Source organism: Enhydra lutris, unplaced genomic scaffold, assembly GCF_002288905.1.
Source record: "Enhydra lutris kenyoni isolate GAN:26980312 unplaced genomic scaffold, ASM228890v2 scaffoldscaffold20, whole genome shotgun sequence".
NCBI lineage: Eukaryota > Metazoa > Chordata > Mammalia > Carnivora > Mustelidae > Enhydra > Enhydra lutris.
Window position 1 is genome coordinate 19,675,021 of NW_019154104.1, and position 265,341 is coordinate 19,940,361.

Here is a 265,341-nt window from a genome sequence, read left to right on the forward strand (position 1 = left end):
GCCCTGGACAGGCTGTGTGGTGGCAAGGGGAGAAAGAAGGGGTCAGCGTGTTTAGAGGGAGAGGAATGGGTGGGAAGAGCTCCACACTTGCCTTGCAGCACAGGATAAAGTGCCTAGTTCAGAACAACTACTCAGTAAATATTGGCCCAATGAATAAAAGAAAGATAAAGGAATCAGGAGTAGGGGTTCCTGGCGGGCTAGAACAGTGGTGATTTCTTTTGGTGAAAAACCATGGGCATCTGAAGATCTTCCAAGAGTAAGCATGAGTGTTCCCAACTTCGTGGAAGGACTTCATGTACTCTGCCACCCATTCATTCAGCTAATGCCTGTTGAGCCCCTTACCAGCTCTGAGCTGGGAGCTAGGGAACCCGCTGTAAATCAGAGAGATGAGGCAAGGGGTCTGCAATACCTCCGAGTTCACTGAGCAGACAGAACGGAAAAGATGGGATTGTCCATGTGAGGGAGCAGGCTGGAGAGAGGGTGTTAGAGGCAATTAAAAGATGACCTTCTGTCCCCAGTTGAGAAGGATCCCTTGACTAACTCCTGTGTTGGAAGTTGCAGAATTGCAGCCAACAGGGCCAGCTGAAAAGTGATGGGAGGCAGGGCCCTACCTGGAGAAAAGCCTGACTTCCCAAAGTGGGCAGTGGAGTCACTGGTGTCCTGCTTGAGGGCTCTGCGGGGAGCAGGATCCCCTAGGGCCCAAATGTGTCAGGTGAAGGTGATTACACACACACACACACACACACACACACACACACACACACACCTGCTGTGGACCTCTCTGTACCAGCATTCCACCAGCTCAGCTAATTCTTCTGTGACATTCTTGGGGCTAGGGACTGTCTTACTTACCTTGGCATTCCCTTCTCTCCTGTCTCTAATACACACTAGGTTTTAAATCAATCTTTCTTGCTAGCTTTCTTTTATATGTGTATTTATTTTTTTAAAGATTTTATTTATTTATTCAACAGACAGAGATCACAAGTAGGCAGAGGAGGCAGGCAGAGAGAGGGGGGAGCAGGCTCCCTGCTGAGCAGAGAGCCCGAAGTGGGGCTCTATCCCAGAACCCTGGAATCATGACCTGAGCCGAAGGCAGAGGCTTTAACCCACTGAGCCACCCAGGCACTCCTCTTGCTAGGTTTCTTAAGAGGAGTACCTCTTATTTCCTTGTTTCACAAATAAGTTTGGTTAATTTGATGGCTTTAAATATTTCTTGAATTACAGTCACCCTATGAGGCAAGGTAAAGACAGGGTTGGTTGCTTTAGGCCAAGACTGGAAAACCAGACTAGGGGAGAGATTCTATTGAGGATTTCTTGGCTAGTCAGCTGCAAACCCCCAAATGAATGGAAAGCTCCTCACCCAGCCTGCCGTCAAGGTGTCTGGTACCCTTTGCGGTTGCCATGAGGCCAAACTGACAGAGGAGAGGGAACCCCAGGGAGGCTGGAAACTGAGGCCTTGCTCTCAGGGCTGGTATGAAATAGGTCTCCACTCACTCCGGCCGGGTCCACACAAGAGCTGGAACTGGGCTGGGGGGCTTCTCTGTGCAGAAGGTGTCTGGGACAGGTGCACTGTACACCCCGAGGGCTGCCTCCTTGTCCGGTAATAATGCCATTTGTACCGTGCACTTATGTCGCTCAGCGCCTTTATGTGGCATGACCTCTGTCCTCACAAGAACCCTGTTGATATCTTTGTTCCGCATCTGAAAGTTGACATAGCTAGTCTTGTTTTTTTCTTTTTCTTCTCCTTTTCCTTCTCTTTTTTTTTTTTCTAAGTATAGTTGACATATATGGCATAGCCACTCTTACTTGCAAGGTGCCCACTCGAGGACACACAATCTTTTTTTTTTTTTTAAAGATTTTATTTATTTATTTGACAGAGAGAAATCACAAGCAGGCAGAGAGGCAGGCAGAGAGAGAGGAGGAAGCAGGCTCCCCGCTGAGCGGAAAGCCCGATGTGGGGCTTGAACCCAGGACCTGGGATCATGACCCGAGCCAAAGGCAGCGGCCTAACCCACTGAGCCACCCAGGCGCCCCAAGGACACGCAATCTTGAGGCGTCCCTCACCTTGCGGTCTATGGGGCTGGGTTCCATGTGGCACTACTCACATAGACAACAATGTGAGGGGCACCCCCTAGAGGTGTGCAAACCAATGGCTTTGACTCAAGTAAGAATTTCTTTTCTTTTCTTTCTTTCTTTTTTTTAAGATTTTATTTATTTATTTGAGAGAGAGAGCAGAGCAAGAGAGAAAGCACAAGCTGGGGGCAGAGGTGGAGGGAGAGAGAGAGAGGGAGAAACAGGCTTCCCACTGAGCAGGGAGCCCCACACGGGGCTGGATCCCAGGACCCCCGGATCATGACCTGAGCTGAAGGCAGACATTCAACTGACTGAGCCACTCAGGTGCCCTTCAGGTAAGAATTTCTATCCCCATTTTATGAATATGGAAACTTAAGTGCCCAGAGAGGTTAGGTAACCTGTCCCAAGTGACCTAGCTAGTAAGTGGCAGAGGCCAGACTCAACCTCAAGTCTGGTGTCAAAAGCTGTTGCGTTTTGACTTCCTCCCTCTCTTGGCCTCCTCTCCAAGCCAGCCTACCCTGGGAGGATGAATGGGGTTGCTATGTTTATGGCATCTGTCCTGTCGCTTACTTATCACGGGACATCCATGATGAGCCAGATGCCAGCCAAGGGGCAAGGATGCGAGTGAAGGAAAACAAGTGTGTGAGTGATGGAATCTTGGCTCTTGCCAAGAGATGAGGATGAAAAATCTCTTAACCAAACCCAGTATCTGAAGCTGCCAGTTCCCTGCCCCAAGGAGATAGTTATGACCTTGACCAAGGAGGTTGGGGATGGGGGCAACCCCAGGCCCTCTGAGAGACACCTTTCCAGAGACTGCAGGTTGTGTGCGGGATGGGGGGAGTGTCCCAGCATCAACCCTCAGGCCTGAACTCCTGACAGACTCCTGGCAGGGGTGGGTGCTAAGAATTTGGGTTATAGATGGGGGGAGTGAAATGTCCCCTTTTGGAGACATTTAGCTAGGTCACACTGGATCCAAATCCTGGTTCTGCTACCTAACAGCTTTGGGGCTTCGAGTCAACCATTAAATTCTCTCTTAGCTTTGATGGCTTTACCTATAAAACAGCCTGATACTGGATTTGGGGACACCCCATGACCCCTGAGTTAGCACTGCAGTCAAGTGGTCAACTGGACTCTAGAGCCAGACTTCCACATTCAGACTCCTTCTCTATCACCTATTTAATGACCCTGGGAGTTACCCAACTTCTCTCTGCCTTCTGTGCCTCAGTTTCCTCATCCATAAAATGGGGGTAATGGTAGTACCTACCCCTTAGGATTGTCAGGAAGATTAGAAATGTGCACAAAGCTCTACTGTGAGTATACAAAATAAGGTTCTTTTTTTCCCATAACTTTCAAATATTGACATAGTTTACTATATGATATTTTAGGAACAAAATAAGATTTCTTGTGAGTGTTGGTTATTATTATCCTCATGCAGGAGGATGTGGTATTTGGGACTGGCAATATGTAGGGAACAGGACGGATCTAGTCCCAGCTGTCATTGGGTTTGGGCCAGTGACTGAAGGAGGTGATTTTTTTTTTTTAAGATTTTATCTATTTATTTGTGAGAGAGAGAGAGAGAGCATGCGAGGAGAGAGATCAGTGGGAGAAGCAGACTCCCTGCCGAGTAGAGAGCCCGATGCGGGACTTGATCCCGGGACTCCAGGATCATGACCTGAGCTGAAGGCAGTCGCTTAACTAACTGAGCCACCCAGGCGCCCAGGAGGTGATATTTTTTTAGAGCACTGGGCATGTACCTCACCCCGGGCCCTCCTCACGTCATGGCTCGTACTGTTATTGCTAATGGGGGCCGGACTCCTCACCACACTGAATCCACTCCATTTCTCCAGCGGGTCAGAAGTTCTGTGCTTCTCGTGACGAATAAGACACTGAGGCTCAAGGAGGGAGATCTGGGGTGAGGGAGGAGGCTGCCTCCCTCCTCTGTCTGGTGCTGGTCATTTTCAGCACCAGCTGCAGCCAAGTTATTCTCCCCACTACCCTCCTCCCCGAGTCACTACCCAGCCGTCAGCGACAATTTTTGGAGTGGGAGGGGGGAAATGCAAGGGAGAGAAAGGATGCGTGTTTGAATCAATAATCCCATTATGAATCTGTCACCCATGAACGTGTTTCACTTTTTTAAATGCGCTTGTGTATTGGGAGCTTCCCCCCTTGAGAGTAAGCCTTCTCCTTTGTTGTACTGGCCGGTTCTCCTGAGGGTCTCCTCAGAGAGCCCTAGAGGCCCTCCTCTATCACATTTCCGTCATCAGACATTGGGTCAGGCATTCCACTTTCTTCGTTTAGCCAAGGGACTGCCACCAGGAGAAAAACAAGAGAGATTCTGGTTCACATTTAACTTACATACAAATGAACATGTACTAAGTTCTGGACTTTTTGACATTGTCTCAATGCATTGTCCCAACAATCCTGAAAGATAGATATCATCGTGCTTTCCATATGAGGAAGCAACCTCAGGGAGGCTAGGCGACCTGCCCAGGAGCATGCGGCCAAGGGCCAAGAGGAGTCTAGACCCACTGCTTTCTCATTTTCTTTCTCTCTTTCTTACTTTATGTGAGCTCTGGGCCCAACGTGGAGCTCGAACTCATGACCCTGAGATCAAGAGTTGCATGCTCCACCGGGCACCCCTCTTGTTTTCTTGAAGATAGAATCAGAGCCTCAAGCTGAGGAAGGGACCTTGGATATAGGGAGTCAGAGGATGCCTGAGTTTGAGCTTCGGCTCATGCCCCACCGGGAATGGAGGAAAGGAAAGGAAGGGGCACCAGGAGGGATTGAGAAGGACCACGAAGGGGAATGCTGGTGAATCCACAGAGCCCAGGGCTGCTAAGAGCACCACACATCTCACACATCTAGGCCCGTTTCCTTCTCCTAGTTCTCCAAGGAACAATCAATCCTCTTTGGACTTTTCTTAGAGGGCCTCAGGGAGTGGGAAGAAAGGAACCCACTTTTGGCAATGCTTTCAAGCCAGCCTTGTAGAAAGCCCTGGCTCTGTCTGTCCCCTCCCAGGTGCTCCCTGGAGCCCCCAGGGACCTTATCCCAGCAGAACACCACCCGCCTGGCTTTAGCTGCCCGAAACCCCTGTGCCCTCCCCTTAGCACGAACCCTTTCTTCCTTAGCCCCCAAGGGAAAAGGAAAACATTCCACTCATGTCGCCCTGTGTCTTCCCCAATGTTCACCTGTGGGCGGTGTGAAACAATGGAGAAAAGCAAGCTGTAGAGGACTTGCTCCATGATCAGCCTGCCGCATGTCCCTTGGCTGTGTCTCAGTTTCCCTTCGTTCTCAGGTGGTAGGAATGACCACATCCCTGATGTCCTGAGCATGTGTTCTGTCTTATCCCACAGGACTGCGGCACGAGAACTTGACCAGGTATCTTCAGAAAGTAGTTACTGTGTACCTACTCTGCAGATGCTATAGGTGGGAATACTGTGGGGTCCGAGACAGCGAAGCCCCTCTTCTCATGAACTCAGATTTGGGTTGTGGGAGACAGTTAACAAACAGGCAAATAAATACACCAGTGAGATAATTTAAGAAGGCAAAAGTACTAAAGAGAAAATAAAGCAGGGTGAGGGGTTACAGACAAATTACGGAAGGAGGCTCTTTTTTGGATGAACAGGAAGGACTTTCTGGGGAGTCAGAGTCTGGGAAGAGACCTGAGTGGAGAGAAGCCAGCCATGTGGGGGTGCTGGGGCAGGTGACAAGGTTAGGGGGACAGCTGGTGTTCCCATCCTGGGGAGGAACCAGGTAGGTGTTTCTGAGGAACAGCAGCAAGGAGGCCAGGGAGGCTGGAGGGGATGGCTGAAGGTCAAGTGAGCCTTTGGAAGGAGCTCAGCAGGTCGGTAGGGGTCAGGCTCTGTAGGGCCTCGAGGGCCAGAAAAACTGAGGATATTATCCTCAGCATGAAGGGAAGGAGTCATGAAACAAGGAGGCTGTCAGGAGGCAGCTCTGTGGTCCAGGCCAGAGACAGTGCTGGTTGGTTTAGGGATCAAAGGTGACCATCGAGATAGACAGTAGAGGATAGATTTGGGACAATATGAAAAAAATTGAAAAGCAGCAGAGGCTCTCTGACAGCTGGTTCTGCGTTCTCCTCATAGAGTCCCAACAGTGCACACAGCAGGTGCTGGGGCCCTCCTGTAGGGATTTGTAGCAAACCTGGCTGAAGGGCTTCCAGGGGCAAGTTTCTGATCTAAGCAGGTCCCAGTGATCCGTGGAGCAGCTGCTGTAGCCATTAATGTCAAGCTGTTGTAAACGGGTGGAAAGGCAGGTGAGTCTGGAAGAGGAGACGGAGGCCATGGATCTATGGGAAGGTGGGCAGCTGGACGGGAGACCTAGGCGGCAGGTGGGAAGAGGGAACCATGGCAATACCGCATCCAGTTAAGGGAGGGCAAGTGGCCAGGGAGCAGAGACACCGCCAGGGGCTGATCCCAGGAAGAAATGTCCAGATTCCTCACTTATTGGCCCCCTCTCGCAGACACCTTGACCATCACTAATGTTGCATGACTTTGGACAGGTTTCTTCTTCTCTGAGCTTCAATTTTGCTGTGTGTACAATGACTTGTTGGGGCTCCCGGGTGGCCCAGTTGGTTGGGTGACCAACTCTTGCTTTCAGCTCAGGTTCTGATCTTGGGGTCCTGATCCTGGGGTCCTGAGATTGGGCCCTGCATCGGGGTCCACACTCAGTGCGGAGTCTGTTTGTCCCTCCCCTTCTGCCCCTCCTCCCACATGTGCTCTCTCCCTCTCTTAAATAAATAAAATCTTTACAAAAAATAAAATGAATTGTTGTGAAGAGTCCATGAAACATCTAAAGTCCTGTAACAGACCTTCATTATTTTATGAGCCGTCCAACATCTGAACCTGATTCCTGTTTGGGAGAGTTCCCCAACTTATGAGTCCTGATGGAAGACAGAGCCCTGGATTCTGCAATGACACGGGAAATGCCAGACGTTTGCTTTCCCAGCATTCCTTGCAGCTGGAACAGGGTCACGTGACCCGAGCTCCACCAGTCAGAAGCAGCTGTGCCTGACTGATTTGTATTGGGAGCCAGGGACATAAAGGAGCTAGAGAACCCAGGAGAGTCTCCTGCAGTAGCAGCAGTGGCTGCTGTAAGATCAAGCTGCAGGGTACCAGGTTGGCAGCAGAATTCCTTGCCCAGGGTCAGTGGTGGCATCAATGGGAGTTCCAGTCCCTAGGGCCCAGTGAAGGTGACAGTAGCTGCAGTGGCTTCTTCCCTAGACCAGTACTGTGATGAGCTTCTAGGCATTGACTCCAGCCTCCAAACCTGGAGAATATCTGCACTACCCAGTATCTTTCTAGTAAAGTCCTTCTTTTCTTTTTTTTTTCCCAAACAAAAAGTCCTACATATTTGGGCTGCCTGTCTGTTTCAATCAGTAGAGCATGTGACTCTTGATCTCAGGGCTGTAAGTTCGAATCCCACACTGGATGTGCAGATTACATAAAGATAAAATCTTTTAAAAAAAATATGTGGTAGAGGGGCACCTGGGTGGCTCAGTCGGTTGAGCAGCTGACTCTTGGTTTGGCTCAGGTCATGATCTCAGGGTTCTGGGACCAAGTCCCAGGTCGAGTTCCCTGCTCAGCAGAGAGCCTGCTTCTCCCTTTCCCTCTGCTGTTCTACCTGCTTGTGCTCTTTCTCTCTCTCTGTCTAAATAAATAAATAAAATATATTAAAAATATATCGTATATATTTATTACTGAACCAAACTACTAGTGCAGAAGCACAGAAACAGAAAAGAAATCATGTTCTCAATAAAACACATCCGACTGTTCAGGTAGTAGTGATGTTTACAGAGTGATATGGAGGAAAAGGTGACCTCCCTACAGCTTAAATACGTGTACCATCTCACATGTGATTCTTTGTATACCTAGCTTGGTTCTCTCTAATGTCTCCTTTTGGAGTTGTACCTGTTTTCATTACCAGTTTTCATCTGAATCCACTGTGAAATGGGACAATTCTCCTTTTGTTTCTTAGCCAGGAACCACTCGAGCCTGCGAGTCTTGTGAGAAGCCATGGCGAGAAACCGTCAACTACACACACCACGTGGTGGGGAGAAGGAGAGAGAGGCAGTAAATTCCCCTTTGAGTCAAATAAGACGGTTGTTTATAACCCAGATTCCGAGCTATTATAAGATGTGAATATAGCACCCAACTCTACTCCCCAGTGCCATCCAACCTGGCAACTAGTTTCCCTTAATAATCTTATTTGGGCCAAATTTGAGTTGCGATTCATATGGGGTTACAAAGAGGAGGGCTTTGGAGAGAGATCTCTTCATAAATGGATGAGACTAATGGTTGCCCACTCAGTTTTCATTCTCTCTCTTTCCCTTAGTATCAGAACTCTAAGTGTGTTCAGAGTGGTGATGTCTGTAGATAAAAGACTACATTGTCCAGCCTCCTTTGCAGCTAGGAGGGGCCCTTTGATAAAGTTCGAGCCAATGAGATGTGTGAATAGAAATCTTTTTTTTTTTTTAAGATTTTATTTATTTGTTTGACAGACAGAGATCACAAGTAGGCAGAGAGGCAGGCAGAGAGAGAGGGGGAAGGCAGGCTCCCCGCTGAGCAGAGAGCCCTATGCAGGGTTCGATCCCAGGACCCTGAGGTCATGGCCCAAGCTGAAGGCAGTGGCTTTAACCCACTGAGCCACCCAGGTGCCCCTGTATGAACAGAAATCTTAAGACGTTTTGCAGAGCCTTTTGCTCTTTCCACCTTTCCTTTAGCTTCCTGTCTAGAACACAGACATGATGCCTTGTGCCTCAACAGTCGTTTTAGACTATGAGGTGACCTTGAGGATGGAAGCCAAGGTTAGGGGAGCGGAGTGAACAGAAGGAGTCTGGGTGCGTGGAGACTCAGAGCCGTAATATCAGCCCTGATCCACTCCAGTGAGGTTTTGTTTTGTTTTGTTTTTGCTTTTGTTTTTTACATAGGGAGAAATAAATTTCCATCTTCCACCGTGTTTAAACCACTGGTTTCTGGTCTGTCACTAGAGGCCATAAGCGATCCCTCACTGGTACATTGCAGAACGTTTCAAATCAAATGCTTTCCCCTGGGGGAATGTTGAAGGGCTTGCCACCACAGCAGAGATCTGCTCTCCCCCAAGTTTTGACAGCTGGGAATCTCGGATTTGTCTCTTGTCTCCAACCTTACAGACCTTGATGCTCACTGATCTCTGCTTTCCCCTGTCATCTAGATGACCGTCTCCAGTATTTTGAGTGGTGGCCCCTTGAATAGCTTTTGCAGTGGTCTAACCCTGATTTTGTCACAGGGAGGCCCCTTACTTTTTTGTTTCGGTGCTTTTCCACGTTGCCCAGCATCCTCTGCCCAGGGAGAGCTACGGACATGGTTCTATTCCTGCCTCTGGTACTTACTCATGTGCTGTGGAGTGAGTCTTTTAGCTTCTCTATGCCTCACTTCTTTATCTGTAAAATGGGAATGCTGATGCCTATCCTGGCTTTCTTAAAGAGCTCTCAAAGGAAAATATGCATGAAAGTGTTCAGAAGATGGTTGAAGGATCATACAGAAACGTGGTCATCTTTTCCCTGGTTACAAACAATGGTTCAGACTATATCAACCATCTCGTTTGCAAGCTTTCATTTTTTCTACTTTATACTTGTCCGCAATTCAACTCCTCTGCCTACCTTTCTCGCTCCTCAGTCTTTAAGACCCACCCTGGATTTATATCTGTTGACTTGGTATTTTACTATATATAATTCATATATAGATAGCATTTATTTATTGAGATTTACAGCTACCTCTGGCAATCCCCATTAACATTTATCGAGTGCTTACTATATGCCAGGCATTTTGCTGAGCTCTGTGCCTGAATTATCTTACTCAATACTCACAAAAAAAACCCTAGGAGGGCGCCTGGGTGGCTCAGTTGGTTGGGCGACTGCCTTCAGCTCAGGTCATGATCCTGGAGTCCCTGGATCGAGTCCCACATAGGGCTCCCAGCTCCGCGGGGAGTCTGCTTCTCCCTCTGACCTTCTCCTCGCTCATGCTCTCTCTCACTGTCTCTCTCTTCTCTCAAGTAAATAAATAAAATGTTTAAAAAAAAAAAACCCTAGGAGATGGGTGTTCTGTTATCTTCTTTCTACAGATGAGGAAACTGAGTCACAGTATGGTTATGGTCAAGCAGCTAGTGAATTGTGTAGTCAGTATTTGAACCCAAATTAGGCTTTGTGGCAACAAGACCGTGTCAGTTCCAGTACTCTAAGGAAGCAGACGCTGAGGCTGAGTTAGGAGTACAAGATTTGTTGGGGTGGCAGGTAACACCTGTGAAAGGTAAAGGGGGAGGGCTGAACAGAAAGGGCCTCAGACCACAATGCAGATCTCACAGAGTCTCAGCCAGTGTAAGGGGGAGCTCTGGAAGAGATTGCCCAGTTTGAGCTGAGCCAAAATAGCCAGGCCCCAGGCTCCCCACCCTGCCAGGCAGACTCGCTCAAACACTGTAGTGGTTGATTAGAGCTACTGATACTCTACCATGTCCTTGAATGTTACTAAGAGAGATTTTAAATGTATTCACCACAAAAAGGAAAGGGGAGCTAAGGGATGGGGTGGAGGTGGTACTTAATGCTATGGGAGTGATCATTTTGCAATTTATAAATGTATCAAATCACATGTTGTATACTTGAGATTTATGTAATGTTATGTGTCGCTGATATGTCAATAAAGCTGGGGTGGGGAGGGGAGAGAGTACTGTGTGGTCTCCAAGAGGCTCTACAGGAGGCTGTCCACTAACGTCACTGCTGCTCCTGAATAGCAGGTCTTTTTGGAAAGGACATCCACGCAGCGCAACCCCACAACTTCTGCAAATATGGCATAAGAGACAACATCTGCATCTCAGGGCGTCTATCTCTTGCTCAGGGTCCTGGGGTCCAGGCACAGTGAGGCTGGGTTTGAACTGCCTGTTGGTCTCAGGTCGACTTCGTACATCTCATTCTGGGACTGGTGTCCACCAACACGTGCTCTTTTCCTGGCTGAGATCAGGGGAGTAGAGAGAGAGTCAAACCACACAAGCACATTCCAAGTCTTTGCCTGGGTCATATCTGTTTACACCCCATTGGCTGAAGCTGGTCACGTGACCAAGACCAAAGACCATGGAGTGGAGCAATAAATACCCACCCCCCCACACACACCAAGGGAAGTTATGCCAAGAGTGGAAAAGGAAGGAAGAATTGTGAACAAATGCACATACCATCTGGCACCAAAGACTACACCTTGGCCGTTTGGTCATAAGTGGCTAGTACAGCACCAGACAGGAAGTATTATGGCAGAGTGGCTAAAAGCACAGTTCTGGAGTCAGATGGCTGGGGTCAGACCCTGGCTCCAGCACTACAAGCCTCCAGGGCCTCCATCTCCTCTTTTGTAAATAGGGAAATTAAAGAATCCAAGCACTTGCTGCGGTGCCTGGTTCGTGGTGGACCCTCGAAAGTGTGACATTTACGTCTAGTCCTTATCACAGCCCTGTATAATGGTGCCTTCTGGTTTGCAGACCCAGAACTGCGTGCAGTTCCAGGAACTGGAACTAGGAACCCATCTCCCTCCCCATGTCCTAAAACAGCTCACAGCCATGGACACCCCCCACCCCCAACTCCTTCACCTGTGACCATCTCTCAATGCGTTCACATCAGAACTCGGGTTTGGGACACCTCTCTGGAAAAATCTCAGCCCATCCAGCACCTCCTTGTGTTTCTCTTCAGTCATCCTGGGGAGAAGGTTGTTCTTTCCCACACAGCCAGGGGTACCCTCCAGCCCATCCCAATTTCCTCTTGCTTGGAATCACCACTTTGGCACAGCCAAGGGTCAAGGTTTGGGGGGGGCGGAGATGTTGAAGGAGGTGGGAGGAGAGACCCCTTTCCAGCACTCCCCAGAGGGAGGAGGGACAGTGATGGGCACAGTAGGGAGGAGGCTGACGGAGCACAGAAAGCCAGCCAGGGAAGGTTTAGCCTGCAATCCAATTCCACTTAATATCCCATAATAAAATGCTGTCAACATGAGTTTCCTGTACAAGTGGATTTGTTAAGAAGACTGGGGGAGGTCAGAGGTGTATTCTGGCTCTCCTGGGGTTGGAGGAGAGACTGGTGGGGTGTGTGGGGGGGTGGCTCAGGCATGAGGGCCCCCTACTCACCCGTCCCCACTGCAGTCCAGACAGGCTCTCAGGAAGGAGTCTGTCACACTTGTCTGTCTCCGTCAACTCATGATGACTCACAGAGGGGCCCTTTACCCCCCTGGAACGAGGCTCTGTCTCCTCTGATAAGCATCCAGCCACTGAGGCAGAGAGTATGATTTTAATGTAGGGGACTCAGACCTGGACTAGAAGGTGGGCTAGTGTGCCCAGGTGGGGGAGGATACATATCAGAACCCCTGATATCCCGCCATGAAGTAGGAGCCACAAGGCCAACACTAGGGCAAACTTAGGGGACAGAGGGCCACTTAGTGAGAAGCCTAATGGTCTGGGGTGGCCTCGGCCCTCTTGAATGGCAACTCGGGGATGACCTCACCTAGTGACTCAAAATGGCTGTTGTCAGCTGCCCATCTTTGCCTCCCCCGGCTGGCCCACTGCTAAGCTTTCCTTCTTCAGGGGTTGGGGGGGGGGGCACAAGCCTGATTTCCCCAGGGTCCTGAAGTGGCCGAGCTGCCTAGGGAGCCTCATTGAGGGGGAGCTTGACCACAGCTGACTATGGAATATTCACCACGGATCAGGCACAGAGCTGGGGGCTGTCCTGATGTCACCTTGTTGAATCTAGGGAACAGCGAAGGAGATAAGGTGGGGGGGGGGGGGGGAGACTGTGGGAGGGAGAGGGGTTAGAGTTCTCTCCACTTTCTTAGGGAGGAAACAATGGCCCAGAGATTTTAAGAAATGAAACCAAGACCCCATGTAGTGAAAGACAGCCCGGGGGATAGGCGCCCATGGGGGAGGTGTGACTTCCGGGTGACTCAGTCACGGCCTTCAGGAGCCCAGCTTGGGCCTGGAGGGGGAAGCTGAGGAGGCTGAAGAAAGGTGTGAGGCACAAGTTGAGGGGATGAGAACTGACTGTGGGTCCTCTTCCTGGGCCTGCAGGCCGGTGACACGTGAAGCCTGTGAGACGGGGGGGTGGGGGGTGGGGGGCTGAGAAGGGTAGGGCTGGGCTTCCAGGGCTTTCGTGAGCCCTTTTAATTCATGTAAATGAGGGTTTTTAATTTGTTATTCTGGGTTTTATTTCTATTACCATCTCATTTGCCTCTAAACCCTATTTCGCCCCAGCCTGGACCGAATTCCATTTGATGCATTAGGACTAATTCTCCTCCCAAAGGGTTAGATGTTTTCTCCCCACACAAAAGTCGCTTATTTTGGATAAAAAGACGATTAGATTTATCTTTAATATTTTAATGGCAGCTGGGATTAGTGGGCAAACAGCACCAACTGGGGTTGTTCACTGCGGATTAAGTTCTGATAAACTCTCAGATGGGGAGCCCCCCCACTCTACTCTACTTTCTGTTTTCCACAAAGTGCTTTTTATTATTTTTGGTTGAAAAAAAAATTCCCTTGTCTTTTGGAGCATCATAAATTCCATTTGCTGTTTTCTATTAAATCAAGTTGATTAAATTCGTTGTGACTCTTTGCACATAGATCTTTTTAATTTTAACGTCTCCAGCATAAAATCTTTAATGGTGCAATTTGAAATGGCTGCAATATACAGTTCAGGCCTTGATAAAACAGATGGAAATGAGGTTCCCCCAGGGAGGGGGGTCCTGCCAGGAGGGGAGGAGGCAGGAGCAGGCACAGAGCTCCAGGAGAAGGCAGGGAATGACTCTCTGTGAGGCCCAGAGAGGACCTGGTTCCAAACCCTGTTCCGAGCAGTAACCTTGGCTGGTAAGTAGGAGGCTTACTGTGCTGGGTGGTAACCTTGGCTGCTGTTGGGCGGCGGGCTCCCCGCATGCCTGGCACCATCCATGCGTCGTCAGTAATCCTTACCAGGGGACTCAGAGAGGCCTCATGTTCAGGGTCACACAGCAAGCTGGTGGCAGTGGTAGAGGCCTGGTCATCCTGGGCTGGTGGAGCCTCTTTTCCCTTTTTGCAGCCTCCATTTCCTCATCAGTGAGATGGGGTGATCAGTGCTGCCCTGCCTCACAGGTGCTTGGAAAAATTAGATGAGGTCTACAAGTGGCCTTGGGAATGGCATGCGGGAGGGCTCTCCTGGGGACCATTGGGGGTGGGTGAGGCCAGGCCATCTGGGGCCCAGAGGCCCTGCCATCCCTGGGAAGAGATGATTTTTGAGACCCTGAGAGGCTTCCTTAACTCCAGGGTTGGTGAGAGGCCCAAGGGACCTGGGCTCCCCCTCCCACCACCTCTCCAGACATCAGGCCTCCCGCCTCATGCTTTTCTCCCTGTCCCTCCGGCTCTAATCCTGACCTCATCAAGTCCTGGGAAGGGTTGATCCACAGAAGCAAATCCCTCATTCGGAGGGACAAAATCAGCTTAATTTGCAGCAACTTGAAGCAGATCTTTGCCAGGATTTGAATATCAAATTATCCCATAGCCCAGGCTGGCCTGGAAGGCCTCCTGCCGCAACATGGGCAGGGCATGCTCTGGGCTCCTCCGGTGAGATTGTTCTGGGAGTGGGTGAGGCCGGGCCGGGCTGGGCTGGCTGTGCATGGGGTGGGGGCACCAGGGGGCGTCAGGGGGTGCCGAGGAAGGCAAGAGCACTGCAGCTCCCAGGCCTGGGAGATGGGAGGAAGGTAGAAAATTTCTATTTATGAGACTTAACTGGGGGATGAGGGGGAGGGCCTTGTCAAATATACAGATTCCCAAGCCTCTCCCCAAACATTAGAAATCAAGGTTTTTATGACTTGGAGAGCTTGAAAAATTCTGAAGCTGCTCAGTTAGCCAACCAGCAAATACTTACTTAATGCGCACATACTGGTACCTCCTCCTATTTCAAGGAAATCAGCCTCTTCTGGCGTCCACTCCATCCATCCCCAGCCTGTGGCACCACAGACCCGGATCCCTTGGCCCACTGCTCGGCGATGGCCCCAATCGCCCGAGTCAGCTGCTGCTCCAGGGTTCCTCAGCCTTCCCTCCCAGGTCGGTGGGCCCGTCTCCTTCCTTCCTGACAGACATCCCCCCAATGTTGGCCCCACAGAACACAGTGCCCAGACTCAGGTGGTGGGAGACAGAGCCCTGTAGAGGCATGTCACTCCTTGGGAAGCTGTGAGCTTCTTCAGGAAGGGTGGGGACTTTGAGTCTGGCCCCAAGGCTCTGTCAATTTTAGGGGAGACGGGCTGGTCCTTCCCACACAGTGTGTACCCCTTTGGGACCTTTGGTGTGAAAGCAGCAGCAGGGACTGCTGAAAGAGCCCCATGTGGGTCCATCTGTCCATCCAACACTGTCGACAGAGAGCTGAAAAGTCTTGTCCTGGTTCTCAGGGAGCCCAGCACTGGGGAGAAAACCACATGGTGTGACAAGCTCCATTAATACCCACGGGGGCTTCTTAAGCGCTCACTTATGAGCTAAGCACAGTTCGAAGTGCTTTTCCTCTATCCACCCATCTTATCCTCATAAAAACCCTATGAGGTAGGAAATTAAACACACCTATTCTATAGATGAGGGAACCGAGGCACAGAGAATGAATAACATGCTCAAGGTCACACAGTTTTAAGTGGTGGGCCTGCGATTCATACACAGGCAGTGTGACTCTGAGCCTGTCCTCTAAACCACTTTGCTCATTGTCTATCTGTCTTTATCTGGAACTATTTGTCTATATATATTACTTCTCCACAAGTGACTTGCCTAGTTTTTAAAGACAGAATCATAGAGTGTTTTGGGAGCATAGAAAGGAACACTAAACCTATGTGAGGGCAATCAAAGAAGGCTTTTTGGAGGAGGCATCTTTATTTATTCAATGTTGTTGTTAAGCAACTATTGTGTCCCCAGCACTGGTGAGGCCGAGATGAAAAAGCCATGGTTCCTGTCCTCTGGAGCTCACAAGCTGGGAGACGAATGCTTGTAAGCAGATGTGCTAAGAGCGCTGAGAAAGCACAGGGCATTATGGGAGCCCTGGGGAGACGCCAAAGCAGGGGAGATCAGGGAAGGCTTCCTGGATGAGGTGCCTGTGAGCAGAGGGTGAAACGATGAATGGGAACCTCAGAGACATGCCCCCTTCACCAGGTTGGTCATTCAGCTGAGCTGAAGGGGGCCCAGAGGCTCTGCTGGGCACTCACCCCTCTTCCTCTTGGCCAGACTCTCCTCTATGGAGCCTTTCTGGTGTAACCAACCCCAGTCTCTTCTCTGATTGCCTCTCCCAGGCAGGCCGACCCCCTCCTGGGGAGGTCTACGTCCCCCACTCTTGTGTTTTACTGGGAGGCAGGGCCTGAACACCAGACTCCTGACTGCCCAGGTACTATGCCTAGCAGGGGTCAGACTGGATCTTTCACTGTGGCCTTGGGAAAGCCCAGAGGTTTGATTTGAGAGCAGCTGGAATTTAGAGCAAGAAGGGAGCCCAGAAACCACCTAAGCCCACTTTGAAGGAAGGAGGGGGGGGGGCCCCGGGAAGTAACAGCAACTGCCCAGGCCCCACAGCTGAGTTGGTACTCAAACTCTAGCCCTCAGCACACTGATCTCCTCTCTGGGGTGGTCTGGCCCCACCGGGCCCGCCTCTAACCCTTGCCCCCCAATGCCTGCCCAGCCTGATGGTGGCCAGGGTAGTCTTCCCTGAATAACGATGGTATTGGCTCGGATTAAGGGCAACTAGCTGGCTCTTGGCTTTTCCTTTTTATATAACAACTAATCTCCTTCTAATCAGCCATTATTAAATTATATTCCATTTTTAATTCATTCACAGATCACCGTTGGGACAGCTGGATGGATAATTGGGGAGAGATAATTTATGTAAATGAGCAACAGCAGAAGGTAGGGGAGAGGGAGGCTGAGGGCCAAAGGGGGCCCCCCTGGGCCCAGGCTGGGGAGGGGGCAGTGAGCTGGCCCAGGCTGGAAGTGGGTGACAGGGGCGCTGAGGGGATTGGGGCCTGTCATGGGACCTCAGGGCTTCTGCCTGATTAGATTGTCTGTCAGCATCACTTTGAATGCTTCTGGCTAGTGGGGAGCCCACTACTTCTTGCGGGGGCAGTTCTCAGACCCATCAGCCCTCCTCATTAGAAGTGGATCCTGAGAAACAGTAAAACGTTCTGGAGAATTCCAAAGTCGGAGCTTCATTTGATTTCAGCTCCACCACTGTGTAGTGCGCTCTCTCTCACTCTTTTTAAAGATTTTATTTCTTTATTTGAGATGGAGAGGGAGAGAATCAGAAGCAGACTCTGTGAGGAGCGCAGAGACCGACACAGGGCTCCACCTAACAACCGTGAGATCATAGTCTGAGCCGAAACTAGGAGTCAGTGGCTGAACTGACCCCGCCACTCGGGAGCTCCCATGCAGCTGTCTCTACCCCTGAGTTTCCCGTTTGCTTCCTGAGGGGGAGTCGAGGCCTTGGAACCCCTGAGCTCTTGGGCTCTGTTCCCGGTGGAGCATGGGAAGGAGCAGAGTAAGAGCCCATACCTGGCCGGACTAGGGGCTCCGACCACCTCAGTGTGAGGACTCTGTGAGTCCAGGGCACCCCCCGCTAACATGGGCCTCAGGCCATGAGGCTTCCTTCTGGAAACACAGACTAAATCTACTTCCTTTATGTATCTGACCTGGCCGCCCGGCTGATAAAAGTTACCTCAGCCACGGACCCCTCAGTGTGCTCCCTCTGGGCCAGGGGTTGCCCTCAACTCTTGCTACGCAGCGTCTCACATTAGCAGAAGACTGCATGACGTGGGCGCTGCTGTGTCTGCTCTACAGATGAAAATACCAGGGACCTCCACTCTCCCCGGACAATGCCCACAATAGAAACTACAACAGAAGCCTGCTTAGAAGGGGACGGGAGGCTCCGAAAACCTGGAGCCCCGCTGGAGGCCATCTGGGGAAGGCGCCCTGGGGACAGGCAGACAGGGGCAGGGCCAACAGGGGAGGCAGGTCTAGAAGGTTGGGCCTCCAGCCCTCCTGGCTGTTCTTTTGGGGCCCCCAGGAATCACGTGAGGGTGGACACAGGTGTCTGATGGGACCTGAGGGGGTGAGGACTGTGTGTATCTGGGGCTGGCGGGGGGCCAGTGAGTAGGGCCTTGGACCATTCCCAGAGGGAGGCAGGGGATTAAGGAGGGCTAGGGAGGGTGGTCCCAGAGGGTCCGGCAGAGTAATGGGATTAGCCTTCAGGCAGTGAGTGAAAGTTATTAGTGTGTGGGGCCTCTGGCCTCCCACCGCAGGCTACAGCTGTCACCCACCCCAAGGAGAGAGTCACTAGCAGTGTCCCCCCCACCTTGAGGCAGGCTGGCACCCTCTGCCCCTCACAGGCTTTCCTGCTGCGATCATCTGTCAAGGGGCTGGCCTCCTAGCTTTAGCCTCCTGCCTAGGCCTGACAGTCTGGGCCACCCACACACAGTATAACGCGGCATTGCCCTGTGCCTCGGTTTCCCCGTCTGGATAGGAGGCTACAGCGAGGAAGGTTGAGACCTTGAGGGAGAACCCGTGATGCACGGAGGGGTCCCCACCAGACGCCCTGGATTTCTGGTTCTGCCCTGCCTTAGCTGTGCCACCCAGGGCTCGTCTGCTAGCCTCTCTGTGTCCTCATGTATACAAGGCGAGCAACAGCGCGGCAGGGGAGGGTTGGGTCAGGGGGCGCCGTGCAGGACCCTGGGCCAAGTTCAGGGACCTGAGGCTTAATGACCCGAAGGAGCCTCGCGGAGCCAGAGGCCGTGGAGGGCGGGCGGCCCCTGGCTCCCTCTAGCGGTGACGGCGCGAAAGCCCCTCCAGGCCGGGCGGGCGGCGAGGCCAGGCAGAGTTCGTCCCGGGCATCAGCGTGGGGGTGGGGAGCGGGCAGCAAGGGTCCTAACCCCCTTCTAACTAGACGCCCGTGGTGAGAGCGGCCTGCCTTTAGCTTGCGTTCCGGCCTGTTAACCCCAGCTCACCCAGCCCGAAGCCCAGGCACGCGGGAGCGTTTGCCCAGGCTGGACTTGGGGCTGCCCGGGAACCCAAGGGGACCTTCTGGAACCAGGCGCCAATAGATTGCCTTCTGCAGCCTCAGTTGCCTCTCGGTAAGGGGGGGCCAGGTCAGGGGTTCCACCTGTTTGGCTGGAACCACCTTTTTAAATGTAAAACAATTCAGAGTTGCTCAGGGCAGTCCTTTTCCCGCTCTGGTTTGAGCAGGAAACCTACATGGTGACCCAACACTATTAGGCATTCAGTAAGGCTTTTACAGGAAGGGATACTTTCTTAACCTCAACAACTATATAGGTTTTTTTGTTTTGTTTTGTTTTGAAGATTTTATTTATTTCTCAGAGGCGGAGAGAGAGCACAAGCAGGGGTAGCAGCAGGCAGAGGGAGAAGCAGGCTCCCAGCTGGGCAAGAAGACTCACTCAGGGACTCAGATCCCAGGACTCTGGGCAGAGGCTTAACTGCACCACCCAGGCGGCCCTATTAATTTGGTTTTAAAAACTGTTTATGTGGGGCACCTGGCTCCATTGATGAAGCTCGTGACTCTTGATCTTGGGGTTGTGAGTGTGAGTGCCACGCTGGGTGTGTAGATTACTTAAAAATAAAATCTTTAGGGGCTCCTGGGTGGCTCAGTCAGTTAAGCATCTGCCTTCAGCTCAGGTCTTGGTCCCAGGATCCTAGGATCGAGCCCCACTTCGGGCTCCCTGCTCCTTGGGGAGTTTGCTTCTCCCTCTCCCTCTGTCTGCTGCTCCCCCTGCTTGTGCGCTCTCTCTCTCTCTTGCTCACTCTCAGCCTCTCTCAAATAAAGAAATAAAATCTTTTAAAAAATAAAAATTTTTAAAATATGAAAAATAAAAACTGTGTATGCATTACCTATCTTGATAAACCTAAACATTAAACATAACAGTATACCCAGGTATAGTGTACTCACTGACGCTCTCACCGGGCTCTGTACTGTTCGTATAATAAAATCCAGCCCCCAACTCTGCGAGGGCGTCCCTCCAGTTGGGTGTTCTTGTGGCTCCATCAGAACCACTGGCCTGGCTGGTCTGTATAATGCCTTCCCCCTCCCCCCCAGGGGCTGGGACTCCTCTGACTATGCTCTACCTGTGTGCCAGGTGCTTTGGATGGAGGATTCAGGGTGGGGTCCAGGTCCAGAGACCTAACTTACTGAAGTAAGAAAGGACCACAAGGAGGTGGGGCGTCATGAGATCTGGGATAGGATGGTCCCAGAAAGACAGGACTGCTGCTGCCTCCTGTGCCTATAGCCCAGCAGCCTAGACTCCTCCTTCACACGGCCCTGCCTCTCAGCTCCCAGTGCACGTCTCCTCCCTTCCAGGCCTGGTGGAACTCTTCCTCTCAACTCCAAAATTTCCAGAGGCATAAATAGGTCTGGGCTTAAAGCAAGCTCCTGCACGCTTGTACGTGTCAGTATGTGACAGGGAGAAACAAAGTACATCCCCCAAATGTTTCACAGGCCTCACCATGTACTCGGCACTGGTTTGGGGGCTGTGTTGTAGGGGTACCAGAGAGGAAGCGGGCTTCTCTCCTGTGAGGCAGGCTAAAGAATGATGTGATTTCAGGGGTTTCAGGAAGGTCCGACTGCTCCAGATCCTTACCTCTCCTTCTGGAGATACACTCAATCAGCTTCGTTCAGTGAAATTCTGGGTCCGATCCCTGTGGAATTCAGCTCCCCTAAGACAGGTCAGAGTTTAGGCAAGTCTTCCCAGGGGTCCCCCAATCCCTACTAGAATGGCTCTTTTGAAGGCCTCTGAGATCCTGCTCTTGGTCCCTGGGCAGTGAGCATTTACTGAGGTTCCTTCACATACTCAGGAAAGAATCTCTATTTCCCAAACCCTCTAGGTCCTTTGTATGCCTCCGGGCCTTCACATTTGCTAGTCCCTCTGTCTAGAATACATTGTCTCTTTCAAGGCTCAACTCAAGCTTCCCTTTCCATGGGAGGCCTCACCTGCCCTGGCCCAGGTGGAGGTAGCATCCACCTGGTTACCCCTCCTCCCCATCCCCGCCTCTGGGCACAGACCTGATTGCTGGAAGTGGACAGGCTTCAGAAGAATTGGCACCCACATCTGGCTTTGCCACTCCTGCCAGCATCCGCTAGGTACTTCACAATCCTAGCTCCCTTCTGCTCCTCTCATCACGCTCACATCTCCAGAGCGTGCCTTAGTGGCTTGTCAGTGTTTATCCAACCATCTTCCCTTTACACTGCAAGCTTTAATTAGTAGGCACAATAAATATTTGCTAAACGACTTAGTGATTTAGTCAGGGAAGGGGAAGATGTTTCCAAGCTCAGAAGCAAGGCCGAGGACCTCTGCTGTCCCAAGAAGCAGGGAGAGGGAGTCCTGTGCCAGGGTCAAGGTAGGAGGTACAGATGAGAAATTGGGTGCATTGATTTCAAGGGATGATTGGAGTGGAATCAGGGCACAGAATCGGATGGGTGTGATGGCATTTGACCATCAGTGGGGGCACACATCTAGCCAGCTGGTCCCCAGCCTCAACCTGTCCTGTGCTAAGCAGAGAGGGCACACTATTCAACCTCTAGGACCACAGCTGGGGGCATGAACTTGGTGCCTGGATGCGCCCTTTTCTCTATGTTCTGCAGCCCCAAACCCAAGTAGGGAGGGGCCCTTGTTTGCTCTCTTCTTCCTTGTCACTAGAGACCTGTGGTTACCACACCTGGGGAGCTCCAGATGGCACCCAGGGCTGTGTGTGTGCACGCTTGAAGGTGCTGGGACATGAGGGGTGGAGAGCAGGATATAGCCAGGACACCCCAGCTTCCAGCACCCAGCACGTCCTCGGCACCCCGCTGACCTTTTTCAGGGGTGTACTGCAGAACCTGGGGACACATGGCACCATTTGAATGGTTCTCTGATCAGGCACCCACCTACCTGCTTCAGTCACTCCTAAAAACCATTGAACACTTAACACGGGGCCAGTATTTCACCCGCATCATCTCACTTAATCTTCCTAAAGATCCAGTAAGGTCTCTTAAAAAATGATTCTCAACTTTTCTCAGAGATGAATCAAAGAAGTAAAGTCACTTCCTGGGGTCACCGAGCTCACGAGTGGCAAGGCCAGACTGGAAACCAGTCTGCCTGCCCACATGGGCCTGAAATTCCAGACAGGACCTGCCTCCGGCCCCCTGCTCTGTCCAGCTCAGAGCCCAGCTTCCGCCCCCGCTCTAACCAACGCCGGGAGCTGACCTCCCCTTCACATGGCCTTCCTCGGCCTGGCCACAGTTTCCACCAACGGCTGTCCCACCTGTCTCCAGGCTCTGCACCTCCTACTCGTAAGGCACAGTCAGCCTGCTGCCCAGGAGGTCCATGGGGTACCCGGGGTGTAGGGACCATGGTGGGCGGAGGGCCCCCTGTGCCTCTGCGCCAGGCGGGTAGCTGAGAGCGGTGGGGAGGCAGGCGCAGTGCACAGGGCTGATCCTAACCAAGTTTGCCAGCCCGGCTTTTCTCATGGCTCCCACACAATGCTCTGCTTTGTGCCCACCTGCCGATAATGCTTAATTAGGCGAGGAGTTGATTAATTTGAGGTAATTGACAGCTAATTAGAGGCCCGCAGGCTCATTAACTTGACATCTTGTCTTCGTGAATTGGCTGAGTAGGGTCAGGTGACAGAAGCCGTTGCCTTCTCCCTCCCCAGCCCTGTGGGCAAAGGTGAGCACCTGGGGGAGGGCTGGGCAGAGCCAGTGTACAGGTAGGGCAGTCCCAAGGCCAAGAACAGAGGAAACCAAGGCAGTGGAGGAGGAGGCGTGTGCCTTGACCGTAGGAAGGAGGGAGTGAACAGGAACGGAGGGCTCATGGCATGGGGGCAAAGGAAGGCACTGAAGAGAGGTAGGTAGCTGTTCATGGGGGGAACAGCTAGGAGAAGGGGCAAGGGCAGAGGAGAGCGTGGGGAAGCCGACTAGTAATAAGCATCGGCTTTGAAGTGAGGCAGACCTGGGATTGACTCCCAGTTCCACTACTAAAGGGCCAGGTGACCATGAATTAGTGAATCGCTAAGCCTCAGGCTACTCTTCCATAAAATGGGAACAACAGTAGTTTCTACACCTCCTGAGACTGGTGAAGAATATATGAGACATTGAAGTCAGAGTTTTAGACCAGTCCCCGGGAGCCTGGTGAATGCCCGAGAAAGTTAACTACTGTCGGCTGCGGGAGGGAGGGACAAGAAGAAAAGGAAGGTGGGTGGAATGGGTTGCAGGAGGCAACGGAAGGTTTCTCCCGAAACGAGCCAGGGTTAATTTGCAGGAAGCCCGCAGGACTGCAAACAGCACTGCTGAGGGCGTGGGGAAAGAACTCACTGTTGCAACCACCTAAGTGGGACAATTCAGCATGTGACCTTTAACCTAGCAATTCCCTCCTTAGTCATCCATTCTACAGATATCTATGCACGGGCACAAGGATGCATACAAGGGATTTGTCCATTACGGTGAAGTCTGTAGCAGCAGAAGACCAGAAACAACCTAAATGTCCATCATAGCTAAATAAATTACGGTATATCCATACACTGGGACCGTAGGCTGCTGTGTGATCTGTACGTACCGATATGAACCAGACCCAAGATGAATTAAGTGGGAGAAAAAGCAAGACCTCCCAGTAGGACCAGGTGCAGCTCCCACAAACTAGTGACTCATGGCCTGAGAGTCAAGGGATGGGGAGAGGTTTTTGTTTTTGTTTTTGTTTTTTTACAATATGCTTATTTTAAATATGGTTTGTGGGATGCCTGGGTGGCTCAGTTGGTTAATTGTCTGCCTTTGGTTCAGGTCGTGATCCCAGGGTCCTGGGATCGAGTCCCACATAGGGCTCCTTGCTCAGCGGGGAACCTGCTTCTCCATCTGCCAGCTCTTCCCCCTGTTCATGCTCTCTCTCTCTGACAAATAAATAAATCTTTAAAAAATATAAATATATCTATAAATAAGTAAATATGGTTTGTATTTATTGTCTTTTCAAAAAGCATTGTAAAATTAAAAAGCAATAGAGCTTTTTTTCCCCCTAAATGAAACCTAACTTGAAATCTGAATTCATAAGACAGGGTGGCTTTTTGGAACTTGGGGGAGGGGTCCGGTCCTCCCCACTTCCTTCCTCCTCTCCTCCAGAGGCTGTTCTAGAGGGTCTGAAGATCATCTAGAATTCAGTATTGTCCAACAGACTTTCTGTGATGATGGAGATGTATGGAATTCTGCCCTGTCCAATATGGTAGTCAGCAGCTATATGTGGGTATGGAGCACTTGAAATGTGACTAGAGCAATGAGCAAAATTTTAAATTTTTTTTACTTTTAATTTTTTTTTTAAGATTTTATTTATTTATTTGTCAGAGAGAGAGAGAGAGGGAGAGAGAGCAAGCACAGGCAGACAGAATGGCAGGCAGAGGCAGAGGGAGAAGCAGGCTCCCTGATGAGCAAGGAGCCCGATGTGGGACTCGATCCCAGGACGCTGGGATCATGACCTGAGCCGAAGGCAGCTGCTTAACCAACTGAGCCACCCAGGCGTCCCTTTACTTTTAATTTAAATGTAATAGCTACATGTGTCTAATGGCTACCTATTCGGATAGTACAGAAATCTCCGCAAGGGACTGAACACTGCCGTCCTAGCCTCCATCCACACAGCTCTTTGCTAGGAGTTGGGGGTGGGGATGGAACCTTCGAATGGTCCTGGGAAACTTGGTTAGAGCGGGAACTGGAGGTCTTTTCTAGCAGATTCAGAACTGCATTGGACAGAAGCAAGTCAGAGATGCCAGGAGCTCATCTAGGATGCCAACTCTTTTAGGAAGGATCACCTAAAACCCATGAGTCAAAGAGCACATCTGTAGCTTTGAGATCAGTCATCTGCTCCAGGTGGGAGGAAATTAATATGACTGGAGGCCATGGATTCAGGCATTCCTTGGGCAGCTGTGCACCGAGCGCCTATGAAATGTCAGCTCTGGAGGAACAGGGAAGCCAGACCAGGTCTAGGCCTTCGAGCAGCCCGTCTTGGGACTGAGTTCCCAGGGGAGGGGCAGATAGAGATCGATAATCCCTCACAAGACAGCCCAAGCATCAGGTTTCTATCACCCTTGGCGTTCAGCTCACACCCCTTCCCCATGCCAAGGTCACAGAGGGAAAGCACAGAACGGGGACCCCCCCAGCCTCAGTTGCTGGTGAAGGATGGAAAGTAGCTGCCAAAGGGACATATTGAACCTTCTCTATCCTTCCCTCTGACTCTTTAGTTTAGAAGCCAGGATGAGTCTGAGATGTTCTAGATTCTCCTGTATTATTGCCACAGTCAACTCCATGGCATTGTGGGAGCTTTTCTTAAATTTCCCTTTAGGGGCACAGAGGACCCTAAATTCACTTGTTTTAATGGCGGCATTGACAGCACCCAGTAGAACATAGAACTACAAAATGCACAGCTTGGTGAATGTTCTTGTTGTTGTTGTTTGTTTTTCAAAGATTCTATTTTTTTTAAAAGATTGAGTTATTTATTTTAGAAAGTGAGCATGGGGCAGAGGGGCAGAGGGGGCAGAGGGAAACAGAGAGGGAATCTTAAGCAGACTCCCTGCTGAGCACTTGGCCAGATTCGGGGCTTGATCTCATGACCCTGAGACCACTCCCTGAGCCCTGAGTGGAAGCCACGAGTCAGATGCTCAACCCACTGCGCCCCGGGGTGGCCCAGATTTTATTTTTAAGTACTCTCCATACCCAGTATGGGGCTTGAACTCAGAACCCTGAAATCAAGAGTCGCACGCTCTACCAACTGAGCCGGCCAGGCGCCCCTCTATGGATGTTTCTACAGACGCTCATGTGCATATAGCCCTGTGTAACCACTACTCTGCTCACTATGGGAACTATTTCCTACCCTCCAGAAGGCTCCTTGTACCCCTTCCCAGTCAGCACCCCAAGGTAACCACTATTCTGGCCTCTACCACTCTAGATGAGTTTTGCCCATTCTAGAATCACACAGGTATGTCCTTACATAACTGCCATAACAAGCACAAGAATTCTCTCATTCTTGCTTGTGAGATTCACCCATGTTACTGTGTGATGCACAGTAGTGTGTTTTTACTGCTGACTGACATTCCAGTGTATAAATATATGACAATTTATTCATTCTCTTGATGGACATTTGGGTTTTTTGTCAATTTTTGACTCACATGAATCAAGTTGCTATCAACATTCTTTTTTTTTTTTCAAATTTTATTAATTAATTTATTTTAGAGAGAGTGAGAGTGAGGGAGATAACAGAGGGAGAGGGAGAGAGAGAGGGAGAAGCACATTGAGCAGGGAGCCCGATGCAGGGCTCAAACCCAGGACCCTGGGATTGTGACCTGAGCAGAAGGCAGACACTTAACCGACTGAGCCACCCAGGCATGTCTGCTATTCAAATTCTTGCACATGTCCTTTGCCAGCACTCACTTCTGTTGGGGATATACCTAGAAGTGGAATGAACAAAGACTATATATTCCTCAAGGTCACGTAGACTTGGTGACTCCGCATTCCTGGTAGGGAGGCTTTGAGGTAGGGGAGGGGAGTCAGTTTTGAGAGTCCTCTTGGGGAACCAATGCCCCCACTGGCTGTGGAGGGGACAGTAGCTCCCATTAGAAAAGAAAGAGTTCGGGAGAGAGCCAAGCAAAGCCGCACAACATGGTTCTCAAACCGAGGCCATATGATGGGGATGTTAGAAGTGTGTTGCATGAGTGGAGGCAGAGAGGACAGCTGAGCACAGCAAAACAGAAGCTTTTGTTTTGTAGGATGGAGCATGTAGAAGGGAGAAGCAAGAACTGAAGTTCTCTGCGGATTCTTTTTATTTAACTTGCCCCATTTTGAAAACAAATTGAAGTTCTCCTCTCTCTTTCTTCCTTCATTTACATGACCAACAGAGTATCGAAGAATGGTTTTGGTAACCCAAATATCATGTTTGGCTTCCCAAAGGTGATAAAGCTCAGTATTTGCGCCTTGAACATGTCTAGCCCTGCAGAAGGCAAGGTCCTTTCTAGTTGGTCTCTGACAAGGGTAACCACTGTTCTGACTTCTGTCATCATAAATTAGTTTATGCCTGTTTCTGCACTTTGCTTATGTGGAATCTGACAGTTTATGTCAATATTCACTGAGCATTTCTCCACATTACTCGGCATCAGGGAAATACAAATCAAAACCACAATGAGATATCACCTCACACCAGTCAGAATGGCTAAAATTAACAAGTCAGGAGATGACAGATGCTGGTGAGGATGTGGAGAAAGGGGAACCCTCCTACACTGTTGGTGGGAATGCAAGCTGGTGCAACCACTCTGGAAAACAGCATGGAGGTTCCGCAAAAAATTGAAAATAGAGCTACCCTATGACCCAGCAATCGCACTGCTGGGTATTTACCCTAAAGATACAAATGTAGTGATCCGAAGGGGCATATGCACCCAAATGTTTATAGTGGCAATGTCCACAATAGCCAAACTATGGAAAGAACCTAGATGTCCATCAACAGATGAATCAATAAAGATGTGGTATATGTGTGTGTGTATATATATATATATATATATATATAATGGAATACTATGCAGCCATCAAAAGAAATGAGATCTTGTCATTTGCGATGATGTGGATGGAACTAGAGGGTATTATGCTTAGCGAAATAACTCAATCAGAGAAAGACAACTATCATATGATCTCCCTGATATGAGGAAGTTGAGAGGCAACATGGGGGGTCTGGGGGGGTAGGAAAAGTATAAATGAAACAAGATGGGATTGGGAGGGAGACAAACCATAAGAGACTCTTAATCTCACAAAATAAACTGAGGGTTGCCGTGGGGAGGGGGGTAGGGAGAGGGTGGTTGGGTTATGGACATTGGGGAGGGTATGTGCTATGGTGAGTGCTGTGAAGTGTGTAAACCTGGCGATTCACAGACCTGTACCCCTGGGGCTAATAATACATTATATGTTAGTAAGAAAATTAAAAAAAAATTCACTGAGCATTTATTATGTGTCAAACACACTGCTAAACTATCAAAGAGCATCTCTTTGGATCCTTCCAACAAACCCCTTGACTGAAGAGAAAACGTTTCAACAAGGCCAGGATTACTATCTGAGGCCAGAAAACTATGAAGTTGCAGAGCTTGGGTCCAGACTAGAGTGAACAACTGTCCCATCAGTGGGACTATCCCTTGCCCTGGGTAACCCCCAAGTCCCAAGCAAACTGGATGGTTAGTTACCCTAATTCAGATCTGAATTGGACTCAAAAGCTAGGTTCCTTTCCTTTGGGTTAAGATTTCATCCAACGGTGGCTGTGCTGTTAGCACAATCTTATGGGGAATGTTCTGTCTGAAAAAATGTGTGGTATCAGCATTTTATTTGGGTTTGTTTGTTTCCATGCCCAGCATGGAGCCCAGTATGGGGCTTGAACTCACAATCCTGATACCCTGAAATCAAGAGTTGGGTGTTTAAACGACTGAGCCACTCAGGCACCCCTTGTTTCTTTCTTTCTTGTCTTTGTTTCATTTTATTTTTCGTTTTTTAATGTTATTCTTTTCTTTTCTTTTTTTAAGATTTTTATTTATTTATTTGTCAGGGAGAGAGAGAGCACAAGCAGGGGGAGTGGCAGGCAGAGGGAGAGGGAGAAGCAGGCTCCTCCCCGAGCAAGGAGCCCAATGAGGGACTTGATCCCAGGTCTCTGGGATTATGACCTGAGCCAAAGGCAGACACTTAAATGAATGAGCCACCCAGGGGCCCCTTGTTCCTTTCTTGGCTTTGTTTCATTTTAAAGAAAGATTTCTTGTTTTTTTTTTTTTTTTTTAGATTTTATTTATTTATTTGATAGAAAGAGAGAGATCACAAGTAGGCAGAAATGCAGACAGAGAGAGACGGGGAAGCAGGCTCCCCATTGAGCAGAGAGCCCAATGCGGGGCTCGATCCCAGGACCCTGGGATCATGACCTGAGCTGAAGGCAGAGGCTTTAACCCACTGAGCCACCCAGGCACCCCATGTGCATGTGTGCTCTTACTAACTGAGCCAGCCAGGTGCCCCTCCCCTACTCCTGATAAGCTTCTTTTCAATAATTTGGGGCAACATTTTAAAATAAATATGTTTTGGCTTGTTTCATCTTCGTTCTTCAGGTCAAAATGCCATTTTTAGCTTCAATGGCTTGAATGCAAATAGGCATAGCTTGGGGCTGTGAAGCCAGAGTCCAGCCTTGCCCAGGGGCCCGGGTTGACCAAGGCCACAGGGCCACAGCCACCTGCCTGGCTCCATAGCCTGGCTCCAGTCTTCGGGCTGTGGTCAGGCCCGCCAGGAATATACAGGGGATCTGTCCCCTGGGTCCTCAAGGCCAGCTCCTCTGTCTCTCCCCCACCACACCCCAGACCCTATCCCTCACTCAACCACCTGCCCCACCACCCATCTCTGCTATCCAGGTTCAGAGGCCTCCACCCAGAGGCACCTTCATCATTCCTGCCCGACACGTCGACTTTCATTTTCCCAAGACGAACCTCATTTGACAATCTCCTGCCCATATTTCTAAGCTCTCTGGGTCTCGCGGTGCTATTTCTCTGTCCTCTCTGGGGTTTGGGACACCAATCATCTGCAGGTTTCATTAGCATGCTGTTTCCCCCTGTCTTTCAGATCATTAATGAGGATGCGTAGGGAGCCACCCAACCTCACAGCCCCCACCACGCGCCCCCTCCTGGGCCCCCGCGCGGCGGGAATCATTATCCTTCCTGGCGTGACAGGGTCAGAACCAAACCAATTTGCATCAATCTTTGGTGATGTTGTGAGGTGTCGTCGCCTGTCCTGCCATCCTCATGTTGTAACAACGGCTTCAGCTCTCTGTTCCGGCGTGTTCCTCGCTGCTCTGGGAGGGCGGCCCGGATCGTGGGGCCCCGGCTCTTCAGGCTGAAAGGCCCTGCAGGTCAGGCAGGCTTCAGGGCCGCGCGTGGCTGACATTTCCTCTTTGTCTCGCTATCCTGAGCTGGGCAGGAAGTAGCCCCTCTCTGGGCAACAGGATGGACAAGGACACATCCCTCCGGTGACCCAGAGGAGGGAGCAGGGGTCTCAGGCACAGCATTTTTCTTACTCATCATGACATCTATTTCTGTTGGAGGGAAAGGAGGAGCAAAGCTCCTTAAGGCCCTCCAAGGCCTAGTTAGATCCCTGGGCCTGTAGACTCCAGTGCCGGGGCCTGGGGTGGACGACCCATTTCTGGAGGATGGAGTTCATTCTTCTGCATGATTCCACGTGAACCAGCCCCCCGGGGCTCTCGTCTCTTTCTTTATCAGTTCCGCGGCCCTGCTTCCCACCTCGCAGTGACCCTGACTATACACACACGTGTTCCCAATAAAGGTGAGAACCACCCCCCCACGCACCCCTTGTGTCCCTCAGATCCCAGCTTGCACAGAAGGTACCTCACGTTCTTTCTGGAGGGTGCGGTGCCTCTGTCTGGCACTCTGGGATGAAAACAGAGGAGTATCACTCCAGGCCGCCCTGACCCATGCCTACCCCTGACCCCAAGTTCCTCTATTTTTTTTTTTTCCTCCCCTTCTCTCCTGGTTGGGAAGGGAAAACAAGCAGGAAGAAAGCAGCGAAGGACGCTCTCACAGCACAACATCTGGAGGAATGTCTGGCGTGCCCCCGAGCTGGGGAAATTCATCTTTAAGAGTCAACATCAAAATTAGGTGAGATATAATTTTCTATGGGGGCATGGACTGAGGAAAAAGAGCTATTTGGCAGCCCTAACTGAACATGTATCAAGAGAACATTTTTCTGTTCCTGAGCAAAAGCCCTGTAGCATGTGAGGAGGCTCTGGCCCTGGGAAGGAGCGTACTTAGGGCACAAGTCATTTCATCCACACTCTACCTGATGGAGTAGGGTCTGGGGCAGGGCTGGATGCTCAGTGGGTGCTTGGTAAATACTTAGAGGTTTACAGATTGATAGACATGTTCATACACAAGAATGAGCCTCATTACCATAAACAAATGTCACCGGTGAAGTCTGCCTATGCGCACGCACACGTGCGTGGTACAAGGTTGGACTGATCGGGCATTTTAAGCCCCATCCACCTATATACTTAGCTCCAGAGCCTTCCCCCCCATATGATGAACACAACACGTGATTCTGTAGGGAGTTTGGAAAATGTAGGAAAAAAGCAAAAATTACCCCCCCACCAATCCTCCAACCAGGCAGTAAGTACCGTTAACACCTTGGGTCTATTTCCTTATAATACCCTGCCCCACCCCCCCATATTGGACATCATGTCGCATTTGTAATTTTATATCTTGCTATTATTTTATTTTTGCTTACCCTTATGACAAGCTATTTCTTCCATGATATTGTAACCTTTTGCAAACATACTAACGGGCTGCATCATAGTTCACTATGTGAATGTACCATAATTTAATCAATAGTTCCAGGTACAAAGGACCAGTTGGCTTGAGATAAGCAGCCCTGTGAGAAAAGCAAGGGATGAGGGTCTGCCGAGAAGAAGGTGGAGGCAGGGGCGCCTGGGCGGCTCAGTCGGTTAAGCGTCCGACTCTTCATTTTTTTCTCAGGTTATGATCTCAGGATCATGAGATTGGGTCCAGCCTGGGGCTTTGCACTGACTGTGGAGCCTGCTTGGGATTCTCTCTGCCTCTCCCTCTGCCCCTCCCTCCCTCCCTCCCAAAAAAGGTGGAGGCAGTTGACAGCAGAGACAAATGGAGGGGAAAAGGAGGCCAAGGAAGAAGTTCTCGGGAGTTTGCTTTCCTTATTCCTCAGAGACCCTTATGGTTCCGACCCCTATACAACACTCGTGGCCCTCCCCAGGGCTTTGCTGGTGTGCCAATGCTTCTCATTTCCGCTCCGCCTGAAGTCATTGACTTTTCCAACCTGACTCTTCTCAGCTGCTCCTTTGTGTGAAGCCGCTGGCTCGGGCCTGCTCTGCTCCTGGGGCTTGGCCGCATCCGGGCAAGCCCTGGGATGTGACCTTCAGCCCCGCTTGACCCTGAGGCCCTCGGCCTGCACAGGCAGGCCAGGCTGTTCTCCGCGGGCTCCTAGGGAGGGCAAAGCCTGGAGGAGACTGCTGGGCGGGGGGTGGGGGGAGTCCAGGCCCAAGTGCATCCTGCTCGGGCCTGGAAAGGGAGCATCTGGAAGAAGGATGGCGGGATCGGGGTAGGGGTGGGGTGGGGAGGGCTGGAGGACACAGCAAAACAGGGAAGAGCACCCCTGTGCGGTGAGTGGAAGAGTGTGGATGCTCAACAAATGGGAGGACCATCAAGACTAGGGAAGTACAGCGAGCTGAGGCTTCTGCCGAGCTCAGTATCAGCTCAGAAACCCGCCACTGTCACAAAGAACACCTCTCCTTCCCTTGTTCGTGAGCAACAAAGAGTCAGCCGTGATACTTGCTGAATGTCCACGCCAGCACAGGCTGCCCCGGAGGGTGGGATGAGGAGGGCAGGGGTACCCAGGAAACTGTCAGCTCTCAGCAAAGAGTGAGAGAAATGGCTTCTCTGCTTTACCCCTTCCAACTACTCTAGGTAACCGAAAGTTATTCTATTTTCCCTGTTAAGAATTACCAATTTTTAACAAATGTGAGTATAATAATGAAATAATACATTGAATCCATTTTAAAAGCTATATCCATCAAGCACTCATGTAATGGGTAAGATAGGCTATGTGCTGTTCTAAATACTTGCAAATACTAGTTGAATCTCCACAATGACCCTAGCAGTTCGACACTACTATTGGACCCACCCCATAAACGGGTAAACTAAACAGACAGGTGAAGCGATTTACTTACAGCTACATGTGTAGCAGACAGCAAAAACAGGATTTGGACCCAGGCAATCTGACGTCAGGGTCTAGGCCCTTATCCATGATGCTTGCCTGCCTCTCTCTCTCTCTCTCTCTCTCTTTTTTTTTTCTTTTTTTGAGGAGAGGGAGGGGCAGGAGGAGAAGGGGAAAGAGAATCTTAAGCAGGTTCCATGCCCAGTGCAGAGCCTGATGCAGGGCTCGATCTCACAAAAGCCCTGAGATAATGACCTGAGTTGAAACCAAGAATTGGGTGCTTAACTGAGCACCCCAGACGCCCCTTGCCTGCCTCGTAGGAAATGTCCCAAGGACACTGTGGTTCAGAGAGAAGTGAATTGCATGACCACACACTGCTTCTCTCTCCAGATCCACACTCTTAACTGAGACTAGCAAGAAAGCTGTGAACACTGAGTGTCATGGTGCAGCTCTTCCAACAAATTCTTATTAAGCACTTATTATGTGGCAAGTACTATTCTAATCCCTGTTTATAACCAAAGAAACTGTAAGAGACTGCACGAATTTGGGTCAGATTCTTTGACATCTCCCAAAAGTTTTTTTTTTTTTTAAAGATTTTATTTATTTATTTGACAGACAGAGATCACAAGTAAGCAGAGAGGCAGGCAGAGAGAGAGAGAGGAGGAAGCAGGCTCCCTGCAGAGCAGAGAGCCCGATGTGGGGCTCGATCCCAGGACCCTGGGATCATGACCTGAGCCGAAGGCAGAGGCTTTAACCCACTGAGCCACCCAGGCACCCCCCAAAAGTTATTTTAAAGTCAAACCTCATTGGTACTTCTGTGTGTCTCAGACAGGGAAGATGGAAAAACAAAGCAATTCTTATTACTTGAGCTTCCTGGCTCCTTGGATTCCAGATACTCGTTTTCTGGTATTGGGGGTCCCTTTCTGAAGCATCAAGTAGAGATCCAAACAGAAAGCAGAGGACAGGATAAGATGAAAATATGTGTGAGTCCAACTCAGCTCAGAGTTTGAGTTTAATTGCGATTCCACATGCCACTCTCCCCTGCATTCCTTTGTCCCTGGCTATGACCAAGTTCATGGCTGTGTCACCCCTAGTAATCCCAGTAATGGGCTGCAATCCCGAGGGAGCGGTGTCTTGTTTATTAAGTGGCCAACCTTTGAGCCACATGGAGTGTGGCCAGTGGTGGCTTCTTGCCCTAGCCATTGATGGGCCACTGCTCTGTTTAAAAAGACAGGGATCTTCCAGGAGAGAGAATGGGGATAGAAGGCAAGGCTTGTGAGAGAGCCAGAGACCCAGAAGTGAATGGGTGCTGGAAGTGTCCCTTCCAGGTCACGAATTCTTTGAGTGTAGAATTCCCATGTGTGTGCCGCACGTTAGCTAGCCTCAAGTTCGTTGACTATGGCTGTATAGGGCTTCGGTACAGGTCCAAGGATGGTGCCATGGTTGTAGCTGCCCACGATGCCCCCAGCGTGGACATGTGGGAGAAGAGACAAGGAGACCCGAAGGGGACAACTGGCCAGAGGTGGCAAATGAACGGGGTGAGGCAAATAGCAGAGAGTGGGTCTCTCCTGAGGTCCCAGAATTCTCAGGGCTTCAGGCAATGGGACCAGGCCGCACCCGGAGCTGTTCTCCCAACAAATGAATGGCCTCTTCCTTCTCTGCCCACAGCCCCAGTGTCTGCCTTTTGGAGTTGGGGAGACATTGCAGCAGCTGCTTAGCTGTTTAGACACCCTCTCCCCTCACTGTGTTCCCCCCCACCCTCGGGCATCTGTCCTCTGGTTAGAGTTGTGTGAAGCGGAAGACAATTTGGGGCTTATTAGTGTCCCAGGGAGACATGTAACTTGTGTTGCTGGGACCCAAACAGCAAGAGTCTTAGCGGCAAACTCCAGCCGAGAAAAGACTGAGGAATTGTCTCACCTAATTACAGGGAATGGCCCTCTTTGTGTTTGTGATTCGGTACGGTTGTCCGATCGCTTTTGATCGCTTTTCTCCATTTGCTGGCTCAGGCCATGCTGGAATTGTGCTAATTAGAAGAGAAATGGACAGAGTGATCCTGTCAGCCCTGGTTACTGGTGGGGACAAAGCGGAATATTCTTCTGAGGCAGTGTTTTGTGAGGGCCCTTCTTCCCGCTCTCATTAGGAGGAAGGGGCCCACAGGAGGGGAAGGTTCCGAATGCCTGGCCTGGCTAATGGAGCACTGGGGTATTCATGTGCTAATTAACAGGCTCTGCCAGCCCTTGTGCCAACCATGAGCCTCGTGGTTGCACCTGGGGCCACCTGAAGCCCCCAAATGCCCCTGATCATGAAGAAAAAGTGTGGGGCAGAGAGTGGGAAGGCTGGTGGCCTCTTTAGGCAGAGTCGGGGACACAGCCCCCAAGGGCCAGAGAAGACTCAATAGAGGCTTAACAGTCAGTTAGAGGCCAGTCAGAACTTACAAACTCGGTTTACAAACCACCGTTTGGAGTGGAGGCTCTAAGGCTCTCTGGGGAAAGAGAAGCCTGTGCAGTGGCCATCTGGTTGGCACAAGATGAAGCAAAAAGAAAATGGAGGACGTAACCAAACGGTTGGAGATGGATTTTGTGTAGAAGTTGAAAGCTGGTAAGGAATCATGTTGTCTGACCTCTGGGACCATCTACTCTGGCCCACCAGCCCATTTCCTCTCTTCCTGTTCTGCCTGTTTCTCTTTTTTGCGAGCCCTTAATCCTGGAGGAAGGAAACAGAAGGGCCCAGAGCACCCCCCGGAAAGGAAATTTCTTGGTTTCATCACAAAGCTCCTATGGAAGTCCAAACACCCTTCAGAAACCGAAAAGGCAATGGATTGACTCACCAGCTCCATTTTCACGGCCCAAAAGACAGGAGCTGCAGCTAGAGAACCACAAACGAGCAGCAGTTCCCAAGCGTCCAGTTAAAAAATATAAGTGGGTCACCAAAAGACACAGAAAAATTAACAATGGCATCTTGCTATTAATACAGTTAATAGCCTGTGAACTTTTGGTGCTCTGACAATGGAAGGAAGGCCAGGTGAATCAGCAGAGGCCAACCAAGAATCCGAGACACGGAAGAGAGCAAGAAACAAGACTGCTGGTGAGAAAAGACTTGAATAAGAATCTGAAAATTGTCTCCGAAGCCCTGGTGCTATTCCTCTCAGCCGACAGATGCTTCTGTGAGGAAGGCACTCAGAATGGCAAAGGGAAGGCCAAAGAAACCTGTGGGCAAATCATATCTAATTATTTATTGGAAAAATAATTTCTCAAGATTTAGAGCAGCGTGGTGATGACGCTGTCCCTGTGGAGGCAGCTGGCCGGCCGGGCTTTTCCAGGTCACAATCTACTGCCCACCCAGTTGTTTTCTTGGAAATCAGTGATGAGCCAATGGTGCCAAGCAATTGGCTTTCCTCACATGGAATGTTTCTCTGAAAGGGCATGAGGCTCTGCTCGAGGGCAGATAAACTATCCGTGGGGGACAGCGATAGGACTAATCCTTGTTCTTCTCTAGTTCTAGAGCAGAGTCCAAAAGGAAGTCACACTAAGGATTTTAGTAGGCAGCAGAGAAACATTTGCTTCCATCATATTTAACTGGAAGTCTGTAAGCAGGTATGGACCCTTCCAGCTCAAAGAAGACACAGAAGAGTAATTAGATGCGTAGGAAAGGAGCTTACAGTTCAGTGGGACGAGAGATGCACTCAGACCACTTAAATATAAGGTAGAGTTGGTAAAAGTCAGAAGGACGGGATACGTACGTGTTGTAGGAATGCAGGGAGAAAGATTGTTTCCAGGTGGTTCATCAGGGGTTTGTAGGAAGGGTAGGTCTGAAATGTGCAAAAGAGACTCTCTAGGAACTCAGCGGCATGAGCAAAGGTACTTAAGTGAGAAAATGGAACTGTTCAGATTAACTGTTAACAGATTCCGTATACTGGAGAGGAGGGGTGATGAGGATTACATGCAGAGTGTTTTAAATGCCAGGATAAGAGACCCAGACTTTATTATTAGACACAAGGAGGTATTAAAGGTTTTTAAGTAATACTTTAGGGAGTTGAGCAGTAATGAGGTTGGATGGCCGGTAGAACAGACTGGAAGCTGGGAGACCAAGTAGTAGATGGTCGTAAAGCCCCACACCACCCACTCTGGTATTAAGGGGAAAATAGCAGGTTATTTATCATTAGAGTTGTACTTTCCGATGAATGCTTTAAGTATGCAACTTGGCCCTTTGAGGAAAAGAAAAACTCACTCTCCTATGAAAGGGACATATTTATTATGACGACACAGAAACCATCAAGTACAAAGCACAGTCCTCTAACACCCTGAAGTACACACACATTATACATCCATTTATATTATCAATATAAAAATACATCATTAACATTTCTAAGGATGACAAATACAAAACCAATAAATATTGCAATTCTAAAACATCTACTTATGTTAAGTGCTGGTGAATAAGATAACAATAAAAGAAAGGCCAAAGCAGACCAGAAAACCAACTACACAGCCTTGGGTTACAGACCTGAGTTGGTTTTGGGGAGGTATCCTCATATTCTCCATGTATGTCTCAGTTTCCCCAAACACTTGAAAGTGCCTGATGTCATCAACTCTCAAAAACCGAGCAAAGGAAAAATTTGACGTTGTGGCACTATTTTTTGCCCTCTCCTTCCCTCCCACTCCAACTGCATTTTGAGAAAAAGGAATGTCGATAATAGGCCTAACTTAAAATCTATGCCTCTCCAGCCTAAATTTCTATATCGCATCCAGGCAGAATCTTTTCTTTCTCACTTACCCATCCTTTGTGACTCGTGTTCAAGTTTTCTCCTTATCAATACATAAAATCACGTGGATGGCAAAAATGAGAGAAAAACCCAACATTAGTTCTAGAGTGGGAAACAAGGCACACATGTCAGAAATGGTTAACAGACCAGCTATTTTAACTGAAGAGTGTGGCACCCTAGCACGGACACTCAGGACCAATAGCTTAACCACAACTTTCCTTGTAACCAAACACCATCGGCCAACTGCCATGTAGATGTTCTTTGCATGAAGGTTAGGAAGCCTCATGTACTTCTCGAAACATCAGAGGCTGGGGGCTGGCTTACAAGACAAAATATGGAGAACATGTGTAACCAATTTTACGCATGGGTTAGGTTTTCAGGTTTTAACACAGAGACAGATAACTGGCAAAGAGCTCCATAGGAATTGCATTTAAGTCTGGAAATTCTTTTTTCCCACGTGCGTGCATGTGTGTATTTGTTACATTGATGAAATATCTGCTGTGAGAGGGGACAAGGGGGGGCAAAACACTGCCACCATTCCACAGCACAGTCAATTAGAGATTCTTCTTTTTAATCAAATGGGAACTCCTGTCAACAATCCCCTTCTCCTACCTTTTCAGCCATACTGACTTTCTAGTGTGGGTCTTTAACCGATTCCTGGAACTCAGAAGTCCTTTCTTCCATCTTTAGCTTGGTCTTGAGGTCTAGAACCCAGTGCAACCTTGCATGGGCCTTTCACTACTTACTCCCAGGAGGGACTCGATACACAGGGATCCTCTTTCCTGGAATCAGAACTGATGGTGGGGAATGAAAGGCACTGGGGCATGGGGACTATTGTGAGAGGTACAGAATTGTTAAAGCAGGTATACATGTCAAGAAGACTCTGGCTTCTCCAGCTGGGGATTCTTGGAACCCAATATATAACGGAGAGTTCACAGGTCAGTTCACTGGTCTGTTTCAGAATCTAATTGTTCTCTGGTCTCCTCGCACCATAAATACTTCCTAAGATATCAAGTACAAGCCAGAAGAACCCGTCCACTCAACGTTCCACAGCTGACTTGGCCATCACCGAATCAAATCAGGTGTAAGATCCTGGGGCTCCTGCATCACTTTCTGAAATGACAGAGCAGAACTTTGACCTTTAAGAATGATGTGCTCTCTGGTGTCACCCACATCCAAGGCTGAGATGGTCAAAGTCCGGAAGCTGACTGAGTAACCGTGCTCATCCTTCTGTTGAGACTCAACAGAGCAAATTCCTCTCTTGCCGCCGAATGTCCTCAGAGGTGCAGAGTGCCAGGAGCAGGGGGGAGGGTCAGTCCTGGAGGGGCACCCTCCGGCCTCTCACCGGAAAGCAGAGAGTTGCACATCATCAGAGCTCCACTGGGAGGGAGGGCGCAGTTCCAGTCCCCAGGACATCCCGTCCACAAGCAGCTGCTACTTCTTGGGTTTCTCCAGAATGTTGAGAAATTTCCCCCGTGTCATCTCTCTGGCTGCAATCACAGCAAATGGAAGATCAATGAAAACCCACAATTTGCACAAGAGATCTCAGGTAAATAGGTTTTAAAAATGCAAACTAATTCAAATTGTAAAAACAGTTGCTACCACAACAGACTGAATCACCACTAACCTCCAAAAAGAGGGAAAAACCAACCAACACTGACGACGAAAACTATAGAAAGCCAGCAACTGCTGAAGGCCACCTGGGGAAGACTGTCATCCCCCCCTGAACAAAATCCCCAGGGAATTCCCCCAAACCTCCCTCTCTCTTTCTCCAGAATGTAACCAAATACTCATGTCAGGGGGTTTGCTCTTGGAGACTACAACCCAACCAAGATTAGAGTCTTCTCTGGGTTGCTGGTCTCTGGACATTTATAATCTCAGATCAGAATCAGAGATCATTTACCCCATCTCTCGGCAGTGGAAGTCCCTGGATACTGTAATGTAACAGGGTTTATATTCCCTCGGTGCTGCTCATCTGTGGATGGTGTAATAAAGTAGGGTTTATAGAGCTTTGGTCTTCTCTCTCTTGGCATTGTCAGTCCTTAGATATTTAATACAGCCAGGCAAGGTTTATGTGTCTTTCTCTGCCTTTCAGCACTATCAATCTTTGAATGCTGTGGTTACAAGAGGGTTTATACAGCTACTTTCCTACATATGAGGCTCCAAAATGAAAGTAAAACATTCCTCAATTACAAGGGCCACTCCAGAAGCCCGCTGTTGCAGCTCTGCTGGGCAAACTCGCAGGAAGTGGATGTATTATAACACCCCCTTCATCCTCATCCCGACAAAATCATCTTCCCAGATCTCTTCAATAGATTTAACAGTGCTCAAAGTTTCCAATCGTTGGTCCCAGAGGCCAGGAGTCTCCTGGCACCAGGCGGTGGGCTCACAGCAGGCTGCGCCTGTGGCCTCCTAAGAGTATGTCCCCATCCTGGCCAAAGAGTGAGATGGCTGGAGAGGCACCTGCAGAATGAGAAGGACCTTTGCCCCGCCTCCTGTGGCTTGACTCAAGTCCAGACCTGGTGCTAGATGAGTGGACTCCCCTCCCCCCTCCCTAGTAGCTCCTGGTTCATTTGTACAACAGAGAACTACAATAATACAAACTCCGAAACCACAGGGAAGGTTCTGGTACCTGCAGTCCATATATTCTTCACCTCTCACAAATCCTGGAGCTCCAACAAAGGGCAAGGAAATCCCACTAACTAGGAATGGAAGTTCCAGTGCTAAGTGCTGCCGCATGTGCCCACAACCCCACCCGGGCTCAAGTCAAAATGACTGTTCCTTTCCTTTGTGGATTTGCACCAAACCCTATACAGACAAAGTTCTGGTAAGACTTGCAGTTATCTGTTTATATACGTGTCTTCCTGCCCTAAAGGGTAAGAACTGAGGGTAGAGGCTCATTATTCTTTCTATCACGAACACTAGAGGTAGTATCTGCTAAATAAATGTTGGCTGGATGAATGATAATATACGAAAGGATTCCAAGCAGGAACACAATAATGTCCGTTGCCTTCCTTTGCAGAGACACTGTTAACGGCCCTCGGGCTTCATTCTCTGCATTGCCGGTGGTGGTCGTTTTTCCTAAATTTATCTTATTTGGCAAGAAAAAGAATTTCCTTTGATGAAAGTAATGCCAGATTAATGGAGAGACAGAGGTAGGACTAACTACTCTAGAGGAAATCCAAACAGGCATTTTCCTGCCCAGGGGAGGTGGCGTGGGCTTGCAGATGACACAGAGTCTGAACTCAGTTTAGGTTCCAGCTCTAGCGTTTAGCAGTGGGGGGGACACTTTGGGATAGGCAAGATCTATGAGCCTGTTTCTTTATCTGCAAAATGAGTAGCACATGAATGCCACCTGCCCTGGTTTTCTCTTGGCTATTCAGCAATGAACATGCTTGGTAGAGTGGTACCATTAACACGCCGCCTTTCAAAGGAGGGTGAGTAGTCTGCTGCTTCTCCCGCACTCGGTGTTTCCTGAGTGAATGAATGAATGAACTATGATAAGGGAGGCTAACAACCTCAAAAATCCCATTCCTTGGAAGCTTTTCCCTCGGCCTGATCCTCTGACTTAAACTTTTGGCCAGAGTGGGTTTCATCATTTATTTCTGCTGGTTGGGTCTCCTGCCTCCTCTATGGTGCTTACTAAGGAGTTGTACATCATATCAAATGATCCTGCAGCATGGCTAGAAGCAGGTACTTTGGAAACCAGACGTGGGTAATCCAAAACTCTGGGTGGAACAGAGCTTTGCTCCAAAAATCCTGGGCCTGGAGCTCTGTATTGATCTTACTCATTATTTCTGCCTGCTTCCCTTCATGTCCCCGCTCTACTGTTTTCTTCCCCAAATGGGAGAATGACCAATATTTTAAGACATCAAATTTAAAAAGACCCAATCTAGTTGAGGGATCAAAAGGATTTAAAAGGCAAAATAAACCGTTCTTCCAAAGTCTCTCAGTGGCAAGCTCTCCTTGAATTTAACCAATCCTTTTTAACAACCCTTTCCCCACTCAATCATTCCTCCCCCTTCAACCTAATCTGAGCACACAGAGCTGCAGAAAACCCCCATAAAAGTAGAAGTAATTCAAAGACCTCATCTTCTACATGGGAGGGGAGAAAGTTTCCCTACTCGCCAGTCCCATATAGGAGATATACGAATTCGTGACATAGCTGCTCCCTAAAAGAGGGCTGTGCTCTATAAATCACCTCCTAAGCACCAAGCCCTCTTTGTGCGCAGAGAAATTGCTGTGGGTCAGGGGCAGCTTCAGACCTCGAGCCCTCCTGTTCACTTGTTATCGGAGATGTTAACATCTCTGATTAATTCACATAACCCCTTATTTTATTCCTCATCTCTTTATCCTTGCCTTGCTGTTTTGCTGTAGTGCGAGGTTTCTTACCGACCCGCGACAGTAATCGCCGCCTGCTAGCCGCACCCCCTAAACCTAGTGAAATTGTTTAGTGATGCCAACCGCGCTTTTAATTTGCAAGACATCAGACACAGAGGTAATTTATACCAACATCTGTTCATTTTTGACTTCTGAAACAAACTCACACATGCTGCTACAAAATCCCATTAGGAGTAGGGAGACAGCCTTCTGCTACTATTCTGTATTCCTCTTACACACACACACACACACACGAGCGTGTGCACTTGCATGCAAGCACATACACACCCCTTCCAGCAGGGTTTTATATGTAAATGTATTTTATGAAAAAACTCCCACCAAGGATTTCAAATCTCTCCAGGGAAGAGCCTTTAGAGATGTCTCTGGCTTGCTTACAGAAGAGAGGAAGACATTTCTACTCTCCTGCCTCATTCCATCCCTTCTTGTTCCCACTAGTTATGGCTTGGTGCAATTCTTGCGTTAAGGGCCCTGGTGAGATTATATGCTCCCCAGCCTGACACTGCCAGTTCCTCTCTTTTCTCCTGTTTTTTTTCCACCATGTGTTAGAAGACAATCTTAGAGACGATAAGATTGCTGGAGTTTTACCTAGAGTCAGTAAAAGTGCTTAACCATTTTCTAGTTCTGGGTTAATCTTCTAGGGTTCTGAGGTTGAACAGGAAGGCAACGATGCTCCCACATTCTAATAAGTATGCCAGGAGGGATCCACTGGTGATCCGCCACCACAGTATCTGTGCGCACAAGAGAAGCCCGGCCTCCATGCCAAGTCATGATCACAGGCCCTCCTACGCAACGCAGCCCGCGAACGGAGTTAAGTCACAATACAGACTGTCGCCGTAGGGGCAACATGTGAATTGCTGCTGAGAATGTGGGACAGGAGACCACTTGTACACACTCAAAGACAGCAAATGGAGAAACTACAATCAACTTCCAGGTTTATGCAGTTTCTATGTGCCCCCTTCATCGTTTCCCTAAGGCTGTCGGGTTCACGGCAGCTGTAAATACCCGGGTCTACTTAGAGAGGTCAGGGCTGAAGGGAGGTCTCCGTCCTGCTCGATGTGTGGTTTAATACAATCTCTTCTTCAGATTCCCTAATTCCTCCATCTACAGTTAGCCTTGCCTCTGGCTCCCTTTCCACAATGACTATCCCCAAACTGCCTTCTCTGCAGTAAATTTTCTTGGTGGCTGGTTGAAAAAGATTCAGTGGTACAGATTGATTTCTCACCAGTGAGGGGATGAGGGATTACCAGAGGCACCCTGGTTAACGAGATTGGGTGCAGACTCTCTCACGAGACCAACCCTCTCTGCCAGAGCTTTGCACCTTTCGCCCATGACATATGGGTTTCATTACAGAAAGATTTTCCAGATTATAACTTTGAGGCAATTGCCTGATAAAATTCTGCTCGGCTTTAATGTAGAGAACAATGTAAAGATTAAGTAACTTTTTAATGAAATGGGAGAAACTCATAATGTTTGGTTTTCAATTCCAATGCAAACTACTTTAAATATTTCTGTGCCTCAACATAATTAAAAACATTAGCAAGATGGAGAAAAGTTACACGAGGCTATCTTTAGGAGACTCTAATACGACTGGCAGGAAACAAAGGAAATAGCATACCCTGTGTAAGGAGCAGGGCTTTGAGCATCAGACCGGCTTGGAGTTGCTGCTTCCCAGCTCCTACATGGACCCTGGACCAATGGAGGCAAGTCACCCAAGACATCTTCCCGAGGTTTGGTTTCCTTTTTTTTTTTTTTTTAAATACAACTTTTATTATTTTTTTAAAGTGAGATCTATGCCCACGTGGGGCTCATACTCACGACCCTGAGATCAGTTGCATGCTCTACTGACTGAGCCAGCCAGGCGCCCCTTGGTTCCCTCATTGGTTCAAGGTGAAATTAACATAAAGGTCACATAGGCATTTAGTAAACACTAGCTACTGTATAACTATCTTTCCTTCTTCCATTTCAAACAAGACGTTTATTTAAGCAAAGAGACACTTGATGGGAAAACTATCTAGGATTCATTTCTTTTCTTTTTTTAAAAGATTTTATTTATTTATTTAACAGACAGAGACAGTGAGTGAGGGAACACAAGCAGGGGGAATGGGAGAGGGAGAAGCCGAGCAGGGAGCCCATTGTGGGGTCCTATCCCAGGACCCTGAGGATCATGACCCAAGCCGAAGGCAGACACCCAACAACTGAGCCACCCAGGCGCCCCTAGAATTCATTTCTTTTAGAGCAATTTGTTTCTATTTAAAGACAAAATGCCCTACATGTAACAGCTATGTACAAAAAAGTTATACAACTGCCCTTGGTTTTATAATGATAAATGAAAAACATTAAAATTCTCCCAAATGAGTAAGGTACACAAGGAGTTTTTCTTTTCTTTTTCTGGTTAAACAGTGAGAGCAGAATAACTTATTGGAATACGAGGTAAGAACTGAACAAGCACGCCACTAACGGGGAAAGGGGATACCGCCACTGAACCAGTATTTTATCCCATTCCGTGTCCGTTCAATGTCGGTCAAAACATAGCACTGGTCATGTTGTTTTAAAAAAGCCATATGCTTGTTGTGTATATACACCAGTTACTTTATGTACCATGAAGGAGTGAGGAAGCGGAGAATGAGAAAAGAGAGAAATCCGTGCTGCAAGGATCAGGATGTGGCGGGAGCAAACTGCAGTTGCCCAAGAACGGGTCCGTGTGCTCTGTGGGAACTGAGTTTTGGAGTAAACAGAAGGTTCCCTTCGTAGTAGACACTTCCTGTCTGCGGCTGGAACGCACATCAACTGTCTCATCAAACTCTATTTCCAGTGGTGCAGGTGTGTCTCTTTCGTGACTTGGCTGCCTATCAAAGTGGTGTCTGAGCTGCCCCACTGACAAAGCCCGTCGTGCACAAGAGGCCTTCGTGAGACGACGGCGTGGTGTATGCCTCTGAAATCGCATCACACACCTCTCCCACCCCACCCCCTTCAAGTTCCCATGACTACTGTTCTTGGTCTCGACCTCTTCCTTCCCTGCGTTGTTCGCTGGCCAAGGGGAGCCTTGGAGCTCCTCAGCTGCCACTTGGAGAAAGAGGTAGCAGGTCCTCTCCGAGACGGCGCACAGGCAGTCTTGGGAGTGGCCAAAGGAGATCAAACAATTTCCTTCCTAAAAGATCTCAAGGGGCGCTTGGGTGGCTCAGTGGGTTAAGGCCTCTGCTTTTGGCTTGGGTCATGATCCCAGGACCCTGGGATCATGACCCGAGCCGAAGGCAGAGGCCTTAATCCACTGAGCCACACAGGCACCCCAATAAATAAAATCTTAAAAAAAAAAATCTCCAATGCGAAACAAAAGGAGCCAGGAATGACTTGTGTCCGCGTAAAACGTCTCACCTGGAGAACCAGACCTGCCAGAGTAATGTCAGGGACTAGAGGCAGCCGCCTTCCTTAACTCTACCAGCAGCTGCTTCCAGCGAAGAAGAACACATACAATCCTAGTTTAGTTTACATCAGGACACTCAGAAGCGATTTACTTAGTTAGCTTCATTGAAAGATAGTTTTGTAAAAATGAAGCCATTGGTTACAATTATGGTTTGGGCGCTTTTAAAAATTACTTTTTCATTCTGGCAACCTTGAATGCATTCTAATAACTGTGACAGGAGGGATCTGCAGTCATCACGGTACACTGGGCAGGGGAAGCACGAGGGGGTTGGATGAATGGTTAAGTCAGTCACACGAAGTGACCACTCCGTACTAGATATTAGGGAAGATTCCAATACAGGAGAAGCAGCCTTTGAGACGGGCTAGTTGTTCACAGCCTATTTTGGTGTGTTAGAGGAGAGCAAAAGGAAACCGATGTGATTTATAAATCCGTGTTCTCTCTCGCAGGAACGTGGGAAGTCTCTGGTCACTCTGGCAGAGAGCCGGGGTTCAGCAGAGCAGCTCGCCAGACTGGGATCCTTCCCCACACTCCTGCTCAGACCTCCACACAAAACGTACCAGCAAATGATGGATAATTCAAGTTGAGGATGAAGCACTTCTTCATGCCTCTAATCCAAGAGCAGCTGTGCTAGTGCGGCCATCAAGAACTGAAAGTGCTATGAACTGAGTACCGTGTCGTGCATGAGGAGGGGACTTTGGAGCCTCATTTAGACACTTGGTGGTCTTCAGAAGGTGGTGTAATGGTAACAAGGTCTCCATTCTCAAAGAACTCATGGGAGAGTTCACGAGCAAGAGTTTCTAGTAGAAATCTCATTTTTCTCTAAATTACATAGAAGAAGCATTTGAAGGTAAGCAGAACAGCTTTGAGGCTTTTGCCTAAAGTTCTTTGGGCATAAGCATTTCAAGAGGAGATCGAAACATGTATCTGACAAAAGAACAGTCTGGATGCTATATCTGTAACCAAACTATCACTGACTATGAAAATCTTCCGCCTGAGAGCTCTTTAAAAAAAGTCTTTTTTGAGGGGGTTGCACACTTTCCAGATTCTCTTTCTATTGGGTGTCTTGTTTCTCTAACAGGATTTTTTTCTTCCAAAAGGGGGGGGGTGCTAAGAACAGTGTTCCCTCCGGGGAATTCAGAGGAGGATAATTTTATATTAAACATTCCCCCTCAGTTCAGGGTAAGGCCCATTTCTGGAGAATGTTTTACCTAAGATGTAATATAAAAAAGAAGAGCCAAGACTCAATGTACAGGTAAACAAATTTGGACAGTTCCAATATGGAAAATAATTTTAATGGCTTTTCATAGCAAAAAAGAAAAAAAAAGGATAGAAATATTCAGCCAACAGATTTATTCTCAGAATATAAAACATCAAGCAAGAACATAAAATATGGGAAGTGTCAGCCATGATGCCTGAAGATTGAAAGCAGAAGTAGAAGAATCTTAATTGTCAGGCATTTGAAAAATGTTGTATTCAGGTGAAAGCCTGTGTTTCTCCCATCAACTCTCCTTGCCCTGCCTTCTTTCAAGAGCAAAACAAGACTAGTTTTCAAATATTCAGTCTTTATCATCCTTCTCCCTACTAAAAAACAAAACAAACCAAAACAACAACAACAACATCAAACCCTGGAAGATTTGGTTCAGGAATGAGAGCTATCAAGTTTTTATTTGTATTTTGTAACCTTTTCAGAGCACTTCATAGTTTTGCTTGGTTCCCCTTTCAAGAGTAAACTCAAGTGAACGAAAGGCAATGAGATCAAAGCAATGGATTAATACTCTTGGGGTGAGAACTTTTACTAAACACTTAGAAATTTGTGCAGAACACCTGTGCTTCAGGGCATGGGTAGTAATACATCGTGGTGAAACCTTTCTCATGACCAAGGGCTAGTAGCTTCACACAGTCTTAATTTCTTCATCCATAAAGTGAGTAAAACAATAAATCTATCACATAAGGTTAAGAAAACAATAACTAGTCAAACTGACTCGATCAATACACAAAATATTTTGCCTCAAGTTAGAGTAATTTATCCATAGGCCACATTCCACTCTCAGGAAAATCAGACCAAGATCACCATATAGATAAATTTCAAATCACCTGGACATTAAGACAACTTTCCCGCTTGAAACATCCCCACTTCAACATGCTGGCAGTAAGTAAAGTCTACAGAGGATGAAGGCCCAGTCTTCTTGACCCCTAGGGCAGGGAAAGAGTTACATCTTCATACTGAGAAGCCAATAAAAACCTCTCTTGATTATAATTTAGATAAGAACCATTGGATTGAATAATAATGTCTGAAACTCCCCTAGCTGTTTCACCTTGAGACGTCCATCACTGGGTTAAACATGATGCTAATTGCATTTGGATTGATTAATTTCTCTCACTCCTGTCTATTCGAATAACGCTTAACAAAATAATCATAGCACCCAGAGCCAAATCTTTTCCGTCAAAGGAATGAAGCCATCAGAACAGGCAGAGATGAAAGAAATGAAGATGACCCGTAATTACTGCAACGGTGATATCATTACCATATTATACAAAATGAGTGTGGGGGGGAGGGGGAGTGGAGGGAGGAGGGGCTGAGATTATTTATTTTTTTTAATGGAACCTTACAATCTAAGAATACAGATTTGACATCAAGTGGAACACACAGAAATACAGAACTTTAAAAAAAATACAAATCTTGCTCATGAAATTACAAAATCCAACAAACCCTGAGGCTCAAGATACATCACGTGTCTTGGGCTGTGAGGAGGTATTATTCACGCCACAGTTTTTCACTGCCATAACACTTTGTGTATGACTTGCATAGAGATTTAAGATGTTGTCTTCATGCCACAGCATTCCTATAGTTACTGCGGAATTTTTCTTTAAGCCAGGAAATAATACCATTTTATTTTAATATTGTTAGAGGTGGCCTTGTTTGTAAAATTAGCATCTGGGTTTTAACTGCTAAACTAGTCCTAGTTTAAGACACCAAAGCAAATGTCTATGAGTCTTTATGCATGGTTCACTGGACAATAGTATGGACTTAACTTACTGGCAAGGAAGAATATAATAATAGTTTCCTACTTTCTTATTGTTTGAGATGACCTTTTTAATACTTAGGATATAAAACCAATGACTGCGTAGGATTTGAACTTTAGGTCTAAAAACTATCACTTACTAGAAGGTGATCTCAAGTAAATTAAAAAACAAAACAAACAAAACAAAAAGTAAACAAAAAGGATACTCAGAAGGTGCATCATTTTAACAGGTTAGAAATATCTGGATGATATTTTTGCTAAGGTATTTTAAACATAGAACCATTATTAAATTGAAAACAATAAAAACAGATATTGAAATGATTTCATTTAGTTTGGACAAGAAGTTCTGTTTTCTTATATAACAAATATTCCCAAATAAAATGAGTATATGTACTCCAAAATTATAACCATTCAGTAATAAATAAATTAAACCATTTACTACACTAACTAGTATTCACCGCTTTCTTTTTGTCTAAGAGGTAATGCAACACAGGAAAAGGGTATGTCTCATCTGGCTTTGGAATTAGGCCTAGATTTGGTCCAAATCCCAGCCCCTATTCCTAAGTTTCGAGGTCTTGAACAAGTAATTTACTTTTCTGAGCATCAGTTTTCTGATCTGTAAAACAGGAATTATAAAGTAGACTTTGCAGAGTCTATGGAATAAAATAATGCAAGAAAATCCTTTATACTGCCTGGCATGTAGTAGGGAAGTCAATAAATGGCAGCACTGATCATTTTTATCCCTCATGTCTCAGCTCAGAAGTCACCTTTTCAGAGAGGTCTTCCTGACTACCCCATCCAAAGCGAGTCCTCTTATTCTTTCCCATCGACCCGTTTACTTCCTTCATAGCACTTACCCAAATCTGCAATTACCTTTGTTTATTTGCCTTCATGCTCCATGAAGTTCTGTAGAACTTCCCGCTGTATCACCATCAACTAGAACAATGCCAGGCACCCAGTAGGCGGCCAACTACGTATCTACTTCATGTATGAAATAACGTATTCATATATCAGGAAAAAGGAACACTGCTTCCTTTTCAATTTTTATTTATTTATTTATTTATTTGACAGACAGAGATCACAAGTAGGCAGAGAGGCAGGCAGAGAGAAAGGAGGAAGCAGGCTCCCCGCTGAGCAGAGAGCCCGATGCGGGGCTCGATCCCAGGACCCTGAGATCATGACCTGAGCTGAAGGCAGAGGCTTAACCCACTGAACCACCCAGGCGCCCCTAAAACCACTGATCTTCACTGAAACTGGAATAAATGGAAGTGATGTGCTTCCTGATGTGAAGCTGTAGTTTCAGGCAAATGGTACCACTTATAAGGCATTCTTACTAAAGACACTGAATCCAAACTCAATTTCTTCTCTAACTTTATCAGATTCCAAGAATTATGGGAGAGAAGAAGTATATGTGGAACACTACCACCAGGATAAAATCATCAAAATTTAAAATGTGGTGGGACGCCTGGGTGGCTCAGTTGGTTAAGCATGCCTTCGGCTCGGGTCATGATCCCAGCGTCCCTGGGATCGAGTCCCACATCGGGCTCCTTGCTCGTCAGGGAGCCTGCTTCTCCCTCTGCCTCTGCCTGCCATTCTGTCTGCCTGTGCTCACTCTCTCTCCCTCTCTCTCTCTCTCTCTCTGACAAATAAATAAATAAAATCTTTAAAAAAAAAAAAAATTTAAAATGTGGGGTAGAGGACTGAAAAAAGAAAGCAAAAAAAGAAGAAATAAAATGTGGGAAATCCTGCAGGACAACCAAGTTCTTCAACAATTAAACAGCATGGGGGGAAAAACTTAGAGGAAGTAGGGAGTGTGGTTACAGAGAAGCTTAAGAAACTGAGGATTCATATCAACAAATACAATGTGTGGGATCTGGTTGCGATTCTGATTCATACAAACTAATTTTATTTTTAAAAATTATTTATTTTAAAGAGAGAGAAAGAGCATGTACATGTGTCAGGGGAAGGGCAGAGAGAGATTCTCTGCCCCTCCCCCTGCACTCTCTCTAAAATAAATAAATAAAATCTGTGTTTAAAAAAATTTTTTTTTAGGGACACCTGGGTGGCTCAGTTGGTTAAGCGGCTGCCTTCGGCTCAGGTCATGATCCCAGCGTCCTGGGATCGAGTCCCACGTCGGGCTCCTTGCTCAGCGGGGAGCCTGCTTCTCCCTCTGCCTCTGCCTGCCACTCTGTCTGCCTGTGCTCATGCTCTCTCTCTCTCTAACAAATAAATAAATAAAATCTTTTAAAAAAAATTTTTTTTTAAAATAAAATCTTTAAAGCACAAAATTTTGAGCCAAATTGGACATGGACTATAAGATGTTATTAAGGAACTATTTTATTTTGTTCAGTATATTAATGGTGGGGTTTTTTTAAAAAAGATTTTATTTATTTATTTGAGAAAGAGAGAGAGCACAGAGCAGGGGTGGGAGGTCAGAGGGAGTGGGAGAAGCAGACGCCCCGCTGAGCAGGGAGCCCAACTTGAGGCTTGATCCCAAGACCTGAGGATCATGACCTGAGCTGAAGCAGACACTTAACTGCTAACCCACTGAGCCACTCAAGCACCCCAAAGTGTCGTTTTTTGTTTTTGTTTTATTCCTTATTTATTTATTTTTAAAGATTTTATTTATTTATTTGACAGAGAGATAGAGAGCACAAGTAAGCAGAGCAGCAGGCAGAGGGAGAGAGAAGCAGGCTCCCCGCTGAGAAGGAAACCGGATATGGGGCTCGATTCCAGGACCCTGGAACCATGACTTGAGCGGAAGGCAGCTGCTTAACCAACTGACCCACGCAGGCGCCCCCCCCCCTTTTTTTTCTTTTTTAAAGAAAAAAGCTTTCTTAAAAAAAGAAAGAAAGGAAGGAAGGAAGGAAGGAAGGAAGAGAGGGAGGGATGGAACAAGGAAAGGAAAAGGCAAAGAAAAGAAAAAGGCCTTCTCTGTTAGGATTTCCTTTAAAATACTCCAGCCAACAAGAGGAATATAACAAGCAGCATGATACAAGGGAGTAGGGGTAAAACAAGAATTACTGAAGATGGGGGATGTGAGCCTATCATAGCATTCTCTCTACTTTAGTTAGTACATGCTTAGAAAATCTCCACAATAAAAATATGCTTCTCTGGATATACAGCCTTTTCTCATTGTCACCACATACCATAATACAATGAAGAGTAAGCCAGGGAACAGAGACCCGGGTAATTCACTCTGCAGAGGGCTTGGGAATGGATGGACACGGAACGCTTTAGAAAGGGGGTGACTTTTCATGTCATGAATGTTTATCTCCATCGTTAAAGTCTTTGGATGAGGAACAAATTACACATGAATGAGAAATCAAAAGCAGATTATATATATTTTAAAGTCTACCAAATCTAACTCAAGTTAAGCCTAATATTAAGGAGCAGCTGCCCTCCAACTTTTCTCTCTCTCAATTATTTTAGAAATCAAACTGACAAATCTACGAGCACGGTTTTCAATTTGTTCATAAAATAGTCATGAGAGGTGCTCTCTGGCTCAATACTCTGCTTCTACAAAATTCTCTGGGAGGTGGAGAGAATGAGTCCTTGGTTACTCATTTATTGAATCTTCTCAGGAAAACCTTTAGAGGCCGGGAGCAAGACTAACTTCAAGCTGTCAGTCCAACAGTTAACAAGCTGCGAAAAGAGATAGCTTAATCTAAACTTTCACTAGTCCGATGAAATTTCAACTAGTTTGCCCTCATACTGTCAACAATCGTGTATATAAATGATGACCTAACCGATCCTACTTCACTTTGGACACCCTTTTACTTCATAGATGATTTACACAATGTAAAACAAATTACTTGTTCTAGCTGATAATTTGATTTTTAATTGTTTGCACTGTGGTTTCATGTACATACGGTTCATGTTCTCAACCTGACCAGACAATAAATTCATCAATGGATGAGATCTTTTAAGATGATTTCCCTGATGGACTTAGAAAAATTGTACAATATACAGGAGCTATCCAGTAGGCTTTCATTTAAAAAATCTTTTTCCTCTAAAATCATGTAGTAACACATAGGTACAACAATTACTGCCTTCATATGACCATGAATTTCTTTTAAAACCACATAAGAATCAGGTAAGAACTTGATTGTATGGCATGTCTACTTGGGAAGTAATATGGTAGGTTCATTTTCCTTCCAATTAGAAATAACAGCTAATTAACCTTCTGGGTCCCCTCCCCACCGAATACTTGGTTACAATGTTTCTAAATAATCTTATTTACAATATTCATGAATTATTAATTTAAAATGATCAGAACACAAAAATATCCTCAACCAGAAAATTACATATTACTGTCTATATAGTGTGCATTACTGAAACTCCAGAGCTTAACCAAAACATAGTTAATATACAATAAACACGTATTAAATGAAAAAAACTTTGACAGTACAAGTAATAATTTAGTATCTTAAAAACAATTTATGGGTAGGGCCACCTTGCTGGGTCAGTCAGAAGAGCGTAAGATTCTTGATCTCAGGATTGTGAATTCAAGCCCCACCTGGGGTGTAGAGATTACTTAAATGAATAAATCTTTAAAAAAACACAATTTGGGGGGTGCCTGGGTCTCAGTGGGTTAAGGCCTCTGCCTTCCGCTCAGGTCATGATCCCAGGGTCCTGGGATCGAGCCCCGCATCGGCCCCCCTGCTCAGCAGGGAGACTGCTTCCCTTCCTCTCTCTCTGCCTGCCTTTCTGCCTACTTGTGATCTCTGTCTGTCAAATGAATAAATAAAATCTTAAAAAAATAAAAAAAGATGTGGTATATTTATACGATGGAATATTACACAGCCATCAAAAATGAAATATTGCCACTTGCAATGATGTGGATGGAACTAGAGGGCATTATGCTAAGCGAAATAAGTCAATCGGAGAAAGACAATTATATGATCTCACTGATATTTGGAATTTAAGAAACAAGGCAGAGGATCATAGGGGAAGAGAGAAAGAAATGAAACAAGAGGAAACAAGAGAGGGAGATAAACTGTAAGAGACTCTTGATCTCAGGAAACAAACCAAGGGTTGCTGGAGGGGAGGGAAGTAGAAGGGACGGGGTGACTGGTAGCTAAGTGATGGACACTGGGGAGGGTATGCATTGTGGTGAGCACTGGGTGTTATGAAAGACTGATGAATCACAGACATGTACCCCTAAAACAAATAATACATTATATGTTAATCAACTGAATTTAAATTAAAAATAAATTAATTAATTCAAAAAATATGATGGGGAAATCTGGTTAATTAGATATCATAATGATTAATAATTAAATTTAAAATATTTTTTTCATTAATTTTATTTACATTCAAATCAATACAGAAGTAAAATGAAAAGAAGCATCTTTTTTTTTTTTTTTTAAGATTTTATTTATTTGACGGAGAGAGAGCACAAGCAGGGGGAGCAGGAAGCAGAGGGAGAGGGAGAAGCAGGTTCCCTGCAGAGCAGGAAGCCTGACACAGGGCTCGACTGCAGGATACCAGGATTAGAACCTGAGCTGAAGGTAGATGCTCAACTGACTGAACCACCCAGGCACACCAAAAAGAAGCATCTTATAGATGCTAGACTCCTGGTTTCAAAACCAGGAGGTGAGAGTTCTAAACTAGTTTCATCAAGCAGTCAACAAGTTCCTACTGTGCGCTCACATATACTCTTACAATTGCAGATGATGAGACACCAAAAGAGATCAACCAATCTTCCTCAGAAAACCCCTCCGAGCTTCTGTGGGGACCAAAGCTGGCTCATTAACAGCTTAACTGTGCTCGTGTAGATACCTGTAGAGAGCTTTGGAATCATGGAGTATTTTTTTTCCCCTAGACCTTAAAAAGAGGGCTAGGTGGGAAGATCAGAACAGATCCATTTCAATATTCTGGAGGTCTTTCAGATAGCTTAGTTAGAATCTGCAACCTATATCAGTGGTTCTCAAAGTGTGGTCCCTGGGCCGACTCCACTAGCATCACCTGGGGAACCTGTCAGACACACAAATTCTTATGTCCTCATCCCAGATCTACTGCATCAGAAATTCAAGAGATTGGACTCAAGAATCCATGTTTTAACACGCCTGTCAGGTGATTCTGATGGGCGTTAAAGTATGACTACCACCAATCTACATTATCTAGGCTTTCTGATTTTTGTCTCCAGTTCTCTGTAGTTCTAATTCATTACCAAAAGAGAAAGCATGGTTTTATTATATGAAAGTTATGATCTGAAAGTTAAAAGTTAAAAACTGAAGAGAGTATCTTTTAGAAAATATGAGCAACAATGGGAGAAATTAAAATATTCAGCCTCAGGATTAGAACTTTGTTTTTAAGTAGGCTCCTCATCCAACTTGGGGCTTGAACCCACAATCATGACATCACGAACTGCATATTCTACGGAGCCAACTAGGTGCCCCCCATGGGATTAGAATTTTTACTAAGACTTCAGCTCTATCTCTGTTGTCACGATTGTGCTTAGTGTTAAGGTTACCATACAATCCTTAATCTTGAGAATCTTGACAGAAGACAGACTGGAAAACAAACAATTATCAAACAATGTCATGAAAGCTGTAAGAGCAGCTTATAACACATTAAGAGGACAGACATATGCATACTTAATTCTGCACACGGTTTGATTTTGGACGGGCAAGAAAAAGCTTTAGAAAAAGGGGTGATATTTGGGGACGCCTGGGTGGCTCAGTTGGTTGAGCAGCTGCCTTCGGCTCAGGTCATGATCCTGGCGTCCTGGGATCGAGTCCCACATCGGGCTCCTTGTTCTGTGGGGAGCCTGCTTCTTCCTCTGCCTCTGCCTGCCACTCTGTCTGCCTGTGCTCGCTCTCTCTCTCTCTGACAAATAAATAAAAATCTAAAAAATAAATAAATAAATAAATAAATAAATAAAAAGAAAAAGGGGTGATATTTGAACTGAGCCTTTAGAAACGTACTACCTAGGAACACCTAGACAAGCTTAGGACAACTCTTTTTTAAAAGCTTTCCACTAGGCCACTGGTGTGAAATGCAACTGAATGTTATGAAATAGATCTTAAAACCCTTAAGTACCTGCTTAAAAGTCCTAAGTACCTGCTTAATTCCCAGCACTGTTTGGGATTTCTTGTAGCTACCAAAGTAGTATAAAACATGGCCCTACTTTTAAGAAATTAAACCACAAATAATGAATCTGGTCGATCTAAAATTTGGCAGAAACTAAGGTAATTTTAACTATTCTTCATCATATTCTGTTGAGCAAAAAAACTGTGACAGTCAACAACCAAAACACAATTATCTGTCCAGTGTCCTCTCCAGACTGAAGTTTTCACAGGATTTACAAAAAATGGAGACATCTACCATTCTTTTACATAAAAAGCTTTACGCAAATACTTTTATTTTTTATTTGAAAGAAACAGATGCTTTACAAAGTCCAAGCTGGATAATGCTATCTTAATGAACTAAAAATCCTTGAGCTTGTTAAGATCAACCTGATCTAATTTTGTGAAACAGCCAAATTTTAAATCAGTTTTTTCCTCTATACTCATGTTGATTTCAATAAACTAGCATTTCTGTACCCAAACATATCTGACTGAACCTCATGTTTTCAAAAGTAGAGAGACTTAAAAGCTAGCTCCCATAATTTGCTAAAAGTTTATTTTAATAAAGACTACTTAGTAAGTTGCCAGTAATCTAGCTCTGATTTGATTATGGGGTCCTATTTCTAATAAATAAACCTCCAGATCCAGAATTGAGTCAAAGGCCAGAAGACAATGTGAATAAGACACTTAAATATTCTTACTATTAATCACATTCTCTGTACTACTTTCTTAATAACTGCCCAAGTTCAGCGTAAGTTACTGGATATATTCACTTCATTTGTACAATCAATGACATGTCTTTGAGGTTAAAGTCAACACAGAAATTAAATTCTATATGCCAGAAGCTGTTTAGCATTCCAAGTCTATAAATTCTTTCAGAAAAACAAAACCAAGAATATATAAGATTAAAACTAACAAAACAGAGGATATGACCTAATGTTGTCATTCAGCTTTTCATGCCCCCAAAGAGCCAACCAACTGTAAATGAATTCACAATAAGCCATTCTTCTCCAATTGAGATCAGGATATGAAATATCAAACTCCAAAGTCCTTTGAAATGGGATCCAACACAGAGAGTGATGAAAGCAAACAGGGCATTTCGCTCTCTCAGTTTTTAAGTGACTCCAAAAGACAAAGGAGAGACTACTAAATGGTTGAGTTACCTACTGGTTTAGCAAAATGTACTTAGATCATTGGATGATATATGTTATACTAAGTTAAACTTATACCCAGGGAATTCCAATGCAAATCTTAAGATATAATATACATTCCTCACATCAAAAGAAAGTTTAAAATGGTGATGACACAAAACCTTGTACATGAATATTCATAGCAGCATTACCATAATATCCAAGAACTCAAAATAACCAAATGTTCATCAACTGATGAGTAATGTGGTATATCCATATAAGGGAATACTATTTGGCAATAAAAAGGAACGAAACCCTGGGGGGCACCTGCATGGTTCAGTCGTTAAGCATCTGCCTTCAGCTCAGGTCATGATCCTGGAGTCCTGGGTTCAAGTCCCACATCAGGCTTCCTGCTCAGTGGGAAGCCTGCTTCTCCCTCTCGCACTTCCCCTGCTTGTGCTCCCTCTCTCTCTGTGTCTCTCTCTGTCAAATAAATAAAATCTTAAAAAAGGGGGGGGGGCACCTGGGTGGCTCAGTGGGTTAAAGCCTCTGCCTTCAGCTCAGGTCATGGTCTCAGGTCCTGGGATCAAGCCCCACATCGGGCTCTCTGCTCAGCAGGGAGCCTGCTTCCTCCTCTCTCTCTCTGCCTGCCTCTCTGCCTACTTGTAATCTCTCTCTCTCTCTCTGTCAAATAAATAAATAAATGTCTTTAAAAAAAAAAGGAATGAAACCCTTAGACAAAAAGTACGTTAGTGATTACTTAGAGCCGGTTGGAGGAGTGGAGTCGGGGGGATGGGAGAGATTGCTAATTAATGGGTATGGGGTTTCTTTTCGGGGTGATGGACATATTTCAAAATTAGACTGTCATGATGGTTGCACATTACTGTGAATATACTAAAAACTCACCGACTTATATACTTTAAACAGGTGAATTTTACAGTATGTGGAAAATATCTCAGTAAATCTGCTTTTATAAGCAGATGTGTACAGCTGTGTCAAAATTAAACACATAAGTGTAAAAGCTCCTTGGGCTCAAGTAAAAATCCTTCATAAAAAGACCTCACACAGAGCATATGCAAGGCAATAGAACCTGAGTTTCTCTCCTAAAGACACCGACATCCAGTTCTTACCTACAGCACAAAGGAAAATAGCCCTTTCCTTCTGGCTTTGTTCTTACTAAAAAAGTGATTGAAAATCTAACTAATCAATGTTTTTGATAAAAGATCTGGGCATTGGAACATTACTGCCATACACTTCAAGAGAAAATATACTTCATAAATTCAATTGTGTAAGTTCAGATAACATCAGAGTTTGTATTTATGATGTACTTTCAGAAAGCAAAGAAACTATATTTTGAATTAAAATAACTACAGTACTTAGATTATTTAGACAGTATGAATAATTATTTGAAAAATGTTCCTTTTGTTTAATGACTAAATATTCATCCCAGGAAGTCAGAATGCAATTAGATTTAATATAAGTAGATTAGATTAATGCAAATGCATTAAATGCAAAAACATTGAACAAAGCTATATATTTAAACACATCAAAATCCATGAAATGAAAGATTAAGGTTGCTATGAAAACTAAGTAATCCTCAGTACATGTAAATAATTGGTTAAATGCAATAACTGAATTAGCAATCCTTACTCACATCATGAGAAATGTAGGTAACTTCATTTGCACAAAAGCATTTAATTGTAGACTGTGTGCTCACTATAGTGTTATGCTCTGAAGATATTAAGAATAATAATGCTGATAGTTTCTGCTTAAAAATTGGTTCATTCAATATGTGTTTATGGGACATAGCTTTATACATTAGTAATGCTCACCTGTTCACATATATTTTTTAAAGATTTTATTTATTTATTTGACAGAGAGAGAGAGATCACAAGTAGGCAGAGAGACAGGCAGAGAGAGAGGCGGGAAGCAGGCTACCTGCTGAGCAGAGAGCCCGATGTGGGACTCGATCCCAGGACCCTGAGATCATGACCTGAGCCAAAGGCAGAGACTTAACCCACTGAGCCACCCAGGCACCCCACATTCACATTTTGAAGAGATTAAGAGATTCAGGTAATCACTATAGAAATTAACACAATCATTCCTATGGTATAATTTCTCACTGGGTCCCTAAGAACCTCCATAATTGTCACACTAGTCACTTGGTTGTTCCTCAGTCCTGTGTGGCTATTTGAGTAGAATCATTTTCTGATCTGAATACATTTTTCCATTCTTAATATATTTCTGAGGCAAAGTTTTCACTTGTTCTGGTAAGTACCGTCTTTCCTTGGTGTTAACTAAGTGACATCATGCTTCTGACTCTTTACTTAGAACAAGCTGTATCCTGCTCCACAAATCACATAACCTGCTCAGTCCTAGGTTTCATCTGACTGGCCTGACTGTAATGTTTATATGTTAATTACACATTGTTCAAAATGTATAGCACCCAGTGAAGAGTTTGTGCTGCTGAATGGCTAAGACTACAATCGCCAACATTTTTTTTTTTAAAGATTTTGTTTATTTATTTATTTGACAGACAGAGATCACAAGTAGGCAGAGAGGCGGAGAGAGAAGGAAGCAGGTTTCCTGCTGAGCAGAGAGCCCGATGTGGGGCTCGATCCCAGGACCCTGAGATCATGATCTGAGCCGAAGGCAGAGGCTTTAACCCACTGAGCCACCCAGGGACCTCGATCGCCATCATTTTTGAGTGGTGATTAATATGCTGGGTACTATTCAAAGTACTTAACATGTGTTACCATTATTTAAAATCCTCACAACAAATAGGTACCACTTATGATTCCGTTTTACAAATGAGGCAGAGAAAGGTGACTTAACTTGCTCAAATTTACACAGCTAGTAAGTGGCAGAGGCAGGATTAGAACCCACATGCCTTAACTCCAGAGCCTGTACTCTTAGCTACTTTGCCACAGTATCTTCCCATGGTTCTGACCTAAAGGAGTTCACAGACTAGAGATACAGATATCATTTATTGAATAGTTTTATACTGGCTGTAACAGCAATGTACAGAAGCACAGGAAAGGGTTAGGAAAAGGGACGAAGCATTCCAGTGGTAAGAAACAGCATTCAGTCTTCCAAACATTCCAGGTATAAATTTCCCAAGAGCATTATATGTTAATGAAAAAAAATGATGGGGAGAAAAAAAAATTTCCCAAGAGATGTGAATTAGATTTGTCTTAAGAATTACAGTGATATAGGGGCACCTGGGTGATACAGTTGATCAGGCATCCACCTCTTGGTTTCAGCCTGGGTCATGATCTCAGGGCTGTGAGATTGAGCTCCACGTTCAGATCTGTATTCAGTGTGGAGTCAGCTTGGATTTCTCTCTCACTCTGCCCTGCCCCCAATACGTAAATAAATCTTTGGGGGAAAGAATTAGTGATATACAACTCAACAACCAAAAAACAACTAATCCAATTAAAAAATGGGCAGAACACATGAAGAGGCATTTTTCCAAAAATGACATAGAGATGGCCGACAGACACATGAAAAGATGCTCAACACCACTCATCATCAGGGACATACGAATATAAACTGCCATGAGATATCACTTCACAACGGTCAGAATGACTAAAATCAACAACACAAGAAACAAGATGTGTTGGCAAGGATTTGAAGAAAAGGGAACCCTCTGGCACTATTGGTGGCAATGCAAACTGGTATGGCCACTCTGGAAAACAGCACGGAGGTTCCTCAAAAAGTCAAAAATAGAACTACCCTACAATCCAGTCATCACAGTAGAGGTGTTTACCCAAAGAATACAGAAACACTTATTCAAAGGGATACATGTTCACTGATGTTGACAGCAGCATTATTTACAATAGCCAAATTATGGAAACATCAACTGGTGAAGGGATAAAGAAGATGTGGTATGTGTGTGTGTGTGTGTGTGTGTGTATATACACATACATACAATGGAATATTACTCAGCCATAAAAAAGAACAAAATCTTGCCATTTGCAAGGATGTGGATAGAGCTAGAGAGTATTATGCTAAGCAAAGTAGGTCAGTCAGAGAAAGACAAATACTGGATGATTTTACTCATAAGTAGAATACAAGAAACAAAACAAATGATCATGGAGGGAGAAAAGAGCGAGGCAAATCAAGAAACAAACTCTTAACTACAGAGAACAAACTGATGGTTACCAGTGGGAGGTGGGCAGGGGGGATGGGCTAAATAGGTGATGGGGATTAAGGAGGGCCCTTGTTGTGACGAGCACAGCGTGCTATATGGAGGCGTTGAATCACTAAATTGTACTCCCCAAACTAGTATTACATTGTATGTTAAGTAACTGGAAATAGTTTAAATAAAAAGTTTTTAAAAATTTAAAAAAAAAAGAGTTACAGTGAAAGACATATGAGCATACTGGATCTAAATTCACTTTCCTATTTCCAGGTCTACATAAAGGCACTCTTTACTCACATAATACCTGTTTACTACTTTTTAGATAACTTAAAAAAAAAAGTTTTTAGTATAATGGCTTTTGCTCTCTTTCTAGTTCATGACATTTACTTGGGTTTTCTTTAATGTTTCTCAGTAAAATGTACAATTTTCTCCATAAAGGTTTTATAAAATTTTTGGTAGATCAAACCCTTAAGTATCTTAAGTTCTTCTTAAATTGGGAAGTTATCTTTTATTATTATTATTATTATTTTTTAAGATTTTTATTTATTTGACAGACAGAGATCTCAAGTAGGGGGAAAGGCAGGCAGAGAGAGAGGAGGAAGCAGACTGCCTGCTGAGCAGAGACCCTGATGCAGGGCTCCATCCCAGGACCCTGGGATCACGACCCGAGCCAAAGGCAGAGGCTTTAACCCACTGAGCCACCCAGGCACCCCGGAAGTTATCTTTTAAAACTATGTTATATTCTACTTGTTTCTGGTGTATAAAACACAACAGACTTCTGTTTTTATGTAATCATCTTATAAAAACTGTGATTTCAGATTGGTGCATTCTATTCAATACCACCAGTTCTCCAATCAGAAACATCACATGGACCACATTTGTGCTGTGTGCCCATATCTGAATGAACTCAACATCTGCTTTGTCTTTGTGTGCCAAGAAAGAGGGATGATGGGATAACATCATCTGTAATTCTTTACTTTGCACTTGAACTATTTCCATGCGATTTAAACCATTCTCATGTTTCTGCTATGACTTTCAGTGCAGTCTGAGTGCAAGAAAATCTGAGCCCCCAAAAGGTTGAAAAATTAGTGAGGAATACGGTACAGCAAGAAAAAAATGCATCTTCCAAAAGATGATGCTCTCACACTCCTCTCCACTACTGCCCCCTATCAAATCTTCTATTTTTCCCTTGGTAAACACAATCAAGTTTCATTACATTATGTTTGTTATATAATCTGTATTTACATACTTTCAAGTTATCCTTTTTAAAAGATTTTATTCATTTATGTGAGAAAGAGAACACACGTGGAGGGGAGGGGCAGAGAGAGGGAGAAGCAGACACCCTGCTGAGTAGGGAGCCTAATGCAGGGCTCAATCCCAGAACCAAGGTCATGACCTGAGTCAAAGCCAGATGCTTAACCAACTGAGCCACCTAGGTGAAACTCAAATTTTATTACTTAAACCTATTGTCATTGTTCAATTTATACATTTTTCTACCTACCAAATTTGATTGGATATCTTAGGTTGGGATGGAATGCACCACAGTTTTTCCTACTAAAATCAATAAAAATCGTTTTGTAATTTTTCAGAAGCACATTCAAGATAACAGAGAGATAGATGTATTTATTCAAGTACTGGTTCTATAAAATGTGTCCCGTCAGGAAATGTGTAGACATTCCCTTGAAGACCCCAAATCCTCCCCTCAAAATTCAAAATAAATTTCAACTAACACATTCTTTGAAAGTTAATTCTTGAGCTTTAACTTACATATAATAAATTGTACCCATTTTAATCATATAGTTTGATATTTAAAATTGCATAAGTGTCATGTAATCAAGATACAGAATATTTATATCAATCGAAATCATTCCCTTATATCCTTTTGCAATCAACCCCAATATCACCACAGTCCTAGGCAACCACTAATCTACTTTCTGTCTCTACAGATTAAATTTGTCTTTTCTAAAATTTCATTTAAATAAAATTATACAGTAGGTACTCTTCATCATAACGTTTCAAATATTCACCCATACTGTTGTATGTATCAATAGTTTGTTGCTTTTTAGTGCTGAGTCATGTTCAGTAGTGTGTATATACAATAAAATGTTTACTCATTCACCTGTTGATAGGCCTTTGGGATGTTTCCAACTTATGGCTATGAAAAACAAAAACTGTTGTGAATATTTTGTACAGTCTTCATACAGACATATGTTTTTATTTGTCTCGAGTACAAAATTACGAGTGGAACTGTAAGGCTAGATGGCGAATGTATGTCAAACATTATAATAAACTGCCAGACTTTTCCAAACTGGCTATACCACCTTACATTCCCATCAGCAATGTGTAAGTTTCCAGTTATTCCACATCCTCCCTAGTACTTGCTATCATGCATCTTTAATTTGAGCTATCCTAATGGGCATGTAGTAGTATCTCATTGTAGTTTTTAATTTGCACAATTCCCTGATGACTAATGATGTTAAGCACACTTTCACATGCTTCTTGGCCATTATTAATCTTCCATTTTTAGATTATTCATCTTTCTATTATCAAATAAATTAAAAAATATATTTTGGGTAAAGTCCCTCATCAAGTACAGTTGATTCTCATTATTCTAGGTAGTTATGTTCTATAATATCACCATGAACAGTGAATTAGCAAATACTGAGCCACTGCTCCTATGGGAAATAACAGGCTAGGTTCCTGAAAGCCTCTGGTCACAACATTTTCGTCAACCAGTCAACACAAAACCTTGTTTCTGTTTAAAGACAACTAATTTAATAGATATTGCTGAGTCACTGACATTAAACTCCCAGCCAACAACACTATATAACTCATTCCTGGATGAAGCTTACCTCACACATGTATTTTGCCACTAGGCACTATCACAACCTTGTATTTAGGAACATGTATTTCACTTCAGCTTTGTATTTTGGGGCCTGTTCTGAATCACAAAATCATCAACAAAAAGAATAAAAATGCAAAATACGTGGCACTAAATCAATGAATAGGCCACAAAAGTGACACTTGTATGAAAACTAAAACAAGAAGGCAGAGTACCACTTTGTTTTAAAGTAGCTGGGAGCATGCATGTAGGGAAACTACAATTTTTGCCACCCTGTGCATTTCCATAAATGATCATGAAAGTACCATGCATACGGACTTTGGGGTTTTAATTTTAGCAAGTAAGTGAATTTGCAAACACAGAATCTATGAATGAGGTTTCACTGAGTATGTGCTGCAAATATATTATCCCAGGCTCTGATGATTTGTCGGTCTTTTGTGATCTGTCTTTTCATTTTCTTAAGACTTTATTTTTTTGAGAGAGAGAGTACGAGCACACAACAGAGTGGGGAGGGGTAGAAGGACAAGCAGACTCCCTGCTGAGCAGAAAGCCTGATGCGGGGCTCGATCCCAGGACCTTGCGATCATGACCTGAGCTGAAGGCAGACGCTTAACTGATTGAGCCACCGAGTGCCCCTGGCTTTTCGTTTTTCTTAACAGTATCTTCTGAAGAGCAGAAGTTTATAATTTTGAAGAAGTACAATTTATCAAGCTTTGCTTTATGGTTCATGCTGCCTCTGTTATCTAAGAAATCTTTGGCTATACCAAGGCTGTGAATATTTTCTCTTATGCTTTTTTTTTTTTTTTTAAGATTTTATTTATTTATTTGACAGAGAGATCACAAGTAGACAGAGAGGCAGGCAGAAAGAGAGGGGGAAACAGGCTCCCTGCCAAGCAGAGAGCCCGACGTGGGAGTCAATCCCAGGACCCTGGGATCCTGACCCAAGCTGAAGGCGAAGGCTGAACCCACTGAGCCACCCAGGTGTCCCTCTTGTGCTTTCTAGTAGAAGTTTTACAGTTTCAGGTTTTACATTTACATCTATTACCTATTTTACATTCATTTTTTTATGTTGTGAGGTAAAGGTCAAGGTTAATTTTTTTAAAAGATTTTTTTGTTTTGGGGGGGAGGGGCAGAGTGAGAGGGAGAAGCAAGCTCCCAGGGAGCCCGATTTGGAGCTCAATCCCAGGACCCTGGGATCATAACCTGAGCTGAAGGGAGACGCTTAACTGACTGAGCCACCTGGGCACCCTGTAGATTCCTTAGGTGTCTATGTAAACGATCATATCATCTTTGAATAAAGACAGTTTGACTTCTTTTCCCATCTGTAGACATTTAATTTTTTGTCTTTCTTTATTTCACCAGTTATGATCTCTTGTACAACATCAAATAAAAATGCTAAAAGCAGACATCCTTGCCTTGTTCCCAGTCTCAAGGAGAAAACATCCAGTCTTTCATGACTAAGTAGGATGACAGATGTTTTTTGTATATCATATAGATTTTAACAATAGGCATAAGTCCAGAATGCTTACTTAGTATCTTCCCTGGGATTTGTAGCAGAAAGAATGGGTTTTCAGAAAAGGAAAGGGACTGAAGATTGCTCAATTTTAGGAAAGGAAGGAAGAGAAGCAGAGCTTATAGTATGGACTACTCATCATTTTCTTTTTACTATCAAGTTCATTCAAACTAACCCTCCCCCAATCTTTTTAATCTCTCTGTTTCTAGTCAGAAAGAAAATGGAACATTCAAACTCCAAAACCACTTGTAAAATGTTAAATAAGATACTGTGGAGTTCACCTCACCAAGAATTATTTTTATTTTTCTTTTGTCAGATGTAATTTGGCAAAATGTAGCACTACAAATTCTGGCAGGTAATCAAGTAAATTAATATTTCATATTTACCTTAGATACACACAAAAAGGGAAGAAACGCTCATTAGTAATTGTGAATTGGCTTGAGAATCTGAAGAAGATATAAAAACCCTAAAAATGAAAAAAAATCCTAAAAATGTGGAAAAGGCTAGTCTTAGTAAAATGTAGATGAAAATTACATTGACCCTTGAACAATATCAGGCAAAAATCCACATATAACTTTTGACTCCCTGAAAACTTTTTTCTTTTATAAAGCTTAGGAATTCTGCCTTTTTTTTTTTTTAAAGATTTTATTTATTTATTTTCGACAGAGAGGGAGAGACAGCAAGAGAGGGAACACAAGCAGGTGGGGTGGGAGAGGGAGAAGCAGGCTTCCCACTGAGCAGGGAGCCCGATGCAAGGTTCAAACCTAGGACCCTGGGATCATGACCTGAGCCAAAGGCAGACTCTTAATGACTGAGCCACCCAGGCACCCTGACTCTCCTGAAACTTAATTACTAATAGCCTACTGTTGACCAGAAGCCTTAACAAATAACAGATAGCATAAACAAGCCAATTAACACATATTTTGTATGTTACATATATTAAATACAGTATTCTTATAATAAAGTAAGCTAGAAAAAATGTTATTAAGAAAATTGTAAGAGGGGTGCCTGGGTGGCTCAGTGGGTTAAGCCTCTGCCTTCGGCTCGGGTCATGATCTCAGGGTCCTGGGATCGAGCCCCATGTCGGGCTCTCTGCTCAGTGGGGAGCCTGCTTCCCCCTCTCTCTCTGCCTGCCTCTCTCCCTCCTTGTGGTCTCTCTCTCTCTCTCTCTCTCTGACAATTAAATAAATAAATAACCTTTAAAAAAAAAAAGAAAGAAAATCATAAGACAGAGAAAATATTTACAGTACTGTACTGTAAAAAAAAATCCATGTGTAAGTAGACTTGGGCAGCTCAAGCTTGTGTTGTTCAAAAGTCAACTATACTTAACTTTTCTGAACATTGTTAATTGGAAGTATTACCTAGCTTTTCACAAGAGGGCAGCAAGAAGCTTTTCAGTATAATAAAACTCCTATTTGAAAGGTATGATGGAATTTCAAGCTATTACCTAATTATTGGGACAATCTGTAAAAACCTTAATGAACACAAAGGTGATAAAGATTTCATGAAGTGTGAAAACTTGTTTATCTACCTTTACAAGAGCTTATTAAGTTGCCAAGACAAGTAATATAAACATTTGATCCCTCCTTCAAAGACTTTATTTTGATAATACAAAAGATATTCTTTTTATTTTTAATTTTATTTATTTTTTCGACAGAGAGAGATCACAAGTAGGCAGAGAGGCAGGCAGAGAGAGAGAGGAGGAAGCAGGCTCCCTGCCAAGGAGAGAGCCCGATGTGGGGCTCGATCCCACCTGGGATCATGACCTGAGCCCAAGGCAGAGGTTTTAACCCACTGAGCCACCCAGGTGCCCTAAAATATGATATTTAATTTAAAAGAAGGACTATTCAGGATGAAAGGAGACACATCATTTGATAACATAAAAACCTAGAGTTTTTGGTTGATTTTCAAGTGCAGTATGGGCTAGCTCTGGAAGAGGTAAGTACGAACCAACAAACACAAATCTTAGTTTCCATTAAAAGAAGCAGTTTCCAGATCAAAGGAAACCACAGTACAGTGCTCAGGTATCAGTCCACAGAGTGCTGTATTCAATTTTCATTGTCATATTTTAAGAAAAATGTGGAATAATTAGAATCTATATCCAAAGAAAGGCTACCAGAATGGTTATTGCCACAACAGGAAGTTAGAGACCATGCTGGTTTTATTTACATTCAACTTTCCCTTTCAAGCCTGCTTCGCTGTCTGTCTTCCGGTTCTAGGCAACGGGAGGATACCACTGAGTCACCTCTCCTGGAAACCTGGGAAGACCATCCTGGGTCCTTTCCCTTCACTCTCATCTTCATCTAGTGACTCAATCTTGTTGAGTCTCTAGCCCAAACAGCTCAGTCAGCCACACTTTCTGCCTCACCACTTTCTTTCTTGAGGTCTTCTCCATCGTGCCCCGGATTCAAACTGATGACCTAACTGATCTCCCAGTCTTAACTTTACTCTCTCACATTCTCAACACTACAGCAACTGAACATGGACACCAGCAACTTATTTTGCTGTTGAAAGCAAAAAGAATAGGTTCTTTAACTCTCTCGGTTGAAAAGGATATTTGAAATCACCTAATCTAAGCTCCCATCTAATCCCGAACAGCATCTGGTAACATTCCAGAGAGGGCTGAAGAGCTCTGCCTAAGCATTCCCAGTGATAGAGACTTTGGTACTTTTTGAGAATCCATTTAATTTCTGGACATTTGGGAAGTTCTTCCTTAATGCTGTGGCAAAAAAAACAAAAAACAAACAAACAAAAAAAAACACAAAAAAACAAACCTCTAACTTCACCCCATTGTTCCTAACGCTGTCCGTTGGAACAGGGCACAGATAAATGCCCACAGTTAGTCGAAGCAGACAAAATGGAATGTAAAGGCTCTAATCAAAAGTAAGGCAAAAAAAGTGAAGTATCAGGGACAACTAAGTCAATAGACAACAGTCCCCTGAATACTTTAAGAGCAATAAAATGAATGCCCTAGCATCTTCCTTGACACTAGGATTCTGCTCAAACCCAGAGGGTTTACAGAAATTATGCAATTCTTTTGTGCCTCCAGATATTCAGTATTTCTTCAGATGAAACACACAATAAGGAGAAATAGCATGTGATTCTATAGCCAAACATGGGCGATCCATTAAAAAGACAAGTGACAGCTCAACCCTCTCTCCAGGAACATTTGTCACCTACGCCTTTACCCTTCAGGGATTTCAGTTGAATGACATTTGCTGTAGGTTGATAATTAGTTTTTCTTTCTTTCTTTTTCTTTTTTTTAAAAAAAGCATAGGAGGCCAATGTTGGCTTCTTCCCCATGAGAGACACTAGCCTGAGTGGTTTGGGGAATATATGCCTTGATCAGATTTGCACTATGACTCCTGAATGCATGAGCCACCCCAGCAACACCTGCTCTCCTGACAGGCCACCCGGGACTAGCAGCAAAAGGATCCATCAATTCCACTCTCCCCAGAGAGATCACCCAGACCCAGTGGTAAATGTACAGTTGAGTGCCAAGTGAAAAAGCAAAATTCCATCCACCAAAACCTACCAGTTACCAGAGGTCAACTGAGCAAAGCATTTAATTTTTTTCCAACTGATTTGCAATCAAACTAAATATAAGAAAAGGCCCACTTATATCAAAGGAGTAAAGATGGAGGTAGTGAAATTCCTTAATCAAATCCAGTCACCAGTATATCGCTAAGGGCTTGCTCTGGGGTTCTATTTCTTATCACAGGGTGGAAATACAGTTGCTTCCTACCCAGAAACTGTCAATTACTTATTTCATATTATAGTAAGTTTGGGCAAGCAGATTTTATAACACAAAAACTGAAAATACATAAGCAGTCACATTTTAATTTTATTTTTTTAGATTTTATTTGTCAGAGAAAGAGAGAGAGAGCGACAGCACAAACAGGAGGAGCGGCAGGCAGAGGGAGAAGCAGGCTCCCCACTGAGCAGAGAGCCCGATGCAGGGCTCGATCCCAAGACCCTGGGATCATGACCTGAGCCGAAGGCAGATGCTTATCTGACTGAGCCACCCAGGCATCCCAGCAAATCACATTTTAATTCAAAGTAATTAGTTTCCTTTTCATAAAGAGAGGTAGACATCTTTTATTTTGGCCTATCCATACACATTTTCTGTTTAGGTTTCCATTTATTTTTCTATTAAACATTATTAAGCTTTGTCATTCTAAATGTTACGAGATCCAGTCTCTGTCCCTCTAATTACCTATTTCACCTATTCCTAACAATGATGTTCTTTTTTTTTTTTTTTTGACATTTTATTTATTTAACAGAGATCACAAGTAGGCAGAGAGGCAGGCAGATAGAGAGAGAGGAGGAAGCAGGCTCCCTGCCGAGCAGAGAGCCCGATGCGGGGCTTGATCCCAAGACCCTGGGATCATGACCTGAGCCGAAGGCAGATGCTTAACCCACTGAGCCACCCAGGCGCCCCTATTTTCTTTTTTTTAACTTAAAGTTACACAAGTACATGTTTCAAAAATCAGTTCTATGAGGTTAAGAAAAACAATAGTTCACCTTTAACTCCTCCTCAGTGGTAACCATTTGACCCTGCTTAGTTGATTATTTTGTATTACCTCTATAGTCTCTACCTGACTAAATAACACACTTATATTACTATCGCTTGATTTTTCCATTTGAGGCATTATCTATTGACTTCCCTCAAATATAGAAGGTAATGATTTAGTTCCTTTCTCCAGCCCCAACTAAATTCTTCCCAATACATGTGCAAGCATCCCATCTCCTATCCTCTCATGTATTTTAACTTTACTTAGATCAATATTCATATTCTATATTATTATGATTATATAAACGCTATTTATAGCTAAGCCATTGTACTAAACTATGATTACCTTTCCTTTCTTGCATACTTTGTGTTTTCTTTGGGTTTTTAATTTTATTTTCTTACAATATTATTTTTAAGTAACCTCTAAATCCAACGTGGGGCTTGAACTTCCAACCCCAAGATCAAGAGTTGCATGCTCTACCAACTGAGCCAACCAGGGGCCCCTTCTTTGGGTTTTTAAATTTGCGTGGTTTTCAATGTACTTACCTCTAATTCAACCACAGTCTATGCCTGCCTGTTGTCTAAATCTTAAGATATTGAGAGGTATCCTGTAGTTGATCAATTTCCTCTTCCTGAAGAAGTCTCCAGTATCATCTAATTGTCCTCCATGCCTGGTATGCAGCAATCACCCTGGGAAGCTTACCCTCTCACCTTAGGGAGCCCCTGTTTTCTATAGCTTATGTTGTCTTCTTTCTAGGCTTATTCCCTCATGACTTCCAATAGTTCATAAGAGTTTATGGGAGGTCAATTTTTTTGGATCTTCCATGTCCAAAGTGTCTTTATGTCATCTTTTCACTTGAGTTGGCGGTCTAGGTTGAAAATAATGCTGAAGACATCCTGATTCCCATCCTTTGTCTGAAACTGTTTTTTGTCTCTCTTCTCCAGAAGCTTCCAAGACCTCATCTTCTTCTCCAGAGTTCCGAAAATTCATAATGATGTGTGCTTTGGAGCAGGTTTGTTTTCATCTATTTTGGTTGCAGCTATCAAGACCTTTCAGACTGGAAACACATTTCATGTCTTTCAATTTTGAGTTTTCTTAATGTATTTCATTAATGATTTCCTTTCTATTTCCCTTTTTCTCTTTCTGGAACTCCTACTATTCAGATTTTTGGCTCCACAGACTGGTTCTCTTTTCTTTGCTTTTCCCTTAGTTGATGTCTTTTTGCTCCTTTCTATTTCCTTAACTTCTGAAATATTTGTTGAATTTTTCATTCCCATCACATTTTTAATTTCCATGAGCTCTTTCCTGTTCTCTGTATAGTCATTTTTAATAGCATCCTGTTCTTAATTATGTTTGCAGTATCTTCTCTTTCTATGAGTTTTGCATAGTCTTTTTTCTCTGAGCTGATTTTTTCCATTTGTTACTTTTGTTATTTAAATGTTTTATGTCAGGGGCTTTTCTCAAATGTTGACAATCCTTCACTGTTTTTTTCATGTGTAAGAACAGGGGGACTAAAAAGTTGCTTGAAAAGTCTAAGAGTATAGCAGTTGGACTTGGTGACTGTAAGCTTCCCTGCAGTATGACCAAGCTGTTGGGTTGGAGAACTTCCAATGTCAGTACTTTTATTCTTCTTGGGCTGGTCGATTCCTCTCTTCCACCTTCCTGATTGAAGGGTAAAAGCCTGGTTTGTGGAGGATGGGGTGGTCTCAGCACAGAGTGTACATAATTCCCTACATTTTCAGTACCGAAACCCACCCTCGGGTGTTCTGTATCCACCAGTTGAGGAATCACTTTGTTCTACCTTCTCTGGAAAATAAAGCTCCATTCTTTTGTGGGGGAGAACAAAGCAGGTGATCTGGGCATCTGACTCCTCCTTAAGCAGATTTCAATGAATTCTCCTTATTTAAACCATCTCACCCATCCACCTGATACCAATCTTTAGTCCTTTGGTGGATTGTGAGATATGCAGTGGCTTGGTTCTTGGCTTTCTTCTTTTTAGGATTATTTTTCTTAGGTCTGCTAGGTTCACATTATCTACCAGCTTCCAAAATTTTATAACTGTTGTCCTCTTTCCTTACTCTCCTTGAGGGCTTATATCTTTCTTTAAAAAAATTTTTTTTTAGTAGGGTTTGGGGGTTTGGGAAAGGAAGAAAAGCACATTGTGCATTAAAACCATCAATGGGTGGCTCAGTTGGTTGAGCATTGGATTCTTGACTTCAGCTCAGGCCATGATTTTGGAGTTATGGGACTGAGCCCTCTGTCTGGCTCTGGGCTCAGTGCAGTCTGCTTCTCTCCCTCTCCCTTTGCCCCTCCCCTCCACACATACACACACACACACACACATACTCTTTCTCTCTCTAAAATAAATAGATAAATCTTAAAAAAAAAAAATCATTATTAACCTGGAAGCACTCTCTCCCCAAATTTATTGTTCACTGTACATAGATACCTTCCAGCTTTCTCCATGATTTTAACTGTTTTGTCATACTCCCCACTTCCACCTTGGTTTTGTCTTTACACTTGTCATATTAGTTATAGTCTTTCTAAGGGGAAAGAAACAGGGGAGAGCTTCTGAAAAAGTAGCAATGGAGAAAAGAATGGATAAGTACCTATCTGTTCTCTGATTACCTTGAAGACTGTTTCCATTTCTTATTCTGTAAATATAAAAAGATCCCATCTATTTAACAGACATTTGTACAATACAGTTTGGTTTTTTAAAAAATGGATTTATTTTAGACAGCATATAGTTAGGTCTTGATTTTGATCTTCTTTTCTTTCTTTCTCTTTCTTTCTTCCTAAAGCAATCTCTAAACCCAATCTCAAATTCACAACTGGGAGATTAAGAGTCCCATGCTCTTATCTACTGAGGCAGTCAGGCGCCCCTGCACAATATTGTTTTATAATATATAAAAATAATATAAAGCATGGTTCCTAACAGCAAGGGTCTTGCAATTTAGTTGGGAAGATAAACATAAATAGCAAGTATCAATCCTTGTTGTGGCTAAAAAAAAAAAAAAAAAAGAGAGAGAGAGAGAGAGAGTAATAACAGTTCAAGAACAATAAAATGGTTAGAAGACAGAATTAATCATAAAGGAAATTAGGAGAATTCAATGGGATTCAGAGGTTAGGAGAGCCATCTTCTATCCATATTTATGTTCTGTCTTCTAATTACAATCTAATTTTTCCTTAATTTTAAATCTTTGTTAAAACTTACTAATTAAATAACATCTGTTGGGCGTGTGGGTGGCTCAGTTGGTTGGGCGACTGCCTTTGACTCAGGTCATGATTCTGGAGTCCCGGGATCGAGTCCCACGTCAGACTCCTTGCTCAGCAGGGGTTCTGCTTCTCCCTCTGACCTTCCCCCTTTCAGGCTCACTCACGCCCTCTCAAAAAAATAAAATATTAAAAAAAAAAAAAATCTAGGGGCGCCTGGGTGGCTCAGTGGGTTAAAGCCTCTGCCTTTGGCTCGGGTCGGGATCGAGCCCCACATGGGGCTCTCTGCTCGGCAGGGAGCCTGCTTCCCCCTCTCACTCTCTGTCTGCCTCTCTGCCTACTTGTGATCTCTCTCTCTCTGTCAAATAAATAAATAAAATCTTAAAAAAAAAATCTGATAAGGCCCTCTGCGTGAAGTAGCCAACGGAAGTTCGGCGGACATTTATAGCTAAGTTAATCACTGGCTGGGATGGGACTGTCAAGCCTGTAAATGCTACCCAGCCAACCACAAAAGTTACAGGTGTAACCTGCTTTGAGAAAAATAAACATCTATTAAAAAATGAAACCACACCAAACTGTTCATAATGCAAAATGAAATTATTTAATTTGCAAGACTGAACTTTACACAAAGCTTTTTTTTTTTTCTTTTTTAAAAGGTTTTATTTATTGGGGCGCCTGGGTGGCTCAGTGGGTTAAGCCTCTGCCTTCGGCTCGGGTCATGATCCCAGGGTCCTGGGATCGAGCCCCACATCGGGCTCTCTGCTCAGCAGGGGGCCTGTTTCCTCCTCTCTCTCTGCCTGCCTCTCTGCCTAGTTGTGATCTCTCTCTGTCAAATAAATAAATAAAATCTTTAAAAAAAAAGATTTTTTTTTTTAGATTTTTTTTTTTTTAAAGATTTTATTTATTTATTTGACAGACGGAGATCACAAGTAGGCAGAAAGGCAGGCAGAGAGAGAGAGGAAGGGAAGTAGGCTCCCTGCTGAGCAGAGAGCCCGATGCAAGGCTCGATCCCAGGATCCTGGGATCATGACCTGAGACGAAGGCAGAGGCTTAACCCACTGAGCCACCCAGGCGCCCCAACACAAAGCTTTTACTCACTGTGCCAGTTATTCATTTACTGCCTCTCCACTCCTAACTCGCCTTTCTCTGCCTGCTGTATGATACATGGGCTGGACTGTGCAGCAGGCGCCATTTCTCCTCAGTCAGCTGGCTTGCTGTTAAGTTTGCCAACAGAGAGGGGACTGGTGGGAGACAGCGAGGCTGAAGCAGAAAGAAAGAACTTTTCTTCCTTTTTAGAGCGTCTGGTTTTCCCCACAGGGACGAGCAGTTTGGCATCTGGGGGGCCCCCGCACTGCTCACCTTGCCCACAGAGGCCCTGGGTCCCGTGGCAGGGCTTGCTCTGGCTCGGATTATTCACCACCACAGGGCAGCTCCTAAAAGTCACCAGCAGAGTAACCCCTGGCAGTGGGCGGCATGTTCTGCTGGCAGCTGCGTCCTCTCTTCAGAGGGCTGAATCTCAGCCTTGTGGGACCTCCTTTAAGTTTCTAACTTCCTCTGCAGCGCACTCTTCCTTCAGCTCTGGCGGAAGTGGCTCTCTGCAGCGTCTACCCCTGCACCCCTCAGAGTCGTCTTTTACCCCTTTCACCCAGTTAACAATTCAACAGCTCTTTATATCAAATTTCCCCTGTTCAGAGTCCTCCTCATTGGACTCCGGCTCCTACAGTCACCCAAAGAGACCAAACAAATGGAACACATATGATACCAAGTAAAAACAGTCCCCAATTCTTAATGTTTAAAAAAATGAATTCTAGAAGTTACTGTTATAAATCTAGAGCACCCCCAACATCAATTCTGAATAAGACAACCATAAATATAAGGTCACCCAAACCCTGAGTACTAAGCACTGAAGAACGAGAGTAAAGGGCCAACTATGTCAGAGAAACTTCTAGATTCTGTTGTGATAAAATTACAAGATTAGTGGCTGACAAGAACCCAATAGATGAAAGAACCTGATTATAAGAAAGCATTTAATAGTGCTTCTCCTGGCATCTTCCTTGCAAAATTAATTAAAACTAGCCAGGATATATGAGTCTCATGAATTGAAAACTGGCCTCAAGACCGCAAGAAGTGATTATAAACTGCCTTAAATCACATGGAGGAAAGTGTCTGGTAGAATGTCCAGAGAGTATTAGATTGGTTATAATCCAGTATTTCCATTAGTGCTTGGGAAAGTAAAGAGTAAGTTAATTAATGTTTAGTAGACATTCACTTGAAGGGATTTGTAAAAACCAGTATGGTCTAAAGTAGAAAAGACTTAGAAAAGTGAGAAAGATGTATAGAAGGTAAACTCTTTCCCTTTATTACAAATAACTAATATTTGTATATTAATATTAATAAGTAATTTTCATGCAGTGATCTCAATACCTCCATATGCAAGTGGGACTACCTACAGTTGACAGAAAAGGACTGGAGGTTTTTAGCTGGGCTAACTAAGAACAGCATCCACCTCGGGGGATCTAATTCCTTTCATTCTATAGAGATTATAAATTCATGGAGAGAAGAGTGTTTGGGTCTATAAATAATCCTTTGCATAGCTACATCATACGGCAGCTTGAGTTAATGCCAGAATTTCCTTTCTGTGTGGATTTGTAGATTTACAAATACACAAAGGCAGAGACAAAACAGAAGAAGTTAGAGCAGCAGTAACACTAGCAGCCAAACTGAATTTTTTTTAAAGATATCACCAATGCCTTAATAAAGATATATAAGATATCTTTATTATATAAAGATATATAATAAAGAGATGGCTTAAACCCAGAAATTGTCTGGCCTTTCCCCTCCTTCCCTGCACGTTCCTGGCGCCTATGTGTGCATCAGGCACTGGGGACCCAGTGGAGAACAAAACCTCTAGGAGGGAGAAGTAGATTGTGCCGGTAGACTGTATATCATGAGCGTAGGAGTGCAAGTAGGAATAATCTAGTCTAGCAATGACATATAGCCTTCCAAAGGACCTACCATTTAACTAAGCCTGGAGTTTGCTTTAGTCACTATGTGGACTCCTTCTCAAGGGAGTGAGGTGTCAATGCTAATATCTTGCTATGGGACAGAAGATGGTCTGAGGCTTGCTCTCAAATTGCCTTCATCCAGTCAAAAGGCATCCCAGCATCTGTTCTTGAGAAATTCAGGGCTCTAACAAAGCTAGCAAGTCATAATTTAGCTAGAAAAGGGCTGGATTAATCTCTTCCTCCACCCATACCATACAGATACAGTATGCTTCATGTTTCTTTCTAGTAGTTAGCTGGGTAGGGGGAAGACAAGTATTGACCTTAAGAAGTGACATTCGCGGCAGTGCTAAGCACTCCTCAGAAGAGCATTCAGGGTCAAGACCAGAAGCCTTCCCTGGTTACTGTGGTCAGAGTACTTAGGCCATGTTCAGCAAGCAAGTTAAGGAGCAGAGGCTTTGGAATCAATCACACAGGTCTGAGTTGCAGTCTTGACACTGTCATTCAATACCTTTCTTCATCCGTCCAATGAGGACAGTAACAGTGGTTACCCTCCACAGAGGTGGTATCAAGATACGGAGAAGGAGCTGGGCAGAGCACCAGTTACATATCAGGAAATGTAGGTTGTTGATGTTAGTAAGAAACAAGACTATATCTGAATGTAATGGGCTATATAAGTAGCAGAAGGACTAGATATGGGTTAAGTTGCATATGCCTACATTGTTTATTAAACCAATAATTAGCTAAATAAAAGTGATATTTATTTATTTTTTTAAGATTTTACTTATTTATCGGACAGAAAGAGAGACAGCGAGAGAGGGAACACAAGCAGGGCGAGTGGGAGAGAGAGTAGCAGGCTTCGCATTGAACAGGGAGACCAATGTGGCCTCAGGACCCTGGGATCACGACCTGAGCCGAAGGCAGACGCTTAACGATTGAGCCACCAAGGCAACTCTAAAAGTGATATTTAGAATGTCCCATGAATAAGTAAGACACAACAGGCTGAAAGCAAGTATTTCCCAGCCCCACACAGTACTTTTACTCACATTCTCTATTCTGGTTAATATAAGCCAGTTAAAAACTACTCAAGTTAGAAACAGTTATCTGAAACTCCTACATCACTGCATCTTTTAAAACTGATCTTCCTGGGGGCGCCTGGGTGGCTCAGTGGGTTAAGGCCTCTGCTTTCGGCTCAGGTCATGATCCCAGGGTCTTGGGATCGAGTCCCGCATCCGGCTCTCTGCTCAGCAGGGAGCCTGTTTCCTCCTCTCTCTCTCTCTGCCTGCTTCTCTGCCTACTTGTGATCTCTGTCTGTCAAATGAATAAATAAAATCTTTAAAAAAGGGGCGCCTAGGTGGCTCAGTGGTTAAAGCCTCTGCCTTCGGCTCAGGTCATGATCTCAGGGTCCTGGGATCGAGTCCCGCATCAGGCTCTCTGCTCAGCAGGGAGCCTGCCTCCTCCTCCTGTCTCCCTCTGCCTGCCTCTCTGCCTACTTGTGATCTGTCAAATAAAAAAAATAAAAAAATAAAAAAAAAATCTTTAAAAAAACAAACAAACTGATCTTCCTGCTTCTAGTGGTCTATGAGTCATGAGTACCTACAATGTGCCAGACCCTAAAAAGCGGGGAGGTACCTCTGATCTTGTCTGAGTTAAGTACACTTTCCTAGTGCTTTCTAGTAAACTGTAATCTCAAGGACAAGAACGTTCTTTTTCTCTATAACCTCATACTCAGCAGAGTATGTTCATATAAGAGGAACTCACTTATTTACTGAGTGATTAAGTGAAAAAACAAACACAACCCTTTCAGTTACTATTAACTTAGAAAAAAATTTTTTTTAAGATTCTTATTTATTTATCTGACAGAGATCACTAGCAGGCAGAGAGAGAGGAAGGGAAGCAGGATCCCGGTCAAGCAGAGAGCCCGATGTGGGGCTCGATCCCAGCACCCTGGGATTATGACCTGAGCCAAAGGCAGAGGCTTTAAACCACTGAGCCACCCAGGTGCCCCTATTAACTTAGAAATTCTTAAACATGGGTCACTCTTTTGATATCTGAACAGAGTTTAACCTTGACTAGGTATCTCACTTTAGAAACACTGCCTGTCTTACAAATAGTAGTTCTTAACCTTTTAGGGCTCACAGACTGGCTAGACATACGTAGTTGTCTACACATAGCTATTTCCTCACTTAATCTTTGTTAACAAAACCCTGATTTTATTTGGGTAAAGGGTGAGCATGTACTCAGGGGAGACAGGGCTCCTTCCTAGTTCCAAGGAGGAACCAGTCTTAGTCCATCCAATGATGGCAGGTAGTGTAATTTCTCTTGACAATGGTTAATTTAGGCATAGGAGTGTGACTAGCACTGTTCAATGGCATGCAAGGGGAAATCTGCCTCAGAGCTTCTGGGGTTTTTCTCACTGATAAGAAGAAGCGTGGGGGAAAACAATTCTCTTTTCTATCTTAGGATAGTGTTGTCAGCCAATGATGTCCAAAACTGTAGCAGCATCTTGCAAACATGATGGAAACCAACCTAAGGAGGGGTGGGAATCCAACACACTGAAGTGACACGGCAGAAAGATGGAACTAACAGGGGTCTCTGGCGATAATGTTAAGTAAGTGAATTAACCCACCCCCAAAAATGAAGTACCTATATGGAACAACTTTATCCTTTAGGCCACTGTAGTTGGGTTTTCTGTAATTTGCAGACAAAAGCATCCTAACCAATAGAGAGTCTATTAGTTTTCTGGGACTGCTGTAACAAACTACCACAAAGTGAGTGCCTTAAATATTAAAAACTTACTCTCACAGTTCTGAGGCTAGATGTCTGAGATCAAGGTTATCAAAATGTTGCTTCTTTCTGAGGCCCATGAGGAAAGGATCTGTTCTAGGTCTGTCTCCTTGGCTTTCAAGATGACGGTCTTCGGGGCGCCTGGGTGGCTCAGTGGGTTAAAGCCCCTGCCTTCGGCTCAGGTCATGATCCCAGAGTCCTGGGATTGAGCCCCGCATTGGGCTCTCTGCTCTGCGGGGAGCCTGCTTCCTCCTCTCTGTCTGTCTCTCTGCCTGCTTGTGATCTCTGTCAAATAAATTAAAAAAAAAAAAAAATCTTAAAAAAAAAAAAAAAAGATGACTATCTTCACACCATCCTCCCTTTATGTATGTCTGTCTCTGAGTCTAAATTTCCCTCTTGCATAAGCATACCAGTCATATTAGACTAGGACCCATCCTACTGACCTCATTTTAACTTCACTATCTGTGTTAAGACCCTATCTCCAAATAAGGTCACATTCTGGAGTACCAGGGGCTAGGATTCTGACATATCCTTTTTAGGGCCATACAGTTCAATCTTTTTTTTTTTTTTTTCCTAGTGTTTAAGTTTTGAAATTTTTTTAAATTTTATTTTATTTTTCCAGTGTTCCAAGATTCATTGTTTATGCACCACATGCAGTTCAATTCTAACAGAGGCCTTTAAAAAAGTCTAATGAAAGCCATTAATACTCTCTGCAGAGAAATATACATGGATAAGCATACACATACAATTTTTTTTAAATTTCAGGAGATTCATGGACTCTTAGGTTAAGAACCATAGCTACAGTATCGTCCTGAGCAAGACATGCACCTCAGCATTAACTCTACCCATACAGAAACTAAAATTAGTAATTGCCTAGGTAACAATATTACACTGCAGGTAGTTCTAAGGGTACTATGTTATATATACAAAGGAAGGAAAGAGATATTTTATTGAATGAAGGTTATGCTAAGATCACCAGCTTTAGGAAAGGAAGTTACCAATAGTCTTCTCTTACAGGGATAAAGTCAATATCCTTTATTTAAAATTTTTAGGGATTATTTGGGTAAGTTTTTTATAACCTCAGAATTTCTACTACTAAATTTCTGTTATAATTAAGTGAAAATATACAATCTACACTGAAAATTATTAGTACAAAAAGAAAACACATTTTATTTGCATAAATCTGTTAGTGTTAAATAAGGCTTAAAACTTAAAATAATTGAGATCCAACCACTGGGAATACAGAGCCTTTAAAATGTTGCCTTCCATGGCCCCAGCAAACCTGTATTGTCAATAAGGGGAAAGAGTTCTGGAGCCTAGAAAAATGGCAGGAAACAAAAGTTAGGGCAACTGGAAGGAAGACTAGAACCATCTAAGTACAACATGAATATAATGTGCAACATGTGAGGGACTAGAAAATTCTGAAATTTGCAGTATTTAACTTTGAGAACTAGCATTCAAAATCATAAAGGGTCATTTGTGAACTGTGGCAATCAGATTAGATAAGTTTGATTTCTTTGCCATTTGCAAGGACGTGGATGGAACTAGAGGGTATTATGCTGAGGGAAATAAGTCAATCAGAGAAAGACAATTATCATATGATCTCTCTGATATGAATAATTTGAGAGGCAATGTGGGGGGTTTGGGGGTAGGGGAGGAAAAAAATGAAACAAGATGGGATCAGGAGGGAAACAAACCATAAGAGACTCTTAATTTCACAAAACAAACCGAGGGTTGCTGAGGGGAGGTGGGGGTAGGGAGAGGGTGGTGGGGTTATGGACATTGGGGAGGGTGTGTGCTATGGTGAGTGCTGTTAAGTGTGTAAACCTGGCGATTCACAGACCTGTACCTCTGGGGCTAATATTACATTTTACGTTAATAAAAAATAAAAAAATTTTTAAAAATAAGTTTGATTTCTGCTCTCTAGAGAAACATAACTTAAGGTAGCAGTAATGACAGGGACAGCAAACAGACTCTTTCCTTCTTACCATTAAAGATCGACACAAATCAAAGTTAAATTATAAAGTGAAATACATAAGGACAAATAATTAAAAATTTGACCATCAAGCTACCTCTTAAATTGAAACAAAGAACTGGGAATGTTTGCAATCTGGCAAACAAAGCCCTTAATTATTGACTAAGAAGTACTTTTTTCCTCCCATGGGCAATCCTCAGAACCACCAAGTGGAGAACCCACACTAAAAGGTAACAAAAATGTAACTCTGCGGGAATAGGGAGACATGGAGAGACTGGGATTTGAAATCACCTTGGAGGATAAGTATGTTTTCCAGATAAAATTGGAGAGAAAGGCTAGGTCAATGTTAAAAAAGTCCTTTGTGAAAGCCTGAGGAATCTGAATTTTGTCTTACAAATAAGACCCAAGGAGCCAAAGAACTTTTATAAGAAGTATGACAAAACCAACTTCATTTTTTTTGTATTTAAAGAAATATTTGTGGTGGCAGAGGATAGACTTTCTAGCTGTTGACCACTGCAACTAAAAATGCCACACACCTAACAGATGCTCAATACTTGTTGATAGACTTATTGACTGAAGCCTTGTGAAACAATTATCAAAACATGTAGACTGACGGATAAACAAAGGTTAGTCCAAAAAGCCGCTACTGCGTATTCATACACAGAAACAAAAGTATTTAGCGCTTGATGCTTGTGTTTTGGTGTTGCTCAAAAAGGGGTATTATGGGGGCGCCTGGGTGGCTCAGTGGGTTAAGCCACTGCCTTTGGCTCAGCTCATGATCTCAGGGTCCTGGGATCGAGCCCCACATCGGGCTCTCTGCTCAGCAGGGAGCCTGCGTCCCCTCTATCTCTGCCTGCCTCTCTGCCTACTTGTGATCTCTGTCACATAAAAAAATTAAAAAAAAAAAAGGGGGGGAGTATTATGATCTATAATCAAATGATGCCAATTCTTCTTTTTCTACATTAATAAGACTTTATCTGGCTGAAAATAAAACAAAGCAAAGCAATAATACCAAATAAAATAGCATCTAAAATATCAATTTTTATTTCAGTCTGTAAGCCCTTTTCTTCCTTGGCTGTACAGTCTCCAATCATCCCTGAAATACAAGTGATTGGGCTCTTCTGGACCCACCAGTTAAGGGGAGGGAACATTTATCTACCGCCAATTCATGGGACACTAATCTCCTTCCTACTCCTCTGATTACAAGCAAGCAGGATGCTAGAGGAAAGGCCTCAACAGAAGCTTTAAAAATAAATAAATAAACCCAGCCCCTTCTGCTCCAGGAATACAGAAAAGATTGGCATTAGTACAAGAGAAAGTGATCTGTCCAAACAAAAGCCAATCTGAAGGAGGAGTAAACCCCACAAGCTAGCCTGGGCATTATTGGTAGGAAGACAGCACACTTGTTAAAAATGTATATTTTAATTTTCTGTATTGCAAAAGGCCCCAATTTGCCCAGGGATCTAGCTAAGCTGCCATTTTCTACTACGACAGAGTCTAATCTTTATTTAATGGATTTAGCATCTATCTTTACTAGAGTGGTCTCTAAGGAAAAGGGGAGGGGAGAATGAAGGGGCAGAGAAGAGATTATCAGATCCCCCCTCCCCCTTTCATCCATCCGGCGCTCATGTTTGTGTTCAAAATTCAATTACCTCCTTATTGATACTTCACAGAGATATTTAAGCTGCAAACATGAAGCCCTGATTTCCCAAGGGGCCATGCCCCTCTCTATTTCACTGCTCTGCTTCCCCCTGGGTGAATTCCTGAGGCGTCCATATTAATAGGTAATCAGTCACAATTCATTTATTAAACAGCTAGCAAGGTTTATCAGCCTGCCCTGATTAGCCCGAAGAAACCACTGAATTCCTAATTTATTTATGGAAATGTAAGTGTCTTTCTGAATTCCATTCAGGAGGTGCAGGAGTGTTTTGGTCGCCGCATCCTGCAATGTAATAGGCAGCACCAGCAGCGAGCAAGCTTTCCAGGATGAAGAGGGGCGACCAGAAGGCAAAGAGCCAGGGACATACACTGCAGCGATTCTTCTTCTGGCCACGGGATTTGGGTCCACATAATCCTTGGATTAGTACTTATTTGATTGCTTTCTGTTTACATAAAAGAGTTGGAAATGTTGTCACTAGGCAGCCATGACTATCCACTGTAACAAAAATCAATCTCAGGGATGCTGCTTTTTGATTGGCAGAAGAGTGGCCCTTAATGGAGTAGAATTGAGGACCTCGGTGAGTTAAAAGACAATCATTCTCAGCGGAGTTAAGACACCAGGCTGGAACAACAAACCCAAACCACGAAAATAATACTTTGCAAACATTCGTCTTAGAATAGTAACTAACCCAGATCCCGTTTTAATCTTCTACTATTCTAGGCTACAGTGACAAAACAGCTTTTCAGATGATTTCCACAATTCTAATCAATTAACAATTCACCCAAAATTGCCCATTACTAATTAAAAGGCCAATTCAGATTAAATAAAGCTCTTAAGAGTAACATTAAAACCCATACTAACTGCCCCAATAGGTGCAATTAGAAAAGAAACTGTTTTGGGGACATGAGCAGATCGTACAACCTACACTCTTCTTTTCAGCCAGAATTAGGACTAGCTTCTTCTGAAAAACGATAAAATACAAAAAACATAAAGAATGTAGCCAATGGGGCACCTGGGTGGCTCAGTGGGTTAAGCCTCTGCCTTCGACTCGGGTCGTGATCTCAGGATCCTGGGTTCGAGTTCCGCATCGGGCTCTCTGCTCAGTGGGGAGCCTGCTTCCCCCTCTCCCTCTGCTACTCCCCCCACTTGTGCTCTCTCTCCTTCTCTCACTCTCTGTCAAATAAATAAATTCTTAAAAAAAAAAAAAAAAAAAGAATGTAGCCAATGTTTCAATGCCAACAAAGAATGTTAATGCTTATCTTTGTGTGGGTTATCCACAGCCAATATTTTCAAATCCCAACCTGCCTTCCTCAGAGTTCACTATGATTTAGAGCAACCTCCCCATATAACCTAGTGTATGCAATGAAAGGTAAACCATAATCTTAAGAAAAACATCAAAACCCAACTGTGGAACATTCTACAATGCACCTGACCAGTTAGTCCTTAAAACTGTCAAGGTCATTGGGGCGCCTGGGTGGCTCAGTGGGTTAAAGCCTCTGCCTTCGGCTCGGGTCATGGTCTCAGGGTCCTGGGATCAAGCCCCGCGTCAGGCTCTCTGCTTGGCGGGGAGCCTGCTTCCTCCTCCTCTCTCTCTCTGCCTACTTGTGATCTCTCTCTCTCTGTCAAATAAATAAATAAAATCTAAAAAAAAAACCAAAACAACAAAAAAAAAACTGCCAAGGTCATCAAAATAAGGAAAGCCTGACAAACTGTCACAGCCAAGTGGACTATGGGGAGGTATGATTACTAAATGTAATTATGATATCCTGAATGGGACTCCAGAATTAGGGCAAAACTAAGCAAAGCTGAATAAAGTACAGGAAATATGTTAAACAAATAAAAAAAAAGCTCATGAAGTTCATTAATTGTAACAAATGTGTAATAAAGGGCACCTGGGTGGCTCAGTTGGTTGGGCAACTGCCTTCGGCTCAGGTTGTGATCCTGGAGTCTCACGGGATGGAGTCCTGCATCGGGCTCCCTGGTTAGTGGGGAATTTGATTCTCCCTCTACCCCTCCCCCATCTCATGCTCTCTCTCTCTCTCTCACTCATTCTCTCCCTTTCAAATAAATAAATAAATAAATAAAACAAATGTGTAACAAATGTGTACTATCATAATAATAAGGGAAACTGGGTATGGGTTAAATGGAAATTGTCCTTTATAATTTTCCCATAAATATCTAAAACTGTTCTAAAATTTAAAAATCTAACTAAAAAAAAAAAAAGAACTGACGATACATAAACTAAATTACAAGGTGGCCAAAACATGAATAAGTAATTTTTATATTTTTACGACAGAAGGTTGAAGATACAGTTTCAAAAAGCCATTTTTATTTAAAAAAAAGCCATTTTTATTAATTTTTTATTAAAAAAAATAAAAAATTTTTATTAAAAAATTTTATTTTTAGAATAGTGAAAATAACACATTTATAAATGAAAATTTTCATATATATTTATTTGTATTTACCTGACAGGAGCAGCAAAAACAGTTAGTTATTAGTATATTTACTTTATCAGTTTTAAATGTATTCTCCCAGGGGACGCCTGGATGGCTCAGACAGTTAACCATCTGCCTTTAGCTCAGGTCACAATCGTAGGGTCCTGGGATCCAGTCCCGATCCAGTCTTGGGATCCAGGCTCCTTGCTCAGCGGGGAGCCTGCTTCTCCCCTGACTGCTGCTCCCCCTGCTTGTACTCTCTCTCACTCTATCAGACAAATAGATAAACAAAATCTTTAAAAAAATTTTTTTAAATGTATTCTCCCAGAAATGTTATCTCTATGCAAAATGTTAGTATTATAATTACAATAAATGGGAAACCCCCTAAAACACACACACACACACACACACACACACACACACATATACAGAAAAGAAAAAAAGCAAAGCAGTTGTAATACGGAAAAATAGGTAATTGGGAGGGGTGTTTGGCAAAGAAAATCAAAATATATCCTCAAAACAAATATTAACACTCTTCAGGTTGTGTCACTGTGACTTTAGGTTGTGTTGATGTTACTGTTCCTCTCCTTGGGTTTGAGTCATCAAGAAATGATTTGCGTGTGCTTTGACTAAAGATGAAACAGGCTCAAGTCAGGAGGACCAACCCTCCCCATTCACAAATTAACAAATGCATACATTAGGATTCTGTTAATCACTCCATAATGAAACATAATAAAGTTTTAAGGCCCAATGTCTTTATTTGAACTGCCCAATACATAAAAATGCAACATATGACCCTAACTTCTAAAATACTAGCTAGGGAAAAAGTAAAAACTGAAGTGCATCAGGCAGGTATAGCCTACTACAAACCGGCTGTGGTCAGATGACATGGCCTTGATTCACAGCTCTTGGGTCAGTCCAAACCTTTGCAGACTACAAAATAGGGTTGATGGTTCAGCCTACTCCTAGAGTAGCTGTGAGGCTTTGGAAACTATGAGGTTAAAGCACTTAGCACTACCTGTTAGTAGGTACTCATACAAGGATGGCTTTTGAAGATACGCTTATCAACGTTTCCCAGCTAGCTCCTGATAACTACAGGCAGAAAAACCTGAGGAAACAAACAGTTAATTGAACAGTAATAAAAATCAGAGTCTATCTGCAGAGTTCATTAATATTAATACAGCACCCTTACAGACAATGCACCTACTTGATGCACTTAACAACTTATATGGAAGCCAAAGCAGTCATTTACACCTGTATTTCACAGGTAAGAAAAATTAGGCAAGTTAAGTGATTTGTCCAAGGTCAATAGCTAATAATGAGCAAAGTCAGATTTTGATGTAATTCTTCTGTCTCTGTCTAGTTTGATCGTTGGTCTCCCATTCTGCACCACAGGCACGTTCTGTCCTTTGGCTGATAACTCTTGACTTCTCTGGCATATTACTCTGATCCATGTAAAATTCCTTACTACCAGAAGTCCTATAATGCCACAGGATTTCTTAAACCCCACTGCTTTCATCGAGTACTACCATTTTAAGAAAATTTCAGTACAAAAAAAGAGAGACTATTCAAAAAACAATTGAGTTGTATTAAAATAACCAACAAAAACAGACTGGTCAATCACTTTAATTTTTCTTTTAATTTGTGCTCAAGTACACCTAATCTCCTCATCAATAAATTTCACTGACATCCTTGTCCAAGGCAGTTAGTCATTATCTCAATCTTGACATATATATATTCCTAGATACAAGACGGGGACGGGGAGGAAGGATGCTGCTCAAATTCTTCCTGAATTAAAGTAATTCTACACTTAAAGTAATACTTAAAGTAATACTACATTAAACAAACTTTCTATTGCAGTCTATCATTCTAGGCTATTATGAGGAAAAACCTGTCCTCTACATTTGTGGACTCTACATCTTATGGGTTCATTCAAAATAGCTCTTAGCAATACATGAAATAACATGTAACATGAAGAAAAATATTAAATGTTCTTTCTGGTCTAGTTGTCCCAGCAGGTGACCCTTTACCATTCCTACTGAAGAAAGTTGCTAAGAGTTACCCTCACATATCCACATTTTAACTAAAAAGTTCAAAGGGAATACTGCCATCTACTGAATCACATTTATCACCATTCTGTCTCTCTCACAGGGATACCTAATTTAATGACTCTCTGGAACAAAATTTTTAATACTAAAGACGTTTATGTTAAAAGCAAACTTTTAAGGCACAAAAAGTTGTATATATTCACAGCTACCCATGACAAAAATATCCTAGAAAATAATTCCTATTATTCTTATCCAATGATACAAGACCTGCTCAAAGCAGTATTTTGAAATCTGGCTGGAATACTATTAATGCCTGACAACTTTCTTTCGTGAACTTCCAGTATCAAACCGAAAGACTGGCATTTCAATTTAACAACAGCTTAGCTAATCAACTTCAGAGTGAATTACTTTCACTTTTTATCTCAGCCACTATTTGTCTTCAAAAAAATTTTTAGTTAATTTCTAAAGTGCAGCATATAGACAGAAAAATGTACAAATCATAAGTATATGTGTGGAATTTCACAAAATGGACACACAACCACATCCATCTTTATAGAGAACCATTACCAGCCCCCCCGAAGTTTACCTTCCCACACTCCCTCCCAGCCACCACCATACCCACAGTGCAATCATTATTTTAATTTATATCATCATAGGTTAGCTTTGCTTGTTTTTGAACTTTATATAAATGGTATTGTATAATATGTACTCTTTTGTGTCTATCTTTATTTATCAATGTTATGTTCCTGAGACCCATTCATGTTGTCTCATGTAGCAATAGTTGTTCATTTTCAGGACTATATAATATTCTAGCATGCGAATATATCTGAATTTATCTGTTCATTTTACTGTCAACGAACTTTTAGATCATTTCTAGTCTTGACCTATAGGAACAGCACTATTCTGAATATTTCTGTATCCATCTTTTGGTATACAAATGTTTGCATTTCTATTTCTAGAGTATATACCTAGCACTGGAATTGTACTAAAATATTTATTGGTGTATATGATAGGAAAGAATATATGTATGATCACCCTTAGAAGATACTGCCTGCTTTCCAAAATGGTTGTAGCCATAATCATTTGCTATTTAAAGTTTCATATTTCTCAGCTAACCTTTCAACTGGAAATTGTTCCCAGTTTGAAAAATTGGGGACACTTGGAAGCAGGTTGGGAGTACTTAGGGGAAGACAGGTCAGAGAGTTGTTAGGATCATTACTAGAGACCTTCCCAGACTCTTGGTTCCCCCTTGAGGACTATGACCTATAGACCACAAGATGCTAGAAGCCTCTTTGAGTCTGTATCCCATGTCACTATACCCTGGTACCAATTAACAGAAGGTTTCTCCCATTCAGGTTCTCCTAAACACTCTCTAAACCCTAATCAATACCTCAAACTCCCAGATAAACATATTGTACGTTTCTGAGCACAAGCTAAATTGTTCTAGCTAGAATTCAGTTTAATACCGTAACTTCTGGGGCGCCTGGGTGGCTCAGTGGTTAAAGCCTCTGCCTTCGGCTCAGGTCATGATCTCAGGGTCCTGGGATCGAGTCCCGCATCGGGCTCTCTGCTCAGCAGGGAGCCTGCCTCCTCCTCCTGTCTCCCTCTGCCTGCCTCTCTGCCTACTAGTGATCTGTCAAATAAATTAAAAAAAATCTTTAAAAAAAAATCATAACTTCCTTCCTGACTACATGGAATGAGTTTTCATGTAGTTTCTAAAAAACAGTATTAGCAGAATTGAATTAGAATTACTATAATGGGAACCCCTCCTCCAAGATTTCCCCTATTTACAGTGACAAAGACTCTTGTCAATAATATGAGAATGCCGTGCCTAACTTCACTTGTGTACCGATTAGGACTGGTAGAGTCTTATCTCATCATGATGTCTCAACTTGAAGGCAAAAAGGAAACAGCAGCCAGAATATTTTAATACCCATGTATTTAGAGAATTGCTCTATGTCAGTCTAATCATTTTGTAGAGTTATAAAAATATCTGCTACAAAAGTGGTCCTATAAGGATGTGTCCTAATGCAGCTGAGGGTAATAAAACATTGCAGTCATGGGTCAAAGTATACCAAGTCAGAACTGATATACACCAGTGTTGCTGTGGGTTTAAAAAACTGTTCTGGTGGGGCACCTGGGTGGCTCAGTCGTTAAGCGTCTGCCTTCGGCTCGGGTCATGATCCCAGGATTCTGGGATCGAGCCCCGCATCGGGCTCCCGGCTTGGTGGGAAGCCTGCTTCTCCCTCTCTCACTCCCCCTGCTTGTGTTCCCTCTCTCGCTGTGTCTCTCTGTCAAATAAATAAATACAATATTAAAAAAAAAAAAAACTGTTCTGGCTAACCTTTTTAAAGGACTCTTGTTTATGTAACCAAGAATTAGCTGCAAAAGTAACCAACTGCTTCAGTGCTTCAACAATGAGTTGTGCCTAATGAAAATTCAGAAATCATTACCACATGTCATAAGGAGGTAACAGTCAGCATGTAGAAGACTAAAAAAAAAAAAAAACAATGTATTTTTAAAATTAAGGGTCTTTGAGACTCTGATGGGTAGTAAATCCATTCAACATAGAAAGCAGAAATAATCAAAATCATTGTCAAAGTGCAGGTCAAACTCACCCTAGGCCAGAGATGCTTGACAGTGGCTACTTTCTTCTCTTTTGTTATCACTTTACAGGCTAAACAGAGAAAACCGATAGAGGCGACTGCATGGCTCAGTGGCCAAATTATGATATAAGGTCACTTTGCCTCCCTACTTAATTACTTGTCCATATGTAAACAAAGAGACAAACAAGCAATGCCTTTTACTGTCCTAAGCAAATCTGGGCTGCCGGTGAGGGAAATGAGTACGAGAAGAGGATTTGTGCAGGTTAATCAAATAGTAACTGTTAAATGGAATGTTACATTTTACATCGACTCTTAACACTATGGAGGAAACCAATTTGCCAATGGTAATATATAAAATTTATTTCTTGGGGCACCTGAGTGGCTCAGTTAGTTAAACATCTGTCTTTAGTTCGGGTCATGATCCCAGAGTCCTGGGATAGAGCTCCACATCCGGCTCCCTGCTCAGTGGGGAGTCTGCTTCTCCCTCTGCTCTCTCTCACCTCTCTCTCTCAAATAAATAAAATCTTTAAAAAAATAAATAAAATTTATTTCTTTCATTCCAGTTTAAATTTTTTTTTAAAAGACTCTACCCAACCACCTTCAACCCACTATGAGCCCTCATTTCCGAACTTCTATGGTACTCAAGTGACAATCAGTACATGCTCTTTTGTACTTTTTACATATTTGTCTTGTCACCCTAATCAGATTATAAATAGAAGAGTTTATGTGTTTTTGACACCCAGGGTCTAGCATATTGCTTTTCATAGAAGGCCATTAATAAATGTTTATTTATTATAATATCTAAAGCCTAAGAAACAGATGTGAACCCTTAGTAGAGTCAGATGTTACAATAAGTAACAATGATGATCAAGAGATTATTTCAAATCTACTTTGGGAAAGAATAAAAGAAAAGGAAGGGTAGAAAAGATTCATTCAAGGGACACGTGAGAGGCTCCGTGGGTTAAGCCGCTGCCTTCGGCTCAGGTCATGATCCTAGGTCCTGGGATCAGGCTCCTTGCTTGGTGGGGAGCCTGCTTCTCTCTCTGCCTCTGCCTGCCACTCTGCCTGCTTGTGCACATTCTCTCTTTCTGACAAATAAATAAATAAAATCTTTAAAAAAGAAAAAGAAAAGAAAAGACTCATTCAAGAATTGAAGGGAATAGAATACAAAAATCATTATACGTCAAAAAAGACCTTCAGTAACAGACTGGATTCAACTCTGATTTGTGTCAGTCGAGTGGACAGATGGAATGGTCTTGGAAACTGCCTTTTCTTTTCTTTTTTAAGATTTTGTTTATTTATTGACAGAGAAACAGTGAGAGAGGGAACCCAAGCAGGGGGAGCAGGAGAGGAGAAGCAGGGTCCCCACTGAACAGGGAACCTGATGTGGGGCTCAATCCCAGGACCCTGGGATCATAACCTGAGCCAAAGGCAGACATTTAACAACTAACTGAGCCACCCTAGCGCCCCTGCCTTTTCTAACAACCTTTCCTAATTAGTGTCCAAGTCCTGCCTTTGGTGAATGCTAGATGATTTGGATCAATAAAAATATCTCCGGGCATGTGCTTCACAATGGCATTTGGTACATAGCCTGTGCATCCTGCCCCTCATAAGGACAGCTGCAGGAAGGGTGGGCACAGGAGGGAAAATGCTCCCTCCTGTGAACTGAACTGAGCATGCACTCCCCTCCTACCATCTTGAAAAGTGGTAAGAGAACAAAATAAAATTTCAGGATAGCTTTACCTTCTCTGGCTTACCATGATAATCAGGTAATAGCATTAACAATGCCTGAATCCTATCTGCTTGTCTTTTTCATTATTTTTTTTCTTTTTTCATTATTTATCATTTCTTAACTAGGAATGCCTCTAGCTTATGTTTTCTGTTATATTTAAAAGATTTTTTGGGGGGGGGTAGAGATGGCCCTTCTTTTCACTACATCTGTATCTTGCACAGAGCACTGGGTATGGTGCATCAACAATGAATTCTGGAACACTGAAAAGAAATAAAATAAAAGACTTTTTTTGTAAAGTCATGTTGACATTAAAACAAAAAATAATTTCACTGCTTTGGAAAGGGCAAGTTTTTTTCCTGAATGAATAAGTGCTGTGGAACAGGCATACACTGGACTTCCTCGAATCCTTTTGGGCTTCCTGGACTGGTTTCATATCTTTGTTTTCTTCTTTTTCTAATATAATTTGTTTGAAAATTCAAATATAATTCATATACCATAAATTTGCCATCCCCCCTTTAAACTGTGGTAAAATACACATAACACACATTTTACCCTATTAACCATTTATTTATTTATTTATTTTTAAATATTTTATTTATTTATTTGACACAGAGAGATCACAAGTAGGCAGAAAGGCAGGCAGAGAGAGAAAGAGAGAGAGAGAGAGAGGAGGAAGCAGGCTCCCTGCCGAGCAGAGAGCCCGGTGTGAGACTTGACCCTGGCCAGGACCCTGAGGACCCTGAGATCACGACCCGAGCCGAAGGCAGAGGCCTAACCCACTGAGCCACCCAGGCGCCCCAACCATTTTTTAAAAAACATTTTATTTATTTATTTGTCAGAGAGAAAGAGCAGAAGCACAGAGCTGCAGGCAGAACAGGCAGAGCAGGCAGATGGGAGAAGCAGGCTCCCTGCTGAGCAGGGAGCCAGATGCGGGGCTCAATCCCAGGACCCTGAAATCATGACCTGAGCCAAAGGCAGACACTTAACCGACTGAGCCACTCAGGCGTCCCACCATCTTAACCATTTTTAAGTGTACATTTCAGCGGCATTAGCATATTGATATTGTTGTGCAACCTATGTTCAGACTTTTCTCCTCTTCAAAAATTGAAACTATATCTATGAAATAACTCCCATTCTCCCTCCCTCCCTTCCCTGGCCCTTGGCAACCACCATTCCACTTTTTGCTTCTGTGAATCGGACTACTCTAAGTACTGCATACAAGTAGAATCATACGTTATTTGTCTTTTTGTGGCTGGCTTATCTTACTTAGCATATCCTCAAGGTCATCCATGTTGCAGCACCTGTTAGATTTTCCTTCCTTTTGAGGCTGAATACTATCCCATTGCATGTACATACCACATTCTGTTTATCCTTTCATCCATCAATGGACACTTGGGTTGTTTCTACCTCTTGGCAATTTCAAATGCTGCTGTGAACGTGAGTGTACAAATATCTGTCCAAGTCCTCGCTTTCAATTCCTTTGGGTATATACCCAGAAGTGGAATTGCTGGATCATATGGTAATTCTATTTTTAATATTCTGAGGAAGTACCATGCTATTTTTCATAACGGCTGCACCATTTTGACATTCCCAACAATAGTGTGCAAGGAGTCAAATTTCTCCACATCCTTGTCAACACTTGTTATTGTCCATCTTTTTCATTATAGTCATGGCAGTGGGTATGCAGTGGTATCTCATGATTTTGATTTGCATTTCCTATTGATTAATGTTGAGTATCTTTGCATGTGCCTATTGGCCATCTATATATCTTCGGAGAAATGTGTGTTTAAATCCTTTGCCCACCTTAAAAATTGGGCTGTCTTTTTATTGTTGAACTATATGAGTTCTTTATATAGTCTGTATACAAGCCTCTTATCAAACAATATAGAAATGATTTACAAAAGTTCTCTCCCATTCAGTGAGCCATGTTTTCAATTACCCCCCACCCCCACACCAAACTCTACATCCAACACGGGGCCTGAATTCACAATCCCAAGATCAAGAGTCGTATGCTTTACCAACTGAGCCAGTCAGGTGCCCCATGCCTCTTCACTTTCTTAATGGTGTCTTTGAAGCACAAAACTTTTACATTTTGATCAAGTTCAATTTCTAATTTTCTTTTTCTGCTTGTGTTTTTGGAATCATATGTAAGAAACCACTACCTACTAAGGTTATAAAGATTTACGGTTATGTTTTCTTCTAAGACTTTTTACAGTTTCAGCTCTTACATTTAGGTCTATACTGGATTTCTGAATGAATAATTGTATATAGTATAACATGGGGGTTCAATTTGGGGTTCTTGTATATAGATATTGTGTTTTCCCAGCATCATTTGTTTGTTTTTAAAGATTATTTATTTATTTGTTTGACAGACAGAGATCATAAGTAGGCAGAGAGGCAGGCAGAAGGAAGGAGGAGGAGGAGGAAGCAGGCTCCCCGCTGAGCAGAGAGTCCAATGCGGGGCTCGATCCCAGGACCCTGGGATCATGACCCGAGCCAAAGGCAGAGGCTTTAACCCACTGAGCCACCCAGGCGCCCCCCAGCATCATCTGTTAAAGAGACTATTTCCTGCCCATTGAATGATCTGACACCCCGGTCAAAAATTGACTATAAATATGAGGGTTTCTGAATTTTCAATTCTATTCATCTATAAAGATACCTATATACTGATACCACACTACCTTGATGACTGTAGTTTTGTATGAAAACTTTGAGACTATGAGTCCTTCAACTTTGTTCTTTTTAAAGATTTTTTAGCTATTCTGGTTCTCTTGTATTTTCGTGTGACTTTAAGGATTTCCTTGTTAATTTGTGCAAAACCAGCTTCATTCCTAACCTAAATAAAGTACAGGGTAGTTCCTACATTTGGAAGGACCCATAGTCCTCACAAGGTCCATCATGCAAACTGGGATCTCCTCACTGCTTGCAACCTCCAGACACCAAAGCAAATGTAGGTGATAACAGACCATTTTTGCATATATTCATTTCACACACTGGTGGTGAACAATAAAAACGAATCGAATATAATCTCAAAGGACAGAATTATTAATTTAAATAATTATTAGATCTCATTTGTGCAAAAACCATTTATTCTTCTTCTAACAGTGTTATAAAATATTCCCCAAAAAATCAGACTGCAGCATTATATACAATACTGAATAGTTCCATTACACAAGAATTGAATTTTACTATAATTTCTATTTAAGGAGGAAAACAAGTTATTCTAAACAATTCATAATTGCTATCAGTATATGAGTCCAAGTCTTTCATATCTGTGGGGTTTCAGCTATAAAGACATGAAAGTTAATATAACACAGGAGTTTGGGGTGCCTGGGTGGCTCAGTGGGTTAAAGCCTCTGCCTTCGGCTCAAGTCATGATCCCAGGGTCCTGGGATCGAGCCCCGCATCTGGCTCTGTGCTCAGCAGGGAGCCTGCTTCCACCTTTCTCTCTCTCTGCCTGCCTCTCTGCCTACTTGTGATCTCTGCCTGTCAAATAAATAAATAAAAATTTAAAAATCTTAAAAAAAAAATAACACAGGAGTTTACTTGCAATTTTGCTGAGGAACTAATCCAAACAATACAAACTAAAGAACAAATCATTCAGCTAGTTAGTGAGCCTAGCAGTCCACTCACCACCAGCATTCCACTGAGGCTGTGATGTTCCTTAGTGGTACTTTTACACATAGTAAAGATAATACAACAGCAACTGGTGAGGACGAGAAGTTTCTACAAATTTGGAATAAAAGATGGATACATCTTTTATTTGTTGTTTGTTCACTTGTTTGTTTTTTTTTAAATATTTTATTTATTTATTTGAGAAAGAGAGAGATCACGAGCAGGGGGGAAGGGTAGAGGGAGAAGCAGACTCCCCACTGAGCAAGAAGCCTGATGTGGGACTCAATTCTAGGACACTGGGATCATGACCCGAGCTGAAGGTAGATGCTTAACTGACTGAGCCACCCAGGCACCCCAAAAGATGGACACATTTCTGGAGGCTATCTCAGATCTATAACACAAATAGTTCCATCACATATCCAGCAGTGTATGGGAATGTTTTAGCAAGTGCATCAAGTTTTACCAAGAATATTCATCAGAAAAGAGAAAAATGAAAGCTGAAAAGGCAGTGAGGATGATACAGGAAACACGGGACTCATGACCACAATGTGATTTGGGAGAAAATGTGAAGTTAAAGGTTTCATAAAAAGAGTTATCAGTCATAACAAGAAACTGTTTGGTGCACCTGGGTGGCTCACTCAGTTAAGCGTCCAACTCTTGATTGCAGCCCTGGTCATGATCTCAAGGTCATGATATCCAGCTCTGCATCAGGCTCTGTGCTCAGCTGCGAGTCTGCTTGAGATTCTCTCCCTCTCCCTGTCTATATTCTCTCTCTTTCTCTGAAGCAAATAAAATAGTTTTAAAAGATGATTTATTATTTATTTATTCATTTATTTATTTCAGAGAGAGAGAGAGAGAGCACGCAAGCGAGCGAGCAAGAGAGGGGAGAGGGTCAGAGGGAGAAGCAGACTCCTCACTGAGCTGGGAGCCCAATATGGGACTCTATCCCAGGGCTCCAGGATCATGACCTGAGCTGAAGGGAGTCTCCCAACCAACTGAGCCACCCAGGCACCCTAAAATCTTTTTTAAATTTTATTTATATATTTGACACAGAGAGAGCACAAGCAGGGGGAGTGGCATGCAGAGGGAGAGGGAGAAACAGGCTCCCTGCTGAGTAAGGAGCACAATATGGGGCTTGATCCCAGAATCCTGGGATCGTGACTTGAGCCTAAGGCAGCAGCTTAACCCTGAGCCACCCAGGTGACCCTAAATAAATAAAATCTAAAAAAAAAAAAAAAAAGGTTTTTAACATGGATATGAAAAGAAAATGCCTTTGTATATAAGTCAAAACAGGATCTATTAGACAACAGATATTTACCATGTACCAATTATAAGAAGTGTTGGGAATTCAGTGGTGAAAAACCCAGATACCCAGATATCCTTATAGGTGTTTGGAGTTTAAGGTCAGGCTACCTTACCTACTTTGTAGCAATGTGCAGACATTATGCAAAAATTAAGTCTGCCCTACTAATCTGAGAATCTCAGGACATAAAAAAAATTATATTCCGAATATGGATAGGTCAATAAAAGAACCTCAGATACTGGGAAACTTTTGGAAGGTAGGTCTTTTTTTTTTTTTTTTTTTAAAGATTTTATTTATTTATTTGTCAGAGAGAGAGAGGGAGAGAGAGTGAGCACAGGCAGACAGAATGGCAGGCAGAGGCAGAGGGAGAAGCAGGTTCCCTGACGAGCAAGGAGCCCGATGTGGGACTCGATCCCAAGACGCTGGGATCATGACCTGAGCCGAAGGCAGCTGCTTAACCAACTGAGCCACCCAGGCGTCCCATGGAAGGTAGGTCTTATAAATACTTCATGTCAGAAACAGAGAAATACCTAATTTCTCCAAAGCCTGAATTCCAGGTTCTCCTCATCATGGATGAATCTAAATGGCTATGGTTTGCAACTTTAAATCTCAAGTTGATGTTCCTTCCTCTTAATGTTTCTGACTTTTCTACTGGGTGTAAAATACAAACCCAAGGTATATGACCTTGCCATACTTTGCCTGGCATCATAAAATGCCATGGATAAAGATCTCAAACTTGATTACACCAGCTTTAGTAGAGGTACATCCTTGGTAATATAAGAAATGTTGGGGCACCTGGGTGGCTCAGTGTGTTAAGCCTCTGCCTTTGGCTCAGGTCATGATCTCAGGGTCCTGGGATCAAGCTCCGCATCGGGCTCTCTGCTCAGCGGGGAGCCTGCTTCCTCCTCTCTCTCTGTCTGCCTCTCTGCCTACTTGTGATCTCTCGCTGTCAAATAAATAAATAAAATCTTAAAAAAAAAAAAAAAAGAAATGTTATGAAATCTCTTACTGGAGACTGGGCAATCTTTGGATGCTTACCGGCATCCCTTAGAGAAGAGGGCAGTGTATGACTTCAAGGAGATTATTTTCACAAGCAATACTATTAATATCAGTGAGACAAGAGGGTGGCAAAGGTTTGGAGGGCACACATAAAAGTACATGGGACAACTGAAAGAGCAAGAAGAATGAGAAATGACCTGGCAAAGAGGGGGCACCTGGCTGGCTCAGTCAGAAGAACATGGACTCCTTGATCTTGGGGTCGTGAGCTCAAGCCCCACACTGGGTGTAGAGATTACTAAAAAATAAACTTAAAAAAGTTAACGTTTTCTTTCAAAAAAAAGAATGGCAAAGAGGATAGAACTGAAAGACTAGAACAAATTTGGGGGGTTTTCATAAATTTAGTCAAAGTCCTACCATGGGAAATTTGCTGATTGAAACCATAACCAGTTATGATGAATGAATAAAACTTTTGAGTATTAAAATTTTCACTGATTTTGTACCAGGGAATAAAAGCACAACACAGCTACCATTCTGACTGTTCTTTAGAAAGACTCTATCACTTCAAGATGGTTCCCTCTCAAAATACTGCCTCACAATTCTCTCCCTTTATCTCCTCTACCACTTGCCTCTTTCTGCAAGGCTAATGTTGAAATTTAACTTTTTCGGGGGTTCAGTATATTTCACGATCTCACCACATAGTCCATAATATTTGGGACACCACTATTTAAATCTGAAGATTCAGGGAAGTTCAAATTAATGCTTCCACTAATAATTCAATATATTATAGTATAACATTTTAGTGGGGGAATTACTTTAGTTACTTCTAATTATGAACTAATTTACATCAAAAACCCAGAGGGAGAACTTAAATTTTTTTCAAGTGTACCTTACTACATTTTAGAGGAAAAATAATATGCTATGGATTAGCACAAACCCGGGAAATCACAAAGTTCCCTCATGAATATCAAGGTCCTATCTTGATGGCAACAAGTTGACTCTAATTACCACAGAAGTGCCAGATGCTCACTTTATAAGCAGATTTCATAAGCTTTACATTTAGTGAGAAACTGTTAGCTACATTTGGCAAAGGAAGATTATCTCTCAGATGTTGAGACTACCAGCAGAAGAATCTATTTGCTTCATTCTTCCTAGGAGAGATTGGCTGAAATAATTTGTCAGTTAAAAACAACTGAACAGGGGCGCCTGGGTGGCTCAGTGCGTTAAGCCGCTGCCTTCGGCTCAGGTCACGATCTCAGGGTCCTTGTGATCTCTGTCTGTCAAATAAATAAATAAAATCTTTAAAAAAAAAAAAACTGAACAGTTAAAAATCTTCATGGTAAATTCTTTGTTGAAAGTTCAAGTACATCTGCTGAAATGCACTCATTCTATTTCTTTCAGAGCAAGATGGGAGGATAGAATACTTAAAAATCACAAAATAGTGTATAAAATCATAATGATATTCTGTTACATTAGGTATTATTCACAAAGCTGTTGCAAGTTGATCGTTTATACTACAAAGAACTTTTCCTATTTCTAAGATTTATTTATTTATTTATTTGACAGACAGAGATCACAAGTAGACAGAGAGGCAGGCAGAGACAGACAGAGGGGGAAGCAGGCCCCCTGCTGAGCAGAGAGCCCGATGTGGGGCTCAATCCCAGGACCCTGGGATCATGACCTGAGCTGAAGGCAGAGGCTTTAACCTACTGAGCCACCCAGGTGCCCTGAGAACTTTTCCTATTTCAAAGCTCATCCCTCTTGTGCTAGCTCCAGGGAACTGATTTGTATAAGCTTTGACTCATTCCATGGTTTATCTATAGTAAAAAAAACTTTACTCCTAAATTGGCCTGTCTTGCTTAATAGATTCATGATCTTCTGACGGTGTAGGGAAACCCCTAACCTTAACTTATCAGAAAGCTGAAATGTTATTAAGCGAAGTAGGCACAGGTCCAAGGGTCAGCAAACTTTTCCTATAAAGGGCTAGGTAGTAAATACATGAGGCTTTGCAGGCCACAATCAGTCTCTGTCTCATATTTTCTGTTTTTGTTGTTGTTATTGTTGTTTTATTTTAATGACCCTTTAAAAAGTAAAAACCATTCTTAGTTCACAGGGAATACAAAAACAGGCCATGGGCCAAGTTTGCCAACCTTCAGAGTAGTGCTATCTACTGGAAATGTTTTCTGTCTATGCTGTTCAATATGGCAGCCACTAGACACACGTGGCTACTAAGCATTTACAAGTGTGACTCAGGAATTAAATTTATTTTATTTTATTTTATTTTAATTAATTTAACTTTAAACAGCTACATGCAGCTAGTGGCTAGTATTTTGAAGAGCACAGGTCTAAAGAATCTCCAATACCCCACAAGAGCCACTGAAATCCCTGATATACCCATGTTGTCTCAAGAATCTACTGAATGCTGGGATAAGATGTAAATAGTAATTGTTACTAATAATAGCCTCCAGGGGCTCCTGGGTGGCTCAGTAGGTCAAGCATCTGCCTTTGGCTCAGGTCATGATCCCAGGGTCCTGGGATCGAGTCCCACGTTAGGCTCCATGCTCAGAGGGGAGCCTGCTTCTCCCTCTCCTCCCTGCTTGTGCTCTCTCTCTCTTGCTATCTCTGTCACTATCTGTCTCTCTCTCTCAAATAAATAAAAATTTTTTAAAATCTTAAAAAATAGAATAGCCTCCAATTATTAAGTTAAGCACTGTGCATCAATTCAAATGCATCAAGGAGAGGAAAACAACACAGGAGAAACTAGAAACAAAACTAGTTGGCATCTGGGGCGCCTGGGTGGCTCAGTGGGTTAAGCCTCTGCCTTCAGCTCGGGTCACGATCTCTGGGTCCTGGGATCGAGCCCCACATCGGGCTCTCTGCTCAGCAGGGAGCCTGCTTCTCCCCCTCCTTCTCTGCCTGCCTCTCTGCCTACTTGTGATCTGTCTGCCAAATAAATAAATAAAACCTTTTTAAAAAAAAAACTAGTTGGCATCTCACAACTTATCAGTATGACATTTTTTCAATAATGATTGGGCAGATCAGACCTTTGAAGTATTGAGAGAATGGATCTAAAGGGCTTTGAGTTAAAAGACATATAATGTGGGGTGCCTGGGTGCCTGAGTCATTAAGCATCTGCTTTCAACTCAGGTCATGATCCCAGGGTCCTGAGATCGAGTCCCACATCAGGCTCCCTGCTCAGTGGGAAGCCTGCTTCACCCTCTCTCACTCCCCATGCTTGTGTTCCCTCTCTTGCTATCTCTCTCTCTCTGTCAAATAAATAAATAAAATCTTTTTAAAAAAAGACATATAATGTTCCTATTTTTGATGGAAGTGACAATTTCTATCACTCTATCTGCATAGATCCTATTGAAGACAGATGCAACTAAAATTAGTTTGCCTGAGAAGACAAGTGATTTCTCCCATCACTGACCTGAAATGCTCCTGGAAAATTGCTTTGCTTCATTCATCACACTGCCACTCCCAGCAAGGCCCCTAAAGTTCACAAGGTATAAACTTGCTTTGTTAGCCAAGCTGTTAACACAAAAACCCAAGTCCTCATTTTCACGTACTGACAAATCATTTCCCGAGTCCATCAATGCATTCATAACTTGATACTTGGAACTTCTGAAGTAGAAAATTAGGGGAGAGAATACTCATTCAACTTGAGAGGAAGCCTCTAGTTAATGCCTGAGACAACATCCATTATGGGCTATTTGTTTTCCCCACCTATCTGGACTAAGCAAAGAATTTAAGACACGCAGTAGGTACACATCACTACACAGATGTCCAGCTGGTGGTACGACAAGACTCACACTACCCTTCCCCAAAAGTTTTATCTCCACTGTTTCCTATTTTAAAAGTCTCGGAACATTCCTAAAGAAAGTAAAATCACGGAGGTAAAAGGGTGAACCACAGAATACAAATCCATGAGTGCAACCAATTCGCACAATAAGCATCCACTCACAGGTCCAGGTCAAACTATCTAGTAAGAGTCTACAATTGGCACATCAATACAATAAAATTTTATGCAGCAATTGGGAAACAATGAGGTAGGTCTATCTATATCACTGTGGAAAGATATCTAAGCTACACTGTGGGGTAAAAAAGCAAGTCGCGAAACAGTTCATATATTGTGATCTCATCTGTATGTGGTAACGTAGAAACCCGATTATGCATAGAAAATGTCCAGTAAGTTCAGCAAGCAAGGTTTTTAACTTTTCACTTTTTGTCCTATTATGCTATTTTAAAGAATGTTAAATCAAGACTGTGAGTTACTTGTGTAAGTTTAAAACGTTCCTTTAGGGTGGTCTTTAGGGGCACCTGGGTGGCTCAGTCGGTTCAGCGTCCAAGTCTTGGTTTGAGCTCAGGGCATGATCTCAGGGTGGTGGGATCAAGCCCCCTGCTCCACGTTCATTGGGGAATCTGCTTGAGATTCTCTCTTTCTTCTCCCTCTCCCCCCCACTCCGCACACTCTCTGAAATAATCATCAAATTTTAAAGAAATATATAAAAAAAAAAAAGTAAAGCATTCCTTTAAAGCCTAGAGAGATCTCCGCAGTAGTCTTCAAGAGACTAAGGATATGTAGTAGCTCTTCTTTACTCTTGCAGTGTTGATAATTTAAAAGTCAAAGCTGTACATGAAAATCCTTTCAGAACTTCCTTTTGTCATTACTTCCCCCACCCACAAAGTATATAATCAGTTGCCCCTCACAATCCCGGGGCAGCAGCTCTTCCTGCCCATGGGTCTTATGCCCATGCTTTAATAAAACCACCATTTTGCACCAAAAAAGAAAAAAAAAAAGTCAAAGCTGTTCTATTTGTATTTAAAGCTACTACAATGTTCCTAAGACTGCTTCTGTCAATGAATTTCTATGGTGGGGAGGAGAGAAGAAAATTCACATTTTTATTATGTAACACGGGGAAAAAAAAAAAAAAACGAAAGAAAGAAAGAAAGGCAGGCACACTTCAAAAGGGCCTTGGTAGGAAAGACAATCCACAAGTGCCAACCAGCTCCAGGGCCGTGAAGATCCCGGGAGAGCCATCACATTTCAATTACCATCACTAACATTACTTATTCTTTGGCCTGCTCCGGTCTCTAAGGAAGGCGGCTTGTGATGACAATACCCAGCCTCTTCTTGTAAAACAATTCATTAGGCAAAGCAGAACAGCTGGGGCAGCCACGTGCTAGTTCTTAAAGCACCACCCCACTGGGACCTCTGGCCCAGATTTCTCTTTCCGTGAGGGACAGCCACCACCCCTGTGACAGCTGCAGAGTCCTCCAGGGACCCTTCAGGTTTAATCAGTACTTCCTGCACTGGAGAGAGCCATTTGATTTCTAACATAAACTAATGGTACTCCTGCTTCCAGCAGGTTTCACCAGACATCAGATAAGAGGCTTTAGGGCATTTTTATCTTGTTCTAATGCTCCTGAGTTAATTAGGCAGCAAAAGATATTGTCATAGATCCCCGATGTAGCCATATTATCCAATAAACAGACTCTTTCCAAGACAGGTTTAATATGGATCGAGGAGGTAAAGAAGGCTGGCTTAATATTGATCCTATTGAAAGGATGAGAATCCAGTCACCAGAAGCAGGGCAAAATCATACACATTCTGCAGGAGACGAAGTGCTATAAGGAAAGTAAAGAAGTCATCTTTAACTATTAAGTAAAATGCCATGCGTTTTTGTTTTTCTTTTCTTTCTTTTTTTAAGATTTCATTTATTTATTTGACAGAGACAGAGCGAGAGAGGGAACACAAGCAGGGGGAGTGGGAGAGGGAGAAGCAGACTCCCAGCTGAGCAGAGAGCCCGATGCGGGACTCGATCCCAGGACCCTGGGATCATGACCTGAGCTGAAGGCAGAGGCTTAACGACTGAGCCAGCCAGGAGCCCATGTTTTTGTTTTTGTTTACCATTTTAAATAGCATAAACCTGAAAGACTGATTTGGCATTCTGGGTTATTTTAAACAAATGTTTCTAAATGAAACTATTTTCATGCATTTTGCTGAAAAGTATTCTTAGGGGCTAGTTTTTGTTAAAACTAGCAATAAAATCATTGTAAAAATAGCTTATTATATCAATAATATAAAATTAATTATAATTATATATTAATAAAAGACATTAAAGGTTTTTTGGCTAGAAAGCAAATTTGATTACGTTAAACAATGAAGACTGCCTGTAACTTCTAAATATTACCAGAGCCTACATCATATTGGGCTTCAGAAATAATTCAACCATTGACTCAATAACACTGATACCCTATTATAATGAAGGCTATGTGAGAAACAGTGAAAATAAAAATCAGCCCTTGGATTCACTGTTGTTTAGTCCAGGCTAACTGCATAAAAGAAAATTTTATTAAAACAATTTAAAAAAATCTCTTAGAATCTGCTTTGATAAATATACAGAAATCAGAGAACCAAAGTGTTTTACTTCATAACTAAAAATATCCAACCAGAACTGCTGAGTAGGTATAAATATTCATAAGCTGACCATTAAAAAAAAGGGTCAGTTAGTAAAAGCCAATCATTTTCAAGTGGTTTGTCTCCCAAAAGTTTTTTTTTTTTTAAGTTGAGATTTTAATTCCTTAGAAAAATAGCTCCCACCCCCTAAAAAAAGGTCTGCAAGATCTCTTAAAAGGACTCACTGGGTATGCATTTACTGACTTTTGGAATACCAAACATACCATATGGTAAAGAAAATCAATCCCTTACTTTTGTTTATAATCCACACAACATAATCAATAAGGTATAAGCATGAAGTCTAATTCACAGATTAACAACCATCCATGCACCTCTAAACTCACTAATTCTGAGTTTTTGCAACATAACCACCACCTCACATTCTTCTACTTCTACGGACCCATCATTGCTCTTTGCATAGGCCTCCTATTACCTGCAGCAGGGGATACTGATTGCTTATCCCAACACCTATTATCCCCCTCTTCGTTATTAACAAAACCCCTGATTTTTAGCCAGCAATATTACAGCCCAGAATAAAAGATGACATTCTTTCGCAGCTAGGTTGGTCCAGATGATGAAGTTCTACGGCACTTCCAGGAAGCTGCTTACAGGAAAATAAGTGATGTGCACAACCTGTCTACCTCAAGCCTTCCTTTTTGTGGAAAAAAAAGAGTTCTGCTCTGTGTAAACCACAATTATTTTGGATTTCTTGTTACAGCTGAACCTCAACCTAACTAACAGACATGATAGCCACAATTTTTGAGCCAATAATACTGACAGATGTTTGAGTAATTCATTTCAGTGACCCCTTAACACTTTGTACCCCACTTTCACCCTAAATTGTATTCTCCTGGTCACAGGGGCTTCACATGTTAAAATAATTTTGACTCTGTGTCCTTCCAGTCTGTTATAATTTCATATCTACTTTTCCCTCCAAAGATCTCTCAACCGCCCTCTCTCTTGCATTCACTCTGTCCTATCTAGTACAAGCAGCATTGCATTCTTGGATTCCAACAGTGTCCTAGCTAGTCTCTCCCACCCATCACCACACCCTTCAATTCTCCCTAGAGGTAGCTATCAGGCCTCTGAAAATGATTCCCCAGCTTGGTCCTTCAGGCCTTCCATAACACCATGTTTCTAGTACTCTAACCAATCCATATTCAAAACCTGCTTCCGGTCTGAAGTGTCTTCCTTCCTCCCATATGCAAATACTAGTCATGAAGTCCTACTTCAAGTTTCATCTCTTCCAAAAGGTGTTCCCCAGATTCTTTACCTCATTTTTCCCTCTTGAGGAATTTGTAGAATCCATGGTCAGAGAGGGAAGCACGGTGTGAGAAACGCCAGATCATGCAGAGCAGTAAGGCCAAGTTAAGGATTTCTTATTTTTTCTTAAGAGCAATGAGAAGCCATTGATGGGTTTTAAGAAAGGAATGAAGTCACATGTCCAATGTGTTCCAAAAATATTACTCTGACTGCAGAGTGGAGTAGTTATTGGCGAGAGAACAATTCTACAGCTAATTTGGTTAAGAGAAGGGGAGAATACCAGAAACAGATTAAAGAAGCTTGATAAAACAGGCTTGTTGTAGAGGGAGAACTTGAAACTCAATATTCTAGTGGAAAATGACAGTTATTTGAGTAAATATATGTTCACCATAGGAAAAAAATGGTAAATATTTATTAAAAGAGTTGGTGTGCAGCTCTATCTCCTATCAAGAATGTACTGACACGGTTAAGCGTCTGCATTTGGCTCAGGTCATGATCCTGAGGTCCTGGGGTAGAACCCTGTATGGGGTTCCCCACTCAGCAGGGAGTCTGCTTCTCCCTCTCCCTCTTACCTCCCTCGGCCTGCTTGTGCTCTCACTCTCGATCTCTCAAATGAATAAATTAAAAAATCATTAAAAAAAAAAAGAATGTACTGACATTTGCAATGCCTGAATCTGGAATGGATCTTGGTTTTAAAATGAGAGCGCGTTACCTCAGTCAGTTAAGTGACCGACTCTCGATTTCAGCTCGGATCACAATCTCAGAGCCATGGGATTGAACCCCACATCAGGCTCTGCGCTGAGCTCAGAGTCTGCTTGTTCCTCTCCCTTTGCTCCTCCCCCTGCTCACTCATTCTCTCTCTTTCTCACTCAGATAAATAAATAAATAAATAAATAATAAAATCTTTTTTTTTTTTTTAAAGTTACACAAGATTTTTAGGAATAACAGGAATTTTGAATGTGAAAGGATATTAGATATTTTGCAATTATTGTTAGTATTTCTTGGACATAATAGTTATAGTATTGTTGGGGCACCTGGGTGGCTCAGTCGGTTAAGTGTCTGCCTTCAGCTCAGGTCATCATCTTGGGGTCCTGGGATTGAGCCCCACGTCAGACTCCCCACTCAGCAGGGAGTCTGCTTCTCCCTCTTTCCTCTTCCTCTCCCCGCCACCCCTTGCGCCTGCCATCTCTCTCCCTGTCTCTCTCTTTTAAAAGATTTCATCTATTTATTTGAGTGAGTGAGAGAGAGAGAAAGAGCGCGTGTACAAAGGGGGAGGGTAAGAGGGAGAAGCAGGCTCCCCACCAAGCAGGGAGCCCAATGTGGGGCTCAATCCCAGCACCCTGAGATCATGACCTCAGCCAAAGGCAGACTCTTAGCTGAGACACCCAGGCACCCCATCTCTCCCTCTCTCTAATAAATAAACAAATAAATCTTTAAAAAAATACTTATAGTATTATTATGTAGGAAACTGTCCTTATTCTTAGGAAATGTGTTCTGAAGTATTGAGGGGTAAAGTGCCTGATGCATGAAACTTACGTCCAAATAGTTCAAGGAGAAACTAAAAAAATAAATAAATAGGGGCGCCTGGGTGGCTCAGTGGGTTAAAGCCTCTGCCTTCGGCTCAGGTCATGATCTTGGGGTCCTGGGATCGAGTCCCGCATCGGGCTCTCTGCTCAGCAGGGAGCCTGCTTCCTCCTCTCTCTCTCTCTCTGCCTGCCTCTCTGCCTACTTGTGATTTCTGACTGTCAAATAAATAAACAAAACCTTTTAAAAAAATTTTTTTAATAAATAAATAATAAATAAAAAATAAAAAAATAAAAATAAATATTTTTAAAAGTACACATTTTTGTACATGTATATGCATACATATATACATATACATACGTATGGCAGTGGGAGGCTCACGGGGTATTTAAAATGTGTTTTCATAAAAAAAAACTGGAAGAAAAAAAGGCTTAATGACATATCTTCTTCAGTTAGTGAAAGGAAGCTTCTTTCTTGACCTACTTGTGGCATTAATATTCTTTTACTTGGAAATCTGAAATACACTTTTTAATCTATACAAGCCAAGGAAGTCTGAGATCTTAAAAAGTAAAACACCACTTGAGGATTTTTCACCCAAGAATGGTCTCTTCTACAAGCAGTTAATAGATCAATACTCCAGCCCTCCCTTTAGTTTCAAGCCTGGCTACTCTTGGATTCCATTCTCAGCCTGATTGAGGAAAGTGAGGAAGTCGTTTTTCAGTCTGGAGACAGGTTCCAGAATCATTCTCTGGTGCCTACATTTATTAACCCTTTAATACGAAGTCATCGATTCCTGCTGTGGAGCCACTTCAGCGAATAACAGGTACACAAATTCATATTCAAATAATGTTTTACTGTGTTGCTCTTTTCTTTGTCCATGCTACTATCCTCCAACACTGAGATACTGTTGACTAATTAAACCCGTTTTTACTGAATTTGACAGCTGACGGCAGCAGAAACAGAAGCAGACAACCATAAACTATTTTCCCTCCAACCAGAAGAAAAGTGCTTCCCTTGCAAAGCTAGAATACTATACTCTCCCCACCTCCAAAACTATTTTCTGAGAGGGGATAGTCATAGTAATAACAAGCCTTTCAACTGAGAAATCAGAAGGCTTATTTCTATAGTCAGGCCGAGACTTCTCATTCTTTTGACCAAGTGAGCAGGCATATAGATGAAACTCCTTAACCTAGTCCAAACTTGTGCAGACAACCAGATTGCATAAAACGGATAAAAGACAAAAGAAAAAAATGAAGGTCTACATCAAAATGGATGCTGAGCACTTCCAATAAGGCATTCATTAAAGAAAACTTTTTAAGTTCATAAAACAAAACCAGAAGTTACAACACCAAGTTAAGAAGACAACTTGGGGTTTTGTTTGTTTGGTCGTTTTTAGGTTATCATGTATGTTTGTTAAATCAAACCTAGGAAGCCACATGCCAGAAGTTTCCCAAACTAGAATTGGGTTAAAAATGTCATGTACTCTGTGAGGAACACTGCTTGGTGTGATGGGAAGGAAGAAAATGAGCGCAGAGAGGGCTCCTATTCTAAAAAAGGTCAAAGTCTGACTGACAAATAAGGGGCCTGAGGGGCTTACTCCTCTCACCCAAAGAAAGTAGTTTATCCCTTGCTGAGTCAGAAGAAACTCTGTTATGGCAATAGGAGAGATAGAGAATTAAAACCACAGATAATTTCACATTTCATTTTAGCCACAATTTTCTCCAGCCATACTTTTCACCGCAGCTTCTGGAAAGAAGCCAAACAATTTTGTATCATATCTTCTCCTTTAATCTTCCCTCTCCCATCTACTGGTAGAAAGATGGCAAAAAGAATGCAAGCAGAAGAAGGAAGAGAAGTTAAAGGTACAGAAAAACCAACTAGATAACTCTCCATATTAGATGCGTGGGCTGACTGAGGGTTGAGATTCATGCTGCATCTTATCCTCTCTTTGTTAAACTGTACTGTCACCTACTATCCTTTTAAACTGCCCCGCAGAAGGTTCAGGATACGCAAGGACAGTTCTGATTCTTGAGGGATGTGCTCCAATACAAAATGTACTAGAAGAAAAAATATGTGTGTTTGCTTCTCCATCTATTTTTAAAGGACTTCTCTTTGGTTTCTTTCACAATTCCTCTAAGAAAATACTAGAGAAATCCTGAAGGGTCTTTAAAGACGGAATATTAAGAATTTCTCTATGATTTAAGACTTCCTTTCTCACAGCAAATGGTTGAGGGCACCCCACTTCAAGCAATCAGCAAAGAGCCGTTAAGAGCTGAGAATTAAGACATGGCAGTTGGAATCATCGCCAAAACTCCAGCTGGCCCCACTTGAGGAATGAATGTTCTGAAAGATAAATACTGTGCTTTAAAACTAATGAAAGGAAGGGCACCTGGGTGGCTCAGTGGGTTAAGTCTCTGCCTTTAGCTCAGGTCATGATCTCAGGGTCCTGGGATCGAGCCCCACATCGGGTTCTCTGCCCACCAGGGGCCCTCCTCCCCCCCCCCCCCCCGCCTGCCTCTCTGCCTACTTGTGCTCTCTCTTTATCTCTGTCAAGTAAATCAATCAATCAATCAATCATTAGTGGGGGGGAACTAATGAAAGGAAAATAGAAAGTTTAATTATCAACAGTGATAGAAAATGGGACGTCATCTTAAAGGCAATATATAACAAGAAGTTAGAAGAGATTTTTTTCACATCTACCATCTCAATCAAGTTGCATCTCACTTGGGAAGTGAGCACTGTCCATGGTCTATCTTCAATACACAGTTATCCAACACAATGTCATCTGACTTTAAACAAACAAATAAACAAGAGAGGCCAAGGTCCAGTATCAATTTCTATCCCACCATTCCTACCTCATCTCCCAGCAAGTTAATGCAAATCAAAGCAAGCATTTCAGTGTGGCTGGTAGTGAAGCCTGTTCCTTTCCCAAGAGAGGCCTGTAAAACAGGACATTCACTGACAGCGGTACAATTACTGACACAGATACAGACTTTATGGACATGTTTATCTCCGCTGTAAATCCATACTCTCTCTCCACTCCGATTCACGAGTCATAAAGAAATTGCAGATAATGAAAAAGTTGGGGAAATTTACAGCATGTCGGAAACCTCAGACAGCCAGAAGAAATTAAAGAGCTGACTAGGGATAAATCACACAGGTACAATTAAAACTTCCCGCATACCTCCTTCATTTCCAAACTGAGGCACAATCCAATGGAGCTGATGAAAAGTTGAGGTCATGACTCCTCTCAGGCTGTAATCATTTCTTAACTAACTGTGGGTTAAAAATTAGCCAATTCACAGGTCATGTGTAAATGCTGATTTCTTGCTGCTACCTAGATTTCCTTCGCTCTCTACTGGAAGAACCCCCAGAGCAGTTCTGTCTGTAAACAGGCCAAATTGCAACAAGCAATAAATGGAAAGGTGATGTCCCTTCTCCCACTGCCATCTCTTACCATCGCCACTGTGGACCGAGCATTAAAATGAGAAAGTGGAGCTACAATGGGTGAATGAAATTGGAGGCTTCTTCTTCCCCAGTAAATAACCATTCTGAAGGTTTCATTTGATCTCTTTTCAACATTCCAAAGGAGATTTTAAAGGACTGTTATGTTTGATACTAGAATAAGAATTACTTCTGGTGATACTTGTTTTTCAGGAGTGGACTGAGCTAATGGCCATCTTGGCATGGGCAGAAACGTGGTGCGGCTAAACCATACCACTGCCCTAAACCATTCAACTTTGATTTTTTTATATTCTTCCATTCACAAAAGCTACAGGAGGGGAGGAAAAAACAAAAGGGAAAAAACAAAGGCAAACTGAAACAAAAACCCTTGATTTTACTAGAATCTATAAGTGCTAATCAATGTGTAACTCTTTTTTTTTTTTTTAAGATTTTATTTATTTATTTCACAGAGAGAGAGATCACAAGTAGGCAGAGAGGCAGGCAGAGAGAGAGAGAGAGAGAGAGAGGAGGAAGCAGGCTCTCCGCTGAGCAGAGAGCCCGATGCGGGACTCGATCCCAGGACCCTGAGATCATGACCCGAGCCGAAGGCAGCGGCTTAACCCACTGAGCCACCCAGGCGCCCCTCAATGTGTAACTCTTATGCCAATAAAGTAAATCAGAAAAAATATCAAAGAAATAATGTCTATCTCTTACATAATGCAACTTAACAGAGCTCTGTGATTAAAGACTAGAATAATATGAGTTAATTGTTGGCCCCCCTATTCTATAAGACTATAAAATCCTCTGTAAAGGGAAAAAAAAAAAAGAGGATTCTATCAGATGCTACACTCTTTCATTTCTCCCCAACTGAGTTAGATGAAACTAGCAGGTTTAAAAAACATCAACCCAAACATTTACAAGACCTCTCTGGAAAGTAGAAATGCAGAACACATATTTTTACCAACTAACTTCTACACAAGTGAAGCAAACCAACAGTGTCAGCAAAGAGATACAGAAGTCAATACTAATCTCTGTACATCTCTGTAGGATGAAGCTTCAACCAAATTAGCTCTAATATGATTTTGAAATTCTGAGACCTGTCAAGAAATGAAAGTTAACAGGCACTTTTTTTTTTTTTGGAGATATGGAGGATGTAACTGACATGGTTTCGATTTTGTTCCTATTGACCCCTTGATGATTTCAGGTCCATTTTACACTTCAGAGAATCCACATGTCATTTTCATTTTACATGTTAAGATTTTACTCTCTATGGACTAAACATGGTTCTAAGGAAATACTGAGTTTCAACCCAGACATCTCTACCATAAAAAACTTAGGTTATATCTAGCTCATGGATCGCAAATCTATTCACCCATAAGCCCTAAGACATGGACTGTGGTCTGTTTTTGCCTTTTTTTTTTTTTTAAGATTTATTTATTTACTTGAGAGAGAGAGTGCGCGCGTGGGAGAGCGAGCACTCGGAAAGGGGCACAGGGTAAGGGAGAAAGAAACTTCAGCCAACTCCTCGTAGAGCTCAGAGCTGAGGCGGGACTTGATCTCAAGAACCCGAGATCATGACCTAAATTGAAACAGAGTCCAGTGCTTAACAGACTGAGCCACCCAGGGGCCTCTGATGTGTTTTTGCTTATAATGAAAAGTTCCTTAATTAGCTCCTAAGTGTTTGGTTGGTATCCAGTATCAAATAAGAACTGTTAAACAGAGGCAGAGTTTTTGTTTGTTTGTTTAAAGATTTATTTATTTATTTGTTTGTTTGTTTGAGACAGAGAGAGAACAAAAACAGGGAGAGAGGCAGACAGGGAGAAGCAGACTTCCTGCTGGGCTGGAAGCCGGATGTTGGGCTCAGTCACAGGACCTGGAGATCATGACCTGAGCCAAAGGCAGATGCTTAACATCTGAGCCACCCAGGTGCCCCCAGAGGCAGAGTATTGTAAGTTCTCAAGAGGCAAATCATATGTTATCAAATGAATATTTAAGTGAAGTCAAGAAAAATGTCTACTGTTATAACTTTATGAGGCAAATGATATCCCTGGATTAAGCATCAGAAGACTTGAATTCCAGTCCAGGTTTGCAGTCCATGTGTGTGACTGGGCAAATCCCTGAAGCTCTCTGAACAGAAGAACTTTGGTCACCTCATCTGTTCAAATGGGAGTACAGCTGACCCTGGGACAACACAAGTTTAAACTACACTTTCCTGTGGATATCTTTTTGGCAAATACAGTACAGTACTATAAATGTATTTTTGCTTCCTTATGATTTCCTTAATAACATTTTGTTTTCCCTGTTTACTTTATTGTTAAGACTACAGTATTTAAATATAACATACAAAATATCTGTTAATGAACTCTTTATGTTATTGGCTAAGGTTTCAGGTCAAAAACTGGTCATTAGTAATTAAGTTTTGGGGGAGTCGAAAGTTCTATGAGGATTTTGCCTGCACAGGAGAGTTCGGCGCCCCAACCCCTGCATTATTCAAGAGTCAACTATATTAAAGTAATAGTGAGAATTAAACGAGAAAACATGTAAGAAACACAGCAGGCTCAAAAATGTTACTTGCCTCCTCTTCTTCATGACACATCATTCAGATTCCGGGTTCTGTCAGTCCTGAGCTGTGTAGCTGTCCTTAGTCAAGTCACCTAATATCTTTAGGCCTGTCTCTGCATCTGTAACATCAGGAGGCTGGGACTCACTGATGTCTAAAATCCCCCTCCAGCTCCAGCATGCTATGATTACCAAATCTCTCCCTAAATTGCAGGCTGACCCTGAGAAAGTCACTTCCTTTCTTTAGACCTCAGTTTCCTCCCCTTAAAAAATGGGAAGCTGGGGCACCCGGGTGGCTCAGTGGGTTAAACCCTCTACTTTCAGCTCAGGTCACAATCCCAGGGTCCTGGGATCGAGCCCCGCATCAGGCTCTCTGCTCAGCAGGGAGCCTGCCTCTCCCTCTCTCTCTATCTGCCTCTCTTGCCTACTTGTGATATCTGTCAAATAAATAAATAAAATCTTCAAAAATGGGAACCTGACCCCAACAGAAACATAGATAAGGATGATAACAGGAAATTCATACAAGAGGAAAACATGTGACCAATAAACACAACTCTATTAGAGATCAAAGAAATGCATGTAAAAAATACTGAAACATAATTTTTCTATAAAATGGGCAAATATTAAAAAGTTTAACAATATCCAGGGTTGGCTCAGTTGGAGGAATACAGTGCTTTCATTCACTGCTCTCAGAAATATTATTTGGACAAGTGTGGAGGTCACTTTGTCCATATGTATAAAAAAGTGCTAAATGCACCACTCACTTTGATCTCGCAAAGGATGCTCACTGCAGCATGAGTTCCTTTGGTGAAACACTGGAAACAACCTGAAAGTCCACTAAGAGAGAATTAACAAAATATTAGGTAAATAACCATCTAACGGTATTCTGCACAGTCATAAAACTAATGATTTTACTACGTTTTCATGGACACTGAAAGATGTCCACAATGAACTAAGGTGAAAAAGCAGGTTACAGAACAAGAATAGCATGATGCCATCCATGTAAAATTTCTATTTATATGCATACGTGTGTGTGTGTAAACGTACATGACAATAATATCTCTTAGAGATGTCTGGATGACTTGGAAGAATGTTTGCTAAAATGTTAAAAGTGACTACCATTTTGGGACGCTGTGATTTTGTTGGATTTTTGCTTTCTTTATATTTTCTATAATGAATATATATTGTTTTATAATGGTAAAAAAAAATAAAGCTCATATTTAACTTTTAAAAATACACACTACAGGGGTACCTGGGTGGCTCAGTCAGTTAAGTGTCTGTCTTTGCCCAGGTCTTGATTCCAGGGTCTCAAGGAGTCTGCTTATCTCTCTCCCTCTGCCCCTCTCTTCCACACTCTCTAATAAATAAATAAAGTCTTAAAAAAAATACCCATTACAAAAAAAACCTCTGCGGCTTTAACAATTATTTTCAGTTAGATAAGCAGTATCTCTGGTTCTTACAGTCTCTGGTCAGACGTCTAACCGTGTATACAGCTACATCATTGGGACGACAGTGTACTTTCTTTACTTAGACCTTTGCTAAAGCACTTCACACACCATTTCTCATCCCTCTGCAATGCTATATGACCGTTTTTATCCTAAAGAAAACCCAGCAGGGCATTTACATTTTAGAACCCATTTTCCCCACATTAGATGTTATTTTAAAGAGCATAAGAAACCACAAACTAAGATCTTTAAGACCAGAACACCGTCTACTTCTTAAATAAGTCACTTTGTAAATACAAACAAATCTTATTCTTGGTTATCCTCCAAATCTCAATTAGAAACATTCCTGCATTTAGGAATTCCAAGCTGACAATAGGAATATATTTAAGATTGCCAGAACCCAGGAAAAGCACAAGTGTGGTATTTAACAAAACACACTGGATGATGGGGGACAGGATCTGGGCTGATTGTTTGTTGTAGGATGGCCTGGGTAGGCAAAGAAGAAACCAGTGTCCTTAAGAATAAACAACTTTTTTTTTAAGGGGGAGGGGCAGAAGAGGAGAGAGAATCTTTTTTTTTTTTTAAGATTTTATTTATTTGACACAGAGAGAGAGAGGTCACAAGTAGGAAGAGAAGCAGGAGGAGGGGGGAAGCAGGCCCCCCACCAAGCAGAGAGCCCGATGTGGGGCTGGATCCCAGGACCCTGAATCAGGCAGAGGCCCAACCCGCTGAGCCACCCAGGCACCCCAGGAGAGAGAATCTTAAGCAGGTTCCACATCCAGCACAGAACCCAACATGAGGCTTGATCTCACAACCCTGACATCATGACCTGAGCAGAAATCAAGAGTTGGACGCTTCACCAACTAAGCCACCCAGGTACTCCAAGAATAAACAACTTAATTCCTAAATCATGTTGGAGTTTTGGTGGCTGTTCACATTAAAAGCATATTTAATTACTTCTTCACTTGCTGATATGTTTATTCAATCCTCCTTCCCAGGATGTTTACTTATACTTCACCACTTTTCATCTGTGTCTCCCACCTCTGCCACCGGAATTTAAACATAAACAAGTCTACTGTCTAACAGCAAACAATACACTTTGACAACCACCTTCTCTTCCTCTAAACTGCTGAACTCTGAAAGCATTATTTACATTTCCTATCTTCCACTCATTCCTCAGTCCATTCCAAACTGCCTCTGCCACCTGACAAAACTACCTCACTCATCCACACATTCAACTGCCTACACAATGTCTCCAATTAACATCAAAAGCCAAACCCCGAGTCAAAAACCAAACTCATCATCTTTTCTTGCAAATCTGTTCTTCTTCCATTGTTATTTTTTAGAGGTTTGGTGAGATATAATTCATATATGAACTGCACATACTTGAAATGTACAGTGTGGGAAGTTCCGACAAATGTATTCACCACAACTAAGGCAAAACCCTTTTGAGTCCTGTGATTGATGAGCTTTTCCCAGTCTGGCTGGTGGGACTAGGCACTAGTCCTGGATTGTGGTGTCAGCCACTGTTGGCCCCAACCCCTTCAGATGGTACTCTCTTCAGCCTCAAGTAGTTTCCTCCCATGAATGTGCTGACTGGTACTCAGCTGGAGCCTCTAAGAGGACCCTCTGCAGATTTCCAGGATTCTCTCTCTGCGCAGCCTTCTCCTTTCTGGAACTCTGTCCCGTGAACGCCAGCTGCCTTGGTCTCTCCAGACTCTTAGCTCTGTTTCTTCAACTCAGGAAGTTAGCCAGTCTCTGCCTGGGATCCCCTTCCCTATACCACATCTTGAAAACTCTCGAAGCAGTAAGCTGGGACAATCATGGGGCTCATCTCATTTACTACTTATCTCTCAGAGACCCCTGTTTTTTGTTGCCTGCTGTCAGTGTCCTAAAACCACTGTTTCATATATTTTGTCATTAAAATTTGTTCCAGGTGGGAACATGAATCTAGTCCCTGCTATTCCATCTCAGCCAAAATCAGAAAGCTTTCCAATGTTCTTTACGTGCCACTGATTTCCCTGATCAGGGGAGAAATCTGGGACTCTTTGCTGACAACTCCCTCCCCTTTTTCATGTTGCAGAGCAAATCAATCAAGACTTTGTTCTAAATCACTGTCACACTCCGTGATCTCCCTCCCTGGCCTCTAGGCATCAGTTCTAAGCATCACAGTCTTGGCTATTGCAATGAACTCCTACTTGGTGTCCCTGGTTCCTCTTGCCGCCCTCCATACCATTCTCTACGTGGCCAGATGCTGAACATTGCTTGCTTAAGCCCTTCAATGATTTCCCACTGTTCTTAGGATAATGTCCAAAATCCTTAATACAACCAAGAAGTTTTATATGATCCAGCCTTTGTCTACTTCAGCAGTCACTGTCTGTTCCAGGCATATTAGCCTTCTTTCAGCTTTGCAAGGACCCTATAGTATTCCTTCCCACAACCAGAATTGCTATTCCTTCTAGAAAGCTCATTTCCCTTTCCTTCACTCAATTAACTCCAATTCATTCTTCATACTTAAGTATCTTTTCCTCAGGAGAACGATCATGGCCCACTTGACCTCTGCCCCACATTGTGCTTAAAACAATTTATCAGCAAACAATTATTTGTGTAATGCCTTTTCCACGACAATGTTAGCTCTGTGACAGCAGAAACCATCTCTCTCATTTACTGCTAAGTCCTTGGTACCTAGCACAGTACCCTGAAAGCACACAACAAATATTTGCTATATGAATGTGAGATAATAAAAAGTATATATATTGGTTCCTGCCCCTGGTTCCTGGCACAAAGTTCCTAAAACTCATAATTTCCTAGGTGGTAAGAAACCTAGGAGCATCTTTTGTTTTAATATTCAATCTTTGACCCCAGCTCCTGACACAGAGTTGCTAAATCCCCTGGCATCTTCTGGGAGAGAGTAGTGTCTTTTGTTCTAATGAGGTGACTCTGGGTGGGCTCCTGGATGGGGGCTGCTCACCAGAAAGACCAAGCCATGATTAGAAGCTTGGGATTGTCATTGATACCACTCCCCTCTCCAGAGAGGGGAGAGGGGCCGGAAACGGAGTTAATGATTGATCGTGGCTATGTGATTAAAGCCTCCATTAAAATGAGCAAAGTATAGGGTCTGTCGGGCTTCTGGGCTGGTAAACACGAGGAGGTGCTGGCAGAGTAGCTCATCTAGAGAAGGCATGGGAGCTCTGTGCCTTTTCCACATGCTCTGCCCCACACACCTCTTCCAGCTGGATGTACATCTGTATCCTTTACCATATTCTTTTTTTTTTTAAAGGATTTTATTTATTTATTTGACAGAGATCACAAGTAGGCAGAGAGGCAGGCAGAGAGAGAGAGAGGAGGAAGCAGGCTCCCTGCAGAGCAGAGAGCCCGATGTGGGGCTTGATCCCAGGACACTGGGATCATGACCTGAGCCGAAGGCAGAGGCTTTAACCCACTGAGCCACCCAGGAGCCCCTACCATATTCTTTTATAATAAACTGGTAAACAGTAAACTTTTCCTGAGTTCTGTGAAGTGCTCTAGCAAATTAATCAATCCCAAGAAGGAGTTTGTGGGAACATCTGATTTATACTTGATCAGTCACATGCACAACTGACAACTGGGCCTTGCTACTGGTATCTGAAGTGGGGGGGGAGGGGCGTCCTGCAGGACTGAGCCCGTTCGCTGTGGGATCTGACAGTATCTCCAGCGAGTCAGAATTGAGTTCAGTTGTAGGATACCGAGCTGGTGTCACAGAATTGCTTAGTGTGGGGACAAAAAAACCCATAGGTGGTGTCAGAAGTGCTGTGATAAGGCACCTGGCTGGCTCAGTCGTTAAGCGTCTGCCTTCAGCTCGGGTCGTGACGCCAAGGTCCTGGGATTGAACCCCGCATCGGGCTCCCTGCTCAGCGGAGGCTCTCTCCCACTCCCCCTGCTTGTGTTCCCTCTCTTGCTGTGTCCCCCTCTATCAAAGAAATAAATAAAATCTTTAAAAAAAAAGTGTTTTGACAGTACAGTGTGACAGCAACGTGAGAGTAAAGGAGAAACCCAGGAAGAGTTAAGAGTTGGTCTTCCTTACACAATGAATTAAATATTATGTCTTAAAATAATAGAAATTTAATGCTGTAAGGATCTCAGAAGTCTTCTAGTCCAACCACTTTGTTTTTCACTGAGGAAACTAATGCCCAAGGTCACTCATCTAAATCAATGACGAAAGTGACACTGGGCAATAATAAAATCTAGAATTTATTGCTAACTTCCTAGATGTCAAGCACCATCTTATGCATTTTCCTTACTGAGGTGAAATTTTTAAGCGTACATTTCAATGGCATTTAGTATAGTCACAATATTGTGCAATCACCAATTACATCGAATGCCAAAACATCTTCATCACTCCAAAAGAAATTCCTGTACCCATTAAAGCAGTCACCCCCATTTCTACCCCATCTCCTGCCCTTTCTCTTGATTGGTGACCACCAATCTGCTCTCTGTCTCTATGGGTTTATCTACCCAGGATGTCTCATATAAATGGAATCATACAATATGTGACATTTTTGTATCTGGCTTCCTTGTTAGTATAATGTTTTTGAGATTCATCCATGTTGGACTATGTATCAGTACTTCATTCATTTTTATGGCTGAATAATATTCCATTACACACACACACACACACACACTATATTTTGCTTATCCACTCATCTGTTAGTGGACATTTGGTTTGTTTCCACCTTTTGGCTAACATGGAATAGTACTGACACGAACATACAGGTGCAAGTATTTGTTTGCATTCGTCTTCAATTTTTCTGGGTATTTACCTAATAGTAGAATTGCTGGGTCATGTGTTAATTCTGTTTAACCTTTAGGGAACCACTCAATTTTCCCACAGTGGCCACATCATTTTACATTTCCACCAGCAATGTAGGAGCGTTCTAATTTCACCACATCCTTGCCAATACTTGTTATTTTCTGTTTTAAAAAAACTATTAAAATTTTATAGCCATCTTAGTGCATTTGAAATAATATCCCATTGCATCTATGATTTGCATTTCCCTAATGACTAATGATGTTCAACATCTTTTTATGTGCTTATTGGCCATTTGTATATCTTCTTTGGAGAAATGTCCACTCAAGCCCTTTGCCCATTTTTTAACTGGGTTGTTTGTCTTTTTGTTGTTGAGTTTTAAGAGTTTTTTACATAGTGTAGGTACTAGCCTCTTATCAGAGAAATGATTTGCAAAAGTTTTCTCCCATTCTGTGGGTTGAAATTTCACTTTCTCAATAATGTCCTTTGATGCACAAATGTTTCTAACTTTAATGAGGTCCAATTCATGTATTTTTTATTTTGTTGCTTGTATGCTTTGGTGTCATATGTAAGAATCTGTGGCCAGATCTAAGGTCACGAAGATCTGTACTAGGCATTTTATAATCATCATCCAATTTAATCCTCTCAATAACCCAATAAGATAGGTATTATTATTACTACCATTTTATAGACAAGGAAAATGAGGTCAGAGAAAGATAAGCTGTCGAGTTTAGTAAGTATTAGAATAAGTCTGTTCACAATGACCAGGCTCTTATAATTCCCAAGCCAGTTTTTCTCTCCACACTCACAATATGGCAGCTTGCTTTTCTGAAAGGGTAATGAGGGAGAACAAGACAGAAGTCATGGTCTTTTTTGTAATTTAATCAGAGAAGTAGCATTCCATCACTTCTGCTGTCACTAGATCCAGCCCACACTCAAGGGAATAATAAGATCACGCAAGGGCATAAATACCAGTAGCAAGGATCAGAGAGACCGTCTCAGAATGTGCCTACCAAACCAGAATTCTGTTTTAACATCACACATCCTTTCTGGATGATCTCTTTCTCACTGATAGCTTTAATTAGAACCTATAAACTGATGATGTTCAAACTCTTATTTCCTGCCACTAGAACCATACATTTAACTATCTTCTGGGTAGATCCTCATAAATTGCATACACATAGACTTACAACTGAATTCTTCAATCTTCTTTTTTTTTTTTTAATATTTTATTTATTTGAGAGACTGCACGCGTGAGCACGAGCAGGAGGAGAGGCAGAGGGAGAAAGGGACAAGACTCTCGACTGAGCAGGAAGCCCAACGCAGGGCTCAATCCCAAGCCCCTGGGATCATGACCTGAACCTGAAAGCAGACTGCCAACTGACTGAGCCAAGCTGACACCCCCTTCTCCAATCTTTCTTCTCAAAGGTGATCTTCTTCCCATATTTATCCAAGCCAGGAACCTGTCATTTTTTTAAAACTTGAAATATAACTCTGTGCAAATTTAAGGTGTACACTATGAGTCATTATTTCTTTCTTTCTTTTTTTTTTAAAATGTTCCTAGTTACCAGATTGCTAAGTAGGGGAAAAAATTTTTTTAAGTTTTTTTTTTTTTTTTTTAAGTAATCTCTGTACCCAAAATGGGGCTTGAACTCACAACTTCGAGATCAAGGGTTGCATGCACGTTCGACTAAGCCAGTCAGGCACCCCTAAGAGTCATTCTTGACTCCTCATTCTTACTTCCCAGAACTCCCTCAACCCAATACAACCAGTCAGTTACTAAGACATTCCATTCCACTACCCAGATTTCTAGAACCCGTCCTTCATTTTCCATTTCCACTTCTACTATCTTAGTTCAAAGGCTTACCTTTTTAGTCTGGCTTCCTGAAGAAACCTAACTTGTCTCTCCCTGTCTCTACCTTATTCCTTTTATTATTAATCCATCTTCTACTATATTAGCAAAGTGATATTTTTTAAGAATGTAAATATGATCACATACCTACTATGCTTAAAATTTCTCTTATGTTCCCACAACGATAACAGTTAATTGTTCTTAAGCACTTAAGTGTCAACACTATGCTAAAAAGTTGTATACATGATATTGTATCAAATCATAAAAATAACACTCTCAGGTAAAAGCTCTCAAAGTGAGGTCAGAAAAGATCCTAAAGATCACTAAGCATCTTTCAGGGGGTCTGTGAAACCAAAATTATATGCATAATACTAAGATACCTTTTTCCACTCATTGTCTCCTAAGTGACCAGTGCAGTTTTCTAGAGCTTACCTAACATAAGATAGAACACTTTGAAAGCAGAAGCAGATATGAAAATCTTTTTCAGGCTGTCTTTTATCAAGCCAGACAGTAAGGAAATTGGAAAAAAAAAATGTAAAAAAATGCCACTCTTATCAATATTTTTTAGTTTAGAATAGTAATTCTTCATAAAAATGTTATTTCTGTTAATATGTAATGGACATATTCCTATCTTAAAATTTATTAATAAATGTTTTAAAAGATTTTATTTATTTATTTATTTATTTGACAGACAGCAAGAGCAAACACAAGCACAGGGAATGGGAGAGGGAGAAGCAGGCTCCCCACTGAGCAGGGAACCCGATGCAGGGTTGGATCCCAGGATCCTGAGATCATGACCTAAGCCAAAGGCAGACACCCAACGACTAAGCCACCCAGGTGCCCCAACATTTTTAAATTTTCTCAGTTTTAGTTTCTGAAACAGTAAATATAAACAGATTTAACCCACACAAACAATAGCTCTTTTGGGTCACCATAAATCTTTGAGAGTGTAAAGAAATTCTGACACCAAAACATTTGAGAACCACTGTTCTAAGGTTATTATCTCCATTCCACAGACAAAGAAACTAGGGCTTAGAAAGTTGAGTAAGTGGTAGACTGATGTGCACAATAAAGCTGTAGGATTCCAGAACCCATGCTCTTAATCACTGTATTGCCCTCACCTGTTAGTTATTTATAATCCGGCTCCTACCTACTCATCTCCAAGTTAATGTTCTTTCTCTTATATCATATTCAGGCCATCACTTCTTTCTACTAACCTTAGATTCTTCAAATAGAGGTACTTTTTTAAAAAGATTTTTATTTATTTATGTGTGAGAGAGAGAGAGAGAGACGGGGAAGAGCAGAGGAAGAGCGACAAGCAGACTCTATGCTGAGTGCTGAGCCCGATGTGGGGCTCGATCCCAGGACCCTGAGATCATGACCTGAGCCGAAAACCATGAGTCGGACACTCAGCCGACTGAGCCACCAGGCGCCCCAAATAGGGGTACTTCTTAAGCTATATTTTGAAAAAGCAATTCCTACAAGTTGTTCACTACAATAAGATAGTATACCCTTCTAAAGCTTTCTGTAAACCAGACAAACTTAAGCTTTTCAACCTATCAAATACAGTTATAATTCCCTGAATCTGACCTCTTAAGAATTTCTTTTTTAAAGCAAACCTCACAGGGCACCTGGGAGCTCAGCTGGCTAAGCATCTGCCTTCAGCTCAGGTCATGATTGCAAAGTTCTGGGATCTAGCCCTAAGTTGGGCTCCCTGCTCAGCAGGGAGTCTGCTTCTCCCTCTCCTCCCAATTGATGCATGTTCTCGTTCTTAAATAAATGATTAAGATCTTTAAAAAAAACACACACACATGGGGTGCCTGGGTGGCTCAGTGGGTTAAAGCCTCTGCCTTCGGCTCAGGTCATGGTCCCAGGATGTCTGCTCAGCAGGGAGCCTACTTCCTCCTCTCTCTCTGCCTGCCTCTTTGCCTCCTTGTGATCTGTCAAATAAATAAATAAAATCTTTAAAACAAACAAACAAAAAAAACACACACATACAAAACCACCACCCCCAAACCTCACAAAATGTCCACAGGGAGGCCAATGATCATACTACTCTCTGAGGGGACATGTTTGGAACCATGAAACAAGGGACTTAAAGTCATTGCTCACATGTTTTTACGTTAGCTACAGTGTATGCATTTCTACAAAAGGTCTATGAATTGAAAAAGAAAAACTATGCTGGACAGTAAGCCACTAAAGATTGTGTACAGTGCTTCAGTGATTTCCTAAACCATCACGACAAAGATGCCCAAACCAGCTCTTTTTTCTCAGGCATCTTTACAGCAATGCATTTCCTTTTTCACGCTGGCTTTTCTTTCTAGTTGACTGGGGAATTTGACATGGATTCATTTTCACAATATGTAGTTCCAATCCCCATGAAGTTACTTTTTCTTTTTTAAGGTTTAAAACTATTTCCCAAAAGAAACCTATCTAGTAGGCTCAACTGTTTCTAAAAATAATTCACTGCACAGGGTAGATTTCCCACTCAGGGTCAAACTGTAAGGTCTATAAGCACAGCACTTAGATAAGACATTAATAATCCAACTGATATCAATGGCTCGATTATAATTCCCTATGGTTTTCACATCCCACCCAAACAACTCTATTCTTAAAATTCTCCACTGCTTAGATCCGCTGTTTCCATTTTACATTACAAATGTACTCCGTATTTCTTATGCTACTAGCCATAATGGTTTCCATACACATTCAAAAAGATGTCTTCTGCTTTTATAATAAAGTGATGAAGTTTTAATTACTAACGTGAGACTAAAATCTTCCTTATTCTTTCCTTTCCAATTCTAAAATAATTATATGCATCAACTCGGCTATTAGTTCATTATGCAAGATCTTTGTCATATGGTGCCCAAGTTAGTTAACAAACAGTTAAAGAAGCTTTGGTTTTTCAAGGAAAGTGGTTTTCCAAGGATTTTCACATGACAAATGATAACACATTTAAAAATGCATCACTCAATAAGGTTGTCAGAAAACTTACACATCAAATCAGGAAACCAGTGAGTTGCAGAAAACACGGTCTCACTTTGTGTGAATTTTTTCTATTATGTAACCAATAATGATATTCCGATATCCCCATGAGGGAGAAGTGGGGGAAGGAAAGAATTCAACCAGCTCAAGTCACATATCAAGTAATTTAATACTTAGTTCTAAGATACTACAGCTTTGACATTATCATAACCCAAACTAAAATGACAGGCGTGGCATTAACAAAAAGGAAAAATACTGCTAAAATGAACTACACTAAAAATCAAAACTTCTGTTTAAATTGGAGAAATCTGGGGAGCCTGGGTGGCTCAGTTGGTTAAACGACTGCCTTCAGCTCAGATCATGATCTTGGGAGTCCCGGGATCGAACCCCACATGGGGCTTTCTGCTCGGCAGGGAGTCTGTCTCCCACTGACCTCCCTCCTCTCATTCTCTCTCTCTCTCTCTCAAATAAACAAAATCTTTTAAAAAAATTGGAGAAATCTGGATTGTATGTCACATACACAATATGAATTGTATGTCAGATGACTGTATCACGTTAAATTTCTTGACTGCGCTAAAATTATATTGTAGATATGTAGGAGAATGTCCCCATTCTTTAAAAATAATGCTAAAGTACTTATGAAGTGTCATAGTTTCTGCAGCTAGCTCTCAAACTGTTTAAGAATAAAATAATAAAATATATGTGGAAAGATAAAGCAAGTGACAAATGTTAACAATTGGTGAACAGGTGAAGGCTATATAAGTATTGTACTATTCTTGAAACATTTTTTTAAAAACATTTTATTTATTTCTGAGAGAGAGAGAGAAAGCATGCATAAGAGAACACAAGTAGGCAGAATGGCAGGCAGAGGGAGAAGCAGAACTCCCTACTGAGCAGGGTGCCCAGCGCAGGGCTCAATCCCAGGACCTTGGTATCATGACCTGAGCCGAAAGCAGATGCTTAACCAACTGAGCCACCCAGATGCCCCTATTCTTGAAACATTTTAAAGAGATCTGAAACTTGACAAAATGTAAAATTCGGAGAAAAAAACCAAATTTTGGTTCATTAACATATACCATTAAGAAAAATCAAAAGTCAGGGGCACCTGGGTGGCTCAGTGGGTTAAAGCCTCTGCCTTTGGCTCAGATCATGATCTCAGGGTCCTGGGATCGAGCCCCACGTCAGGCTCTCTGCTCAGCAGCGAGCCTGCTTCCTCCCCTCTCTCTCTCTCTGCCTGCCTCTCTGCCTACTTCTGATCTCTGTCTGTCAAATAAATAAATAAAATCTTTAAAAGAAAAAAAAAAAGAAAAGAAAAATCAAAAGGCAAGCCATAGAGAGGGATAAGATATTTGCAATTTTTATAACTGACAAAGGATGCATATCTGGATAATGTTAACAATACTTACAAATCAATTTTTTAAAAACTGACAATCCAATTTTAAGATGGGCAAGAGATATGATAAACACACTTCACAAAAGATGTTATCCAAATGGCCAGTCAACATATGAAAAGGTGCTCAACCTCATTAGTCGTCAGGAAAATGGAAATTAAAACTACACTGAGATACCAGTCTATTAAAATAGTTAGAATTAGGGGCACCTGGGTGGCTCAGTGGGTTAAAGCCTCTGCCTTGGGCTCAGGTCATGATCCCAGGGTCCTGGGATCAAGCCCCACATTGGGCTCTCTGCTCCTCGGGGAGCCTGCTTCCTCCTCTCTATGCCTGCCTCTCTGCCTACTTGTGATCTCTGTCAAATAAATAAATAAATAAAATCTTTAAAAAAATAGTTATAATTAATTAATTAACTTGTTTATTTATTTTACAATGGTTAGAATTTAAAAGCTGAGCATATGTCTGTTAAGAAGGACCTGGAGCAAGTGAGATTGCCAAAGTGTTTGTGAACTGGTAGAACCACTTTGGAAAACTGTTTGGAAGTAGTATCTATTAAAACTAAACATATATATATATACCCATAACCCAGCAATTCTACTCCTAGTTATATATACAACAAAAAAGCATATACCAGAAAAAGACATACCACAAATGCTCAGAGTATTTATTTATAATTACCAAAAGCTAGAAACAATTTAAATGTTCATAATGGGCAGAATGAAAAACTGTTATGTTCTTCCAACAGTATACTACACAGTGATGAAAATAAACAAATGACTACTAAACACAATGGGTGGATATCGTAATCAAAAATGTTGATGGGGCGCCTGGGTGGCTCAGTGGGTTAAGGCCTCTGCCTTTGGCTCGCATCATGATCCCAGGGGCCTGGGATCGAGCCCTACATCGGGCTCTCTGCTCAGCGGGGAGCCTGCTTCCCTTCCTCTCTCTCCGTCTGCCTCTCTGCCTACTTGTGATCTCTGCCTGTCAAATAAATAAATAAAATCTTTAAAAAAAAATGTTGAACAAACGAGGCCAGACACAAAAGAGTATGTAACTTGTGAGTCCATTTACATAAAGTTCAAAGACAAACTAAATTCTTTCATGATACCATGTCACAATAGTGCTTGCCTTTGGGAAAGGGGCAGGTAATCACTGGGAGAACCTTTGGAAAGGTTCTATATCTTCATCTGGTCTGGGTCGCGGTCATGGGAAAGAACCAATTTTCTGAAAATTCATTAAGCTGTAATTTGTGTACTTTTCTTTATGTATATTTTACTTCCATTTTAAAAAGTTGATTAAAGAACAAAAAATGATGTCACAGTGGAATATTTTCACATCCTGAATCTGAGGTCTCATCTTACTTCTCAATCAAAGACCTGCAATTTCATTTAAGACTGATACACATTCAAATAGTTCTTTGCTCCTACTGAGAAGTTAATACTGAGTATTGTTCTCCAGCTACAGGAGAGAAAAGCCGAAAGCATTAAGCTGGACAAAATCTTGGCCAATGTTTGCTCATGAAAAGACAGCTCCTTCACCAACTAAGCCATCTCTTGCCCTTGACCCAACAGGTTACCACTTTTATTCCCAAATTTCTACTTTTGGAAGAACGTGCTAAGGATGGGAAATGAAGTATCACAACTTTCCCCTTGCTATTCATCACTTGCTTAAAGTAATCAATTGTTGTTAATGGATCTAGTCATTTTTATTTAGGAATAGTCCATAAAAGAGTTTACAATTTTAACTGCACAGAAAAATTAGGAGGTAGATCTTTCAAGTAACTATAATTTTGTTTCTAGATGGTATACAATTTTTCTCTATTTCTTTACTTTTTCTACTCAACAAAATAGAATGTGCTCATTGTGAGTAATAAGGAAAATTCAAAAAATTTTAAATGACAACAAAAAGATCACTTGAGATAGGCAATAAAACATATTTGTGCATTTCTGGTGCTTATAGGGCAGAAAAAAGTGTCTCTTCCTTTAGGGCAGAAAAACAAACCAAAAACATATTGGTGTATTTCCTTTCTATCATTTGTCTATGTCCATGCTCTCAAAACAAAACAAAACCAAACCAGAAGGAAAAAAACTTGATTTTGTGTTCGCATTACGACTTTTTCACTTGCAAGTATCCTTACATATAATGAGCAGTTTTCTGTAATTAAATTCTCTTTAATGTTTTAACATTTTTAATGGTCACATTGTCTACTGTAATTCACTTGATTATGCCCCCAATGTTGGACTTTAAATTGTTTCACTATGTACATTTCCCTACCATACAATTAAACACAATGTTACTTTGAAACCAACCCCATCCAAATCAATGTATGCCCTGCTTGCTTTCCTCTATCCTTGCCTGCCCCAACCCCCACCCCAAATGAGAAGAGAACAGAATACCACAAGCATTTTATGGTAAAATCCTCTTTGTGCAAAAAGCCATTTCAGAGGCAACATTGGGTTTATGAGACAACTTGACTAATGGACAAAATATATGAGTGCTTATAAGCCTTAAAGGTAATTTGAGGCTTTGTGTATCCTAATTTGTTAACCAAGGGAAAAATGAGAAATAACGGCATGTTTTATTTCCCATTATCATAATATGTTTTGAAAAACAAAATACTTAAGGCTAAACTGACAATTTCTAATTATGAGGAATAACCCTGATCCCTTCGAAGTGGGATTTCTAGATTTTATAGTGTATTACTACCTAAACGGGACGCCATGCTAATGACTATGACAGAACGGTACAGCAGTGTCTGAAACAAAGAAAACAAAAGCTAAATTTCATCTGGTATTTGAGAAGTGCAGATGACAACACGGTCTTTAGGTGCTTTTGCATCAAGTTCCCTGGCTTTATTATTCAGGTTAAAATAACTTAAATTTATACCTTCTTGAACTTCCCTGTCAACAGATACAATCAAGAAACATTAAGAAAAAAGTACATCCTCACAAGGAACAAACACTAAAGATATTAATATTTTGCCTACCAAGTTAGCAATGACTTTAAAATGATAATACTTTGTGTTCACAAGGGTGCAGGGGTAGGAAGTGCCCTTCTAGAAGACGGCTGGGCAGTGGATTTCCTCTCTGTCAGAGATCTTACAAACCTCCAGCTACTTGTAAAATGCTGCCTTCACTTCTGGGAGGACCCGCCCCTGTTGCTGATATAATACAAATACATCTGTTGATTAATAGATGTATCCACATCAAATATTTGGGGCCAATTACCATTATTTTAAACATTTATTTTTGAAGTATGGTTGACATACAATGTTACATTAGTTGCAGAGGTACATACAACACGGTGATCTGACAATTCTATACATTATACAATAACTACATATACACGTAAATGTAGTTACCACATCATCTCAAATCTGTACTTCTGAAATTGTTTTCCAGTTAACAGATTTGGACGTCAACTATATATAAAGGCCACACCAAGTTCCTGAATTGCTACAGGGAGGCTAAGTGAATAAAATATCACTACTATGGAAGAAAACTATACAAAAGTAATTTATTCAACTGAGAGGCCTGATGATCTGCCAAAGAGTACTGTAAAGGGACTACACAAACCGGTTTCTGAAGTTATGGATATCTTGTTTCACGTGTTTATTTCCCTGAAAGAAAAATATCTACCCAAAACATTACCTGTTGCCCAAACTAGACAAGAGCACTGCTGTCACTCTATTAATAATATCCACCTATGCAAATGGCTTTTACTTATTTCTAAAAAAAAATTAAGGTGCCTGTCTCCTAAGAAACATATAGGAGAGTTTGGTGATGTTTTTCTGTAACTGGATCTCTCTCCTTCTTCTCAAGTCCCTGTAATTAGTCAGATTCAAACATCATGCTAGACTCTAATTTCAGCTTACCCCCTAAGATCCATCCAGACAGTTACCTAGTTCTGGAAGTGATAGAGCTGAAACATCTACTGTCAGTGCACCTCCTTCCATTCTCACTGCTGCCATTCATTCAAGCCCTCACCTCTTCTTGCTGGACTCCCATAATGGCTTCCAGCCTCCTGGCTCTACCATTCCATTCTATCCTATGCACCAATGCTTGCTAATGGTGTGACTTCCCTACTCAGAAATTTTCAATGATAGAATTTTTAGTGACACAGAAAAGTGCTTAAGATAGAATAAATGAAAAAAATGCACAGGCTAAAACTATGTATATATATACTATAGTCTCGGTTATGTTAAAAAGCATGTTTGTGCATATGTAGGGACACAAGCAGAAACGTAAACACAATATCCATACACAAAGGGAAAAGAGTGGGGCAAAAAACACATTCAGTGTTTTTTCTTAGTGGTAAGGCTATACAGTTTTTACTTCATCTTTACAGTAACAGATTTATGGTAAAGTCTCTTATAGTGTCTCTATAAACCATCTATAGTGAACACACAGATAATGTTAGAGTCATTAAAATACCTTATTTTTTTTTAAAGAGTTCATTTATTTATTTGAGTGAGAGACAGAAAGAGAGAGACGTGAGTAGGGTGGAGGAGCAGAGGGAGAGGGAGACGCAGACTCCCTGATGAGCAGGGAGCAGAGCAGGGAGCCCTGATATGGGACTCGATCCCAGGACCCCAAGATCATGATCTGAGTCAAAGGCAGACGCTTAATTGACTGAACCGCCCAGATGCCCCTGAAATATCTTTTAAAAAACGATTTCACTTGCCTCCATTACCTTTAAGCCTAACTCCTTACTTCCTAGAATTCAAGGCTCTCCTTAATCCAGTCCCTGTCTCCTTCCTTGTCTTAGTTCTTATGACCTTGATGTCACCTGGGCTCCTTAAGAACCAGATTAGAGATCACTCCCACCATTCCTTGAGCACAAGCTATTCCTTCAAACTCTGTTTTGCTCTGAATATTCACTCCACCTGGAATATGGTCCCTTCCCACTCCCACCTAACAAGCTCCTATGTGTTCTTTAAGGTCTAGTTTCAATGATCCAGAAATGGGAAATACTACCACACCCCTTCCTCTTGCGCATAGCAGATCACACTGACTGACTTCTCTGAATCCAGGCTCCTTCTCAAAATCCTCAATTCAATGGCCCTAGACGATCCTAACTAATCAATCCATGTTGGTATAGATTCCTATAGTAATCTAATGTAATTACCCTCTTCTTCCCTACCCCATAGGTCGTTGTACTCTTATGGAGCTTATCTCCTCCACCTTCTATTAAGAATCATTTACTTAATTGTCTTATCTCCCTTTCCTACTAAATTTTAATCTGCACAAGGCAGTAATTATGTCTTATTTATCTTCATAGCCTCTGCAGAGCCTCGCAGGAGGTCAGCACTCAAACAGGTGCTGAACTGAATACGTCTTTCTTTTCCTATTACCTCATCGCTCAAAATGGCTAAATATTTGCAAGTTTTATTTTAAAACAATTAGATTCTTCTTGAAGAACGACTAATGAGTTCAAGTTCCTTTCATCAATTTTAGCCAACATTCCTGCCTTAACTTAATACAGCAGTGTCTGATCTCACAGTAACCTGCAGAGTGAAAGGACAGAACAAGGTAGGCTGAGATGAGAACTGAGCCCATTCTGAGGGGGCTTATACCCAGATACAGAAGCTACTGAATTAAACTACCACGTTTTTAGAATCTTTTCTACCAATCTCTAATCAAAAGCAAAATGTTACTTCTGACAATAGAGAAATTAAAGGACTCTGAGCATCAGGAATACATATTGCTTTGAAAAGGGTTTTAAAAACTGGGGAGATGAAAAGGAAAAACAAAAATCTAAAAAATCAAGCAAATTAGGCAAAGAGTCTGGCAAAGTCACAAGAATGTCTTACCTAAATCAGAAACCCAGTTGAAGAGAGAGCGGGTAGAAGCAAAGTTGGTAGTACAGTAAGACTCATGCTGCCATCTAGAGGTTAAAGGATAGACGATTTTCCTCCTCAATCAATTAAAGGCAGTGAATTTAACTCCTATTATAGAGACTCAACAGGCCTTATAAAGTAAGCCAGATAAATATCTCTGCTGTCAGGCCACAAACAAGAATATCGAGGCTGTAAGAGTCCCACATTTTCTCTCCTCCTCTTCCTTCATAAATTAAAATAAAAAATCTAAAGACCAGAGTTATCTGTTCTTTAGAATTTTATCTAGATGGGAAATAATTTCTAGATATAAATGGTCTTTTTTTTTTTTTTTCCAAAAAATTATACGCCTAGAGGGTAGAGAAATCTACTATACCACAGGCTAACTTGGAAGTTTTCCTTTGGTACCACCTCCTAAGAAAGCTGTACCAAACAGTTTCTGGTACAGACAACTTCATCACTGACAGAATGAAATAGCAGGAATGGGGCCATCTCAATCTTTTTACAATACAATGTTGCTTTTAAAAACTATGTAAATGACTAAATTTAGCCAAATAACAGTCCCAGTGAAACTTCTAAAGAATATACAGGATTAGACTACAAATTAGTTAAAAACAAAACAAACAAAAAAAAAACCTGTATCAAAAACAAGCTAAATTTCATAAAGCTATTCTCAGAAAGTAATATGCTCATTGTGAAATTATTTACATTAGTAACTGTTTAGCCTATCTTTTCTTTTTTTAAAATTTTATTTATTTATTTGACACAGAGAGAGAGCACAAGCAGGCAGAGTAGCAGGCAGAGGGAGAGGGAGAAGCAGGCTCCCTGCTGAGTAAGGTGTCCGACACCAGGCTCGATTACAGGACCCTGGGAACCCAGGTGCCCCTAGCCTATTTCTTTATACTACTAAGTAAATTTCAACCCAGACCAAGTAAATGAGTATAAACTGAGATTTTAATTTATTTTGTAGTATAAGATAAAGCATAATCAAGAACAAATGCATCAAATTCAATACCTCTTCATGATAAAAACACTCAACAGAAACGGTAAAATTTCCTCAGACTCACAAAGGACATCTACAAAAAACCCACAACTAACATCACACTTAATGTTTTTTCCCTAAAGTCAGGAAGAAGACAAGGATATCCACTTTTGCCACTTCTATTTAACCCTGTACTGGAATTTTTAGTCAGGGCAATTAAGCAAGACAATGAAATAAAAAGCATCCAGATTGGAAATAAAGAAGTAAAACTATCTCTATTTGCAGATGACATGATTCTGTATATAGAAAATATTTTTTTTTTAAGTAAGCTCCATGCCCAATGTAGAACCCAACGTGGGGCTTGAACCCATGACCCTGAGATCAAGACCTAAACTGGTATCAAGAATCAGACACTTAACTGACTGAGCCATCCAAGCACTGCTGTATCTAAAAAATCTTAAGTAACCTACTAAAAACTCTATTAGAACTAATAAATGGATTCAGTGATGTTGCAGGATAGAAGATCAACATACAAAAGTTAATTGTACAGTTGACCCTTGAACAACATGGTTTAAACCATGCAGGTCCACTTACGTGCAGATTTGTTTTTGATAAACACAGTATTACAAATATAATTTCCCTTCCTTATGGTTTTCTTAACATTTTCTTTTCTCTGGTTACTTTATTATAGAATACAGTATATACTACATATAGCATAAAAATATGAGTTAATCAACTGTTCATAAGTAAGGCTTCATGTCAACAGTAAGCTATTAAGTGGCCTAGTTAAGCTTTGGGGAGTCAAAAGTTTTAAACAGATCTTCAGCCGTGCAGAGATTTGGCACCTCAAGTCCCATTATTCAAAGGTCAACTGCATTTCTCTAAAGTACTAATAAGCTTAAGAAACAAATGAACATAGGGCGGAAAAAAGAGGCAAATCAAGAAACAGACTCTTAACTATAGAGAACCAGCTGATGGTTACTGGAGGGGAGGTGAGCTAAACAGGTGATGGGGATTTAAGGAGGCAGCTGTGATAAGCACCAGGTACTGTGCATAAGTGATGAACCGCTTAATTCTACACCTGAAACTAATATTATACTGTATGTTAACTAACTGGAATTTAAATAAAAACTCGGAAAAAAATAAAGCACCAATGAACAAACTGAAAATGATATTAAGAAGATAATGCCATTTATAACATCAGAAAATAAAATACTTAAGAACTGATTTAACAAACAAAATGTAATACTTATACTTTGAAAACCACAAAACATTCCTGAAAGAAATTAAAGGCCTAAGTAAATAGAAGACATACTACATTCATGAATCATTTTAATATTAGTAAGATGGGAATACTCCCCAAACTGATCTACAGATTCAATGCAATCTCTACCAAAATCCCAGCTGACTTCTTTGCAACAATTGACAAGTTAAAATTTCTTCGGAAATTCAAGAAACCCAGAGTAGCCAAAACAATCTTGAAAAAGAACAAAGTTGGAAAACTCACACATCGCAATTTCAAAACTTACTACAGAACTAAAGTAATCAAAACAACGGGGTAGTGCCATTAAGGACAGATATACAGATCAATGAAGCAGATTTGAGAGTCCAGGAAAAAACCCTTGCATTTATGGTCAATTGATTTTTAACAAAAATGCCAAGACAATCAATAGGAAAATAATAGTCCTTTCAACAAATAATGTTTGAAACAACTGGCTATCCATATACGAAACAATGAATTTGGATCCTTACCTTATACCATGTACAAAAATTAACTTAAAATGGATCAAAGACATAAATGTAAGAGCTAAAACTATAAAACTCTTAGAAGAAAACATAGGCATAAATCTTCGGGACATTGGATTAGGCAATGGTTTCCTAGGTATGAAACCAAAATACAAGCAACAACAACAAAAATAGATAAATAGGACTTAAAATTTTTTGCTTCAAAGGACATCATCAAGAAAGTAAAAAGACAACCCATGAAAATGGGAGAAAACTTCTGCAAAGCAGATATATAATAAATGATCTGTTTCTAGATTATCTAAAGAACCCTTAAAACTCAATAATAAATACATAAATAATCCAATTTAAAAATGGGCAAAGGACCTAAACAAACAGTTCTGCAAAGAAGATATACAACTGGCCAATAAGTACATGAAAACATGTTCAATATCATTAGTTATTAGTCAAATGTAAATGTAAAAAATGAGATACCACTTCACATCCACTAGGATGAATGATAGCTTTTTGAAAACAAAAACAACTACTGGCAAGAATATAGAGAAACTGGAATCCTCATACACTGTTGGTGGGAATGTAAAATGGTACAGCCAGTATGGGAGAGAAGGCAGTTCCACAAAGTAGTCAGATGTAGAATTATCGTATGACCCAGGAATTCTACTTCTAGTTAAAAGCCCAAGAGAACAGAAAGGTAAATCCACACAAAAACTTGTAAATAAATGTTTATAGCAGCATTATTCACACCAGCCAAACAGAAAAGATACAAATGTCCATTACCTGGGGGATAAGTACAATGTGGATAACTGGTGAATATATCTATACAAGAGAGTATTATTTGGCCATAAAAAGAAATTAAGTACATGCTACAACATAAACATTGAAAACATGTTACACACAAAAAAAAAACAGTCACAAAGACCACATACTGTATGATTCCATTAATATGAAATGTCAATAAGTCAATTCAGGGCGCCTGGGTGGCTCAGTCATTAAGCCTCTGCCTTTGGCTCAGGTCATGATCCCAGAGTCCTGGGATCGAGCCCCGAATCGGGCTCCCTGCTCAGCGGGAAGCCTGCTTCTCCCTCTCCCACTCCCTTGCTTGTGTTCCCTCTCTTGCTGTGTCTCTCTCTGTCAAATAAATAAATAAAATCTTAAAAAAAAAAAGAAGAAGAAGAAGAATAGGTAAATTCATGAAGACAGAAAGCAGATTAGCAGTGGCCTAGACGTGTGGGCCTAGGAGGCAAATAAGGAATGAATGCTTGGGTACTTTCCACTTTTCAGATAGGGAATGGTACAGTGTTTCTTTTGGGGGAGATAAAAATGTTCTACAATTGTGATGATAGCTGTACAACTCTAAATATATTAAAAGTCACCAAATTGCACACTATAAGTAGGTGAATTGTAGGGTGTGTGAATTATATCTCAACAAAGCTGCTATTAAAAAAAAAGAAAAAAGAAGAGAAAAAGAAAAAAGAACAAGTGCATCAGAGTCCCAAGCTTAGCTTTAATTTCAAATGGCATGATCCTCTGCTTTCCCAATTTTCACATTCTATTTAAAAATATCTTGAACGTAGAAGCGCCTGGGTGGCTCAGTGAGTTAAGCCTCTGCCTTCAGCTCAGGTCATGATCTTGGGATCCTGGGATCGAGCCCCACATTGGGCTCTCTGCTCAGTGGGGAGCCTGCTTCCCTGTCTCTCTCTGTCTGCCTCTCTGCCTACTTGTATCTCTCTCTCTGTGTCAAATAAATATTTACAATCTTTTAAAAAAAAATCTTGAGTATAGCCATTAATTAGCTCATCTACGTGGTTTCTAGCCCTCAGAGACAAGAGGGAAAACATTTTTTTAAAGGGTAAAAAGTGTTGAGAATAAGTGTTCTATAGGATTCACAATGATAGTTCCATTGGTTTTCCCTTTTTTTTTTTTTAAGATTTTAAAGTAATCTCTACACCCAACATGGGCCTCAAATTTAAACCCCGAGATCAAGAGTCACATGTTCTTTCAACTGAGCAAGACAGGCACCCCTAGTTTCACTGGTCTTAGGAATAAAGCAACCAATGGACGACTGAAAAGACTAAATCAGGATCATGTCCAGGTCATAACAATGATGGAATAAGATTCAAGTAGAAGACAAAATAAAACCATCATCAACAGGCTTCACCCTATTTTTACTATGTGTGGTTGATCATCCAACCACTAGAGGAAAACTTGCAGACGCTACAAGACCTGCAAATGTTACTTTTCATCAATAAAACACCAACTATCCAGAAAAAGAACAATTTCCAGAAACTTTCACCTCTTCAGTTTTAAGTCAATGGATTTTATTAGAAAAATTCTATCATTTCACCCAAAGTCATGAGCAGCTGACCATTCATTTAATCAGCAAATACACAGTTGTGCATTTACTACATGCCAGGTACTCTATGGATTAGAAAGACAGAACAAAGTATGATTTTTTACCAGAAAGAGTTACAATCAATCAAGGGATAAGACATGTACCAAAATCTCCCAGAATGGTAAAAGTGCCATACAAATGAAACAAATGAACCGCTCTAGGAGCAATCTGGGAGGCCAGGAGGGTTCACTTTCCAGATAAGGAATGAAAAGGAAAGGCTGATGAAAGAGGTAAATCTGGGACTAAACAGTGAAGGATGAATAGGAGTTCTAATATTAGAAATAGGTCAAGGAGAGCTCTCTTAGAAAAAGGAATAACATGGATAGAATTAGGAAGACAGCCAAGTGTTACACGAAGTGTTGAGTATTTCAAATGTGAACCGTACACGGTGTTTTGGTAGGGAAGAAGTAAGGAAGAAATGCGGGTCATTAAGCTAGGGCCAGAGTGAAGAGGATTTTGAATGCCATGTTAGAATATGAATTTGATCGCAGGGTCAATAAAGTAGTCGTAATGACTTATGAGCAAAGGACAAAAGAAGCAAATGATACTTTAGAAAAATTATTCTGACAGCCTGGAATGGGGTAGTTGAAAGGCAGGGAGACTGGTCTACAACAGTACCAGCAAAACAGAAAGGACACTGCACTCAGAAAGAAGCAATGAAAATAATATTCTTTATATGGTAAGGCAGTTTACAATTTTCCATATTTCTATGTACTTCATGGCAATTTCATATTAATTAACTGCTCAAATCAAGCCAAGGGACCCCAGTCATGACAAGCTATAGACGCCTATACAAAAAATTACTGCACTCCAAAATCCCAAAAGGGTTATCTGAGACATAATCACGTACCAAATCAAAGGGCATAGTTCATCTTCCAAAAGACACAATCTAGTTACTAACAGCCCTAGAAGATACACATTATTTCTATACTAACATATAACAATGCTCTAGGGAAGTGACAAACAATCATGTTTTGAGGACAAATATTTTTTGCATTTTTTTTCTTTCCATCATCTTTATCAGTGCAGATATTTGCATGAAAACAGGATCACTGGTCCTTGGGGATTCATCAGTTCCTATTGCTTATTTTTCATCCATGTCATCCTCTCAATTAATGCAGGAAAGAGGATTGAGACATCGAAACACCAGATTAGGGTGTCAAGTAAATGTCAACCCCTAGAGTAGATGAATAATCTGTAAGGACAAAAAAAAGATCTTGTTTTTATGCAAATACACTATATACAACAAAACAAAGAGAGACTGTACCCAAGAAGTCTAATACATATCAATATAAATCTTTCCAATTCTATTAGCTAAAACTATTTTCTGTATGTCAGTTAATTTGTTGCAATCAGGGAAAAATGACAGTAAGTTGCAAAGCTTTGCTACAGAAATTGAAATAAGGCTGAATTTTGAACCAGAAAATAATTTTGAAAAATCTTAGCTGTGCTCATGGGACTCATATGGCAGAAATGAGCATTTCTGTTACAGAATTTTGGTTCAGTGCTTAAGGTGGCTGAGTTAAGTGACTGCAAATCCCCACCTACAATGTCTTAAGTTTCAGAAATACAAACACTGAATGGTAATAATATTTTTAACTGTGTGGATTAAAAACTAAAACAAACCACACCAAGTTTCTGACTCTGTGGAAAGCCACTAAAATAAATTTACTGATGTTTAGGGGAACTCTTTATTCTAAAAACTGATAAAAAGAAAGACTCATTTATCCTGTAGTAAGAGCTTTCAAGGTAAAATAAATAGTTGATAAGATAAAATCCTTTATAGAAAAATTCTAGCTAATAACAAAAAATGACAGAATTAGAATATTACCATCTGGCAACCTATAATAAAATAGGGGATCTAGGCAGTTACCAAAAGCTGCTAAAACTCTTGTGTAAGGCTGATGGAGAATTTTATAATGAATAATCAGGCTAACAATGCCTTCATCAACTAATTAATTTTAATATCACAAAGAGAGATTGGCAGACATGATGTACTTTCTGATGGATGTATACAATTCCATTCAGGAAACAGCCAAAATAAAAATAGACTCAACCTGTATCTGTGAAAGCTATAAGATCTAACAACCAGGAAATAAAAAGGGATAAATGAACATATTAAGCACTACCATAGGAATGTGAACAACAAAATCCACAATGTATAAAATTCTACAGAATAACTAGGTTCAATAAATAGCAAGGGAAAATAAAAGGGGGGTGGAACTATGAGAGATGAAGATAGACTTAAGAGACATATCAATCAAATACAGTGTATAAACCTTATTCAGGACCTGATTCTAATAAACCAACTGTATAAAGACAATTATAAATCAACCAGGGAAATCTGAATCCTGATTAGCTATTTGACGATATTACACAAGCTTATTAAAAACTTTTAGGCATGGGGCCCCTGGGTGGCTCAGTCATTAAGCGTCTGCCTCTGGCTCGGGTCATGATCTTGGTGTCCTGGGATGGAGCTCCACATTAGGCTCCCTGCTCAGTGGGAAGCCTGCTTCTCCCTCTCTCACTCCTGCAGCTTGTGTTCCCTCACTTTCTGCCACTCTGTCAAATAAATAAATAAAATCTTAAAAAAAAAAATTTAGGCATAATAATGGCATTGTGCTTATATTTAAAAAGGTGAGGGAAGAAGAAGACAGATCTTGTCTTTTGGAAATACATATGGAGTTATTAGGCAATGAGGTAATATAATACCCAAGATTTGCTTTAAAACAGGGGCGTCTTGGGGCACCTGGGTGGCTCTGTGGGTTAAGCCTCTACCTTCAGCTCAGGTGATGATCTCAGGGTCCTGGGATCGAGGCCCACATCGGGTTCTCTGCTTGGCGGGGAGCCTGCTTACCACCCTCCCCACGCTGCCTACTTGTGAACTGTCAAATAAATAAATAAATATTTAAAAATAAACAAATAAAATAATTATGGGAGGCTGTATAAGTGAAACTGATTGGCCCATATGCTGACTATTAAAGCTGGGTCATGGTCACATAAGGTCATTATTCTATTCTCTCTACTTTGGTATATGTTTAAAATTCTCCATAATAAAAAATGGGCGAAAATTTTATCTCTCAGTAGGAAAGCAAAAAAAGAAATACTAATCCAAGGAAACATGGCAATTTCAACTACAACTAACTAGAGATAATACTGTTGATAAACACATTTGGCAATATAGCACCTTCTTGATATAATGAGCATAAAATTTATTTCATTTAAAAAAATCGACTGAGAGATAAAGTACAAGTATTATTATTACACCATTTACTATCCAGAGCTAGTAATAGAATCAACTTTTATATTATACCAACCTAGCATTCATGAATTTAATAATCACAGATTTGCCTTTTCATTACAAATACTGGAAGTCCATGACATACATGGTCAGTATTAATTTTGCCAACACATAAATTTTAATCATGAGAAATAAATGACCAGTAACACACAGGAGAGTTAGCTAACAATGGGTGAACCTAGCAGACCACCTAGCAACCGTGGTCTGTTGCTTCTTGCTCCTTGATTCATGAAGTGATTAAAAAACTTTTTTTTTTTAAGATTTTATTTATTTCCTTGAGAGAGAGAGAGGGTAAGAGAGAGAGCATGAGAAGGGAGAGAGTCAGAGGGAGAAGCAAATTCCCTGGTGAACAGGGAGCCCAATGCAGGACTCAATCCCGGGACTCCAGGATCATGACCTGAGCTGAAGGCAGTCACTTAACCGAGCCACCCAGGCGCCCAGAAAACATTTTTTTGGTAAAAGAAAGCCAACTGTTAATGACAATGATGGAAATATAAAAAGATAAAGAGGTCCAAGAAAGTGACAGACTATTAGTCAAAAATTTGAAGTTTTAAATGAAATTTTAGAGTGAAATATTGAATTTGGCAGTAATTTAGATAAACAATGTGAACAAATACTCTATATGCTCTATAAAGAAACAATTTATAAAACCGTTTTTGGGATTGTTCTAATCAGCGCAAAACTTGCATGTTTGAAGAAAATTATAAGCTACTGCAGCATCTCACAACTGTGGATTCAGGAAGGTGTCAGAAGTACCCACTGACAACAAAGTTCTAACCACTGTATTTATGCTGAGTTCCTCTTTCAATTACAAAGTGAGAATTTCTACAATTCCTTTCCCAATTTTATAATGAATACAGTATAGAAAGAAATATAATCTATAAAGAAATAAATGTACACTGAAAGAATGGAGAGCAGACATATAATGAGAAGTTTTAAAATTTTAGTCATGATAGCAGACTATGTTCTTGGTCTGCTATATGGCCCTTCCATTGGGGAACCAATCCTCCCTCCCATTCCATGGGCTTGAATCAGACTAACCCCTCTAATCTGTGTCTGCATCCTGGACCCAGGCTTGGCCCACCAGGGTTCTCCATGCTAACTGGCTGAAATACTGGTTCTAAGATAGGTATCTGAGTCAAGATGGTACAGTATGAGTCCTCCCCAGGACCTTTCTCTTGGAATGTTCAGACAAGACGTTCTTCATTTTGGGATTATCAGATTTAAAGACACATAAACTGAAGCTCCTTTTGGCCTCCTCCCCCCGTGCTAGTTCAAAGAACAAGACTAATCCAAGAGCCCTGAGACGCAAAACAAAAACCAAAACAAGAGCACATCTCAATGACATCATCAAAAGCCAAACATCTAAATACCTTCAAAGTTATTTCTACTCCTGAAATTTTGATTTATGTGAACTCATAAGGTCCCTCTTTTGCTTAAGCTACTTTGACTTGACATTCTATCGCTTTCAACTGAAAGGGTTTCCAATATACTTTCACCGTAGAGAGAAAAATAACTTGTTACTGAGTAAACTCAGTAATTATTTTAGTATACTACATCATAAAAGGAATTCTAGATTACGATGACTTCTTACCTTCACGACGCCTAGTAAAGGCACTTTCGGAATTATAGCTAGCACTCATCATGAAATACACAACATGCAACCCTGAAAAAATGTGATCTGGGTACTCACACTCATCCAGCCCCAGCTGGTAGGCCAAGTTCTGTAGGCCTCGTACCTTCTCCATCAAATTAGCTGTGGTGAGGCTCCCCAGTTCTGAAACAGAATCATTTATTTCAAAACCGTATCTTTCTATTGTTCTCTAGTTAGCAATCCATTCAGGCTGGAAATCCTTGTTATAAAGATTTTCGAGCGTAATTCTTACCTAGTAAGCAGAGAATGGATCCATATCTCTTCTCATCCAAACCTTCCCCTTACATACACACACACCAGTGAATTTTTCCTACTACTGCAAAATGCTTCAGATGAACTTACGTTTAAGGCACAGGTCGGTTTGTATAGAACATAATGCTATCATCCCTTATTAAAAATTTAAAGTTTCCTTAGAAAATACACACTAATGGGATGTTATATAAATGTCCATTTGGAACATTACAACAACGAACCTGAGATGCCCTTGAGACTTAATTTCTCCATGGTTGGAGGAGGGGATCTGCATTTAAGCATTTCATGCAGAACAATGAATTACTTCTGAAGTCAAATAAAGGTGTTATTTTCTCCCACTTATCATGCCACACTCATTATCCATATCTGGCATAAGTAGACTTTCGTGATTTGTTCAGCTGCCTAAATAGCTCAAGAATGCCAGATTTTTACCTTAATTTCAGTCTATTACTTTACAACCATCATGAATCTTATCACCGGAAAGATGGTAAAAGTTAAATAAAGTAGAGCAAAATCAAGGAAAATTAATGTTTTTTAATTTAAATTTCTACTTTGTGGTTGAGTTCCAAGTCATTTATCAAACAACAATATTCACTACTTATAGTATTCCATATGGAAGAAATTGATGGGATAGAAAGAACTAAAAGACATGTCTTAGCCCACTAAGGGATTATCAATTAATAGTACTGACAACAATATATAGCAGTAATTTCTAAATAAGGCACTTGTGTTAAACTGGTAAGAGACTGGATTTAAAATATCAGTTTAAATTTTAACTCTTTCTAATAAATCTTAGGCTAAGTTAACCTCTGAACCTTGGATATCATGATACCTAATGTACATGACCTTTATAAGAATTAAACGGGAAAAATTTATGTGAGATCTTTTGTCGACTATAGCATTATACAAAATAAAAGTTAATTAAAGGAATTAAGTTAATTCCTTTAATTAATAACTTAAAGGAATTAACTTAATTCCTTTAATTAAGTTAATTAAAAAGTTAATTAAAGGAATTTTTAGGATTAAAGGAATAATTACAGGAATTTAGCAGCAGAAGAAATCATTATGAGTGGGTCCTGAATTGAAGGGATTTATACGTATGGAAAAATAGAGATAAGCATTCAGATATAAAGAACCATCAATCAGCTTGGTTAAGTAGGCAGTCTCACTGCAGCAAACACTTGTAAGGGAACAGTGAGAGAAAATTGGAAAGGTGGTTTATAGAGGAACATAAATGTCAGGTTAAAAGTTAGAGGTCACCAGCATGGCTTACCTTTCAACATGTCAATGTCATCACGTTCTATTTCAGCCATCCATTTGGGTGGGGAACTAGTAATAGGCTGTCAGAATATAAGAATATAACCACTCAGATACACACAAAATGTAAAGAGACCATCATCTTCCTTCTTACAGAAAAGTAGCTTGTCACATAGCCTTCAGGTTGTTTGAAAACACTGGCAAGTTACAGTTTCAAAAACCCAGATTTCTCTAGGTTCAGATATGACCTACAAAATAATTGACCTTGCAAAATAATTCTGTTCATTTTTACAGCTGGTCTCAGGGAAATGATCTTAGAAGAAAGGTCTGACTACTACTATTATTTCATAGATAAGAGGTTAGTAAAGCAATGAAAGAAATTACTTGAAGTTCAGTTCTGGTAAAACCTCCAACTGAACTGTTTGAGACCATCAGGAAGTAACATTTTCTGGCAGAGGGGAAGATTCATAGAAAGATGTCTCTCTCTCTCTCTCTCTCTACACACACACACACACACACACACACACAGAGGAATATTACTCAACCATTAAAAATAATGAAATCTTGGGGCACCTGGGGGGCTCACCTGGTTAAGCAGCCAACCCTTAGTTCTGGCTCAGATCATGATCTTGGGTTTGAGCCCAGTACTCAGCAGGGAGTACTCAGCAGGGAGTACTCAGCAGAGAGTCTGCTTGAAGATTCTCTCCTTTTGCCCCTCCCCCCACCCACACTCACTATCTCTAAGATAGATAAAATCTTAAAAAAAAAAAAAAATGAAATCTTTGCCATTTGTGACAACATAAATAGACCTAAAGGGTATTATGCTACGTGAAAATAGGTCAGACAAAGAAAGACAAATAGCACATGATTTCACTTATATGTGAAACTGAAAACAAAACAAATGAACAGATAAAAAACAGTAACAGACTCACGAATACAGAGAACAAACTGGTGGTTGTGTTGGGGGGGATGGGCAAAATAGGTGAAAGGGATTGAGAGGTACAAACTTTCAGTTATAAAGTAAATAAGTCACAGAAATGAAAAGTACAGCACGTGGACTACAGTAAACAATAATGTAATATATATAATTGTTGATTCACTATGTTGTACACCCAAAACTAATATATGTCAACTATACTTCAGTTAAAATGTTTAAAAAGAGGAAATCCTCAATTCGTGATAAGATTGCAATGATCATCACTTCAAATTTCATTTTATTGTAGACATTTTAGAAAACTTTAGAATTTTAAATTATCCTCTCATTTATTTTTTTTTTAAGATTTTATTTATTCATGAGAGACAGAGACAGAGAGAGAGAAAGAGAGACAGAGGCAGAGGGAGAAGCAGGCTCCCCAAGGAACAGGGAGCTCAGTGTGGGACTCAATCCCAGGACCCCAGGATCATGACCTGAGCCGAAGTCAGATGCTTAACCATCTGAGCCACCCAGGCGCCCCATCCTCTCATCTCTGAAAAGTGAAGTTACAAAATATGAAGGAGAGCCCATTCTTGGAATAATTTTGGGCAACAGTTTTCAATCCTAGTTGCCCATGAGAATCATCTATGGAACAAAAAAACCGATGCCCTGGACACACTCCAGATGCACTGATTTAGAATATTGGAGGTGGAATGAGGGTCCATTGGAGAGAACAGAGCAAGGGACGTTACATATATATTTTTTAATGTAATACTGTCCATTTAACTTCAAAAACATTTTAGCATCTTAAACATACAAATCAGATAACAGAACAATGCACACTATGTTTAGTACAGAAAGTTCTAGAACTTTCACTGTTGCAGTGGCTCTTTGCTTTACAATGAAGAGTTCTACAGCTCATTTAAAAACAAAGTTGAAACCTACACTTAACTAAAAAAGATCCAAACACATCTCATACCAGTGGACCCCCTCCTTTTCCACAGGTAAGAAAGGCAACAGAATGCTGTGTCACTATCACACAAACATGACAAATTGAAGCTAAGTGAACACCCACTGTAATGTTCACAGGTCCAGCCTCCCAGCACACATCCCAAGCTACAACCAGTACATACGAATTTTTTAAAAGCTCCACAATTGCACACTGATGATTCTGTTGTGTAGGCAGGGGTATGGCTGAGAAACATTATTTCAGCTTTCAGTCTTTTTTCTTTTTTTTCCCTTAATTAACATTTGCTGGATACTATGCGACCAATGCATCATATGACTTAATTTTCTAATCAACCCTATGAAGCAGGTATTATTATCCTCATTTTACAAAGGAGAAAAAAAAAAAAAAACAAGTACAGGAAGATTATAAATCACTTGCTTCTGGACACACAGCTATTGGAGCCAAGATTTAAACCCAGGAAGTCTGAGTACAGAAACCACTATTCTATACTTCCTTTCCTAGAAGGCTATTGGTCAAATTTGCCATTTTTGGCCACCAGTAGGGAAACAGACTATACCAGGGGATTTTAACCTGAGGTCCCGGGATGACCCAAACCCCTAGAAACAAAACTTAAAATGAATGTGCATACCTCTAGGGAAAAGAGGTAGATACATAATCAGATTTTCAAAAAACAACATATTTTGGGGCGCCTGGGTGGCTCAGTGGGTTAAAGCATCTGCCTTCGGCTCAGGTCATGATCTCAGGGTCCTGGGATCGAGTCCCACGTCGGGCTCTCTGCTCAGCAGGGAGCCTGCTTCCTCCTCTCTCTCTCTCTGCCTGCCTCTCTGCCCACTTGTGATCTCTCTCTGCCAAATAAATAAATAAAATCTTTAAAAAAAAACATATTTTAATGAAAGGGGTTTTTTTTAAAGATTTTATTTATTTGACAGAGAGATCACAAGCAGGCAGAGAGGCAGGCAGAGAGAGTGGGGGGAAGCAGGCTCCCTGCTGTGCAGAGAGCCCGACACGGGGCTCGATCCCAGGACCCTGGGATCATGACCTGAGCCGAAGGCAGAGGCTTTAACCCACTGAGCCACCCAGGAGCCCCTTATTTATTTTTTTTTTAAAGATTTTATTTATTTATTTGACAGAGAGAAATCACAAGTAGGCAGAGAGGCAGGCAGAGAGAGAGGAGGAAGCAGGCTCCCTGCCAAGCAGAGAGCCCAATGTGGGACTCGATCCCAAGACCCTGAGGTCATGACCTGAGCCGAAGGCAGAGGCTTAACCCACTGAGCCACCCAGGCACCCCTAATGAAAGTTTTTTTTTTTAAAAAGTTATTTCTATTTATAACTCAAAATACTTAGTTGTTACCAAATATAATTAACTGACCTGAAAAATAAGTATGAATGAGAATGTAAGAAAATTATGTTAGGTACTTTGTACTCAATCTACTAGACAAAAGCTAATCTAATACAAATAGCTACTGAGAACTGTTTATTATGTCTTAGGCACTATGCAAAGTATCTTACATGCATGATAGCATTTTACACTAAGAATCTTACGAGGTAGCTTCAGATAAGACCAGTAAGGCTCAAAAATGTTAGGAAACTTGCTCAGGTCATGGAGAGTGAAGCAGCAGATTCAGGACTCAAATCCAAGTGTGTCGACTCCAAAACCCTACACCATCCTGAACTCTTCATGCTTAGCCCTTACTGAATGCTAAATGAGCACCGGCCAGCTTTCATACAACCCAAGATCTTGAATAAATGGGAGGCTACCAAGTTTAAACTACCTCTGAGCAGATATTCTCAAGGAATCTGAAAGCCACAGGGCCTTACTATGTATTTTTTTCTGTTTATTTTTTAAAGATTTTATTAATTTATTTGAGAGAGACAGAAAACAAGCAGGGGGAGAAGCAGCAGAGTGAGAAGGACAAGTACAGTGAGTAGCCCAATGCAGAGATCGGTCTGATGACCCCAAGATCATGACCTGAGAAAAAATCAAGAGTCAGACGCTGAACTGACGGAGCCACCCAGGTGCCCCTAGGGGGGGCCTTAATATTTAATTCAGCACCTATAACTCTAATAATAAGTAGAGAATACTTAGCACATAGCAAGGTACAGAAGGTTCTTGAACTTTCATTGCTACAGTGGCTCTTCCCTATACAGGCAATGAAGAATTCTACAGTTTATTTTATTTTTTAAGATTTTATTTATTTATTTGACACAGAGAGAACAAGCACAAGCAGGGGAAGCAGGAGAGGGAGAAGCAGGCCCCCTGTTGAGCAAGGAGCCTGATGTGGGGCTCAATCCCAGGACCCCAGAATCATGACCTGAGCCGAAGGCAGACACTTAACTGACTGAGCCACCCAGGTGCCCCTCTACAGTCTGTTTAAAAACAAAATTTTAAAAATTTAAAAGTAGTTTTTTTTTTTTTTAAAGATTTTATTTATTTATTTGACAGAGAGAGATCACAAGCAGGCAGAGAGGCAGGCAGAGAGAGAGGAGGAAGCAGGCTCCCTGCTGAGCAGAGAGCCCACATCCCATTCATTAGCTACACCCTCCTATTTTCCAAATACAGTTGTTTATGTACACAACTGTAGTCGTTCCTTGATTTCATTAATACCTTCATTCTGTTGGTTCTCTCTTTTTTTTTTTTTTTTTTTAAAGGTTATTTATTTATTTGACAGAGAGAGATCACAAGCAGGCAGAGAGGCAGGCAGAGAGAGAGGAGGAAGCAGGCTCCCTGCTGAGCAGAGAGCCCGACGCGGGGCTCGATCCCAGGACCCTGAGATCATGACCTGAGCCGAAGGCAGCGGCTTAACCCACTGAGCCACCCAGGCGCCCCTAAAAGTAGTTTTAAAAACATTTAAAACTACCACACCTCACTTAAAAAATGAGAGTTATAGTACAAATCCCCAATGGCATGGTTTACTAGATAGAGCATGAGCTCTGTAATAGATGTAACTTGCATTCAAATCCTGGTCTGTCACTCATTAGAACTTGGGTAAGTAATTTCCAAGGTTCTCTTTCAGTTACTGCTTTTTTTTTTTTTTTTTTTTTAACACTGGACTCAAATGCTTCTGCATATGGTGTTAAGAGTATGGATGCTAATAATCAGCTAGTGGATTCAAAGCTTGGTTCTGCCATGCATAGCGTATAACCTTGGATAACCTACTTAACCTCTCTCACTATGCCCATTTCCTTGTCTGTAAAATTGGGCTAATAATAGTACCTGCACCCCACATGGTTTTGTGAAGATTAAATAATATACATATAGTACTTAGAAGAGTGCCAGGGATATGGTAAGCACTATGTAAGCACTAGCTGATACTATAATCACGTTCTCCTGGTTGTGGGACTGTAAGAGAATATATGGACAGCTCAAACACAGCACGTGCCCAGAACATACAAAGGTTGTGGCTCTAATGGATGTCTTCCTTTGCTTTTTGATGAGCCACTGAGAAACTTCAAAAAGCCAGTAAAGAGGTATAAGATAAGGTCAAATGCATCCCATAAACAACAGAGAAAAGCTTCAAAATCATGGTTTGGGCAAAAAAGAATACTGATGTTACATTAAAGATTTCAACGGCTTTACCTTAAAAGCTTTTAAGCTAAGAAAAGAGGCTAATAAGCAAAAGTCAAAATGCCAAAATGGAATATCTGAAGAGAGGAAGACATTATTATCAACATGATGATAATATACACAGATTTCCAGGGCTCTAGTTACAATCTGATTGGAAACCTATGATATTTTTCTTGAGAATAAGAAAATAGGGGATATTTGAACTTTTATTAAGGAGCAAAACACTGGATAAGCTTCATTAGGTAAGTGAAATATTACTTACACTTTTAAAGGAAGCTGCAAATTCAGCGACACCTGGTACTGAAAAGAAAAAACACATCATTTATTTAATATACATTTTAGTGCCCCAGACACAGAGGAGCCAAATAATAAGAAAACAACCTTGTCTTCAGGGGGCTTATAGTCTGGAAGAGGAGAAAGAGTAACTCAGTAACTATAATACTGGTTAAGTGCTCCAAGAAAGATACCAGGCGTGATGGGATCTATATCAGATTGAGGGAGCAGGAAAAGTTTCCTAGAGAAAATGCCTCAACCAAACTTGCAAGGACAGGAGTCAGCTGGATCAGAGAATGTGGAGATACACTATCTCTTATCAGAAAGTTTAAATTTCTTTTTTTTTTTTTTAAAGATTTTATTTATTTATTTGTCAGAGTGAGCACAGGCAGACGGAGTGGCAGGCAGAGGCAGATGGAGAAGCAGGCTCCCGCTGAGCAAGGAGCCCGATGTGGGACTCGATTCCAGGACGCCGGGATCATGACCTGAGCCGAAGGCAGCGGCTTAACCAACTGAGCCACCCAGGCGTCCCTAAATTTCTTTTTTTAGGTATTCTGTCTTGTCAGGGATTGTTAATTGGGTAATTGTTTACTTAAATGCCTCAAGGGAAGAATCACATTAGAAAACATAAAGATAAAAAGCAGATATTCAGGGGCCCCTGGGTGACTCAGTTGGTCAAGAGGCTGCCTTCGGCTCAGGTCATGATTCCAGGGTCCTGGGACCAAGCCCCAAATCGGGCTTCCTGCTCAGTGGGGAGCCTTCTTCTCCTTCTCCCTCTGTCTACTTGTGCTCTATCTCTGTCAAGTTAAAAAAAAAAGGCATGGGGCACATAGGTAGCTCAGTGGGTTAAGCCTCTGTCTTTGGCTCAGGTCATGATCCCAGGGTCCTGGGATCGAGCCCCGGGTCGGGCTCTCTGCTCAGCGGGGAGCCTGCTTCCACCTCTCTCTCTCTGCCTGCCTCTCAGCCTACTTGTGATCTCTGTCTGTCAAATAAATAAATAAAATCTTTTAAAAAATAAGATAAAATACTGTTCACCCTCACTAATAAAGAAATATGAATTAAAAAATAATAAAAATTAGTAACATCCAGGGGCACCTGGTGGCTCAGTCAGTTGAGCTTCTGAGTCTTGGTTTTTGGCTCAGATCATGATCTAAGAGTCATAAGGCTGAGCGCACCCTCTCACCCCTACCCCCTCCCATCAGCCTCTGTGCTCAGCATGTAGTCTTTCTGAGAGTCCCTCTCTCCCCTTCCCTCTGCCCCTCCCTGCCCTCTAAAATAAATAAATAAATCTTTTAAAAAAAAATTTTGGTAACATCCAATATTGGCTGGTATGTGGGTAAATGGGCCCTCTCACACACAGCCATCCTCTTCATTGCGCACAGATACATATTGAGTTGTTTGTAATATCAAACAGTGGATCTAAGGTATCCAAATAGGGTAGGAATATATAAACTACAGTTTATCTATTATAATAAAATAGGAAAATGAAGTAGATTTACACCTACTAACATAGAAAGAGCCATTAATAAATTACTAGGTAGAATGAGTTAAGCTACACTAGCTTAAGCATGTACATATGACCCCATCATTATACCAAAAAAACAAAAACAAAAATAAAACAAAAATCCAAACAAACCCAAAAAGCCCTGCTGTATACTTTAAAAATACATATTTGTTTACCTATATAATCATAAAAAAGGCCAAAAGAATTTGTACCAAACTATTAATTGTGAGTTTACAAGAGTGAGTGAAGGAGGTGAGGAACTACTACTTTCTGTATCTCTGTACTGTCTGAACTTATTACATAATAATTCAATTTTTTTAAGGCCCCCTATCATTTCCTGAGTCACACTGTGTCCTGAAAAAGTTAAACTACCAGACAGCTATTCTTAACATTAGACCACAGAATTCAGTCTGTTCCCTGTGAAGTAAAATCAAAATTTTAACCATTACAGTTAAATGATAACCAAAAATCTCAAAGTAGCACTGGGTTCTGCTGTATTGATTCTGATATCAAGAAACCAAAAACTTACACTGTTCTGGCCAAAGGTCTGGTGAGGCACGGTCAAGTTTTTCAAAACTTAGCAAAGATGCTTCCAGATCTGTCCCTAGAACAAAACACCAAGAAGAGCCAAGAAGACACAAAACACGTTAATTTACCTCTTAGAGCGTTTTAGTCTCAAAGAACACAACAAACTGGAACATTCACTTGGAAGTCCTTTTTTTTTTTTTTAAGAAAGATTTTATTTATTTACTTGACAGAGAGATGGAGAGCACAAGCAGGGTGAGGGACAGGGGGAGAAGCCGACTCTGGGATCATGACCCGAGCTGAAGGCAGACGCTTAACTGACTGAACCACCCAGGTGCTTCAGAAATCTGAGTTATATAACCACTGACACTCCTGGGGTATGATATTATACAAATAAATCATTCTCCTTCATCAAACTTCACGTCTCTGATCTCGAAAATGGGAGCAATATTTTAGCGGGGTATTAGGAAAAATAAATCTCAACAAACCCACCTGCATCTTCACTCATACTCTTAGACTTTTCCCAATTAAGACAAACTCCTCTGAAGAGCTCTGGATGTCAATTTCTCTTGCTCTGTCAAAGACATTATCTTGAATAATCTCTCTTGCACAATTTCTACCTTCTCTCCTGGCTCATACTCAACAGCAAGCAAGCCTGTTCTAGAATTCCCCTTCTTTGAAAAAAAAAAAAAAAATCTTCCATGACCCCATTACCTCCTTACTCCTCCTTCATTACAAAACATCTTGCGTTGTCTATCCTGACGTCTCCACTTCCTCACCTCACATTCTCTCCTTAACCCAAAACAACTGGGCTTCTGCTCCCCTATACATGGAGAGTGCTGTGGTCAAGGTCATCTGTGACCTATGTTGCTAAACCCAGTGGTCACTTCTCTGTTGTCTGTGACTTCTTTGCAGCATTTACACACTGACCACTCTCCTTGAAAAACTCCACTTATAGGGCACCTGGGTGGCTCAGTCAGTTAAGTGTCTGACTCTTGGTTTCGGCTCAGGTCATGATCTTAGGGTTGTAAGATCAAGCCCTGCATTAGGCTCCACACTCAGCGAGGAGTCTGCTTGAGATTTTCCCACTTTCCCTCTCCCTCTGTTCCCCCCCACCCTCATCTCACATGCTCTCTCTCTCTATCTCAAATAAATAAATAGATCTTAAAAGAGAGAGAAAAGAAAAACTCCACTTCCAGCTTCTGTAAAATTGATTTTTCTCCTACCTCACCAACTCCTTCCTTCCTTTCCTCCACTCAGGTCCCACCCCAGGCTTGTTTCACTCTCTACCTAAAGCCTCCAAAGAGATCTCATCTAGCCCCATAGCCTTTACCATCATATATATGTCAATAACTCCACATTTATATTTCCAGTCCCTATCTTTCCCAGGACTTCAGAAGTATAGCTAAGAGGCTACTTAACAAACTTCTCTGCCAGAACTCTGATAACTCTCAACATCCTTCTCCATTTACACGTGTGAAAATCTTTCTGAGTCCAATAATTACATTCAAAACCACCTACATCTCAAGAAATAGCACCACCATGAACCCCAGTTCTCAGATCAAAACCTAGAAATCATCCATCCTTCATGCCTCCCTTTCCTTCAACGTTCCATTACAATCCATTAGTAAATCCAGTAGTTTCCATCTCCAAAACACACCATGAAACCAAATGAATTAACCAAAGAATCATCACTTCTCTCGAAGACTACTTCAGAAGCCTCTCAACAGTTCTCCCTGCTTCTATTCTTACCTCTTCCCCCCTCTACCCAAATCTGTTCTTCACAAAGTAGCCAGAACTGATTTTTTTTTTTAAATGTCAATCAATCTGTGTCACTCTTCAGAGTAAGGGACTTCTTCCCAGCTAATTTCATGAATGTATATTGCCCATGCCCTAAAAAAAAAAAAAAAAAATCATGCATGATCCAGCCCTTGCCCAATTTTTTGATACCATTCTTAGCCACTTTTGCCTCGGCACACAATAAGTGCTCAAAATTATTAACAATTAACATTTGTTGAGTACATATTTTGTGCTCAGTATCCTAACGAGTTGCATTAATTAATGATCTAAACAGTGGTTCTTAACATTTTCTGGGTGAGTCACATCTCCAGAAATCTGGGGTGGGGGGGCAGTTACAGCCTCATTCCCTGGAAAATGTACATACGTATAAAATTTTTCAACATGTATTTTTCTCTAACCTGAATTTTTTCCCCCAAATAGTCTAAGGGAATTTCCAGCAATATTCTAATCGGCAAAGAACTCAACCCTAATAAATTGCCTTAACAAAAGCACCCAAAAATGGTAACAAAGAAAAGCTGTGTGTAACACACAAAATTCCAACTTTCAAACTCCTTAGGAATGTTGGTGATGGGAAGCTCAACCATAACAAAAGTGAACCTATCGAGAATAGGATCTGATAACAAACAACGGTGGTCTTATGATACCACAAGTCTGGAGCATAACTCAGACTCTGCTATGAGTGTTACTCTCATACATTAAGTAATTTCAAAGTTTTCCTTTTTAAAGAAATCCCAAGCAGGGCACCTGGGTGGTTCAGGTGGTTAAGGGTCTGCCTTCAGCTCAGGTCATGATTCCAGGGCCCTGGGATCAAGCCCCATATCGGGCTTTCTGCTCAGCAGAGAGTCTGCTTCTCTGTCTCCCTCTGCCCTCCCCCTCTGCTCATGTGCTCTCTCTCAAATAAATGAATGAAACCTTTTTTAAAAAATCAAGTATGCAAACAGAGTGAGTACAGAGATGGCTAGAAGACCAATGGGGGAAAAATGTTTCCAATATTTTTCCTAGCCAAAAAAGTAAAAGAAATAGAGAAGACAGGAAAAAAATCTAATACAAGGAACACAGCTCTAAAACCTATAAAACTTAGGGGCGCCTGGGTGGCTCAGTGGGTTAAAGCCTCTGCCTTCGGTTCAAGTCATGATCCCAGGGTCCTGGGATCGAGCCCCACATCGGGCCCTCTGCTCATTGGGGAGCCTACTTCCCTCCCCCTCTCTCTCTGCCTGCCTCTCTGCCTACCTGTGATCTCTGCCTGTCAAATAAATAAAATATTATAAAAAATAAATGAAACCTATAAAACTTATAAATATAAAAACAATTTAGTAATAAACTAAAAATTTTAATAGCAATTACTTCTACTCCTATCACCTGGCTGATTTTTTTTTTAAATTCTGGCAAGATATACATAACAAAATTCACCACTTCAACCATTTTTAAGGGTACAATTCGGTGGCATTAAAAACATTCACACTGCTGTGTAACCATCATTATCATCCATCTCCTGAATATTTTCACCATTCCAAACTGAAATTCTCTACTCATTAAATAGTAACTCCCCATTCCCTTAGCCAACTTTTTAAATAATCCTTTTTTTCTGGCAAGAAAAAATACATTTTAAGACAGAATCCAGGAAGGAAAAGGAATTGCTCTCTCTCTCTCTCTCCCCCATCCCCACCCCCCCTTTTTTTAAGATTTATTTATTTGAGAGAGAGAGCAGGAGCACAGAGAGAATCCTCAAGCAGACTCCCCACTGAGCATGGAGCCCTAGGTATGGCTCAATCTCAGGACCCTGAGATCATGACCTGAGTTAAAAATCAAGAGTTGGCTGCCTGAGCCAAGCAGGCACCCCAGGGAATCTCTTTTGACTCTGAACACCCATAATTTCTTATACAGTATGCACATGTGCTCAAAAAACCTAAGTTAAGCTTGAAACCTGAGGCTAATACATTATTTATGTAAATATTCTAAAAGATCTGCTGCTTGCCAGACACTGTGCTAAACTCTGGGATCCAACTATAAACAGGACAAGATTTGGAGTTTATAAACCAGCATGAAAGGGGCAAACAGAATAACTACGCTGACAATGAAGGTATGAAATAGTAAATAATAGTGAAAACAGGCAACTCCAGATACTGTGTGTTCTGGGAAACCTTCTCTGAGAGGTGACATCTAAAATGAGACCTGACATTATCTCAGGATAGTGAGATCAAGTCCTGCATCGGGCTCAAGTTCAGAGCGGAGTCCGCTTGAGATTCTTTCCTGGTCCTTTTTCCTCCCCCTCCTCCTACACACATTCTCTCTCGCTTCTCTCTTTCTTTTTAAAAGTGTAAAAAATAAATAAATACATAAGAAAGAACTGAGGGGCACCTGGATGGCTCAGTGGGTTAAGCCTCTGCCTTCAGCTCAGGTCATGATCCCAGGGTCCTGGGATGGAGCCCTCCATCGGGCTCTGCTCAGCGGGGAGCCTGCCTCCACCTCTCTCTCTGCCTGCCTCTCTGCCTACTTGTGATCTCTGTCTGTCAAATAAATAAATAAAATCTTTTAAAAAAGAAAAAGAAAAAGAAAGACCTGAAAGTGCAAAAGTGTTGACATGATTGATTAATCTTTACCTTTCCCAAAGAACTTAGCATTAAGCATTTCATATAATGGGAACTCAGTAATAGCTCTCCTGGCCTGAATTTCCTTATTCCTGAAATAAACTTCCAAGATTTTTTTCCAAACACAAATGTGTTTGAGAAGAAAAAACTACATACCAATAAAATGGACATGGGGATGGTGGCGGTAGAAGCAAAATTTAAATGAGTTCAGAAATGACTGCAAAACCATAACTAAGGCAGAATAGCGCGCAAAAACATGTGGTTATACCAAAACCACTTAACTGCTATCTGAAATGCCCTACATCTTAGACAGCATATAAACAGAAATCATTCACTCACACATCCTGGGGAAACAACATATACAGTAGAGGCAAGAGTGTATAAGTATGTGTATGACCACACTGAAGTGTTCAATTCTCTTCTTCCTCTGGACTCTTCATTGGGAGGGGCCATGATAGGGAAACGGTGCCAATCTACGCAGACAGGAGAGTATCAGGTTTTGCTTGCGGCTTAATCCCGGGATGAGGTCAGTCACCAACCCTAGCTAGGATTTGAGAGAATCGTTCCAGAAGCTCCAAAAGAAGAAAATCGACCCTTCAATGGGGTGCCTGAGAAGGAGAAAGCTACACTAGGTCACCGCATTTACCCCAGCAGTATCTCCTCCTCGGCCCTGCCTCACCCAAATGGGGCTAAGGCAAGGCCAGGGCGATCCCAGTCCTTTTTCCTGGAATGCGCCCCACGAGGGTGCCCTCCTTCACCCTCTTGATACAGAGGGGAAACCGGGCACCTCCAGAGCTTCTGTGAAGAACCGCCGAGCTTGAGGACGAACTCGCAGTGGAAAGAAAAAGTGGAAAGCAAAGTGTTGGAGCCCAAGAAAAAAAAGCGTTAGTTTACGGGGCAGACAGAGTGGAAGTCCCCGGCAGAGCAAAGAAGGAGGTTGCAGGATAAAGATTCCTAAGCCGGCTCTTACCGTCTGTGGGAGACGCCATCTTCCAACCCATGTCACGTGACGTGGCCAACTGTCGGCGGGAAAGCAAAGATCCATAAGCCACGCCCCCCCCAAGAAATCCTATCCTCAGCTCGCAGCGCCGTCTCATTTCCCCGCCCTATAGGGCAATCTTTGCCTAGCCCCGCCCTCAGTGCTGGCCACACCCCCTCGCGTAGGGAAATGAGGTGGAGCGACTGCAAAGTTCTTGAAGGGTCTTATTTATGTTCCTCGGGGAGGAGGGTGGGGCCGCGGTCGTCCATGTGGCCAATCGGGGTTCCCGTTTAGGGGGCGTCTCCTCCGAGGGCTCAATACGGAGTACCCTAGCCAGGGGCGACTGCCCTGCCTCTGCCTACAGAATTTGCTGAGGTGGGAGGGGGCTAGGGCTCCTCCACTTTTGACCAATCGCATATCTCTAAGACTGGGACTAAGGGGTGGAGTCAGGTGTTAGGGCGAGTGATTGGCTAGAGGAAATAGTCTTCTCCACCAATGAGGCGGTGCGGCAGGATTGCGGGGTCTAGGCCTGGCGGCGGTAGAGCTTCTACGGAGTCAGTGTAGGGGTAAGTAGAGGAGAACAGGAGGCGGCTCAGGACCATGGCGGCGGCGGTGATGGCAGCGGCGGCAATGCGGGCCCGGATCCTGCAGGCGAGTGAGGGTGGTACCGAGGGATCGCGAAGCTAGGAATTGCGTCCTTTCCATCCCCTCCGAGCCAAAAAACCCTTCTTAGCCGACTTTCCTGTTCCCACCAGACCCGTGCGGCCCGGTCCCATCCCTTTACTTATTATGCGCCCTCGTTAGGTGCTGGACTGTCACCCCTGGCTCGCTGCCCTTTTACTCTGGGAGGTTCTCCTTCTCTAGCTCTGGCCCACAATCCTCCCCCAGCCCTCCCAGTCCCTGCAGTCAGTCACCCTTGCTCTCACCCCTCGTGGTCCCCTCTCACCTCTGTGCCAGTCACCTCTCTCACACCAGAAATTCCCTTTCCTGGTCTCCTTTGTTAGAGCTCTTTCTCCTGCCCAGAGCTACCAGATTGTTCCCTTCCCCCCATGCTACTTCACTGTCTAATCCATGGTGAAGGAAGGAAGCGCACGAGGGGGAGGGTCAGTGAATGACCTTTGAATCTCCTTCTAGAAAGCTTACACTTTCCAGAAAGGTTTTCCCCAAAAGCAGCTGTCTGCTGAGCTGTTTTCCCTAGCTGTGTCTCTGCATTTTCCACAGGCTGTAGACTGCCCCTTTTCTTGCCAAGACTTTCAGTTAGACTTTTTAGCAAAGTTTCAGGATTCACGTTGTTGGTAAATAAGGACACATAGTTATGCTACCAGTATGACCCAAGCACATGCCAGGGACTAAACGTCTCTTTTTTAAAAAATGATAGAACACGAGGTGAGCTAGATTGGTTAAGCATATGCCTTCAGCTCAAGTCATGGTCCCAGGGTTTTGGGATTGAGTCCTGCATCCCGCTCCTTGCTCAGCGGGGAGCCTGCTTCTCCCTCTAAATGCTGCTCCCCCTGCTTGTGCTCAGTCTCTCTCTCTCTCTCTGACAAATAAATAAAATCTTAAAAAAATAAAAAACTGCTTCATATGTAGAAATAATTCTCTTTTTAAAAAAAAATGAGGTGATTAACATCTATTATTAACATCTATTATATCTATCTATTACAACAGGTAATAGAAAATAAACAGGAAGTGTCAATTCCAAGTTCCTAACCCAAAGTCAGCTCCTAGGGTAACAGCACACCCTCATCAGTGGCCCATGGTGGGGATTGGGTCCCTTCTGAAGCTGGCCTAAGGAGAGGTGGTAGAGCTACAGGAGCTGCATGCCTGAGGCCTGTGGTTTCTAACTCTGTTCATAGCCCTTCCCCAGTTTTAACTGCCTAGCAAGGAGTTAGAAGGTGTGATTTCCTGCGGGAAACATTCTCCAACCTACAAGAAACAACATTGCCCTTCTTGTTACAGCCATCCTAGAAACTTCTTCCTCTATATTGCTGGACCTTTAGATAATATTAGTACTTACCAGGTTGCAGTGAATTCTACTGCAGAAACTTACATTTGTAAGATTCTTAGCAAAGTCAGCAAAGTTTCATATTTAAATGCTATTTAATGGGACAGCATGGAGCATGGGCTGGAAGAGTTTGTCAGATAATCTGGCTATTTCTTGCTGTGATCCTAGTTTTATTTTTCTAGTATCTTTTTTTTTAGTAATAGGGATACAAAGTTTCCACCCTGTGTTTTCCATTACCAACTTATCCTTGAAGTCCTTTACTAAAACTAACTTTTTTTCCTTTGCCTCCCCACCTTTAGTGAGTCACTGATCCTTAAGAAGTTATTTTGCTTTGAGATACCTGAGCGGCTCAGTCCATTAAGCATCCAGATCATTTTGGCTCAGAGTTGAGGGGTGGAAGCTCTGTGCTGGGGGTGGAGCCTGCTTAAGGTTCTCTCCCACTCCCCCACCTTCTCCCTATCTTAAAAAAAAAAAAAAAAAAAAGTATTTTGTCCTTTAAATCAAGGAGAAGATTCTTCCTTCCTATGTACTTTATTGTGGAAATAGACACTATTTTCTGATTCATTTGAAGAAACTTCTGAGTTGACCTGGAAAAGAACAGAAATAGTAATCCTTAGCCACAGAGGAGTAACTGTAACACCAAACTTTGATAAGGGGCGCCTGGGTGGCTCAGTCTTTAAGCGTCTGCCTTCAGCTCAGGTCATGATCCCAGGATCAAGCCCTGTGCAAGCCCCACGTGGGACTCAGCTGGAAGCCTGCTTTTCACTCTCCCACTCCCCCTGCTTGTGTTCCCTCTCTCACTGTTTCTGTCAAATAAATAAAATCTTTAAAAAAAAAAGAAAAGAAACTTTGATAAAGAGTGGTCTAGATTCTGGCAGTCATGAATTTCACAGGATCATCAAAAGGATCTGTAAAGGAAAGAGTTCGTGTTTTCAGTAATTTTAAGTACATTTGGTCCTTGATGTTCAATGGCTAAACTTAAAACTTTTTCACTTTACAGTGGTGCGAAAGCAACACATAATTGTATTTGGAATTTTGAGTTTTTATGCCCCCCCATCCCCCAGTGAAATGCAGTATGATACTTTTGAGGGACACTGGGCCTCAGCAGGGGTCACAGCTCTCCGTCAGCCACGTGATCACAAGGTTAAACAACCGATACACTTATAACCATTCTGTACTCATACAACCATTCTGTTTTTCACTTTCAGAACTGTATTCAGTTGATTATATTAGCTATTCAACACTTTATTATAAAATAGTCTTTGTGTTAGTTGGTTTTGCCCAACTTCAGGCTAATGTACGTGTCCTGAGCACATTTAAAGTAGGCTAGGCTAGGCGATGATATTTGGTAGGTTAGCTATATTAAATATATTTGCAACTTATAGTGGGTTTATCACTCGCATTGAGACATAAGAAAACCAGTCTTAAAGAGACACAGGACTGGCCTTCAGTGATTTGGTTTAAAGAGTACAGGGTTTACAATCATACTTGCATTCTTTCCAAGCTCCACCTTTTTTTTTTTTTTTAAGATTTATTTATTTCAGAGAGAGAAAAAGAGAGCATGATCAGGGGGAGGGGCAGAGGGAGAGAGAGAATCTCAAGCGGACTCCACACTGAGGTTGGAGACTGACGCAGAGCTCAATCTCACAACCGTGAGATCATGAGATGAGCTGAAACCAAGAGTAGATCGCTCACCCAAATGTGCCACCCAGGCGCCACCTAGCTCTACCACTTTCTATTTTTAAGAAAATTTGTGAAGACTGGAATTCATGAATATAATAAAGTCAGTTACCTGATAGTTAAGGTGATCCAGGTTCTCCCAAGTAGTGACTGATGGGGCTGAGATTTCAGGACTTGGTATCTCTTTTTGTGTCAAGTACTGTCCCCAGGCTTTGGGAAAAGGAGAGGTAAGTGCAACTCTCACTGAAGGCTCCTCTGTTATAATGAATGATAAGTGCTAACAGTGGGAGTACACAGAGTACGGCAGGGCTGTAGGGAAACGATCCCAAACTCAACTTGTACATTTCAGGAAAAGATTCCAGAAGGAGTTTGCTTCAGGTTTGAGTTTTGCAAGACTAGCAGACCTTCAGCTAAAGGGAAAAGGGAGTGCCTGATAAAGGAGGAAAGAGTAAGAGAGGAAGAATTTTGGTGTGACTGACTGAAGGATAGTTTCTTTAGCAACAGTGCTAGTGAGTGTTTCTTGGGAAATGAAGATAGGAGATCCAGCTTATCAAAAATTATATGCTAATGTTTTATTATGCCAGATGCAGTGCCTTTTATGCCCTCTTGATGGCAGGGAGACTGCGTGCAAATGAGAAAATACAATTAAGTGGCCCAAAATGCCCAAGTTGGCTGATCTGTACATTTCCTGCTCTGTAAGAGAGTAAACATGAAACATAATTAATAGCAAATGACTGCTTGGTGAATACTCATTCTTTCATTCTGCAAAAATATTACTGAATGCTTACTCGATTCCAGGAATGGGGCCAAGGGTAGAGAACACAGCCATCTAGTGATCTGAGAGGAGAGAGACTTAATAATTAAACTATTATTCTACAATGTGGTATAGGAAATAGAGGAATTTAGGTGTTACATGAGCACTATAACCAGGTGCTTGGCCTAGATTTGAGATTTTCACTTAAAAGCTTCTGACTCTGCTATTTCCCCCTCACTCTCAGAAGTTAACCTTGTTTTTCCAACTTCAGAGGCAACAGAAACCATCAGTTGAGAATTTCCTTAGCTTCTTACTAGCTAACATACGAAACTGACCTGCACTGATGCCCAAAGTGATGGCTACATAGGGAGCCAAGGAGTAGGAGTGAGCCAAGCAGATGGGATGAAACAATTGCAGGCAGGAAGGGGCAGCATGTGCACAGGAAGAGAGAGCACAAAACGTGTTCCAGATGCCTACAGCATAGGTACAAGGAGGACGTGGCCAGCTATGAAACTAGATTAGTAAAGATGCTGTGTGAAGTCTTGTAATCAGCATCAAGATTAGTTTTTAAGAACAGAGGAAAGCCATTGGAGCTCTTTAAACAAGGGAGTAATCTGCCCAGATTAGTGTTTTAGAAAACCCCTCTAGCCATGGGTTGGGAAACCAGATTAAGAGTGCACAAAAGTGGAGCCTGTGGGGCGCCTGGGTGGCTCAGTGGGCTGGGCCTCTGCCTTCAGCTCAGATCTTGATCTCAGGGTTCTGGGATCGAGCCCTGCATCGTGTTCTCTCTACTCGGTGGGGAGCCTGCTTCCCTCTCTCTCTGCCTGCCTCTCTGTCTACTTGTGATCTCTGTCAAATAAATAAATAAACTCTTAAAAAAAAATAAGAGTGGAGCCAGGAAATCTGTTAGGAAACAGTTATTGAAGTCCAGGAGAGAAACAACGATGATAGAGACTGTGGTGATGGCAGGAGGGGTAGAGAAAAAGGGCTCGGTTCGAAGGACTACTAGGAGGGCAGATTGCCAGGATTTGTTTGATTCAGTGTGGAGAGAGGGAAGGAGGAGTTGGGGTGATGATGTTCAGGTTTTCTTTTGGGTAACTAGGTGAATAGTGGCCCCCTTCTCTGAAGGTGGGATATAGAAACAGGGCAGCTTGGTGAGAGAAAGGTGAGTTCAGCTTTTTCTTTTCTTTTCTTTTCTTTTTTTTTTTTTTTTTGGTTAAAGATTTATTTTTTTTTTAAGATTTTTATTTATTTATTTATTTATTTGACAGATCACAAGTAGGCAGAGAGGTAGGCAGAGAGAGATGGAGAAGCAGGCTCCCTGCTGAGCAGAGAGCCTGATGCGGGGCTCGATCCCAGGACTCTGGGATCATGACCCGAGCCGAAGGCAGAGGCTTAACCCACTGAGCCACCCAGGTGCCCCAAGTTCAGCTTTTTCATTGTGCACCTAAGTAACATCCATGTTGAGGCATGATGAGGACACTTAGGTGGGTATTACCTGAAGAGGAAGAGCTGGCTGAGAACTACAGATTTGGACGCCATCAGAATCTAGAGCCCCAAGCCACAGGAGTTGATAAAATCATCCAAGGAGAATGCCCAGAATGAGGAGACAAGAAGGCCTAGGACCAAGTCTTGAGGAATTTAATTAGTTAGTAGCCAGGTAGCAGAGGATGAGTCAGCAAAGAAGGCAGAGAAGTGGCAGAAGAGATTTCAGGACATCCCTGAAGACTAGTGAAAAGGGCACAAAAAAGTCCAGTACAGGAGGACCAGGAAGCACACGGAATGTAGGAAATCACTGGTGTTTAGTCGTGAAGGCTGGAGTAGATTGAAGGGTTAGTGGGAAATGAGGAAATAAGGTCATTAGCAAAGAGAATCCTTGCTGTTGGTTGGAGAGAGGTTTAAGTTTCAGGAAAGGATAATTGGAAGTGTCTGCGGTGGGCTTTAGAGCACAGGCAGAGATGGCCCGCAGTTGGAGGAGAGGAACCTTGTCAGTCAGTCCATAGGTAATAGTTGTGCACTTCTGTGCACAACACAGAAGTCACTTAATCCTCATAGAGCTTGCTAGCTAACTGCTCCCTTCTAAGAGGAAGGGAGGAAAAAATGATGGGTATAAGTCAGTTTTGTAGATTGGCTAGTAAGAAGTTGACATTCTCATCTGTTGGTTTCTGTTCCCTCTGAAGGAGGAAGAACAAAGGTCAGCTCCTGAGCGAGAGGGGGGGGAAGCAGCAGGGTTGGAAGCTTTGAGAGAATAAGGTTTGAAATAGCAAGGAGTGAGATAAGCTTTTAAGTAGCCGGGAGTAAGAGCAAATAAGTGGCAGGGAGATAGAGAATGCAAGGAGATATGAGATAGTAGCAAGGAGATAGGAGAAGTTTTGAAATAACAAGGGGTGAGAGCAAAAAGTGTAAGAATAACACTGAATGAGCACCGACAACTTAGCTATTTTCCATATCTGGACAGTCTTGATCACAGTAACTGCAAAGTAAGTGACTAAGACAGATGCAGTGCCTACCTTCGTGAAACTTCAGCCTTTTGGGCAACAGACAAGTACCCAGGCAATTAAAACACAGATAAACCTGATAGGGGAAGTACTGGCTGCTAACCTGGTCTGGGGTGAGGGCAGTCGGCCACCCAGTGGACCTTTAATTTGTTCTGTAGATACTTATTAAACACCTGCTAGGTACCAGGTACCATGTTGGTGTTGGGAATATGGCTATAAATAAGACATGGTGGACTCCAGAAGAGTGTTTAGTCTGAAATGGTTTTTGTGGGGAATGGGAGAGGAAGTAGATGAGGCATTTGGAAGAACCGTTTGCTGGCCCAAAGGATGTGCATCCTTTCCCCTGGATAGTACTGCAGAAACACAAATTCTTCCACTTCAGGTAGCCCTAAACCCTTTGGTTAACATGTCTATCTTCAGACGAAATAAAAGATTATTAGATTGCAGTTTTCCTTTATATCCCATTCCAAGTGTTTCAGTTTTCTCACTTTGACTTGAATATTTCTTAAATCAACTTCTATAGCATATATACAAATGAGGAGTTATTTTATTGTAACTGGCTCCTCCCCCCTCCAACTGGATTATATCCTTATTCAATGTTACCTATACGTCACATTCTTTTCCTACATGTGGCATTTTTTTAAAACCGCTTTCTTAAAATAAAATCGACATAAACCATACATATTTAAAGTATACCATTTGATAAGTCTTATATTAATATACACCTGTGAAAGCATCATCACAATCAAGATAGGGGGCCTATCCATCACCCCAAAAATATTTCCTCTTACCCCTTCTTCTGCATTTCCGCCATCATCCCCAGGCAACCACTGATCAGCTTTCCAACACTATGTTTGCATTTTTTAGTTTTATATAAATGGAATCGTACACTGTGTACTGTTTTTATGTCTGACTTCTTTCACCCAGTATAATTGTTACAGTTATCCATGTTACTGCCGGTGTGATGGTTCCTTTTCCTTGGTGAGTACTATTCCAGTATATGGATATGGATATACCTCATTAGTTTCCCTGTTCCAGCCAATGGCAGACATTTGGGTCGTTGCTGAGTTTGGGGCTATTACAAAGCTGCTATGAGCATTTGTGTTCAGGTATTTATATGGGCTTATTATCCTTACATTTGACAATTGGTTATATACTATCTGACATTTGATACCTATTGTGTCAGATACCATTGAAGAGTTTTCATATTAAGATTTGTGGTGACTACCATTTCCAGGCCAAAAATTAGGAAAATATGGCCTTAAAAAAAGTGTTTTATATTATGATTTATATTATGGTTTCTTATTTTCTCATAGTTTGCTGTACCTCATAGTCTGGTATCTTTTCTCTTCAAAGACTTTGTGACTCTGGGGCGCCTGGGTGGCTCAATGGGTTAAAGCCTCTTGCCTTCAGCTGGGGTCATGATCTCAGGGTCCTGGGATCGAGCCCCACGTCAGGCTCTCTGCTCAGCAGGGAGCCTGCTTCTTCCTCTCTCTCTCTCTGCCTCCCTCTCTGTCTACTTGTAATTGCTGTCTGCCAAATAAGTAAATAAAATCTTTTTTTTAAAAAAAGGCTCTATGACCCTTAAGAGCAAACACCAAGTCCTTTTCCATATACCCACAGCAACTGGTGTAATGTTAAGTATATGGTAGCCATTTGCTACTATATATACAATAATTTTCTGCTCTCATTTATCAAAATAATCATTCTTTTACCCCACAGGTCTCTTCCAAAGTGAATTCCACTTGGTATCCAGCATCCTCCTTCTCTTCATCAGTGGTAAGTTTATTTGGCACTAAAGTTGGACTTCTGAGAAGCAATACGGTTTAATTTGGGGGTATTCCCATTTACCTTCTTAACATAATTGTGATCAGAATATATGTGAAATTTTCTATCTTTGTTTTCTTACCTAATGTTATGTTTGTTATATGTCATAAACATTTTCAGTATTGCAAAGTGCTCTTTATAGTTATGATTTTAATGGCTGCATAATAGTCTATCAAATATATATAGCCAGAATTAACTAAAAATGTTCCCACCTAACACCTAGATTGATTCGGTTTTTCAATATTAAAAACCCAACATTTACTTATATAGTTTTTTCCTTCTTTTAGATTATTTCCCTTCTGAGGTAAGATTACTGTGTCAAAAAATACAGACATTTTCATAGCTTCTAGAGGTTTTATTGATCCTGCCAGGTAGCTGTCCTCTTCACAATCTTTCAAAAATTGTTTTTATAGAACTGTCAACCATTTGTAGTACCTAAAATTAATAAATAAGGATAGGTGCTCGAAGTCCTTTCTATTTAGAAATATATACTGTAAGTAACACTGTAGTCCATCAACTTTTTTGGTCCACAACCCCCTCTGAAAATTTAATATAAGCAAGCTACTTCTCAGAAGAACTACACACAAAAATATTTTTTTTTTAAATCTTTTGATCATAAAGGTCATACCTGCTCATGGTGGCCAACAAGTCATACTAGCTAATCTTTGTTAACACAGAAACTGCTACTTTTTTAGTAGAAGCCTCACAGTGACATCAGGTTCCACATTGTGCATTAGTAGGGAATTTTCCTTTCTCAGAGAGATCACAGTATTGAGATGCTCAGCCACATGTTAATGAACACTACAGACAAGTATCTCTTTCCTGGTGGTAACATTTCTAGAGAACAGAAGGTTCATCTACCAACCCTGAATTCCTTCCTCTTTGTGAAAGGGAGAGAAGCAATGAACTAATACAAGGTTTTGTGGGGTTCTTATTTTCCAGCCAACTGTAAAGCTCTTCATTGATGGGAAATTTGTTGAATCCAAAAGTGACAAATGGATTGACATCCACAACCCAGTAAGCAAAGCTGCCTTGGCATTTAAGCTGGCTAGCCTAGAATTCCGGAAATGTGGTGGGAAACGAGGGACCTGGGTGTCTGTCATATGAAATACATAGTGGCTGCTGCTGTGACTAGATGAAAAATGCAGAAGGCGGGGCAGGGGCAAAAGATGATGTATTGCTTTTTCCCATCAGGCCACCAATGAGGTCATTGGTCGGGTTCCTCAGGCTACCAAGGCTGAAATGGATGCAGCTGTTGCTTGCTGCAAACGTACTTTTCCTGCATGGGCAGACACTTCAGTGTTAAGCCGCCAGCAGGTCCTACTCCGCTATCAACAGCTCATTAAAGAAAACTTGGTAAGAAATCAGAATGGTATCATTTTCCAAACTGTTGCCTCGGATACTTGTCACACCCACAGAAGGCCCTGTCAGCCGCCTTCCATAACTCTGCAATCCAGAAAGACACAGATCATGGCTTCCTCCCTGGAAGTTTTGTTCTTCCTTGGCTACCTAGGAACTACAGGGAAGCACATCCTTGCATTGGTTTCTATTTATATGTATTTTCTCTAGAAAGAAATTGCCAAGTTAATCACACTGGAACAAGGGAAGACCCTTGCTGATGCTGAAGGAGACGTATTCCGAGGCCTTCGTAAGCTGGGAGTCCCTCTTGGGGGAGTTCAGGAACTCTCTGGGAAGGAGCAAAGAAAGATGGGAGACAGAGATCTCAGAATGGGAGGTTACTTCTTCCTCTGTGTAGATTTTGCTATTCCATGATATCTTTTATAATACTTATGGAAAATGGCAATACTTCCCAGGTACATAGGAGATCAGTTTCCTTCATTTATCTTACTTGATCTTCTAGCAGGTGAATGCATGTCACTCTCTTTTTTTCTCCCCACTTTGGAGAATCTCATTTTGCACATCCCCTTCACGTGGAAGGGCCACTCAGTGTTTCTTCCCTGTGTCATCAGCCTGAGCCATTCTCTAGCCTTAGGGATGACTAGAGCATGACACAGCTAGGTAGTGCACAGTGGAGAGCTGGTGGCCTGACTGCTTCTCTGCTCCAGAGGTGGTCGAGCATGCCTGCAGTGTGACATCCCTCCTGCTGGGAGAGACCATGCCATCCATCACCAAAGATATGGACCTTTATTCCTACCGTCTGCCTCTGGGGGTATGTGCAGGCATCACTCCGTTCAACTTTCCCGCCATGATCCCCCTTTGGATGTTTCCCATGGCCATGGTGTGTGGAAATACCTTCCTATTGAAACCATCAGAGCGAGTTCCCGGAGCAAGCATGCTTCTTGCTAAGTTGCTCCAGGACTCTGGTGCCCCAGACGGAACACTGAACATCGTCCACGGACAACATGAAGGTAACTGCCCTTCTGTATGTGGCACTTAATCTGGCTGCCAAAAAAATCAAGGTGTTGAGGGGTGAAGGTTGAGTGGTTTTAGGATGAGGAACCGAGGGAGGAAGGGATTTACTAAAAGTGACCTCCATATCAGAGGTAATGTTTATGGGTACATCTGTGTGCTCAGGTAAACTAACTGGAGAATAACGATGCTTCTTGTCCTACAGAGTAGATTGAGACAAAGAAGTAGGGATTAGGGGAAGACACAGATAAAAGAGAAAGTTTTCTCTTCAGTACTGAGGGAGTTTATAGATCTCACAGAGACTAAAGACATTCTAATTCACGTAGTAATAGCGAACACTTAAAAAGCACTCTAGCCTCTGCCTTCAGCTTGGGTCATGATCCTGGGGTACTGGGATCGAGCCCCGCATTGGACTCTCTGCTCAGCAGGGAGTCTGCTTCCTCCTCTCTCTCTCTCTGCCTGCTTCTCTGCCTACTTGTGACCTCTCTCTGTCAAATAAATATTTTTTTTTAAAGATTTTATTTATTTATTTGAGAGAGAAAGAGAGAATGCACACAAGCAGAGGATAGGGCAGAGGGAGAGGCAGGCTCCTTACTGAGCAGGAGCCTGATGCAGGACTAGATCCCAGGACCCTGAGATCATGACCTGAGCTGAAGGCAGATGGTTAATGACTGAGCCACCCAGTTGTCCCAATAAATAAAGTCTTTTAAAAAAAAAAAAAAGCACTTCTGTTTCAGGCACTGTTTCTAGGGCCTTTCAAATATTATCTCATTTATTCTTTATAACAATCCTCCAAGGTAAGTACCGTTGTTTTTCCATTTTACAGATAAGAAAACCAAGGCATTAATGAAATTAAGTAATTTGCCCAAAGTCACACGGCTAGAAACTACCAAAGCCAGAATGTCAGTACCCAGAAAAGCTGACTTTTAAATACTATGTTATATTGCCATTCACGTGAGGATACAAGAGTATTTGAGAGTCCCAGTATATAGGGGCAGTTAAGAAAATATCATATTCTTGGGACGCCTGGGTGGCTCAGTTGGTTGGACGACTGCCTCCGGCTCAGGTCATGATCTCGGAGTCCTGGAATCGAGTCCCGCATCGGGCTCCCAGCTCCATGGGGAGTCTGCTTCTCCCTCTGACCTTCTCCTCGCTCATGCTCTCTCTCACTCTCTCTCGAATAAATAAATAAAATCTTAAAAATATATATATATATCATATTCTTGATAAAAGGAAGAGTTGAGTACTAAAAGCCTGGTATTTTGGAGTTGCAGCCTTCAGAATTAGAAGAAATAGCAAATGAGAAAAACAATGAAAGGGAAGAGGCAAAATAGAATTAGTAGTTTAAAAATTTAAGAGATGGAGGTGACTGGGTGGCTCAGTCAGTTAAGTGTCTTGACTATTGTTGGTTTTTTTTTTTTTTTAGATGTATTTATTAGAGAGGGAGAGAGAGAGAGAGAGCAAGCATGAGGAGGAGGGGTAGGGGGAGTGGAAGAGAGAATCTCAAGCACACTCCATGCTAGCGCAGAGCCTGATGCTGGGCTTAATCTCACAACCCTGAGGCTGGGGGTTGAGAACCTCGAGTTGAGGACCTGCGCCAAAACCAAGAGTCAGAGGCTTAACCGACTATGCCACTGGCTTGCCCCCAGCCCCGCCCCCCAACTCTTGGTTTTGGCTCAGGTCATGATCGCAGGGTCCTGAGATAGAGTCCTGTACTGGGCTTCATGCTCATCAGGGAGTCTGCTTGGGGTTCTTCCCCTCCCTCTCCCTCTTCTTTTACCCTCCTCCACCTACTCATCCACATGCACGTGCACATGCACAGACTCTCCCTCTCTCTCTCAAATAAAATAATCTCTTAAAAAAAAAGAATTTAAGAGATGAAAAGAACTTCAATTTGGAAATCCAGGATAGAAAATAAAAGTATGGAAACTTCTCATTCATAGCAGTGGGAAAGGGGAAATTTGCCATGTTGAGAAGCCCATAGCCATTTGTTCCTTTGTGGTAATTATTTCTTTTCTTCTTAAAGCTGTAAACTTTATTTGTGATCATCCGGATATCAAAGCAATCAGCTTTGTGGGATCCAACCAGGCAGGAGAGTACATCTTCGAGAGAGGGTCAAGACATGGCAAGAGAGTTCAAGCCAATATGGTAACTTCCTATTCCTTTTCCCCCTAAATCTGTTATATGTATTAAAAAAAATTACCTACGAACAGCTCTTCAACAGAGGGGCTACTATGCCACTCTAATGCCAGTGTGTCTTTATTTCTATTTCATCCTGGATGTCTTCCCTCTAGCCATAAACCTTGCGATGAGTTTTATGCTAAGTCGCTTTAATCACCTTTTTAGCTTATACACCTAATCTTGGTTTAAAAAAAAAAAAAAAGGCATCTTTCTCCCTAAGAATGTTATTCAGATTCTTTGGGCTTTTGCAGTAAAAGCTAGCTTCTGGTTCTGGTCCTGTATCTTTCTTCATACCATGTTTTGTAGCCCTTTATCCTTTGTTCCTCTCAAGGCATATCCTAACTACTATAATGTCAAAGATGTGCTTTTCCTAAGAGTCCGAGCTATTTAAGGTACTGGGAAGAGCCAAATATCCCTGTATGTGAGTGCAGTTTACCTGGTTGCATAGTTTTGCTGTTCTCTTACTGGCTCCTTGCCTAATACATAGTAATTCTTTGATACTGAATATAAAGTCCAGTGGCTACTTTTTCACCCTTTAGTTAGTGTTGCAGAAAGGATAGCCACCTACGCACAGGCTTAGAAACTGTTCTGATATGCCTGCTTACTTCTTTTTGTGGCTGAATGTCTTTTGGCCAATTTGACTTAAGTCCCTCCCACTTTACTCCATCGTATTTACTGGGTGTATTCTGTGTAACAGACATGGTATCTATCCATGCACTCCATTGTAGTTGTACAGTAGTCCCTCTTCATCGGTGGGGGATACCTTTCAAGACCCCCAGTGGATCCCTGAAACTGCGGGTAGTACTAAACTCCATGTATGCTGTATTTTTGCCCATATATACATATGTATGATATACTTTATGAATTAGGCACAGTAAAAGAATAGTAACTAATAATAAAATAGAACAATTTTACCAAATCACTATAACAATATGACCTCTCTTTCAAAATATCTTATTATACTTAACTCACCCTTCTGATGACGACGATGTGAGATGATAAAATGCCTCCATTAGGACATGAAGTGAGGTGAATGATGTGGGCGTTAAGACATAGCTTTAGGAGGAACATCTGCTTCTGGGCCTCAGTTGACCTCAGGGGACTGAAACTGTGGAAAGTGAAACTAGGGACTACTGTATCTGGAAACCTATGTATGGAAATGGCCATGCTTTCCTACATAGTTGTGTATGATGAGGCTAGGTATCTAGAAGCAAGCCAGTTTGGGGAACCTCTTTCCAGAAATGGTGTATCAAGAGGTCCACCTAGTTTGCCTTTCAGCTAGACACTGACATTGTTACTAGCAACTCTTTATTTACATTGATGTTCATATAACTGGAAATCCCAGCAGACAATAAATTGTTTCCTATCTAACTTAGGAAAAAGAAAGGAGTTCTTGGTGCCCGGATGCAGTATTTAGCCTGTCAGTTTGACTGTGATTATGTGGCTGGAGTTTTTGTTTTATTTTGTTTTTTTGGTAATGGTTTTGATCCAAATAAATACATACCACTTTATCAGCTAAGAAAGTAGGAAAAAAAAGTAACTTGGAGACTTTCTCTGTGCTACCACAACTTCAGCAGTGTCAAAATAATAAATCTAGCCTCAAAGCAACAAAGTGTAAATTCTCCCTATTTTTAAATTCTCATTTGAAATCTCAGATTCTTTGCTTAATTTCTGGGCCTCATTATATTTCCCATGGAAGATTCATGTACTTTCTGTATTTCCTTAGGGAGCCAAGAACCATGGGGTAGTCATGCCAGATGCCAATAAGGAAAATACCCTGAACCAGCTGGTTGGGGCAGCATTTGGAGCTGCCGGTCAGCGCTGCATGGCTCTTTCCACAGCGATCCTTGTGGGAGAAGCTAAGAGGTGGCTGCCCGAGCTGGTGGAGCGTGCCAAAAACTTGAGAGTCAATGCGGGTAATCAGTTATCTGCCTAGCTCCTTTAGGCTTTGCATCTGTGGCACTAAGCACTTGGTTTTAGCATTGGCCTTGACCGATGGGAGTAATCACATCTACTCTTTAACCATTGCCTCTCTTTATACCGTACTTGCCATTTGGATTCATCTTTAGTTAACAGTCATAATTTGTGATAATGAAGACCTTAAATGTTTTTGTGTTGGTTTACAGGAGACCAGCCTGGAGCTGATCTTGGCCCACTGATCACCCCCCAGGCCAAAGAGCGAGTCTGTAATCTGATTGACAGTGGAACAAAGGAGGGAGCTTCTATCCTTCTTGACGGTCGAAAAATTAAAGTCAAGGGCTATGAAAATGGCAACTTTGTTGGACCAACCATCATCTCAAATGTCAAGGTGAACAACTCTGGATTATTTATCTCACAAACATGAGCACTAAAGGCACCTTAGAGGCAATGGAACCCCATCCTTCCAATTTATAAAGGAAGGCATTTAATTACTGAGACGTCAACCCTTGACAGGATTCCTCAGTTATTTTATCTAGAGGCTGAATGAGTCTCCTATCCTGACTCCCCACTTCCTTTCACTATGCTAGCGATTGGCAAACTTTCCATAAAAGGCTAAATATTAAGTCTTTTTGGTTTTGCAAGGATAGACAGTCTCTGTTACAACTACTCACTCTTCACATTTTAGTGCAAAAGCACAGTAACATGGTGTGGCTGTGTTCCAATAAACCTTTATTTATGGACAATGGAATTTTAATTTCAAATTAATTTTTCATGTCATGATTGATTTCTTTTGCAGCCATTTTAAAAATACAGAAGCCGGGGCACCTGGGTGGCTCAGTGGGTTAAAGCCTCTGCCTTTGGCTCAGGTCATGGTCCCAGGGTCCTGGGATTGAGCCCCGCATCAGGCTCCCTGCTCAGCGGGGAGCCTGCTTCCCTTCCTCTCTCTCTGCCTCCCTCTCTGCCTACTTGTGATCTCTCTCTCTGTCAAATAAATAAATAAAATCTTTTAAAAAAATAAAAATAAAAAATACAGAAGCCATTCTTAGCTTGTGAGCTGTACAGAAACAAACAGCAAGCCACATTCAGCCCATAGGCCATATTTTGCCAATCCTATCTTATATTTTTTACATATTTAATGCGAGTTTTTTCTTCCCACTCCTCGTTATCTGGCTTATAGCTCTTGCAGTGTTTCCATCAATATAACCTCCACTCAGTATTTATTAAGTACCTTCTCTGTGCTGCCTCTTCACCAAAAAGATACGAAAGAAAAAGTATGACTCTCAGTTTTTATTTATTGAAACTCTGCAAGTCTCACAGCTAAAATTAATGACTAAATCTTTGGAAATTCCTATGTCCCCACTAATCCTATTATAATCCTGAATAATTAAGAGTTGAATGTAAGTGTAGTAGAAATCATGAAGTCTCTTGTCACAGAACCATAGGGGGAAAATCCACTTATTAGCCACAAACACAGCTAACTGCAGTGGTGAAGGATGTTTTGAATGTTTAGTGTGACCTGATATCGAGTTATAATTGCACAGACTCATTTGGGAGGCAAAGGAGTGAATGAGAATGAATTATGTTATGGAAAATTTAGCACAGGTTTTCTTTAAACAGAAACACCTTCCAGTGGTGTTTCCAATATACATTTGATTTATAAAAAAATGAATTTTCATGTAACTTTTCAGTAACATAACAATTGTATAAACAGGTTATACAGTTATAAAAGAGGAAATTAATGATGGGTCATGGGATCTAAAACTATGGTGCTTAAAAGACGGGAGTGAAATTGTTGTTAATGGGAGTTTCAGATCGTTTATATGATTGTCAGCTTGGAAGTTGGAACACAGCAAAGACGGACTTTTTTTTTTAAAGGTGGTTTACAATGAAGAGAGGTTCCTAGCATGAAAGCTGTCCATGTAAGCAGTGGGTAATAACGTACCAGATAAACATCAAGTACTGACTTCTTTTCTGGATGTATCACTCCTGACAGACAACAATGACCTGTTACAAAGAGGAGATTTTTGGTCCAGTTCTTGTAGTTATGGAGGCAGACACTTTGGATGAAGCCATCAAGATAGTAAATGACAATCCGTATGGAAATGGAACTGCCATCTTCACTACCAATGGAGCCACTGCTCGGAAATATTCCCACCTGGTGGACGTTGGACAGGTTTGTGTACAGGATTTTTAGGAGATTCTTGTAGCCATATACTGTTTACTATCTAAGGGAGATGGTGAAGTGATTGGTCGCTGCCCCTCTGATTTCCCATAATGCCCTATTTCTTCCTCAGGAACCAAAGTTCGTGCGTGGGATGCAGGAGAGCGTAGAAGTTGGGGTATTTGGAATTGGTCGCTGTGATGTCAGGCATTTGTGCTTCTAGATGGAGAGTTCCTTTCTTTGAGTCCTTTTATTTGACGTGGATTTGTTCTGCTTTAGGTGGGGGTGAATATCCCTATTCCAGTGCCTTTGCCAATGTTCTCGTTCACCGGCTCTCGATCTTCCTTCAGGGGAGACACCAATTTCTATGGCAAACAGGTAACTGTAAGAAAATGTTTTTTCCTCTAAGAAAGTTTCTTGAACATATTCAGGAACAAGGATTCTGCAGGGAAGGGCCTGCCAGTAGCTTTTGTGGGGTCATACGTTGTTCAGCAGGGCTTGTCAGGAAGTCCCCTAGAAAAGATTTAAAAGGTAACAAAATTTTGCCAAAGCTGCTCCTTCCTGAATAACTCAAGGCAGCAAAGTTTTGGAGCAAGAGCAAGAGGAAGTCTAAGCTGTTATGTGTATCCTTTCCTCTGCCTGAGATCCTCTCCTCCTGCCTCCCCTCTTTCATCTAACTCTTATTTATCTGTCTTGTCTAAGTTTAAAGCGTGGACTCCTCCAGAAAATCACCTCTGACTCCACCCTCCCCTTCCTCAGTGCTGGGTTGGGTACGCCTTCATGTGTTCCCATTGCATTCTCCTGTATGTTACTCATTTACAAAAATTTTACTGCGCACCTTCTTTGTACCAAACCCTATTCTAGGCACTAAACTACATCACTGAACAAGGAAAATAAAGCAGATCTGGAACTGAATGGCCTGGTTTCGAACTCCAGCTCATCCAGTTACTAACTGTGTGACTTTGGGCAATACCCTGTGTCTCAAGTTTCTTATTTATAAAATGAGAATAACAATAGTACCTGTAATTCATAAGGTCAGGAAGATTAAATCATCACTATTACCACATCCTTCAGCAGCTACGTATTTCCTAAGGCAGAGGCACAGCAGGTTCACATAGTAGCAGAAATGGGCTGGAGCACAGAGAGTGAATGAGGATGACAGTGGTAAGGAGGGAAAGTCCTGTCAGGCTGTGTAAGCCACAATGAGAAGTCTTCATCCTACCGTAATTATTATTTACTTCTTAACTGCAGTACCTGGCAAAGAGCAAGTGCTCAAATATGTGTCAAACAAATTGGCTAATGGAACTTCTTTGTAGCCCCAGAGTGATGCAGCCATTTCGGAACCTTCAGTAATTAAACCATGTTTCCTATACAGGTCTCTTTCATAGTTCAATAAAAGAAAGAACAGTGCATGTCACGTAGCAGAATGTTAAAACGATGGTTTGGTTATTTATAGAGGCAGCTTATTCAGTTTGTGCATTAGTCACAGGTTTGGTAGAATTGGCTAGTTTGATACTATTAACAAAAATTTCTTTCGAGGGAAGCAGAGTAAAACTTTTTTTCCTCCCCTGTCTTGGTTTACTGTAAGTCATCCTGGTAAGTGAGGTTTCTTAAAGGAAAAGACTGACCCCCATACACAGTTTGAAGTCTTAAATTCTTAGGAAATCAAACCGCTATTTTGCATCCTGGAAAAAAGACTTGAAAGTAGATTATAATCTCTCAAAAAAAATTTTTTTTTTAAAGATTTTATTTATTTATTTGTCAGAGAGAGAGAGAGCGAGCACAGGCAGACAGAGTGGCAGGCAGAGGCAGAGGGAGAAGCAGGCTCCCCACAGAACAAGGAGCCCGATGTGGGACTCGATCCCAGGACGCTGGGATCATGACCTGAGCCGAAGGCAGCTGCTCAACCAACTGAGCCACCCAGGCGTCCCCTAATCTCTCAAATTTTAAAAAATATATTAACATGGCCCAGATTTTGTCCAATAATTCTAAGAGTATTTTAATTAAGCTAGTGTTTTTTTTCTAACAGCATCTTCTAGCTTGCTAGTATTTTTTTAAGATTTCGTTTATTTAATTATTTGAGAGGCAGAGGGGAAGAGCAGAGGGGTAGGAAAAGTGACAAGCAGACTATGCTCCGAGTGTAGAGCCCCATGAAAGGCCCCATGTAGGGCTCAATCTCACAACCCTGATATCATGACCTGAGCCAAAGCACATCAGAGGATTAACTGTCTGAGCTACCCAGGTGCCTCTAGTTTTAGTATTTTTTGTGTCAGATCTGAACAGTCTATTCTTTTTTACTCAAGCCTATTCTTACAAAATAAACTATATATATAATCTTAAATATGCTGAATTTTTAAAAAAGATTTTATTATTTAGGGGCTCCTGGGTGGCTCAGTGGGTTAAGCCTCTGCCTTCGGCTCAGGTCATGATCTCAGGGTCCTGGGATCGAGCCCCGCATCGGGCTCTCTGCTCAGCGGGGAGCCTGCTTCCCCCTCTCTCTCTGCCTGCCTCTCTGCCTACTTGTGATCTCTCTCTCTGTCAAATAAATAAAATCTTTTTAAAAAAAAAAAGATTTTATTATTTATTTGACCGAGACACAGCGAGAGAGGGAACACAAGCAGGGAGAGTGGGAGAGAGAGAAGAAGCAGGCTTCCCGCCGAGCAGGGAGCCTGATGTGGGGCTCCATCCCAGGACCTGGGATCATGACCTGAGCCAAAGGCAGATGCTTAACAACTGAGCCATCCAGGCACTCCAAATGTGCTGATTTTTTTTTAATCCCCATTATAGGTGAATTAGAAGTGACTGTGTATAATATCAGACATTTTACTTTAGATTTGTACGATATTATGGGTTTTACTACATCAGTATAGAGCTATTTATCACTGACATTTGTCAGAAACGGCCTAATATGTATCTCATCCCTTCATGCCTTTTTCTTCTTCTCAGGCAGGAGAGAAAAACTAATAGCAGTTACTTCGCTACAATGTTTGTAGATCCTTTCATTTTCCCCTCACAGTAATGCTGTGCTGGGCAATAGGTCACAGGCAAGGCCCAGAGTTACATGGCAGCCAATAAGGAGAGGCAGGATTTGAGCCATGACCCAAGACCTCAGAGCACATGATAATCAGCCGGAGGAACAGAATCTACATCAAGTATAACAGATTACATTGTTCGGTTTTTCCATTTAGATCCTCTTGAGTAGTTTCAACATGAGAGCTAAGGTTTGACTATTTACTATGTGGGAGGTATTATGCTAAATGTTTTAAATTATCTTGTGAACAATAGGTTGGATTTTGGTTGCACTAATTCCTCAAGTGGGAACATGAGTAGCACTTCATACCACCTCCTTCAAAAGTTGATTGAAAGAGAAATATGAAACCCCCAGGAATATATGTTAACTCTTTTTTTTTTTTTCTCCCCTTTGTTCTCTTCAGGGCATCCAATTCTATACACAGCTAAAGACCATCACTTCTCAGTGGAAAGAAGAAGATGCTACTCTTTCCTCGCCTGCCGTAGTCATGCCTACCGTGGGCCGTTAGAAACAAGTCTGTTCCTGAGTAATCTCCCTGTATTCTTGACCAACTTCATTTGCCAACTTTGCTCAAATCAGATCCCTAGGACTGGAATACCTGGTAACTAAAATCTTTCTCAAGACCATTAGCCCCTGTCAGGTTGCTCTAGGGAGATTCCTAGTATAATTCTGAAACCAGATTTTCACTTGCTTTTCTTCAGTTTTTGAGGTAACTGTTTTAACTGTGAAATGCTTATATGAAATGAGAACTGAGACCTACTTTCTAGATGTTCTCCCCTTTTCTGATGACTCGAAGGGAAGATGAGTGTATATAAAGATCTTCTAATAACTAGAAGAGGACCTCTTGGATGGGGAAATAAGACAGAAATAATTCACCCTTCAGTTGATCCTCAAACACAGCCCTATATAAATGGCAGTAGGGGAGACCCCTCTGCCAAGCTTTCTTGAGCCTCTCATTTATCCCACACTACACAGGACGTACTCTGTTTCTACTTATCCCACAGTTGTGACAACTGCTTTCTTTTCTGCTGAATGCCACTTTGTCCTAGTGACTCATGACCACTCATTCTATCATTGTCACTGTTCCTGCTTCTTAAAATCACTTCTCAAGGATGCCTCAGTATGCACTGGCACTGGATAAATCAACTTTTTGTTGGGTATACCAAGTGTTCAATTTTAGATTTGGCTTCAAGAGTCATTAATGTTTCAGCCATTAATTCAGATGCAAATCAAGTTTCTTTTTTAGAAAACTATTTCACAAGTTTTTTAGGCCCAGAAATCAAGGAGTATTCTAGCCATCAAAGTGTGCAAGACTTTTGCCTTAAGTAAGTATAGCCAGATATTACTTGCCGAATTTTTTATGTTGTTCTTTCTTCTTGCCTGCATTTCTCATTAGTGATCGTTTTTAATGAAAGAACTCTTAATGTAGAGTAATTGACTGGGGCCTAAGAAATTCCAAGGCTCTTCATGACATGAAATAGTAAAAAGAGAAGTGCTTCGACGGATTCTTTTGCTACCATTAATTCAAGTGTCTTTATGCTTTTTCTTTTATATAGCTAAACTTTAAGTCCGAACAAACAGATGAGCTAAAAAAACATAGATTCCCAGTTGAATCAATCTTTTCTGATACAGTTTTTAGCCAGTGAACTAGGGGAAGGCTCCTGACTCTGAGAAAATAATCTCTGGTCTCAACCAGATGACATAGGTCATTTATTTTTCTGCTTCCTCATTAGTCACTTGGGTAATGTTAATCTGCCCCGTGGCAGTGATTTGGTGAATTAAGAACAGTAAAAACTTGGAAAACATTTGTGCACTCAGTGGATTTTAAGCTTATCACTACCACTACAGAATAGAATGTCAGAATCTTCATTTAAGGTGATTGGAACTTTAATAAAATACATTTATGACCCTTATGGGTCTTTTTTTTTTTTTTTTTGGATTTGCCTTCCTAAACATGAGTCAATAGAAATGTCTAATTTGGTAATAGAATACCCCTTTTTATCTCTGCTTATCACAGCTCCAACTGATAGATATTTAATCCAATCCAACAACTGCAAGCTGGGTTGAATGAAAGGTCATATTGTCTAAATTCCAAGTGGAATTAAATATAATCCCAGAGATTCCTAAGTTTTCCTTATATTTAAGGGAAATCACTTTTTTAAAATACTGACTCATCAGAATTATGTTGCTCTAATTGGAATCAACTCATTTGGCTAGCTATTTGCTACTTAGAAGAGTTTCTTGGTACTTAGATGGAAAAAAATCTGCAGTTATATTCATGCTAGTAGCAGCTTCAAAATTTAATATTTTCTTTTTGCTCTGATGTGGCCTCATTTGAAATTTCTGAGATCCTATGTTGTACTAATTGATTATAAATAACAAATTATAAATAAAAAGCTCCTAAAAAGAAAACCTGGCTTTTTTTTATTTTTTAATAATGCCTTTCCTAATACTGCCTTTGTCCCTAGCTTGTAGAGACTCAGACTTCCCAGCTCTGTTCAAAGCCAAGAGTTAGGTGGTCATTATGTTTATTCTGACATAAAAGATAGTACATACTTTGGCTAGCCTGTATATTTCACAAAGCAATGGATAGGTTTTTCACATTTACCGAAAGAGGCACAAATGTGCATTTGCATTAAGTATAATATGCCTGCCATAGTGTAGATATGTTATAAAAATGTCCACAATCTCATATTAGTGTCATTACTCATTTCACTGATCCCTGAGAGCTCTTGATTAGTAGAGAAAAGCACTATGACCTAGAAAGAAGTTGCAAGGGGAAAAGTAGCAGTAACTGTGTGTATTGTTTGGTTAGATTATAGACTCCTTACTATGTCAGACTCTCGGGATCCTTTCTGAATACTGGGTATCATCACTTCACCAGAAGAGTCTGAGATTGGTACTTGCTGAGTGATGAAGGTTTGATCTTGAAGCTTACTTTCATCCCTGCAGTAATAACAAAATGACAGACCTGTCAGCAACCACATACACATGGAACTTGGTTCAGAACAGTAGACTTGTCAATAACTCCCACACAGTTCTAGCATATATAAAATGTACCCACAACCATTCTGATCAGGCTCACGGTCGTTGCTTTGTCAAGAGAGCTCTTACCCAGATTCCTCTCTCTCTCCATCAAGAACAACATAGTCTGGAACTGGAGGCCTAGAATGCTGGCTGTATTTCCTGTGGTAGGTAAAAATTAACAGTGAGTTTGTGTCTCCTCACGCCCCGTATTTCAACTACACTTAAAGTGCTAAATGAAATGTTTCAGTTGGAGGAGATGCTTATTTTCAAAACTGAGCTTTACACACACATAGAGTGAATATAGTTAGGCAAGTTAATACAAACTTACTTTCTTTTAAAATTGAGACCTATTGAACTTAAATGGAAATATTTATGGAGATAATCAAGATGGTGATACACATAGAACAGCTATTAATGGTGATGGTTAAGACTCAACCAGAGTACTGACCAGAAACATGGCCAGAAAAATTCCCTTCCCACAAAAAGAACCTCAAATACAGAAAAATTACCCAATGGAGACAGACCCAATATGAAATGTCTTTTACATTGGAAAGTCTGATTTAAGAACAGGAAATAATCATATCCTAATTCAATATGCTAGTGGAAAGTAAGCTAAACAGAATTATACAAAGTATATTAAGTTGATGTGCCAGGAGATAAAGACACCTATTCTCCTAAAACTGGTCCTCAATTAGATGCATATGAAAGCAGGACAAACCCATTCAAAATATGGCCCCGTTAAATAGTCTAATAATGATACATAAAAACAACATACTTTGGATACTACTCATATCTGAGTTGTAGCCACAGTGATTGCTGATGCACAAAAGAGTATAATTTATTGGTTATACTCCTTGACTTTGTTTAAGCACAAAGAAAAATACCATACTGTTAGAGTCACAATCATATAATCAACTGAACTCATAAACTTCTAGTTACTGTCTTTGCCTTGACCATTCATCATCTAATTCCTCTCCCCTCTGGCTTGAGCTTTCTCATTAAATTCATCTTCACCTCACATTTCACTATTCTGTTCCCATCTTTTCCCTTCATCCAACTCTGGCATGAGATTCTCACAGGCTTAGATTTGTTCCATTGTGGCCAGATTTAAGTTCATTGCTTTGGTGTGAAATATTTCTACTCAAATTCCTTTGTTTTTCCAGTGTTGAAAACAACACAATATGGAACTAGAACTCTGGTTGTTTCTTGGGGTACAGAAAAGTCAACTCACAATGAGACAGACATTCTGGACCTGTGGTCTGGATTCTGCCTCCACCTCTTAATAAAAAACAAAAAAAAAAACAAAACTTGAAAGGCTACCAGAGACACAAAGTCCACCATTTTCCATTTAACCTATAATTCTTTAATCTCTGCTCTTTTCATTGTCCTCTTACTTGTTCTCCTGTTTATTTTAGTGGTTATTCCTAGCCTCAGCCCTTTACTCGTCTACCTTCAGCCACTCTCCTATACTCAACTACCAGTTTTCACTAAAAATTCTCAAATCTCTGTTCCTAAGCTCACCTGTACTCAAATCCCTATTTACAAATGCCTCAAGTATTTTTCACTTCAACATATTAGCATCATCTCCAATTCAACACTGAAAATACTCCTTGCCATTTCTTCTGCCCAGAATGTTTTTTCCTCCACCCTCTGCTCCTATTTACCTTTTATTTTTTTTAACATCTTTTTTTTCATGTTCCAAGATTCATTGTTTATGTACCACACCCAGTGCTCCATGCATTACGTGCCCTTTTTAATACCCACCACCAGCTCACCCATCCCCCCACCTCCCTCCCCTTCAAAACCCTGTTTGTTTCCCAGAATCCACAGTCTCTCATCTTTCATCTCCCTCCACCCCGGTTTACCCCAATTCACTTTTCCTTTCCTTCTCCTAATGTTTTCCATGTTATTACTTATGTTCCACAAGTAAGTGAAACCATATGATAACTTTCTCTTCTTGACTTATTTCACTCAGGATAATCTCCTCCAGTCCCATCCATGTTGATAGAAGAGTTGGGTATTCATCCTTTCTGATGGCTGTGTAATATTCCATTGTATATATGGACCATATCCATATGAATATCCATTCATCTATTTAAGGGTATCTTGGCTCTTTCCACAGTTTGGCGATTGTGGACATCGCTGCTTTACCTTTTAGAGATCAGCTCAAGCTTTTACTTCCTCAGTAACTTTCCCAGACTCCTCAGTTTGGTCAGATTCCCCCAATCTAAGCTATCTTACCATTATAAAACACTCCTTGGAGCCAATGTCATAGTTCTACTTTTACATTTGTGTGATGATTTGAATAATGTTTTTCTTCCATGTAAGCTATGAACTCCCTGAGAATAGAAATGATGTCTTTATTTGCTCAACACTATATCTTCAATAAGTAGTAGGTACCCAGTATGTATATGCTACATGAATTAATGGACAGATTAAATAAAATTTAAACATTTCCTTCATGCTACCTTTCCAGATTTTTCATTTGTCTTTCATACCACTATTCTTGCATTTCTAAGCTAAACACCCTAACTTTTACACTTTGCTCTCTTTATTCCTTTTGTCTTATCACTAAGTCCTGTTTCTCCTTCCTCAGTGTCTCAGTTTGTCCCTTTTCTCTGATGGCTTCCATTCCCACCTATACCTGCACTGCCACACGTCTGGAGGAGCATGGCAGCTTTTGCTGTTCCCAGCTCTACTTCTGTGCTGTGGTCCACCCTACATGTCAGTGCATCAGGTTCAGGTCAGCTCTGGGAACAGTGGCCTGTGAACCCTTCCAGTGAGACAGTATGAGACTAGGGCTTACTGCTCTTGCATTCCTTCAAGGCAGAAAAGGAAAGTGTGTTACACTACTCTAGAATGTACAGTGACCTAAGACTTGGTTTTTTCTGCATGGATTTTAAGGGTCATCATGATTTAATCTATAGATCCAACCTTATTTCTTTTTTTTTTTTTTAATTTTTTTAGATTTTATTTATTTATTTGACAGAGAGAGAGAGATCACAAGTAGGCAGAGAGGCAGGCAGAGACAGAGAGGGAAGCAGGCTCCCTGCTGAGCAGAGAGCCTGATGCGGGGCTCGATCCCAGGACCCTGAGATCATGACCTGAGCCGAAGGCAGAGGCTTAATCCACTGAGCCACCCAGGCGCCCCTCCAACCTTATTTCTAATTACTAATTACTCTCTAGTACCATCAGGTTTCTTCAGCCTGGGAAGTGTTTCCTCGATATCCCCCAAACACCCTGCCTCCATTCCTACCTCTGGGCTTCAGCCTAAGCCCCTCTGATGTATCTTTCCCACCCTGTGGACTCCTCTCTCCTGCAAGGCACCTTGCAGGTGATATATACTCTTTGAAATATACTGAAATATATGAAATATACTCTTTCAGTCTTCCTGACTGAAGTCTTCAGTGACTACTGTAGGCCACTGACATATTGTCTGAACTCCGATGATACTTTATTGTGCCACCTAACTTTTTTCTTTACTGTTTTGTTTTGTTTTGTTTGGGCAACTAGATTATAAACTCTTAGAGATCAAGGGCAATGTCTCTAGGGGTGCCTGGGTGGCATAGGGGGTTAAGCCTCTGCCTTTGGCTCAGGTCATGATCTCGGGGTCCTGGGATCGAGCCCCACTCAGGCTCTCCGCTCAGCAGGGAGCCTGCTTCCTCCTCTCTCTGCCTGCCTCTCTTCCTACTTGTGATCTCTTGCTCTCTATCAAATAAATAAATAAAATCTTAAGAAAAGGGCAATGTCTTTTAATTCCTTTGAATGCCCATAGTCCCCAACATAGTACCATGCATGGAAGCAATTAATAAGTGGTTGATCTATTTTAGCCACTTTAGAGTTCATTACCAGGGTTATAGTTACTGATAAAACATAATGGAGAAAGAAAGTGAAATGAATCATTAAAAATAATTAGTTGGAATATCTGAGGATTTCTGTTTTCTTTTCTAGGTCTTTTTCTTGGTATTAAAGGTTCTCTTGAATAATAATCAGCTTAAAAATCATTTACTTGGGGGGCACCTGGGTGGCTCAGTGGGTTAAGCCTCTGCCTTCGGCTCAGGTCATGATCCCAGGGTCCTTGGATCGAGCCCCGCATGGGGCTCCCTGATCAGTGGGAAGCCTGCTTCCTCCTCTCTCTCTCTCTCTGCCTACTGTGATCTCTCTCTGTCTGCCAAATAAATAAATAAAATCTTTTAAAAAAAAAATCATTTACTTGGGAGAGGGTGGTTGGGTTATGGACATTGGGGAAGGTATGTGCTATGGTGAGTGCTGTGAAGTGTGTAAACCTGGCAATTCACAGACCTGTACCCCTGGGACTAATAATACATTACACGTTAATTTAAAAAAATGATTTACTTATCTTTGCAAAAATTGTTAAAATCCTAACATTACTGTGCTGCTCTTTAGTGACCACTCATGCAGCCGAGCAACATTGTACCTTCTCAGCAAGCATTCCCTTCAACATCTAAGCTGTCTCTTTTCTCCCCCCTTTCATTCTAACTCATCTTTCGTTTTTGTGCTCATTCATTCATCTCCCATTCTTCATCTCTGGGAGTGGCAGGTGCTAAGCAGTATGACCGGTTTATATTTTCTGGTCCTTTCCCATTCCTTTAATTTTAAATGAGAATAAGTTCATTGTTCCTATATGGTTTCTAGATTTGGTAACAATTTGGTATTTTGCTACAAAAATAGGCAGTTACCTAGGAACAAAACCATTCATTTTTGCAAAAAGCAATCTCAAGACTTTCTCCTTCTGCTCCCAGGTCAAATCTCCAATATCCACATTTCCTTGAATATCGGTCCTAAAGAATTTCAAAGAAAAAAATATATATATAGCCAAATAAGCATCTTATCTTTTTAGAAAAAATATGAAATATGTAAACATGAGAAAATTTCCAAACCATAACTGAATATTAAGAGGCTTCCAAATGTAATAACTACAAAGCAAACTGTGTCTGTTACAAAATCATAAAGTTAAAATGGATATCAATAGGCTAGCCATTCTGAAATATTATATAGGCATTTAGATAAAAATAAGAAAAACCGTAATAATAAAAAGGTTTGTGCTCAAACATTCAGCAAATAAGCAAAATAGAAATTTTGCAGTATAACATGCATTGAGATACAAAGACAAAAGGAACAATACAACAATAAAAACATTATTTACAAGGTGAGATTATTCCTAAATTCCTTTTAACATTTTTTTTGTACCAGATATTTTGCTATGAAAACAGAGTGACAAGAGGTATGTTTAGAAAATTACACATAACTTATCTAGCCTATTTTCTTACCTTGAAATAAATCTGCAGCTAAGCTTTCCAGGCATAAATGCTATCACTTCCCAGGGGATTTGTAGTCTATTTGCTATCTATGAAAGCTGGCTGGCACTGTAGAGAGTACTGATGTTATACAATCTAAGAAACGTTTTAAATATAGGTCTATTGGGGTAGTTTTCTTTAAAAGTTTAAGTTTTGCCTTATGATCACCGTATACTTCAACTTTCCTTCCCCAATCTGCCTCTTAAGCAGATGATGTAATATTCTAATCACCATTTCTGCCCTGCTGGTACAGTCAATAGTACACTGAGGTTAAGATGAGAAGTTGTTCAATAGCAAAAATGTCACACAGGGCAGAAGAGGAAGAGTCTGGTTTCTGTAATAACAATGTGGAGAATCATTTTATATACCACCCTCTGAAAACTTACCACTTTGGAGCCAAAAATATAAAAGAAACTGCCTTTATGTATGGTAGGGACTCAATTTGCTTGACATACTAAATTTTTTTTTTAAAGATTTTATTTATTCATTTATTTGGCAGAGATCACAAGTAGGCAGAGAGGCAGAGAGAGGGGGGAAACAGGCTTCCCGCCGAGCAGAGAGCCCGATGCGGGGCTCGATCCCAGGACCCCAAGATCATGACACGAGCCGAAGGCAGAGGCCCAACCCACTGAGCCACCCAGGTGCCCCTTGACATACTAAATTAAAAAAAAAGGAAATTATAGCAAACCTCTTGGTAATGGAAGTAACAGACTTCTGAATATGGCAAAAAGTTTTAAAAATCATAGCATGAACATTTTTGAAGAAGAGTCTTGTCTTTCAAAAGCCACTGACCATGTCTAACCTTCCCAACAGCTATAGAATTTAAAAGAACCTACAAATTAGTCAATTACAAACCAAAGCAGAAAACTCACTTGGAAGCACTGTTAATAAAATATTAGTACATAGTAGTAGGGAGTCCTTTTGAGTTTTGTGAGTTAAGGCCTTTGAAGAGCCTGGGATACAAGACTTTTTTTTTTTTTTTTTTTTTTTTTCCAGAATAATCTTTAAAATGCACTATAATTCATGGCTTAAGAGTGTACTGACAGACAAAAATGCTAACAGGAAACAATCATTGTATCCAGTCTACAACTGTTTCAAGCATTCTGCTACCTTTATCACAGTGGCAGTAGATCTCTGGAGGATATTTTGGAAAATCGTGGGGACTTTCAGTTAAAACAATGATGGGGGCCCACTACTGGATGTCCTCCAATCCATGGGACAGTTCTGTACAATAAAGAATTATCACAAAGAACTGTTATATTGGTTTTTTTAATTATATGTTTAGTTAGATATTATTACCTATGAATTTCATCTCAGAATAGTAAAGGAAATATTACAAAATATTTTTGAAAGTACACTTATCAAAAATGTTTAAACTGAATCTGAACAAACCTTTGTAATGAGTTTGCAGAAAGTAAAATAAAAGAACCGGTTAAAAGATACTACAATGACATTCTGTGGAACAAATGATCTAGTCTCTTTAAGAAGTATCTGTGATGAAAAAAGGGAATCTACTAAGCCCCACATGCTGTGCTAAGCATAGGGGTTATAAAGATGAGTAAGATAGTTCCTGCCCTCAAATAACTTACTGAGTAATCTATTCACTATCTAGATATTAGCAAACTGAACTTCTGAACTTACTTCTCTAAAGGGCACAAAAAGAGCAGCACAAAAGAAAAAAAATAGTAAAGGTATGATTAGTACCATTTCTCAGCCTCCATAAGATCTTGATTCACACTGTTGGTGCTGTGCTCTTTGCCATCAAACGTTCGGATTTTGGGATATTCTGTTCTTCCTGCACATGCCTCTCTCATTTTAAAATTGAAAGCAGCTTGTGCTACCCGTTTATAATGCTTCCTGCTAAATAGGATCTGTTGCTTCACTTGGTGTAGAGCATCTAAAAAGAACCTTTCCACTTCTGTTCTCTCATCCAGTATGTTCTTGGCCAGCTTCTTTACTCGATTCATTTCTTTGTCCTTCATCTGGAGAAGCTGCTGCAGCTTGTCAATTTCAACCTGCCCTGCTTCATTCTCTATCATTGCCTGTTGCTGTATTTTACAAACTTCAATCTCAAACTCTCTGGTCATACAACTCAGGGCAGTCTCCAAGCTTACCACCTTCTTCTGAAGAGTTTGGATTTGCAATCTTTGCTGGCTAAGTTGCATAATCTTTTCCTTAACCAACAGGTCATTGATCTCCTAAAAACAAAGAGGAGAGAGGTGAGAGGTTTTTTTTAGTCAATTTCAGAACTTAAAAGTTCCTAATTTTCATTACTTCATGAGATTTAAATTTGATGCCAGGTAGAGATGGTGATATTTGGTGTTCTGTGTACGGAGAGTAAAAAACATCTGAGAGTTGTTCTTCTCTGGGCTTGTGAAGGCCATTACTTTTGCTAAGTAAGAAACGGTCCTTCCCCCAAAATTCTGAAACTTTAAATATTTTGTATTATCAAAAAGGGTGATTTCAAAATCAGTAAACAATACAGTAACACACTAACAACTATATACTGGAAATTGTTGCCTATCATCAGGTATAGGCTAGTTGCCTATTTCTTTTTCATTTTCCCTTTCCACCTTAGTGATAAAACTCTAGTTTTATTCAGGAGGGCAGGAAGCCCACCTGAAAATTCTCAGTCTCCCTTGCAGTTCAGCAAAGCCATGTAGCTAAGTTGAGTCAATGAAATTTAAGTAGAATTGTGTGCAGGACTGCCAGGAAGACATCTAAAGGGAGAGGCAGACTTTTTTCCTCCTTGTCCTTTTTCCTTTCTGCTGTTTGAGTAATGGTTAGCGTTCCAGCAGCTGCTTTGGGCCATGAGATGACTTTGGGGATGTCAGCCACACACTGCACAGCAGAGTTAAGGAAACTGAGTTCTGTTGGCTTTGTGGCACCAGCATTCCAGCTCTGGATTGCTAACCTCCAGACGTCCTTTAGGGGAGAGAATAAACCCTTACATGGCAAAGCCATTGTTGTCAGGACAGCTACAGTTGAACCTATATCTAAGTGACTCAGAGACCAACTCTAAGCTAAGCAAAGTAAAACCAGTATTCTAAGCTGGTGAAGGATAGGAGATATTTATGTTTCTTTTTTCTTTTTTTTTTAAGATTTTATTTATTTATTTATTTGACAGATAGAGATCACAAGTAGGCAGAGAGGCAGGCAGAGAGCCGATGTGGGGCTCGATCCCAGGACACTGGGACCATGACCTCAGCCGAAGGCAGAGGCTTTAACCCACTGAGCCACCCAGGCGCCCCAGAGATATTTATGTTTCTGATACATTCTTTATAAAACCAAGCCCAATGCTTCTTATGTCATTCTCATAATTAATCCTTTCAGATGAGAAAGGTACATTATCCAGACAGAAGAAAAATGATTCCCATTGTCCTTATTTTACTCAGTTTTTCATATTTACCAACCCAATCCTTAAACAAACAAACAAAAAGCAGAAAGATAGGAAATGAAGCCTAAATGGAGTGGGAACCTTTTGATGTAGAAGGAAAGTCTGAGTCTCTTGCAACTTCTGGGAGTTTTTTTGTAGAGCATCAGCTTCCTTCAGATGGTATGCAAGAGCTTTCTGGAGATAGACATTCTCTTTAAAAACAGATCTTCCAGCATTGTTCAATTGCCTGAAATAGATAGACATAAGATCCCAAAACATGGGGCTAAGTATTAGATATTACCAAACTGGAACAATGATTGCCTTATCCCCTGATATTAAAAATAATGACCACCACTTATTTAGTTAATGGTGGGTACTCAACTGTTAGGTGGGGATCTTTTGACTAAATTCTCACCAACGGAAAAGTGAAAAGTTATATGTTACTTCCAGTCCGAGGCGGTTAAGAGCAGACAGGAATTTCCCATGCTCTCTCCTGTCCACATGATTGGATGTGAAGAAGTCCAAGATGGAAGCAGCCCCGGTTCCTGAATCACCACTCAAGTAGAGCTATCGGACTGCCATTGGATTGTTAAGGGAGCAAGAACTAAACCATTGAGACTTGAGAGTTAATTTATTAATAACACAATGAAATGTTACTTTCACTAACATACCTCATGACAACTCTGTACGGTTGCTATGATTATCTGGATTTTTAAATGAAGAAACTTAATCTCAAAAATGTTAGGAAATATTCTGACAGTCAGTCAGTTGGTCAGTATACAGACTGGGAACCAAAGTCTAACTTCAAAGCCGGAGTTCTTTCCTCCAACCAACCCTAGTACAGAAAGGGTGGGTGGGAAAGGGGTCGGGACACAAAGAGAAACAGTGAGGGAAAGTAAACAAGAAAATCTGAAGAAAGCAAACCAAGAGAGAAGGGGAAGACAACATGGTAATAACAAAACACACCAGCAAAGAGGTCAGAGAGGCTATGAGAAAGGAAAAGGAGACAGCAGTCTCTTACACAACGGCTTCATGGTGAGCTCTCTCTGCCAGCATTATTATCTTCTTCTCAGCCTCTTGTTCTAGTCGGTGCTAAAAAAGAAAATAGGCTATTTTAATACAGAGTTCAAAAAGTGAAGTATTGATTTCATGATGTGAAATAAAATACTCCTGTCACATAACCCAGTGTGGAGAACTCCAAGTACTAGTGGAGGAGCTAGCAGAGAGGAGCGTGAGTGAACACAGGAACCTCAGGGTACCTCCGGGTCTCCCCGCTGAAGAAGCAACATGACAAGAAAATACAAAAACAAACAAACAAACAAACAAAAATTCCACATCAGTATTGGAAAGCAGAGCTGGGAGAAACTTCTGCTAAATACCAAGTGGCAAGAGTCATTTATTTACTTATGGAACATACTCCTACTGGGCACTAATATTATACCAGATTTTTTAGATGCTGGAGACTCTGTGGTGAAAAAACAGATAAAGTCCCAGATAAAATCTCACCTTATATTCTAGGTGAGATCCAAGCAACCATAATAATTAAAATGCATTGAGCATTACTATGTGCCAGGCATGGTTCTAAGAGCTTTACATTCACTATTTACTTCTCACAACGACCCTAAGAATTAGACACCATTATTTTTTTTTAAAGATTTTATTTATTTATTTGGCAGAGAGACCACAAGCAGGCAGAGAGGCAGGCAGAGAGAGGAGGAAGCAGGCTCCCCGCTGAGCAGAGAGCCCGATGTGGGGCTCAATCCCAGGACCCCGAGATCATGACCTGAGCCAAAGGCAAAGGCTCCAACCTACTGAGCCACCCAGGCGCCCCTAGACACCATTATTATCCAAAAACAAGGACTGAGGAAACAAAAGGGGTTAAGAGAAGTTAGTGACTTGCCCACAGTCAGATAGCTTGTAAGTGGCTGAGCAGAGATTCATAGCAGGCAAGGTGACGCTGTACCACCTCCCTAGTAAGTAAACAAATAAGAGAATAGACTGTGATAAATGCTGTCAATGTAGTCAGTGAGTTAATGACACAGACAGTAATTGAGGGAGATTTTCAGATTGGGGTTTAGGGACTTTATCTCTGAGGAAATAACATTTGAGCTCTGAAGAATAAGAAGAGCCAGAGCTGGAGGAAGAACATTCCAGAAAGGAAAACCAAAGTATAAAAATATGCCATTGGGAAAGGGCTTGGTGGTTCAGGGGACAGAAAGGATTAAATGGGGAGACAAAACAAAACACCAATAACCTGAGGGAAGTCTTTCATATGACCATGTGGAGCATGGAGCGCGCTACAGTCTGAAAAGCTTACTGGAAAGCCGGCTGCCATAAGCCAGCAGCACGGGGTTCACGCCAGCTCAGGAGTCCATACTTAACGAGGTGGTTTACACCTGACATAGTGAGATGGCTACTGCTGCAGCTGGCCATCCCAGCACTCACTCCCATCCTCCCTTTTCCTTCCCAGTTCCCACTAGGGTTTAGAAAAACAACACACTCACTTTTCCAGCATCCTATATAACATGGTTCTGGCCAATGAGATAGATGTGAGAAGAAATCTGCAAAGAGCTTCTGGGAAAGCTTTTCTGGTTTGCAGATCAAAAAGAAAAGCTACAACAGCTGGAGCCTCCCCTTCTTCCTGCCTTAAACACAGACAAATCTTAGAGCTGCCTTAACCATCTTGCATGTATGAAGGAAAGGCCAGCAGCCACCTACTTCCAGACATAAACATCCTATTTATATAAGCACTGTCAGTCAGGTACGCTATAAATTGACCAAGCACTCCTAACCTTTGTTTGTAGAATGCTACAGTTAGCAGAGAAGAGATCAAGCTTAGGGCGGGACAGAGTTTTGGAAAAGGCAATTGAAAGCAGCCCATGCCTGAGGACTTCCATTCCTAACAGTGCCAGTAAGTGCCCCAGAGGGAAAGCACCAAGATTCTGCTCCTGTCCTACTCCTAGGTTACATCAACTGGGTATCTAGAGCCACTTTTTGAAGCAAATCCTTTAGCTAAACCTGATATGAGTACTTATTAGCCCCACTCTCAACTTGCTACATCCCTACGGATTTCTGAAAAAAATGTCTTCAGTTCTTTCCAAGAATGAAAAATTAGAAGAATTAAAGAAAAACCATGGTTCCTTTGAAAAGCCTGTGTAGAAGAGAAGTGTTCTAGTGCACTTCCACAATTCGGAGAATTAACATCAGAAGCACAGAGAAACATGGCAGTTTGTGATATGCTAAGGAACATTTTTGAGCCCCCTTTTATTAACACCCTTAGTTTAGCTTGGCTTAACCAGGGAAACATCTTCATGTGTACCAGAATGACCTCTCCCATCCTAGCCCCCCTATATAATGTGGTACACGGGGCTCCCACCAGGGTAACACCAAGCTGCAGGGGGTGTGTCCTGAAATCTTGGTAAGATGACAATCCCTCTTGAGGATTTCAAGAATCTCTAACTAGGGGCACCTGGGTGGCTCAGTCAGTTAAGCATCTGCCTTCAACTCAGGTCATGATCCCAGGGTCCTAGGATTGAGCCCTGGACTGGGCTCCCTCCTCAGCAGGGAGTTTGCTTCTCCCCTTCCTCCCACCTCTTTCCCCTATCCCCTTCCTCTACCCCTCCCCCTCTTTCCTACTCTCCCCTCCTCCCCTATCTTCCTCTCTCTCTCTCCTCCTTCCCCTTCCCCTACTCATGCTCATCCTCTCTCTCTCTCTCTCAAAAATAAATAAAATCTTTTAAAAAAAGATCTCTAACTAGAGGGGGGAAAAGGACTAAACATTGAGATATCCTGAACAGGTTTTGTTTTCCCTGTTTTTGTTTTTTTTTTAAATTCTGCTGTGACTTGATAAACAATTCTCTAATAAGATCCAAAGGAAAGATTCACATGTCTCAGAATGCATATAGATACTTATATCCTTTTAGTAAACAAAATATTTTTAAATAAAATATTTTTTAATTAACTCAAAATGTCATACCTTTTCTTCAAAAAACCTGCCCTCCAGTCTTCGAAGTGTCTCCTGATGTTTCCTCTCTGTGTTCCTTAAATTCTCCTTCAGCTATAATTAAAACAACAACAAAATATCAATAGGAAATGGGGGGATTGAGGCACATTCCTGGAAAAGTCTCAATAAAGAAACATTTTCTGTTAGACATTATTTCTTAATCCTGAACACAGAAAAACTCCATGTCCCTGCCCATGAGTACCAGCTTGCAGACCAATCTTCTACAGACTTATAAGATCTGTATTGAGTTTTTATAAAAGCTATTCATGAGCAACCGTTCCCAAGACAAGTTGTTCTCATAATCATATTTTTAAAATATCATGTAGACTGATAGAATCATAATATTTTAGAATTGGGGCACCTGGCTAGCTCAGTCAGAGGATAGATAATGCAACTCTTGATCTTGGGGTCATGAGTTCAAGCCCCATGTTGGGTGTAAAGATTACTTAAATAAATAAACTTTTTTAAAAATAGTATTTTAGAATAGAAAGAGATCTTAAGAGTCACACTTAATATAGGATTCCTTGTATGAGAAAAATATCTAGAGACAGAAGTATCACTAATTCAAATCTCATTAATTCATTAGACTAGTATTTCATAGTTCCCATTTTTCGAAAATTCTTCCTAGAATTAATCTAAAACACACTTCCCTAAGATTCCCACAGACAGAGCCTTCTGTCCTCAAAACATGTATGCATGGAATAAAAAGGACATAAAACTCTCTAGGCAAAGAAAGGTAAACTAATTTAAAGCTATGATGCTATAGTCTACATTCCTGGCAGTCAGGCTGAAACAGGCATACTCAATCTAATCTTAATGCCATAAAAAAAGGCAGTAGAGAAGAGCTTCCCCATGAGATAGATCTTTCTCACTTACCAGCTGTTTTACCCTGGCAAATCACTTCACTTCTCTAAGTCTCAGGTTTCCAGGAATTAAAAGAATAATAATAGTAACTAGCTCATAGGGTGTGGGAAGGATTAAATAACAAACAATGCACATAAAGTACCTAGAATAGTAACCATTTAATATAAAGGCTAGTTAGTATCTTTAAAAGAAAAGGATTTTATTTATTTATTTGACAGAGAGAGATACAGGAAAGCAGGAACACAAGCAGGGGGAGTGTGAGAGGGAGAAGCAGGCTTCCTGCCAAGCAGGGCTGGATCCCAGGACCCTGGGGTCATGACCTGAGCCCAAAGGCATGCGCTTAGCTATTGAGCCACCCAGGCACCCCCAATAAATAAATATTTTTTTTAATTCCATTTCTAAGACGTTATCCTAAATGCTAATTACAGATAAAGAAGAATATTGTTACTTAGATGTTCATAACGGTGTATAATAGTGGAAAATTAAAAAAAGTCCAGGGGCATCTGGGCCAGTCAGTCACTTAAGCATCTCCCTTCAGCTCAGGTCATGATCTCACGGTCCTGGGTTGAGTCCCACATCAGGCTCCCTGCTCAGTGGGGGGTCAGCTTCTCCCTCTCCCTCTGCCCCCTTCCACCGCTCCTACTTTCTCTCTCTCAAATAAATAAATAAACTCTTAAAAAAAAAATTGTTACATATTCTTTAAAAAGAAAAAAGAAAACAGTCCAGATGTCCAAAAACAAGGGACCAATTAACCAATCATGATACACTGGGCCCCCTGGGGGGCTCAGTTCGTTGAGCTTCAGACTCTTGATTTTGGCTTAGGTCACAATCTCAGGGTCATGGGCTCAAGCCTTGTGTGTGGCTCTGTGCTGAGATTTGCTCCTCTCCCTTTCCCTCTGCCCCTCCCCCTTCTATCTCCCTCTCTCTCTGTCAATAAATAAATAAAATCTTTAAAAAAAAATAAAAAATAAATCATGATGCATCTACCCAGTAGAATTCTATGTACCTAGTCAAAAGATTTTATAGAAAAATATGTAATGGCATTGGGGCACCTGGGTGGCTCAGTTGGTTAAGCGGCTGCCTTCGGCTCAGGTCATGATCGCAGGATCCTGGGATCCAGACCCACATCAGCGGGCTCCTTGCTCAGCGGGGAGCCTGCTTCTCCCTCTCCCTCTGCCTGCCTGCCTGCCACTCCCCATGCTTGTGCGATCTCTCTCTCTCTCTCTCTCTCATTATCTCTCTGTGTCAAATAAATAAATAAAATCTTTTTTTAAAAAAGAAAGAAAAATATGTAATGGCATTGAAAAATGTTCACAAAGTAAAAGAGTCAGTTAACTGTACATAATGACCTCATTTGTTTATGTATTTATTTTATTTATTTGAGAAAGAGAAAGCATGAGAGCAGGTTGAGGGACAGAGGGAGAGGCAGACTCCCCTCTGAGCAGGGAGCCCAATGTGGGACTAGATCCCTGAACTCCAAGATCATAACCTGAGCTAAAGGCAGCCGTTTAACCCACTGAGCCACATAGGCACTCCAATTTTCAAATGTTTCTAAATAGAGGAAGAAAAAGGGGAAGAAAATAAACCAAGATATTTACCAGGTATCTCTAGGTAGTATAGTTGTCAGGGGAGGGCTTAATTTTCTTCTTTCTTACCAGCTAGATTTGTCAAAAGAAAAAAAAACTAAAAAAAATTATTAAAAATAACTGCAAACTACCATTGTATACTCCTTCTGTTAATCACATAGAAATCATTTTTTCTTTAAAATTTATGCTTTGAATAACTTGTGATAATCTAAATTTAATTAGCCTCTTTTAATTTGTGTAATGAATTCTATATATACACTATAATTAATTTTCTCCCGTTATGTATACACCTCCTTCCCATTTTAAGTTCACATGTCCCTATACCTGCCTTAATTCTTCCATATTTGGAATTCCAGAGAACCACCTTATTTTTTCCCATAGCCCAGTATCTTTTGCCTTTGAATTTTTAATCTTCCAGGCCTGTGCCCCTTTTTGAAAAGTCCAAAATGTATTTCTCCATTAGGTGGCAATATTGTTCTTAAAAAAAAGAAATCATACCAGCAGCCCACTAGAATATGCACTAGTTAATTCACTTTGATTCAGAATGTATACCTATACCTATACTTCTGATAGCTATTTTGAGAGTTCCAAACAAAGTTATGGATCTTAACTTGATTCAGTCTTCAACATTTTCATATAATTTTTTTTATATTCCTTTTAGAAAAATTTTAAGCTTTATTGAGGAATTATCAACAGTAAAGTATTTCAAGTATATAATATGATTTGATATGCATATATATTATGAAAGGATTCTTCCCATCTAGTTAGCAGAAAACTTGATATTCCTTTAATTACATTTTTAATGAAAACACCTACTCAGCACTTAACAAAGATTTATGGAGCACTACTGTGTATCTTACATTTCAATGAATACAAAGAAACAACCTGGTTCATGCCTCAAAGATTGTACCCTCTGGGAGGGGAGATAAGACAAATGATAAATATTTCAAGATAGAATGGGCTAAGGGGTATAAAAGAGATACAAAATGCTTGGAAACACACAAAGAAAATTATTACTTTTTTTTTTGCTAATAATCTTTTTATTTTTTCCCTTTTCTCCAGCTTTATGAGGTAAATGGACATATAACATTGTATAAATCTACAGTGTACAATGTGTTGATCTGACACACTTAAATATTGCAAAATGATTACCACCATAGAATTAGCTAACACCTCCATACTGTCACCTAATTGTCATTTCTTTTTTGTGGTAAGAACATTTAAGATCTACTTTCTTAGCAACTTTCAAATATATAATACAGGATTATTAGCTGTAATCACCATGCTGTCCATTAGATTCCCGAGAACTTATCAATCTTAGAACTGAAAGCTTACGTCCTTTGACCAGTATCTCCTTGTATCCCTCTCCCTACCAGCTGGGGTAACCTTTAATCTATTCTGTTTCCCTGAGTTAGGCTCTATTTAGATTCCACATATAAGTGATATCACACAGTATTTATCCTTCTGATTTATTTCACTTAACATAATACCGTCAAGTTTCATCCAAGCTATCATAAATGGAAGGAAAGCATTACTTTTTTTAAATTTTTTAAAAGATTTTATTTATTTATTTGACAGAGATCACAAGTAGGCAAAGAAGCAGGCAGAGAGGAGAGGAAGGGAAGCAGGCTCCCTTCTGAGCAGAGAGCCAATGTGGGGCTCGATCCCAGGAACCTAAGATCATGACCTGAGCCAAAGGCAGAAGCTTAACACACTGAGCCACCCAGGTGCCCCAACCTTTCTTTTTTTTTTTTAAAGAAAGTTAATACTTTTAAACATGACTCTCGGGACCACCTTAAGGAGAACATGAATTTGATCTGAGCTTTTATTTTAATAATTTTTAATGGATAAAGTAAATTTTTAATGGATAATTTAATGGATAATTTTAATGGATAAAGATCTACTGGAGATATATTCCAGTTAAAAGAAACACTGTGAACTATGTAGAAACGGCTAAAAAAGACTTCAGGGATGAGTTAATATCCAGTTTGGGTGGATTAAAGGGTGTGCACATGGGGAGGTGTGGTACAAGGAGAAAATTAATGTTCCAAAGTAGGTGTGGGGTCTTGACTTTAACACCAAGGCATCTGGAAAATACTGGGTTTTACAATAGAGAAATACTAAAGAAGAGTCTTCAGAGAGGTGATCAGAACATTCCTGCATCAATACATACTTTGGACTGTGGTCCTGTGGTGGTTTTAAAATATATCAGCAACTTCTATGATTTCCAAGGCTAGGTCAAGAAAGGGATAGCTTCTGTCTGGCTTTCTTTGGGATTACTCGCTTTAGGTAAAGTCATCGACCAAATTGTGAGGACACTCAGTGCACCTCTGTAAGGCCCCCATGGGAAGATGTTGAGGCCACCCAGTAATTACTGGCTCCAACCTGACAGTGTGTGAATTGGCGCCTGGGAACAGATCCTCCAGCTCTAATCAAGCCTCCAGATGACTGAAGCCCGAGCTGGTATCTTGACTGCAACTTCATGAAGGGCCCTGAACCAGAACTGACCTGTTAAACTGATCCCAAATTTCTGACTCGTGGAAACTGTGCTTTTAACAAATGTTTATCATGGTTTTAAGCTCTAGACTTTCTGCAGTAACAGGTTACTAATGCAGGTGAAAAAAGAGGGAGTAGGACTAGAGGTACTGCACTGGGATTCAGATCACTGGGCCTCTGCTGCCAGCTCTATAACTCACCATGAGAGTCACTTAACATCTTTGTGTCTGTTTTCTTGTCTGTAGAAGGCTTAAATAAGCCCTAAAGTTTCTTCCAGTTCTATGATTCCATGAACTTCATGAAAGGATTTAGTTTTAGATGGTTGCCTTATAACACTCATTTAGCAAGTTTTATTATTGTTGTTGTTGTTATTATTATTACTATTATTATTATTAAGAGGCCCAATGCCCATCCTGGAGCCCAATGCAGTGCTTGAACTCACACTCCTGAGATCAAGACCTGGGCTGAGATCAGGAATCAGATGCTTAACAACTGAGCCACCCAGGTACTCTGCAAGTTTTATTATTAGTACTAATCTAGGAACTAGTGAGGAGTGACAAGGACATATGCAAATAGATGACTTGTCTCCTTTTATTCTCCTCAGTTTACAAAATTAAAGACAACACTTTAAGGACTTTAAAGGTCTGGAAACTTGGGGTACCTGGGTGCCTCAGTGGGTTAAACAGCTGCCTTCGGCTCAGGTCATGATCTCCAGGTCCTGGGATCGAGGCCCATGTCAGGCTTCCTGCCCAGCAAGCAAGGAGTCTGCTTCTCTCTCTCCTTCTCTCTCTCTCTATCCATCCCTCTGCCCCTCCCCCACTATTCATTCTCTCTCTCTCTCAAATAAATAAAACCTTTTTTTAAAAGATTTTATTTATTTGTTTGACAGAGATCACAAGTAGGCAGAGAGGTAGGCGGGGCGGGGGGGTGGGAAACAGGCTCCTTGCTGAGCAGAGAGCCCCAGTGGGGCTCAATCCCAGGACCCTGAGATCATGACCTGACCCAAAGGCAGAGGCTTAACCCACTGAGACACCCAGGCACCCCAAATAAATACAATCTTTAAAAAAAAGAAATTAAGAACAATTTTAAAGCAACAGTTATAAGAACAGTTACAAAGCAACAAGCTATCAAGTTCATAAACAAAGCCCTAATGGGAAGGTTTTGAGATAACTTTGCAATTATGACAGAGAGTTTATTTTTTTATTTTATTTTTTTTTAAAGATTTTATTTATTTATTTGTTAGAGAGAGAGAGAGAGAGCATGAGCACAGGCAGACAGAGTGGTAGGCAAAGGCAGAGGGAGAAGCAGGTGATGACAGAAAGTTTAAAACACATTCCTCCAGTCTAAGAAAGTGTCTTCCTACCTTGCCTTAATGTGCCAACTCACCCCTTTAATTGGAGTTTTTAAGAGTATTCTCCTAAGATTTTTATTTTTTTAAAGATTTTATTTATTTGTCAGAGAGAGAGAGAGAGAGAGCAGACAAGCAGGGGGACCAGCAGGGAGAGGGAGAAGCAGGCTCCCCGCTGAACAAGGAACTGGATGCGATGTGGGACTGAGTCAAAAGCAGACACTTAACTGACTGAGCCACCCAGGCATCCCTCTACTAAGATTTTTAAAGCTATGTAATTAAAAACAAATAAACATCATAACTCTATGCTACTACTCTAACCAAGGGTTAGTGGAAATGAATGTGCTAAGTATTTCACACATATTACATTATTTAATCCATACAACATTCTTTTCTTTTTTTTTTTTTTTTTAAGATTTTATTTATTTGACAGAGATCACAAGTAGGCAGAGAGCCAGGCAGAGAGAGAAGGGGAAGCAGGTTCCCCACCAAGCAGAGAGCCCGATGCGGGGCTTGATTCCAGGACCCTGGGATCATGACCTGAGCCGAAGGCAAAGGCTTTAACCCACTGAACCACCCAGCCGCCCCTCCATACAACATTCTAAGAGGAGACACATGATATTACAGCTATATTTTACAAGTGGAGAATCTGAGACCCAGGAGAAGTTAACAGATTATCCAAAGCCATACAGCTATCAGCTGCAGAACCAGGACATGAAGTCCATAATTTCAAATACTACATTGCCTCATCTGACTTATTCATTTCTCATATACCCTTTTGATTTGGCAATTAGTTAAATGGTAAACAGAAATGATGCAGGAACTCTGGTTTCCCATCAAAGCTTCTTCTTGTTAAATGGGGCTCTGGGTAGCTCAAGGAGGCTTGAGAGGTAGTGCATGCTTGGAGAACACCATGCCCAAGAGTGAGAGGCACTGAAAAGGATGGTGGAAGGGCCTTAAATAATACTCATGGTTATAATCATAATTTTAGCAATAGTAATAATGTGGCAGGATCAGCAACAGGTAATATTTACCACAGATTGCTGAGAATTTAAAACAGATTATTTCATTTAGTCTTCACAATGACCCTTTAAAGTTGGTACCATTATTCTCACCTCCATGGTTTAGATGAGGAAATTTAACAAGATATCCAAGGAGTAAACACAGTATACTCTAGCCATCTGACTTCAGAGCACCAAATTTTAGCCCCTCCACTACATGAAATATGGTTATCTTAGGTGGTAATATTACTACTATCACTAGTAATAGCAGCAATGTTCAGTTGCACATTGGAGCAGGCTCATACCAGAAATTTTGCTAGCATGTTGTTAAAGTGTTGGTAGCTTGGAATTGGCTATAATAAAAGTATTTATACTAAGGAAATCAGCAAATGCTACAAATCAGGACTTTTGTCCGCAAAGAGCTACATGCCACTATAAATATAATTTTCATGACATGACATACACTATTTTAAGCACTTTAAATATATGAACTCATTTAGTCCTTAAAACAACCCTATGAGCCTATGAGTAACCCTTATTATCTTCATTTTACAGATCAGGCAACCAAGGTATAGAGAGGTTAAGTAACTTGCCCAAAGTCACAAAGCTGATTTCAGCTACTATCCCCAGCATAAATGTGCCATTTATTACATTGGTATTAGTGCAATAAAACTATATTCTGAGCTGAGTGGATGGAAAGAAAGAGAAAAAGTACAGCAAGTCAGAGAAACTTTCAGAAAGTACCTATTGAGTCTTCTAAAATGTTCTAAAATCATCCTTCATCAGTCTAAACCTATTTTTCTTTAGGACTTTGCTACATGCCCCTAATGTTTCCCAAGATATGTAATTTACTCCTTCCTTCCTCCCTTCCTTCCTTCCTTCCCTTTCTCCCTCCCTCCTTCCTTCCTTCTTTTTTCTTTTCTTTTCTTTCATTCATTCATTCTTTCTTTCTTTCCCTAAGATTTTGTTTATTTATTTGAGAGAGAGAAAAAGAGCATGAAAACAGGGAGAGGGAGAAGCAGACTCCCCATTGAGCAGGGAGCCTGACTTGGGTCTTGATCCCAGATCCTGGGATCATGACTTGAGCCAAAGGCAAAGAAAGGCTTAACTGACTGAGTCACCCAGGTGCCCCTGTAATTCGTTTCTTATTGAAATCACTCCAAAGGTTTAATTGCTGATTAATGTGGAAGGGTGTGTTGGCTAAGATTTGGTAAAGTCACAAAAAAATGCTTAGAAAAGTCTTAGAGGGGCACCTGGCTGGCTCAGTGGGTTAAGCCGCTGCCTTCGGCTCAGGTCGTGATCTCAGGGTCCTGGGATCGAGCCCCACATCGGGCTGTCTGATCAGCGGGGAGCCTGCTTCCCCCCCCTCTCTGCCTGCCTATTTGGCTACTTGTGATCTCTCTCTCTGTCAAATAAATAAATAAAATCTTAAAAAAAAAAAAGAAAAAAGAAAAGTCTTAGAAATAAGACTTGCTCCTGGTGCTACACTCATTATGTCTTCCACTTTCTCTCAGATAACCTCTAAAATGTCAAAGGGAGTCCTTTACCATCTCACAGGAGTAAATGTCTATGAAGGCTTTTGCACACGTAAGTATAGTACTGTGATACTCACTTTATTGTGAACCTGCAATATTTCCGAGGTATGCTTGTCATTAATTCTAATCGCCTTTATTTAAAGAAATAAAGAAACTTACGTCATGTAATTCCTTCTCCACTTGGATTTTTCTCTTCTGGAATTGTTTTATGGTTTTCAGCTCTGTCTGAATCATGCCAATTTCTCTGGCTTTTTGATGGAACTGTCCCTCCAGCTCATTTATTTGCACAGTATACTTTTGTTCCTGCATGCAAAAATGAGTTAGGAAATGAGTTAGATAAAAGAGTTAGGAAAAAGAACAGAAACCCCACAGAGTTGTGTTCCCTTTGAAGCCTTGGGCCATTTGTCTATCTTTGAAGAAATGTTCCCTTTTTATTTTTGCATAAAGTTTCACTTTTTGTTAGAAGATACCCAAGTGCCTTGAATAAGAAAAAAATTCTTAAATGAGCTGATCTTACACAGAAAATGCAGATAATTATTAAAAAGAGGTGTGAGAAGACTAAAAACATCTTTAATTTGTAAGATAAATAATATCCCTAACCCTAAATTAAAATTAGTGAACCAAGAGATAAAGGAAGGGACAATATCTCTAATAAATCAACAAAGGAGGAGAAGTTGGGAAAAAAGAAAGGAAGGGAAGAGGGAGGAAGAGAAGGCTGAGAATTGAGGAGGAAGGGTAGAAAAGGAAGAAAAGAAGAGGAGAGAAAAAAAGGAGGGAGGAAGTGGAGGAAGAAAGGGTCAATAACACAATTTTTAAAATGAATGAAATACCAAAAAGAAAGGCAAATGACCCTCAACCTGAAAAAATGCTCAACCTAGCTCATAATAAGAGAAATAAAAATTAAAATACACTGAAATACCCTTTCTCACCCATCATGCTGGCAAAAATTAATTCTGACAATATACTCTGGTATATTGTGAAGACATGGATCGGAATTAGATTTCTTAGAATACAGCATTTTGATAGATTTTGACTTTGGAGCCATATAAATAGTTTATGTAATTATATAATTTTAGATGCACAATTTAATGTGATTCTAAAAGTCAAAAGCAAAATGTGTTCTTGAGTTGGTGGCATAACCTCACAGGAATTATTTCAAATGGTAATGTTATTTGATCATAGGTCCCTATTGGTATATATCCTAAGGGGGAAAAGCACCCCCTAAAATCTTAAAACTGTTTCCACTAATCTATGTTAGTGGTAATATTGGTATTAGGTGTATTGAGGTTTGAAGCAACTACTCAATTATACCACTATCATTAAGAATAGGAGTTTTGGAAAAGCATCCCCCTTGGGCAGTGGGGAAGCTCACAACCTTGTGGGTAGCAGCTCTAACAGCAACAGCGATTATTAGGGATGGCAGCAGCTGCAACAGGACCTGCCAGCCCAGAAGTTTTTCTGGAGCTTCTCAGATCCTCTGATTGATGAGGACCCCCAGGTAGCATTAGAGAAGCTGACTAAGGCTTTGGAACATAAACCAGATGATGCACAGTATTATTGTCAACAAACTTATTATCACGCTCTTCTTGGGAATTACCATGATGTTGTTGCTGAGGCAAAGGAATCTCTTGAACTTAATCCAAATAATTCCACTGCTATGATGAGAAAAGGGATATGTGAATACCATGAAAAAACTATGCTGTTGTTCTAGAACTTTTCTAGAATAGGAATTAGATAGGGCAGATCCTGATTTCGCTGTCTGGATTAAAAGGTGTCAAGAAGCTCAGAATGGATCAATCTGAGGTGTCTGCGTCACAGAGGATTCATCAGTCAAAAATTGAGTACGACTGGTATCAAACAATAGCTCAAGTAATCATTACACTTGGGATCAAGAATGGTCAAATCAAGAATGTTCAGAAGAATAACAGGAATGTGGTGTCTGTTTTGACGAGACTCCCTTCTGGAGAGGATCACAGTTTGAAACTGAGACTTCTTCATCCTATAATACCAGAACAGAGCACATTTAAAGTACTTTAAAAAAAAGAAATTAAAATGAAATCAAGACAGAGGCTGTGAGATGGGAAAAGCTAAGGGGGCAAGGAGATGTGTCTAAACCAAAAACAGTTCATAGCAGACATAAGGAATTTATATCCATCATCATCTCATTATGCAAGAAATTGGGATAAACTGGTCAGTGAGATCAAAGAAGAAAAATTGAGAAGGTGGAGGGAGGCACAGCTTTTAACAAATTATTTCAGCCTATCTATCCAGATGGTTCTGGTGATGTGAAACGTGCCATGATCAAATCATTCCTGGAGTCTGGTGGTACAGTTTTGAATACCAACCAGTCTGATGTAGGCAAAAGGAAAGTTGAAATCAATTCTCCTGGTAATATGGAATGAAAAAGTACTAAATAAATTAATTTGATATCACTGTATTGCAAAAAAACAAAAAAAAAGGACCTTTGGTGAGGGAGAAAGGAGACTCAGATCAAGTAATAAATCCTGTACTCCTGCATCTGAATTGAAAACATTGGTATGGGCTCATTATATAATCTTTTAAAAATACATATTTCCTACCTCTGTCCACTGAAAAGCCATAGAAAGAATGGACAAACTCAGTAGCACCACTACTACCAGATCATTTTTTACAAAAACATAATTTTATGTTATTTTTGAGTTTCTATACAATAAAGTGTGTGAGCTTTAAAGTCACTGAACTACTTGGAGGACCTATTCCCTTACTCTTCTGTGCCTTAAATATCTGAGCTTGCCAGAAACCTGACCACCCAGTAAGTGAAAGCATTAATGTACCTACATACTCACCAATTTTTCCTTCTCCTCTTGGGCTTTTTCTTTTGTTTCATTCAATTGTTGTTTCAGTTTTTCAATCTGTAGAAGTTGGAAATACAGAGTCAGGAAGGTAAAGAAATTGCCCTGTATCTTACCTTTATTAAGTAGCCTTGTATTTGCATGATATTAAAACTTATGTTTTAGTTGGAGAGAAGAGAAAAGGGGACATATTCCATGCCTTCAACCTGCTATTGCCAGTTCTAAAACCTGGCTATCATCAGAGTTGCTTGAATAACCAATATTTTTGTGTTAAAAAACAAAACAAAACAAAAAAAACAGGGGCACCTGGGTGGCTCAGTGGGTTAAAGCCTCTGCCTTCAGCTCGGGTCATGATCTCATGGTCCTGGGATCGAGCCCCACATCAGGCTATCTGCTCAGCAGGGAGCCTGCTTCCCCCTCTCTCTGCCTGCCTCTCTGCCTATTTGTGATCTCTCTCTCTGTCAAATAAATAAATAAAATATTTTCTAAAAAACACATTTTGGGGGCGCCTGGGTGGCTCAGTTGGTTGGGCGACTGCCTTCGGCTCGGATCATGATTCTGGAGTCTCGGGATCGAGTCCCGCGTCAGGCTCCCTGCTCAGCGGGGAGTCTTCTGCTTCTCCCACTGACCTCTCTCCTCTCATGCTCTCTCTCTCTCAAATAATTAAATAAAATATTTTAAAAAATAATAAAAAATAAAAAACACATTTTACCATCTGAACCGTTTTTAAGTACACAGTTCAGCTGTGTTACATATATTCACAATGTTGTGCAACAGATCTCTAGAACTTTTTCCTCTTGCAAAACTGAAACACTATTATTTATGAAACGCTAATTTCTTCTCCTACCTACTCCCCAGCCCTTAGCAACCACCTTTCTGCTTTTCATTTTTATGATTTTGAGTGTGTCAGATACTTCATTTGAGTAGAAACATACAGTATTTGTCATTTTGTGACTGGCTTATTTCACTTAGCATTATGCCCTTGAAGTTCATCCATGTGTAGCATGTAACAGGATTTTCTTCCTTTGAAAGTCTGCATTATATTCTATTTATGTATTTACCGCATTTTCTTTATCCGTTCTTCTGTTGGTGGACATTTGCGTTGCTTCCACCTCTTGACTGTGAATAATATTTCAATGAACATGGGTGCACACATATTTCTTCAAGATCTTGCTTTAAATTCTTTTGGAAATTTACCCACAAGTGGATTGCTGGATCATGTGGTAATTCTATTTTTAATTTTTTGAGGAACCTACATACTATTTTCCATAATGGCTGCACCATTTTACATTCCCACCAACAGTGCACAAGGGCTCCAATTTCTCTGCATCCTTCCCAGTGCTTGTTATTTTCTATTTTTCTGACAGTAGTAGCCATCTTAAGAGGCATGAAGTAATATCTCACTGTAGTTTTGATTTACATTTCTCTTATCTGGGTAGCTGTTTTGAAAAAAAGTTTCAAGAAGAGTACAAAGATTTCTCATATACTTTTCACCCAGTTTTGCCCAATGTGTTGTCCCTATGTATGCATAGATAGATCTATCTAAAATATGAATATATGAATATATAAATGATACACATTTTTTCCTGGACTGAGTAAGTTTAAGACATCATGCCTCTTTACCCCTAAATACCTTAGAATATATTTCCTAAGAAAAAGGACATTCTTTTAGAAGCACAGTAATCAAAATCAGAAAATTTAACATTGATATAAGACTATTGTTTCATATATAGTCCATATTCTAATTTTGCCCATTGTCCTAGTAGTGTCCTGTATTGCGACTTATATTTTTCTGGTTAGGATATAATCCTTGATTATGCATCACATTTAGTTATCATGTATCCTAGTCTCCTTTAATCTGGAACTGTTTCTCAGACTTTGTCTTTTAGGGTCTTGACAGTTTTGAAGAATAGCAGCCAGAGTTGGGGTTGTCTGATGTCTCTGCATGAGCGAATTCAGATTATGCATTTTTGGCAGGCATATACTGTCTAAGTGATGATGTATGCTTTTCAGTGCATTACATCCTGAGGTAATTGATGTTAATTTTCATCGGTTGGTTAGACTATGTCTTCTAGGTTTTTCCACTTAAAAGTTACAACTTTTCCTTTTATAATTATTAAGTAATTTATGGAAAGATACGTTTAGATGATGCAAGTACCCTTCTGCTCATCAAACTTTTACCATTAGTTTCAGCATCCACTGAAGATTCTTGATGATATCAATTATTACCATGATGCCAAATGGTGACTTAACTCCCCCATTCTTTTTTTTTAACTTATTTAAATTCTAGTAATTAACATATAATGTAGTATTTGTTTCAGGGGTACAGGTCTGTGATTCATCAGTCATATATAATACCCAGTGCTCATTACAACACATACCCTCCCCAACATCCATCACCAAGTTACCCCATCCATTTACCCCTCCTCCCCTCTAGCAACCTCATTTGTTTCCTATGATTAAGAGTCTCTTATGGTTTGTCTCCCTCTCTGGTTTCATCTAGTTTCATTTTCTCCTCTCTTCCCCTACGGTCCTCTCCTTGTTTCTTAAACTCCACATACCAGTGAGATCATATGATAATTGTCTTTCTCTAATTGATTTATTTTGCTTAGCCTAATACCCTCTAGTTCCATCCATGTTGTTGCAAATGGCAAGATTTCATTTTTTATAGATGCATAATATTTGTGTGTGTGTGTCCTGCATCTCCTTTATCCATTCATCAGTCAATGGATATCTGGGCTCTTTCCATAGTTTGGCTATCATGGACATTGCTGCTATAAGCATTGGAGTGCAGGTGCCTCTTTTGGATCACTACATTTGTATTTTGGGGGTAAATACCCAGTAGTGCAACTGCTAGGTTGTAAGGTAGCTCTATTTTCAACTTTTTCAGGAAACTCCACACTGTTTTCCAGAGTAGCTGCTCCAGCTTGCATTCCCACCAACAGTGTAGGAGGGTTCCCCTTTTTCTGCATCCTCGTCAACATCTGTTGTTTCCGGACTTGTTAATTTTAGGCATTCTGACTGGTGTGACATGGTATCTCATTGAGGTTTTGATTTGTATTTCCCTAATGCCAAGTGTTGTTGAGTACATTTTCATGTGTTTGTTGGCCATTTGGATGTCTTCTTTGGAGAAATATCTATTCACGTTTTCTGCCCATTTCTTGGATTATTTGTTCTTTGGGTGTTGAGTTTGATAAGTTCTTTTTACATTTTGGATACTAGCCCTTTGACATTTGCAAATATCTTCTCCCATTCCATAGGCTGTCTTTTGGTTTTGTTGACTGTTTCCTTTGCTGTGCAAAAGCTTTTTATCTTGATGAAGTTCCAATAGTTCATTTTGCCTTTGTCTCCCTTGACTTTGGAGACATGTCTAGCAAGAAGTTGCTGTGGCCAAGGTTGAAGAAATTGCTGCCTGTGTTCTCCTCTAGGATTTTGATGGATTCCTATCTCATGTTTAGGTCTTTCAACCATTTTGAGTCTATTTTTATGTATGGTGTGAGGAAATGAATGGTCCAGTTTCATTCTTCTGCATGGGGCTGTCCAATTTTCCCAACACCATTTGTTCAAGAGACTGTCTTTTTTCCATTTGATATTCTTTCCTATTTTGTCAAAGATTCATTGACCATAGAGTTTAGGGTCCATTTCTGGGTTCTCTATTCTGTTCCAATGATCTATGTGTCTGGTTTTGTGCCAGTACCTAACTCCCCCATTCTTTAAATTTAATAATTTACTACATTCTACTGTAAGCAGTAGAATGTACTTATTAATTTTATTTATTATTTATTTATTTATTTACTAAGGTATGTTTTATTAGCACTGTGCACAGATGGACTTATTTCATTCAGTGGATTATAATCTTTTACTATCATCATTTGTTTTGATTGTTTCAGATTTGGCCAGTGGGAGCCCCTTCAAGCTAGTACCTGTGCCCTTTAATTTTTTTTAAGATTTTATTTTCAAGTAATCTCTATACCCAACATGGGGGCTCGAACTCACAACCTTGAGATCAAGAGTCACATGATCCACCAACTGAGCCAGCCAGTTACCCTGCCTTTTAATTTTCTTACTCACCTCTTACACAGGTGATTACATACATGATTCCAGGCTTATCTTTTACTTTCCCTGCTCCGGTCATGGAATCGATCATTTGTCCAAGGCTCCTAGTACGTTTTAGTAGGAAACCTGAGTAGCTTTTGAAACTAACAATTCCTTGACATGGTTATAGAATCAGAGGATACATAAGTGAAATATTGCTGTAATTAGACTAGTTTAAGGAAAACCTAAAAATTCTAAGATATAAATTGTGACAGTTCTAAGTCATGTAAGTCATGTGTGAAATACGAGATTTTGTGCATGAACAAAGCCTTAAATGCAAAAACACTAATTTTGTTCAAGATATGTTTCCAAAACATGTTTCGTTTCTAATATTTCTATAATTAACATAAGACTATAAACAGTTTAAATAAAACTTAATGACACATTTCTAGGATATAGTAGAATGAGTAACACAAGTATAGGAGAGCTAGTTAAACAGGATATATTGAATCTACTTTACTTCTGCCTTCCAAGATAGTCTCTTTGGTTTTAATAGGCATCTGCGATTATAAGAAAATTATGTTATTTGCTATAACCAGATGCTGACTTCTGATATATGAAGGCAGCTGAAAATCAGGAAATACAAGTGACACTGATAAACAAAGAGCAATCAGCTAATGCAGGCCACAAAGCTTCTATGTATTTGGAAAATTATTTGACCTAAAAGCTTACTTTAGAATAATACTTTATAGAAGACAATTTTAATAATGCCTACTATTGAAAGAGTAATTTTTAAAATGGAAGTTGCCTAGAAAAGAAGGTAAAAAAAAACAGTAGTGCATAAAAATTACTTTAACAAAATTCACATCAAAACAAATGTTCAGTTACCTGATTTCTGTAATATGCTTTCACGCTCATCTTAAACTAAGTTTTGATTGGTATTAACTTTTCCAAAGTATCAGTACACTCACAAGCCTTTCACTTATGCATGCAAAAAATATTTTAATGAGCGCCTACTATGTGCTATGCCTGTACTAGGTGCTGGAGATGTAGCACCGAACAACAGTTTATAAAGCCTCCAAATCTTTTATTTCTGTGAGATTTCATTCTAATCAGGAAAAGAGACAATAAGCAAATATATAAGTAATATTCATGCAGCTCATAGAGGCAGATGAGAAAGAGAAGAATTTGGAGTTGCACCTAAATTCCACTTTCACTCCCATAAGCTGTGTGACTTTGGGTCACCCAGGTAAAGCATATATTGGTATCTGTCTTTTGGAAAGTCAATTATCTATAAAATGGCAATGATAATAGTAGCTACATGGGATTATTAAAAGTCTTTAATGAATTGCTTTATAAATCATAAAAAGTATTTATCAATATCAAAAAACATATCAGTCAGGGGCACCTGGGTGGCTCAGTCAGTTTAGCCTTGGGACTCTTGATTTCAGCTCAGGTCATGATCTTGGGGATGTGAGATGGAGCCCTGTGTCTGGGCTCTGCGCTTAGGGGGGAGTCTGCTTGAGAATTCTCTTTCCTTATTCCTCTGACCATTCCCCGCTGCTTGTGTGAGCGCTCCATCTCTCCACCCCCCTTAAATAAATAAATCTTTTAAAAAACATATAGGTATGGGGCGCCTGGGTGGCTCAGCGGGTTAAAGCCTCTGCCTTCAGCTCAGGTCATGATCTCAGGGTCCTGGGATCGAGCCCTGCATCAGGCTCTCTGCTCCGCGGGGAGTCTGCTTCCTCCTCTCTCTGCCTGCCTCTCTGCCTACTTGTGATTTCTATCTGTCAAATAAATAAATAAAATAAAATAAAAAACACAAAAAAAACCCATATAGGTCATAACCTATGCTCTTCTTAAAATAAAATGGATCATAATGTTCCCTTATGACCATCAATCTTTATTTCAGACAAGAAAACAATGGGGGGGGGTGCCTTGGTGGCTCAGTGGGTTAAGCCTCTGCCTTCAGCTCAGGTCATGATCTCAGGGTCCTGGGATTGAGCCCCGCATGGGCATCTCTGCTCAACGGAGAGCCTGCTTCCCCCCTCTCTCTGCCTGCCTCTCTGCCTACTTGTGATCTCTCTCTCTGTCAAATAAATAAATAAAATCTTAAAAAAAAAAGAAAACAATGGGATAAGGGCTGAAAATAAAAGAGCCAATTCTAACAGTAAAGCCATTCAGAAATAACATACTGCTTCATGTATGACAGAGGTAGTTACTGATGCTCAGGAGGGTTTCTACCTACCTACCATATTATCTTTTTCCTGATCCTGCTTCTTCAGGTAACTTAATACAGACATTGTGTCTTTTTCCATTTTATACTGCTGTTTCTTTAAGTCCTCATTACTTTTTGCCAGTCTTCGTGAAGTATCACGATACTCAATCCTAGAGAGTTCTGTGACTTCCAGCCTGGCCTCCCAAAGGGAGGCATTGGCCTTGGCTCTGTCCACTGCAGATTCATCAGCTTTTATTATCTTCCTGCATGGGAAGAGGACATTGACAATATATAACCATTTCTTTACTATATTAGAATTATACCTTTCTTTTACTACTATTTGTTTGGTTGGCATTGCCTGGCACATATGACCAAATATTGTTGGGTGAATGAGTTAATAAGAAATACACATTTATTAAAAAAAAAAAGAAATACACGTTTATGATAAGAGAGTTAAGTGGGCGACTTCTTGGAAGGGGGAGCTTTGGAGCATTACTCTAAAGGACTGGAAAAACAAAGAGGGGAGGCATAAGTCACATTCATTTCGTAAATCTTTCACATCTTTTCATTTACTTCTTTTTCTCATATTTGAACTGTCACTTCTGTTCCTACTTACTCAGTTTTAGACCTTAGTTCTCACTCCTGCAAATCCATTACCTTAGTTCCCCTTCTGCATGATACTACATTTGTAGTGTAACTTTAAGTCCATTGTTCTGTAATTTCCATGTACTCCAACTCCAGTTGTGGTTTTGTTTTAGGTTGTGTGTGTGTATGGGGGTGGATTTCCGGGCTAGACCTTGGACAAAAGATCAAGTCACTAGGACGAGTATGTTAAATGCTTTATTGGCTGGTGCCACAATGTACCAAGCTTCAAGAATGGCTGAGAAACAAACCATTATCATTTATACAGAGGTAAAAAGAAATTAAAAATAATAATAGTAAAGTATGTCTTCAAGGATTAAAGTGACAAAAGGAAAGTTTTTCAAAAAAAAGATTTATTATATGAGGATTAACAAAAAAAAGTCCCTTATATATGATAGGCACTGGATGCATAAATATTTAGATAATAAGAACTTTACCTGTATTTGAACTCTAAATATTTTCACACACAGATTTGTGGGGATCTTTCTATACTGTCACCCTCCATCCCCACCAACTCCTGGTTCTCCATCCCTTTCCTTTCTGTTCTCTTCAAATTAAGGCCAGCCCCACCTCCAACCCTTTAACCTGTTATAGCTTTGACCTTCCTTTCCAGCATGATTTAGGCAGTAGTGATAGGCTGCCTTGCTATAATCATCCAATTACTCCCTGAAGGTATCAGGTCTAAGCTGCCCAGAACAGTTCATGCACCTAGGATTTCTCATAAAGCAACCACTAATACTGACTGTAAAAACAAAGCAGGATTTCTCAAACTATGAGTCATGGAAAATCCAAGGAATACAAGGTCTGTTACCCTCAATGTTCCTCTTGTTGATAAATGTACTGTTGATACATGGTCAAAAATAGAAAACATAGGTTAGTGAGTTCTGAGAATGTGATAAGCCCTTGACACTTTAAAAAAGTGCTGGTCTAGAGGACCTTCATTATACCAAGAAATGTTATGCTGACCTTCTGTTCTTCAGTGTCAGAACCAACTCTTCCTCCCCATTCCCAGTTCTGTGTTTTTTTTTTTCACGATCCCCTATTTCATTTGCTCCTGTATTTTATTCTTTGGGAACTTATCTGCCTCCATAGTTAATGCATACACATAGGCAGGGGCTGTGTCTAAACTATTCAGGGTCCGAAATCTCACACTCCATTGTATAGATCGAAGCAGTACAGTTTTGCATGCATTTGGGGAATTTTGGAACAACGAGGCTGTCCTGTTCAGAAGCCAGGAGAGCAAGAGAAGGGCAGTTGACCAGCCGGCCATCCCCAGCGCCCCACCTGTTCCAGCCCCGAGTCCCCAAGGGCAGGCTCAGGGAAAGGGGACCCCAGCGTGGTTTCTCCTTACTTCTTGTCTTTGCCTTTGCCTTTACTCTTGCCTTTCCTTTTATCCTTTCCCTTGGACGGCATCCTGGCTTCACCAGGGGCCCGAAGGTAGCCCTCGTTTCTCCACCGCCTCCCCGGGGCGGCTCCGTTTCTAAGGAAACCAGCACGCCCAGCGGGTAACGTTCCGTCCCGGTCGTTGCCCGTGCGCGCAGAGAGCGCACGCGCCCGTGACGTAGCCCCGACGCCGTCGCCGCAAGGGGCCCGGTCCCCGGGCCGGGCACGGGGGCGGGGCTGAGATCGCGCCCAGGGCGGAGGGCGGCGGGCGGCCGCGCCGTGGTGGCGCGCGCGCGCGGTGAGTGTGAGGGCGGCGGGGACGCGGTTGGGCAGGCTGGCAGGTCGGGGTTCGAAACCGCCCGGTCCGAGGGCGCGGCGCGGCGTCCTACAGGCCGGGCGTTTCCGGCGGCGCGATGGTCGGGACGCCCTAGCCTCAGGAGGCTTGCTTCCCTGAGAGTCCGGCCGCCCAGCTGCGGGCGGCCGAGCGCCCCCTGCACCGACTTTGCAGTGTTTTCCCCCTTGCCTCACGCCGCAGCCAGCGTGGCTGAGGCTGCCCTGCTCCGCCTCGTCCTCTCCCGAAGCTGCCCTCTTGACTCTTTTGGTTTCCGCCTCCCTCTCCTAGTTTCTAACTCTGGCTACTTCTGGAAGGGATGGCGCATTCTGCGGACTTGCCAGGCCAAACACTTTCTCGTGAGGCCGTGGAGGACTTTTCCGAGAGCGGTGGTTGGGCGTGCGGCTGGCAGCCGCCTCTGGGCAGCGCGTGCGGGGCGTCCGAGAAAAGTGCTGTCGGCTGGGGTCGGAGGGGGCTCCGACGAGGACAAAAGTGTTGTCACCTGGGGTGGGAAAGGCGGCGGGGCCACGAGAAGAGCTCTGGGGACAGGCCCATTATGTCCTGTGTGTCCGACGCTGCCCGCCCAGTACGGCCCCCGGAGTCCCATTTGCTGATACCTGACTCGCCCACAGCCACCTGGTCTGCAAGTTGGAACTTTTTGGCCTTTTGGTTTTCCGGTTTTTGGTTCTTTGGTTTTTTGTTGTTGTTTTTTTTTTTTTTTTTTTTCCTGAGCACACCTGTGAAAAGGCGTACTCAGAAGTATTGTTCTTTTGTTTCAGAGGAGGAGTTCTGTGATTATTTCTTCATTCTGTGAGAGTTAGTCATTGAGGGAATTCTGCGTGCCGGAACAATGCTTGGGAAACTTGTGACAGAATTCTGGGTGCCTTAGGAAACTTGTGACTGAAACTCTGCTGTGCGTTATCCTACATTTCAAATTGAATTTAAGGTTTCCTTGAAAACTTCCTTGTACATCTTCCCTCTCCATTTCTCCAGGTCTTTGTCCTGATGCCCCCTTCCTTTTTTTTCCCCCCTCTAGCTGTGTAGCTTGTGTTTTTTAATTCTGTAGATAGAGAGAACATGCTGACTTGTTAATGAGCGCTGAAAATGCCTTTTTTTTTTTAATTAATTATTTATTTATTTGACAGAGATCACAAGTAGGCAGAGAGGCAGGCGGGGGGGGGGGGGAAGCAGGCTCCCTGCTAAGCAGAGAGCCCGATGTGGGGCTCGATCCCAGGACCCTGAGACCATGACCTGAGCCACCCAGGTGCCCCTGAAAATGTTTTTAGATACAGCATGTGTTAGCATGATTTTAGCTTACCCCCCCACTCCCCGTTTTTTAAGACAGCCAGAGCAGGAACACTAGCAGGGGGAGTAGGAAAGGGAAAGCAGGCTTCCTGCCAAGCAGGGAGCCGGATGTGGGGTTCTTTCCTGGGACGTTGGGATCATGACCCCAGGGAGGAAGACCTAGGCTTCGAGACTGAGCCAGCCAGGTGGCACCCCCAACCCCCGCTTTTTTGAGTATAGTTGATTCACAGTGTTAGATTAGTTTCAGGTGTACAACATAGTGATTCACCTCTATAGGCTCTGCTGTGTTTACAAGTGTAGCTACCATATGTCACTGTAAAATACTATTACAGTACCATTGTATTTTCTGTGTGTTATCGTATTCCCTAAGTCCCCTTTGTTCCCATGATTTATTCATTCCGATGTAGGAAAATGGTGGGGTTTGGAGCTGATGACCAAGAAAGAATTCTTGAGACATCTTTCGTGCAAAAAGGTGGTTTTATTAAAGCACAGGGACAGGACCTATGGCCAGAAAAAGTTGCACTGGAGTCATGAGAAGTGGTTGATTATTTTCAAGTTGGGAGGGGGTTAGGGATAGCTTAAGTCTCTAAGGAATTTTGGAAGCAAGGTTTCCAGGAGGTTGAGGGGCCTAGATGTTGTTTGAAATAGGTCATTTATTACTTACTGTCTAGTAAACCCTTAGTCATGAGACCCTTCAGATGTATATCAGTGGGCCATATCCTTGGGGGATGATTACCAATATGTATCTTGGTGGGGGAGTAGAGATAAAGGAAGTTTCCAGAGGAATTTTTATATATTAAAGTAGACCATAGGATCCTGGGGAGTCAGGCTAAGATTGCCTTTTGCCCTTAGCGACATCTAGGTAGCTGATTTCTTAGAGGAATGTCACTCTGCCTGTTTCAAGGACTTGTCAATGGGTTGTAAGTAGTAAGGCAGTTTGAGAATTTCTTTTTCTTTTTTTTTTTTTTTTCTGCTTTTGTTTTCTACATCATTCCCCCCTGGAAAATTTTGACCCTTAAATCTTTAAGGTTCCTGAGGTGGAAGGTCTCATCTTCTGTAACTTCTTCCAGCTGAATAGAGAAGTAGAGCTGTCCCTACCTATGGGCCAACATTGGGCTTATATACAGAGAAGTTACAAAAGGCAGAGGCAGCTGAATCCAAGGGAGACCGCATGTATGAGTCTCTTTCTGATGATAGGATCATCTATCGGCTTGAAGTTTGGGCAGTGATGGAGTCTCTGTATCAGGTGGAGAGACATGGGAGAAAACAGCAAAATGTGATTAGAATAACAAAAAAAGCCCAAATAAGAGTCCTTTGACAGTTGACAAAATCCTTCTCTAGTCCAAGAGGACTCATTAAAGGAAAGAGAGGGATCATTTAAAGCACCAATTTGAGGTATGCCTGGGTGGCTCAGTTGTTAAGCATCTGCCTTCAGCTCAGGTCATGATCCCAGTGTCCTGGGATCCAGCCCCAAATCAGGCTCCCTGCTTGGCGGGAAGCCTGCCTCAACCTCTCCCACTCCCCCTGCCTGTGTTCCCTCTCTCACTGTGTCTCTAAGCACCAATTTGAGTATTCATATCAGTTAGAAACCCAGAAATTAAATTTAAATTTTAAATTTGTGGTTATCTGGAATGTATACACAGCATTCTGTTTTTACAACAGCACAAGTTCTACCTTGTGTAGCACTAAAACATCTAGTGTCATTCTACTTTGTAAAACTGCTTTATGCATTTATGTTACTCGAGTATTTAATAGAGAAATGCCATTTTTGAGTGTCATTTAGGGCTTTGTGTATTTATTAAGAGCTTCCATGTGCCAAACAACACCCTTAGTTCCAAAGAAGGAACAAATATGGACGCTAGGTGGTCATACCAATGAAATAGCAGAATGTATTGACTGTTGCTTAAGATTTGGAAGGTTAACTGGGTTGGTAATGGTTTTGATAACGCGTCTGTGCATCCAGGCAAAACTCAGAGTACTGTGGCCTATCCAGCCCAGGGGAAGCTGTGGACACAAGGTAGAGCCGCATAGCCTGTGCGTCCTGTTAGGAGCCAGCCATCTAATTCTGGGCCTCCTTGTTCTGCAGTCAGGATATCAAGGGCCATTTGGTTTTGGAAGGCCACCTTTTGAATTTGTGGGTGACTACAAGTTGGGTCTGGTTAAAGGTAGCTGTTCTATGCTCAGCTAAAGCCTTTATTTGCAATTTTATATCAATAGGGGTAACTCATGGGATAAATATAACTAAGGAATAAAACCATCTAGAAACCCTCTTTGTTTGAGGTATGTCCTTTTTTTTTGTTTGTTTGTTTGAGGTATGTCCTTAACAGTATTTGAATTATGAGGAGTCACTGGCAAATGGGAGAAGTGTTGTCTCGGGAGAGAGCAGCAGATCACCTAATCCAGTCATAGGGAAGGTGGGGTCATCCATTATCTCCACAAGTCCGTAGTTAAGCCTGTAGAGTGGGGTATACTCTGACTTTTTTTTTTTTTAAGATTTATTTATTAGAATGAGAGAGAGAGCATGAGAGGAGAGAGGTCAGTGGGAGAGGCCAACTCCCTGCCAAGCACAAAGCCAGACGTGGGACTGGATCCCAGTACTGCAGGATCATGACCTGAGGCGAAGGTAGTCACTTAACCAACTGAGCCACTCAGGCACCCTATTCTCTGGCTTTTAAGGAATGATTTTGTCACCCCTGCCACACAGAATTGGTCAGGGAGATAGTTGAGTTATGGAGTTGTTGGGGAATCAATCCCATTTGGCAGCTGTTCCAGTAATCATATGCCCATGGGATCCTGTTATTATTCCCACAGAATAACCAGGAAGGATTGTCTATACATGAGCTATTGTGGCAATTTCTCTGAAGTTACTTCAAGTTGTCTAGCTTAGGCAAACAACAAACATTCAAAGACAATCAGAACTAGAATTTAACAAGATTAACAAGGTGGGTTATTGAAATAATTTTTCTCTCTAAAATCACCATTATTTCCAGAGATGGATACATTGAGGTTAATTTGTAAAACAAGTTCAATTTTAACAAATTTGGTCTATTTTCATAAGCTCAGCAAGAATAGCGGTTGGCCATATAGATCTTTAAAATCTGCTGCTGAAACTTTTCATAAGGAGTCTAGATTGAACTTTTAGTACTCTCTAGGCCAGAAGCCAAGTCAAGTTCTTGCCATCAGACATGCCTACAATATCTGTAGATTTGGGTGAATTTCTCTTTCTGAGGCCCCCAAAGTATCCTGAGGTTCTTGCAACTGCCACGAATTGACTTTCTTTAGTCATCTGGTAAGACTGCTGGGAACTCTGTAAGCAAGGTATCAGGCCAGCATTTCTAAGGGGCTTTATGGCTCCATGTTTCATAAAGTCAGCCTCAATTCCTGAAAACTCTTTGGTCATATCTGAGTCTATGAATGTGTCTCTCAAATATGACATTCTGGTCAAAGCCTTTTTAAAAGGCTTTGTAAAATAACCAATGTTTCCATTGGTGTTCTGTTACAAGGAGAATAGATTCTTACTGAACTTATGCAAAGGACTATGCTTGCCATGAAAGAATACTTAGTGAGACCTTTGAATTTCACAGGGTTCTGGTAGAGAGAAAAGTTAAATGCTTCACTGTGTTCACAAATGAATACTTTATCATATTTCTGTAGGTCATAGATATCTTAAAAGAAAGTTTCCTTAATCCAGAAGAGTAAACATTAAAGAATCAGCAGTGTTTCAAGTGAGAATCATAAAACTATAATCTTTTTCAGTTCATTTAGTCCCATGTTACCAATTCTTGTTTAGTTTGAATCTAGCCTTTTAGTTAGTTCTGTAAATTCTTAATCCATTTCAGTTTTATGATTGTAAAGATATCAAATATCTGTTATTTGTCAAAAAAGTCCTTTATATGAATCTCCTTGAAGACAAAACTCATTTTTTTTAAAGATTCTATTTATTTGAGAGAAAGAGAGAGTGAGCATGAGAGCACAAATGGGGAGTGGCAGGGAGAGGGAGAAGCAGACTTCCTGCTGAGCAGGGAGCCCAAGTGGGGTTCAATCCCAGGAACTTGGGACCATGACCTGAGCTGAAGGCAGACGCTTAACCAGCTGAGCCACCCAGGTGCCCCAAAACTTATTTTTCAAGAGAATAAGAACAATTAGAAATGACAAAAACTCAGAAATGGACATTGTTAATGATCTGATGAGAGTTCATTATAATGCAGTTGACAAGGAAATTCAATTATTTCTGTGACAAAGAACACTTCAATAATCAGAATATTGAGTGATAACCCTTCTTTTTTTTTTTTAAGATTTTATTTGCTTATTTGACAGAGAGATCACAAGCAGACAGAGAAGCAGGCTCCCCGCTGAGCAGAGAGCCCGATGCGGGGCTCCATCCCAGGACCCTGAGTGGGGACCTGAGCAGAAGGCAGAGGTTTAACGCACTGAGTCACCCAGGTGCCCCGAGTGATAACCTTTTACCAGAACCAACATACCATATAAAGAAGCCTAATTAGTCAGAGACTTCATTTATGATTTAATTCTTGGGGAATCTTGTTTAAAACCTTAGAAAATTTTAAAGCACAAGCCTAAATAGGATTACAGATCATTAAAGACCTGATAAAGACAAAACCTTGAAACGGGTTTGTCTGGACGGACAAAAGAGAAAACAACTTTGTTTATATTTTCTTATCAAGAGCAGACCATGGCGCCTGGGTGGTTCAGTGGGTTAGAGCCTCTGCCTTCAGCTCAGGTCATGATCCCAGGGTCCTGTGATCCAGCCCCGCATCGGGCTCGGCAGGGAGCCTGCTTCCTCCTCTCTCTCTGCCTGCCTCTCTGCCTACTTGTGATCTCTGTCAAATAAATAAAATCTTTAAAAAAAAAAAAAAAAAGCAGACAAACAGTCCAAGAAAACTTGTCTTTTTAACAGAGAAAGCAGAATTTCAATCTTATACCAGGGTATTTTTAAAATCCATTCATTTCAACTTTAGTTCATCCTGACCACACATAAAATTCCTTTTCAAAGATTTCCCTTGAAACCCTTCTATAGCTTTCCCTTGCATTCAGATTTTGTCCCAAGACATGTCTCTCCGAACAACCAGTGTCATTTTAGGACAAAATTACTTTCTTTTACCTTCAACAAAAATGTATTTCTATTCCTTATATCTTTCTTACACATACAGAGTTACTTCCTTTATTTCTCAGTCTTAATTACATTTTGCAGAATTCTGACTCTTAGAAACTTAGTCTCCAGTGAAGACTAAGTAGTAACCAATCATGAACTGTTACACCAGAATTCTTTAGATAGTGAATTTATGAATCAGCTAAGCACAAAGCATGCTTTCCAACAGACCCAAATATCCTTTTTTTAAGATTTTATTTATTTCTCAGAGATAGCTCCAGCAGGGGGAGAAGCAGGCTCCCCGCTAAGCAGGGATTCCCATGCAGGAATCAATCCCAGGATCCTGGGATAATGATGTGAGCCTAAGGCAGACGCTTAACCAACTGAGCCACCCAGGCATCCCACCTTTTTGGGGTTTTTTTTTTTTTTTTTTAAGATTTTATTTATTTGACAGCAGGAAAGAGGGAAGACAAGGGGAGTGGGAGAGGGAGAAGCTGACTTCCCGCTGAGCAGGGAGCCTGATGCCTGGGGCGTGGGGGGCAGGTGTCATGTGGGGGTTTCAATCCCAGGACCCTGGGATTATGACCTGAGCCAAAGGCAGACACCAGACACTTAACGACAGAGCCACCCAGGCACCACAGACCCATATATTCTTATAGTTTCTCTGCAATAAGAAATCCAGAGCACAAACCTACGTTTGGTAATCAGTGCTTTAGCACTTTATCCTATTTGGAAAAGACCTAGATGTCCAATGAATTCAATCCCAGTTTATCATCCAAGCAAAACATTAAAGTTTCAGGTTACCGAAGGACTTCGAAAGCTATCTTAACAATTACCCCTGAAAACTTTGAGACAGACAAAATTAACCATTTTAAGTCATCTATTTGCTAACAAATTGCAACAGAGGTAACACGGCTTATTTGACCTTCAGTAATCCCTGGTAGAATGAAAGTTGCATATTTAATGCTGGTGACTCTAAAGACATGTCTTTTAATTAAGCCAATGAACTTAAATCAGTTAAATACCGAATTGTGTTCCACCTGGGTCCACTGTAAAAGTCAATTTGTTCCCCACTGTCAGTTTTTACCTGGGGCACTGGTGGAGAAATCTGAAGTGGGCTGTGGTAACTCCAGGGAAGTGCTCTTCTCTCCTTGGCAGTGAGGGGAGGAAAAGAAGCCAGTGATGCCAGAGGCACTGAGGATGGTATAGGAACCAGGCGGCACCCAAGGTGGTGTAGAAACAGGAGGAGGGGATGAGCTGACACCATGGTTTTTTCCCCACCAAAGTGGAAATATGCAGTGCATGTCGGGCCACAGAAGATAGGGAATTTCCCCAAAACAAAGGGAGTTTGGGGAGCTATTTGGGAATATTCCTTAAAGTCCTGGTACTAAGGTAGACTGTCCATAGTTGGCTCTAATTATAGCTATTAACTTGGGAAACAAGAGAGAAGCCTCAACCTCTTATTAGGAGGGGGAACAGCGAGAGAGTCAGAGTCCCCTTCATTAAGAATGGCCTGTGTTGGGGCGCCTGGGTGGCTCAGTGGGTTAAGCCGCTGCCTTCGGCTCAGGTCATGATCTCAGGGTCCTGGGATCGAGCCCCGCATCAGGCTCTCTGCTCAGCAGGGAGCCTGCTTCCTCCTCTCTCTCTGCCTGCTTGTGATCTCTGTCTGTCAAATAAATAAATAAAATCTTTAAAAAAAAGGAAAAAGGAAAGAATGGCCTGTGTTTCCTCTAGCAACCTGGGTTCTATCAGGAGGAGGCCTATTTAGATAATTATCATTTAATATATCAGAAGGGAGTTTACTAGCCTGGTTACTGACCAAACATGTTCTGCAAGAGGCCCTTAGGTCCGGGTCCTGATTTAGAGCCTTGATGGCCTGGACCTAGGGTATCTCTGCTCCATTTGCCCTGTTGCCTGTAGAACAGATCTGAGATCCTCCTGAGGCCATGCAGTATTACAGACAACCAGTCCTTTGCTAAATTTTGCAATCTGAATTGTTTCCAGTGGGTTAAAAGGGATCCCAAGGGAGAGTCCTTGGGAACTGAAGAGAGAAGATTCAGTACCAAGAAAATACCTCTTCCCCCCTAGTTTCCTGGGTGGAATCAGATGTTCCTGGTGTCAGAGTGGCCTGAGATGTCCCTTGAACACAATCCATATGATCACTGCCCTGATGTTAAAAGGCCTGGGAGGAGGGACGCTAGAGTTCTTTCCCCCACCCCCCACTTCGCCATCATATTCTGGACTGCAAAATGGGTGCCAGTGTATGGACCAAGATATCATGCCTTAGAGGTCATGCTATAAGGACCATACCTTATTTTACCTTGTCTTAAAAGTCATGCCAGGAAGGACATGCTTTATTTTACCTTGAAGAACCTGCCGTTTTTAACCGATGGGAAACATTAGGAAAGTTTTACAAGGGGAAGTTACCCAATCTTGTAGCTTACGTAGTTATTAGAGGATATTGATCAAAAACAGTAAAGATAGAAGTCCATCATGGTCTAAACAGCATTCCAATAAATATAGTCTTTACCACCAACTTCTCTAGGAACCATCCCCGGTAGGACTTTAATTCAATAAGTATTGGTTTTGGCCAGTTCCAAGTGGCCAAAGCAGCTAGACCAGGGATATGAAAGAGATCACAGACCAGTGAGAAGGAAACCTGGTGCTGGAGTCTTAAGATCAGCAGCCATACTAGTCTCTTAAGTCGCTGTCCTGTGCCCAAGACAGACAACTTTGTATAAGGACAGGAATAAAGAGAGAGCATCAGGTTTCTGGGTCTTATTACCATTCCAGCCAGGGTACTAACTTTCAGCCAAAAGGCAGGCTTTCTTCTCCCCATAGCATAGCTATGGGCTAGAAGATTGCAGCCTGAGTAATTGATATGAAAGTGTTCCAAGAAGACCATACCCCTTGAAAAGCCCTTGGAATGAAAGTAGAAGAGAAGTGAAAGTACTTAGCAAGTCTGCACTGAGGCTCACATTAGACATCAAATGATGTAGGAAAATGTTGTGGTATGGAGCTGATGGCCAAGAAAGAATTCTTGAGACATCTTTCATGCAAAAAAGTGGTTTTATTAAAGCACGGGGACAGGACCTATGGCCAGGAAAAGTTGCACTGGAGTTGTGAGAAGTGGCCCATTATTTTCAAGCTGGGAGGGGGTTAGGGATAGCTTAAGTCTCTAAGGAATTTCGGAAGCAAGCTTTCCGGGATCTTGAGGGGGCTAGATGTTGTTAGGAAAAGTCATTTATTACTATCTAGTAAACCCTTAGTCATGAGACCCTTCAGATGTATATCAGTGGGCCATATCCTTGGGGGATGGTTGCCAACATACATCTTAGTGGGGGAGTAGAGATAAAGGAAGTTTCCAAAGGAATTTTTATATATTAAAGTAGACCACAGGATCCTGGGGGGTTGGGCTAAGATTACCTTTTGCCCTTAGCAACATTGAAGTAGCTGATTTCTTAGAGGAATGTCACTCTGCCTGTTTCAAGGACTTGTCAATGGGCTATAAGTAGTAAGGAAATTTAATTTTTTTCTTTTGCCTTTGATTCCCACATCAGTTATACAGCTAGAAGCCTGCATCTCCTATTCCCCTTCACCTGTTTTGCCCAACCTTCCATCCCCTCCCCTCTGGTGGCTTACTGTATTTCTGGTGCACTTTCCCTCTGTTTGTATGTCACACTCTGGTGGGTCCATGGTGGAATCACCATACACTTGAAGAATTTCTTCTGATACGGGATCCATAAAATTAGGATTAATTTTTGTCTGAGGTTCTGAAAGTACACCCTATTGATAACTTGCAGAAAAGAGAGATTAGGGCATTTTCTATATAGGCTATATATTTGGAATGCTTAAAATTGGTTATTATATAATATGAAAGTCAGTCCAAGACTTCCCTTGTTTGAACACAGGCCTATAGACTCATTTATAAACATGAAAATTTGATTGTAACAAGATTATTTCTTAATGTACACATATACTTTAAATTACATATACTTTATAGTTTTTTATCATACATTTATATTGACCATAAGTTTGATTTGTAGTTAAAAATGTTGTGATATGGGGCACCTGAGTGGCTCAGTGCGTTAAGCCTCTGCTTTCAGCTCAGGTCATGATCTCAGCGTCCTGGGATCGAGCCCCGCATCGGGCTTTCTGCTCGGCGGGGAGCCTGCTTCCTCCTCTCTCTCTGCCTGCCTCTCTGCCTACTCGTGATCTCTGTCTGTCAAATAAATAAAATCTTTAAAAAAAAAAATGTTGTGATATGACTATGGCTAAGAGAAATGCCCATATTTATACTATAGTAGAGGGGTTCTAGAATTTGCAGTCTTCTGAACCTCACATTTTTTGCCAAAGAACTGGATATTATTATTTAGTCATCTGTTAGCGAGAAACATCTAATGATACAGATAGTAGAGTAGGAAGTTGCTATTTAGCGATTCATTTGATAACATTTCCTTCCATAATTTCTGGTAGGTAAGTTTACTGTGAAGTTTCAGGATTATATTGCTGAGTAAATATGCTTTGTTTTATTTTTTAGAATGCTAGTGCTTTTAAAACTGGGAATAAGCCACTTAAGTGTTTTGTTGACTTGGCTTTACAATTGTTTTTCCCCCCAGTTTGTATAGTTCCCGGTCAACATAGAAATGTGGAGTATCTTGGCTGAATCCTCATGCAGACAAGGTCGTTATGGTCCTCGTAGGTATGACAAGTAACCTGATATAAGGTAACATCTGTGCTAGCTTAAAGCTCCAAATGTACTTCATATGCTCCTGGGGGGATTTTGTTGATGTTTTTTTTTTCTGAATTGGATTCTCTATCCTTGCCAAATGATGACTTTTCTCTTGTCCTGTTGATTGTAATATCAAGTGTAGAGTTCTTCAAAAAGCCAGATAACTTAGGACTACATATCAAAATATATATTTCCTGATTTTTTTTTTCATAGTATATAGTATTTCTAATTGTCTCTTTTAGTAGTTCCCAAATTGGGTTTACTCTGTAAAGTCATCAGTGGCTCTATTCTTGTTCCACCTGGAGACTCAAGTTTCTACTCATAAATCATCCTTGAAATCACCTGATCACAGATGCAACTCTATAGGTGGAGGAAAGTAGGTGAACAACTTTTGATTTTTGTTTTCATAAAGGGTTTTGAATCATGCATAAATGTATTATCCAAACAGTATCTGAAGGGACTAATTAGTGTTTCCAGATATCATGGGGAGTCGGTTACTTTCATCTTCCTTTTTATTGTCCTTGGTACAAATACAGAATTCTTTTAAATAGGTATTATATTGTGATATTGACTAGTTCACACCCCTGCAAGGGATAAGAAATCCTGGAGATCAAGGGTTTACTGTTATCAATTTTAAAAGTAGGGTTTTATGGTTTTTTTTTTAAACATTAATTGTTTTATTTTTAATATATAATAAGATAATTATTACCACTAGCAATTTATTTGCAAGGTATCCAATTTTTTTTTTAAAGATTTTATTTATTTATTTGACAGACTGAGATTACAAGTAGGCAGAGAGGCAGGCAGAGAGAGAGGAGGAAGCAGGCTCCTTGCTGAGCAGAGAGCCCATGTGGGGCTTGATCCCAGGACTCTGAGATCATGACCTGAGCCGAAGGCAGAGGCTTTAACCCACTGAGCCACCCAGGCGCCCCCGCAAGGTATCCAATTTTTATTATCTGTCCATTCTGACAAAACTTTTACACAGGACTAAAAGTTCTCTAAAAAAAAATTACACACTCAAATTTCAGTCCCATATATTTGCACTTCGGTGTCATGAATCTGTCAGATGTTCATTTAAGAAATGTTTAGTGAGCGGGGGGGCCTGGCTGGCTCAGTCAGGTGTCCAACTCTTGGTTTGGGTTCAGGCTTTGATCTCAGGGTTGTAAGATTGAGCCCCACATCTGGCTTCCCACTCTCTACTTCTCTTCCCCTGCCCCTTCTCTCACTCATTCGCTCTCTCTTCTCAAATAAATAAATCTTGGAAAAGAAAAAAAGGTCAATGAGTACCATCCGTATACCATGCTACCTGACAGCTTGAGGAGTATAAGCCTTCAAGTGGCTTATAGTCAGGCATATAAGGTACTGACCTGAGCATTGATCTGTGAGAGTGCACAGCTTCACTACACCAATATACAAACAGTACAATAAAAAACACCAAACAGGGCACCTGGGTGGCTCAGTTGGTTGGGCCACTGCCTTTGGCTCAGGTCATGGTCCTGGGGTCCTAGGATTGAGTGCCGCATCAGGCTGCCTGCTCGGCAGGGAGTCTGCTTCTCCCTCTGTCCCTCTCCCATTTCATCCTCTTTCAGTCTCTCTCAAATAAATAAATAAAATCTTAAAACAAAACAAAACAAAACAAAACAAAACACCAAGCAGTGATGGATAAAGGGGAGATGGCATAAGTGCTGCAGGAATTTGGGGACATGAAAGGCTCTTACAGAGAAAGCTTACAGAAGGTGGGCTGAAAGGAAGAGGGAAGGCTTTCTGGAAAGGTAGAATCATGTGAGCAAAATTCAGTGTGTGTTTGAGACAAGGAGATGTTTAACTAGAGCAGTAGTTCCCAAAGTGTGGTCCATGGACCAGTAGCATCAACATCACCTGGGACCTTGTTACAAATTGGAAATGGAGGTTCTCAGGCCCCACCGGAGACCTGCTAAATCAGGATGCTGGCAGTGAGGCCCACCAGCCTATGTATTAACAAGTCCTCCAGGTGGTTCTGATACATCCTGAAGTTTGAGAATTGCTAGACTAGAGCAATTCTAGTCTAGAATGCAGTTGTGGGCAAAAAAGCTTTGGTTAAGGTAGCCTGGGAATTCACAGTGAAGGACTTCAAATGTTGGGCAGGGAGTATGTCTTTTGTTCTACAAAGCAGAGACACCAACTTGAAACTCGAAGGCTGGATTTGACTCATAGATGTGTTTTGCCAGTGTACACAGTGGCTTTTGTGGTTTTTTTAAGTGGAATTAGTTGTCACTATTTAAAAACCAGATTCCACACAGGAATCTGTGCTTTCAGTTTGTCTTGAAAAAAATCAGAAGACCTGGCAGTACTGGGGCTGTGGTTCATCACAGCTGCAGTCTGTGGCAGCACCAAGCAACTGCCCGTTTAGGTGGGATATGTACTCTAGCTTGCCATAGTCCCCACCACTTCCTGTTGGTTTACACCTTTACTCACTTATATTTCCTGCTTGGCCCCAGTAAGTAGTTAGGTATTTGAGTTTGTACCTTCTGTTACGAACACTGGGAAATTGATGAAAGTTTTATTTTATTTTGTTTTTAAAGATATATTTGTTTTAGAGAGAGAGGGAGCAAACGAGTAGTGGGGAAGGGCAGGAGAGGGAGAGAATCTCAAGTAGACTCCCCACTGAGTGCGGAGCTGGACATGGGGCTCCATCTCACAACCCTGAGATCATGACCTGAACTGAAATCAAAAGACAGATGCTCAATGAACTGAGCCACCCAGGTGTCCCAAATTGATGAAAGCTTTAAAGAGAGTGACGTGATTTATGCATTCATTAATTCATTCAACAGACATTAGTTAAACATATATGGCGGGTTGTACAGTGTTCAAAGATAAATGAATTCCTGACATGCTTTGGGTTAAAATCTACTGGGAGAATGATGAAAAAAGTTATGTATGGATTTGAGAATAGAGATATTGGTAATTGGAAGACCATTTAAGAAGCTGTAATAGTCCAAGTCTGAATCAATAAAGGCCAGGATTTAGGTGCTAACAGGTTACTGGGGTGGGGTGGGTGGGAAAAGAACGAGATGGGAAAGATACTGTGAAGGAAAAATCACCTGTTCTTGACAACAGATGAGAATACAGAAGGTATGAGAGTGGAGAATTCAAAGATGATAAGAATTTGGAGTTATTAATTAGGGACTCTGTGATGCCACTTACAGAAACAGGAAATAAGAGAATCCATTTAGCCTGTGTGTGTGTGTGTTTGTGTATGTGTGTGTGTGTTGCGGGGCATGGGTGCCAAGGAAAAGGGGACATTTGGAGATGCTAGTTTAAAGTATCTTGAGGGGCACCTGGGTGGCTCAGTGGGTTAAAGCCTCTGCCTTTGGCTCAGGTCATGATCTCAGGGTCCTGGGATTAAGCCCTGCATCGGGCTCTCTGCTCAGCAGGGAGCCTGCTTCCTCCTCTCTCTCTCTCTGCCTGCCTCCCTGCCTACTTGTGATTTCTGTCTGTAAAATAAATAAATAAAATCTTTAAAAGAAAAAATAAAGTGTTTTGAGTTCAATGATTGACATACAATATTAAGTGTTTTAAAAGAAAACTTAATAGAAATGTCAAGATTGCATGCTTAGAGGTAGATATTACTCATTCCATCCTTGAATTCCAAAGGTATACTGGGAGAAGTGTGTTTTGTAATGAACAAAATATTTTGAAAATGTTTGCTTTGGGGGCTGCATAGTTAGAATTTATAACCTTGTTTGAATCCTCTCTTGGATGTGTAATTTTCAGATTTATGTTGCATAGGTAAGTTTAACATTCTGGGAGAATGGAAGATACTGTATAAGTTCAAATGCTTAAAGATATTTTCTGAGTATCAGTACTACTTTCAGATTTTAAATCATAATTGGCTGTGTACCTGTTAGATATCCAAAGGATGGAGTGTTGGCATAACCATTGTTTCATTGAAATCATAGCCAAAGTTTTTCCTCTTATGATCTTACATTTGTTTCCATCTGCCTGCCCTGCCTTCCTTCCTTCCTTCCTTCCTTCCTTTCTTTTCTTTCTTTCGTAAGCGCTATGCCTAATGTGGGGTTTGAACTCAGCCGCGAGATCCAGAGTTGCATTTTCAACCGACTAAGCCAGCCAGGTGGCCCCATCTGCTTTTTTTTTTTTTTTTTAAGATTTATTTATTTATTTGAGAGAGAGAGATAAAAAGAGCACCGTCGTGCAAGGGGGCTGTACAGAGGGTGAGGGAGAAAGAGAATCTCAAGCGGACTCCCTGCTGAGCACAGAGTCTGATGTGGGGCTCAGTCTCACAACCCTGAGATCATGACTCATGAAATCAAGAGTCCAGTGCTCAACCAACTGAGCCACCTAGGCTCCCCCCTGCATCTGCTTTTTTATTTTATTTTATTTATTTTTTATTTATTTTTAAAAAAGATTTTCTTTATTTATTTGATAGACAGAGATCACAGGTAGGCAGAGAGGCAGGCAGAGAGAGAGGAAGGGAAGCAGGCTCCCCGCTGAGCAGAGAGCCTGATGTAGGGCTCGATCTCAGGACCCTGGGATCATGACCCGAGCCAAAGGCAGAGTCTTTAACCCACTGAGCCACCCAGGCACCCCTGCATCTGCTTTTTTTTTTTTTTAAGTTTTTACTATGGTAAAATATATAACATAAAAACTGCTGTTTTAACCATTCTAAGTGTGCAGTTCAGTGGTATTAATTATATTAATAGTGTTTTATAACCATCACTACTATCTATTTCCAAAACTCTGTCATCACCCCTAATAGAAACTCAGTCTATTAAGCAATAACTCCCATTCTCCCAACCCCCAGTCCCTGGTAACCTCTAATCTACTTTCTGTCTCTATGAATTTACCTATTCTAGACATTTCATATAAGTGAAATCATATATCTTTTTGTATCTGGCTTCTTTCACTTAGCATAATGTTTTCAAGGTTCATCGATATTATAGCATGTGTTAGAACTTCATTCCTTTTTTTTTTTAAGTTTGTTTAACTTAAGTAATCTCCACACCCAGTGTGGGGCTCGAACTCATGACCCTGAGATCAAGAGTCACATGCTCTTCTTGCTGAGTCAGCCAGGCACAGCAGAACTTCATTCCTTTTTTATAGCTAAATAATATTTATTGAATATATGTATCATATTTTGTTTACATATCTATTGATGGACACTTAAGTTGTTTCCACCTCTGGTTGTTGTGAATAATGCTGTAATGAACATCGGTGCAGAAATATTTGAGTCCTTATCTTCAGTTGTTCTGGGTATGTACCTAGGACTAGGATTTGGCTTGGTGCCTTTTAACCATGTACTCATACATGTAATAGTAAATGGCCCCTCTTGATCACACTGTGGAACATGCAACTTGTTATATGAGTTCTTCACAGCCAAAAAAAAAAAAAAAAGACCCCATTAAGTGCATAAACTAGATTTTATCCACTTTGCTTATGGATTAGCTCCTTAGTCACTGCGCCCCATACATTGACACACACACACATTTATACAAAAATGTACACTAGCTTTTAGAGGACATGTGACTTGCCTCCTTTTGCTATTACTGATTTTATAAACAAGTCATTTTGAGTGGCTGTGGTCGTAGTTTGAATGAGAAGAAAGTATGAAAGAGGCCAAGAGTACTAGACTGTCAGTCAGAAGATGAGTGTGGTGATCTGGTTTCCAGAGACTGAACAGATTAGAAATGAATGTGGAAAGAGAATACTACCTCAAAAATAAGCATACTGACAAGAGAGAACTTTGCTCTTACAATTATCCATGTCCATCTTCTGTAGGTTGAAAAAATGGCACATTAGTTGAAGGAAACAAAGGGGAATGCCCAGAAGAAAAAGAAAATATTGGTAAGTAGCTAATATAAAGTAATACCCCACTTTTCTAGAGGTCACATTTCTGCACATTCTGCTCTCTTATTCCTGAGAGCTCATAGTCAATGGAAAGGGATCTCTGAGCCACTAAAAGGCCTGTCACAAGGTCTACACCCCTTATTCTTTTGGAGAGGCTCTCATTTGCATAAGTTGACATAAAAGTCTAATAATTACGGCTCTCTGATTTACATCCCATTAATTTTAAAGATTTTTTAAAAATTACGTGATGGCAGCTTGTTGAAGAAATCACGTGTATGACAACACTCATCAGTGATAACATAGCATGATGTCAGGGAAAACTAGCTCAGAAAGCGTGGCAATCTGGGACCATTTGGTGGCAGACAGGCAAATAGTCCTATAGAACTGTAGCCCCTAAAGGCATCCCAGGTTTGCAGAAAAATATAACTGATGATCATAATCATGACCCTGAATCATAAGTCAGTTTAGAAGTATTTGTAGCCAACATCGTTAAAATAAGTGTTATGTTATTTTAAGGGGAAGCATTTTAGACACATTTGAAGAAATGTACTTATGTGGTAGTTCTAGTCCTTGCTTTATATATCAGGTATCATCATAATACTTCAGTCTTTCTCTTTTGTCATTTTGATTTAACATATTTGAAGCAGTAGACGTTTTTCAGTTGGTAACAAGAAAGGGAAAATGAGTTTTCACTTCTCTTCCCACAAATTCCAGTGTAAACAGTGACAAAGGGCGCTGATCCTTGTAATTACTCTTCTGCACATGAATGCCTCCCACAATAGATATGGGTTTGATGGCAGAAATAGTTTGTCACTTTAGGTTTTTATTATATTTGCTCACTGGAGCTATGTTAACCCTCTCCTGACTGGTAGTTTCTTACTGTGTAAAGGGTATGAAAATGAATTTCTTACCCAATGAATGGGTAAGAAAAGGCCTTGTGACTTGTGAAGAGAAATAGCAAGAGCAACAGCTTTCTTTCCCCAGGCAGTGATTATTGTAGCTAAGTCAAGCCTGGAACAATGAAGAATGAAGTCAGGCACTGCCTGATCTCATTTTGGTATAACACCCAAATAGTTTCATTGTATAGAATCTGCCTTTTCAACACTTGTCTAATGTTTTGATTAAAATGGAATGAAGTACAGAAAGAAGTGATCTGTTTATAGGAAAGGATTTTATATTTTTTGGTAACTACCAATGTACCAACTCTGATTCCTTTACTGGGAGTATTTGATCTGAGGATTGGAGAGACCTTAAAAGAGATCTCATTCAACCAGCCTTCTGATCTGTGAATCTGCCTGGGACAATGTCGTCAGACTTTGGGGCGAGAATCCTCTCCTCACCGCCAGCACAACTCCTGCTGTTGGAAAGTTCTCCCTGTTCCACCTCTTCCCCTGTAGTTTCCATGCTTACAAGTCTTATTACAGCTCTTTGGCAGCATTCTAAAACAAGTTGATTACTTAGTAACCCCTTTTCATTTTGTTGATGTTCGGAAAATACTTGTTATAAAGGTTTTCAGTGGTTTTCGTATCTGTGGCAGTTGTCAGTCTTATCCCTTTCTACCAGATATCTCTTCAGTACCTAAGTATTAATGCTACCATTGTCTCATTGGAAATTTTCTTTCTATATATAGCATGAAGAAAATTGTTATTCTGTTAATATAATTATTTTCACTCTATACTTTCCTTGATTGAGCATTTCATTTCACTGTTAGGTTTATTATTCAGTTATTAATGGATGGTTAAAATCTTAACAAATATAGTGGGTCGTTTACTTTCTCCCTACTCTTTCCTAAATATATCTGACTTTTTTGAAGTATTTAGATTCCTTTCATCCTTAGGAACAAGCAGGATCTTGTGTGAATTGTAGTTTTTCTGACTTTAATGCTTTTCCTTAAGTAAAATATTGGGTGAGAGGTGCCTTGGTGGCTCAGTTGGTTAAACATCTGACTCTTGGTTTTGGCTCAGGCTGTGATCTCCAGGTCATGAGATCAAGCCCCACATCAGGCTCAGAGTGGATGGAGTCTGCTTAAGATTCTGTCCCTCTGCCTGCACCCCACGCTTGTGTTCACGCACTCTCTTTCTCAAATAATAAATAAAATCTTTGCAAAAAAATCATGTCTATAACAAAAAAATGAAAAGCATCAAGTGGTAGGATATGATATTTTCAGAGAAATTAAGTCTCTTCTGTTTTTAATTTTTTAGAGTTAATATCATTAGAATAACATGTAGTTCCTAAAACAAGAAGAGTATAAGCTCTGTTAATAGAAATACTTATAAACTGAAAAAAAAGGGATGAACACAAAATATTATGCAAATACTGGTTAAAACTTGCAGTAGCCTCTCAGATGGCCCCCACTGATCCTTGCCTCCTGGTATTCATGCCTGTCCTCTCACACATTTCGTCAGGGTTGGTCTGTAGGACCAGTGGAATATGGGGGAAATAATAATGTATGACTTATAGGGCTAAGTCATAAAAAAACATCGCTGCTTCTACCTTGCTCTCTCTTGGATTTCCTACTCTGTAGGAGCTAGCCGCCATGTTGTAAAGATATTCAAGGTTCTTTGGAGAGTCCACTTGGGAAGCAGCTGAGGATTCCTTCCAACAACGAGCATCAGCTCTCCGCCATTGAGTGAACCATTTTGGAGGTGGGCTTTCAGCATCAGTCAAGCCTTCAGTTGAGTGCAGCCCCAGCCTGCATCTTGACGCTAGTATTGTGAGAAACCCTGAGACAGAACTACCCAATTAAGTCGCTCCCAAATTCCTGAACTACAGAAACTGTGAGATAATTAATGTATATTATTGTTTTAAGCAACTAAGTTTTGAGATTATTTGTTGTGCTGCAGTAGGTAACAATGTGCAGCATCCCAAATACTTACTGGTTTGATAAATAGCAGAGAACTTAGACAATGTAAATGATGTTTAGTGTCCTTTAGATTTGGGGGGGGTAAGTTACTTCAGTTTATCACAATTTTAATAAAGTGTATTTGATTAAAGAAATTCAATATAGCTTTAAAACTAATAGAGTCAGAAAAATAAAATTATAGTTTCTCCAAAACAGTATGACTAGATTAGGCATTCATTAATTCTCTTAAAATCTATTTATATAAGTATATATTATTTTTCCCCTTTTCTAAAAATTTTATTTATTTGAGAGAGAGAGTACAAGGATGAGGGAGGAACAGAGGAAGACGGAGAAGCAGACTCCCCGCTGAGCAGGGATTCCCGATGCAGGGCTTGATTCCAGGACCCCGAGATCATGACTTGAGACGAAGACAGATGCAACCAGGTGCCCCGTTTTTTCCTTTTTATGTCACTTTGCAATTTATTCCTATTGTCAGTTTCCATTGAGTAAGTGAGATGCTTGGGCTATATCAGTAAACAAAGATTCCTACTCTCTAGGAGCTTATATTCTATCAGAGTAACACAGATAATAGACAATACATAAACTAACATGTTAGAGTGTGATAAGGTGCAATAGAAAGAAGAAAAAGATAGGAGTAAGGAATATTGAGAGAGCGGGCAGAGGTAAGGGACACATGAGGGAGGGAGGTTAGTATTAAAGCTAGGTCTCAATAAGAAAGTAGCATTTGAACAATGATTTGGAGGAGTTGCAGGAGTTCATCAAGTGGATGTATGTTTCAGACAGCAGGGACAGCTAGGGCAAGACCCTAGGCAGGAGCAAGTTTGACTTGCATGCAGATGTCAGTATGGGGGAGTGAATAAGGTGAAAACTTAGATAAGGTCAGAGGTAATGGGGGGTCAGGGGAGGCAGAGTAAGTGGATCCATGAAAGCTGTTGTTAGAATCTTGCTCCTCTGGGGGAAATGGGAAGACGTTGTTGGATTTTGTGAGGAGAGACCTGCTGTAACATTTTAAAAGGATGGCTTTGGTTGCTTATTAAAAATAGACTCAGGGGAGTGAGAATAAAAGCAGATAAGTGTTAAGACAATATTAGAGTATATCACATGAGACATGATGGTGGCTTGGGCCAAGGTGGTAGCAATGAGTGATCAGAAATGGTCAGATTCTGGGAACGTAATGAAGGTAGAATCAGCAGAACAGAGATCAAAAGTTTTTGGTCGTGTATAGGCAGGAGATCAAACTACTGCAAGACTTCTGCATTTCAATGCCCGTCTCACTTCTCAGCTTCATCTCTGATCATTCTTCTCTGCTCTACCTTCTTCTCCCATCCCCACATCCATTTTTCTCTGGAGTCGTTCCAGATAACCCTTCCCTGGCTGATCTACTGGTTAAAACTGTGGACTCTGGAATTGCACTGTTTGGGTTTGATTTCTGACTAATTTTGCTTGCTACTATGTGGTCTTACCTAGCTTCTTATGCCTCAGTTTTCTCATTTCTAGAATGGGGATGTTAATAAACAGAACCTACCTCACGGAGTGGTTTTGTAAGATTAAATGAGATAATATATATAAAATACTTAACAGTGCTTGGCAAGCATTAAGGTCACAGCCGCTATTACTATTAGCTCAGTCTGTGTTCCTTTGGCCACAGTCTTTCCTCTGCATTAAATGCTAACCCTCTCTTCTATACTTTTCCACTACAGTCTACTTTTTGTTTTTGTTTTGTTTCTGAAATCCGCATGACAGAAATTTTTGAGGAAATCAAAAAATTAAATCAAACCATCCATAGTGTACTTAACCTCTTTTCATCTTTTTGTAGTCCCTCTGGTCTTTATCCACATGTCTGTATTATTTATGTAGTTCTGGTCATTGTGCATTATCAGTTCAAATGTCATCTCATGATGCCTTTCCTAATCCTGTAGGTAGTTAGTCCTTTAAGACTTGGGGTTCCTTTAGTGTTTTTATGATTAACTTAAGAAGGTGTAGTTGTTTGTGTCTATGTCACCCCTGCCAGACTGGGCATCTTGAATCAAAACGTCCGTTTATTCACATTTAATTCTCCAGCACCTCGCACTTAGTGGGCAGCAGGGAACATTTGTAGAATTAGACACTGGAATGGAGCCTACTAAGTCTCCCCACTTCAGTCTTTCTTACATCTAACAGCCAGATTCATATTTGTGACACTCCCTTACTCACTGTCTTCAGTGGCTTGCCATTCCCTACAGAGTTTTGTCTAAACTCAAGTATTTGGTGTGCTGTACTGTCTGACCTGACTTTGCCTTTCCAACTTTATTTCCTGTCACAGTTAGTCAGACTGGTATGTTCGCTATTCCCCAGAGGCCTCCATCCCTTTTCTACCTTCATGTCTTAAATCATTGTTTCATGAAAACCACTCCTCTCCTGTCTTAATGCCCCTTCTCAGGACCCTCTTCAAATGCTATTTCTTTTGCAAAGCCTTCTCAGTTATTCCAGATAGACATAATCTCTCTCTGCTTTGAAGTCTCAGAGCGTGGTAACTGAGCTACTTGTCACATTTTAACTTTACAGAGGTAGTTAATGGACACATGGTTTTGTTTTGTTTTGTTTTGTTTTTTTCCTGTGTACTGTATTCTCTTAAAGGGCAGGTCTAAGATGATTCATCTTTGCGTGCCATACTCGTAAGTAGCACTGGGCAACTGGTAATTTCTGGAATAGCTAAATGAATGAATATGTGAATAAATAAGATTCAAATGGGGAGCTGGGTATGTGATACATAGCCATAGTAAGACACTGGGGAAGGCGGTACCCCCCTCCCTGATGCTTTTGTCTCCAGATATTATTAACTCAATTGTACCAAGTCTATTCATGAAAAATTTACTGATGTCTAACACGTTCCAGGCTTAGTACTTGAGTTTGATTGATATACAATTGATATACAATATACAAAAGATAGCAGTCATGTACCCTCACCCTAGTCACCATTCAGATAGCAGAGTGTTCCAGGGCCCTGGTCCCTGGTATTGAGTATGTAGGTCCTAACTTATATTCCCAAATGAGGCATTGCTCACTGTGCTGAATCTGTTTCAGACTTAACTAATTAGACCAGTCGTGGTTTTGCTCTGCTTGACTAACTTATGCTCTGGGTTGTTTAGCTAATCCATTTCTGTAGTTCAGCTTATTGTTTAAAATTTTCATTCTGGTTACATTTTAAACTTGAATTTTTAACTTTGTTAAAAACCAACTTCTCTGTGGGGCTCAGGAGAATTGGCAGTGGGAGCTTTCCTAAGACTTTCTGGTGGAACTTTCAAGTCATCTGTCCCATTCTATTATTTTAAACTGTTGAGAAATACTGTGTCATCTTATTCAGTTCAGTCAATACTAATATTTGTTTTGGGAGGGAATAGAAAGATTTAATTAATAGGCAGGTGTTACCATGGAACTGTTAAATGAAATTAAGTCCACTCTTTTTTGAAATCTGATTCAGTGCCCTCAGGTCCTTTCTCACATTTGTGCTCTATTCTGGTCCTCTATACTCCATCTGTTTAATACTTAAAAGTTTCTCAGGGTTCTCCTTGTGTCACTTCACCAGGTTAATTCCTACCTCTAATTTAGGACTCAGCTTAGGCCTCTTATCCCTTAAGGAGCCGCCCTTTCCCTTCCTACCTCCACCCTTCCCCTTCTGAGATGAGTTACTTTCCTCTTAAGTCCAATCCTGTAATATTCTGCATATTCCCATAAGAGAACTTTCCACAGTATGTACATTATAGCTGTTGGTTTACTTGTCTTTTTCTTCTAGTAAGCTGAAGCCCCAAGAGCTGGGCCTATATCTGATTCCTCTTTTGTATCTAAGCTAGCACAGTGTCTGCTGTACATTAGACATTCAGTAAATGCTTGTTAATTAGTTTAATACCCAGCTTTCTAAATTCATCACAAGGATAGAAGCTATCAAGGAATGCAGTTAACTTTCTTCTCTTGGGCTAAGGTTGTAAAAACATGAAATAGTAGGGAATTGATAACATTATTATGTAGTTACATATTTTGTAACTATAAATATAATGTTATTTAATAATATAAAAACATTAGTAGATAATCAATGTCCTGTGTAAAAACACAGAATTCAGTTCCTGAGCAACTTTGGCCCTACAAGCAATAATGCTACTAGTTGGCAGTTAACTCTCACAAAAGTAGATGAACCAGACAATCATGTGTACCCAGAAAAAAAAAGTGACTAAGGGAGGAGTGAAGGATCAAGAAGGGAATGAGTTAACAAAAGGCCACATAGTTATTTGCAAACTAGCACAAAGGTGAATGTGGTTCTTGAAGCTAGCTTGATTCAGAAGGGCTGAAATAGGGGCAAAGAGCAAAAGGCAACCAATAGTGAAAGCAAGGATTCATGGGGGAACAGGCAGACATGAGCAGGTGAGTACCCAAATGGGACCCAGGTTCTGTGGGATTGTCTGTCTGTGGGTGACACGAAGAAGGGACTCCAGAGTGTGAAGCTCTAGGGAGGGTGCCTAGGGAGTATTAGTGTTTACTCTAGAGACAAAGGTATATTGAAAAGACCTTGGAAGGAAATGAGAACAGTGACAAACACTAGCTGGCACCAAGGTCTCAAAAGAATTAATGAGGGGACTTTGTTCGGGTGAAGAGATGAAAGTGAGCAAGAGATGTTGAGAAGACCAGTTCTGAGAGGAGTGAATTTCAGTACATGAATGTGTATGCTCCCCAGTCTGTAGGAAGTAAATTTGACTAGCTGCTTTATTTTGAGTAGCATAGAAAACATATAGTTGACCCATTTGGGGAAACAATCCTGCCTTGTGGAAGTTTGAAATCGTGATCTTCCAAAGGGTCGGTAATTAATCTCCTGTTGGAAGGAAGTCAGCTATTATATTCTTGTTAAATGGATAGGATAGGAGCCAGTGCCTGAGTTATTGGGTCACTGTTCATCTTTTCAGAGTATTTATTCAATACCTACTGTGTGCTAGCACTGTTCCAGTGCCAGGAACACATCAGCGTATACAACGGACAAAAATTCCCACCCATAGATAGCTCACTTGAGGATGGCAGGGAGCAGGGAATCTGAAAAAAAAAACAAAAACACTAAAGTATAAATTATACAGAAGATGGAAAGTGCTATGGAAAAAAATAAACAGGGAAGGAAGGTAGAAGTGCATGTGGCCCGGTGGGTTGCAATTTTAAATAAAGTAGACAGAGAAATTCTCTAGAAGGTGACATTTAGAGCAAAGACTGACAAAATGAGCAAACTTTGTGGGCTGGGGTCACATGAAAAAGGATGCCATTCTATATATTCTCAATTGTAAGCCTTTCTAATACCATTCTTAGTGAATCTTAAAGAAAAATAACATTAGAAATGGTGTTGGAAGATAGGGATTGAAAGCAGAAGGTACTGGATGTTTTCACCCTTTGCTTTCTCTAAAATCTACTGTTTATTTTACTCTGAACACCTGGTATGACTCTGCACTTTTTCACTCCATGAAAACAGATACCTAGCATGCATTTTTTCCCCCTTGAAATCTCTTTTGGAAGAAAAACAAATGTTTGCTTAATGGAAATGGAAGCTGGAGAGGTTTTTCAGAAACCAAAATAATAGAGAAAATATGAGTGAGCCCTGAGAAGCTTGTGTGGAACTAGACACAGGTAGAGGAAGGTTGGTGACTGGAAAGCCTTAACTGTTCTTCCCGAGGGAGAAAGGGACCAGAGACTGGGTATGTCTTGACCTCTGGACAAAGCAAGGGTCCATTAATACTCAGAGAATCTGAAAGGGCAGTTTTTGTTTTCAGTTATTTAGATTGATCTACATGACCAGCCTGTTTGCTGTGAAAGAAGAATCAGCCAAAGGGAGTGATTTAAAATGTGAGTATGAATCTGCCCAAGCAGCTCCCCTACTTCAGTGTTGTTTTGCTGGGATAAAGTTTCCTTTGAGACTCTATAAAAGGTTTTTGGTTTTTGTTTTTTTCCTAGCCAAAACCTTTATTCTTAACTATCAAGTAGAAGTCCAGCCTTGAATTGTGTTCCAACTGATTATTCTAACTCTGCCTTTTACTCCCTCAGAACTACTGTAGTTATTTTAAATAGTTTAAACTCCAAATGCAATTAACTTTCATTTACATTATTTTATATAATATCTCACCTTTGGGAAGAGAAACATTTTGATAAAATGAACCCAAGGACGTCGACAAACTTGAGAATGACTGAGAATCCTCGGTCTATATTCCAGATATACTCAGTTATTCTGTTGGAAATCAAGGGACTGGATAGTGGGAACTTTGGAATTAGATCTTGTTTAACCACCTGTTTACATAAGGAGAAGTCCAGAGATGAAAGCTCAAACAGGACACTCAAAACTGTTTTGAACAAAGTACATAAAGGGCAATTAAGGAAGCCTTAAATGTTAGAGGATTGGTGTAGCATTCTTTATGAATACCAAAAGGTAATGAAGCTTAGAGCAAAGACAATATAGCTCATCCAGGAGACTTTTTTTTTCATGTAACCCTACTCTAGGTTTTCAGCATCATTTGTATCCAGCCTACCATCATACACAGATCGAAATTAAAGCCGAGCACTAATGCTAAGATTTTTGTCTTTGCTAAAAACATATTAAGAAATAAAGGCAGTAGTAACTTGCCACAAGGGAGGCTTTTGGAATCAGAGAAGAAGAAAGGTTGGCAGGAGTGCAGACTGATTTCTAATCAAGATTTCACTATTGACCAGCTTTTGGATTTTCTGCAAGTCATTGAACCTCTCTGGCTTAATTTGCCCATCTGCCTTAAGTGTTTTTTTGGGCTTTTGTTGTAGTTGTTGTTGTTGCTTTGTTTTTTTCTTTCTTTCTTTCTTTCTTTTTTTTTTGAAAGATATGGGGTACAGGGAGAGGGAGAGAATCCTAAGCAGGCTCCACGCCAGACATGGGGCCTGATGCCAGGCCCAGTCTTAAAACCCTGAGATGATGACCTGAGCCAAAATTAAGAGTTTAACTGACTGAGCCGCCCAGGCACCCCCAACTGCCTTAAGTTCTTACTGGGATAACATGGCCTGAAACCTGTGAAGGATGTTTTTTAAAACCATAGTGTCCAAAAGCCTGGCTGGCTCAGTTGAAGGAACGTGCAACTGTTGATCTGTGGGTTGTGAGTTCAAGCCCCATGTTGGATGTAGAGATTACTTAAATAAACTAAAAGAAAACAAAAAAACAAAAAAAACCACAATGGTCTATTTAAGTGTTTTTAAATTAAGCTGATTTCCCTAAAATGCGATTGCATGTACAAGCCACTGGCAATATTATTGGTCACAGGTAGTGGTTCAGTAGCCGGAATTTTAGAGGCTGTAGACACCCCAATGCTAGTGACTTTCTAACTTCTTTGTGACTTTATGGCTTTAATTCAGAAATTGAAACATCTTATATCAATCAAAAACAAAGGAGGGGGTGTGCCTGGGTGGCTCTGGGTTAAGCCTCTGCCTTCAGCTGGGGTCCTGATCTCAGGGTCCTGGGATCGAGCCCCATATCGGGCTCTCTGCTCAGCAGGGAGTCTACTTCCGCCTCTCTCTCTGCCTGCCTCTCTGCCTACTTGTGATCTCTCTCTCTGTCAAATTAAAAAAAAAAAAAAAATCTAAAAACAAAAAAAACAAAGGTGAGGGAAAGAGGGAGGGAGAGTTAGTGTATGATCTAGAGACAAAATTGCCGAAATGGAAAAGAAGACAATTAGATTCAACAATAAGAGCAGAGTGGCAGAGAAAGCCTTGAGTATGAGAGATCCCACCCTACAGTTGAAAGGAGAGAATGGGGAAATATATTTTAAATCCCATTTTTCTTTTTGCAGCAAGATACTCTTCAGAACAAGGTGTTAGGAGCCTGTGTTACCCTGGTCTAGCTTGTTGTGCTGGTTAGGAAAAATAGAGAAAGGAGCACCTTGGGGGAAGGGGTGGGATTTCTGTAGTGGGTGTTTCTTCCTTTACAGGTATAAACAAAAGACCAGTTGGCCTAACCATGTGTTTCTTTGTCCTATAAGCCACTGCAGGTGAATGACCAGTACTGCTTCTGTAACAAAAGCCTGGACTCACCACATCTTGGGAAGAGAATGGCCACTACCTGGGGGGCAGCCTTTTTCATGCTGGTGGCATCCTGTGTTTGCAGCACTGTCTTCCACCGAGACCAGCAGACTTGGTTTGAGGGTGTCTTCCTGTCTTCCATGTGCCCCATGAATGTCAGTGCCAGCGCATTGTATGGAATTATGTTTGATGCAGGGAGCACTGGAACGCGAATTCATGTTTACACCTTTGTGCAGAAAATACCAGGTAAGTTCAACTGGTACCCTCACCAGTGCCTCTTAATCCACACTTCAGCATCTCCTTCCAGAAACAAATGTGCCGAGTGAATGTGATATGAATTATGGTAACTTACAGCTACTGAATGTCTTTCTTCAGAGAAGATTTTGGGCTGTCATTGAATATATGATTTAATTCAGTGTGAGATTAGATCTGGGTTGCCTGTAGTCTGAAACCCATATGTCCAAGAAATATAGCTTTAATTTGTCCTTTTCTTTAAAGGTGGTTGATGCTCTAGGGTCAGAGTATGGAGAATATTATAAGTGGTCTTGAGAGAGGATCACTGCCATCCTTGGAGAAGGAGATGAGGGGACCTTGAAGATGAACTTTTTCTGCATATCCAGTGTTCTCAAGTTACACATAGAGCCTGGGGCAGCATTAGGTGCTGGGTGTTCATCCTGAGAAATGCCAGAGGGACTCTTGAGAATCGCCTGTCATCTTCTGTCCCCCTACTCAGTACTCTTGCAAGCCACTCCCCACAGGTGGGATTACTTGGGATGGCTTGGAGGAATAGCAGGTTAATCTAGTGGGTCATATGATACAGAGCCCACTACCAAAAGCAGCCTAACTTTGGGTAATTAGCCATCTCACTTCTGTTTTGTTCCATGGACAAAATAGGACAGCTTCCAATTCTGGAAGGGGAAATCTTTGAATCTGTGAAGCCAGGACTTTCTGCTTTTGTAGATCAACCGAAGCAGGTGAGTTTTTTACAATTAGATGTTTAGGTTCTTAATGCTTTGATAACTTGACCGCACAGCTGCTGTTAAATATCTCGTGCTGTTCACTGCTGACATTGAGACCCTGTGTAACACAGTTTTCTGTCCTCGGCTATATACCAGAAATTATACACCCCAAGCTCACCAGGGCTTAGGCAGAAGGAAGCTAGAATAGACTGTGGACATGCAGGGATGACACCATCGTTTTAGAGATAGCTCCCTTTGTATTTACTGTGTAAGATTTTGAGTTGAAGCTGTCAACTGCATTGATGAGTGTAGATGCAGAAGACGGACATGGAGTTCTCTTTGAGTGGGAGGTATCAGCAGGGTGGTTGAGGCAACGTGGACCCAATGAACTTGGTTTCCAAGTACCCTGATCTGGGCAGACCGTGCGTGCCTGAACTCTGGAAATTAGGCAAAAAACTCATGAAAGCAAAAATCTTTGATATTAGAGGATGAATGGAGAGTTTTGTCATCACTGTATTTCACATTCGAGCACCCATAATGTGCTACACCCTAATGAGGCCACACTGAAATAGAACAAAGCAGAATATTGAAGTTTGGAAGCAAATGTGAAGGTATCGTTCTGTGTTACAAGCATAATCATTGACCAAAGGAAAACCTTATATTAAAAATGGCTTGGGGGGGGGGGAAATACCTTGGGGCATCTGGCTGGCTCAGCTGGTAGAACATGCAACTCTTGATCTCAGGGGTTGTGGGTTTGAGCCCCATGTTGTGTGTAAAGATTACTTAAGAATATAATCTAAGAAAAAGTGGCTTGAACTTGAAGAACTGAGAAGAAGTTTATTTTCTCAGCATACTGTTATGAAGTGGTAAGTGCATCAGAAAATTAGGAGCTGTTGGGGCACCTGGGTGGCTCAGTGGGTTAAAGCCTCTGCCTTCGGCTCGGGTCATGATCCCAGAGTCCTGGGATCGAGCCCCGCGTCGGGCTCTCTGCTTGGCAGGGAGCCTGCTTCCCCCTGTCTCTCTGCCTACTTGTGACCCCCCCCCTCTGTCAAATAAATAAAAAAAAATCTTAAAAAAAAAAAAAAGAAAATTAGGAGCTGTTGAAAGCAAACTACATTATCAGAAACTGATTTGACGTTTAGAGAAGATTGTGTTGTGGTTGCTAATAATTAGAATGATTTTTTTTTTAAAGATTTATTTTTTATTTATTTGACAGAGAGAGAGCTCACAAGTAGGCAGAGAGGCAGGCAGAGAGAAAGAGAGGCAGAAGCAGGCTCCCTGCCGAGCAGAGAGCCCGATGCGGGGCTCGATCCCAGGACCCTGAGATCATGACCGGAGCCGAAGGCAGAGGCTTAACCCACTGAGCCACCCAGGCGCCCCTAATTAGAATGATTTAGAGGCAGCCTGTTGTCAGATTAGATGTTCACTCAGGGAAACAGTGGATTTAAAATAATGGTTTTTAATTTCATAAATTGAGTATGTGCTGTGTACTGTGCGTGTAGGTACTAGTGATGCAGATATGAACCTGACGTGTTCTGTACACCAGCATTTGCGTGGCAAGTACACACACCCTGCCTCATCTAATGCATTCACCGGTTTTGTAGTGGTCTGAGGTGTATCTCCCTCATATATACATATATATATATACGTATATATGTATATACGTATATATATATATGTATATACGTATATACACATATATATATATATGTATATACGTATATACACATATATGTATATATATGGAGGAAACCAAGCCCCTTTGTTAAGCCACAGGGCTAGCAAGCAGGCCTTCTGACTCCACATCCAGTGTTTTCTTTACTATACCCAACTTTCTGGCCTCAAGCTAATTTATGAGACACAAAATAACAGTTAAAATGACCATGCTGTAACAGAATCATTTTTGTTATTACTCAATCAAAATTAAATGGATTTTCCGTCAAAGAAGCCTACTTCTCTGGGTTTCTTCTCCTCCAGAGCAGAGAGTGGTTGGAGCCCTCTGCTGCCTCACTCTTAATACCCCCAGAACATGTTAAGGGAAGAGACAGGTGCCCCTAAATGACTGTTCACTGGATGAGTAGGTCACTTCTCTTGAAGGGTGCTGAGACTGTTCAAGGACTCCTAGAGGTGGCGAAAGACTCAATCCCCCGAAGTCACTGGAAAAGAACCCCAGTGGTCCTGAAGGCAACAGCGGGACTGCGCTTACTGCCTGAACCGAAAGCCCAGGCTCTGCTTGCTGAGGTAACTTTTGAAGTCTTTTGCATCTTGGATGATTCTTTTTCCCCATGTGAATATTTTATTTGTGGGTTTTTAGCTCTTTAGTGTGTGACGACTGCCTTCAGTATTCCACCATTGCTAAGGCACTGGGATAACTGTGCTCTTATTCTAGCCGCTTATTTACATATTTAAATATTGCTCTTGAATTTATACAGCTTTTCCTAAAGTTTAAAGTACTTTCTGTCCATGATATTCTTGATTCTCCTACCTTGTTAAAGCAGAATCACAAATTATGTTTAGCCCACTTTATTGAGGTAGAACTTAAAATGTGTATGTGTTAAGTGTACCATTAAATGAATTTTGGCAGATATAGACATTTCCTTATACCCCTTTGTAGTCGTTTTTCCCTTTCCCTGAAGTCAGGCAACCACTGATCTGCTTTCTACCATTGTAGATTAGTTTTGCTTGTTCTTACATTTCATATAAATGTAATTACATAGTGTATGTTCCTTTATTTATGTGTTTTTTTCCTCTCAGCATAAAGGTTTTTGTTTTTAAGATTTTATTTATTTATTTGACACAGAGAGACAGTGAGAGAGGGAGCATAAGCAGGGGGCGTGGAAGAGGGCGAAGCAGGCTCCCTGCAGGGAGCCCGATGTGGGGCTTGATCCCAGGACCCCAGGATCATGACCTGAGCTGAAGGCAGACGCTTAATGACTGAGCCACACAGATGCCTCATCATAAAGTTTTTTTTTTTTAATTAAATTTTTTATTTTAATTCCAGTATAGTTAATATACAGTGTTATACTAGTTTCAGATGTATAATATAGTGATTCAGCAATTCTGAACAATACTCAGTGCTTATCGTGATAAGTGCACCCTTAATCCCCATCACCTATTTCACCCATGCCCCCTCACCTCCCCTCTGGTAACCATCAGTTTGTTCTTTATAGTTAAGAGTATGTTTTTCTGTTTGTCTCTTTGTTTTAGTTCTTAAATTCCACATATGAGTGAGATATCATATGTTTTGTCTTTCTCTGACTTATTATGCTTAGCATTATACTCTCTAACTCCATCTATGTTGTTGCAAATGGCAAGATTTAATTCTTTATGGCTGAGTAATATTCCATCATTTATATATACCACATCTTCTTTATCCATTCATTTGTCAAAGGACACTTGGGCTACTTCTATAGTTTGGCTATTGTAGATAATGCTGCAATAAACATAAGGGTGGTTTGTATCCCTTTGAATCAATGTTTTTTGTATTTTGGGGGTAAATACCCAATAGTGCAATTACTGGATTGTAGGGTACGGTTTTTTTGTTTTGTTTTGTTTTTTTGAGGAATGCCCATACTGTTTTCCACAGTGGCTGCACCAGTTTGCATTCCCACCAATAGTGCATGAGGGTCCCCCCCCTTTTTTACATCCTCCCCAACACTTGTTGTTTCTTGTGGGTTTTTTTTTGTTTTTATTTATTTATTTATTTATTTATTTAAAATATTTTATTTATTTATTTGACAGAGATCACAAGTAGGCAGAGAGGCAGGCAGAGAGAGGGGAGGAAGCAGGCCCCCCGCAGAGCAGAGAGCCCAATGCAGGGCTCCATCCCAGGACCCTGGTTTCATGACCTGAGCTGAAGGCAGAGGCTTTAACCCACTGAGCCACCCAGGCGCCCTCTTGTGTTTTTTATTTTAGCCATTCGGACAGGGACAAGATGATATCTCGTTGTAGTTTTGATTTGCATTTCCCTCATGATGAGAGCTGTTGAGCATCTTGTCATATGTCTGTTGGCCATTTGTCCATTTCAACTTCTTGTTCAGATAAAAAATTTAAGTCAAAAGCTTTTTTAAACTCAAAATTTTTAACATTACTGAACATTTATTTCACAAAAAAACATGTAAACTAGTAAGATTTAAATTACATGTTGTGAAGAATATTTATAGGTGGGATCCCATTATAACAAAAATCACAGTGGGGATGCCTGGGTGGCTCAGTTGGCTGAGAGTCCAACTTTTGGTATTAGGTCAGCTCATGATCTCAGGGTCATAGGATCGAGCCCTGAGTAAGGCTCTGCACTCAGCTGGGAGTCTGTCTGCTCAAGATTCTTTCCTTCTCTCTCCCTCTCTGCCCCTCCCCATGTGTGTGTGCTCTCTCTCAAGTAAATAAATAAAATCTTTTTTAAAAAGAACAGCAAAAACTGATTATTATGTGTGCTGATTCAAAATCCATTTTCCTGTGACTATCAGCACAGAGGGCTTAAGTCCCTTATCCAAGGACAAGCTGCCTACTGTGTCTGCATGAGAATCTGAGTCCTGATTCCCCATTCATTTACTCATTTATTCAGCACATGAGTGCTTACTATGTACTGGTCACTGGTGAAGTTCCTGGGGACATGCTGCAGGGAGCAAAAACTGACAATCAGTCTGTGTCCTAGAGAGCTCGCATTCTAGTTGTAAGCGGACAGAAATTGAACAACTCACTACAAAGTATGTTAGGTATTGTAGGTGATTTGGAGAAAGAAAAAGCAGGGAATGTCAGCTAGGGAGTGCTGGTGCTGGTGTGGAGGGATACTGCTTTAAACAGGATGGTCAGGGAAGACCTCACTGATTAGATGCATTCGATCAGAGACCTGAGAAGAATAAAGAAGCAAGCTATATAAGACATTTGTAGGAAGAATATTCCAGGCTAAAGAAATAGCAGGTGCAAAGGCTTAAAGCATGGAATGTGCGTGGTATGTTCAAAGAAGGGCATCCTGAAGGTCATTGTGGCTGGAGGGGAAGTGAGTGATGGAAGGGAAGTAGATGATGAGGTCAGAGAGACATGAGGGGTTTATCATGTAGGATCTTAACGGCAAGTGTAAGGACTTTGGGTTTTTTTTCTAAGAAGGAAGTCACTGGAGGGTCTTGAGCTGAGAGGCAGGATATGACATCTGTTTTAGAAGCACCACTCTGGGGATGCCTGGATAGCTCGGTTGGTTAGGGGTCCAGCTCTTAGCTCAGGTCTTGATCTCGGGGTTGTGGGGTTGAGCTGGCGTTGGGCTCTGTGCTCAGTGCGGAGTCAGCTTGAGATTCTCTCCCTCTCCCCTTCCCCCACCAACACGTGGGCACTCTCTCTCTCTAAAATAAATAAAAATAAATCTTTAAAAAAAAAAGTAAAGAAGCACCACTCTGGCTTCTGTATTAAGAATAAACTGTGGGCAGGGGGAGAAGAGTGGAGAGGGCAAGAGCGGAAACTCTCTCGCTGTGTTTATTCCCGTTTGCTTATCTGTCTTCTCTTTAAAAGCTTATTTATAGGGGAGCCTGGGTGGCTCAGTGGGTTAAGCCGCTGCCTTTGGCTCAGGTCATGATCTCAGGGTCCTGGGATCGAGTCCCGCATCGGGCTCTCTGCTCAGCAGAGAGCCTGCTTCCCTCCCTCTCTCTCTCTCTGCCTGCCTCTCCGTCTACTTGTGATCTCTCTCTGTCAAATAAATAAATAAAATCTTTAAAATAAATAAATAAAAGCTTATTTATAGATCACTTGACTGGCTTTTCCTGGATGAAACAGGGTCCAGAGGTCCTCACAGGAGGTGTTTCATCCTGTCAGGAATGAGAACAGCCAGCAGACCAGAGTTCTTCTATTTCTGTTTGGAAAGTCTCCCCCGCCTCATGATAATCATATAAAAAAATAAGACATAACACCCATGTCATTGACCTATATTTATGGAGAGTCAAGAGTGGGTGAGATGTCCATTCCCATCTTCTAAAACAGGATAAATAAATCTAGAACTGGGATCTCTGTGGACTCTTGAGGCTTTAGCCGTGTGCCAAAATCTAACAGGGGCTGACAGCAGAGTACTCCAGCCTATGGACATGAGCCCCCTTTATGAGCAAGGCCAAAGACCTGAACAATTTGGTGTGAAAGTAGAAGAAATGTTTCTGTAGCCTCAGGAGTTGCCTAGGCCCAACTCTTCTCTACCATCCGTTTATCTTGCCATCTAAGAAATCAAGTGGGAAAGGGTCCTCCTAGCTTCATGCCCAGGCAGTATTAATAAGGTATTTAAAAAAAAAAAAAATGACAGGATCCTGATTTGAGCTAAGGGGGTCACATGTGCCCTCTCCTAGGTCCAGTTCACCTATACATTTCGATAGTTTGGTTGAGATTTATTTTAAAGTCAGAGGAATCCCTACATTTTTTGTTTTTACAAGAAACCAGGAATGGCTTTTGTAGTTCCTTCTCTAGGTTTTTTTTTTTTTTCCTTCTCTAGTTTTTTAGGGAAAAGGAATGTTCTGCTAAAATTTTATCTAGGGAAATAAAGAGTATAGTTTTCTAAGGCTTAATAAGATACAGCCAAAATATGGAAATCTTCTTTATTGCCTTGGGGAATCCAGAGTTTTTCCCTTTTTCTCTAGGTAAGAGAAATCTTCAAGAAGTCACCTTTCCTGGTACCAGATGACAGTGTTAGCATCATGGATGGATCTTATGAAGGTGGGAGAAGTGTTAATACGTGTTCTGGGGGGAGAGGGCTAGAGTTAATAAAAGATGTGAATAAAAGAACTGGGAACGGGGATGAGGGTGTGGAAGTAAAAGGAGCTAAACAAGAGAAACAAATAAGGAGGAGTGGGCTAAGAGGAAATGGAAGGATAGGGAAAAGGAAAATGTGTGTTTTAGACAAAATTTTAGAGAAAAAGAACAAAAATGAGGTCGAGGAAGATCAGGGGGGAATGCTCTGAGTTACAGTCTCTGTTTTTCTCTCTCTTTCAGGCATCTTAGCTTGGGTTACTGTGAATTTTCTGACAGGTAATATATTCTCAAGTTTATTCTAAGACGTTAACTGGGTTTCACACGGGGTCAAAGAGTAAATATCCTTGTTTGCTTGTATTGTGTTTAAAAAAAAAAAAGAAAGGAAGAGTTAGGAAGTTAATGTTTATAACCTGTCTTCAAGGCCTCAACTGCCACAGGCATCCTTATAGGTTAGCACACATAACAGCCTTCGGGGCTGGAGAGCAGTGGAGTGTTTATGGACACCTGCCGTATGTAGGAGCAGGAGAGAGATTGCAGACAGAGGAGTGCTGGGCTGTCGCAGAAGCAGAAGATATTCAGAGCTGGCTCTCATTCACAGGTCAGCTGCATGGCCACAGCCGGGAGACTGTGGGGACCCTGGACCTGGGGGGGGGCCTCCACCCAAATTACGTTCCTACCCCAGTTTGAGGTGAGTTGTTTACATGAAGGCCTGGTTGGCAGTCCACTTGGCAGGTATGTCATGGTGCCAAGAAAGTGGTGGCCCATTTTCAGACGGCAGCTCTGCCACAGATGGGTTGAGTGGAGTCTGTTAATGACTGGGTATTGTCCCCTCACTGTTCACAGTCCCTTTGATTCCTCCAGCCTTGTGAGATCAGCAGCTTAGTCTGTCTCTTTCATCTCTGTTTTTTGGGGGGGAAGGACAGGGATGGTGGTGGTAACATCTCCAGACATTTGCAGATCCTGAATAGTCTTTTTGCTTTTTCCGATTTGCAGAAAACCCTGGAACAAACCCCTAGCGGCTACCTCACTTCATTTGAAATGTTTAACAGCACTTATAAGCTCTATACACACAGGTGAGGAGGGGGACAGAGTGGAGTAATTTTTCCTGTTGTATGATTCTTCTAACTTTTCAAAGCATTTTCACATCTGTTATTGCATCTGACTAGCCTTACAAAGTCTCTGCCAACCCCCAGAGGTCTGGTAACTGAAACCAAAGCCACTTACCGAAGCCCAGGGACCCAAGAGGTTCCTCCATTCTTGGTCTCAAAAGTATATAACTTAAGGAGTCAAAAGTTTTCTCTAGAGAGGGGCGCCTGGATGGCTTACTCAGTTAAGCGTCTGCCTTTGGCTCAGGTCATGATCCCAGTGCCCTAGGATTGAGCCCCAAGCAGGCTCCCTGCTCAGCAGGGAGTCCCACTTCTCCCTCTCCCTCTGTAGCTCCTGCCCACTCATTCTCTCTCTCTCTCCCTCTCTCTCCCTCCCCCACGCTTCCCAAAATAAATAAACTTAAAAAAAAAAGTTTTCTCTAGAGAGAGGACACTTGAAGGATCTTCAGCTAAAACTCGGTGCCAAATATATTTCATTTGAGTTTGTTTTCAGATGTTCAAAATCCATCCTTAGATTTGATCCCAGTGGGGCTGGAAGCTAAAATAATGAGAGCTTTTCTGGATATGGTTCCCAAGGTGAGACCCTAGAAAGCATCACTGTCTCTGGCCTTTAAATCATAGGCATGGAAAGTTCTGGATGGCCTTGATCTGAACTGGACGGAACTTACCATTTGTCCACACAAGTTGAAGAGGTCACAGAGAACAAGGCTTTCCTCCCTCCAGAGGGAGAGAGAGAATCCATACTGCTCTTGAAAGAGCTTTAGGCTGGGGAACTTCAGGACCAGCATGAAATTAGTCAATCCTGTGTTTTACAGTTACTTGGGATTTGGATTGAAAGCTGCAAGACTCGCAACCCTGGGAGCCCTGGAAACAGAAGGTTCGTCTGGGTACCTGTGCTGGTTGGTGAGAGTGACCCCCATACTCAGCTTGCCTTTCCTCTTCCTTGACGGTGATTCTGTGGATGAAAGGCTTCTGCTCATTTAGGTAGCATGTGTTGTATAATGGACATGATAGCAGATTCTTTTTCTACTTCGTGTTGCATTCTGCTGTTTTGGCATACATTATTAGCCATTTCTAGAACAAAGTCTATGTGTAGGGCGAACACCTGTGACCAGGAGGCTGCAGTGTGCAGAATTCAAAGCTCCAAGAGTGAATTTGGCAGGAGTTCGCTCAGACCCTCCGTTGCACATGGGCGGTGCTGCAAGCAACAGCAGCCCACCTGCTAGGTGGCGTGACTGAGCAGCTTTATTCCTCTCTCCAGAGGTGGTCGAGCGGTTACAGGCAGAACGGGGTTCAGTCCCGCTTTGTGATTTGGGGCAAGTTAGCTAACCTTTCTCTTCCCCGTCCTCACCTTACATGAGATTTTGCATTTAATATACTTTTTACAGTGCCTGGCTCACAGTAAACTCTTACTGTGGTAATGATTATATAGCATTTCAGAATTTACAAAACATCTCCAAATATATTTCATTTAAGCCTCACAATAACTAATGAGAAAAGTAGAACAGTATTTTTTCCCCCTTTTTTTGAGGCGGGAGGGAACTTATTGCCTTATAGGTTTTGGATTTCTTTGAGACATGTTGAAAGCCATGGACCCCTCTGCCCAATGTACAGATGCACAAAAATTTATCTGTAGTTACAGAGGGTTCACCAACCCCACAGAGCCCATCTGTGAACCCTGAGTTAAGAATTCCTGTCGTGGGATGAAGTCACGGAACTACCTACTTTTTGGTAATTCCTTTCAGCTTGATTGGCTTCTCGCTCGCATGCGTGTATGCGTGCGTGTCTCTACTCTCGCGCACGCTCTCACATCCTTGCCTCTTACTCTGTGGTCTGGCTTCTTTCAGGGATTGATGGACACACTTTCCGAAGTGCCTGTCTACCAAGATGGCTGGAAGCAGAGTGGATCTTTGGGGGTGTGAGATACCAGTATGGTGGCAACAAAGAAGGCAAGTGATGTTTTTTCACTGTTGAAATTACCTTTGCAGTAGAAGTCTGGAAAAGTTCTGTGGGAAATGTTTTCCAGAACTCAAGAGAAGCTTGTCTTTTGCAGGGACTCATTCCAGATAGATCTTGGTATGCCATAAAGGAATAATGTGAAATGACAGCAAACAAGGCAATTGTCCCTCTGTCCTGCTCTTTCCTGCCCAAGTGCTCTGCGGATCCATTAGTAACCTGTTCTTAACCTGGGCCTAATGCTTTAAGGGTCTCTGACCTCTGCAAGGAGAAACTCTATCTAGAAATTTTAGATTGTTAATATTTAGCTGCTTTTTAGAAAAAAAAATTTACTTATTTATTTGAAAGAAACAGAGATAATGAGAGAGAGCGAGAAGGAGAGGGAGAAGCAGACTCCTCCCTGAGCAGGGAGCCCATGTGGGACTTGATGCCAGGACTTTAAGATCATGACCTCACCCAAAGGCAGACGCTGAACCAACTGAGCCACCCAGGGGCCCTTAATGTTTAGCTTTTTAAATTATAGTAACACTAAAAACTGAGACATTAGAAAGAATAATTCATCTTAGATATTATAAAAAGCAAAGACCTTAAAATCAAGGAAAAATCTCAGTGTTTCCAGTGAAGCCAGTGTTGAGACTTCTGGATGCTTCTCATAAATACCAAGGAACATAGGCTAGGCAGCAGCTTGAAGCTGGATAAGACAGTTTTTGGCGAACAGGTTCAGGAGGGAAGCTGCCGTGGGGAAGCAGGTGCCTTTCCTGCAGAGTGACAGGGCTGTGCAAGCTCGTTCATCTGTCAGCCTTTTGTCCTGAGCCTCAGCGTGCTGCTTTCCTTGATCCTCCTGCTGTCTGTCGGCTCCGGCAGCTTGCCTCAGCCAGCGCTCATTTTCCTCACGGTTCCCTGGCAGGGGAGATGGGCTTCGAGCCCTGCTATGCTGAAGTGCTGAGGGTCGTCCAAGGAAAACTTCACCAGCCAGACGAGGTCCGGAAGAGCTCCTTCTATGCTTTCTCTTACTATTACGATCGTGCTGTGGACACGGACATGATCAGTGAGTTTACTCCGGGAATCAGCCTGGGGAGGAGACTGGGCAAAGCTGTCCTGGGGAAGGGAAAGGGAGAAGAGGAGTATTTGAAAAGCTTTGTCATAAGTGATCAGACGACTCTTCTCCAGTGCTGGCTGTTGAATGACATTAGCTGCTGCACTGGAAGGGTGAATATGATTTAGAACCTTTTGCTAGAAAGTGGCGTAAAGAGATACATATGAAGTCTATTTTTTTTTTACATTTTTGTTGAGGTATAATTGATATAAAATAAAATACAAATATTTAAATTGTATAATTTACTAAGTTTCGACATAGGTATATACCATTAAGCCATCACCAAATTCAAAATAAGACATCCATTATCCCAAAAAGTTTCTTCCTCCCCCTTGGTAACTTCTATTTCGTTATCACAATAGTAATGCTTTTTGTTAGCTCTGTGAATGTATGTATGCTCTGTGATGGCCTGAGACAGGAATTAATTTCCTGTTTTCTGTTTTTTTAGCAAGTCAGGTTTTTTATTGTGATTAAATATACATAGAATAATTATTAATAAAATAGACTACACAGATTATATTGTATGGCTATGTCATGTTTGTTTAGCCCATTCTGTAATGTTAGAAAATTCACTTTTGGTTTTTTTCATTATTATAAATATCACTAGGATGAATTTCCTTGTTTCCTTGAAGGCTTTTTGACATTAGCTACTGTTTCATTGTAGATTATGAAACGGGGGGTGTTTTAAAAGTTGAAGATTTTGAAAGAAAAGCAAGGGAAGGTAAGTGCCAGTGGAAGCCGTGAAGGCAAGTCTGTGCATCTGTGCCTGTGAACTCCAATGACCTGAAAGTGACCCAGAGCACCGCAGTCAGCAGAAAGCCTAGTTTCCCATTTTTGCCCAGAATTAAAAGCATTAAGTGGCATAAAAATCCATGGGAATACAAGAGGCTTTGGGGAGATGGTGAAAACCTTTTCTTCTTTTCTACATTTCTTTCTTCCTTCCTTTTTTTTTTTTCTATTATTGAAGTATAATTAACATACAGTGTTATATCAGTTTTAGGTATACAACATATAGTTTGGGCTATTTTGTACGTTACCCAGTGTTTGCTGTAATAATATAGTCACTGCCTGTCTCCATACAACATTGTTGCAGTACACTCGGTGGTGTACTTTTTATCTGTGACTTATTTATTTTATAGCTGGAAGTTTTTACCTCTTAATTTCCTTCACCTGTTTGTCCCATCCCCCTACCCATCTCTCCCCTCTGACAACCACCAGTTCTATTAAAGAGTCTGTTTTTTTCTTTGTTTGTTCATTTGTTTTTTTGGGGGAGGGTTCCAGGTATAAATGAAATCGTATGGTAGTTGTCTTTCTCTGTCTGACTGAATTTCAGCATAACACCCTCTAGATCCATTCACATCATAACAAATGACAATGTACCATTCTTTGTTATGGCTGAGTAATATTCCATTGTGTGTGTGTGTATATATTATGAATACATATATATAGAAGATGTGTGTGTGTGCACATAATACATAATGTATGTATAATGTACATTGTGTAGGTATATTATTATGTGTACATACACACACACCCCATCTTTATCCATCATCTATCAGTGGGCATTTGGGCTGCTTCCGTAATTTGGCTCTTCTAAATAGTGTTATAAGCCCAGGGGTGTTTATATCTTTTTGAATTACTGTTCTCATTTTCTTGGGGTAGTAGGCAGTAGTAGAACTACTGGATCATATGGTATTTGTTTTTAATTTTTTGAGGATCCTCTGTACTCTTATCTATAGGCTGCACCAGTTTGCACAGCACAGGGGCCTTTTTCTCCACATCTTCACCAACACTTGTTATTTCTTTTCTGTTTGACACTAGACATTCCGATGGGTGTGAGGTGACCCCTTATTGTGGTTTTGATTTGCATCCCCCGATGATGAGTGACGCTGAGCTTCTTTGCCTGTGCCTGTTGGGTGCCATAAGTTTGCCGTGGGAAAATGTCTGTTCAGGTCCTTCGCCCATTTTTTTTTTCAAATACTTTAGTAAAGATTTATTTCCTACAGTGGATAATATCAGCAAATTGTACTTTTTTGTACAATTCACATATTGCATGAAATATTAAAACATAGAAAAAGAAATTTTACTGTTTTAATTTTTTTTTTTTTTAGAGAAGGAGGGATGGGGAGAGAGACAGAGGCAGGAAAGGAGAGGGAACAGAGGGAGAGGCACAGGAAGAGGGGGAGAGAGAGAATCTGCAGGAGGCTTCATGCCCAGTGCAGAGCCCAATGCGGGGCCCGATCTTACAACCCTGAGATGGCTCAGTCGCTTAAGCGTCTGCCTTCAGCCCAGATCATGATCGCAGGGTCCTGGGATCGAGTCCCGTGTCCGGCTCTTGCTCGTCAGAGAGCCTGCTTCTCCCTCTGCCTGCCACTCTCCCTGCTTTTGCTCTCTTCCTCTCTGATAAAATAAATAAACAAAATTTTAAAAATATATAGGGGCGGGGCGCCTGGGTGGCTCAATCATTGAGCATCTGCCTGTACCTCGGGTCGTGATCCCAGGGTCTCCTGGGATCGAGGCCCACATCGTGCTCCCTGCTCAGCGGGAAGCCTGCTTCTCCCTCTCCCAAGCCCTCTGCTTGTGTTCCCTCTCTTGCTGTGTCTCTGTCAAAGAAATAAATAAAATCTTAAAAGATTTTAAAAAATAAATTAAAAACTAAGTAAACTATGATCCCAGGTCCATTTGAGGGAGTGAGATGGGATATCCTAACCCTGCAAGAGGCTCCGTTGTTGCGCACAGCTCCAGTCTCCACTACTCCCAGGCATCAACCACATGGAGAATTCTGCTTTGCTTATCCTAAGTCTCTAGTGAGAGAAAATCGTACACCTGCCACCTGGTGGCAAGCTTAAATTCCACTCTTCACTCTCCTTCCCTTTCAGTGTGTGATAACTTAGAAAACTTCACCTCGGGCAGTCCGTTCCTGTGCATGGATCTCAGTTACATCACAGCCCTGTTGAAGGACGGCTTTGGCTTTGTAGACAGCACCGTCTTACAGGTAAGAGAGGATCATAAAACAGTCTGCTGACTTGGGAATTAAGAAAAGCACTTGTGTGGTAATCAGAGTAGCTGCAGGTGGAGTTATGCAGGCTGTGGGCGAGGCGCTGTGCAAGACATCATGAATGTGGGAAATTAGCTTGATGCAATGGTAGCTTCTAAGTATATTCCCAGGCAAGCTATCCCAGGGGTCACAGAGCAGAAGGCTTGCATCCCGAATTAAGGGGCCCAAGTCACATGGTTTATTAAAGCAAGTTCAGAGGGCAAGGGCAAGAAGCAAAGGGAAGGCAATGGGCTAGGAACACATAGGATAGGGTACAGGCGTGTTGGAAGTGCCGTACTCTTAAACCCTGGGTTCATATTTCCTGCCTCTCTCTGTTGCTGACAGTATGGTTATAAGTACTAGAGCTGATTAAGGGGACCCAGGGACAGGAGATGCCTGTGGCTGTCACATAAATTTGCTCAGTTTGGAGAGGCACGGGGACAGGTACACTGGCTGGTAGCATTCATGCGCTCATTAGCCCATCAGATGGTTTTAATTGGCAGAGGACAAAAGGGTGTCCTCAGTGAGTGGGTTATTCCGGTTCTCATTGGCGTTGAATGCCTTGTGTATATGTAGTATGTCTTACTTTATATGTGCCGCATATACTTAGTGTCTCTTGAATCGTGGGTCCCTCTTTGTCTTCCTCTTCTATCCACTTGTTTCAGCATGTGCAGGCTCCGCTTTATCTGTAGGAAGTTATTTATTCTAAACACATCTTTTAATGTTTCATCCATCCCATTTACTTTGTCTCCTGTACCATAGTTGAATGACTGTACATTATGGTTACAAGATAAAGATAAAGATAATTTTTTAAGATAAAAAATCTTGTCCTCAAAAAAAAAAAAAAATCTTGTCCTCAAATAGCACATAGTCTATTAGAAGAGATGTGACAGAAATAGAAGTATGGCACAGGCAACTTTGAACTTTGCACTAAAGGTATTTGCATTTAACGTGTTGCATCTGACAGGAATATCAACATTTAAGGTGCTTACCAAAGAATTACTTGCCAGAAGAGTCAGTACCACGTAGTATTTAAAGGATGGCTCCATTGTCCATCAAATCTGGGCTCACGTTCTGTGTCTGCAAGCTTACCACCTCTGTAACATTAAGTGATTTACTTCCCCTCTCTAACTTTTAGGTTTCTCATCCAAACTTAGGGATCTTTACCTATTTCCTAGGGCTGTTATGAAAATTGAGATACTGTATGTAAGGCAAAATGCCTGGCACATAGAAAGTTATTAATATTGGTATTATCAGTGTAGGCATTTCACACCAGTTGGGGATAGATTTGTGGATAAGAAAGGTTATCCCAAGTCCTTAATACATACAAAGCTAACTTCCTCTACTTAAGGATCAACAATAACTGTGTCGTTTATTTATTTATTTTTTAAACAGATTTTATTTATTTATTTGACAGAGAGATCACAAGTAGGCAGAGAGGGAGGCAGAGAGAGAGAGAGAGGAAGAAGCAGGCTCCCTGCCGAGCAGAGAGCCTGATGTGGGACTCGATCCCAGGACCCTAAGATCATGACCTGAGCCGAAGGCAGAGGCTCAACCCACTAAGCCACCCAGGCGCCCTAACCGTGTCATTTAAAGACAGTTTTCTGTCATTTCCAGTGCTGCCATCCTTTTAGTCTTTGTTATTTCAATGGTGGCAGAATTAAATTGAGTGATAGGCATTTCTCTGGCCCAGAAGCCACTTTATTTCAGCTTCTTCACCCTTGGGCCATCAGCCCAGGCCTGAAGGCAGAGGAGCATTGGGGGCTGTGGGGGGCACTCCCAATCTGACTCACATGTCACAGACTAAATCTCAAGATGGTGGTTCACTGCCTTTCTTCCCAGTTTTTGGCACAGTGCCTAGTGTAGATTTCATCAGGTCAACACAGAAGCAGAAGTATTGTATCATAAGAAATTAGTCCTAGAAAGAAAGACTAAATCCAGTTCACTGATTTCCAGACTCTTTCGTGTGTGGCGTTATCTGTGGTGGCATCATTGTTCAGCAGAAGCTTACACAGAAGGCCAGTAAAGCTGATCAAAGTTTTGCTGTCTGGTGGAAGCAGAGAAAGGGGGCCTGGAACTCCTTTAGCATTTGGCCTCCCTTACTATTTCAAAGCACTTCCAAGAATTCCTAGGATTCTAAAGAAAACAGTTTTATAAACACTAACCTAATCTGTTTGTTACATGGTGGAGGAAATCAGGTCTAAACAGTAGCCCAAAGTCGCTGAACTAATCGAGGCACCATCTGGCTAGAATGCCTTAAATGCCTTGATTGGTTATTAATTAGTGCTTAAGAAATTTTGGTTATTTACAGAGTATGAATTGAGAAGTTTTGTATGTCCTTTGCTACCCCTAAATCTATTCCCAATTCCTCATGTATTCAGTTCTGGGGTAGGGAAAGAATTCAGACGCCTCTGTCAGGAAGGCCTGGGTGAGACCCCTTCCTGGGCCAGAAGATCCAGAGAGCAGATTGGCAGGAGCAAGCCACGGCGGGAGGGAAACAGTTACGCTGTGGGTAGTGGGAAGCCTCCCAAGACTGGCCACCCCAAATTTTACCTTGATTTGGCCGTGTGGATGATCTTTGTAGATACTCTCTGCTTGTGTCATGTTTGCTAGAGCTGAAAATTGATGAAAATGTGAACTTTTTTTTTTTTTTTTTTTTTTTTTTTCCTCCTCAACAGCTCTCAAAGAAAGTGAACAACATAGAGACAGGCTGGGCCTTGGGGGCCACCTTCCACCTGCTGCAGTCCCTGGGCATCCCCCACTGAGGCCAAGCCCTTCTTCTGAGGACTGCATTCTCCAACAACCTTTCTAAAAGTAGGAGAAAGGACTCAGTCGTGTTCTGAGCCAGTCTGAGGATCGCCTGGCCTGAAGCCCCGCAGCTGGATTCATCAGGTAGAAGGGGCTTTTGGACGCAAGTCTTGCCCTTGAGTCTAGAGATTTGGGACTCATTAATTTTATGCATTTAACGTGAACTGTTGACCCAACCACTCTGCTTGCACAGCTGGCACCAGAATCTAAGCTTTGAGATTCTTCATGTGTCACAAAGCCAAAAGGAAGCGCTTTGGAACTTAACCTTGGAGAGCCTAGGGACAGGTCCTTGGGAACCAAAGAAAAATCTCATTTCAGCCCTTTGAGTGCCTCATTCCTTTGAACATACTCTTTTCCTCTTCCATGTTAAACTGAGCCCACTGATTGCAGTCTCATGAGCCGTCAACACCAGTATTTTTCTCCTTCCTACACAGTGCTGTGTCCCACCTTTATTTCCACCCACCTCCCCTAAAAAAGAGAAAGAAAAAAAAAATACCTGGTTTTGCTTTGCATGTGTAACTCAAGGGGGGAAAAAAAGTAACGAATCTGAAATCATGTGATGCTGCTTTCTGCCAGTTCCAGCCAGACAGCTGAGAGGCGTCCTATGGGAGATGGGAGAGCGGCTCCTAGCCGTGCAGACCCCATCTTAGAAACAGAGGACAGGGACGCCTGGGTGGCTCAGTTGGTTGGGCAGCTGCCTTCGGCTCAGGTCATGATCCCAGCGTCCTGGGATCGAGTCCCGCATCGGGCTCCTTGCTCATCAGGGAGCCTGCTTCTCCCTCTGCCTCTGCCTGCCAGTCTGTCTGCCTGTGCTTGCTCTCTCTCCCTCTCTCTCTCTCTGACAAATAAATAAATAAAATCTTTAAAAAAAAAAAAAAAAAAAAAAGAGAGAGGACAGCCAGTCTCTAAGGACAAGGTTTGGGAGGGGTGGCTCCCTTGAATAGACCACCTTCTTTAATCAGCTTTTAATCAGACACCCTGAGATTAACTAACACATCAGCTTCACAGGACTGTGTGTGTGTTCAGCGCCCATACCTCCTCCCAGGCTAATGTATTTAATTTCTCATCCTAAACGTGTTTTCTTTGTATTTCTAAGATCTGGCCTCTAGATTTGGGTCACAGCTCCTTTCAGGTTGTCTTTTTATTCTCCATTATTTAGCAGTACCTCTTAATGCCCTGGTGCTGATCATTTTAGCTAACTTCCTGTAAATTGTTTGCCTAGTTCCACAGTTTCTGAGATCCTTCTTGGTGGTACTTAACGTTTGATTTGGTTGGACATTTGGGCCCACATCAGTATGGTGGATTCTCTTTCTGAATTTGAGTGCTCAGAACTCTTGATTCTGTGAATTATTTCCCCTAAAAGTAATTATCTTGTATTTTTTTTTTTTTTAAACATGACCATTATCTGCTGCTTCTCTACCCACTCGAGTGCTCTTGGACTTGAAAGATCTTTCTAAAATCTGGCTCTTTTGCCTTGGCTCCTTGCCTCCAGGTTTTTCCCAGTACAGTTTATATAAATCTCCCCCAACTTGTAGCCTTCACAGTAGACTCTTTCAGATCCTTCAAAAAAGATGGTACTATACCTGGCCCTCACATCAGCTCCTGGGGAACCTTATTTTTTCGTCTTTCCATTGAGTCAGTATTTGACATCTGGTATGTGCAAGTAACTAGGCAAATTTCCATATCTTCATCCCCCAAATTTTAGTTATTTTTAAATACATTGTGGAATTTCTTCAGATTCTTCCAACTTTTACTATACTGAGGTTACCTTTAATACCTGTTCTTTCTCAAAAATGCTACATAATGAAATAATAGAATCTTTAGGAACAGCCAAAGTTCAAACCCAATCTTATGCCCATTGAAGAATTCCCTTAACATATCTGACTGGTTATCATTCAGCTGCTGTTTAGGGATGTGTTCAGAAGCTCACTCCATTTTTAGACTACACTGATGTTTAAAAGAAAATCCCCTTTATATTGAGCTCAAATTACCTATCTTCTCAGTGGTCTTAGTTCTGCTCTAATCCCTCCTTAGCCTTTCAGTCCTTTGAGAAAGCTCCCAAGTCCTTTATAGTCTCTTCTTTAACATCCCATATGGCTTCTAGACCCATCTTTATCCAAAAAAAATAGGGTGTTAGAACTAGTCATCATACACTAAATGTTGTTTCATATGATCAGGGAGAGAGAGACCATTTCCTCTAGTAGAAACAACTTGTTTTCTGAGAGGTAAACTGTGTTCACTGGACTCGTCCAGCTTGATGGGCCCAGACAGCTAAGATCCCATGGCGTTTACCAGCACAGCTTGTCTCTGAAGCCTATGAACACGGGTCGGGTATTGTTCAGCAACTCCTTTGATCATCCCAGGTACCTTCAGAAATCTTGGGTAGATGCAGTAAAATTCCAGAAGTGTATCGACATATATTCTGATTATCTTGATGAGAACATCTAGAGAATTAATTTATCCATTTTAGGAGCAGTTTGGAATGAGAATTTTTATTTCCTAGAAAAACCAATTTTTCTATAATTGTCCTTATTTCCCCTTAGTGTACTTTTGGGCCTCTTGTTAAGGGGTCCTACAGAATCTAATATTGCTGGTTGTTCCCTCTCTGTAAATGTGTTTTTAATGTTTCTAATACTAAGGACATGGCCAGGCACGAGTGGATGTTCTGTGTTTGTTACCATCACTATCGTATGAAGAACATCCTCTCTGGGTCGTGGAGGTCCTTGCAAGGTGTGCCTTAAATTCTTTCTGTCTTGCCGGAATTGGTTTGCGTACTTGCGGAGTCCATGATATCCGTACCTGGGTGGGCTACCTTTCCATATTTTGTTAAAAATTACCTTTTTTTTCCCCTACAGTGACCTTTCTGGACTCTGCCTGTACTCACATGGCTTTTCACAGTAATTGCCCTATTCCATTCTGGGCACATTTCTCCTGAGATCCCAGGAAGGTTCATGACTGTCACTTTTTTAGCATCTTAAAAATATTCTGCTTTTGCCTGTAAAGCTACCCCTGTGGTAACAGATTTCTCATTCCTTCAAAAATTATTCTAAAAATAGCTTAGTTTGGCCCAAAAGCAGACTGTTTCTTCTCATTTCATCTTCAAATCAGACTTTTGGACAAGGTGTTTTTTACAGTGTACAAATCCAGTGGATGCGCAAATCTCTTTAAAAGGATTCTCTACTACTGTGAGGTGAGGTTTTTCAAAAACCCAAAGCAAGATACCCCTTCCCCTGCAAGTCAGCCACCCGTCTGCAACCACATGTGAACAGATTCTGCTGCTAATTGAATTTCCTTTTTGACCTGGTTCCTTTTGTCAGACCTGTGCAATTAAATAATTTATTGTTTTATTACAGAACAGCCAATAGTGTCCTAGAGAGAAACCATAAATAAAATTGAAACCTGGTGCTGTGATAAGGAAATAATTAACATTAATAAGATTTTTTTTCCCCCAGAAAGTCCCGTGTGCAACTTTAACAAAGGTTAAAGTAATTTATGTTTCATCTGCATTGCGTTAGGAATTTTAAAACAGCAATTTTAACAAAAATGCATGAATTTAGTATTTTTAATTTTTATCTTCATTAGAAAGCAATTGTGTAAGTTTATGACTGGCATTAAAAAGAATTACATAAATTTTTTTTATTATATACGTTCCTGGTGTACAGCTTTATAATTTAACATCCCTATACTCTACAAAATGATCACCACCACAAATCTAGTCATCAAGCAGTTGACTTCCTCCTCTGGTAACCACTGGTCTGTTTTCTGTGAGGTGGTTTTTGTTTTGTTTTGTTTTTGTTTTGTCCTTTTGTTGAGATTCCCCATGTAAGTGAAACTGACTTTTCTCTATTACATGTGATCTTTGGCTTCTTTGTGGTAGGTTAATTGCGTTGATATGTGTGGGTTTATTTCTGGACTCTCAGTTCTGTTCCATTTGATCTCTGTGTCTGTTTTTGTACCATACTGTTTTAAGTACTACACCTTTGTAGTATAGTTTGAAATTAGGGAGTGTGACATCTCCTCCTTTGTTCTTCTTTCTCAAGACTGCTTTGGCTACTCAGGATTTAATGTGGTTCCATACAGAGTTTAGAATCATTTGTTCTAATTCTGTGTCCTATGCTGTTGGAATTTAGAGAACTACTGCAGGGAGTCTAGAGATTGCTTTGGGTAGTGTGGAGTTTTTAGTAATATTATTCCAACCCTAAGCACAGACTAGCTTTCCATTTGTGTTCAGTTCCTCAGTGTCTTTGCTGTTTAAGCGTCTAGCTCTTTCATCTCATTGATTACCTTTATTTATAGGTATTTTACTCTTTGTGATGCAATTGTAAATGGAATTGTTTCATTTTGTTTTTTAAATGGGATTGTTTTCTTAACTTCTGGCGCTTTGTTCTTAGTGTTTGGAAACACTAGTTTGGAAACACCAGTTTCTGTGTATTAATTTTATATCCTGTAACTTTACTGAATTTTTTAGTTCCGACAGTTTTTTGACGGAGTCTTTAGGGCTTTCTATATATAGTATCATGTCATCTGCAAATAGTGAGTTTTACTTCCTTTCTGACTTGACTGCTTTTTATTTTTCTTTCTTGCCTAATTTCTGTAGCTGGGAATTAACAGTACTATGACGGATAGAAGAGGTGAGAAAGGGCATTCTTGTCTTGTTCCTGTTCTTAAGATGAAAGGCTTTCAGCTTTGTACCTTTGAGTATGATGCTAGCTAAAGGTTTGTCATATATGGTCTATATTGTGTTGAAGTACATTCCCCATTCCCTAATGTGCCCACTTTGTTGAGAATTTTTAGCATAAATGGATATTGAATTTTGTCAGATGATTTTTTACATCTATTAAGATGATAAAATGACTTGTCTTTCCTTCTGTTAACCTACTTGATTTCCGTAGGTTGAACTGTCCTTGCATCCCTGGAGTAACTTAATTATGGTGTATGATCCTTTTTTTTTTTTTTTAAAGATTTTATTTATTTATTTGACCCAGAGAGAGATATCACAATTAGGCAGAGAGGCAGGCAGAGAGAAAGGGGGAGGCAGGCAGAGAGAAAGGGGGAAGCAGGCTCCCTGCTGAGCAGAGAGCCTGATGCAGGGCTCGATCCCAGGACCCTTGAGACCACAACCTGAGCTGAAGGCAGAGGCTTTAACCCACTGAGCCACCCAGGTGCCCCTCTATGATCCTTTTTAATGTATCATTAGATTTGTTAATATTTTGTTGAGGAGGACTTTTCCATCTGTGTTCATCAAGGATATTGGCCTATAAATTTTTTGTGGTATCTTTGCCTGGTTTTGGTTATGAGAGTAATGCTGGCCTTATAAATTGTATTTGGAAGCTAATCCTTCTCTTTTGGAAGATTGTGAGAGGTATTAAATCTTCTTTAAAAGTTTGGTAGAATTTGGGGCGCCTGGGTGGTTCAGTGGGCTAAGCTGCTGCCTTCGGCTCAGGTCATGATCTCAGGGTCCTGGGATCAAGTCCCGCATAGGGCTCTCTGCTCAGCAGGGAGCCTGTTTCCCTTCCTCTCTCTCTGCCTGCCTCTCTGCCTACTTGTGATCTCTCTCTGTCAAATAAATAAATAAAATCTTAAAAAAAAAAAATTAAAAAAAAAAGTTTGGTAGAATTTGCCAGTGAAGCTGTTTCTAGACTTTGGCTTATTGGGAAATTTTTAATTTACTGTTTCAAATTTCCTTACTAGTAATCAGTCTATTCATATTTTGTTTCTTCATGATTGTTTTGGAAGGTTGTACATTTCTAAGAATTTATTCACTTCTAGGTTGTCCAGCTTGTTGGCATATAATTGTTCAGTGTCTCTTAGGATCCTTTGGATTTCTGTGGTACCAGTTATACTAACTACTTCTCTTTAATTTCCGATTTTGAGTCTGCTCTTACTTTAACTTGGTTAGTCTACTGAATATTTGTAGATTTTATCTTTTTGAAGAACCAGCTCTTAGTTTCATTCATTTTTGTAATTGTCTTTTGTCTCTGTTTCTGCTTTAATCTACCTTCCACTCCTCTCAGGCTTTGTTCTTTTTCTAGAAAGTTCCTTTAGATATAAAGTTATGTTGGCAATCTGATATTTTCCTTGTTTCTTCAAGTGGGCATGAACTTCCCTCATAGAACTGCTTTTGCTACATCCTATATATTTTGGTGTCATATTTTGGTTTTGTCTCTAGGTTTTTTATTTCTCTTTGATTTCTTTGATGACACACTGGTTGTTCAAAAGCACATTACTTAATCTCGTATTTGTGCCTTTCCCCATTTTTTTTGTAATTAAGTTATAGTTGTATACCATTGTGGTCTAGTTTCATACCAGAGATGCTTGATAGAATTTCCATTTTCTTTAATTTGTTGAGTCTTGGTTTTTGGCCTTATTCTTGAGAACATTCTACATAGACTTGGGAATGTGTATTCTGCCTTTTAGATGGAATGTTCTGAGTATGTATGTTATGTCCATGTGGTATAAAAGTCCAGTGTTTCTGTATTGATTCTTTTGTCTGGATGAATTATCTATTGACAAGAGTGGGATATTAAAGTCTCCTACTATTACCATATTGCTTTATCTCCCTTTAGGTCTATTAGTATCTGCAGACATCCAACAACTGAGCCACCCAGGTGCCCTCTAGTTTTTGTTTTAAAGTCTGACTGGAGTATAGCTAATCCAGCTTTCTTTTCATTTCCATGGAATATCTTTCTGTCCATTCCATTTTCAGTCTGGGTATGTCCTTCAGTATCTAAGTCGTAGATGTGTTTTTTTACCCACACAACCAACCACTCTCTTTTGATTGCAAATTTAGTCCATTTTCATTTAATTATTGGTAGGTATATTCTTACTGACATTTTGTTACTTGTTTTGTTTATTTAGTTCTCTGATCTTCTTTCACTTCTCCCTTGTGGTCTGATGGCTTTCTTTAGTGTTTCTCATTTTCTTTTGTGTACTTACATTTTCCTCTTGTGGTTACCATGAGGTTCACATAAAATATGTGATGTAAATAGCAGTCTGTTTCAAGTTGATAGTAACTTAATTTTAGAAATCTTCTCTTTTATAAATCCTCCCTCAAAAATGAATGAGACAGTACCTTAGCAATTTTTCTTTCAGTAATAAAAAGTCTTTTCAACCAAATCACAATAGTCTTCCTTTGGGGTTTTTTTGTTAGCTTGACTGATATGCCCTCCTCACAGCAAATTATCTATCACTCATGATTTGGGGGTCCACAGGCCCATAAAGCAGAGGAGAAAAAGAGGCTAGAGAAATCTAATGTAAAGCGAATTTATTAAATCTTGAAAATATGTGATAGTCTTCAGAAAAGATGTTCATTTTTCTTCAACACAATGTCCAGAAGGGGAGCATTCATTTGCTTGCAAAGGCTATAATCTGTTCCTGGAGAAAAATGAAATAAAATGAATGATACTTGGACCCTGTTAAGGTGACGGCAAGTGAAAAAATATTTTAAAATAATATATAGGAGCGCCTGGGTGGCTCAGTTGGTTAAGTGTCCGACTCTTGATATCGGCTCAGGTCTTGGTATCAGGGTTGTGAGTTCAAGGCTCCATGCTGGGAGTGGAGCCTACTTAAAAATAAAATACCCAGGGGCACCTGGGTGGCTCAGTGGGTTAAGCCTCTGCCTTCAGCTCAGGTCATGATCTCAGGGTCCTGGGATCGAGCCCTGCATCAGGCTCTCTGCTCAGCAGGAAGCCTGCTTCCCCCCCTCTCTCTGTCTGCCTCTCTGCCTACTTCTGATCCTTCTCTCCCTCTGTCAAATAAATAAAAAAAACCTTTAAAAATAAATAAATAAAATACCCAAAGTGATTAAAGCAAAAACTTACTAAGTCCCATACAGATGCTCCTCTCGAGAGTCCCTCCAAGGGGTGCCTGGGTGGCTCAGTGGGTTAAAGCCTCTGCCTTCGGCTCAGGTCATGATCCCAGAGTCCTGGGATCGAGCCCCGCATCAGGCTCTCTGCTCGGCAGGGAGCCTGCTTCCTCCTCTCTCTCTGCCTGCCTCTGCCTACTTGTGATCTCTCTCTGTCAAATAAATAAAATGTTTAAAAAAAAAAAAAAAAAAAAAAAGAGTCC

The 265,341-nt window shown here is 41.5% G+C and overlaps 5 protein-coding genes and 1 pseudogene across 7 annotated transcripts in view; 3 read left to right on the forward strand and 3 right to left on the reverse strand.

Moving 5' to 3' along the window:
* Nucleotides 1–37,074: 37,074 nt before the first annotated feature.
* LOC111148712 (lin-52 DREAM MuvB core complex component) lies at nt 37,075–155,318 on the reverse strand. Of its 2 annotated transcripts, none has more exons than XM_022505511.1 (6): nt 155,275–155,310; nt 149,921–149,995; nt 147,877–147,914; nt 142,183–142,249; nt 140,697–140,780; nt 37,075–39,097 (listed from the first exon to the last, which is right to left on the reverse strand). In XM_022505511.1, exons 1-6 carry the CDS (start codon nt 155,303–155,305, stop codon nt 39,042–39,044), a joined length of 351 nt encoding a protein of 116 aa, XP_022361219.1. In that variant the 5' UTR covers nt 155,306–155,310; the 3' UTR covers nt 37,075–39,041. The 2 variants fall into 2 exon arrangements, with proteins under 2 accessions (XP_022361219.1, XP_022361220.1); XM_022505512.1 differs by lacking the exon at nt 37,075–39,097 and adding an exon at nt 135,559–136,897 and having other exon boundaries at nt 155,275–155,318.
* A 476-nt stretch (nt 155,319–155,794) lies between these two features.
* On the forward strand, nt 155,795–177,604 carry LOC111148543 (aldehyde dehydrogenase 6 family member A1). 2 transcript variants are annotated; one of them, XM_022505185.1, is made up of 12 exons: nt 155,795–155,934; nt 163,943–163,999; nt 164,990–165,064; nt 165,242–165,403; nt 165,617–165,695; nt 166,114–166,416; nt 168,444–168,565; nt 170,325–170,514; nt 170,725–170,906; nt 172,512–172,691; nt 172,959–173,057; nt 176,114–177,604. In XM_022505185.1, exons 1-12 carry the CDS (start codon nt 155,884–155,886, stop codon nt 176,216–176,218), a joined length of 1,605 nt encoding a protein of 534 aa, XP_022360893.1. In that variant the 5' UTR covers nt 155,795–155,883; the 3' UTR covers nt 176,219–177,604. The 2 variants fall into 2 exon arrangements, with proteins under 2 accessions (XP_022360893.1, XP_022360894.1); XM_022505186.1 differs by lacking the exon at nt 155,795–155,934 and adding an exon at nt 163,094–163,201.
* Nucleotides 172,785–211,545, reverse strand: LOC111148544 (basal body orientation factor 1). The gene is made up of 12 exons (XM_022505187.1): nt 211,342–211,545; nt 209,383–209,611; nt 203,090–203,155; nt 200,424–200,567; nt 191,408–191,488; nt 188,453–188,523; nt 187,534–187,678; nt 185,760–186,253; nt 183,438–183,539; nt 178,825–178,896; nt 178,542–178,656; nt 172,785–173,192 (listed from the first exon to the last, which is right to left on the reverse strand). The coding sequence occupies exons 1-12, from the start codon at nt 211,401–211,403 to the stop codon at nt 173,181–173,183; spliced, it is 1,593 nt and encodes a 530-aa protein (XP_022360895.1). The 5' UTR covers nt 211,404–211,545; the 3' UTR covers nt 172,785–173,180.
* LOC111148545 lies at nt 201,681–202,666 on the forward strand (annotated as a pseudogene).
* A 20,370-nt stretch (nt 211,546–231,915) lies between the features above and the next one.
* On the forward strand, nt 231,916–257,758 carry LOC111148573 (ectonucleoside triphosphate diphosphohydrolase 5). The gene is given in 16 exon segments (XM_022505251.1): nt 231,916–231,978; nt 237,333–237,405; nt 239,553–239,838; nt 240,487–240,566; nt 242,649–242,792; nt 247,160–247,235; nt 247,512–247,547; nt 247,870–247,916; nt 247,918–247,959; nt 248,265–248,344; nt 249,193–249,254; nt 250,225–250,326; nt 251,241–251,381; nt 252,094–252,150; nt 254,309–254,424; nt 257,145–257,758. Coding segments are annotated over 14 exon segments (1,287 nt in total). The 5' UTR covers nt 231,916–231,978; nt 237,333–237,405; nt 239,553–239,621; the 3' UTR covers nt 257,232–257,758.
* A 6,765-nt stretch (nt 257,759–264,523) lies between these two features.
* The window catches only part of LOC111148677 (coenzyme Q6, monooxygenase), a 19,295-nt gene continuing 18,477 nt past the window's right edge, over nt 264,524–265,341 (reverse strand). The window contains exon 12 of the mRNA XM_022505449.1: nt 264,524–264,648. Within this exon, the coding sequence (XP_022361157.1) occupies nt 264,619–264,648 (30 nt within the window). The 3' untranslated portion in view covers nt 264,524–264,618. The remainder of the gene's footprint in view (nt 264,649–265,341) is intronic.

Bases quoted from the DNA above. Each gene is read 5' to 3' on its own strand.
- LOC111148712 (XM_022505511.1), bottom strand. From the start codon at position 155,305: ATGGGTTGGAAGATGGCGTCTCCCACAGACG. The intron at 142,250-147,876 runs GTAAGTAATATT...ATATTCTGACAG, and splicing joins TTGCAGCTTCCTTTAAAAGT to CCTATTACTAGTTCCCCACC. The intron at 39,098-140,696 runs GTGAGTACCCAG...CTGTGATTGCAG, and splicing joins CCAGCTGGGGCTGGATGAGT to CCAGAGAGATGACACGGGGG.
- LOC111148543 (XM_022505185.1), top strand. From the start codon at position 155,884: ATGGCGGCGGCGGTGATGGCAGCGGCGGCAATGCGGGCCCGGATCCTG. The intron at 165,696-166,113 runs GTAAGCTGGGAG...TCTCTGCTCCAG, and splicing joins AGACGTATTCCGAGGCCTTC to AGGTGGTCGAGCATGCCTGC. The intron at 172,692-172,958 runs GTTTGTGTACAG...GTTCTGCTTTAG, and splicing joins ACCTGGTGGACGTTGGACAG to GTGGGGGTGAATATCCCTAT.
- LOC111148544 (XM_022505187.1), bottom strand. From the start codon at position 211,403: ATGCCGTCCAAGGGAAAGGATAAAAGGAAAGGCAAGAGTAAAGGCAAA. The intron at 188,524-191,407 runs GTATGACATTTT...TTTCTTTTTTAG, and splicing joins GCAGGTTTTTTGAAGAAAAG to CACCGACTAGAACAAGAGGC. The intron at 186,254-187,533 runs GTTCCCACTCCA...CTTTGTTTTTAG, and splicing joins CTTTCCTTCTACATCAAAAG to GAGATCAATGACCTGTTGGT.